At 52.7% G+C, this 231,090-nt stretch overlaps 1 protein-coding gene and 2 non-coding genes across 5 annotated transcripts; 1 reads left to right on the top strand and 2 right to left on the bottom strand.

Annotated features, from left to right (window-relative positions):
- Positions 1–19,972: 19,972 nt before the first annotated feature.
- Positions 19,973–228,542, bottom strand: RNF220 (ring finger protein 220). Of its 3 annotated transcripts, none has more exons than XM_038760201.1 (15): positions 228,441–228,542; positions 223,104–223,845; positions 64,490–64,619; positions 53,182–53,227; positions 44,304–44,399; positions 37,072–37,114; positions 31,801–31,922; positions 31,352–31,484; positions 26,714–26,810; positions 26,403–26,489; positions 26,058–26,113; positions 25,829–25,907; positions 22,708–22,816; positions 22,464–22,538; positions 19,973–21,339 (listed from the first exon to the last, which is right to left on the bottom strand). In XM_038760201.1, the coding sequence occupies exons 2-15, from the start codon at positions 223,726–223,728 to the stop codon at positions 21,268–21,270; spliced, it is 1,770 nt and encodes a 589-aa protein (XP_038616129.1). In that variant the 5' UTR covers positions 223,729–223,845; positions 228,441–228,542; the 3' UTR covers positions 19,973–21,267. The 3 variants fall into 3 exon arrangements, with proteins under 3 accessions (XP_038616129.1, XP_038616130.1, XP_038616131.1); XM_038760202.1 differs by having other exon boundaries at positions 31,879–31,922; positions 228,441–228,541; XM_038760203.1 differs by lacking the exons at positions 44,304–44,399; positions 53,182–53,227; positions 64,490–64,619; positions 223,104–223,845; positions 228,441–228,542 and adding an exon at positions 37,799–37,964.
- TRNAA-CGC lies at positions 137,495–137,566 on the top strand. The gene has a single exon. It is a non-coding gene; the product is annotated as a tRNA-Ala (tRNA).
- Positions 154,906–155,012, bottom strand: LOC119940473. Its single transcript, XR_005454951.1, has one exon. It is a non-coding gene; the product is annotated as a U6 spliceosomal RNA (small nuclear RNA).
- Positions 228,543–231,090: the final 2,548 nt, after the last annotated feature.

Genomic DNA, 231,090 nt, shown 5'->3' with positions numbered 1-231,090 from the left:
TATTTATTGAGCGCTTACTGCGTGCAGAGCACTGGACTAAGCGCTTGGGAATTCCCAAGTTGGGAACATATAGAGACGGTCCCCGACTCCGGAAATAAACGTGTCGCTGCCACCTCCGTCCACCCTCCTTCCTCTGTCCTGGCCGGCGAAGCAACTCTTAGAGCGGGATGTTCTTCCTCTCATCTCCTGAAGCCACGCGGGGCTTCATTTACATTGCACTTATTTATTATAATAACGATGGCATCCGTTAAACACTTACTATAATAAAATGGTATTAAGCGCTTACTATGTGCAAAGCACTGTTCTAAGCGCTGGGGGGATACAAGGTGATCAGGTTGTTCATTCAGTCGTATTTATTGAGCGCTTACTGCGTGCAGAGCACTGGACTAAGCGCTTGGGAATTCCCAAGTTGGGAACATATAGAGACGGTCCCCGACTCCGGAAATAAACGTGTCGCTGCCACCTCCGTCCACCCTCCTTCCTCTGTCCTGGCCGGTGAAGCAACTCTTAGAGCGGGATGTTCTTCCTCTCATCTCCAGAAGCCACGCGGGGCTTCATTTACATTGCATTTATTTATTATTCATAATAATAATAAAATGATGGCATCCGTTAAACACTTACTAACTATAATAAAATGGTATTTGTTAAGTGCTTCCTATGATTACTTCCCAAGCGCTTAGTACAGTGCTCTGCACATAGTAAGCGCTCAATAAATACGATTGATGATGATGATGATGTGCAAAGCACTGTTCTAAGCGCTGGGGGGATACGAGGTGATCAGGTTGTTCATTCAATCGTATTTATTGAGCGCTTACTGCGTGCAGAGCACTGGACTAAGTGCTTGGGAAGTCCCAAGTTGGCAACATCTAGAGGCAGTCCCTACCCAACAGCGGGCTCACGGTCTAGAAGGGGGAGACAGACAACAAAACCAAACATATGAACAAAATAAAATAAATAGAATAGATATGTACAAGTAAAATAAATAAATGAATAGAGTAATATGTGCAAACATATATACATCATCATCATCATCAATCATATTTATTGAGCGCTTACTGTGTGCAGAGCACTGTACTAAGCGCTTGGGAAGTCCAAGTAGGCAACATCTAGAGGCAGTCCCTACCCAACAGCGGGCTCACGGTCTAGAAGGGGGAGACAGACAACAAAACAAAACATTAACAAAATAAAATAAATAGAATAAATATGTACAAATAAAATGAACAGAGTAATAAATACGTACAAACACATATACAGGTGCTGTGGGGAGGGGAAGGAGGTCAATCAATCAATCAATCAATCATATTTATTGAGCACTTACTGTGTGCAGAACACTGTACTAAGCGCTTGGGAAGAAGCACTCACAGTCTAAAAGGGGGAGACAGAGAACAAAACAAAACATACTAACAAAATAAAATAAATAGAATAGATATGTACAAGTAAAATAAATAGAGTAATAAATATGTACAAACATATATACATATATACAGGTGCTGTGGGGAAGGGAAGGAGGTAAGATGGCGGGGATGGAGAGGGGGACGAGGGGGAGAGGAAGGAAGGGGCACAAGGTCCCACGTGGGGCTCACAGTCTTCATCCCCCTTTTCCAGATGAGGGAACTGAGGCACAGTGAAGTGAAGCGACGTGCCCAAAGTCACACAGCCGACACGTGGCGGGGCCGGAATTAGAACCCGTGACCTCTGGCTCCCAAGCCCGGGCTCTTTCCACCGAGCGCTTACTGTGTGCAAAGCACTGTACTAAGCGCTTAGCGCTGTACCAACATCATTCATTCAATCATTCAATCGTATTTATTGAGTGCTTCCTGTGTGCAGAGCACTGTACTAAGCGCTTGGGAAGTCCAAGTTGGCAACAGAGAGAGCCGGTCCCTACCCAACAGCGGGCTCACAGTCTAGAAGGGGGAGACAGACAAAAAAAGAAGCATGAGAAGCAGCGTGGCTCAGTGGAAAGAGCCTGGGCTTTGGAGTCAGAGGTCATGGGTTCGAATCCTGGCTCCACCACAAGTCTGCTGTGTGACCTTGGGCAAGTCACTTAACTTCTCTGAGCCTCAGTTACCTCATCTGTAAAAATGGAGATTAAGACTGTGAGCCCCACGTGGGACAACTTGATCACATTGTATACCCCCAGCGCTTAGAACAGTGCTTTGCACATAGTAAGCGCTTAACAAATGCCCTAAAAAAACAAAACAAAACATATTAACCCCATCTTCCCTTCCCCACTACACCTGTATATATGTTTGTACATATTTGTTACTCTATTTATTTATTTATTTGTTTTGTACATATCTATTCTATTTATTTTATTGTGTTAGTATGTTTGGTTTCGTTCTCTGTCTCCCCCTTTTAGACTGTGAGCCCACTGTTGGGTAGGGACTGTCTCTATATGTTGCCAACTTGGACTTCCCAAGCGCTTAGTACAGTGCTCTGCACACAGTATGCGCTCAATAAATACAATTGATGATGATGATGATATTAACAAAATAAAATAGAATAAAATAGAATAATTATTATTAATAATAGAATAATTATAATTATAATTCATTATAATAATAATGTCATTATTATTAATATACTTCCTGCCTCCCAGAAGGGCCGAGGACGAAAGGAGATCGTTGTTGCCAAAGCGCTTTGGAGAAAGAAAAACGCTGCACATTTAAGGCATGAGCCCTGCTTAATTAATCTCTGCCTCCTTTTTTTGATGGCGTTTAAGTGCTTACTATGTGCCAGGCACTGTACTAAGTGCTGGGGTAGATCATCATCATCAATCGTATTTATTGAGCGCTTACTGTGTGCAGAGCACTGTACTAAGCGCTTGGGAAGTACAAGTTGGCAACATAAAGAGACAGTCCCTACCCAACAGTGGGCTCACAGTCTAAAAGGGGGAGACAGATTCGAACCCATGACCTCTGACTATAGAAGCTAATCAGGTTGGACGCAGTCCCCGTCCCACAAGGGGCCCCCGGACTTCATTCCCATTTGATAGATGAGGTTGCTGAGGCACAGAGAGAGGACATGACTTGCCCGTGGTCACACAGCAGACGAGTGGCGGAGCCGGAATTAGAACCCAGGTCCTTCTGTCCCACAGGCCCGGGATCTATTCTATCTATTTTATTTTGTTAATACGTTTTGTCGTCTGTCTCCCACTTCTAGACTGTGAGCCCACTGGTGGGTAGGGACCGTCTCTAGATGTTGCCAACTTGGACTTCCCAAGCGCTCAGTACAGTGCTCTGCACACAGTAAGCGCTCAATAAATACGGTTGAATGAGTGAATGAATGAGTCTACCCTCCAAGCCACACTGTTCCTTGCCCAGCTTGGCCTTAGGCATCCCCTTCCCTTCCCCACAGCACCTGTATATATGTATATATGTTTGTACATATTTATTACTCTATTTATTTTACCTGTACATATCTATTCTATTTATTTTATTTTGTTAGTATGTTTGGTTTTGTTCTCTGTCTCCCCCTTTTAGACTGTGAGCCCACTGTTGGGTAGGGACTGTCTCTAGATGTTGCCAACTTGGACTTCCCAAGCGCTTAGTCATCATCATCATCATCAATCGTATTTATTGAGCGCTTACTATGTGCAGAGCACTGTACTAAGCGCTTGGGAAGTACAAATTGGCAACATATAGTCCAGTGCTTTGCACACAGTAAGCGCTCAATAAATACGATTGATTGATTGATCCCCGAGAGACCCCCCCCCGCCTTCTCCAATTTTTCCACCGGAACCCAAAGTGGGGGGACCTTTATAAATACCCAACCTCGGGGTGACTTCACAATCAATCAATAGTATTTATTGAGCGCTTACTGTGTGCAGAGCACTGTACTAAGCGCTTGGGAAGTACAAACCGGCAACATAAGCAACATACCTCGACTGTTCTTTATCGATATGCGTTTGTAAGGGGATGCAGAACGCACCGGCAGTAAGGGCGTCCGTTGGGTTGATGGGACTTGGAGGAGCTGCCTCAGTTTCCCCAGCTTGTACTTCGCACGTAGTAAGCGCTTAACGAAGACCATCGTCACTGTTATTATTCGTTGAAAGGGACCGAGATGGCTTTGAAGAGCAACTGAGATGGTGAAGGTGAAGCACCTGGCAAAAAAAAAGGAAGCCTGTGGGCCCACTGTTGGGTAGGGACCGTCTCTATCTGTTCCCAACTTCTACTTCCCAAGCGCTTAGTACAGTGCTCTCCAGTAAGCGCTCAATAAATACGATTGAATGAATGAATGACAGCCAGAATTGGAAAGGTCACCAAACGATGCCCATCCGTGACCCAGGGAGCGGCAGTTTCTCATTGACGAGGCTATAATTCATTGGAAAATCAAAGAGAAAGGGCAGATTGTGGGTCAGTTCGGTCTTAGTATCCCCCCAGCGCTTAGAACAGTAAGTAAGCACTTAACAAATGCCATTATTATTATTATTATTATTATATTTATTTATTTATTTTACCTGTACATATCTATTCTATTTATTTTGTTAGTATGTTTGGTTTTGTTCTCTGTCTCCCCCTTTTAGACTGTGAGCCCACTGTTGGCTAGGGACTGTCTCTATACGTTGCCAATTTGTACTTCCCAAGCGCTTAGTACAGTGCTCTGCATATAGTAAGCGCTCAATAAATATTATTATTATTATTATTATTATTATTATCATTATTATTATTATTATTATTATTGCAGACTATCTCAATCCCACTGTTGCTCCCGGAGTTTGCTGGCAGATGGCAGCATTCCCGGCCCAAACTCCCCGAAATCCCAGGGAATCGTGAAATACGGAATACTTCTTGGGTTTAACAAGTCGAGATGTATTTTACGGCTTCCCGGACATAAAGCGGGTTTTTGTATAATCAGCCCGCCCCACGGTAATACCGATGAAATATCTCCATTTTATGGAACAGAAATTGCAAATGAACCTAGGAGATGGCAATAATTATTGGGAATTAATGGTTAGAGGTGGAGCGGGAAGCTGCCGTCCTCGCCCTAAGAGCCTCTAGGTTTGCCCGGATTTTGAGGGCTAGGATAACAAAGGTTATCCTCAGTGGAAAGAGCCCGGGCTTTGGAGTCCGAGGTCATGGGTTCAAATCCCGGCTCCGCCAATTGTCAGCTGGGTGATTTGGGGCAAGTCGCTTCACTTCTCTGGGCCTCAGTGACCTCATCTGGAAAATGGGGATTGAGACTGTGAGCCCCCCGTGGGACAACCTGATCACCTTGGAACCTCCCCGGTGCTTAGAACAGTGCTTCGCACATAGTAAGTGCTTAATAAATGCTATTATTATTATTATTATTATTATTATTCTCTGGGCCTCAGTGACCTCATCTGTAAAATGGGGATGAAGACTGTGAGCCCCCCGTGGGACAACCTGATCACCTTGTAACCTCCCCAGGGCTTAGAACAGTGCTTTGCACATAGTAAGCGCTTAATAAATGCTGTCATTATTATTATTATTATTATTCTCTGGGCCTCAGTGACCTCACCTGTAAAATGGGGATGAAGACGGTGAGCCCCACGTGGGACAACCTTATTACCTTGTATTCCCCCACCAGCGCTTAGAACAGTGCTTTGCACATAGTAAGCGCTTAATAAATGCCATCATCATTATTATTATTATCTGTAAAATGGGGATGAAGACTGTGAGCCCCACGTGGGACAACCTTATTACCTTGTATCCCCCCACCCAGCGCTTAGAACAGTGCTTGGCACATAGTAAGCGCTTAATAAATGCCATCATTATTATTATTATTATTATTATCTGTAAAATGGGGATGAAGACTGTGAGCCCCACGTGGGACAACTTAATTAACTTGTATCCCCCCCAGCGCTTAGAACAGTGCTTTGCACGTAGTAAGCGCTTAACAAATGCCATCATTATTATTATTATTATTCTCTGTGCCTCAGTGACCTCCCCTGTAAAATGGGGATGAAGACTGTGAGCCCCACGTGGGGCAACCTGATTATCTTGTATCTCCCCCAATCGCTTAGAACAGTGCTTTGCACATAGTAAGCGCTTAATAAATGCCATCGTTATTATAATTATTATCAGGTTGTCCCGCGTGGGGCTCACAGTCTTCCTCCCCATGTTTACAGTTGAGGGAACTGAGGCCCAGAGAAGTGACTTGCCCAAAGTCACGCAGCTGATAATTGGTGGAGCCAGGATTTGAACCCATGACCTCGGACTTCCAAGCCCGGGCTCTTTCCACGGAGCCATGAGATCCAGTCCCGGCCCTGCCGCCTGACTGCTGTGTGATCTCGGGCCGCTTAATAAATGCCATCATTATTATTACTATTATCTGTAAAATGGGGATGAAGACTGTGAGCCCCACGTGGGACAACCTAATTACCTTGTATTCCTCCCCCGGCGCTTAGAACAGTGCTTTGCACGTAGTAAGCGCTTAATAAATGCCATCATTATTATTATTATTATCTGTAAAATGGGGAGGAAGACTGTGAGCTGCACGTGGGACAACCTTATTACCTTGTAGCCCCCCCCGGCTCTTAGAACAGTGCTTGGCACATAGTAAGCGCTTAATAAATGCCATCATTATTATTATTATTATCTGTAAAATCGAGATGAAGACCGTGAGTCCCACGTGGGACAACCTAATTACCTTGTATCCCCCCCAGCGCTTAGAACAGTGCTTTGCACATAGTAAGCGCTTAATAAATGCCGTCATTATTATTATTATTATTGTCTGTAAAATTGCGATGAAGACCGTGAGCCCCACGTGGGACAACCTTATTACCTTGTATTCCCCTCCCAGCGCTTAGAACAGTGCTTTACACACAGTAAGCGCTTAATAAATGCCATCGTTATTATTATTATTATCTGTAGAATGGGGATGAAGACTGTGAGCCCCACGTGGGAAAACCTAATTACCTTGTATCTCCCCCCCCCCCCCCCGCCCAGCGCTTAGAACAGTGCTTGGCACATAGTAAGCGCTTAATAAATGCCATCGTTATTATTATTATTATCTGTAAAATGGGGATGAAGACTGTGAGCCCCACGTGGGACAACCTGATTACCTTGTATCCCCCGGGCGCTTAGAACAGTGCTTTGCACATAGTAAGCGCTTAACAAATACCATCATCATCATCATCACCTGACCAGATCAAACACATCTGGTGGCGACCCCTCCCACCAGGCCGGGGGGCCATCCCCTCCTGGGGGGCACTGACTGACCCCCCCCCAGGTCCCCCACAGCCAGCAGGACCGCGAGTGGCACCTATATGATGATGATGATGGTATTTGTTAAGCGCTTACTATGTGCCAAGCACTGTTCTAAGCGCTGGGAGGGGAATACAAGGTAATAAGGTTGCCCCACGTGGGACTCACAGTCTTCATCCCCATTTTACAGATAATAATAATAATGATGATGGCATTTATTAAGCGCTTACTACGTGCAAAGCACTGTTCTAAGCGCTCGGGGGGGGATACAAGGTAATAAGGTTGTCCCACGTGGGGCTCACAGTCTTCATCCCCATTTTACAGATAATAATAATAATAATGATGGCATTTATTAAGCGCTTACTACGTGCAGAGCACTGTTCTAAGCGCTGGGGGGGATACAAGGTAATCAGATTGTCCCACGTGGGGCTCACAGTCTTCATCCCCATTTTACGTGTGAGGTCACTAAGGCACAGAGAATAATAATAATAATGATGGCATTTGTTAAGCGCTTACTACGTACAAAGCACTGTTCTAAGCGCTGGGGGAGGAATACAAGGTAATTAGGTTGCCCCACGTGGGGCTCACAGTCTTCATCCCCATTTTACAGATAATAATAATGATGGCATTTATTAAGCGCTTACTATGTGCAAAGCACTGTTCTAAGCCTTGGGGAAGAATGCAAGGTAATTAGGTTGCCCCACGTGGGACTCACAGTCTTCATCCCCATTTTACAGATAATAATAATAATAATGATGGCATTTATTAAGCGGTTACTATGTGCAAAGCACTGTTCTAAGCACTGGGGGAGGTACAAGGTAATCAGGTTGTCCCACGTGGGGCTCACAGTCTTCATCCCCATTTTACGTGTGAGGTCACTAAGGCACAGAGAATAATAATAATAATGATGGCATTTGTTAAGCGCTTACTACGTGCAAAGCACTGTTCTAAGCGCTGCGGGAGGAATACAAGGTAATTAGGTTGCCCCACGTGGGGCTCACAGTCTTCATCCCCATTTTACAGATAATAATAATGATGGCATTTATTAAGCGCTTACTATGTGCCAAGCACTGTTCTAAGCGCTGTGGGGGGGAATGCAAGGTAATTAGGTTGTCCCACGTGGGGCTCACAGTCTTCATCCCCATTTTGCAGGTGAGGTCACTGAGGCACAGAGAATAATAATAATAATGATGGCCCACGTGGGGCTCACAGTCTTCATCCCCATTTTACAGATAATAATAATAATGATGATGGCATTTATTAAGCGCTTACTATGTGCAAAGCACTGTTCTAAGCGCTGTGGGGGGGGGGGAATACAAGGTAATAAGGTTGTCCCACGGAGGGCTCACAGTCTTCCTCCCCATTTTACAGATAATAATAATAATGATGATGACATTTATTAAGCGCTTACTATGTGCAAAGCACTGTTCTAAGCGCTGGGGGGGGGAGAATACAAGGTAATAAGGTTGTCCCACGTGGGGCTCACAGTCTTCATCCCCATTTTACAGATGATAATAATAATATGATGGCATTTATTAAGCGCTTACTATGTGCCAAGCAGTGTTCTAAGCGCTGGGAGGGGGAATACAAGGTAATCAGGTTGTCCCACGTGGGGCTCACAGTCTTCCTCCCCATTTTACAGATAATAATAATACTAATGATGGCATTTATTAAGCGCTTACTATGTGCAAAGCACTGTTCTAAGCGCTGGGAGGGGAATACAAGGTAATAAGGTTGTCCCACGTGGGGCTCACAGTCTTCATCCCCATTTTACAGATAATAATAATAATAATGATGGCATTTATTAAGCGCTTACTATGTGCAAAGCACTGTTCTAAGCGCTGCGGGGGGGGAAATACAAGGTAATAAGGTTGTCCCACGTGGGGCTCACAGTCTTCCTCCCCATTTTACAGATAATAATAATAATAATGATGGCATTTATTAAGCGCTTACTACGTGCAAAGCACTGTTCTAAGCGCTGGGGGGGATACAAGGTAATAAGGTTGTCCCACGTGGGGCTCACAGTCTTCATCCCCATTTTACAGATAATAATAATAATAATGATGGCATTTGTTAAGCGCTTACTATGTGCAAAGCACTGTTCTAAGCGCTGGGGGAGGAATACAAGGTAATTAGGTTGCCCCACGGGGGGCTCACAGTCTTCATCCCCATTTTACAGATAATAATAATGATGGCATTTATTAAGCGCTTACTATGTGCCAAGCACTGTTCTAAGCACGGGGGGAGGAATACAAGGTAATAAGGTTGTCCCACGTGGGGCTCACAGTCTTCCTCCCCATTTTACAGATAATAATAATAATAATGATGGCATTTATTAAGCGCTTACTATGTGCAAAGCACTGTTCTAAGCGCTGCGGGGGGGGGGAATACAAGGTAATAAGGTTGTCCCACGGGGGGCTCACAGTCTTCATCCCCATTTTATCCCCCCAGGGAAAATGTCGGCCAGCAGGTTGGCACTTCTCCCCCTCCCCACCCCCCCCGGCCTTACCTCCTTCCCCTCCCCACAGCACCTGTATAGATGTATAAATGTTTGTACGCATTTATTACTCTATTTATTTTATATTAATATAATATATATTATTTTATATTAATAACTATTATTAATGGGTAGGGGCCGTCTCTCTATGTTGCCAACTTGTACTTCCCAAGTGGCTAGTACAGAAGCAGCGTGGCTCAGTGGACAGAGCCCTGGCTTTGGAGTCAGAGGTCATGGGTTCGAATTCCGACCACACCACATGTCTGCTGTGTGATCTTGGGCAAGTCACTTCACTTCTCTGGGCCTCAGTGACCTCATCTGTAGAATGGGGATTAAGACTGTGAGCCCCACGTGGGACAACCTGATCACCTGGTAACTTCCCCAGCGCTTAGAACAGCGCTTGGCCCCTCGTAAGCGCTTACCAAATACCATAATAATAACTATTATTAATGAGTAGGGGCCGTCTCTCTATGTTGCCAACTTGTACTTCCCAAGTGGCTAGTACAGAAGCAGCGTGGCTCAGTGGAAAGAGCCCGGGCTTTGGAGTCAGAGGTCATGGGTTCGAATTCCGACCCCACCACTTGTCTGCTGTGTGATCTTGGGCAAGTCACTTCATCATCAATCGTATTTATTGAGCGTTTACTGTGTGCAGAGCACTGTATTAAGCGCTTAAAACATTTATTAAGCGCTTAATAAATGCCATTATTATTATCGTTATGTGAAAAAGCACTGTTCTAAGCGCTGGGGAGGTTACAAGGTGATCAGGTTGACCCACGGGGGGCTTACAGTCTTAATCCCCATTTTACAGACGAGGGAACTGAGGCCCAGAGAAGTGAAATGACTTGCCCAAAGTCACCCAGCTGACACTTGGTGGAGCCGGGATTTGAACCTCTGACCTCTGGCTCCAAAGCCCGGGCTCTTTCCACTGAGCCACGCTGCTTCTCACTTCACTTCTCTGGGCCTCAGTTCCCTCATCTGTAGGATGGGGATTAAGACTGTGAGCCCCACGTGGGACAACCTGATCACCCTGTATCCTCCTCGTCATCAATTGTATTTATTGAGCGCTTACTGTGTGCAGAGCACTGTACTAAGTCCTCCCCAGCGCTTAGAACAGTAAGCGCTTAACAAATGCCAATTATTATTATTACAGTGCTGTGCACACAGTAAGCGCTCAATTCATTCATTCAATCGCATTTATTGATATGTACGATAAATGCGATTGAATGAGTGAATATTATTAATAATAATAATAAATACGATTGAAGGAACGAGCTCTGGTCCTCAGGCCCCCTGCCCCCCAGGCAGGTGGGCTACCCCTGACCTCCAGCTTGGCTGTGATTAATGAGCTGACAATGCCATATTGATAAGGAATTAACCTTGAGTCCCCTGCTGCTGCCAGGAGCCACACACACACACACACACACACACACACACACACACACGGATGGGACTGGAAATCACAGTGAAGGCAGACGGGCAAAGGCCGCCCGCCCTGATTTTGCGTGTGTGGGCGTGTGTTCAATAATTGCCACTCTATAATAATAATAAATAATGATGATGGCATTTATTAAGCGCTTACTCTGCGCCAAGCACTGTCCTAAGCGCTGGGGAGGTTCCAAGGTGATCAGGCGGTTCCACGGGGGGCTCACAGTCTTCATCCCCATTTGACAGGCGATGGTGACGATGATGATGGCATTTGTTAAGCTTTTACTATATGCAAATAATCATCATCATCATCAATCGTATTTATTAAGCGCTTACTGTGTGCAGAGCACTGTACTAAGCGCTTGGGAAGTACAAATTGGCAACATACAGAGACAGTCCCTACCCAACAGCGGGCTCACAGTCTAAAAGGTAATAATGATAGTACACATCTATTCTATTTATTTTATTTTGTCAGTATGTTTGGTTTTGTTCTCTGTCTCCCCCTTCTAGACTTCTCTAGGCCCAGAGAAGTGAAGTGACTTGCCCAAAGTCACACAGCTGACAAGTGGCAGAAAAGGGATTTGAACCGATGACCTCTGACTTCAAAGCCCGGGCTCTTTCCGCTGAGCCACCTGATAATAATAATAATAATAATAATAATGGCATTTACTAAGCGCTTACTATGTGCAAAGCACTGTTCTAAGCGCTGGGGGGTTACAAGGTCATGAGGTTGTCCCACGTGGGGCTCACAGTCTTCATCCCCATTTTACAGATGAGGGAACTGAGGCCCAGAGAAGTGAAGTGACTTGCCCAAAGTCACACAGCTAAGTCACCTTGTAACCTCCCCAGCGCTTAGAGCGGTGCTTTGCACATAGTAAGCGCTTGTCCCCCTTCTAGACAGTAAGCCCGCTGTTGGGTAGGGACCGTCTCTAGATGTTGCCAGCTTGTACCTCCCAAGCGCTTAGTCCAGTGCTCTGCACAAAGTGAGCGCTCAATAAATACGACTGAATGAATGAATGCCATCAATATTATTGGATCTCTCCCCAGGCCCATTCCCAAGCCTCCCCTCCGCTCCTTCCGGGCCCCGTCCGTCCACTGTCATGCATGCACTCCCACGGGGGGCTCCCAGTCTTAATCCCCGTTTTCCAGATGAGGGAACTGAGGCCCAGAGAAGTGAAGTGACTTGCCCAAAGTCACCCAGCTGACAGTTGGCGGAGCCGGGATTTGAACCCATGACCTCTGACTCCAAAGCCCAGGCTCTTTCCACTGAGCCACGCTGCTTCTCCAAGGATGTTGCGGCTTTTAGACTGTGAGCCCACTGTTGGGTAGGGACTGTCTCTATATGTTGCCAACTTGGACTTCCCAAGCGCTTAGTACAGTGCTCTGCACACAATAAGCGCTCAATAAGCGCCCTCTCATCACCCTTTTCCTTCCCCGCTCTGCCCAAGCCAGGTTTCTTTCCTCCTCGTCTTCCAACTTCTCCTCCCTTCCTCGGACCCCCCTCAAACCAAACTCGGGCCAAATCCCCCGGCTCTCCCTCCCTGCGGCCTCCAGATTCTGTTCTGCCTCTGTTCCTGGAGGATAATAATAATAATAATAATAAAATAATAATAATAACAACAACAACAACATTTATTAAGCGCTTACTATGCGCAAAGCACTGTTCTAAGCGCTGGGGAGTTTACAAGGTGATCAGGCTCATTCATTGAATCGTATTTATTTATTGAGCGCTTACTGTGTGCAGAGCACTGTACTAAGCACTTAGGAAGTCCAAGTTGGCAACATATAGAGACAGTCCCTCCCCAGTCAATCAATCAATCATATTTATTGAGTGCTTACTATGTGCAGAGCACTGTACTAAGCACTTGGGAAGTACAAATTGGCAACATATAGAGACAGTCCCTACCCAACAACGGGCTCACAGTCTAGAAGGGGGAGACAGATAACAAAACCAAACATGTGGACAGGTGTCAAGTCACCGGAATAAATAGAAATAAAGCCCTTGGGAGAGTACGACATAAGAGATTCGGTAGATAAGTTCCCTACCCACAACTGGCTTACAGTCCAGTTCAGCAGTTTGCAGTTGATGCTCAATAAATACAAATAATTATGTACGGGGATTCTGCTCTCCAGTCCTATTAAAGCAGTCAAATCAATCAATCAATCAATCGTATTTATTGAGCGCTTACTGTGTGCAGAGCACTGTACTAAGAGCTTGGGAAGTACAGTCAAAGAAACTGAAAAGGAAATACATGCATTCCCACGGGGGGCTCCCAGTCTTCATCCCCGTTTTCCCGATGAGGGACCCGAGGCCCAGAGAAGTGAAGTGACTTGCCCAAAGTCACCCAGCTGACAGTTGGCGGAGCCGGGATTTGAACCCACGACCTCTGACTCCAAAGCCCGGGGCTCTTTCCACTGAGCCACGCTGCTTCTCCAAGGATGTTGCGGCTTTTAGACTGTGAGCCCACTGTTGGGTAGGGACCGTCTCTATATGTTGCCAACTTGGACTTCCCAAGCGCTTAGTACAGTGCTCTGCACACAATAAGCGCTCAATAAATACGATTGATTGATTGATTGGAGAGACCCTGCTGTGCTCAATAATACGATTGATTGATTGATTGATTGGAGAGACCCTGCTGTGACTCCTGTCCAAGCCAAGCCCCCTTCCCCACCCAGCCCCGCCGCCTCCAATCAATCAATCAATCAGTTGTATTTATTGAGCGCTTACTGTGTGCAGAGCACTGTACTAAGCGCTTGGGAAGTACAAGTTGGCCACATATAGAGACGGTCCCTACCCAAAAGTGGGAGCCCTTCCCGATTGAGTGGGAAGACAGGAATCCCACCCCCAAACAACTCACTGGGGCTCTTTGTCCACAGCCCACCCCACTCGGGGGTTTGTTTAATTAAGTGTTTTGCCTAATGGGATCCCCTGATTTCCATAACAAACTCAGAGGCTGGTGGACCCCAGTCCCTTCCATTTATTACTGTTAATTAGATATGGATTCCCAGCAATCCCGCCCGGTTGATAAATGGGCCCCCTGACACTGACTATTACACATTAGCATTTTTTCAATACGTTCAATACATCATTTTCTCCCGCTTTTTAAAGATAGTTTAAATAAAATATTAGTAGGCCGTCCGGGGATGGATGCCACGCTAGCCCATCCCTGCCAGGCTGGGAAGGAGTTAAATTACTTGCCAACTTCCCGTCCCAAGCAGCCCAAGAGGGGCCCTGCACACGTGGCGTTCACGCTTTGTGAAAGGGAACACGCGTGTCCGGGGGCTCCGATACCTGCTCTCCAGGGTATGATGGCACTGGAGAATCTTGCCCATCAGGGCTCTTGGGGAGCATTAATAATAATAATAATAATAATGATGGCATTTGTTAAGCGCTTACTATGTCCAAAGCACTGTTCTAAGCACTGGGAAGGTTACAAGGTGATCAGGTTGTCCCACAGAGGGCTTACAGTCTTTATCCCCATTTTACAGATGAGGTCACTGAGGCCCAGAGAAGTGACTTGCCCAAAGTCACACAGCTGACAGTTGGCGGAGCCGGGATTTGAACCCACGACCTCTGACTCCAAAGCCCGGGCTGTTTCCACTGAGCCGCGCTAATAGAACATGGCTTATACCACTGTAATTAATAATAATAATAATAGTAGTATTTGTGAAACCCTATGTGACAAGCACCGTTCTAAGCCCTGGGAAAGGTACAAGTTAATCAGATAATAATAATAATAATGATGATGGCATTTGTTAAGCGCTTACTATGTGCAAAGCACTGTTCTAAGCACTGGGAAGGTTACAAGGTGATCAGGTTGTCCCACAGAGGGCTCACAGTCTTTATCCCCATTATACAGATGAGGTAACTGAGGCCCAGAGAAGTGACTTGCCCAAAGTCACACAGCTGACAGTTGGCGGAGCCGGGATTTGAACCCACGACCTCTGACTCCAAAGCCCGGGCTCCTTCCATTGAGCCACGCTAATAGAACATGGCTTATACCACTGTAATTAGCAATAATAATAATAATAGTATTTGTGAAACCCTATGCGACAAGCTCCATTCTAAGCCCTGGGAAAGATACAAGTTAATCCGATGGGACACAATCCCTGTCCCACTTGAATCCCCATTTTCCAGATGAGGGAACTGAGGCCCAGAGAAGTGAAGAGACTTGCCCAGGGTCACACAGCAGACAAGTGGCGGAGCCGGGGATTAGAACTGACCGCCCCCCCCGGGACTGTGCTCTAACCACTAGGCCACCCTGCTTCACTCGACATAATGGGGTCACAAGCCTGCACCTCCGAAAATTGATTTGCAGAATAGTATTCATTCATTCAGAATAGTATTCATTCATTCAGAACAGTATTCATTCATTTAATCGCATTTATTGAGCGCTTACTGTGTGCAGAGCACTGTACTAAGCGCTTGGAAAGTACAATTGGGCAACAGATGCAGACGATCACTACCCAACAATGGGCTCACTAATAATAACTGTAATTAATGTAATTACTAATAATAATACTGGGATATTTGGTAAGCGTTTACTATGTGCCAAGGGCTATATTAAGCACTGGGGTAGATGCAAGCAGTGTGGCTCAGTGGAAAGAGCCTGGAGTCAGAGGTCATGGGTTCAAATCCCGGCTCCTCCAACTGTCAGCTGTGTGACTCTGGGCAAGTCACTTCACTTCTCCGTGCCTCAGTGACCTCACCTGTAAAAATGGGGATTAAAACTGTGAGCCCACCAGTGGGACAACCTAATCACCTTGTAACCTCCTCAGCGCTTAGAACAGTGCTTTGCACAGAGTAAGCGCTTAATAAATGCCATAATTATTATTATTATTATACAAGATAATCAGGTCCTATATAGTCAGCTGTGTGACTCTGGGCAAGTCACTTCACTTCTCTGGGCCTCAGTGACCTCATCTGTAAAATGGGGATTAAGACTGTGAGCCCCCCATGGGACAACCTCATCAGCTTGTAACCTCCCTGGTGCTTAGAACAGTGCTTTGCACATAGTAGGCGCTTAATAAATGCCATCATTATATAGTCACAGAGCTTGACACTGGTTTAGACGCCTTTGCAATAAAACCACATCTCCTACAAGAGGCTTTCCCGGATTAAATCGGCATTTCCTTTCCTCCCTTTCCCTACTGTCCCTCCCCCTTCACTTGGATAATTAATAATAATAATAATAATAATTCTAGACTGTGAGCCCGCTGTTGGGTAGGGACCGTCTCTATATGTTGCCAACTTGTACTTCCCAAGCGCTTAGTACAGTGCTCTGCACACAGTAAGCGCTCAATAAATAGGATTGAATAATAATAATGACATTTCTTCTTAATAGCATTTATTAAGCACTTACTACGTGCAAAGCACTGTTCTAAGCGCTGGGGATTTTAGTGTGATCAGGTTGTCCCACGGGGGGCTCACAGTCAATCCCCATTTTACAGATGAGGGAACTGAGGCCCAGAGAAATGAAGTGACTTGCCCAGAGTCACCCAGCTGACAAGAGGCGGAGCCGGAATTTGAACCCATGACCTCTGACTCCAAAGCCCGGGCTCTTTCCACTGAGCCACGCTGCTTCTCCTAAGCATTTACGCACTTACTATGTGCCAAGCACTGTTCTAAGCGCTGGTTCTGCACCCTTTATTACAAATGCCATCATCATTATTATTTCTATAAAGTCGGAAGGTCCCGAGTTCTACTCCTAGCGGAGTGACCTTGGGTAAGTCACTTGACTCCTCTGAACCTCAGTGACCTCATCTATAAAACGGGAGCTTGTTTATATATACATCGGACTGTCTCTATATTGTTGCCAACTTGTACTTCCCAAGCGCTTAGTACAGTGCTCTGCACATAGTAAGCGCTCAATATCAATCAATTAATCGTATTTATTGAGCACTTGCTGTGTGCAGAGCACTGGACTAAGCGCTTGGGAAGTACAAGTTGGCAAAGCAATAAATACGATTGAATGAATGAATGAATATACATCTATATACATTTTTAAAACGGGAACATCTATAAAATAGGGGCAGTGAGCCCCACGTGGGACACGGACTGTGTGCAATGCAGTCGACTTGTATTCATTCAATCGTATTTATTGAGCGCTTACTGTGTGCAGAGGGGCCCCACCACTGGTCCTGGCTTAGGGCAGGGGCTACTTGCATCATCAATCGTATTTATTGAGCGCTTACTATGTGCAGAGCACTGTCCTAAGCGCTTGGGAAGTACAAATTGGCAACATATAGAGACAGTCCCTACCCAACAGTGGGCTCACAGTCTAAAAGACTTGCAGAGGGCGGGGGGCTTACCCTCCCCTGGCCCCCATCATCCGAGGGAGACTCCGGGCCTTTCTCTGCCCCTTCATCCCGCCGTGCCACCCTGGGCAGCCCCCTTACCCCCCAAACCTTAGTAACCTTAAGCGCTTAGCACAGTGCTCTGCACTCAATAAATACGACTGAATAATAATAATGATGGCATTTATTAAGCACTTACTATGTGCAAAGCACTGTCCTAAGCGCTGGGGAGGTTACAAGGAGATCAGGTTGTCCCACGGGGGGGCTCACAGTCTTAATAATTGAATGAATCATCAATTAATTATGATCATTATCACGAGTATGATCATGATAATTATGATTATTATCAATTAATAATGATGGAATGAATGAAATCTGCGACCAGCCCTCCCTCCTTCCTGGGGAAGGCTGAGCCGGGGCAGGATCGGGCCCGGCGGGGATCCCGCTGCCCGCTTCCGCACCATCCCATCACCCCGGTCACGGCCCGGGAACACGATGCCCCTCCGGGCCTCCTCTAATGGGACGGGCACGGATCTGCTGGGGCTCCGGTGACCCCCCGGGGCCTTCAGCCTCTGCCCCGCGCTCCTCTTCCCTGCCTCGCAGGGGTCAGAGGGCGACCCAGATTGCACACACAGCTCGATGGTAATCACATTTGGGCCTGGGGGCCGCGCAGAGGGGGACCCGGAGGCCACCGAGTAGACTGAGGACACGGGGGTGGTCGGCGCCTCTCCCTTGGACCACGGCGGCCCGCAGGTTGGATGATACTTGTACTTCCCAAGCGCTTAGGACAGTGCTCTGCACACAGTAGGCGCCCAATAAATACGATTGAATGAATCAATCATATTTATCGAGCGCTGTGTGCAGAGCACTGTACTAAGCGCTTAATGAATGAATGAATAATAATAATAATACTGTTGGTATTTGTTAAGCACTTACTACGGGCAAAGCACTGTCCTAAGCGCTGGGGTAGATACAAGGTGATCAGGTTGTCCCCTGAGGGGACAGTCTTCATCCCCCTTCTAGACTGTGAGCCCGCTGTCGGGTAGGGACCGTCTCTAGATGTTGCCAACTTGGACTTCCCAAGCGCTTAGTCCAGTGCTCTGCACGCAGTAAGCGCTCAATAAATACGATTGATTGATCCCCACTTTCCAGATGAGGGAACTGAGGCCCGTTGAAGTGAAGTGGCTCGCCCCAAGTCACACAGCTGACAAGTGGCGGAGCCGGGATTTGAACCCACGGCCTCTGACTCCAAAGCCCGGGCTCTTTCCACTGTGTCACGCTGCTTCCCAATGGGGCCTGGAGGTCCGGACGGGATTCGGGGAGTCCCTGGCCACGTTTTTCCGCCCGCTCCAGTCTCAACCGGGGTCAGATGTTGGTGATGGCGAGGGCCTCGGGGAGTCCCAAGAATCCCACGCACAGGAAAATGGTGGGGAGGGAACATTCAGAAGCAGCATGGCTCAGTGGAAAGAGCACGGGCTTTGGAGTCAGAGGTCATGGGTTCAAATGTAATAATAATAATAATGATGGCATTTATTAAGCGCTTACTATGTGCAAAGCACTGTTCTAAGCGCTAGGGAGGTTACAAGGTGATCAGGTTGCCCCACGGGGGGGCTCAGTCTTCATCCCCATTTTCCAGATAACTGAGGCCCAGAGTGAAGTGACTTGTCCAAAGTCACACAGCTAAGTGGCGGGACTTGAACCCATGACCTCTGACTCCAAAGCCCGGGCTCTTTCCACTGAGCCACGCTGCTTCTCCAATCCCGAATCCCGGCTCTGCCACATGCCTGCTGTGTGACCTCGGGCAAGTCACTTCACTTCTCTGAGCCTCAGTGACCTCATCCGTAAAATGGGGATGACGACTGTGAGCCCCCCACCGTGGGCCAACCTGATCCCCTTGTATTCATTCATTCATTCAATCGTACTCCCCTTCTCGACTGTGAGCCCACTGTTGGGTAGGGACCATCTCTCTATGTTGCCAACTTGGACTTCCCAAGCGCTTAGTACCGTGCTCCGCACACAGTAAGCGCTTAATAAATACGATTGATTGATTGATTTATTGAGCGCTGTGTGCAGAGCACGGTACTAAGCGCTTGGGAAGTACAAGTTAGCTTTGCACATTGTAAGCGCTTAACAAATGCCATCATTATTACTACTAATCAATCGTATTCATTGAGCACTTACTGTGTGCTTGGGAAGTACAAGTTAGCTTTGCACATAGAAAGCGCTTAACAAATGCCATCATTATCACTATTAATCAGTCAATCGTATTTATTGAGCGCTTACTGCGTGCAGAGCACTGTACTAAGCGCTTGGGAAGCCCAAGTTGGCAACATATAGAGACGGTCCCTACCCAACAGTGGGCTCACAGTCTACCACCCGTTACGCCGCACTCTCCCCAGCGCTTCGCACCGTGATCCGCACACAGGAAGCGCTCAACGTCCTCGGTTTCACCAGCCGTCCTCCCGGCCCAGCCGGGCCGAGCGTCCAGCGGGAGGGCCGGGGGGGGTCAGGGAGGGTCGCGCGGCCGGCCGTGCGGCCCGGCCCCGGAGCGGACGGGCCAGAAGGAGAGGCCACGACACAGAGCCGCACTTTACACTCGTTTAATCCATGTCAAATGTAGTTTACAAACGGGAATGACAAGTACCTCGGTATAGGAATCTACAGACACAGAATCACTCCGCGGGCGGCCCGGCCTCCTCGTCTCCGGTGGCCAGTGGGCCTCTCCGGCTGACCCGACGGCCTCGTCTTCCGGGGCGGGGGGGGGGGGTCCCCTCCGTCCCTCCCCGGGGCGGGATGCGGGTCCGGCAGCCGGATCCCGGTCTGGCCCTCTCCCCGAAGGGACGGGGAGAGGCGAGGGGAAGGGAGGACGGACGCGGGGGACTCCCGTCTCTAACGCCGCAGCGGGGCGGCCACCGGCTCCGTCCGCTCGCGGTGACGCACGTGGGGCGAGGGCTGGGGGCGGGGGGGGGGGAGAGCTCGTTATAAATAGCCCCATTAGCTACGACTAATGACAAAAAAAACCCCATCTCCCTAATCCCCATAAGACTTAAGTTATGGGCGAGACTACAGCCATTACTAAGAGCTGTTAACTTCATATCTGAATGAAGAAATATACACCACAGAACATTAAACCATTTATATTATATATATGTATATATAGACTTTGTTCTTAAACTAATGACTTTAATGCCGAAACTTTCGCAGAACCAAGAAAAATATGGGTTTAATGTTCTCCGCGCCATCTTTTCCTTAAAACAACAACGACGACAAAAAACCAACGGCGGGGCGGCGGGGCGGGGCGGGGGGGAGGAACCAATGGAGAAACCGAATAATAATAATAATAATAAAATAATAATAATACTCCACCCGACGGGGGTGGGGGGGGTGGGGCGTGTGCTGGCAGGGCGGCCGCCTTTCCCACACAACACTGTAAACATACAGTCTCTATCCGACATGTGCTTCCGTGAGGCTCCGGCCCGGTCCGCCTCCGACGCCTCGCCACGAGAACACCACAGAACGCAACCGAAACGCGCGCGTCGACAAAACCGGAAACGAACACAACCGAAACGGGACCCTGCAGGGAGCGTTCGGCGGCGCCCCGGGGCCTCAGGCGCCGAGCTGGGGGTGTGGGGGGGGACGACTCAAATCCACCGCCATCCTCCGCGGGAGGTTGGGAGGGAGGGATGGGGGGGGGGTGGGGGGGGGTGTGTGCTCGCTGCTCCTCGCCCTCTGGTTCGGCCCCACCGTCCTCGTGTGTGTTTGTGTGTGTCTGCGTGCGGGCTTCTCCCCCGCCCCGGGTCTCCGCTGAGGCCGGGGGCTGGCTCCCCCGGGGCCGGGGGCGATGCGCAGGACGGAAGGCTCCCAGAGCCGGGGCCTCTTTCACAAGTAGATGCGTCGCAGGTCTCCGGGAGCCGTGATGGTATTGCACTGCGGGCACAGCTTCTTGGCACCCTGTGGGCGGCACGGGGACACAGGCACAGCCGGTCAGGGGGAGCTCGGGGGCGGCGATCCGCTACACCGGCAGCATCTCGGATTTCCCCATCCCGATAAATACCGCCGGCTGGTCGACATCCCCTTCCCACGGGGATGGTTGGCTCTGCGGCCGGGAGGGGCACCTGCCAAGTCTGGAGCCCCGAGCGTGCGCGCAAATGCCCGGCCAGGGACCCCTTAGCCGTCCTCTGCCTCCCCGGAGATCACGCTCGGGCCTCCTCGGCTCCCCCGACCAGACGGCGGCCTGGGCATCGCCGGGCGCCGGTGCCCGCACAGCTGGGAGCCACCAGGGCTGCCCGGGGGACTCCCACCCACGGTTTATTGGAGAGAACAGCCTTGCCCGCCTCTCTGGCAAACCTTTCCATGTGTGCGCGGGGAGGTGGGCGTCGGGGGGGGGGGGGGGGGGGGGGCTGCCCCGGGGAACAGCGGCGGGGCGATGATTAAACGCGCCCGGCCACGGCTCCTCGCTTGTTAAACACACAAGAGCCGCCTTTGTGCCCGACCGAAAGGGACATACCTTAATGAGAACAATGCAGGTTGGTGCGGCCCAGCTGCGGAGCCGTTAAACTGGCAGAGGGCGGGGGCTGGGGGCCTTAATGAGATTACACACATTGACTTTGATCAAGACACAAAAGCGCGGAGGCTTTCCAGGGTTTTTATTGCTGTCTTCGGGCTACATTTTAATGGCTACATTAGAAACATGCCACGGCAGCCGGGAGATCTGTGAAGGGGCAAGTGGGCCGGGCTGCTGGGGCGTCGATGTGCGGCCCCTTTTATTAATTGCTTCCCCTACCCGGGCGCTGGGGCACCGGGGCGTGGGCCGCCCGGCCCCCGGGGCCACCTAACCGGGAGCCAGAGGAGGGCGGGGAGCGCCTGGCGGTGCCCGGGAAAGGGTTGACGGTGCGTGGGGAGATACCCGTCCCTTACTAAACTGAGGCCCCTCGGTGCCAAGTCCACCTGTGGTGCCCGGGCATGACCTCCAGGGACCCCGCCGGCAGCAGCGTGGCTCCCCCGTCAATACCGGTGAGCCGGCAGCCCCGGCGTCGGGGTGCCACCCTCCCTCGCCCGCCCCCCGGCCGTCTCACCAGAGTCCGCAGCCAGCACTCCTCACAGTGCACGTGCCAGCACTGAATGGACGTCAGGGGCATCGTGTACGAGTCCTGTGAGGGGTGGGGGGAAAGAGGCAGCTGTGGAGACGCCTGGTCACCCCGTGGCGGGGGAAGCGCCCAGTTGCCCAAGGGCCCCGGGCCCCGCCCCTCAGGTCCGCCCCGGCTCCCCGCTCCGATCGGGGGAGCGAAGAAGCGGCCCCCCACCGGCCCCCCAACGCACCATGCAGATGAGGCACTTGTAGCGATCCCCGCGCGACAGCTGCCTCTCCAACTCCCGCACGCGGGCCTTCAGGGCCTCCAGCGTGGTCACGGCCGAGTCCTCGGTGATCCTGCCCGGGGCGAAAGGAGACGTGGTGACGACGCGGTGACCGGCTGGGGTGGGAGGGAGCGGGGCCCCGGCGCCGAAAAGCCCACCGGCCCAGGCGGCCGGGTAACGGGGTTCCCCCGTCCGGTCCCCCGCAGACAACGAACGGCCTGACGGACGGGAGGCTGGAGATCACGGGGCGGGTGGCCCGCCGGAGGGATCCGGCCAATCAATGCGGCCCGTATTGATTTAGTTATTATCACTTCATACGCTCCAGACATTGTTAAATATACATTTATTAACAGCCGAAGGGGGAACCGGGGGCGGTGAGGAGAGAGAGGCTCGTCCCGGGCCGGAGCCCGACCCCAGGAAGTAAGTCGCGGCCCGGCCGGTGGCGCGGCATCAGGGAAATCAAGGCAAGCCGAACCCTTGGAGGGAGGGGCGGGGAAATCTGAGAGCGGTGGGGTGGAGCACTGGGAGCTGGGGTCCCAACGAGGACCCATTCAGCCCCGCGGGCCTGGGGATAACCATGGGCACCCTCCCTGCCCACCCCTGAAGATGAAGGGAGAACAGCACGCCCCCGACGCAACCCGCTAACGAGTAGGTGGGCAACTCCTCACGCTTGCCACTGGCAGCCCCCGCTCCGACGCTAACCCCGAGGCGCTTCAGCAGCTCGAGTCGTGCCCCTCGCCCCCTCCCCGGGCCCACGGGGGACCACCGCAGAGGACCACGGAGAAGGGGCCCGGCCTCCCCCGTGTGGGTCACTCAGACTTTTCGGAGTCCTGCCGGCCCACCCGTTGGGACCTGGGGCCTAATCCCGATGGAGAGCCCGTGGGTACCCCTGCCCGGGCGAGTTCGGGGGGCTGAGGAGTCGGGGGGCGGGCCTCCTGTGGCGCTGCCCTACCACAGCAGGGAGGGTATTTGCCAAGTGCCCCCAGGGAGCAGCGCACCTTGCTGAGCACTTGAGAAAGTAAGAAGAGAAGCGCGAGGCCCGTTCCCAGCCCACCCATCTCAGAGCACCGGTGCCTCGGCCCAGCCCAGGACCCCCACCCCAATACGTGGGGCCGGACCCAGGCTCTGTCTCAACTCTGGCTGCTGGGAAATGGGGATCCGGACCCCCTCGCTCTGGCCCCCTCATCGAACCGAGACGTGAGGACCTACATTTCTCCTGCCCCACCGAAGACCCCATGGCCCACTGGCCTCCCTCTACCCTGTGCATCCCTTGCCCGGGAACGACTCCAACCTCTCCCCGGAAACGGCCATCTGTCTCCCCTCGCCCCTCCCCGATCGGCCGGCTAAGTACGGTCCACCTCCGGGCGTCCTCCCCCGTCCCTGCCGTCTCGCTGACTCCCCAGCTCAGCGGGCCCAGCCAAATCTCACACTGCGACGGACCCGTCGACTTCTCCCTCCAAGGAAGCGACTCCCCAGACGACAGCACACGGGGTCTCGGGATGGGAATGGGGTGGAGGAGGAGGAGAAGGGGGCCGGACCGGGGTCGAGGGGCAGAGACACGGCAACGGTCCCGACTGACCCGGATCGCTCCGACTGACCCCTCCGGGATGGGCCTCTCGCCGTGGGCCCCTCCCAGCCCGCCTCCCGCGGGAACCGGACCGGAGCCGGGCCGGCGGTCCCCGTGCCCACGAGGGCCACGCCACTTTGAAAGGGGGAATCCGACGCCACGCCAGCCCGAGGCCCGCGAGGGGGGATGAGACTCGAGATCCGCTTTAGATCTCAAAGCCCGCCGGGCCCGGGGCCTCCGAGGACGTGGCCGCCGAGCCCCGTCCCTCCTCTCCTGCCCCCGCCCCCGTTGGGGCTCCGTCCCTGATTAATGATCTTGTCTCCCTGATTTATGAGCGGCCCCTCCAGATTAGAGTGCCAGCCCTCCCCCGGCCCCGCCCCGCCCCCCTCTCCAAAGGCACACGCTCGGCTGGAAATATTAGAGAATTATTAAATAAACATTCATACGTCATGTCTCTCCCCGTCCCGGGCTCGTCGCGGGCCCCGCTCGGCGAGGCCGGCCTGTTTGCTTTCATGCTGACACCAAACAGCTGGAGTGATTCATGGAGAGGCTGGCTAAAATGTTTCATGTCATATATCATGCTAGCAGTGCTCCCTGCCCCGACCGAGATAAACTGATCAACCACAACGGGCTGGAATGAATTTATGACAACACAAAATTGAGGGAAACAAATGGGAGGTGACCCAGCGGGCCAGGGACCCAGACTCCCTCGCTGGCCTGCAATCTAGTTTGGTGGCAGGAAGCAAAATTGAACATTGGCACTCTGAATTAAGATGCTGCCTCTTAACCCCGGGGAGCCTCCGTTTCAAAATGGCAGCGGCGGCCCCGGCGCAGGGAGGCCGGGGGAGGGATGGCGCGGGGGTCCGGCCAACGTGCTCCCCCGGGGCGCCCGGGCCCCGGCCGGTCACCGGGCCCGAGGAGAGCCGGACCCGCCTCGGGCCCTTGGCTCCTTTCTGGACGGCGCGGGGAGACCGCCCCCCGCCTCGCCCCCGGCCTCCCGGAACCCCGAAGCCAGAAGGCGAGCCGGGAATGGCCGAGGCGGGCGATTCGGCCGAAAACCGGCTGCGAGCACCGCCCGGGACAAGAAAAATGAAACCAATTTAGCTCCAGATTAAGAAACAGAAACTGGAGATGAATCAATTTAGCTTGCCGGGCTGGGTCACCATATATCACAGCTCCGGTTGGCGGTGGTGGAGGAGGAGGAGGAGGAGGAGCAGGCTCCACAGGAGCCCCTCCCGAGAGCTCCCGGCGTCCGATCCCAGTTATCCGTTCATCAGAGACACCGAGGCAGAGACAGAGCGAGACACCCAGAAGCCAAAGCACCCGGGCCATGTAAGCCAGGAAACACGGGCCAAGGCAGGGCGCGAACACCTTGCGTCTGACCTCTCTCATTTTGGGGAGCGTTCCCCCCCGAGGCCCGGGCTGCCCACCGGAAACCCCCCAGTCAGCCCGTCTCCCCTCCGGCGGTCGGCGCGGGGGAAGGCCTCCGTGGCGTGCCGCCGGCCTCCTCGTACTCACTTTTCAATGTCGCTGTTCTTACACGTCTTCTGCATGGCCTCCTGCTTACTGCTCTCCCCGTTACTCGTCGAGGGCATCTCTGCCAAGGACAGACGGACAGACAGAAAAGAGAGGCGGCCGTCACCACCCTAGTCTCTTCCCGGGGCTTGCGGGGGCGGCCCCAGGGAGCGGAGGCCTCAGCTGGGGTGGGACGGGTCGACCCTCCGCCCCTCTCGGGGACTTCACTCACCGTCGCTGGTCCACTTGGAGAACTCTGGGGTTATCCGGGTACTGGGGGTGCCCCCGCTGAAAGAGGAAGAGAAGCCGGCTGGTCAGACCCCAAGGCTGGCCTCTGGCCGGGGGGGAAGCGTCTCCCATGACTGAACCCCTTTACCCCGCTCTCCCGGAGGGAAGACACCCCTGGATTCTGGGGTGGATATGGGGGTAGCAGGAGCACATTCTCCCTCCCTCTGAGCTGCCTGGGGGCTTAGGGAGAGGGGCCCCCCTTCCAGGCAGAAGACCCAGCCTTCGGGTCTTCCAACAGGGCTCCCCAGCGGCAGGGAGGGCCCTCCCGTCTCCGGAGCCTGGGACTCACTTCAGGACGGCCCCCCGGAGGGCCTCTCTCTCCTTGGCTTCTCCGGGCTCCTCCCCGGTGCACGGGATGATGTCGGCTTCCGTGTACCTGAGCCCGCGGTTAAGGAAAACCCTGCGGGGGCAGGGACCGCCGCCGAGGGAGCCGCTTTATCCGCTCCTGTGAGGGAGGCTGGCACCGGGCTGGGTCGGCTTCGGTCCGCAGGCCGGTCCGGACCACAGGGAGAAGGGTCCTCAGCTCCCTGGCGTGGCGCACCATCCCCCCCAGCCCCCCGCTGGGCTTCCCCTCGGGGCCGATCCCCTCCAAAAAGATACTGTGCCTTCCCGTATTCCAGTGTGTCGTCCCCGTCCACGTCCAGGTCTGCGTCGCTGTCGGGGTTCTCCTTGCCGCTGCACATGATGAATCCGGAGCCTGCAGGGACGGGACGGGCGCACAGACCCCAGAGGTTAGTGGGGCTCGTGACCCTGGCCACCCCCGACTTTCCGGGCCCAGGGCTGCCAGCCCTTTCAGAAGCATCATGGCTTAATCGATAGGGCACGGACCCAAGAATCAGATCATGGGTTTCAATCCCTGCTCCGCTACTAGTCCGCTGTGTGGCCGTCACTTCTCTGTGCCTCTGTTACCTCATCTGTAACATGGGGATTGAGACTGTGAGCTTCACATGGGACAGGGATTGTGTCCGACCTGATTGGCTTGCATCCACCTCAGCCCTTAGTACAGCGCCTGACGCACAGTAAGCACTTAAGTACCACAATTATTATTTTCTCTAAGACGAACATGATGAGCCCAAGGTGGTCTTGGGCCAGAGTAGCTCATCTCTGCCCAAGATGAGCCCGGAAGTTGCAGCCTCTCTTGGTCTCCTCTGGCGACCGTAATGAGCCCGGAGACCTGGGGCTGAGTGGGGCTGCCTGGAGGCAGGGGGTTGTTCAAAATGACCTTCCAGAGCTCAGAGCTCCATGGGAGAGGCCTGAGTGCCCCGAACCCACGCGATGGTGAAAATGCCCAGCAACCGTTCCGCCTCGGGCACGCCAGGGTGCCGGGCCCGTGTGGGCACCAGGGTGGACGGGAAGGGGCTCCCAACATTTCCCCGACTAATGACCCAAGCAGGGTGCTTGGGGCAAAACGGCAGGAAATTCCCCTTTCCCTACCGTAGGTTTGCTTCCAGCGAGGCTGGAGGATTTGATGGGCAATCAGCTGCTGTTGCGTTTTTGGAGGCGGGGTGTCGGGGTCCTGGGGACCCAAAGGAGAAAACAATAGCAATAATAATGGCATCTGTTAAGCGCTTACTACGTGCCAAGCACTAGTGAGTCCCATTTGCAGGAGTGAGTGCCCAGTCCCTCCCCTCCCCGATCTCCCCCACAACCCTCAGGGGGTGTTGCGGGGGCTGAAATAACAAGGTCTAAATTCCATAAAAAACCCCACCAGCTCTTCCTCCCCAAACTCATTTTTTCCCGGGCCGGTTAGAAGAAAGAAAATCAGTGTTAATGTAATCAATCGATCGGGGGATCGACTGGCAGAGGGGAGTTACGAGTTGGGCGGGGCCGGGGGGTGATGGGGAGAAACAAAAATAAATCACCAGGGAATCTGAAACCACCAAAAGGGCTGCAATCGATCTCTTCACCGGGGGCTCGAGGCGGGGGGAACGGGGAGAAACGCCCAGGCAGGTAACTCCCTGGCATTGCTGGCATTAGGGGAAGGGGCCTCGGTCCCGGTGGCTCGCGTAAACTATCGATTGGGGGCGGCGGGTGTGCGGAGAAGGGAGGGGGACCGACGGCCCCGGGAGCCATCAATCGGCCGGCGGCCAAGTCACCTGCCACTTTGCCGAGCAGTTGACAATGCAATTATCCAGTGTGGAGGCAGGGAGTTGGCGTGTGTCAGGCCTGGTTAGCCGCTCTGGACAGTCCTCGGCAACACGCCTCCCTGCCGTGCGTCACGCCAGACAGGGACAGACGGGCGCCGTTCGAGACTGCAGCCCTCTCCCGTCCCCAGCCCGGTGCCTGGATTCCGAAATGCTAGCGGGACTATGTCAGGCAGTCAGAGATGGGGACAACTTTGCCACAGATCGTTGGGGAAGGCTCGCCCCCGAACCTCTCCGGGCCCCAATTTCCTCATCTGGAAAACGGGAGCGGGATTCCGGGCCGTTCCCCCTCTGTCCTAGGCCGCTGGGCCTCAGTTAAGAGGTGGGTCCGTGTCTGCTGCCTTCCCTCTAGATCGTAAGCTCGTTGGGGTCAGGGAATGTGTCTGTTTATTTTAGTACGGTGCTCTACACACAATAAGCACTCCACAAATACAAATGACCGACTGCGGCAGCCCCATCTAGCCAATGCTGGGCACGGGGCCCGCCCATGACCTGACAATCTCGGAAGCCCCTCAGGCCGGGCATTCTTCCTACCCACGGTGGTCGGCGATAGGCATGCCCTGCGGGCACCCGGCTAGCTACCCTCCGATTCCTTCATCTCCACCCAAGGGGCAGCAACCCCTGCCCCTTCAGGGAGCTCGCGTGGCGCTGCCACTCCGGCCCACGGCCCGCCTTTTCCACCTCCGGCTCCCGCGCTTTGAAGTTGGCAGGGCAGGTCCACGCGGCCGACGTTATCACTCCCTCTAACCGGTCTTGGCAGGCAATCTAATTCCTCCTGAAAAGGTCAGCGCCATTTTAACTGCCTTTCAATCACATTAAGCAGGCTGCCGCTGCTCGTGCTCGGAGCCCGGGCCCGTGGCCCTCCTCCTCCTCCTCCTCGCGCGGGCCGATCGATGATGGCCTGACGCCGGCCCCCGGCCGCCGGGCCACCTCCGTGGGCAGACGGGTCTCCCTTGGGGGACGGCCGGAGCATCAGAGCAGAAGTGGCCCTGGCCCGTGGCTACCTAAGCTACTCAGCCCCATCCGCTCGGCCTGAGGGGAAGAAAGGGCAGACGGGTCTTCGGACCGGGGTGGGGATGTGGGCCGGGCCATCCTGGAGAGGGTGAGCTTCGGGCTGCCCGGCTGGGTGCCCGCCCCATACCCTCCGGCCAATGCCCTACTCCTACGCTCCACAAGACGCTGTTTTAAGTCCGCTCGCCTTGTGGCTGAACTAAGCCGTTTAAGAGATGAAAGCGGCTTCTTTCAGGGTGAGGCTGATGCGATTCTTTTCAGCTAAAGGAACGGACCCCCCCCCCTCCCTACCTCTGTGCCTCCCGTCCCTTTTCAAGCGACGCGCACACAGACACCAGATCGTCTCAAAGGAAGCCAGCCTGCCTTTGAACATCCCACAGAAACCGTTAACGGGGGTAAACCTGGTGGGGGAAAACACTCACGGGGAACGCACGCATCCCTTCAGGAACACGGGTCTGCACGCACGCGTGCGTGAAGAACGCGCACAAAATGGGGCTACGTTCGTACCGTTTACGCGCCACTGAGGGAGAGTGAGCTGGGGCTTTAGCCCTGCTCTCGGATTCAGTGGGGATTTGCTGCTGCATGACGGGCACAGATCGGCTCCGGTGACGCAAGCGGTCAGCACCGAGGTGTCCGACGGGCAGCCGCGGCCCCGGTTAAACCAACGATCGGGGCTGGGATGACCAGGGTTCGCGTTCCGATTCAGCCCCCTGAAGCGAGTCGCCCCTTGTGGGTTCCCCCCATCCGGGACGGCTCAGGTGGGGTTGAGTGTCCCTGTCCTGTCGGTCATTTGTATTTATTGAGCCGTTACCGTGTGTGGAGCACTGTATTAAGTGATCGGGAGAGCACAATGCAACAAGGTTGGTAGCCACGTTCCCTGCCCGCACGGAGCTTAGTCTTAGTGTCCCATCCAGATTTCCGGCCTCAACCTCGGGGGCAGGAAACAAGGAAGGGGAGAAGGATGGAGCCGAGCTTGCATCTCCTCTCCGTATTTCAGACCCAGACTGTGAAGGGGGAGCAGAACTAGAATAGGTGTGTCTGGGGCAAAGAGTTAAGGGGAGCATGGCCGAGGGCAAAAAGACAGGGGCTAGGACTCTGGACGCCAGGGTTCTCAGCCAGCTGGGCCACTGGCCTGCTGTGACCTGGGGCGAATCACTTCTCCCTTCTGGGCTCTGGTTTCCTCGCCCTACAACGGGGGTACGATTCCTGTTCTTTCTCCTGTTTCTACCGCGCGTGGGGCGTCCGATCCGATCGTCTTGCATCCGCCACAGTGCTTAGCACTGGAGAAGCACTTAACGATAAGCCAGTAGTGACGGTAGCCCGGAGGCAGGGGCTGCTCCCACAGTGCCCGCTACTCAGACACTGCGCCTCTGTCCGCCCTGGGGCATCCCAAGAACTGAGCCTCGTCTGATGACTCCGGGAGAGCACCTCCTGCCAGAGGGCTACCCCAAGATGGGCGCATAGGGAATCGGTGCCCCAAGGCTGCCCTGGGGTAAATCAAGGGCAGAAGTCAAACGGTTGGCTCGACGAATGCCGCCCCAGATGTGGAGGCAGGAGGCTAGGGCCCCCAGGCCGGGCCGCTAATCATCTTGGCAGGCAACCAGTGGGTGGAAGGGGCCGCCACCGCCTGTTCCCCACAGCAGGGATGGAGCCGGAGGCCCTGGTCCACCCTGTCGCTCTCGGGAGGAAGCAGGGGTTGAGGAGGCCCCTCTCCTCCTGCCATGGCTCAGACCCCCCATCCACCTGTTGGCAGGAGGGGCTTCCCCAGGGTCCGCAAGCCCCGGAAGACTCCAGACACGACCCTCCCACCCCCACTCCCCCGCAGATACACACACAGAGCAAAACCTCCCGATGCAAACCGAAAGACCGGGTGCTAATGATGCCATCTGCCAACGGCAGAGCTTGCGATGGGGGTCAGATGAGGTCCTAACTCACTCTTCCGTCCCTGACGTGGGGAGCGTGGAGGACGGGGAAGGGGAGGGAGAAGGAGAAACTGTGTTTGTCCTGGAGCTCTGGGGCGCCCGCCCCCCACACCGATGGATGGTACGAGGGGCTCAACGGCCAGCACCCCCAGCCCTCATACCTCGAAAGCCGCCCTCCAGGAGGGTGGAGGCCCGCACCCTCTTCTGTCCGCACCACTCGTACTCCTCAAAGCGCGGCCCGTTCTCGCCCTCGACGTCCACCGAGTCGTCCTCCGTCAGGCAGGGGCCTTCCCTCTGTGGGCACCAAAGCGGGACGGAGGGGGTCACGCCCGCCCCGGGGGCTGTGCCCCTCCACTCCTCGCTTCCGGAACCGAGCTCCCCCGCCTCCGCCCCAACGCTCCGGTCTGGCCCTGGGGGCTGAGGGGCAAGGAAGGACGGGAGGGGGACGCAGAGGCTGAAAAAGGCGAGAGAGGCAGGCAGGAGCGGTCCGCCCACCCGCCGCCCCCCCACGGAGCGGGGCCGGCCGGGCCTCCGCGGCAGGCTGAGGTTGAGCGCAGAACAGAGGGGAGTGAGAGAGTCGGGGCGGGGGGCGGCTGGCGCTGGCCTCTACCTTGCTCAGACACTGCTCCACATGCCTACTCATCTCCTCCTCCGATCCTGCCAGGGGCCGGCTGCACAGGGGACATACCTGCCCTTCGTCCTGCTTCCGACGCTTCATCTTCCCGATCCGAGCTGCACGGAGAGAGCGACAGACCCCGGCACGCGGGGCGCCCGGGGTCACCGCCGGCCCCACCCGGGTCGGGGGGAAGCGGCCTGCAGGGGTGGGAGGGGCCCGGGGCAGGGAGGGAGTCCAAGGGCGGTAAAAGCAACCCCCTGGGGTGCTACGACAGGAGCAGGAGTGGGGGTCGACGCCCCACCGGGGCAGGGGGAGCCTGGATGGAAGACCCCCGGGTTCCCACCGCACGACTCGCACCCACGCCCGTCCCCGGGAGGCCGCCCACCCCGCCTCCTCCCCAAACCCATTCTCTTCGCTTATTATCGAAACCTTCTGCCAGGAGGTGAGGAGAGCAGTAATTTTTACGAGCATTAATAATTGCTATTAGGCTGTCAGAGGGCTCTCCGCTGCCGTTGCGGCTTTAATTTTAACCGATGGGCTGGATTACCTTTCCCCCCGGACAGCCGGGGTTGAGGGGGTCTTAACCCTCTGGCTCCGGGCTTTGCGGCTCATCCTAGCGGAAAGAGCTCAGGGCCGGGTGCCGGGAGACCCGGGTTCTAATCCCGGCTCCGCCACTCGCCCGCTGTGGGACCTCGGGCGAGTCTGTACCTCGCTTTCCTCGTCTGTAAAACGGGGATTCGACCCCGGGTCCGATCTGGTCATCCTGCGTGCACCGCGGGGAGGGAGTCCGAGGACGGTCAGTGCTTGGCATATAGTGAGTGCCCAACTAATACCACAACCGTTACAGTTGGGGACGTTCTCGCTCCTTTGCCCGAGGCTACGGTGGAGGGAGGAGTCTGGGAGCCCTGGGGCCGAATGGGGTCCCCAGCACATAAGACCAAAGTCCGGGAGCGTCCGGTAGCCGCCCGCCCAGTGCCCACGACTTCCTGGACTGAAAGGAAACCTCAGGCTTGGGATTTTGAGTTCCGCTTCAATGTCTGCCCTCCCTCCCTCCCTCCGGAACGTGTCTCACACACTGGCACCTAAAACTCCCTCCTCCTCGTCTCTCTAGACCATAAGCTTGTTGTGGGCAGAGGACTTGTTGGTTATATCGTTGCCCTGTCCTCCCCCAATTACTTAATACGGCGCTCCACACACACTAAGCGCTCAATAAATACGTTTGACTGACCGATTCCTCCTCCTCTCCCTCTCTTGGGAGACCAGGAGCCCCACGTGGGACGGGGACTGGTCCGGCCTGACAATTATCTATCAACCCCAGTGTTCAGCACAGTGCTTGGCGCGTTGTAAGGACTTACAAGTGCCACAACAAATGAGGCACGACCTAGTGGGAAGAGTCTGGGCCTGAGTGAGTATTGGGGTTCTAATCCCATCTCCGCCACTTTGAGTGCTGGGTGACCCTGGGCAACTCACTTCACTTCTCTGGGCCTTAATTTTCCACTCTGGAAAATGGGGCTTCAATCCCTGTTCTCCCTCCCTCATGGACTGGGAGCCCTGGGGGAGACAGGGACAGGTCTTACCTAATTACTGTCTCTTCGCTCAGCGTGTCCTAAGTGCTTAAAAAACACTACAACGAATGCAGCATGCAGTGGAAAGAGCCCGCATCTGAGAGTCAGAAGACCTGGGTTCTAATCCAGCCTCCGCCACTTGCCTGCTGTGCGACTTCAGGCCAGTCACTTAACTTCTCTGTGCCTCAGTTTCCAAAAATTTTAAAGGGGGATTCAACACCTGGCCGCTCTCCTACTTGAATCCCATAAGGGACAGGGACTGTGTCCAACCCGATTATCTTGCATCCTTCCCAGCGCTTGGTATATACTGAGCGCTTAACAAACACCCCAGTTTTTATTTATTAATAAAGCTTCTATCCCAAGCTCTTCTGACCCTTCAAGTGCCTTTCCAAAACACAAAGGGAAGCAGCCTCTCACAGCAAACCCAAAGAGGGAGAGCACCTGTCCTTGAAAACTCTAAACTCGTTGCGGACAGGGAACGTTTCTACCAACTCTGCTATACTATACTCTCCCAAGCGCGTAGTAGTGTTCCCCACATAGTAAGTGCTCAATAAATACGACTGATTGATTTGATTTAAATCCCCAAAGGGCTGAGGTGCTGGAGTAAGGGCCCAAACACCCCCACCTAAAACTTTCCCAACGGTGTTTGGGGGTTTGAATTTCAGTTTAGTACATTTCCCTCCCACCGGAAATTTTTCGGCGTTTTATTATTCCACTCTAAGCAGGTGAAAATGGGTTTGATAAGTAAAAGAGGCCGGAGGGGGGGAAAGGATTTTCTGGATAAATCTACCCCTACTGACAGGACAAGGAGCCCCAAAGCGTCCCACTTCACAGGGGATCGGTGCCGGGGAGAGGGGAGCCCAGAAGGAGACTTTAGTCCTGAAACAGGTGGTGGGATGCTTTTATTACGGAATGTTTCCTGAGTAATGGATGAAAATTGGAAAAAAAAATCCCATTTTTTTTTTAGTTAGTTCTTTGGGTAAAACCCAAACTGAAGCTTAGTTCTTTGGGTAAAACCCAAGAATTTGGAGGTTAAAAACCAGGTTTAAGCTCATTTTACTACACCTCATGAAGAGGGGAGAGAAAAACCCTACAATGGTGATTCTGATGGCCCCCAGAAGCAGTGTGAGTTTGCTAAATTTGGGGGATTTTACAACCTCGCCAACTGAATTGTGTTTCCAGGAGCAGCGGCAGAAACACACTTAACCCACATCAGAGGCAGGGGGCACAACCTACACTTCGCAACTACCCCCTCAAATCAGTGGTATCTACTGAGCACTTACTGTACTGTTTGGGAAAGTACAAGTTGGTAGACACAATCCCTGCCCGCAAGGAGCTTACAGTCTATCTCCGATAGACTGACTGATAACCCTTCTCCCGCTTCCTGGCTCTAGGACACCTGCTTGGGGAGGGGAGGAAGGGAGTGAAGAGAACGCCGCTACCTTGTCCCAAATAAGCGGCCCACAGCTGAATAATAATAACGATGGTATTTGTTAAGCGCTTACTATGTGCCAAGCACTGTTCTAAGTGCTGGGGTAGATACGGGGTAACCAGGTTGTCCCGCACAGGGCTCAGTCTTCATCCCCATTTTACAGATGGGGTACCTGAGACACAGAGAAGTGACTTGTCCAAAGTTACAGAGCTGATAAGTGACGGAACCGGGATTAGAACCCATGACTTGACTCCCAACCCCGTGCTCTTTCCACTGAGCCACGTTGCTTCTCTATAGTAGGATGGTGGTGGTAGTTTGTATTTTCAAAGAGGTGTTTCGGCAGTCAAGGAGCTTTGTACTTGCCAAAGCGCTTAGTACAGTGCTCTGCACACAGTAGGAGCTCAACAAGTACGATTGACTGTACCCAGACGACTGGTACCTAGATTCTCCAAACACTTTACAGGCCCTGACAAATCCAAGTATAAAGAGAGATCATCTCTCTGTGTTGAGAGAGGGATTAGTGCTGACTGGATCCCTACTGCGGCTCATTGGAAAGAGCCTGGGCTTTGGAGTCAGAGGTCATGGGTTCAAATCCTGGCCCCACCACTTATCAGCTGTGTGACTTTGGGCAAGTCACTTCACTTCTCTGGGCCTCCGTTACCTCATCTGTAAAATGGGGCTGAAGACTGTGAGCCCCCTGTGGGACAATCTGATCACCTTGATAACCTCCCCAGCGCTTAGAACAGTGCTTTGCACATAGTAAGCGCTTAATAAATGCTATCATTATTATTATTACAGAGTGGAAAGTGCACGGGCTTGGGAGTCAGAGGTCATGGGTTCTAATCCTGGCTCCGCCACTGTCAGCTGTGCGACTCTGGGCAAGTCACAACTTCTCTGTGCCTCAGCTGCCTCACCTGTAAAAATGGGGATTAAGACTGTGAGCCCCATGTGGGACAACCTGATGACCTCGTATCTCCCCCAGCGCTTAGAACAGTGCTTGGCACATAGTAAGCGCTTAAATACCGTTATTACTATTGTTATTGTGTACAGAGCACAGAGCCCGAGGTCAAGAGACCTGGATTCTAATTACGCCCCTGCCATCTGAAGCAGCGTGGCTCAGTGGAAAGAGCCCAGGCTTGGGAGTCGGAGGTCATGGGTTCTAACCCCGCCTCTGCCGCTTGTCAGCTGTGTGTCTCTGGGCAAGTCACTTCACTTCTCTGTGCCTCAGTTCCCTCATCTGTCAAAATGGGGATGAAGACTGTAAACCCCCACGGGGGACAACCTGATGACCTCGTATCTCCCCCACCAGTTAGAACAGTGCTTCTGGACTGTGAGCCCGTTGTTGGGTAGGGACCGATTTGTACTTCCCAAGCGCTTAGTACAGTGCTCTGCACACAGTAAGCACTCAATAAATACGACAATGAATGCCTGGCAAATAGTAAGTGCTTAACAAATACCATTGTTATTGTGCACAGTCTGAAGTCAAAAGACTTGGATTCTAACTATGCTCCTGCCACCTGTCTGCTGCATATCCGTGGGCAAGTCGCCTCGGTGCCTCAGTTTCCTCCCCTGCCAAACGGGAATTAATTTCCCCCTTCCTCCTTCCCGCTGGGCCTGTGAATCCCATGCGGGGCCGGACCCGTGTCGGATGCAGATGCTTTGTATCTCCCCCAGTGCTTAGAACAGTGCTTGGCACATAGTAAGCGCTTAGCAAATACCATCGTTATTTTGTTTTGTTGTCTGTCTCCCCCTTCTTGAGAAGCAGCGTGGCTCAGTGTCTCTATATGTTGCCAACTTGTACTTCCCAAGCGTTTAGTACAGTGCTCTGCACACAGTAAGCGCTCAACAAATACGATTGATTGATTAGTGGAAAAAGCCCGGGCTTGGGGGGTCAGAGGTCATGGGTTCTAATCCCAGCTCCGCTACTTATCAGCTGTGTGACTTTGGGCAAGTCACTTCGCTTCTCTGGGCCTCAGTTTCCTCATCTGTAAAATGGAGATTAAGGCTGTGAGCCCCCCGTGGGACAACCTGATCACCCTGTAACCTCCCCAGCGGTTAGAACAGGGCTTTGCCCATAGTAAGCGCTTAATAAATGTCATTATTATTACTATTATGAAGTGACTTGCCCCAAAGTCAGCCAGCTGACAATTGGCGGAGCCGGGGTTTGAACTCTCCCAAGCGCTCAGTACCCAGTAGGCGCTCAATAAGTACGAATGAATGAATGATTCTGTCTGCCACCCATGCCCAGTTATGGTGGGGGTTACTCACCATTCAGCCGGGTCTGCCTGTTGGCTCGCACTCTCAGGAAGGTCTGCGAGGGCATCCCGGCCGGGCGGGGGGCAAAGAGGGAGGGCACAAGCAGAGACACGGTGTGAGTGGCGGGCCCGCCCACCCCCGGGGCCGGATGGCATCGGATGGCAACGGATGGCGGCGGATGGCATCGGATGGAGCGGCCCGCTCCCGGATGGGCCCAGCTCGGGCCCGCCCCTCTCCGACTCCCCCCGCGGGCCGTATGGCATCGGATGGCATAGGATGGCGGCGGATGGCATCGGATGCAGCGGCCCGCTCCCCGATGGGCCCAGCTCGGGCCCGCCCCTCCCCGGCTCCCCCCCCGGAGCCGGATGGCATCGGATGGCATCGGATGGAGCGGCCCGCTCCCGACTGGGAGCAGCGCGGGCCCGCCCCTCCCCGGCTCCCCCCCGGGGCCGGACGGCATCGGATGGCGCGGCTCGCCCCTCCCCGGGGCCGGATGGCATCGGATGGCATAGGATGGCGGCGGATGGCATCGGATGGAGCGGCCCGCTCCCGGATGGGCCCAGCTCGGGCCCGCCCCTCCCCGGCTCCCCCCAGGGGCCGGATGGCATCGGATGGCGCGGCCCGCTCCCGGATGGGCCCAGCTCGGGGCCGGGCGGCATCGGATGGCGGTGGATGGCATCGGATGGGCCCAGCTCGGGCCTGCCCCCCTCCACCCCGCCCCCCCCGTCAACAAACCTACTTCCTCTCTGCCACCCCCGCTCCGCCGGCCGCCCCGGTCCCTCTGCATCGCCGCCGGGGGTCCCGGGGCTCCGCCGCCAAGCCTCCCGGGGCCACCCTGCCCGCCGGCGGCGCCGATGCGGGCGGATTCCCCCCGGCTGCCCGGCGGCGGCGGCCCTTCAGCTCCCAGGGGCGGAGGAGGCGGTGGCGGCGGCGGCCATGTTGGCCCTGGTCACGTGACCCGCCGGCGGCTGCGCGCGCGGGGTGAAAGTTCGCGCGGGGTTACCATGGCAACCGGGAGGGCGGGAACCGTTGACGCCCACAGGCGCCTCGGCCTTCCCCTTCATTCATTCATTCATAATAACAATAATAATAATAATGATGGCATTTATTCAGCGCTTACTATGTGCAAAGCACTGTTCTAAGCGCTGGGGAGGTTACAAGGTGATCAGGTTGTCCCACGTGGGGCTCACAATCTTCATCCCTATTTTACAGATGAGGTCACTGAGGCGCAGAGAAGTTCAGTGACTTGCCCAAAGTCACACAGCTGACAAGTGGCGGGGCCGGGATTTGAACCCATGACCTCTGACTCCAAAGCCCGTGCTCTTTCCACTCAGCCATGCTGCTTCTCCAACAATAATAATGTTGGTATTTGTTAAGCGCTTACTATGTGCCAAGCACTGTTCTAAGCGCTGGGGGGGATACAAGGAAATCAGGTTGTCCCAAGGGGGGCTCACATTCTTAATCCCCATTTTACAGATGAGGTAACTGAGGCCCAGAGAAGTGAAGTGACTTGCCCAAGGTCACACAGCTGACAACCTTTGAACCCATGACCTTTGACTCCCAAGCCTGGGCTCTTTCCATTAAGCCACGCGGCTTCTCATTCATTCATTCATTCATTCATAATAATTAATAATAATATTGGTATTTGTTAAGTGCTTACTATGTGCCAAGCACTGTTCTAAACACTGGGGGAGATACAAGGAAATCAGGTTGTCCCATATGGGGCTCACAGTCTTCATCCTCATCCCCAGATGAGGGAACTGAGGCCCACAGACGTGAAGTGACTTGCCCAAGGTCACACAGCTGACAAGCGGCGGAATCGGGATTAGAACCCATGACCTCTGACTCCCAAGCCTGGGCTCTTTCCATTAAGCCACGCTGCTTCTCATTAATTCATTCATTCAATCGTACTTATTGAGCGCTTACTGTGTCCAGAGCACTGTACTAGCACTTGGGAAGTACAAGTCAGAAACATATCGTGACAGTCCCTACCAACCATCCATCCATAATAATAATGGCATATATTAATAATAATAATAATAAAATAATAGTTTTTGTTAAGTGCTTCCTATGTGCCAAGCACTATTCTAAGCGCTAGGGTAGATACAAGGAAATCAGGTTGTCCCATGTGGGGCTCACAGTCTTCACCCCCATTTTACAGATGAGGGAACTGAGGCCCAGAGAAGTGAAGTGACTTGCCCAAAGTCACACAGCTGATGTGGCAGATCTCTGTAAACCCGGGCTCTTTCCACTACGCTTACTATGTGCCAAGCACTGTTCTAAGTGCTGGGGAAGTTACAAGGTGATCAGGTTGTCCCACGGGGGGCTCACAGTCTTAATCTTGTAACCTCCCCAGTGCTTAGAACAGTGCTTGGCACATAGTAAGCTCTTAATAAATGCCATCATTATTATTATTAGTCCCCATTTTACAGATGAGGGAACTGAGGCACAGAGAAGTTAAGTAATAATGATGGTATTTGTTAAGCGCTTACTATGTGCCAAGCACTGTTCTAAGAGCTGGGGAGCTTACAAGGTGATCAGGTTGTCCCGGGGGGGGGGCTCACAGTCTTAATCCCCATTCTACAGATGAGGTCACTGAGGCCCAGAAAAGTGAAGTGACTTGCCCAAAGTCACCCAGCTGGTAGGTGACAGAGCCGGAATTAGAACCCATGACCTCTGACTCCTAAACCTGGGCTCTTTCCACTAAGCCAAATTAATTAATTAATTCATTCAATCATATCTATTGCTGCTTGAGAAGCAGCGTGGCTTAGGGGAAAGAGCCCAGGCTTGGGAGTCAGAGGTCGTGGGTTCTAATTCTGGCTCCGCCACTTGTCTACTGTGTGACTTTGGGCAAGTCACTTCGCTTCTCTGGGCCTCAGTTACCTCGTCCGTAAAATGGGGATTAAGACTGTGAGCCCCCAAGCTGATTACCTCGTATCTACCCCAGTGTTTAGAACAGCGCTTGGCACATAGTAAGCGCTTAATAAATACCATTATTATTATTATTACTATTACAATTCGGCAACAAAGAGAGAGAATCCCTGCCCACATTGGGCTCACGGTCTAGAATGGGTTTCCCTCAGGGCCAACATTGGGGGTGGAAAGGGTCCCCCCCTGAACCCACTAATGGACGTCCTACCATCCCCAGGGGGGCTGTCTCTCTCATCCTCTCACCTCCCTCAACTCCTTCCTCTTCCCTCCACCTGGCATCTTTAAAAATAACAATTATGGTATTGTTAAGTGCTTACTATGTGCCAAGCACTGTTCTAAGCGCTGGGGTAGACAACGAGGTAATTAGGTTGTCCCACGTGGGGGCTCACAGTCTTAATCCCCGCTTCACAGACGAGGTAACTGAGGCAAAGAGAAGTTAAGTGGCTTGCCCAAGGTCACACAACAGACAAATGGTAGAGCCTGGATTAGAACCCATGTCCTCTGACTCCCAAGTCCATGCTTTCTAATACTAATAATTACGGTATTTGGTAAGCACGTACTATGTGCCAAGCACTGTTCTAAGTACTGGAGTACTTATGTTGCCAACTTGTACAGTGCTCTGCACACAGTAAGCGCTCAATAAATACGATTGAATGGATGAATGAATGAATGAATTTTGTTCTCTGTCTCCCCCTTTTAGACTGTGAGCCCACTGTTGGGTAGGGACCGTCTCTATATGTTGCCAACTGGTACTTCCCAAGCACTTACTACAGTGTTCTGCACACAGTAAGCACTCAATAAATACGATTGACTGATTGATTGAATGAAGAGTAGATACAAGGCAATCCACACGGGGCTCAAAGTTTTAATGCCCATTTTACAGATGAGGTAACTGAGGCACGGAGCTGTGATTTGCCCAAAGTCTCCATCCACTAAGCCACACTGCTTCTCTAACCTTTCTAGCCCCCTCCTCCCTCAGCCCTGTCCACCCTGGGCTCCAAACCACTCCGCTCTGCTCCCTCTTCTTCGCCCCAGCCCCCTTTCTCATTCTCGGATGCACCCACCCCGCCACTTGTTCGTTCAGTCGTATAGAGCACTGTACTAAGCGCTTGGGAAGTACAGGTTGGCAACATATAGAGACGGTCCCTACCCAACAGTGGGCTCACAGTCTAAGTGACTTGCCCAGGGTCACCCAGCAGGCAAGGGGCAGAGCCGGGAGTTGAACCCAGGTCTTTCTGATTCCCAGGCCCGTGCTCTAGCCACTGGGCCACACTGCTTGATCCCCTCTAAGTGGAACAACCCCCTATGGAAGTCTTTTTCTGCCCTGGAATTCCGTACTGTGAGCAACACAGAGGAGCAGCGTGGTTCAGTGGAAAGAGCATGGGCTTTGAAGTCAGAGGTCATGGGTTCGAATCCTGACTCCCCCACATGTCTGCTGTGTGACCTTGGGCAAGTCACTTAACTTCTCTGAGCCTGTTACCTCATCTGTAAAATGGGGATTAAGACTGTGAGCCCCACGTGGGACAACCTGATCACCTCGTAACCTCCCCAGCGCTTAGAACAGTGCTCTGCGCATAGTAAGTGCTTAACAAATGCCATTATTAATTAATTAATTAACACACTGCTAGCCCTATTAATAAAGGCCACAACCAGCGAAGGCCGCCCTGTAGAAAGAGTACCGGGGTGTCAGGAGATCTGGGTTCCCATCCCAGCCCTGCCACTTACCTACTTCCCCATCTATAAAACGAGCAGCTGACCCTACGGGTGAGGACTCATCATCATCATCAATCGTATTTATTGAGCGCTTACTGTGTGCAGAGCACTGTACTAAGCGCTTGGGAAGGACAAGTTGGCAAGGACTGTATCTGATCTGATTAATCGCAGCTGTCTCAGCACTTAGCACAGTGCATGCTTAATATTACCTATTTTGACGCTATTGATGCCTGTCTACTTCTGTTCTGTTGTCTGTCCACCCCACTTCCAGACTGTGAGCCCGTCGTCGGGTAGGGATTGTCTCTATCTGTTGCCGCGTTGTACTTTCCAAGCGCTTAGTACAGTGCTCTGCACACAGTAAGCGCTCAATAAATGTGATTGAAGGACTGAATGAAGTACCAATTAGTATTGTATGAGCCCTCTGGCTGCCTCTTGCTGTAATTCATTCATTCAGTCATTCAGTCATATTTCTTGAGTGCTTACTGTGCACTGAACTAAGCTCTTGGGAAGTACAAGTTGGCAACATATAGAGACGGTCCCTATCCAACAGCGATAATAATAATGACGGTATTTGCTAAGCACTTACTTGGGTATCGGATCTTTATCTCGGAGAGGGCTTGGGTGCTTTGACTAATCTGCGCCCTTCAGAAAACACAAAAATCAAGCCGGAAGGACCGCAAGGGGTCATCTAGTCCAGTCCCCCGCCCTCACATATGTCTTCGAATCAGCATCAGAAACTGGGGGAACCAGAAACCTCCGCGCGGGGGTCCGGGGGGGTTTGGACTGTGAAGTCTGCGGTGACCTTGGGGATCTGCCCCGAGACCCCTCCCCTCCTGTGGGGTTCCCCATATCTCCCTCCTCTCCCGGGGCAGGAGGAAGGAGGAAGCAGCTCCTCAGGGATGAATTTGGAATGCCCCCCTAAGTCTTTTCTTGTCCCTATCGTCTTGAACCTTCCTTGTGTCCGAACCGGGCCATGCTGACATAAAAGGGTCAAACCACTGTGGGAGTGAAGGCTGGGGGGAGTGTAGTGGGGGGTTACGTCCAGATTCTTGCGGGTCCCATCCCGTGGACACATCCTACTTCCACTCCGGCTTTTCACCATCTTAGTGGCCTAGTGGATACAGCCCGGGCCTTGGCGTCAGGAGGACCTGGATTCTCATTCCAGCTCTGCCACTTGCTTGCTGTGTGACCCTGGGAGAGTTATTTCACTTTCTCCGTGCCTCAGTTCCCTCATCTGGAAAACGGGGACGAAGACCGTGAGTCCTATGTGGGACAGGGACTGGGCCCGATCTGATTACTTTGTATCGACCCCAGCGCTTCTCATTCCCTTCCATTTCAGGTAGTCCTGGCCACCTAGACCCCCCCCCACCAACTTTTAGACTGTGAGCCCACTGGTGGGTAGGGACTGTCTCTATATGTTGCCAACTTGTACTTCCCAAGCGCTTAGTACAGTGCTCTGCACACAGTAAGCGCTCAATAAATATGATTGATTGATTGATTGATTAGACCTAGACAGATGGGAATCGAATCCCCATTTTACAGGCGAAGACTAGCGGCCCATCTTCCAGTGTCAGTGCTGATTCTTCAGAGTTCTGGGAAGGAATCAACTGCTTCCGGGCCAAACTGGCCCAGGGCCTGGAGGGTAGGAGCTAAGGAGCAGGCCTAATGGTTAGAGACCAGGCCTGGGAATCAGAAGGACCCGGGTTCTAGTCCCGGCTCCACCACTTGTCTGCCGGGTGACCTCAGACAATCGCTTCACTTCTCTGTGCCTCAGTTCCCTCATCTGAAAAATGGGGATTAGGACCGAGAGACCCATGTGGGACAGGGATTGTGTCCAGCCTGATTACCTTGTATCTACCCCAGGCTTAAAACAGTGCCTGGCACATAGTAAATGCTTAACAAATACCACACCCCGTCCAAAAAAAAAAAGTGGGGATGACTGCCACCAGAGAGAGTTAGGTGGGGCAAGATGGGCTCGCTTCCTCTCCTTCCAGTACCGAACTAGAATAAAAGCGCTCAATAAATACGATTGAATGAATGAATGAATGAATAATAGGCCTGGGGACAAACAGCTTCTCCTTCTGGATACAGTAAGAACCAGTGAGTGATCTTTGACTTGACACCTGTCCATATGTGTTGTTTTGTTGTCTGTCTCCCCCTTCTAGACTGTGAGCCCACTATTGGGTAGGGACCGTCTCTATATGTTGCCGACTTGTACTTCCCAAGCGCATAGTACAGTGCTCTGCACACAGTAAGCGCTCAATAAATATGATTGAATGAATCTTTCCCAGGAGGGAGATGCGACAGCCATCCCGCTGTCCTGAACTCTCAGCCGCTCGCCTTTCCAGACCCTTTTGGAAAAGGGACAGGAGGACACGCTCCTCTCGGAATTCCCTCCAGCACAGAGGGACACTCGTGGGTACACACATGTGTGTGTGACACACAACTTCCCGAGAACCTGCTGTTGGCGGACCGCACGGGTCGCAGACACTCTGAGCAGTGCGTCGGGGAGGGAGAGAGTAGGGGGCAGCTCGGGTCGGCCTCCCCATCCCCAGCCCTTCCGACCCCCAATCCGGAAACCTCCCCCCTCAGGGCCGCACCTGATATCTGTCCGAATGCTGGAGGTCATCGGAGGAGTGGGGCGACGCCGTCGGGGAATCTCCTTCCCGTTTGATGGAGGCTGACAACAACATAGACTGCAAAAAGAGAGGGGCAGGGGGTGAGAGGGGGTGGGGAGACTCTCGCACCCCAGGACCACTTGGGGAGAGACCCGGGCCCGGAGAGGGAGCCCTGAGGGAGGGGTCGCCAGGCGAGGGGCGGACCTGACCTTCGACCTCGAGGGGCCAGGCCGCACTCAAACCCGCCGTCTGTACCGCGGCGGCCCACCCGCCTTCGGTCCCCACCGGTGGCCCCCAATCCCCTTCCGCCTCTACCGCTCCCGGCTTAAATGCATCCTGTTCTTCACCTTGTACGACAGAAAGAAAAAAACCGCCCCGCCCCACCCCCTCTCCCCATCATTTACCCCAGTTTAGGCAACAGCCCTCTGCCCTCGCTCTCCCGGGCCAAGAACGGCCCTAATCCAATATTATTATGTGAAAAATGGCTGGCGGAGCTATGAGGACAGTAAATTAAACGTTATGTATTAGTTTTTAGCGTGCGGGCCGGGAAGGGAAGCCGGGCCCATTTATTCCAGAGCCACGGCGATGACCTCTAGAAAAACGCGGGGCTAAACTAATCCCCAAGATGTCAATCTCGGCGCCTCTTCTACATACGCTTGCAGTTTGGATTAATAAACTGTCTATTTTTAAATTGCGTGGAAGCGCTTCAATTCTAAATACCCAGCCGGCATGTTAAACACCGAGTGGAAGGGCCCCACCTCCGTCGGCTTCTCTGATTTCTCCAGCTCCGGGGCCCGCTTCCTCCTCTGCCCGGCCCCTGCCCGTCTGAGCGGGCAGGACCGGCCTCAGCCTCTAGCTCATGGGGACCGGGGAGAAGGGTCTCCTTCATGCCCAGGGATTGCCCCCCAGCAGGGTGGCCAGCAACTTGGGTTTTATTTTTTTAAATTATTTAATTATTATTAAATCAAATCATTTAAAATAAATTAAATTATTAAATTATTATTTAATCATTATTTTGTTAATGCTGTGCATCTAGCTTTATTTCTATTTATTCTGACGACTCAACACCTGTCCACACGTTTTGTTTTGTTGTCTGTCTCCCCCTTCTAGCCTGTGAGCCCGTTGTTGGGTAGGGACCGTCTCTATATGTCGCCAACTTGTACTTCCCAAGTACAGTGCTCTGCGCACGGTAAGCGCTCAATAAATACGACTGAATGAATGCATGAATTTAATGGTATTTGTTAAGTGCTTACTCTGGGCACTGTACTAAGCGCTGGAGTACATATAAGCTAATCAGAGTTTGGACACAGTCCCCATCCCAGCTGGGGGCTCACAGTCTTAATCCCCATTTTACAGACGAGGGAACGGAGGCCTAGAGAAGTGAAGTGACTTGCCTAAGGTCACACAGCAGACAAGTGGCGGAGCCGGGATTAGAACCCAGGTCCTTCCGACTCCCGGGCCTGGGGTCTTACCCAATAAGCCACGCTGCTAAATAATAGAAATAGTGGTGGTGCACTCCAAGCACTGTGCTAAGTAGTGGGGTAGATTCAAGCAGATGAGACAGAGACCCTGTCCCACGTGGGACTCGAAGTCTACGGGACTTAAAATTCTCAGTTCTTCAGTTGTCTTCTCTGTAAATTGTGGTTTAAATCCCCGTTCTCCTTGCCACTTAGTCTGTGAGCCCCTTGTGTAATCTGATTGTACTTGGCACTTGAGGGGAGGGAGTGCGGAGGCAGGGGAGGGGCTGAGAATCAATCAGTCGGTCAGCGGTACTTACTGAGCACTTCCTGTATGCGGAGCGCTGTGCTAAGCACTTGGGAGAGTACGCTATGACAGAGTCGGCAGTCTCACCCACCCTGTGATTCCACCGAGGCCATTTCCGGCACCGAGGGCCGGATTCTCTTCCCTCCCTCCCCCCGGTTTCCCCGCATGGCATTCCCTGTGAGGCCTCGCTCCACCATCCTGTTTGGCTGAACCGAAGTCCGTAAGCTGTTCCCCTGCCCCGCTTGGCGACTGCTCTGCCCCTCCGTCCTTACCCACGGACCCCTGTTCCCGGAGACCAGTCGGTTCTCCGATGGAGGGGCTGGTCGGGGCCGGGCTTAGTCCTCCCGATTTACAGAGGGAGAAACCGAGGCCCAGGGAAGAGAAAGGCGCCAAGAGCCAGTTGTCTCCAGGGCTCTGCCGTCCCCCTTCCCCTCTCTTAAACCTTGTCAAAATCCTCCCTGGGGGAGGGTGGGGACCCCGTGACTCGCCTGCGTCTTGGATCCCCGCTGCAGTGAGGGCTCACTGATGCACCCTAAGATCCAGGCCGCGACCTCCTTGTGGATCCGCTCCCCATTACTACAGCCGGGAGAAATATCCCATCTCCCTCTCCCCACCGCCACAGGGTCGTCCCAAGAGATTCCGCCTGTGGCTGGGATTTTCCCAGGGAACCTAGGGGAGTGGGGCATCTCATCCCGCCTGGGCCTTTTCTGCTCCCCTCAATCCCAGAGGTGGGGGTGACTGTGGGGCTCTTCCAGCTTTCCCCTGTTGAGCCCGTCCATTAATATCTCTCGGGGCCGGGCCCAGTCTCCCTAACTCCCTCCGGCTCCTCTCCCTCTCCCCAGCTTCCCCGAGGAACCCCACTTCGGCTTTCAAAAGACAGAAGGAGCACCGGCCGCGAGCACCCCGCCTTCCCCTCCCCAAGGCGCCCTCTCTAAATCATCCTTCCCTCTGTTAAGGCTCTCGCTCCAGAGGTTATAAACCCTGAGAGGCTGAGGCTCAGCATTACACCTGGGGCAAGGGAAATAAAAAAGGTCACCGGCGCTTTTTAAACATGGACAAAAAAGCAGTAAAATGTGTTTTGAAAAAAAAAATCTTGGCATTAAATCATGACTTTTTGCCTGGCTCTTCGCCTCATTAAAAGTGGCCTTTTGGAAGGTAAAATTATCATTGTAAGCGATAAGATCTTTAAGAAAATAATTCACGGCTTCTTCACCCTTTAATATGATAGCCGCCACCGGCTAATTTTTTTCTTAATGGCAACGAGGCCATCAATCTTGTCCGAGGCCCCCGTCCGCTCACCGTCCCCCCTGCCCCTCCGCCTCCCGTCGCCCTCCGGCCTGGGCTGTCGCCACAAGAAGGGTCTTCTTCTGAGGCCTTCTTCTGGGGGGTGGGCGGATGGAGGGAGAGGAGGGACCCGCTGAAGGGATGGGGGGGCCCAGGAATAGCAGTCTGCCCTCGTGCCATCCTCTGTGACCAAGTGTGGGCACTGGGGCTGGTTTCCCTGCCATGCCCTGGCCTGGGTGGGGCCGCGGGACTTCGTGGAATGGAATCGGTCAGGCTCGAGACTGGGCCCGGGTGTGAGGACACAAACACACACACGCACACCCCCGACACATCGTGGCTTGTGTGCAAATCCGGCATTTATCTTTCCATATTTGCTTCCAGCAGGCACTAGAATCTGAGTGAAGTGTGGATGCGGGAGGTGACCCTATAAGAGGGAAATGTGCACGTGGTGGGGATAAGGGGTGAGGAGATTTGTGTAGATTTTGTGGGGGCGGGTGAGTGTGGGGAAGATCTGTATGTGGAGGTGTGTGGGTGGGGGGATGCATATTTGGGGGTGTCAGTGTATGATGTGGGTATGCTGGTGATTGGGAAGGTGAGCGTATGTGTGTGTAGTTGTGGGGAGGGGGTGAGGGCTGTGAATGTGTGTATATGTGGGGGTGTGTAGGAGAAAACTGTGTATAGGTGGGGAGGGGGTGAGAGAGCTTTGTGTGCATGTGTCAGGGGGTAAACGTGTGGAGCTTTGTGTATATATGTGAGGGGAATGTGTGCGAGAGCTGTGTGTGTGTGAGAAAACTGTGTATAGGTGGGGAGGGGGTGAGAGAGCTTTGTGTGCGTGTGTCAGGGGGTAAATGCGTGGAGCTTTGTGTATATATGTGAGGGGAATGCGTGAGAGAGCTGTGTGTGTATCTGGTGTGTGTGTGAGAAAACTGTGTATAGGTGGGGAGGGAGTGAGAGAGCTTTTTATGCGTGTGTCGGGGGGGTAAACGTGTGGAGCTTTAGTGTATATATGTGAGGGGAATGTGTGAGAGAGCTGTGTGTCTGGTGTGTGTGTGTGTGTGTGTGTGTGTGAGAAAATTGTGTATAGGTGGGGAGGGGGTGAGAGAACTTCGTGTGCATGTGTGGGGGGTGTAAACGTGTGGAACTTTGTGTATATATGTGAGGGAACGTGTGCGAGAGCTGTGTGTGTATCTGGTGTGTGTGAGAAAACTGTGTATAGGTGGGGAGGGGGTCAGAGAGCTTTGTGTGCGTGGGGGGGTAAATGTGTGGAGCTTTGTGTATATATTTGAGGGGAACGTGTGAGAGAGCTGTGTGTGTATCTGGTGTGGGTGTGCGTACGTGAGAAACCTGTGTGTGAATTTCTGTGGGGAGTGTGAGGGCAGTGAGTATATATGTAGCGGGTAGGTGAGAGAGCTTTGTGTGAGTGTTTGTGGGGATAAGTCTGTGTTTGAGCTGTATACATGTGGAGAGGGGGTGTGTGTGTATATCTGGGCGGAGGGTATGTGTGTGTATACGTGGGGAGTCTGAGAGACTCGTGTGGGGGTGTGTGAGAGCCGGGCGTGTGTCTGTGGGGGGAAGCGTGCGAGGGAGCCGAATCTCCCGGCTGTCACGTTGTGTGCTGTGTGGAGGAGACGATCCCAAATTGCCAATCCACTGGAAACGTCCCCTCCCATCCCTGCTCGGAACCGCCACCCGCGTGCCCACCCGCCCTCCGTGCGGCCGCCCGCAGGGTCAGATGTCAGGGAAGGAAGCGGCCAGCCAGCGCCTCTGACATTCAGTTTCCTTTCAAGGCTGGTCATTTGAGACTATTAAGGGCCGGACTCCGGTTTCTGATCGCCACCGAAAAACACAGCCAGTCTATTTTTCTTAAACAATCCATCAATGCCGCTGTCAGCCGAACAAACCCGCTCGCCCTGTTTTTATATATCTATATGGCCTTTTCTTTATTGCGGCAAAGTGTTTACTGCTTGACGTGTTGGGCTTTAACTCTGCTGTCTAAATAGGTACTTATCACTTAACATGGGGGTGACGGCTTGACATGTTTTCTGTCTCCTGCCCTCCCCTCCCCTGCTGGAAGCAGTCGGAGTGTTGCTAATAGCTGTTATCATTTGGGAACTGTAACCTGAAAGCAATGAATGATACCGGGACTCCCGCCTCCCCCTCCCCGGGCCCCCCACCCCCCCGGCCCCGAGGCCGGTCTCTGGCTGCCATTTTTCATAGATCGAAGAGAGGCTTTGGCCTAGGCCACCTGCTGAGGGATGGGGCCTAGAAACTCCTCTCCCACGGGGTGGTGGGGTGAGCCCACTCCGGGCTTTTAGACCGTGAGCCCACTGTTGGGTAGGGACTGTCTCTATATGTTGCCAACTTGTACTTCCCAAGCTCTTAGTACAGTGCTCTGCACACAGTAAGTGCCCAATAAATACGATTGATTGATTGATTGATTGAGTGGCAGTGCCACTCAAGGGCCTCGGACGGGCGGGCCAAGATGCCCCCTTCCTGAGTCTCAGCCCCCACCTCTGGGAAGCGTGGCAGGGCAGACACCCCCCAGCTGAGGGGCTGGAGGTCCTTAGTTTGCAGGGTGGAGAACAGAGCGGGTAATGAAATCAGTCCGGCGATCGTCGTGTTAACAGCCTCTGGCCCGGGCTTATCCTGCCCTCTCAGCCGCCTCACGGGACGGGGTGCCACCCTCCGGGGCCCTCGGCCTCCCAGCAGCGTGGCTCAGTGGAAAGAGCCCGGGCTTTGGAGTCTGAGGTCATGGGTTCAAACCCCAACTGTCAGCTGTGTGACTTTGGGCAAGTCACTTCACTTCTCTGGGCCTCAGTTCCCTCGTCTGTAAAATGGGGATGAAGACTGTGAGCCCCACGGGGGACAACCTGACCACTTTGCAACCTCCCTGGCGTTTAGCGCAGTGCCTTGCACAAAGTAAGCGCTTAATAAATGACATTATTATTATCTCTTCCTGGGGGGGAGCCCGCAGTCTTGCCCACCACGGGGCCCCTCGCCCAGCCGCCCCAAACACCGGCTGGCGTCCCCGAGCCCCTCGTGCCCACAGGCCCATTGGCTCTGAGCCCCATGAGGAAGGAGAAGTGGTCTAGGAAGACCCGGCCGACATTCGGGCTCGTCTGAGGAACCTGCCAGGAGACCAATCGTCGGCCGCCCCTCCGTCTCCTCACCCCAGATCAGTGGGCTGGGGCTGGGGCGTGGGCCTGTGGACAGACACCCCTCCCCTCAGATGACGGGGGGCTGGGAACTCTGAGATCTGGTCCAGCTCTGACGTGGGTACTGCTGCTCTCTTTAGCTCCATGAAAAACACGGTGTTTGCACACTCCTATAGGTCCACACACACGCGATACTATAATAATAATAATAATGATGGCATTTGCTAAGTGCTTACTATGTGCGAAGCACTGTTCTAAGCGCTGGGGGGATACAGGGTGATCAGGTTGTCCCACGAGGGGCTCACAGTCTTCATCCCCATTTTACTGATGAGGTCACTGAGGCACAGAGAAGTAAGGAAAGAGCCCGGGCTTTGGAGTCAGAGTTCAAGGGTTCGAATCCCGGCTCTGCCACATGTCGGCTGTGTGACCTTGGGCAAGTCACTTAGCTTCTCCGAGCCTCAGTTACCTCATCTGTAAAATGAGGATTAAGACTGTGAGCCCCACGTGGGACAACTTGATCCCATTGTATCCCCCAGTGCTTAGAACAGTGCTTTGCACATAGTAAGCGCTTAACAAATGCCATCATCATTATTATTGTTATTATTATTATTAAGTGACTTGCCCAAAGTCACACAGTGGACAACTGGCGGAGCCGGGATTTGAACCCATGACCTCTAACTCCAAAGCCTGGGCTTTTTCCACCGAGCCACACTCACACCTATAAACTCACACTGCCTCCTTCAAATTCACAGACACATGCACACATGGATACACGCACAAAGCCCCCCGAGCTCCCTCATTCAAGCACACGCACTGACATATGAAGAGACACCGCACATACCAACAATCCTAGATTCAGGCCCCCACAGGCGCATCTGTGCGTATACCGAGGCACAAACGACACACACAGAGTGTGTCTCCCTGGGGTTCCAGTTTCCACGCTCTTGGGGTTGGCGTTCAGGGAGCGTCAGTGTGTTGGCCCCCAAATCAATCAATCAGTCAATCAGTTGTAAGATTCCCAGGGCATTAACGGGCCAACGGCTAAGTGGGCTGCTGCTGCCAGCTACAGGGAAGGGGGCAAGACCCCCTCAGGCCTACAGCGAAGGAGGAAAGATGCCCTCAGGCCTCCAGAGCTTCAGCCCCAGGGCCTAGGGCAGGGGCTTGAGGACCATTTGGGACCAGAGGTGGATTGTGTATTATCCTTTGACCCTCTGACCCGGACTCGGCATCTGAAGGCCCTGCTGGGCTCTGAGTGGCCTCATCCAAGGTGGCCCCATGGCGAAGGCCAGCCATGGGAGCTCAGGCCCGGGGTTCCTCCGGAGGGGTCCGGGGAAGCGGCTGCCTCTATCAGCAGGGGTTGTGAAGGGTGCGGGGGGGAAAAAAAGCCCCACGGAAGATCCAGCCTCCTCAGGCCTGTGATCCTGGTAGGGCCCCGCCTCTCCCGGCCCCGGCGCGATTACCGACACTGAGCCGACATGAAACTGAGCATGTTCTCGCTCTCTCCAGCACAGAAGACTCGTCTCCCGGCAAAAGCCGCCGAGAAATAATGAATCCTCCAGGGCCGGTGGGCTTTCAAGCCCTCTGATAGTCTAATGAAAGATTTGGAGATTTTTCTCCTATCTCTCGCCCCCGCCAAGTCTCTTGAAGTTAACGTTCTGAGGGAGAGATGTGTGCGGCGACAGGCGGCGGCCGACCCGAGCCCCGTTTCATCCCTCCCTCCTTTCAGGAAAATGGGATCCTTTGTTGGGGGAATCTTCAAAGTCTCGGCCCGTGGAGAATCGGCCCCTTCTTCTTCTCCTCTATCTGGCGGCTCCGCGCCCCATCTCGGGGCTTCTAATCTGCCCTACAAGCCAAGTCGGGGTGCGGGGAGGGGGAAAAGGGAGGTCTCCTCACTCCCAGACTCCGGGGATGGGCTGGGGGTGCCCAGCTGAGACCAGGGAGGGGGCTGCTCTGGCCCGGGCATCCAAGCGTCCTCCGGATCTGTGCTGTTGGTGAGGGCGGCTCTGAGGGGGCAGCTCGGAAGAATGGCGCGAAAGGCTCCAAGGGGCCTTTCCTTCCACGGAGGGAAACCGCGAGGCTGGCAAGCGGGCAGAGCTGAGGGGAGGCCCCAGCCAGCCCAGCACCCCATTGAGGGCAGACCCCGGCCCAGCTCCCAGACTGAGGCCGGTGGCAGAAGCGATCTTTCGGGCAGGAGGGTCAAGGGGGAGGCATCGGACGACCCCAAACGGGAGCCCGGCCGGTACCTGGGCCACCATAAGAGAGGACTCCAGCCTCCTGGGGACGGCTGCGGCCCTGCTCAGTTAGGGGAGAGGGTGGGCGGCAGGAATTAGAAGTTACAGCATGCGGAACAGCAGCAACGCACAGCTTTCTGGTAGCGGTAATCTCCCGGGCCTCAAAGGGCAGCCTTTACATCCATGACGTCAGAGCAGGGCAGAAGGCAGGTGTTCAGAAGGTGCTCAGTAAATATAATTGATTGATTGACTGACTGATTAGGTCCCCAGGAAGCCCTTTTTCCTCCACAACCAACGATACTTGGGAGCAACGGTGTACCTGGGCAGGGAGGGGTTGGCCGACTGACGTCGGGTTTAGGGAGCTCCATGTAGGGCGTGGGGTGGAGGTTTGGGGAATCTGGGGGTGTCTCAGGACTTGTCACTTACCTTGGGAGTCCCTGGGGCCATGGCATCCTTCAGGAGAGAATTTTTGCTATTGAGAAAGAAGAGAAGGATCAAAATTCCAGCAGCTGCTCATACTTGGGGGAGGGACGGAGTGCTGGGGCGGGGGACGGGGGATGAGGATGCCTAAAGGAACACTGACCTCTGACCGCCCCCCGAATCCAAGGACCCCAACACCGGGGCTCTGAGGGGTGGAGTGGATTTGGGAGGAAGAGGGGAAGAGAGAGAGAGAGACAGACAGAGAGAGACACACACAAGAGGAAGAGGGCTGGCTTCTGAGGGAAAAAGGGGCATAGAGGAAAGGAGTACTGGGAAGCGGGAAGTCAGCGGGGAGAGGGCCAGAGATAAAACTACACCCATTAAAATCATCAGAAGGGAGATGGGGGGATAAAAAAACCCCACCAAACTTTATTTGTGATCTCCTCTGGGCTCTGATGAGTGAATTCTACTCTCTCACCGCTCACTGAAGTCTCCCAGCTGTGGGAGAGGGGGCTGGGGGGATGGGGAGGGATTTACCAGCCCCTCCTCCGCCCCCCTCGGGGACCCGGACATAGAAGATTTGATACGCCTCCCCCCACCCAACCCCAAAATGGGGGAAATTTGAAACAATTACATATCAAAGCCGACAAGCCTGAGAGACGGCACTATAATTCTGGGGTTATTAAAGTAATGCTTCTCATGTAAATTCCCCCCCTAACACGCTGCAAACTGGGTTAGGATATAAATGATTTCCCCCTGATTCGATTTGTCAAGGCTGAGCCCCGGGCGGGCACAGGGGCTGAAATATGGTGCCGGGGATGCTTCTCGGTCCGCCGTATCGGCCCGGCCCCCCCTCCCCGCCGCACGCGGGACCCCCCTCCCCGCAGCCCGGGGAAGTGATGGATAGGCGCGGAGGGATATGGAACTGGTGTTTAATAACAAAATTAGTATGCAAGCCGGCATCCTGGGCTAAGGATGAGTGATTGGGAGCCAGAAAGAATTAAAAATCCCCGCTAAACAGATGCTGACAATGGAACACGACGTATCAAATCAGATCTACTTCAGAAACATTAATATCCACACCCGCCCCTCGGCCTCCCCTCCGCTCCCCCCCCCTCCCCGCCCTCTCACGCCCCTGGCACCCACATGTGCACACGCGGGCCGCCTTTCGCCAATCACGCCAATATGGGAGGCATCAATAAATTTTTATGAGACTTTTAGAAGATCAGCATAGTAGATGTGACAACAAAGCAATGTGCCTGTCAAGTTCACTTTGTCGGGTCCGTGTTAGGTCCAGATGCGGGCAGGAGGAGGCGGTGGGGGGAGATTGAATTTGGCTGCCTGTAATCTGCCTTGATTTGGCAGGTGTCCGGGTGTTATGAAAGGAGAAGGGATGGGAGATGGCTCCTTTCTCTCCCCTCGGACCCGGGGACCCGGCGGCAGAGACGGGGAGAGTGAATAAAGGAGGAATTAGCGGCCATTAGAGGTCAGTCGCTCGCCCATCCCGGGGGTGGGCCCCCCGCGGAATTCCATCTTTTCCGGCTCCGGACACGGTGGCGGAGAGCAACGCAGTTCCGGGCTGGACCGGGATTGTATCCCCTGGCTGGGCTGGTGATGCTGGGGGACGGGGCAGCGTTGGGGGATAGATCGTCAGAAGAGGAGCCCTGGATAGCCTGCTCCTCCATCCTGAACGCTCGAGGCCATCTCTCAGATTCCGCCGACCCAGCCCTCCCGTCCCCCGGGTGACCCCTTAATAATAGTAATGATAATAATCATAATTACGGTATTTGTTAAGCGCTTACTAAATGCCAAGCACTGTTCTAACTGCTGAGGTAGATACAAGGCGATCAGGTTGTCCCACGTGGGGCTCACAGTCTTCATCCCCATTTTACAGATGAGGGAACTGAGGCCCAGAGAAGTTAAGTGGCTTGCCCAAGGTCACACGGCAGACAGGAGGCGGAGCTGGGATTGGAACCCAGGTCCTTCTGACCCTCACGCCAGGGCTCCATCCACAGGCTTTTAGACTGTGAGCCCACTGTTGGGTAGGGACTGTCTCTATATGTTGCCAATTTGTACTTCCCAAGCGCTTAGTACAGAGCTCTGCACATAGTAAGCGCTCAATAAATACGATTGATGATGATTAGGCCACGCTTCTTCCCTCTGCTTCCTGGCGAGCTAAGGAAGGAGGAGGAAGGAGGGCCAACCACCAGGCCGCAAAAGCCTCGAGGTCAACTCGTCCTTCCCTCTGCCTCCGTGCGGAGAGCCCACAAAGGCCGGATCCTGCGCTGAAGCTTTCAGGGACGAAGCCTTCCCAATTTTCCGACACCGTAGGGGCTTCCCGGGTGTCCGGCCGCCAGTGGCTGCTTCCCCTAGCCCCGGCCCGGAGAGGCCTCTCGGGTGGACCGTGGACCGGAGAGGAGGGAAGCCGGGGCCAGGGGCGGATCGTCGCCCCTTAAAAGTTCAAACGCTTTTCGGTGCCTTTGAAAGCCGTTGGCACGGGGCCCCGGAGAGCCCGGCCGGCCGGTCCGGAGCGCCGGGAATGTCTTTAATCATCCCGTTCGGAGGGCCCGGCTCGGCTGCTGCTTCCCGGGGAGGCCCCATTTACATAGTAATAACCGGGCCCCCCTCCCGTACCATTTGCTGAAGAGCAGATTCGCTCCCGTTGAGTGATCCATGTGTTTTAAATTATAACCCGCACATAGGAAACCCGCTCCTAAGTACAATATTCATGGGCCGAGCTGACACTTTTAATTAAGGTGATTTACTCAGAATTATCCTTTGAAATAAAAAAATGGTGTGTTGCTAGCTAATAAAATATAATTACTACCCGTTTTTATAAGTTACCGTGCGTTTTAATCTATCGGGGGGAATTGTTTATCTAGTTCGTTGTCCCCGAACAACTTTGTTACCTGAGTCCCGGCGTTGGGATGGGGTATGAAGGGGGCGGGGGAGCAGGGAGCGGACTTCCACACCAGGCAGGAGGGACGGGATGGGGGGGCCGGGAATTCCTCATCTGGCGGGGGTGGTGGTGGTGCTGCCGTCTCCATTCTCTAGACTGTAAGTTCGTTATGGGCAGAGAATATGTCTACCGACTCTACGTAATAATAATAATAACGATGGCATTTATTAAGCGCTTACTATGTGCAAAGCACTGTTCGAAGCGCTGGGAAGGTTACAAGGTGATCAGGTTGTCCCACGTTGGGCTCACCATCTCAATCCCCATTTTACAGATGAGGTAACTGAGGCACCGACAAGGTAAGCGACTTGCCCAAAGTCACACGGCTGAAAAGCGGCGGAGGCGAGATTATCTAGACTGTGAGCCCGCTGTTGGGTAGGGACCGTCTCTATATGTTGCCGACTTGTACTTCCCAAGCGCTTAGTCCGGTGCTGTGCACAAGATAAGCGCTCAATAAATACGACTGAATGAATGAAGGAATACGAACAAATCCGTAACTTATTTCATTCATTCATTCATTCATTCCTTCAATCGTATTTATTGAGTGCTTACCATGTGCAGAGCACCGTATTAAGCGCTTGGGAAGTACAAGTTGGCAACATCTAGAGACGGTCCCTACCCAACAGCGGGCTCACAGTCTAGAAGGGGGAGACAGAGAACAAAACAATACGTTTCAATTATTGTTATTAAAACATTATTTCAATGTCCGTCCCCCTCTAGACTGTAAATTCCTTGTGGGCAGGGGACATGTCTACCAACACTGTTGTTTGTACTGCATCATCCTCAGTGCTTTCCACAGGGTTCTGCGCACAGAAAGCGCTCAATAAATACCACTGATAGATTTCCTGACAAGTGGCCATCCTGTTCATTCCCCTGCCATCCATATGCCCTCTGGCACCGCACCGGGAGGAGAGCCACCAATGACACCTCCACGGCACCTTTCGGGAAGATCCGGAGTCCGGGTCCTGGGGGAAGAACATCCCTTCCCACTCTGGAAGACCACCTCTCCATCTCCGTCAGGTCCGTTGGCCTCCTCCTCCCGCCTCTCCCCCGGCCCGTGACGCTCCTTGGGGCTGTTGCCAATGGTGCCCCCCTAAACTCAGCTCAGCACTTAGCCACTCCCCAGCACCGCTCTTGGGGCCACTAGGACCCCAAGATCAACCTGGGGCGCAGAGCTAGGTGGTCCCTCTCCCTCTCCCAACTACCTCGCGCTCGCCCCCATTAAGGCCCACCCTGTCTGTCCCTGCCCCCGACTCCGCCCGGTCATTTCGAATTCTCCCCGCTCCCCCAGGTGCCGGCCACCCCTCGCGGCTCAGCGGAGCCGCCGAGCTTAATGAGCCTCCTTTCGATTCCATCATCCGAGTCATTAATGAAAATATTAAACAGCCGCGGGCTCAGGTTCAGGACAGACCTCTGCTGAACTCCACTTGATCTGACCCCTGGCTGACTCTGAACCGCTAATAACTCGTCTTGGGGAGAAGCTTCTCACCCGAACCCCCTCCCTGATGCCGCGGCGGTGGTGGGGGCGGGAGAGGATGCGGGTATCTTCCCTGGTTTCCGGGACATCGCCAAACCCCGGCTGAAGCCACTGCAGCCGAACTCTCTCAGCTCCCACTAAGGTGGCTGCAGGGGCCTAGGGAAAGGCCGGGAAGACGGGATCGTTCTTCCGGAAGCTGGAAGAACGTGCCGATGGCTTGCGGCCTTGACCTGACTCCAAAGGGAGATGGCCTGGAGAAAGGGGGCTGCGTCGCCCCAGCCCAAGGCAGCCCAGCTCCCTGCTTCTCTGGACTTTCCTCCTTTGTCTCTTCTACCTCCAGGAGAGCGGATTGCGTGGCCCCGTGTTGTGCCCACTGCTTGCCGGGCCCGGCCCGACCCTAAGGGTCCCGGGATGATGCCTCTGGTCCCCCTACCCCCTATTCGGGATTCAACCTCCCCGTCAGTGCCAGGCAGTGGACAAAGTGTCCGGGGCTGGGGCGGCTGACACCCTGAGACGGAGTGTGGATGGGTCTCCATCTCTCTCTCCCTCTCTGGCCGTGATTAATCTGGCCCGGGGAGAGGACGGCACACACAAATCATGGACACTGAGAGGATAAATTCGCAGCATCAACACACCCCTGTCGGCCAGATAATAAACAGACTCCTTCCATCATAAATCCCCTTGCCCTCCCCACTTCCCGGCACGCTCTGCCCCCTGGCATTGGCCTGAAGGGACTCTCGACCGGGGTGGGGTGTCAGGGGGCTCCCGGCAGGAGAGAAGTTTGTGTGTGGTGAGGGGGGGTGGGTCCGGAATTCGGGAGTTAGGCTCCCAGGAGGCCCGGGTCCTTTTCCCGGTTCTGTCACTGGCCCGCCGGACCACTTTGGATCCAGCTTCACAGCATCTGTGAAATGGGAATAAAAATAACGGCCCCCTCCCACCTTCCAGGGATGGTGTGAGGATGAACGGAGATCATGCCTGTGAAGTGCTTGGGGAAATGAACGGGGTCTAAATTCACGGTGGAATGATTTCTGCTAATAGTACTATCATTTTTATTTATTTATTTTATTTGTACATATGTATTTTGTTAATATATTTTGTTTTGTTGTCTGTCTCCTCCTCCTAGACTGTGAGCCCACTGTTGGGTAAGGACCGTCTCTATATGTTGCCAACTTGTACTTCCCAAGCACTTAGTACAGTGCTCTGCACTCAGTAAGCGCTCAATAAATACGATTGAATGAATGAATGAATTATTATCAGCTAATTAATGGCATTCGCTGAGCGCTCACTGTGTGCAGAGCACTGTACTAAGCGTCGGGGAGAGCGAGAGTTCAATACAATAGTGTTGGTGGACACATTTCCGGCCCACAAGGAGCTCACAGTCTAGAGGAGGAGGTGGCAGATCATTATTATTATTATTAATGACATAATAAAAGCGGGGTCAGTGTGGAGCGTTCAGAGTGTTAAGTGCTAAGAGAAGGGCAGGGCTGGGCAGCGGAATGGAGATGATGGAATGGTAACTGAGGCAGTTGCTGGGAGTGACCTGGGTGATGCCCCTACCCACCGGGGCCCGGGAAGGGCCCTGGGGTGGTGGGAGGCAGGTGGTCTTTGGCAGACGGTGTGCCCAGGGAGGAGAGGGACAGAGTGGGACAAGGCTCTGGGAGACTTTGGCCAGATCCTCATGGTCCCAGGGGCTCCCAGGAGCCCAGCCTGGGGGTGGTCTCTGTATCGGGAATGGCCTCCGGGAAGGACCCCGTTTGCTCTGCTCCATCCTCGTGGGCTGACCCCAAAGCAGGGACCCCTGCCTCAACAGGAGACGAAGGACGGAGGGACGACGGAGGGACGACGGAGGGACGGGCTCCCTGTTCCCTGCCCCCCACCGAGGGGAGGAAAGGCTCCCTGGAATTTATCATGCACCCAATTACAATGTTAATTGGCAAGCCCCTGAAATCAATTAATTCGCAAATTTTTTTCAATTAAAAATTTAGATAAATCATAAAAACGTTATTACGGAAAGGCCAACCGGGCAAATTTTTTTTCTTTAGGGGAGTGGCGGGGGGTTGGGGGGTGGGGGGAATGGGTGCTTCGGATTTCTTTCCTTTCGGATTGGATTTTTTTTTTTTTTTTTTTTGAAGGGAGCGGCGACGGAGGCAGGGCCAGTGCCCTTGAATGTCTTTGCTGTGCGGGGGGCTGTCATCAGCAGGACTGGGCTGAAGACAGATAAAAAAATATCGACCGCTCGGATGCACCGCTTCTGCTTTATTGATCAGGCGGGAATTTAACTTGCTGTGCATATCCTCTGTGTCAGCAGGGGCCATGGGGCAGAGGAGCGGGAGCTTGGCTGGAGATGTGACTTTGATATGGGGGGGTTGAGGGGGACGGGGGCCCGGGGGACTGAGAAAGGAAGCAAGGAAGGGGGCGCGGGCAAGGCGGAGGAGAAGGGACCACGGGGCGAAAGGTGTGAGCGTGAAGGCCCCGGGTGCGGGGAACGGGTGGCCCGAGGACTGGATCTGCCCGCTTGGCCTTCTAGGAAATGGCCAGGATGACGGGAGCCTCCCAGGGCGGACAAGATCCTCAGTTGGTTCTCTCTGGGCACCGAGGGGGTGGTCCCGGGCCCTGGGCCGGGCCTGCCAGGATGGACCAGAGGTGCCCTTCGTCCTCGCCCCTCCGCTCCAGCGTGGCCTGAGGGGGAAGCGGGCGTCTTGGACAGGGCACTGCCCCACCCCCGATCCCCCTCCGAATCGGGCAATGCCAGGGCTGGACCAAGAGTGGGAGGTGAGGCCCCATCTCCCCTTGCCACCGCTTCCAGCCATACTCAGTCCCCAGAGGGGATGAGAGGGCATGTTCCTGGGGAAGGAGCCCGGCCCTTGCCAGGGAAATGGGCATCAGGTGCACCTGAGCCCTCCCACAGACCCCGGGGGGCCATATCCCACTGGGTGACCCCAGGGTTCCTCCCATCTACCCTGTCTCTCTTGTCCTTCACCCCATCCTGGGGACCCCTCTCCGCAGTCACCCCCACGGCCCCGGGGTCACCCCTTCCTGGCCAGGGACATCTCGGCTCTGATCTGGGGATGGGGAGGCTGTGGGGGGGCCTTGCCCCCACCCTCAAGCGGTTAATCCTCTTAACACCCTGCCTTTCCGGCAGCAGGGGTGGGAAGAGGGAGGAAAAAGAGGGGGCCAGAGGGAAGGAGGGGGCGGGATGCAGGGGACAGAGTCTGAGGCGACAGCCTGGCCCGCCTGACGGGTTAAGCACTTGAAAATCTCATATATTCCATCGGCCTCTGGCAACACATCTGCCTAATGTTACAGCTTAAATATCCTTTTCCATTTTACATGCATTCAAGTCTCATTTGAGCGAAATGAAACGGTATTATTAAAGGGAGATTTTGCCCAAATGGCCTGAATTTGACATGTCAAGTTCAATGAGGCTGTTACATATGTAACACGCGGGAGGCTCTGGGGTCCGCTCCCCTCCCCCGGTATCACCGGCTGGCAAATGAGGTTTGCGGGCGGCCCGTTTCCTCTCTCCCCTGAGCCCCCTCCCTTCCTGGGGGCTCCCCGGTTGAGGGGTGGGGGGGAGCGCACTATTGGGGAACACGGCCCTCCCCCGGCTCAGAATCATCCGGTAGCCCCTCTAGCAGGGAACAAGCCTCCCTTCCCTCCTTCCCTCCGGCACCCCAAGGTGGCCCTCCCCGGGCCTTGGGTTCCCCCGGATTGGGCCGGGGCATACGCTCCTCCGGCAGGGTCATCCTCGGGGTCAGCGATGTCGTCCCCCCGCCTCTTGCCCGCTGCTCTCCTTCCTCACAGGGCAGTGCCCAGGGAGGCTATACTTGGGGGCACCTGCTTTGGGGCTTCCCCAGGGCCCTGCCCACTAGCCTGCCCGGGCACGTCAGGGAGGGGAAGCTGGCCAACCAACTCCTGCAAAATACGCTTGGTCTTGGGCGACCCCCTCCCACGGCCCCATCTGCCCGGCCGTGTCTCCAAACCTTGCCCGTGGCCTCTCCCCGCATGCAGGGCTGGGGGCCTGATGGGGTGGGGAGGCTTGAAGGCCCTTAGAGATACTAGTTGGGCGGCAGGGTGGTCTGACCCCACCCGGACTCCACTAGGGAGTAGGCTGAGGAAGGGATTGGGTCTCAGTCCTGGGCAGCTGAGGAGGCCTCTGTTGTGGGACCACTATCATCTGAGAGCCCAGGACTCCCGTCAGGGGGTTGGAGGAGGGGCGGCCTCGGGTCCCCCCCAACAGTGGGTGAGGGTAGGGGGCTCCTCTGGGCTTCCGGAAGGGCGATGGGGCCGCCCTGGGGCTCCCATAGCCCCCAGGGGACCTGTCTGGGTGTGATTTAGGGCTTCCTCTCCCTGCCCATTAAACCTCCCGGCCGCCTCCGCTCACCACTGACACGGACCCGCTTCCTGGCCGCGCTCCTCGTGGCGCTAATTGCATCTGCTCATTTAGAACGGCTGGCTCATTTGCAGGGGCCTTTATGAAGTTGGCCGCGATCCAAATTACCCCATAAATTAGCTGGCTGGGGGTGGGGCAGGCATCCCCCCAGGGTGGGAGGTGGGGGACGCTCCCGGGGCTCTGACTTTCATCCCTCTCACAGGGCTCCCTGGGGCTCCAGGGACGGGCTGGTGAGTTTGGACTGGACCCCCCTCCCTGCATCTGTCCACCGTTTCCTTCCTCTGCGCCCCCTCATCCCACCCTCCGGCCCCCATTTGGGCCGGCAGCCCTGACCGGAGGGGCCTGGCAAGATGGAGCTGGCCCAGAAGCGGGAACGATTTGGAGAAGCGGCGTGGCTCAATGGAAAGAGCCCGGGCTTTGGAGTCAGAGTCACGGGTTCAAATCCCGGCTCCGCCAATTGTCAGCTGTGTGACTCTGGGCAAGTCACTTCACTTCTCTGGGCCTCAGTTACCTCATCTGCAAAATGGGGATTAAGATTGTGAGCCCCACGTGGGACAACTTCATCGCTTTGTATCCCCCCAGCGCTTAGAACAGGGCTTTGCACATAGTAAGCGCTTAACAAATACCATCATTATTATTATTACTGGGCGGCAGGGTGGTCAGGGGGCAGTAAGACGAAGTGAGGGGTGGAAGGGCCTCCTCGGGGCAAGGGGAAGGGGGTAAAAAAGGGAAAGCAGATTACAGGTGGGCTGGCCTGGAGACAGGGGGATGGCTCCCACCCTCTGCTTCACCCTCTGACCCGCCAAACCCTCGCAGGAGGCTGCCAGTGTAAGCCGGGACTGTAGGGGCTAAGGCAGGGTGGGCCCCCAGCCTGTGAATCTTCCTTTGCCCTCTGCCTCGCCTTCCCAAAACTCCCCTCCCTAGGGAGACGGATGGAGTTGGAGCAGAAGTTCCTTGTGGACAGGGGCTGTGTCTCCTGGACGCTGGGGCTGATAGCAGGCAGCAGGGGTGGGGAGGGTCGCATCCCCTAAAAGCCAGGATTTCTGGGGGTTGGGGGGGGGGACGCTGGCTCATCCCTTCCCTGGAGTCCAGTTTCAAGCCACCCCACCCTGCCCCAGATTTTTTTTCTTTAAATGGTATTTGTTAAGCGCTTACTATGTGTCCGGCACCGCCCTAAGCGCTGGGATAGATACAAGTTAATCGGGTTGGACACAGTCTGTCCCACGTGAGGCTCACAGTCTAAGTAGGAGGGAGTAGGATTTAATCCCCATTTTACAGTTGAGGAAACTGAGAAGCAGCGTGGCTCTGTGGAAAGAGCCCGCTTTGGAGTCAGAGGTCATGGGTTCAAACCCCGGCTCCGCCAATTGTCAGCTGTGTGACTTTGGGCAAGCCACTTCACTTCTCTGGGCCTCAGTTACCTCATCTGGAAAATGGGGATGAAGACTGTGAGCCCCTCGTGGGGCAACCTGATCACCTTGTAACCTCCCCAGCGCTTAGAACAGTGCTTTGCACACAGTAAGTGCTTAATAAATGCCATCATTATTATTATTATTATCGCTTCTCCTGGTTCCCAAAGAAACCCCTCACCCCCAGGACCCAGGGGCGGTCAGGTGCTGGGATGGAGGTGGAGGGAGGGAGGGGAGGGAGGTGTGTATCTGGGGGTGGGGAGGGGGTTACCCCAATACCTGGTGTGGAGCTGGGCAAGTTTCTCCAGCTCCTGCTCTATTCATTCACTCACTCATTCATTCATTTAGTTGTATTTATTGAACACTTACTCCAGGTGAACCTCTCTGGGGCGGAGGACAGTCTGACAGACCGGGCAGACTGTGGGGGTGGATAGTGGAAAAAACTCACACCAGGCAGCCAGGAGACCCGAGTTCTAGTCCTGGCTCCTCTACTTGCCTGCTGTGTGACCTCAGACGAGTCTCTTTGCTTCTCTATGCCTCAGTTTCCTCAACTACAAAATGGGGATAAAACTGCTGGTCTCCCTCCCCCTTCGACTGTGAATAATGATAATAATAATAATGATGGCACTTAGTAAGCACTTACTATGTGTAAAGCACTGTTCTAAGCGCTGGGGAGGCTACAAGGTGATCAGGTTGTCCCACGGGGGGCTTACAGTCTTAACCCCCATTTTCCAGATGAGGTCACTGAGGCCCAGAGAAGTGAAGTGACTGGCCCAAAGTCACCCAGCTGACAAGTGGCGGAGCCGGGATCTGAACCCATGACCTCTGACTCCAAAGCCCGGGCTCTTTCCACTGAGCCACGCTGCTTCAGGAACTCTCTGACTTGAATAGTGCTTGGCACAGAGTAAGCGCTTAACAAATACCCTCATCATTATTATTATATTATTGTCTTGTATCTATCCCAGTGCTAGGTGGTTGGCACCTAGTGCTTACAAATACTATTCTTATTACTGTTATTATTATTATTATTATGCATTAATCACGTTGCAGATATTAGTAGTTGGAACCAACAGGGGCCCTACCTGATGTGGAGCTGGGCAAGTTTCTCTAGCTCTTGCTCCATGTGGTCCTGTAGCTCTCCGGGGCGGAGGAGGGTCTGGCAGACGGGGCAGACGGGAGCCTGGCTGTCAAACAGGGTGGGCTTCTTCTTACCTGTGGGAGGAGAGGGCAGGGATATTAGTGGGGTCCCGGGGAGAGAGGGGAGAGCTGGCCGCAGGGACGGTTTCCTGGGATGGGGGCCCGGTGCCCATCCCTTGTGGCGGAAGGGGCGTGGTGCCCACCCGTGCCCATCCCTTCCAGGGGGAGAGGCCACAGGGCCTGCCCCGGCTCCTGGTTTCAAGGGGTGGGGGTCCAGAGCCTTTCAGCTCCCTCCGGCCTGGGCCTTGGCTGCAATCGCGGCCGTCTGCTCGGCCGCCCCCTCCCCACTCACGTTCACCTTCTCGGCAGCCCCCTCCCTACCCAAATCCACCTGCCCGGCACGCCCCAAACCCACCCAAACCCACCTGCTCGGCCCCACTTGGCTTCCACAATCACCAATCCGGTGCCCCCTTCCCACCCACGTCCATCTGCCGGGACCCTCCTCCCCATGTCTCCCTTCTCTTCCCGGTGGAGAGAGGGAAGTCGAAGAAGTCAGGTGGGCAGTCTCTCCCCAGGCCTCTCCCGCCGCCCACCCTGACATCCCCCGACCCGAGGCCTGTCAAGACACCTTGCCCACCCAGAGGGGCTCGGGCTCCGGCCACACGGTCTGCTGTTGCCCCCCACAACGCCTGGCCCACCACGCTGGTGGCCAGAGGTGAGGATGAGCCTCCGGCCTGCTCCGGTGGGAAGGAGCGGGAGGCCGCTTCGGAAACCGAGACGGCCGGGAGCGGGCAGAGGAGATGGATCACGACGGCGGCGGGGCCGGGTGCGGTACTAACGAGGAATCTGTCAGGCGGGTGTCAGCCCGAAAGGGCCGCGGGCTCCCGGGGATCCGGTGAAGAAGGAGCGGAGAGATAAAAAGGAGATCTGTTTCGGCTCTCGCTAATATTCTTTTCATTTGTCCCCGTGCAAAATAAGAAACTGCACTTAACGGGCCGGGTTAAAACGAAGGGGGGGGGGGGGGGGGGGGGGGGGCGGAGGGGAGCGGGGGCCCCCTGCACTGATCAATACCACTAAAAGCCAGAGAGACGGTGATGGAGTGCGATTTCGGTGTCTGTGCCGAGGCCGAGCTGCGGCCGGCCGGTCGGGGTAATTTATGATTCGCACGCACGGCGGCTAACTAGAGGCTGACAAGACAATGAATTCTCAATGAGAGACGCGGGCCTCTAAAAGAGAGGGAGGGAGGGAGACAGGGAGGAAGAGGAAGAGGGGGACAGGGACCCAGACAAGGAGAGGAGTGAGGAAGTTAGGTTCTGCACCTCGTGGTTCTCCTCCGGGGCCTCCGACTCCTCTCTCAGCTTTTAGACTGTGAGCCCGCTGTTGGGTAGGGACTGTCTCTATATGTTGCCAACTTGTACTTCCCAAGCGCTTAGTACAGTGCTCTGCACACAGTAAGCGCTCAATAAATACGATTGATTGATTGATTGATTTCAGCGTCGTTTCCGGGCCAAGGGGTTGGGGAGAGCACCGGTGCCTTCCTGAAGTCCGACCCCTTCGGTCTCCCGTTGAGGGGGCCAAAGTGGCCCATCACGGTGGCTCCCTTGGGCCGCCCCCGCAGCAGGGTCTCGGAGACCCTCGCCCGGCTGGAGGCCGCCCCTCGCTGCCCACTCGCCGCCAGACTACGGGTCGTCAGTCCCGGGATGGCTGTACCATCCAATCCATCAGTGGGATTTAGTGAGCACTTCCTAAGTCCAGAGCACTGGACTAAGTGCTAGGGAGAGCAAAATAATAATAATAATAATAATAACAGTATTTGTTAAGCGCTTACTATGTGGCAGGCATTGAGGGGGATACAATCAATCAATCAATCAATCAATCGCATTTATTGAGCACTTACTGTGTGCAGAGCACTGTACTAAGCGCTTGGGAAGTACAAGTTGGCAACATATAGAGACAGTCCCTACCCAACAGTGGGCTCACAGTCTAAAAGGGGGAGACAGAGAACAAAACCAAACATACTAACAAAACAAAATAAAATAAAGCAAATCGGGCTGGATCCAGTCCCATTCATTCATTCATTCAATCATATTTTTTGAGCACTTACTGTGTGCAGAGCACTGTACTCCTCCTCCCAGACTGAGCCCCCTCCTTCCTCTCCCCCTCCTCCCCCTCTCCATCCTGCCCACCTTACCTCCTTCCCTTCCCCACAGCACCTGTGTATATGTATATATGTTTTTATGTATTTATTACTCTATTTATTTATTTACTTATTTTACTTGTACATATTCTATTTATTTTATTTTGTTAATATGATTTGTTTTGTTCTCTGTCTCCCCCTTCTAGACTGAGCCCACTGTAGGGTAGGGACCGTTTCTATATGTTGCCAACTTGGACTTCCCAAGAACTTAGTACAGTGCTCTGCACACAGTAAGCGCTCAATAAATACGATTGAATGAATGAATGAATGAATACTAAGCACTTGGAAAGTACAGTTCATACATATGTCCCACATGACAATAATAATGATGGCATTTACTAAGCGCTTACTACGTGTAAAGCACTGTTCTACGCGCTGGGGAGGTTACAACATGATCAGGTTGTCCCACGGGGGCCTCACAGTCTTCATCCCCATTTTACAGATGAGAGAACTGAGGCCCAGGGAAGTGAAGTGGCTTGCCCAAAGTCACACAGCTGACAATTGGCGGAGCCGGGATTTGAACCCATGATCTCTGACTCCAAAGTCCGTGCTCTTTTCCACCGAGCCACGCTGCTTCTCAATACAGCAATACAACAGAGTCAGCGGACGCGTTCCCTGCCCGGAAGGAGTTTACGGTCTCGAAGGGAAGAACGGCTTGGGATCTGCCGCTCCCCCACTGCCCCTAATGCTGGCCCTCCTGGGAAACCTCCTTCTGGACTGTGAGCCCGTTGTTGGGGAGGGACCTATCTGTTGCCAGTTGATACTTTCCAAGCGCTTAGTACAGTGCTCTGCACACAGTAGGCACTCAATAAATACGAATGAATGAATGATGAATGAAATCAGTGCCCCCCAAGGAAGAGACCCACACCCCAGACGAACACCTCTCCTCTTCCCACCGCCATCATCGAGTCGAGGCCCTCATCCTTGACCAGGAGGGCGGTTGTCCGCTTTCTAGTTGACGTACCGATTTTCCTAGAATCCCGAAGGCCTACGGGATGGCGCTTTCCCCTTCTCCCTCTCCCCGCATCCTTCTCCTCCTCACTCCCCCCACCCCCAGCTCCTCCCCCCAACCCCCAGCCCCGCTCTGGGGGCGCATATCGAAAACACAGATATTGAACTGTCAAAACTATTTCCTCCAAGAAAATAGATTCATCAGCGCGCCGCTCCGGGGTCAGCGCCGCGTCCCCCGTCCCCGGTGCCGGCACATGTCACTGCATACCCAATGCCGATTCGTCGGCCCGACATGGGAGCGGGCAAGCGCCGGGCCCCTAAGTGACTTTGAGAAATGGATAATCGATTATAATTCCACGGCCGCCCGGTAGGCCCAGCCTTGGGGGGGGATCCGCCGGCCCGGTCCGGCCGCCCCCCGAACCTCTCCGCGGCGAGGATGGCAGGCACGCCCGCCTTTAATCCGTCAGTATACAATCAATGCTCTCTGTAATCAACTCTTGATCGCTTAATTTGACCCGTGTGGCGCTGAATCCCTTTGTTTAATCACTAAATCGGCCGGGCCGCCTCGCGCCCTCCCTCGTGCCCTTCGGCCTGGGCCGGAGGCTGGTGAGGAGCAGGGCAGGAGCGGGCACCCGGGTGGAGAGACAGAGGACGGAGCTGGAGCTGAGGCGGCTCCGGCCCCGTTGACCGCTGACCGGACTCCGGTCAGGGCCACGGGCACTGCCACCATACTCGAACTCATCCCTGTTATCTGGGACATTCCCGCTTCTCCCGGGACCTACACATTCCCTTCGCCTCCCCAAACCTGCCTGTTTTACTGACTTGAAACACAAAGGACATCTTTTTTGGACATTTTAGACTGTGAGCCCACTGTTGGGTAGGGACTGTCTCTATATGTTGCCAATTTGTACTTCCCAAGCGCTTAGTACAGTGCTCTGCACACAGTAAGCGCTCAATAAATACGATTGATGACAATGATGATGGAGAGAGAGAGGACGGAGCTGGAGCTGAGGCGGCTCCGGCCCCATTGACCGCTGACCGGACTCTGGTCAGAGCCACGGGCACTGCCACCATACTCGAACTCATCCCTGTTATCTGGGACATTCCCGCTTCTCCCGGGGCCTACACATTCCCTTCGCCTCCCCAAACCTGCCTGGTTTACTGACCTGAAACACAAAGGACATCTCTTTTAGACATTTTAGACTGTGAGCCCACTGTTGGGTAGGGACTGTCTCTACATGTTGCCAACTTGTACTTCCAAGCGCTTAGTACAGTGCTCTGCGCACAGTAAGCGCTCAATAAATACGATTGATTTATTGATTGATCTCCAGCTCTCCTCTCACGCCCACCATACGCATCTTACAAACTCAAGCCTACGTGCAAACAAACCTTACAATAATAATGACGGTATTTGTTAAGCGCTTCCTATAATAATGATGGTATTTGTTAAGCGCTTACTATGAGCAAAGCACTGTTCTAAGCGCTGGGGGGGGGGTACAAGGTGATGAGGTTGTCCCACGTGGGCTCACAATCTTAATTCCCATTTCCCAGATGAGGGAACTGAGGCACAGAGAAGTTAAGTTTGTCCAAAGTCACACAACTGACAATTGGCGGAGCCGGGATTTGAACCCATGACCTCTGACTCCAAAGCCCGGGCTCTTTCCACTGAGCCACACTGCTTCCCATGTGCAAAGCACCGTTCTAAGCGCTGAATAATAATAATGATGATGTCTGTTAAACGCTTACTATGTGCCACGCACTGTTCTAAGCACTGGGGTAGATACAAGGTAATCGGGTTGTCCCACGTGCGGCTCACAGTCTTATTCCCCATTTTACAGATGAGGTAACTGAGGCACAGAGAAGTGAAGCGACTTGCCCAAAGTCACACAGCTGACAGGTGGCGGCGTTGGGATTAGAACCCATGACCTCTGACTCCCAAGCCCGGGCTCTTTCCCCTAAGCCACCCCTGCACATACATTAAAACATATGTAACCCACCACTTAGAACAGTGCTTTGCACATAGTAAGCGCTTGACAAACACCATCATTATTATGTCTACATCACACACACACACAAACACACACACTCACATAGAGGCTTGGGGATCCTGAAATAATAATAATAATAATAATAATAATAATAATAATAATAATAATAGTGGTATTTTTTAAGTGCTTACTATGTGTCAGGCATTGTTCTAAGTACTGGGGTGGATTCAAACAAATTGGGTGGGACACAGTCCCTGTTAATAATAATAATAATAACACTAATAATAATGATGGCATTTGTTAAGTGCTTACTATGTGCAAAGCACTGTTCTAAGCACTGGGGGGGGGGGATACAGGGTGATCAGGTTGTCCCACGTGGGGCACACAATCTTAATCCCCATTTTATAGTTAGGGTAATTGAGGCACAGAGAAGTGAATAATAATAATAATAATAATAATAATGGCATTTGTTATGCACTTACTATGTGCAAAGCACTGTTCTAAGCACTGGGGGGGATACAAGGTGATTAGGTTGTCCCACGGGGGGCTCACAATCTTAATCCCCATTTTACAGTTAGGGTAATTGAGGCAAAGAGAAGTGAATAATAATAATAATAATAATAATAATGGCATTTGTTAAGCGCTTACTATGTGCAAAGCACTGTTCTAAGCACTGGGGGGGATACAAGGTGATCAGATCACGGTCTTCATCCCCATTTTACAGATGAGGGAACTGAGGCTCCGAGAAGTCAAGTGACTTGTCCAAGGTCACAGAGCAGACAAGTGGTGGAGCCGGGATTTGAACCCTAGACTGTGAGCCCATTGTTGGGTAGGGACCGTCTCTAGATGTTGCCAACTTGTACTTCCCAAGCGCTTAGTCCAGTGCTCTGCACACAGTAAGCGCTCAATAAATACGATTGAATAAATGAATGAACCCATGACCTCTGACTCCAAAGCCCATATTCTTTCCACCAAGCCACGCTGAATGACTTGCCTAAGGTCATGCGGCAGACATGTGATGGAGCTGGGATTAGAACCCAGATCCCCCCGCCTCCCAGATTCCTGGTCTATCCACTAGGCCGTGCAGCTTCTCCAAATGAGTCTGGGGTCCAGGGACCCTCCCTCTCACCCAGTTCTCTGCCGAGCCCCGTCAATCAGCGTGGCTCGGTGGAAAGAGCCCGGGCTTTGGAGTCAGAGGTCAAGGGTTCAAACCCCGGCTCCGCCAATTGTCAGCTGGGTGACTTTGGGCAAGTCACTTCACTTCTCTGGGCCTCAGTGACCTCATCTGGAAAATGGGGATTAAGACTGTGAGCCATCCAAGGGACAACCTGATCACCTTGTAACCTCCCCAGCGCTTAGATTGGTGCTTTGCACATAGTAAGCGCTTAATAAATGTTATTATTATTATTATTATTATCATCGCCCCCATCTACCAGCCCTGGCTTGGCCGGGCGGGCAGCTGCTCACGGGAGCCCATCCCCTGGGGAAGGGGCTGGATTTACCCGCCTTACCTCCTTCCCTTCCCCACAGCACCTGTATATATGTATATATGTTTGTACATATTTATTACTCTATTATTTATTTATTTTACTTGTACATATCTATTCTATTTATTTTATTTTGTTAATATGTTTGGTTTTGTTGTCTGTCTCCCCCTTCTAGACTGTGAGCCCACTGTTGGGTAGGGACTGTCTCTATGTTGCCAACTTGTACTTCCCAAGTGCTTAGTCCAATGCTCTGCACACAGTAAGCGCTCAATAAATACAATTGATTGATTGATTTGGGTGGCCTGCAGGGAGGCCCCCGGGAGCAGGAGGCTGGAGGCTGGTGGGAAACCCAACTCCTGAAGGACAGTTCTCGCCCCGACTTCGGCCCAGGGCCGGAGACTTATGGTCTGGGACCCTCCCTCCGCCATCGTGCAGCGGAGAAGAGGCTGGTCCTTCCTTCCCCTCCTCCCCTCCTTGGGATTGAAGGGACTGGAGAGAGGCTCGGCCCCAGAAATCAATCAATCAGTCAATCAATCAACCGTATTTATTGAGCCCTTACCGTGTGCACAGCACTGTACTGAGCGCTTGGGAAGTCCAAGATGGCAACATACAGAGACAGTCCCTACCCAACAGTGGGCTCAACAGTCTAGAAGGGGGAGACAGAGAACAAAACCAAACATATGAACAAAATAAAAAATAAATAAAATAGATATGTACAAGTAAAATCAATCAATCACTCAATCGTAGTTATTGAGTGCTTACCATCTGCAGAGCACTGTACTAAGCGCTTGGGAAGTACAAGATGGCAACATATAGAGACAGTCCCTACCCAACAGTGGGCTCACAGTCTAGAAGGGGGAGACACACAACAAAACCAAACATATTAACAAAATAAAATAAATAGAATAGATATGTACAAGTAAAATAAATAAATAGAGTAATAAATATGTACAAACATATATACAGGTGCTGTGGGGAAGGGAAGGAGGTAAGACAGGGGGATGGAGAGGGGGATGAGGGGGAGAGGAAAGCTATCCCACGCGCAGCAGAAGGCTATGGGGAGACCCCCTGTTCCTATCCACTGGCCGCCCAGTGCGGTGGGCTCCCGTGCCCCTCCGTAATTTTATATTGGGATCTGTAATAGTTACTCGGGTTTTACTGCGATGACTACGAGTCCAACCAGGGTTTAATGGTAAAATCCATAGTTTGGCCCCAGGATCGGCTCCTCGTTTGCATAATTTCCAGAATACAACTCTAAAACGGCTGACCCGAGGCACTCAAGAGGCGATAGGGCTGTAAAAGAGGCTCAGGTGGGCCAGGCCAGGCTGGGGAGAGACCAAAATGGGGGGAGGCTCTAAAGGTGGGGGGCTGGGGCCTAGGAAGAGGGAGAGCTACGCCTCGGGGGACCACCAGGGCAGAGAGAATAATAATAATAATAATAATAATAATAATAATAATGATAATAATAATAATATTTGTTAAGCGCTTAACTATGTGCAAAGCATTGTTCTAATCACTGGGGGATACAATAATAATAATAATGACAACGGCATTTATTAAGCGCTTACAATGTGCAAAGCATTCATTCATTCATTCAGTCGTATTTATTGAGCGCTTACTGTGTGCAGAGCACTGTACTAAGCGCTTGAGAAGTACAAGTTGGCAACATATAGAGACGGTCCCTACCCAACAGTGGGCTCACAGTCTAGAAAAGCACTGTTCTAAGCGCTGGGGAGGTCACAAGGTGATCAGGTTGTCCCATGGGGGGTCACAGTCAATCCCCATTTTACAGATGAGGTAGCTGAGGCACAGAGAAGTTAAGTGACTTGCCCAAAGTCACACAGCTGACAACTGGCGGAGCCGGGATTCGAACCCATGAATTCTGACTCCAAAGCCCGGGCTCTTTCCACCGAACCATGCTGCGTCACCTGCTACAAGGTGATCAGGTTGTCCCACATGGGGCTCAAGGTCTTAATCCCCATTTGACAGATGAGGTAACTGAGGCACAGAGAAGTTAAATGGCTTGCCTAAGGTCACACAGCTGACAAGTGGTGGAGCAGCTGCGAGGGTGGTGGAGGGCTGAGGAGCTCTTCGTCAGCTCTCTCTAATAAGAATAATAATAATTCTACTACTAATAACAATCCTTGCGGTATTCGTTAAGCCCCCGAGAAGCAATGTGGCTAATGGGAAGAGCTCGGATTTGGGTCATCATCAATCATCATCAATCGTATTTATTGAGCACTTACTATGTGCAGAGCACTGTACTAAGCGCTTGGGAAGTACAAATTGGCAACATATAGAGAGTCCCTACCCAACAGTGGGCTCACAGCCTAAAAGGGGGAGACAGAGAACAAAACCAAACATACTAACAAAACAAAATAAATAGAATAGATATGTACAAGTAAAATAAATAAATAAATAAATAAATAGAGTAATAAATATGTACAAACATATATACATATATACAGGTGCTGTGGGGAAGGGAAGGAGGTAAGATGTGGGGGATGGAGGGGGGACGAGGGGGAGAGGAAGGAAGGGGCTCAGTCTGGGAAGGCCTCGGCTCTGCCAGCCGTCTGTAATAATTCTATTAAAAATAACAATCCTTGCGGTATTCGTTAAGCCCTCGAGAAGCAATATGGCTAATGGGAAGAGCTCGGACTTGGGAGTCGGGACACCCGGGTTCTAATCCCAGCTCTGCCAGCTGTCTGTGGCGAGACCTTGGGCAAGTCATTTCACTCCTCTGTGCTTCGGTTGCGTCATCTATAAAATAGGGATTCGGTCCCCGTTCTCCTTCCTGCTTGGACTGGCAGCCCCATATGGGGCAGAGTCTGTGCCCTACCTGACTGACTTTGATCTACCCCAGCACTTAAAATACTGTTCGACACAGAGTGAGCACTTCACAAATAGAGAAGCGGCATTTTAGACTGTGAGCCCACTGTTGGGTAGGGACTGTCTGTATATGTTGCCAATTTGTACTTCCCAAGCGCTTAGTACAGTGCTCTGCACACAGGAATACGATTGATGTTGATGATGATGATTCCCCCCCTCTCTCCCGACTCACGGCCTCCCCTGGGCCGGGGGCTCAGGTGGGAAAAGGCCTTGCCTCTCCACCGCTCCGGCCGGAGTGGTCAGCGAAGACCTCGGGGCTCCCTGCTGACCAGCCACCCGCGGGCTGGGCTCCAATGGGCCGGGCATGGCAGGGAAGCGGCCCGCCCGGTCCCGGGGGCCCGTGGCTTTCCGGGTTCCTGCACGGCCATCCCTGGCCACCCGCTGCGTCCCCTGGGCTAGCAGAGCCCAGGCCCGGGCCTTCCCTGAGGGACCCCAAGGGCGGGGGCACCAGTCGGAAAGGCGGCCCACAAGGGGAGGCCGTTTCATCAAGGAGGTGGGCACCATGCCCAAACCAGAGGAGGGCAGCCCCTTGCGGAGACCACCGGCCTGGTGCTGAGGCCTAGGCCGGCGACACCTGCCCCCGGGTCCGCCGCCTCCCCCGGCCTCCCCTCCCCGCCGGCCCATCTCCGCTCTGATGGACGGCGCCGCGAGAGCCATTTTCCTGGGCGCTCGGCGCTGTCAGCGTTAAAGATGATGGATGGGGCGGGTGAGGCGGAGGCGGCGACGGCGGGGGCCGGGCCGGGCCAGGCCGGCTGCAGCGGGAGCGGAGCTGCAGGCCGCGCCACGCTAATCCCCGGACGCTACCAAGGCGCCGGGCCTGATAACGAGGAAATAGGCCTGACAACAATTTTTAGCGGAGAGATTCTTCACCAAAATGCCAGGCAGCCGGGGGTCTGACAGCGTCTGATTGAGCGGGGGGCCGGAGAGGAGGGGGAAGCGGGGAGGGGGCGGCTGGGGCCCGGTGGGCCCCCCTTCCCTCACGTAAAGATGGATCGGTTCATTCCGCCGTCGGACTATCTGCATGCATCACGACTCGTCCCCGGCATCTCCAGCGGCGACGCCTGTCATCTCCGTTTCTCTTCCTCCTGCCGTCCCGCTCCGCCGGGGTGCCGGGGGTAAGGGGAGGGCACGGGGAGTCCCCGAACCGCCCCGGTCCTCCAGGCGGCAAGGCCTGGCTGCCACTAGTCCTGACCCCACCTCCTCGGTGACCCGGGGCAAATCGCAACCTCTTTGGGCCTCAGTTTCCTCATCTGTAAAATGGGGATATAAAACACATGACCGACCTCCCTCTCTCTCAGAATGGGGGCCCTGGATGGGTGGGGACTGAATCTGATCTTGCTTATAACTCCCCAATTGCTTAGCATGCGGCTTGGCATATAGTACACGCTTACACACCGGAGGTATTAATAATAATAGCTATTACTATTCTTCTTCTTCTCATGATCCCATCTTGGGCACTCAGCCCTCCTTCCGACCTCCAGGGACACTAGGAAATCTAGCCAAGGACTGAAGCCTCTTGGATTTCTTCAGCCTCCTTATCTGGCAGTCCGAGGCCCTTTTCCATCAACATCTCCCTGGACCTCCCACCCCCACGGAAAGGCAAGACAGATCCACCCTGACCAGGGAATCATTTTCAGTCAGGGCTACGGGTCCCTGAGCCGCGAACTTTCCGAACTCCGTCCTGCCGGTCTCTGCCTTTCCCGATTCCCTCTCGTCACCCCAGCAGCGTGGCTCAGTGGAAAAAAGCCTGGGCTTTGGAGTCAGAGGTCATCGGTTCAAATCCTAACTCTGCCAATTGTCAGCTGGGTGACTTTGGGCAAGTCACTTCACTTCTCTGTGCCTCAGTTCCCTCATCTGTAAAATGGGGGTGAAGACTGTGAGGCCCCTGTGGGACAACCGGACCACCTTGTAACCTCCTCAGAGCTTAGAACAGTGCTTTGCACATAGTAAGTGCTTAATAAATGCCATCATTATTATTATTATCCTCTGATAATACTATCCTCTGATAACAGTAATAATAGTGATGGCATCTGTTAAGCGCTTACCACGTGCCGAGCACTGTTGATAGATAGAGGTTCAAGATAGAGGTCAATGAGACAAACTGGCTCCTCTAGACAACACTGGGCACACCCCCAAACGATGACACTGACCCACTGCCCTTCAGGGACCAGACAGGGGTCACCGTGTCCATCCCCCTGCCCCAATCCATTCCTGATCTGGGAAAAACTCTCCCTTCTCCTTCTCACTTTCCTTCCTCCACTGGGGTCTAGAGGAGAGGCTGGGAGGTGTGGGGGAGAGAGAGAGAAATATATATATAATGGGATTTATTAAGCGCTTACTAGGTACAAAGAACTGTTCTAAGCGCTGGAGAGGTTACAAAGTGATCAGGTTGTCCCACAGGGGGCTCGCAGTCTTCATCCCCATTTTACAGATGAGGGAACTGAGGCCCAAAGAAGTGAAGTGACTTGCCTAAAGTCACACAGCTGACAATTGGCAGAGCCGGCATTTGAACCCATGACCTCTGACTCCAAAGCCTGGGCTATTTCCACTGAGCCACGCTGCTTCTCAATATATATATATATATATATATATATATAGAGAGAGAGAGAGAGAGAGAGAGAGAGAGAGAGAGAGAGAGAGAGAGAGAGAGAGAGAGAGAGAGAGAGAGAGAGAGAGAGAGTGTGAGTGTGTGTGTTTGGGGGGTGGCTGCATGTGTGTATAGAAGCAGAGAAGTAGCGTGGCTCAGTGGAAGGAGCCTGGGCTTTGGAGTCAGAGGTCATGGGTTCAAATCCCAGCTCCCCACTTGTCAGCTGTGTGACTTTGGGCAAGTCACTTCACATCCTGGGCCTCAGTGACCTCATCTGGAAAATGGGGATGAAGACTCTGAGCCCCCCGTGGGACAACCTGATCGCTTTGTAACCTCCCCAGCGCTTAGAACAGTGTTTAAATATAGTAAGCGCTCAAGAAATGCCATTATTATTATTATTATTATATATGTGTGTTTGTATGCGAGATCCTGGGGGCAGAGGGGGGTAGGGAAGAGGAAGGAAAGTGGAACCACTAAATAACCTCGCGTGAGGAGATTCTACAGCAGCAGTCGTGGGAGGTGGGAAAGGGTTGGCGGGTCGTGCCCAGAGAAGGCCTGCGGCCCGGCTTTGGCCTCGCCCCAGCAGCGGGGAGCGGGAGGGCCCGGGATCCCCAAGCGACGATGCCATCAGCGCCGAGATGGCCAACATCTGCCCGGCTCCATCTGTTGTCACCGCTGCCACCGGCTTCCCCACATCTGTCCGGCTCCCGGGGCCCGAGGCCCACGGAGGCCAGCTGGGAGGAGGCCAGGACGGTGGCGGAGGCGGACTGGGGCAGGGGGATGCTGAGGGTGGGGAGGGGGGCATTTAAGGTGGGCACAGGTGGCACGGTGGGCAGGACCGGGATGGAGACGCGGGGGATGAGCGCCGGACGAATCCACATTGGACGCGGCCTCCCTCTCACTCCTCTGGGGGCAGGGAGAACTTACTCATTCAATCGTATTTATTGAGAACTTATGGTGTGCAGAGCACTTTCCTAAGCGCTTAGGTCTGTAATAATAATAATAATGATGGCATTTATTAAGCGCTTACTATGTGCAAAGCACTTTCCTAAGCGCTTAGGACTGTATAATAATAATAATGATGGCATTTATTAAGTGCTTACTATGTGCAAAGCACTTTCCTAAGCGCTTAGGAGTGTAATAATAATAACAATGGTGGGATTTATTAAGCGCTTACTATGTGCAAAGCACTTTCCTAAGCTCTTAGGACTGTAATAATACTAATAATAATAATGGTGGCATTTATTAAGCGCTTACTATGTGCAAAGCACTTTCCTAAGCGCTTAGGACTGTAATAATAATAACAATGGTGGGATTTATTAAGCACTTACTATGTGCAAAGCACTTTCCTAAGCGCTTAGGACTGTAATAATAATAATAATGATGGCATTTATTAAGCGCTTACTATGTGCAAAGCACTTTCCTGAGCGCTTAGGACTGTAATAATAATAACAATGGTGGCATTTATTAAGCGCTTACTATGTGCAAAGCACTTTCCTAAGCGCTTAGGACTGTAATAATAATAATAATGATGGCATTTATTAAGCGCTTACTATGTGCAAAGTATGTGTAACTGAAGTCACTTCACTTCTCTGGGCCTCAGTTCCCTCATCTGTAAAATGGGGATGAAAACTGTGAGCCCCCTTTGGGACAACCTGATCACCTTGTAACCTCCCCAGTGCTTAGAACAGTGCTTTGCACATAGTAAGCACTTAATAAATGCCATTATTATTATTATTATTATTATTGTTTTGGTTTTTGTCTGTCTCCCCCCCCTTCTAGACTGTGAGCCCATTCTTGGGTAGAGATTGTCTCTATTTGTTGCCGAATTATACTTTCCAAGCACTTAGTACAGTGCTCTGCACCCAATACACGCTCAGTAAGCAGCTCAGTAAGCAGCGTGGCTCAATGGAAATAGCCCGGGCTTGGGAGTCAGAGGTCATGGGTTCAAATTCCGGCTCCGCCAATTGTCAGCTGGGTGACTTTGGACAAGTCACTTCACTTCTCTGGGCCTGAGTTCCCTCATCTTTAAAATGGGGATGAAGACTGTGAGCCCCACGTGGGGCGATCTGTTCACCTTGTATCCTCCCCAGCGCTTAGAACAGTGCTTTGCACATAGTAAGCGCTTAACAAATGCCATCATCATCATCATCATCATCAATAAATACGATAAAAAAAATGAATGAATGGGTCCAATGCCAGTCAAACCCTGACATGTTTTGTTCTGTCTCCCCCTTCTAGATTGTGAGCCCGCTGTTGGGTAGGGACCGTCTCTATAATGTTGCCAACTTGGACTTCCCAAGCGCTTAGTACAGCGCTCTGCACACAGTAAGCGCACAATAAATACGACTGAATGAATGAAGGAATGACAACACACCCTCTAGCCCCTGGCGCACACACACACAACAAAAATCTCTCTCACACCTATAATATAGGACACACAAATCAATCCAAGTGGGTCCCACGCAGGCACACAACTACACCCACACACTCTCTGTCTTTCTCAAGGTCGCTCTCTCTCACTCCTAATCCCAAACACACCAACACAGACACCTGCACACAACCAAAGCGGGTCGGGCCCGGGCACACAATGACACCCACGCACACCTCCATCCTTCTCCCTCTCTTTTTCTCCGTCTCTCAAGGTCGCTCTCTCTCACCCATAATCCCGGACACACCAACACAGACACGCGCACACCCTCAGAGCGGGTCCCGCGCGGGCCCACAATTACACACGCAATTACACACACTCACACGGTCCCGCCCCGCCCTCCGCCAGCACAGGAGCGAACCCCGCTGCTGGGAATCCATTAGCTCCTGCTGCTACGGCTCCTTCTTCCCAAGGATAATTACCCAAACGAGAGGGACAATCACTATTAATATTTTATCACTGTATTTAATGAGCGAAAGCACATCGCCTTTCCCCGCGCGGGAATGGCCTGCTCCGTCATTCCTGGCCTCTCCCCGGTCACCCGCTGGGCCAGACCCATTTCCGTGCCACGGGCCTCCTTGCAGCCCCCACCTCTCGCCCAGGGACCCTCTGTTCCCTGAGGGGGATGACCCCATCAGGGCACTCTGAGCTCAGGAGGACCAGCCTCGGTCCTCCCGTCTGTAAAATGGGCTGCCTGTCCATCTCCAGGAGGAATCGGAAATGGGCATGTTGGAAGAGGAAACCCCCAGGCCCCAAAAGAACCAAGAGAGGAGCTCGGGGCGGGGGGTTTCAGCCTGCCCGGACCCTGGAGTCTTCTAGACTGTGAGCCCACTGTTGGGTAGGGGCCGTCTCTATATGTTGCCAACTTGGACTTCCCAAGCGCTTAGTACAGTGCTCTGCACACAGGAAGCGCTCAATAAATACGACTGACTGACTGAATGAATGAATGGAGAGCCCCCCCCCCCGGCAACCGGAATAAGAAGAGGAGGAGCTGGCATGGGGCCCTCCCAGTCACAATTGACGAGCAGATTATAATAAAAGTTACACTATATAACTTATGTTAGAGAAGCAGCGTGGCTCAGTGGAAAAGAGCCCGGGCTTTGGAGTCAGAGGTCACGGGTTCAAATCCCGGCTCCTCCACTTGTCAGCTGTGTGACTTTGGGTAAGTCACTTCACTTCTCTGGGCCTCGGTTCCCTCATCTGTAAAATGGGGATGAAGACTGTGAGCCCCCCGTGGGACAACCAGATCACCTTGTAACCTCCCCTGTACTTAGAACAGTGCTTGGCACATAGTAAGATCTTAATAAATGCCATCGTTATTATTATTATGTAACATATATATAGTATACTATATGTATAATATATATTACATTCTAGAATGTGAGCCCACTCTTGGGTGGGGACTGTCTCTATATGTTGCCAACTTGTACTTCCCAAGCACTTAGTACAGTGCTCTGCACACAGTAAGCACTCAATAAATACGATTGATTGATTGATATATAGTAAGCTGGGCACTTACTATGTGCCAAGCAGTGTTCTAAGCGCCGGGGTAGATACAAGCTAATCAGGTTGGACACAGTCCCTGTCCTACATGGGGCTCATGGTCTTAATCCCCATTTTACAGATGAGGGAACTGAGGCACAGAGAAGGGAATAATAATAATAATGATGAAGATGGTACTTGTTAAGCGTTTACTATGTGTCAAGCACTGTTCTAAGTGCTGCGGTAGATCCAAGGTGATCAGGTTGTCCCGCACGGGGCTCACAGTCTTCATCCCTAATCCGTAGATCACTGTTCTAATCAGCGCTTAGAACAGTACTTTGCACATAGTGAGCGCTTAATAAATGCCATTATTATTATTATTATCCCCATTTTCCAGATGAGGCCCAGAGAAATTAAGCGACTTGCCCAAACTCACACAGCTGACAAACAGTGGAGCAGGGATTAGAACCCACGACCTCTGACGCCCAAGCCCGGGCGCTTTCCACTGAGCCACGATCTGCCCAAGGTCACACAACAGCATCATCGTCATCATCAATCGTATTTATTGAGTGCTTACTGTGTGCACAGAACTGTACTAAGCGCTTGGGAAGTACAAGTTAGCTACATATAGAGACAGTCCCTACCCAACAGTGGGCTCACAGTCTAAAAGTCTAAAGACTGTGAGCCCCCCGCCCCCCGCCCCCCGTGGGACAACCTGATCACTTTGTAACCTCCCCAGCGCTTAGAACGGTGCTTTGCACATATTAAGTGCTTAATAAATGCCATTATTATTCCTGTATATATGTTTGTACATATTTATTACTCTATTTTACTTGTACATATCTATTCTATTTATTTTATTTTGCTAGTATGTTTGGTTTTGTTCTCTGTCTCCCCCTTTTAGACTGTGAGCCCACTGTTGGGTAGGGACTGTCTCTAGATGTTGCCAAATTGTACTTCCCAAGCGCTCAGTACAGTGCTCTGCACACAGTAAGCGCTCAATAAATACAATTGATGATGATGACGATAAAAGGGGGAGACAGCAGACAACTGGTAGAGCCGGGATTAGAACCCACGCCCTCTGACTCCAAGCCCGGGCTCTATTATGCGCTCGGCCCGATCTTGATTTCGATTATTGATTTACAGCAGATCAGGGAAGGTGTGGTGGGGGCCCAGTTGGTTCCCGGGCCAGAGGGGGAAGGCGGCAGTCCCGTCCCCGGGCCTGGCTCCGGCCTACAAGTCGACGACCGGGGGAAGACCCCTGGCTTGGGCGGGACTCGCCGATGTGCTGACAGGCGGCATTTTTTACCTCGAGTCAATAGGAAAAAGGCCCCAAGACTATGATTCAAAACATCTGGATCCCATCAATATGTGATCTGTCATTGTATATTGGCATTCCCCATTCCTCGAGATGGAGCAATGCGGCTGGTTTTATTAATACGTCAAATACATTATCCGTGTAATACACTTGTCTGGCTCTGCCCTCCCTCCGTGCCTCCGCGGCGGATTTGAATGTATGATGAATCAGTTTGCATTACACGTCTGTACGTCATCGTTTGTCAGGATTAATAGAACTCTACGTCCGCGGAGGCGGCTGGGAGGGGAGGGGGCCGCATCACGCGCGCTTAGCGCGGAGATGCGGGCTTTGCTAATTTGCCTCCTCCGGCTGGTCCTCAGTTTCCCCGGGGGCGGCTGGGGTCCCGGCCCAGCGGTCTCCTCTCCCACCTGAGTGGGGTCCCGGGCCGGTCTGGGGTCCCCCTTGGGTTTTGACGGGTGCCAGCCCATCCGGCTTCCTGCCTGCTTGCCCGGGGTTTGCCCTCGTGCCACCGGCATGTTGGACCGCCGCCAACTTGTAATAATAATAATAACGTTGGCATTTGTTAAGTGCTTACTGTGTGCAAAGCACTGTTCTAAGCGCTTGGGGGGATACAAAGTGATCAGGTTGTCCCACGTGGGGCTCACAGTCTTAATCCCCATTTTACAGATGAGGTAACTGAGGCTCAGAGAAGTTAAGTGACTTACCCAAGGTCACACAGCAGACATGTGGCGGAGCCGGGATTCGAACCCATGACCTCTGACTCCAAAGCCCGGGCTCTTTCCACTGAGCCACGCTGCTTGTACTTCCCAAGCGCTTAGTACAGTGCTCTGCACACAGTAAGCGCTCAATAAATACGATTGACTGATTGATTGACTGACTCAGGCCCCCATCTAAGGCAACCATTCATTCAATCGTATTTATTGAGAGCTTACTGTGTGCAGAGCACTGTACTAAGCGCTTGGGAAGTCCAAGTTGGCAACATTTAGAGACGGTCCCTACCCAACAGTGGGCTCACAGTCTAGAAGGGGGAGACAGACAACAAAACGAAACATATTGACTGACAGGGGCCTGGATATTATTCTATTTATTTATTTATGTATTTTACTTGTACATATCTATTCTATTTATTTTATTTTGTTAGTATGTTTGGTTTTGTTCTCTGTCTCCCCCTTTTAGACTGTGAGCCCACTGTTGGGTAGGGACTGTCTCTATATGTTGCCAACTTGTACTTCCCCAGCGCTCAGTCCAGTGCTCTGCACACAGTAAGCGCTCAATAAATACGATTGATTGATTGATTGATCAACGCTTCACCCAACGGCCCAGCCCATTTGCTACCTTCCCCTTCCCAGGCCCCACGGCCACAGCTGGGCCCCATGGTAACTTATACTTCCCAAGCGCTTAGTACAGTGCTCTGCACACAGTAACCGCTCAAGAAATACTACTGAATGAATGAATGAATCCCCTCCTAGCCCGGAGCCCATCTCCCAAGATAGGAAGGGAAACCTTAGCCCAGACTGATTGGATCCCCTGTCCTCAGCCTTCCAGGATGGGATATGGGCTTACAGTAATTATTAATATTATTATCATGAATCGTATTCATTGAGCGCTTACTATGTGCAGAGCACTGTACTAAGCGCTTGGGAAGTACAAATTGGCAACATATAGAGACAGTCCCTACCCAACAGTGGGCTCATAGTCTAAAAAATTATTACAGGGCTTACAGAAACAAGCAGCATGGCACAGTGGATAGAGTACGCTCCTGGGAGTCAGAAGGTCAGGGGTTCTAACCCCGGCACTGCCACTTATAATAATAATAATAATAATGACGGCATTTATTAAGCGCTTACTATGTGCAAAGCACTGTTCTAAGCACACTTGTCTGCTGTGTGACCCTGGGCGAGTCACTTCACTTCTCTGTGTCTCAGTTCCCTCATCTGGAAAATGGGGATTAAATGGGTCAACCTGATCACCTTGTAACCTCCCCAGCGCTTAGAACAGTGCTTGGCACATAGTAAGCACTTAACAAATACCATCATTATTATTACTATTATCTGGAAAATAAGGATTGAGACCGTGAGCCCCGTGTGGGACAGGGACTGCGTCCAACCCGATTTGCTTGCATCCACCCCAGCACGTAGTCCAGTGCTTGGCATACAGCAAGCGCCTAACAAATACCCCGGTTATTATTATTATTAACTGCTCATTTTCAGCCACCCTGCCCTGCGGGCAGTGAGAGCCAGGCTGCGGGGGGCTAAACCTTAATTTGACTTTGACGGATTGGCTCCAGATAGAAAGGGCCCTCATTAAAAAAAACAAAACAAAAAACCCAGCAACCTCCCAAAGACAGGATACAACCCCGAACATTCACTCCCCACCGTCCTCCTCCCATCTAGCAAAAGTGCTAACATTGTAATATTTTAAGTAGAGTAAATCCAAGTGTGCTTTACCCCCTGCTGGCTTATAAAAATTAAGTGGAAGTCTACGCAGCTGTAGGCCATAAATTCTGTGCCACTAACATGGGCAGTCAGTTACCTGCTGCCGCTCAGGGAGGGAGGAAGGAGCTAGAACCCACCTCCCCTCCTCTCATCATCATCATCAATCGTATTTATTGAGCGCTTACTATGTGCACAGCACTGTACTAAGCGCTTGGGAAGTACAAATTGGCAACATATAGAGACAGTCCCTACCCAACAGTGGGCTCACAGTCTAAAAGACTCTCATCCATCCATCCATCTCCCCATGCCCTGTCCAAGCGGGGCAGACGGGCAAGGCTCCTTTTTGAAGGGATAGAAGATGCTGGCGTGTGACCCGCTGGAACTGGAGTAGGGGCAACCCCCGCCAGCGACGCTTCCAGCCACACGCGGATGCCCACCAGGATGGAGGGAGGGGGGAGAGCTGGCATGGAGAGGGAGGAGAGGGAACGACAGAGAAGGAGAGGGAAGAGAGGAGTGGGGGAGCGTGGCGGGTTGGGGGGAGGCACGGCGATGGGGGATGAGAGGGCAGCGGAGCGAAAACTGCTGAGGCAAAGGGGAGAGTCTAGAGACGGAATAAGAGCCCTCTCCTCTGAAGATCAATTAGCATCAATTACCGACTTCATTTAATTGTCGTAGAAGATGAATTTGTCATTTTTAGTCTGGAATTAATGGGAGACCTTCAACTTTCCCTTGGCAGCCGCTGCTGCCGGTCACTCCCTTTGGCGCAGGGAACGTGGTGGTGGTGGTGGTGGTGGTGAGGGCTTTGGCTACTGTCTGGGGTCCCCCGGCCCAGGGAGGGGCCTGCCAAAGGAAGGCACTGAAGGGAAGGCCCTGGAAGAGAGAGATGATGGCATTTATTAAGCACTTACTATGTGCCAAGCACTGTTCTAAGCGCTGGGGAGGTTACAAGGTGATCAGGTTGTCCCACGGGGGGCTCACAGTCTTCATCGCCATTTGACAGATGACGGAACTGAGGCCCAGAGAAGTGAAGTGACCTGCCCAAAGTCACCCAGCTGACAAGTGGCGGAGCAGGGATTTGAACCCGTGACCTCTGACTCCAAAGCCCGGGCTCTTTCCACTGAGCCACGCTGCTTCTCTAAAGCAACGTCGGGCCCCCACCCTTGCCCGAGGTCAGGCCCCGTCGGACTCCCCTGCAAGTTTCCTCCCTCGTAGGGGGGTCTCCTCTCCCTGCTGGCGGGCTCCCCTTTTCCCCCATCCCGAAGCCCCCCGTTTCCGTCAAGAAATTAATTTTCGTCAGCCCATGCGTGTTTACCTTTTCCCGGCAAACGGGAGACAGTAAACACTGGAAAGCCGCTGCCGAAATTGAATTTATAACTGCATTATTGTGCCAGATAACGCCCTAAAATAATACACCGATAAGGAAATTCGATTTGATTTGCTGCCGCGCATCAGATTGGCCCCATCTGTAGCCTCCTGTAATCATTTTAAATTGGGTTTGGAAACCTTATTTGTCCTTAAATATTTCTGTCATTTTTCATTGCTGGCGACAGATACTTGGGCATGGAGCGGGAGATTGGTGGTCGGGTGTGTTTGGGTTTGTGTGTGCATCCGCGTGGGAGCGTGGGGAAGGGATGCGGGGGCGTCTTGGCGAGTGCGAGGAATTAGGAGCAGGCGCTGACAGCTGTTGGACCAATCAATCACGCTGTCGTCAGTTCGGGAAGAGTCCCTGGCAGAAATTGAGTTTGCCCCACAGGGGACAATTGAGCAAATTAATAGAACATTAGCCAAGCAGTGACCTGAGAAATGAAGGTGTGGGGCCGCTTCGGTTTGTCCGGGCCTCGGCTGGGGCTGGGGGCGGTGGGTGGAGAGGGAAGGAGGGAGGACGGGGGGGAGCGGGGGAGGAGAGAGAGGATGGGAGAGAGGGGAGGGGGGGCATTTGAAACCCTCTTTAGGACTGTGTCCTAAATAATAATAATATTAATATTATTATTATATTATGCCACCCAGGCTCCCGCTATGCCAGCCAGTTGGGTCCCGGGGCCGTGGGAGAGCTCGAGGTGCGCATTTTAGGATGGGGCCGGGAGATGGTTGTGAGGGCGGTCTGGTCGGGGCAAGCTGGTGGCAGGGAAAAATGCCCACTGCCATGTGTGGAAGGAGCCCAAGCCACCCACCCCGGGCCTGGATCCTGCCCAGGAGGGCGGACTGCCCGGGTGGAGCTGGGCTAAGCATGGCACTGAGGCCCATAGTAGGCACTTGATAATCAGCACTGCTCACAGAGCCGTTGAATCGGAGGAGGCCGGGGGTGTGGGCCCGCTCTGCCAGCCCTGCCCACGCCCCCGCCTGCCCCGGCCCCTGAGAGGGATTCCCGGGCCTCCGGCTACGAGATGCGGAGCTCCGGAGTTTGGAGAAGCTCCGGCTGACTGTCCTCCTCGCCAAGAATGGCTCAACTGATGGATGTCTGACTGACGGACTGAACCCGCCGATCGATGACTGGCAGGTGGACGACCGACGGACTGAGCTGACTGGATGGACCCACTGACTGGAGGCCGGCGGACCGATTGTTGACAGAGAATGAGAAGGAGCGTGGCTCGGTGGAAAGAGCACGGGCTTTGGAGTCAGAGGTCATGGGTTCAAATCCCAGCTTCACCAACTGTCGGCTGTGTGACTTTGGGCAAATCACTTCACTTCTCTGGGCCTCAGTTCCCTCATCTGTCAAATAGGGATTAAGACTGTGAGCCCACCGTGGGACAACATGATCACCTTGTAACCTCCCCAGCGCTTAGAACAGTGCTTTGCACACAGTAAGCGCTTAATAAATGCCATTATTATTATTATTATTATTATTATTATTATTATTATTATTATTGGAGGGACAGCTGACGGACTGAGCTGACTGAACGGTGATGGGCGGACAATTGCCAGGCTGAAAACTTTGAGTGACGACTGGATTGGACCCGCTGATGGGTGACAGACTGACCGACATAACTGACTGACTGACAGGTGGACGACTGGACTGGACTGACTGGCAAGACTTAATAATAATAATAATAATAATAATAATAATAATTGTGGTATTTGTTAAGCACTTACTGTGTGCCAGGCACTGTACTAAGCGCTGGGGTGGAGCGCCCAGACTGAGCGCCCCCCACATAGCCCCAACTCCCTCCCTCTGCCATCCCCCTCCCCCCTTCCCAAAGCACTTGTGTATATTTGTACATATTTATTATTCTATTTAGTTTATTAATGCTGCGTATATATCTATAAATCCATTTATGTATTTTGATGCTATCTACTTGTTTTGTTGTCAGTCTCCCCCTTTTAGACTGTGAGCCTGTTGTTGGGTAGGGATTGTCTCTGTTGCCGAACTGTACTCTCCAAGTGCTTAGTACAGTGCTCTGCACACAGTAAGTGCTCAATAAATACGAACAAATGAATGAATATATGTATGACTAATAACAATAATAATAATAATAACGATGGCATTTGTTAAACGCTTACTATGTGCAAAGCACTGTTCTAAGTGCTGGGGGGGATACAAGGTGATCAATTTGTCCCATGTGGGGCTCACAGTCAATCCCCATTTCACAGATGAGGTAACTGAGGCCCAGAGAAGTGAAGTGACTTGCCCAAGGTCACACAGCAGGAGCATGGCCCCGCTGACTGATGACGGACAGGCAACTGGAGGATTGAACTGATGAAGCAGCATGGCTCAGTGGAAAAAGCCCGGGCTTTGGAGTCAGAGGTCATGGGTTCAAATCCCGGCTCCGCCACTTGTCAGCTGGGTGACTTTGGGCAAGTCACTTCACTTCTCTGTGCCTCAGGTACCTCATCTGGAAAATGGGGATTAGGCCTGTGAGCCCCATGTGGAACAACTTGATTACCTTGTCTCTACCCCGGCGCTTAGAACAGTGCTTTGCACACAGTAAGCACTTAATAAATGCTATCATTATTATTATTATTATTATTATTATTGACGGGTGATTGACAGACGGAACTCACTGACGGACTGACAGACGGATCTGACTGGCAGACTGAGCCGAACCGACCAACCGCTTGATGAAATGACTGACAGACCGACTGAACCGATCACCGGACCGGCGGACGGACGGACCGGCGGACAGAGGCGCAGGGGGCTTGGAGCCCTGTGCATTTGTGTGTGTGTGTGGGTGTGTAGACACACCCACACACGCACACACGCTCTCTCTGACCTTGCCCCCGCACCCTGCCCACAGATCCCCACTCCCACCCCAGGCTCCCTCTGAAAGCTCTGAGGGTTTCAATTACCGGATTGTGGAATTTAGTGCCCTGGGCTTTTTTGTGTGTGCGAGATTTATTAGAAGGTTTAGTATCAGTGGAGAATTCACGCATTTACTCCCAGGAGCCTGGCTTCCGTTCTGAGACCCTAAATCACGGGCCGAGATGGGCTATTGTCACTTACAGCATTAGCATCGTTAGCGTACTTGGAGGGGTGATTAATAGCAATATACACACACGTGGCCATCCAGCCCCTGTGCTGGACCACCTCCCCACTCCCTTCCCCTCCTCCCTCCCGCGGACCCCCGGCTCAGCCCTAGGGGCTTCTGGCTGATTTGGAGGGGAAGGGGAGATGGGCCTGGTACCCCCAAACCGAGGGCTCCTGGGCCAGAATTCCCTGGCGGGACTCCTGGCTCTTGGGGGTGATGACAGGGACCCTCAAGGTGTCGGAAGTGTGGAGATGTGTGTGTGTCTATATGTGAGAGAAGCAGAGCCCTTCTCCAGCCGCGGCCCGCCAACCTCACCACCACTCCAAACTGACCCGAATCTCACTTCTATCAACCCCCGCGCCATTCCCTTAGCCAGTGATGGTTTTTATTTAGCACTTACTGCATGCTAAGGGCTGGGGTGAAAGCAGGATAAGCAAGTCGGGCCCAATCCTACGTCTCCTCCCCGGGGTCACTCTCGCTGCTTTCCGGTGGCGTCCAGAGTCGGACCCTCCACGCCTCGCCCAAGGCCTCGTAGCAGGGGACGGGCCGACTCGCTAAATTCATTCAATCGTATTTACTGAGAGCTTACTGTGTGCAGAGCACTGTACTAAGCGCTTGGTAATGGCAACATATAGAGACGGTCCCTACCCAACAGTGGGCTCACAATCTAGAAACCCCAGGTGACGGGAGTGGGCGGGTGTACCCCTGTTGCCAACTTGTACTTCCCAAGCGCTTAGTACAGTGCTCTGCACAAAGTAAGTGCTCAATAAATACGATTGATTGATTGATTGATTGCAGCCTGGCTTCCCGGCTGGGAAAACAGGGCTGGTGGGAGGAAGACCACTGTGCCCACCCCCTGCCACACTCCTCCCACCCCTCTCCCCATCTCAGTGGCTCTTTTACTCGTTCAGTGAAAACATTCCCGGCTGATTCCGCTCTCTCCCGCCCACTCTCCCTCCTTCCCTCCCTCCCTGTGTCTCAGTGTCTCTTTCTCACGGCTGAGTGGTAGTATTAATTATTAGAGCCAATTTACTGTTTATACTCTGATGTTTTAACTAATTACTACTAATGGCAGACACCAGTGGGCAATCAACTTCATTTAGTTCCCACTGCAAACCACTCATTACCATCAGAGGGGGGGGCCGGGGGAGAGTCTCGGCTGCTGCGGGAAAGGGGGTGACGGGGCTGGCTGAGATGGGGGGCCGGTGGGGGGGGGGGGGGATTTTGGGGTCCCTGAGCAGCTGGTGGGGCAGGGATTTACCGCCTCAGGGGCTGCCTGCCTCTTAATGAGCCGGGGCGGCCCCCAGACTGTGTCTCGTGGCCCACATCTGGCCAGCAGCCCCACGGGGGGCTTCTGCTGCATCTGGATTTAAGACCCAACCGTAGTCGCTGCCCACATCTGGAGTCGCCCGGGGCCTGCCCCGCACCTGGGCCGGCCCCTCCATCCCTCCCAACTCTGTGCCTCACCCCCTCGGTGGGACCATCCCCAACAGCAAGAGGCGGCCGAAGGGTCTCCTCAGGCCCATCCCGCTCTGCAGGACCCCTCTGGCTCCCTTTCTTCATCCCCCTTCCCCAGCCCCACCGCACTTAAATACACAGTCTTAATTTATTTATATTAATGTCTGCCTCCCCTCTAGACGGTAAGCTCACTGTGGGCAGGGCACGTTCATTCATTCAATCGTATTTATTGAGCCTTACTGTGTGCAGAGCACTGTACTAAGCGCTTGGGAAGTACAGATTGGCAACATATAGAGACGGTCCCTACCCAACAACGGACTCCAAGGCTAGAAGGGGGAGACGGACAACAAAACAAAACATATGGACAGGTGTCAAGTCATCAGAATAAACAGAAATAAAGCTAGACAGGAATCATCATCATCATCATCAATTGTATTTATTGAGCGCTTACTGTGTGCAGAGCACTGTACTAAGCGCTTGGGAAGTACAAATTGGCAACATATAGAGACAGTCCCTACCCAACAGTGGGCTCATAGTCTTAAAGGGGGAGACAGAGAACAAAACCAAACATACTAACAAAATAAAATAAATAGGAATGTGTCTGTTATATCGTCATTTTGAACTCTCCCAAGAATTTAGTCCAGCGCTCTGCAGACGGTAAGTGCTCATTGAATACGACTGAATGACTGACTCTGTCAGGGGGCGGAGGCACGGATTTGGGGCCGGGCACGGAGTCCCAGTCACCCTCCGCCAGGCTCCAGTGTGCGTGGGTGCCAGCCCGGGCTGCAGGATATGCCTATGCCCTCACGCAGATCTGCACTTTAATTGCCATCGGCTCTTCCCATGCTGCCGGAGTCCACCTTTAATCTCTCCCACCAGACCCATCGGCCTCAATCGTGCAGCTCCAGAAACGCTGGTTTTATGTACTTTAACCCCACGACCTTTACAAATCCCATCATTCCAATCAATACATCTCATTAGCGTTAGGTAAATGCCCGGGATGGACGAGCGGGCGAGGAGGAGGGCTCCCCCCGACCCCCGGCGTGCCCCTGCGGCCCTCTGCCCGGAGCCCGCCGCCGGGGGTGCGAAGCTAGAGGCCGCTCGGGGTGCCACCCGTGTTGCCGCCCAGGTTCCTGACGCATCTCAGGGAGAAATCCATGCCGTTCGTGGGATGGGCCGGATCTGTGCCGGGGCCTAGCCTGCGGCATCTCGACTCTCACCCAGGACCGGGGCGGCACCAACTACCTCCATCCTGAGGGCCTTGCTGACGATGCCATCTTTACCAAACTAGCAACCCAGAGGGAGCCTAGTAAGTCCGGCACAGCCCAGGGAGTCAGAAGGTACTAATCCCGGCTCCCCCACTTCCACGCTGGGTGACCTTGGGCAAGTCACCTCACTTCTCCGGCCCACATCATCCCCCGGGCCTGGAATGCCCTCCCTCTTCCCATCCACCAAGCTAGCTCTCTTCCTCCCTTCAAGGCCCTACTGAGAGCTCACCTCCTCCAGGAGGCCTTCCCAGACTGAGCCCCTTCCTTCCTCTCCCCCTCGTCCCCCTCTTCATCCCCCCATCTTACCTCCTTCCCTTCCCCACAGCACCTGTATATATGTATATATGTTTGTACATATTTATTACTCTATTTTACTTGTACATATCTATTCTATTTATTTTATTTTGTTAGTATGTTTGGTTTTGTTCTCTGTCTCCCCCTTTTAGACTGTGAGCCCACTGCTGGGTAGGGACTGTCTCTATATGTTGCCAACTTGTACTTCCCAAGCGCTTAGTACAGTGCTCTGCACACAGTAAGCGCTCAATAAATACGATTGATTGATTGATTCTCCGAACCTCGGTTACCTCACCTATAAAGCGGGGATTGGGATTGTGAGCCCCACGGGGGTCAGGGACTGTGCCCCACCTGATTTCAGTCAATTCATTCATTCAATCGTATTTATTGAGCGCTTACTGTGTGCAGAGCACTGGACTAAGCGCTTGGGAAGTCCAAGTTGGCAACATGTAGAGACGGTCCCTACCCAACAGTGGGCTCAAAGTCTGGAAGGGGGAGACAGACAACAAAACAAAACATATTAACAAAATATGATTTGCTGTGATTTGCTTATATCCATTCCAGCACTTAATAATAATAATAATAATGATGATGGTATGCATTAAGCGCTTACTATGTGCAAGGCACTGTTCTAATGATGATGATGATAATGGTGTTTGTTATGCACTTATGTGCAAAGCACTGTTCTAATGATGATGATGATGGTATTTGTTAAGCGCTTACTATGTGCAAAGCACTGTTCTAAGCTCTGGAGAGGTTACAAGGTAATCAGGTCATCCCACCGGGGGCTCACAGTTTTAATCCCCATTTTGCAGATGAGGTAACTGAGGCACAGAGAAGTTAAGTGACTTGTTCTATGCACTGGGGGGGATACAAGGTGTTCAGGTTGTCCCACGTGGGGCTCCCAGTCTTAATCCCCATTTTCCAGATGAGGGAACTGAGGCCTAGAGAAGCGAAGTGACTTGCCCAAAGTCACCCAGCTGACAAGCGGTGGAGCCGGGATTTGAACACATGGCCTCTGACTCCAAAGCCCGGGCTCTTTCCGCTGAGCCACGCTGCTTCTCTAAGCACTTAGCACGGTGCCTGGCATGTAGTAAGTGCTGAACAATCAATCAATCAATCAATTAATCGTATTTATTGAACACTTACTGTGTGCAGAGCACTGTACTAAGCGCTTGGGAAGTACAAGTCGGCAACACATAGAGACAGTCCCTACCCAACAGCGGGCTCACAGTCTAGAACAAGTACCGCGATTATTATTATTATCATTACCTACGCCCAAAGGATAGCCCTGCTGCCACCCTGAATGCCAAACCACCGCCGCCTCCAGGGGTGGGGTGTTGCCAGGGCATCAGAGCTCTTGCCAGGGACATGAACTCCGCCGGCAGTGAGTGGGGTGAGCGCCCTACTCCCTCCCTCCCAGGGAGAAATGGGGCTGGCTGGCATGGGGTTCCACTGAACACAAACATGAGAAGCAGCTTGTACCTATCTATTCTATTTATTTTATTTTGTTAACATGTTTGGTTTTGTTCTCCGTCTCCCCCTTCAAGACTGTGAGCCCACTGTTGGGTAGGGACTGTCTCTATGTGTTGCCAACTTGTACTTCCCAAGCGCTTAGTACAGTGCTCTGCACACAGTAAGCGCTCAATAAATACGATTGATTGATTGAAAGAGCCCGGGCTTTGGAGTCAGAGGTTAGGGGTTCAAATCCCAGCTCCGCCAACTGTCAGCTATGTGACCTTGGGCAACTCTGGGCCTCAGTGACCTCACCTGTAAAATGGGGATGAAGACTGTGAGCCCCCCATGGGACAACCTGATCACCCTGTAACCTCCCCGGTGCTTTGAAGAGTGCGTTGCACAGAGTAAGTGCTTAATAAATGCCACTATTATTATTATTATTATTATTGAGACGGTCCCAGGGTCCGCAGAAAGGGGTGGGGGGCAGCAGTACCAGGAAGGGCAAATAGGACCCCCAGCACTGCTGCGTGGTTCGGCTTGCTGACCCGTGGCCGTCCCTCCAACCGCAAGGATTACCTGGGTGCCCTGTGCCAAGGGGCTGGGCACGGTCGGTGGAGTGGGTAGGTGTTTTGGGGGGGCCTGGGGGTCTGCTTCCAGGGGCCGGCCTCGGGGCCCACGGGCACAGCCAGGCCTCAGTGGCCACCAGTAGATGTCAGCCTGATTCCAGGGCTGATGACTGGGCACTGGGCCCGCCAGGGGCCCACCGGAGGGGCAGTGCCAGCTGCCAAAGAGGACGGGCCGCCCTCCCTCATCCTCTTCCTTACCCCTCACGTCTCCGGCTGCCCGCCCCGTCCCCCCGTCAGTCCAGGTGGAGGCCCAGACGGTTGCCACGCAGCAGTGGCGGAGACGGAGGGGGCACGGCGGGCACCGCGGAGAAAACCATTTAAGTGCTAAGCCCCCCCGGCTTTAGCGAGATGACTCCCGGCTCCCGGAGCCGTTAGCACAACACCTGCCCGGAGTCGGAGGGAAGGAAAAATTCATAAATCCTCCGAGCGGTCAATTTCAGGCAGGCTGACACTCTGCTCCTCCTGGAATTAGATGAACAACTCCCCAGGCGCCTCTGCTGAGCTTCAGGCTGCTCAGAAATGCCGACGGCTGGCCCCCTCCCCTTCCCCCGGCACCCCCGGCTTCCAGCACCCCCCGGCTCCCCGGGAAGGTCCCGTACATCCCCCTCCTCTCCTCGCTGACCTCAAGCTGCCCCCGGATGATACCACCAGCTCCGGGCCGGGATCAGTGAGATCTGAGCAAGCGGGGCGAGCGCTGGTGGGGATGGGGGCACCGTCTTCCAGAAAGGGGGTTCACTCTCTGCCCCCTCACGAAACAGGGGCTTCAGGGCGCTTAACTCCATCCACCTATTAACAGTATTTACTGAGCGCCTGCCTGTCTGCAGAGCAGGGTACCAATAGGTAGATACAATCACTGTCCTCGAGAAGATTCCAGTTATCATCATCATCATCATCATCATCATCATCAATTGTATTTGTTGAGCGCTTACTATGTGCAGAGCACTGTACTAAGCGCTTGGGAAGTACAAATTGGCAACGTATAGAGACAGTCCCTACCCAACAGTGGGCTCACAGTCTAAAAGGGGGAGACAGAGAACAAAACCAAACATACTAACAAAATAAAATAGAATACATATGTACAAGTAAAATAAATAAATAAATAAATAAATAGAGTAATAAATCTGTACAAACATATATACATAGATACAGGTGCTGTGGGGAAGGGAAGGAGGTAAGATGGGGGGGATGAAGAGGGGGACGAGGGGGAGAGGAAGGAAGGGGCTCAGTCTGGGAAGGCCTCCTGGAGGAGGTGAGCTCTCAGCAGGGCCTTGAAGGGAGGAAGAGAGCTAGCTTGGCGGATGGGCAGAGGGAGGGCATTCCAGGCCCGGGGGATGACGTGGGCCGGGGGTCGATGGCGGGACAGGCGAGAATGAGGTACGGTTATTCCAGTTATCCCCTGGGAGCCCAACGGAGCCTCTTCCCTCCCACCCACAAGGTGGTCCTGGCGGCTGCACTCCTGGGAGAACTGCTCAAATGGGAAGTCCCCGGGGGCCCCCGCGCCCCACTGGCTCTTCCACCCATGAGGGACTAGGAGCAGGTTTCCCCGGTTGTCCGAAGAATCTGGGGGGCCCAGAGGGCTCCTGAGTCGGAAGCCAGCTTCAGACCCCTCTCAAAGGCCCCGTGTGTGTCTGTGTGTGGAGATGCAGAATGGTCTGGCCCAACCGGGGGCACCCCAAATCCGCCAGAATTCCCATCCCTCTGCCCCCACCCCTAGCCATCAGCCCTGCGGAAATCCCAGATCTCCCTCCCTCCGCTCCAACCAGTGCCCTTCTGAACTTGGCAGCAGCCCATGGCAATTCCCAAGCTTCAGCGTTTGCCCCAGGCTGGTGGTGATCTTGGTGCAGTGCTACTGGCATAGGGGAGACCCGGGACCCTGGGCCTCCAGCGGGATGGTGCAGGCTTGGCCAGGTGGGCCAGGAAAGCAGGGAAGGGAAGCTGAAAAAGCCAGCGTGGCTCAGTGGAAAGAACCCGGGCTTTGGGGTCAGAGGTCGTGGGTTCAAATCCCGGCTCCGCCACATGTCTGCTGTGTGACCTTGGGCAAGTCACTTAACTTCTCTGAGCCTCAGTTACCTCATCTGTAAAATGGGGATTGACTGTGAGCCCCACGTGGGACAACTTAATCACCTTGTATCCTCCTCAGCGCTTAGAACAGTGCTCTGCACATAGTAAGCGCTTAACAAATGCAAAAAAAAAAAAAAAAGAGCCCGGGCTTGGGAGTCAGAGGTCATGGGTTCTAATCCCGGCTCTGCCACTTGTCAGCTGGGTGACTTTGGGCAAGTAGATTCACTTCTCTGGGTCTCAGTTCCCTCATCTGTAAAATGGGGATGAAGACTGTGAGCCCCCCGTGGGACAACCTGATAACCTTGTATCCTCCCCAGCGCTTAGAACAGTGCTTTGCACATAGTAAGTGCTAAACAAATGCCATCATTATTATATCTTGGAGTGTGACCCTCCCCTGCCACCCCACAGACCCCTGCCTGGGGGGATGGACTCCTACTGACTGTCCTGTCCTGGGCAGGACACGGCCTCCTTGTGGGGTCACTTTCACAGGGGGAGCCTTGGGCACCTTCAAGCCTTCCCCCCAGTCCCGCTGATTGGTCATGTCCAGCTCACGGGAAGCCAAGTCTGCCCTCCTAAGCTGGGCCTCAACTTGGTAAATAAGTAACTGATGGTATCCGTTAAGCGCTTACTATGTGCCAAGCACCGTTCTTAGCACCGGGGTGGATACAAGGCGATCAGGTTTTCCCACGTGGGGCTCACAATCTTCACCCCCACCTTACAGATGAGGTAACCGAGGCAGAGAAAAGTGAAGTGACTCACCCAGAGTCACACGGCTGACAAGTGGCGGGGCCGGGATTAGAACCCACAACCTCTGACACCTAAGCCAGTAGGCCATGCTGCTTCCCCTTCCCGCTGCTGCAGGCCAGTGCGGGTGGGCGTGCCGGGCATGGGATCCCTCTCCGCTTTGCCATCCCCCGCAGCGGACTGGGGTCCCTCACCCTGGGGAACAATCAATCAGACCAGTGGGGAAAGGGGCTGGGGGCCCTGGGACTTTTCCCTGAGGATGCCGGGCCCCGCAGCGGAGTTTCCCCACCAATCCACAAGGGAATGACAATATCCAGGCCTCCGGCCTCCCTCTGCAGCGGCGTCCCCACCCCAGGTCCTGTGGTCACGGGCACGTGGGTGAGGATTTGGGGGTGGGGGCAGAGAGGTGTCAGATAATAATAATAATAATGATGATGGCATTTATTAAGCGCTTACTATGTGCAAAGCACTGTTCTAAGCGCTGGGAAGGTTACAAGGTGATCAGGTTGTCCCACGGGGGGCTCACAGCCTTAACCCCCATTTTACAGATGAGGGAACTGAGGCCCAGAGAATCAATCAATCAATCGATCAATCATATTTATTGAACGCTTACTGTGTGCAGAGCACTGGACTAAGCGCTCGGGAAGTCCAAGTTGGCAACATCTAGAGACAGTCCCTACCCGACAGTGGGCTCACAGTCTAAAAGGGGGAGACAGAGAACAAAGCCAAACATACTAACAAAATAAAATAAATAGAATAGATATGTACAAGTAAAATAAATAGAGTAATAAATATGTACAAACATATATGCACAGAGAAGTTAAGTGACTTGCCCAAAGTCACACAGCTGACAAGTGGTGGAGTTGGGATTTGAACCCATGACCTCTGACTCCAAAGCCCATGCTCTTTCCACTGAGCCACGCTGCGGATCTCTATCGGACAGGGGACAGGACGGCTGGAAACCAAACCGCCCGGTAAAAACGGGACCAACGGTCAGTCTAGGGCCAGGGCGACCTGGCTCATGCTCTCTCTCCACCCAGCAGGTCATAATAAAAATAAATGTCATAACTGCGGCATTTGTTAAGCGCTTACTATGTGCCAGGTGCTGTACTAAGCAGTGGGGTGGATACAAGGTGGCCCTGAGCGCGGGAGAAGAGGGTCCCAGCAGCTCCCTGTTCTCCCCAACCCTGAAAGCAGAATCCTTAATGACATAATTTGTCCGGGGGGGCAAGAAAGGACACAGACGGAGGCTGCGGAGGGGATCGGTAATTTATTTATATTAATATCTGTCTCCACCTCCAGACTGTAAGCTCACTGTGGGCAGGGGATATGTGCGTTTATTGTCATAGGGTACTCTCCCAAGTGCTTAGTCCAGTGCTCTGCACACAGTAAGCGCTCAATAAACACGACTGAACGAAAGCATGAGCAGCCCGCAGGTTCATTCATTCATTCGTATTTATTGAGCGCTTACTGTGTGCAGAGCACTGGACTAAGCGCTTGGGAAGTCCGAGTTGGCAACATCTAGAGACGGTCCCTACCCAACAGCGGGCTCACAGTCTAGAAGGGGGAGACAGACAACAAAACAAAACATATTAACAAAATAAAATAAATAGAATAGGAAATATGTACAAGTAAAATAGAGTAATAAATCTGTACAAACATATATACAGGTGCCGTGGGGAGGGGAAGGAGGTAAGGCGAGGGGGAGGAGGGGGAGAGGAAGGAGGGGGCTCGGTCTGGGAAGGCCTCCTAATGATAATGGCATTTTATTAAGCGCTTACTATGTGCAAAGCGCTGGGGAGGTTACAAGGTGATCAAGTTGTCCCACAGGGGGCCCACAGTCTTCATCCCCATTTTCCAGATGAGGTCACTGAGGCCCGGAGAAGTGAAGCAACTTGCCCAAAGTCACACAGCTGACAATTGGCGGAGCCACGATTTGAACCCATGACCTCTGACTCCAAAGCCCGGGCTCTTACCACTGAGCCACGCTGCTTCTCCCCCTTCATTCATTCATTCAATCATATTTATTGGGCGCTTATTGTGTGCAGAGCACTGGACTAAGTGCTTGGGAAGTCCAAGCTGGCAACATATAGAGACGGTCCCTACCCAACAAGCGGGCTCACAGAGTTTGAAGGCCTGCCAGGGGGCAACTCCAATCGCCCAGCAGTTATGGCTTCCCTCCGGCCCCCCGGCCTCCTCCATCCCAGCGCTTAGACTCTGTGCCTCAGTTCCCTCATCTGGAAAATGGGGATGAAGAGGTCACACAGCAGACAAGCGGCAGAACTGGGATCAGGTCCTCTGACTCTCAGGCATTTGGTATTTCCACTAGGCCTCACTGCTTCTCCACTATGACCTTTGACTCTCATTTTGTGCTTGGCAGGGCACAAATCCTACTTCATAATTAAGCCCTAGTGATCTTTGGCAGGTATTTATGACTCTATTTATTTATTTTACTTGTACATATGCTATTTCTTTTATTTTGTTAATATATTTGGTTTTGTTCTCTGCCTCCCCCTTCTAGACTGTGAGCCCACTGTTGGGTAGGGACCGGCTCTAGATGTTGCCAACTTGGACTTCCCAAGCGCTTAGTCCAGTGCTCTGCACACAGTAAGCGCTCAATAAATACGATTGAATGAATGAATGACTGTGAGCCCCACGTGGGACAACCTGATCACCTTGTATCCTCCCCAGAGCTTAGAACAGTGCTTTGCACATAGTAAGTGCTTAATAAATGCTATTATTATTATTATTATTAATTATTATTATTAATTATTATTATTATTTTCCCCATGACCCCCGGCCTCCCTCCATCCCTACAGCCTCCTCTCAGTTCCTAGAGGCCTCTGCTGTGGCCCAGTCAGTCCAGTGACCCTTCCATTTGCAGAGAGCCCGGCACTTCAATTTTGGCCATTATAGTGACAATGGAGATAAGAGATGCTTATCACCGCTGCTCAAGATTGATTCCCCACTGTGAGCCCACTGTTGGGTAGGGACTGTCTCTCTATGTTGCCAGCTTGTACTTCCCAAGCGCTTAGTACAGTGCTCTGCACACAGTAAGCGCTCAATAAATACGATTGATTGATTGATTGATTCCCCGCTCCTTCCCACCGGCCCCATCCCTCACTGGTCCCTCTCCCAGTCCCTACCCACTGAGCGGCTGGATACTGGATTAGGGGGGCAGAGAGGGGAGGGAGGGAGTCCCTGCCCATAGCAGCGTGGCTCAGTGGAAAGAGCCCGGGCTTTGGAGTCAGAGGTCATGGGTTCAAATCGCGGCTCTGCCAATTGTCAGCTGGGTGACTGTGGGCAAGTCACTTCACTTCTCTGGGCCTCAGTGACCTCATCTGGACAATGGGGATGAAGACTGTGAGCCGCATGTGGGACAACCTGATCACCCTGTATCCTCCCCAGCGCTTAGAACAGTACTTTGCACATAGTAAGCGCTTAATAAATGTCATCATTATTATTATTAAATCCCGGCTCCGCCAATTGTCAGCTGGGTGACTGCGGGCAAGTCACTTCACTTCTCTGGGCCTCAGTTCCCTCATCTGTCAAGACTGTGAGCGCCCCCGTGGGTCAACCTGATCACCCTGTATCCTCCCCAGTGCTTAGAACAGTGCTTTGCACATAGTAAGCGCTTAATAAATGCCATCATCATTATTATTAAATCCCGGCTCTGCCAATTGTCAGCTGGGTGACTGCGGGCAAGTCACTTCACTTCTCTGGGCCTCAGTTCCCTCATCTGTCAAGACTGTGAGCCCCCCCGTGGGACAACCTGATCACCCTGTATCCTCCCCAGTGCTTAGAACAGTGCTTTGCACATAGTAAGCGCTTAATAAATGCCATCATCATTATTATTAAATCCCGGCTCTGCCAATTGTCAGCTGGGTGACTGTGGGCAAGTCACTTCACTTCTCTGGGCCTCAGTTCCCTCATCTGTCAAGACTGTGAGCCCCCCCCATGGGACAACCTGATCACCCTGTAACCTCCCCAGTGCTTAGAACAGTGCTTTGCACATAGTAAGCGCTTAATAAATGCCATCATTACTCAGAGACCAAAAGGAGAGTGGTCACTTCCCAGCTCCTCTGCTTGTCTGCTGTGTGGCCTTTGGCAAGTAATAATAATAATAATAATAATAATGATGATGGTATTTGTTAAGCGCTTACTATGTGCCAAGCACTGTTCTAAGCACTGGAGGAGATACCAGATAGTCAGGTTGTCCCACGTGGGGCTCACAGTCTTCATCCCCGTTTGACAGATGTGGTAACCGAGGCACAGAGAAGTGAAGTAACTTGCCCAAAGTCACCCAGCTGACAAGTTATCGCCTGGTAACCTCCCCAGCGCTTAGAACAGTGCTTTGCACATAGTAAGTGCTTAATAAATGCCACCATTATTAATATTATTATTATTATTATTATTAAGTGGCGGGGCCAGGATTAGAACCCACGACCTCCGACTCCCAAGCCCGGGCTCTTACAACTAAGCCACGCTGCTTCTCCGTCATTTTGCTTCTCTGTGCCTCAGTTACCCCATCTGTAAAATGGGGATTAAGACTGTGAGCCCTACACGGGACAGGGATTGGGCCCCACCCCAGTGTTTAGTACAGTGCCTTGCATATTTTAAGCACTTAACAAATGCCATAATTCTTCTTCTTCTTCTTATTAGTCCTGGGGCCCGAGGGTGACATGCTCAGCTGGGCCTCAGTTTCCCCCCTGAGGGCCAACACTGAGGGGACAGCACAGGGCAGGGTGTGGAAAAAGCTGGAGGCGCCCCCACAATCCCATGTTTGCGGGCCCGAGCCCCGCTCGCCACCCTCCCCAGACAGTCCCTTCCTGTCTGGGCAGGGGCACCTAGCATCTGTGCCCACCCCTCAAGGCTTCCTTCCTGCACCTAATCAATCAATCAATCGTATTTATTGAGTGCTTACTGTGCACAGAGCACTGTACTAAGCACTTGGGAAGTACAAGTTGGCAACATGACCCGTTTGGAGTCTTCACCCTTCCTCAGACCCACAGCCCGGGGGTCTGAGGGCAGAGAAGTTCTGCCCCCCCCCACAACTAAACCCTCCCCGCCGTCCATCCCTGCAGGCCCCCCGTGCCACCCGGCCCGCAGCGGAGCCCGGGACAATGGGCTTGTGTGGCCGGAGAAAGGCAGCTGTGTGCCACGCAGGGGGCTGGGAGGGAGACGGGCCCTTCGCAGGGGGCTGGTGGCGCTGGGGCCGGCGGGGACCGCCGTGCCAGGCGGCGGTACCCAGGGCTGGCTGGACCTGGAGCGGCTTTGTGCCAGGGAATCCTGCTGCCCAGCCGCTCTCCGGTACCACCCCAGGCCCACCTCGGGCTCCCGTCTGGCCCTGTGGTTAGCCGGAGGGGTCTGGCAGTGATCCCACCCGAGACCCCCGTCAAGGCACCTGTGAAGAGCGGGGAGCATCAGCTCTCCCCAAAGTGGAGCGGGGCACCCCGAACTCCCAGTCAATCAATCAATCAATCGTATTTATTGAGCGCTTACTATGTGCAAAGCACTGGACTAAGCGCTTGGGAAGTCCAAGTCGGCAACCAACAGTGGGCTCACAGTCTAGAAGGGTCCCAGGGTCCTGGGGCTGCTCTGCCCACCTCACGCAGGAGCCAAGGACAGGGCTGGATAATAATAATAACAATGGCATTTATTAAGCGCTTACTATGTGCACAGCACTGTTCTAAGCACTGGGGAAGTTACAAGGTGATCAGGTTGTCCCACAGAGGGCTCAGTCTTCATCCCCATTTTACAGATGAGGTAACTGAGGTACAGAGAAGTTAAGTGACCTGCCCAAAGCCACACAGCTGACAACTGGCAGAGCAGGGGTTTGAACCCATGACCTCTGACTCCAAAGCCCGTGATCCTTCCACTGAGCCACGCTGATGATGATGATGATGATGAAATTTATTAAGCGCTTACTATGTGCAAAGCACTGTTCTAAGCACTGGGGAAGTTACAAGGTGATCACGTTGTCCCACAGGGGGCTCACGGTCTTCACCCCCATTTTACAGATGAGGGAACTGAGGCACAGAGAAGTGACTTGCCCAAAGTCACACAGCTGACAACTGGCAGAGCCGGGGTTTGAACCCATGACTTCTGACTCCAAAGCCCGGGCTCTTTCCACCGAGCCACTCTGACGTGGCAGCCAGGGCTTGGGGAGGCTGAGAGTTCATCATCATCATCATTAATCGTATTTATTGAGCGCTTACTGTGTGCAGAGCACTGTACTAAGCGCTTGGGAAGTACAAGTTGGCAACATATAGAGACAGTCCCTACCCAACAGTGGGCCCACTGGGCAACTAGCAGGTCTCTGGTTGCCCTGCTCCGTGTGCCACCCAACACGGGGTGCTGCAGGCTCGAAGTGGGCACATCTGAGCCAACCAGAGGCCGGGGCCATGTGTGCGAGGAGCGGCTACTGACACGCTCCCTGGCAGCGGTGGCCAACCCCGCGGGAGAAGCAGCCCCCCGTTCTCGGGATGGCACCCCTGCCCCTTTCGTCCTCACCTATGGGCCGCGGCCCTGCCCGGCCCGCCAGGGCCTGCTCCGGCCCCCGCCCCGTGCCAACCAAATGCAGGCGCATCTGCCTCACCTCCTCAATCAATACCGGGCCCTTGATGGGCCCAACCAAGCGCGCCCAACCAGGGGCATTAAATGTTAATTATATCTATTTGGATTTGAAAAATTTTATTACTCGAGTTAATTATAGCCGGAGTCGTAAAAAGGTTTCAGAGCAAAAGGGCCACTTTCCTCAAGACAGATTGGAGCGGGAGGAGGAGGAGGGAAAGGGAGAGAGAGAGAGAGGAAGAGAAAGGGAGAGGGAGGGAGGGAGAAGAAATAAACAGTGGTTGTGCAGCACTATACAAACTGCAAGCACTGGCCCCCTTGGGCAAGCCCCAGAAACAGACTCCCGACCACTCACCCGGTTCTGCCCAAGCCCGGCCTCTCTCCTAGGCCCGTCCACTCCCCCAGATCCAGCCTCTCCCCCAGGTTCAGGCTCTCCCCTAGCCCGGCCTCTCCCCCAGGCCCGGCCTCTCCCTCAGGTCCAGCCTCTCCCCCAGGCCCAGCCTCTCCCTCAGATCCGGCCTCTCCTCTCCCCTGGCCTCTCCCGCACGTCCAGCCTTTCCCCCAGCCCATCCTCTCCCTCAGGCCTGGCCTCTCCCTCAGATCTAGCCTCTCCCCCAGGCCCATCCTCTCCTTCAGGTCCGGCATCTCCTCTCCCCTGACCGCTCCCCCGGCCCATCCTCTCCCTCAGGCCTGGCCTCTCCCTCAGGTCCAGCCTCTCCCCCAGGCCTGGCCTCTCCCCCAGGCCTGGCCTCTCCCTCAGGTCTGGCCTCACCTCTCCCCTGGCCTCTCCCTTATGTCCAGCCTCTCCCCCAGGCCTGGCCTCTCCCTCAGATCCAGCCTCTCCCCAGGCCCAGCATCTCCCTCAGGTCCAGCCTCTCCTCTCCCATGGCCTCTTCCTCACGTCCAGCCTCTCCCCCGGCCCATCTTCTCCCTCAGGTCCAACCTCTAGCCTCCCCTGGCCTCTCCCTCACTTCCAGCCTCTCCCCCAGGCCCGGCTTCTCCCTCAGGTCCGGCCTCTCCTCTCCCCTGGCCTCTCCCTTATGTCCAGCCTCTCCCCCAGGCCTGGCCTCTCCCTCAGATCCAGCCTCTCCCCCAGGTCCAGCCTCTCCCTCAGGTCCAGCCTCTCCCTCAGGTCCAGCCTCTCCCCCAGGTCCGGCCTCTCCTCTCCCCTGGCCTCTCCCTCACATCCAGCCTCTCCCCCCGTCCATCCTCTCCCTCAGGCCTGTCCTCTCCCCCAGTCCTGGCCTCTCCCTCAGGTCCGGCCTCTCCTCCAGCCTGTCCTCACCCCTGGCCTGGCCTCTCCCCCGGCCCGTCCTCTCCCTCAGGTCCTGCCTCTCCCCTTGGCCTGTCCTCTCCTTAAGGCCCAGCCTCCCCCCCGGCCCATTCTCCTCCTCAGGCTTGGCTTCTCCCCCTAGCCCACCCTCTCCGTGAGGCCCGGCATCTCCCTCAGGTCCGGCCACACTCACCCTCTGCACCAGCCTGGGCCTTGTCTGCTCAGCTCTCAGGGGGCTCATGACACCAGACAGGAAACAGGAGGGGAAGGGAGCGAGGCCAGGATGTCGGGCAACCTCACTTCACTTCTCTGTGCCTCAGTTCCCTCAACTGTAAAATGGGTATTAAGATTGTGAGCCCCACGTGGGACAACCTGATCACCTTGTATCCCCCCAGTGCTTAGAACAGTGCTTTGCACGTAGTAAGCGCTTAACAAATACCATCATCAACCTTAGGGCAAAGTTCAAGCTTCCTACATCCTTGAGGGCAGAGATTGTGTCTACAAACTGTACTGGACTCTCCCAAGAGCTTAGTAGAGTGGTCTGGCCTCAGAAGGCGCTGACTATATACCACTGATTTGACTGAATCTGCAAGTATGTGTGAGGAGGGATCCTAGCCTTTTTAAAGCAATCACCGGGCCCCCTCCTCCCTCACCTCACTCTTCTCAGCCCGTACACTTTGCTCCTCTGATTCATTCAATCGTATTTATTGAGCGCTTACTGTGTGCAGAGCACTGTACTAAGCTCCGATGCCAACCTACGTACTGGATCTTGGGGCTACCGGCTGTCTGGCCTACGGATCGTGCCAAGCACCCGGGCCTCCGCCGTTGGCGTCTCCAGTAAGATGGCAGGAAGCCCCCATCTTGAGCGGGTTGGCCTGGGGCTGGGAGGAGAGAGGGACATAACCTATACACTTTCTGAGAAGCAGCGTGGCTCAATGGAAAGAGCCCGGGCTTTGGAGTCAGAGGTCATGGGTTCAAATCCCAACTCCACCACTTGTCAGCTGTGTGACTTTGGGTGAGTCACATCCCTTCTCTGGGCCTCAGTTAACTCATCTGTAAAATGGGGATTAAGACTGTGAGCCCCCCGGGGGACAACCTGATCCCCTTGTAACCTCCCAGTGCTTAGAACAGTGCTTTGCACATAGTATGATCTTAATAAATGCCATTATTATTATTATTATTAAAATGGGGATTGAGACTGTGAGCCCCCTGTGGGACAATCTGATCCCCCTGTAACCTCCCCAGTGCTTAGAACAGTGCTTTGCACATAGTAAGCGCTTAATAAATGCCATCGTTACAGAGAAGTAGCGTGGCTCAGTGGAAAGAGCCCGGGCTTTGGAATCAGAGGCCATGGGTTCAAATCCCGGCTCCGCCACTTGTCAGCTGTGTGACTTTGGGCGAGTCATGTCCCTTCTCTGGGCCTCAGTCACCTCAGCTGTAAAATGGGGATTAAGACTGTGAGCCCCCCCGGGGGACAACCTGATCCCCCTGTAACCTTCCCAGTGCTTAGAACAGTGCTTTGTACAATAGTAAGCGCTTAATAAATGCCATCATTATAGAGAAGTAGCGTGGGTCAGTGGAAAGAGCCCGGGCTTTGGAATCAGAGGTCATGGGTTCAAATCCTGGCTCCGCCACTTGTCAGCTGTGTGACTTTGGGCGAGTCACATCCCTTCTCTGGGCCTCAGTTCTCTCATCTGGAAAATGGGGATTAAGACTGTGAGCCCCCCCGGGGGACAACCTGATCCCCTTGTAACCTCCCCAGTGCTTAGAACAGTGCTTTGCACATAGTAAGAGCTTAATAAATGCCATCATTATTACTATTATTATTATTATTATTAAAATGGGGATTAAGACTGTGAGCCCCCTGTGGGACAACCTGATCCCCTTGTAACCTCCCCAGCACTTAGAACAGTGCTTTGCACATAGTAAGCGCTTAATAAATGCCATCATTATGGAGAAGCAGCGTGGTTCAATGGAAAGAGCCCGGGCTTTGGAATCAGAGGTCATGGGTTCAAATCCTGGCTCCGCCACTTGTCAGCTGTGTGACTTTGGGCGAGTCACTTCTCTGGGCCTCAGTTACCTCATCTGTAAAATGAGGATTAAGACTGGAACCATGGAACAGCGCTTTGCACATAGTAAGCGACTGTGAGCCCACTGTTGGGTAGGGACTGTCTCTCTATGTTGCCAACTTGTACTTCCCAAGCGCTTAGTACAGTGCTATGCGGACAGTAAGTGCTCAATAAATTTGAGTGATTGATTACTAATTGCCATTATTATTATTATTAATTTCTGAGCCACGCCCCCACAGCCTCCATCCTCAGGGGAATGTCTCGGGGCCTCGGGTCAGGCGGACGTGAGAGGGGCTGCCGAGGCAATCGCCTTATCAGCCCAGCCCAGGGAAGTGCTACTGGTCTTTTGGACTGGACTAGACCCCTAAGCCTCCCTGGAGTTTATCAGGAAGCAGCATCAAGCCCCAGAAGCAACCTGCGAGGCAATCAGCCCACATGGAGGTCATAAAGCAACCAGTCCTAACCCTTAGCTACCGAACTAGCAGGTTTTCCTCTTCCCCATCCCACCGCTCACCCCAAAGTTCAAGGCTGCCCTGCTGCTCCCGGAGGCAAACCCGCCTAACCAATCAATCAACCGATCAACATGTCATCGGTACTCATTGGGCACCTATTGAGCGCCACACCCTCTTTTAAGCGCTTAAGGAAGCAAACTGATTACTAGAGAAGCAGTGTGGCTCAGTGGAAAGAGCTCGGGCTTTGGAGTCGGGGGTCATGGGTTCCAATCCCGGCTCCGCCAATTGTCAGCTGTGTGACTTTGGGCAAGTCACTTCACCTCTCTGGGCCTCGGTTACCTCATCTGTAAAATGGGGACTAAGACTGGGAGCCCCCTGTGGGACAACCTGATCACTTTGTAAATTCCCCGGCGCTTAGAACAGTGCTTTGCACATAGTGTGCATGTGGGAGATGTGAATGAGAGGAGGAGGAAGGGGGAAAAAGAGAGTCCTTTATGCTATAAATTCCTTGTGGGCAGGAAATATGATTAACACTTCTATTACACTGTATATTATATATTTTACTGTACTCTCCCAAGCATTTAGCACAGTGTGCTGCACACAGTGAGTGCTCAATAAATATGACTGACTGAAGAGCAGAGAGGAAAGAGGAATGAAGGATAAGGAAGAGGAGAAAGAGGAGGAAATGAGGATAAGAAAGAGGAGGAAAAGGAAGAGGAGAGAGGAGGACGAAGAGGAGGAAAAGAGGGAAAGAGGAAGAAGGCATTTTTCTCCTGATTTCTGTTCAGGCCCGGGGGGGAGGGGGCGGGGGCAGTCTACATTAAGAAACCAACAAAACCCCAAACTTTTCCCCCCCCTCCCACCCTGGTAATGAACAATTGCTCCCTTATCCCTCTGCTCTGCCCGAGCAATAAAAGGGAAAAATCAAACACCCAAATGATCTTGTTTATGGCAGCTAAATCAGCTGCATGTGCTTAATCCGTTTGAGTTTAATGAATTTACAACTTGCTCTGGAATTTGACAAGGGCTGTAAAAGAGTAATTAACATTTATCCGTGTGCTCCTCCCTTCCCCCCAACCTCCCCCACAGGGCCCCTACTCACTCTGTCCGGGGCTGGGGAAGTGGGGGTGGGAGTATTAAAGAGATCAATTCATTCTTAATAATACTACTACTAATAATAATGGCATTTATTAAGCGCTTACTATGTGCAAATTGCTGTTCTAAGCGCTGGGGAAGATACCAAAGTAATCAAGGTGTCCCAGGTGGGGCTCACAGACTTAATCCCCATTTTCCAGATGAGGTAACTGAGGCACAGAGAAGTGAAGTGACTTGCCCAGAGTCACACAGCTGACAAGCGGGGGGGCTGGGATTTGAACCCATGACCTCTGACTCCAAAACCCGGGCTCTTTCCACTTAATAATCCCAGGGTGAGATGGTGGAGTCTTGGTATGAACTGAAGGGGGTAAATAAATAAATCAATCAATCGTATTTAAATAAATGTGTTGAAGTTCTCCGGAAAACCCTCCTCCCCTCCCTTTCTGCGGTCCTGCCCATACCCATTTTTTATCTAATAGCATTTATTAAGCGCTTACTATGTGCAAAGCACTGTTCCTTACCCCCTAGCTGTGCCCACCCCCTCCCATCTCCTGGCTGGGTCAGGGCCTCTAATAATAATAATGGCATTTATTCATTCATTCAATCATATTTATTAAGCGCTTACTGTGTGCAGAGCAGTGTATTAAGCGCTTGGGAAGTCCAAGTTGGCAACATCTAGAGACGGTCCCTACCCAACAGCGGGCTCACAGGCTAGAAGGGGAAGACAGACAACAAAACAAAACATAGTAACAAAATTTATTAAGCGCTTACTAGGTGCAAGGCACTGTTCTAAGCGCTGGGGAGGTTACAAGGTGATCAGGTTGTCCCACGGGGGGCTCAAAGTCTTCATCCCCATTTTTCCAGATGAGGGAACTGAGGCCCAGAGAAGTGAAGTGACTTGCCCAAAGTCACACAGCTAAGTGGCGGAGTCGGGATTTGAACCCATGACCTCTGACTCCAAAGCCCGGGCTCTTTTCCACTGAGTCACGCTGTTTCTCTGACTCTACAGTCTCTAGACTGTAAACTCGTTGCGGACAGGGAATGTGCCTGTTATGCTGTCATACTGTCCTCTCCCAAGCGCTTAGTACAGTGCTCTGCACACAGTAAGTGCTCAATAAATATGACTGACTGACTCAGGGACTAGGAGGTGGCGTTGACCACTGGCCCCGTGGCTACCAGGACCCCACTCTCCCGTGGTAGTGGGAAAAACGGCAGACTGGAACTGTCAAGTGACTCAGCCCAGTCATTCAATCATATTTATTGAGCGCTTATTGGGTGCACAGCACTGTACTGAGCGCTTGGGAGAGGACAATATAACAATAAACAGATGCATGCACTGTCCACAGGAGCTTAGAGTCTACAGGGGAAGACAGACATTAATATGAATAAACAAATTACAGATTCATTCATTCAATCGTACTTATTAATAATAACGATGGCATTTATTAAGTGCTTACTATGTGCGCTGGAGAGGATACAAGGTGATCAGGTTGTCCCACGGGGGGGCTCAGGGTCTTTATCCCCATTTTATAGATGAGGTAACTGAGGCACAGAGAAGTGAAGTGACTTGCCCAAAGTCACACAGCTGACAAGTGGCGGAGCAGGGATTAGAACCCATGACTTCTGACTCCCAAGCCCGGGCTCTTTCCACTGAGCCACGCTGCTTCTCTACTGAGCTCTTCTTTATTGAGCACTTACTATGTGAAGGGCACTGTACTAAGCGCTTGGGAAGTACAAGTTGGCAACATATAGAGACGGTCCCTACCCAACAGCAGGCTCCCAGTCTAGAAGAGGTGATCAGGTTGTCCTACGGGGTGGGGGGCTCCCAGTCTTAATCCCCATTTTACAGATGAGGTAACTGAGGCGCAGAGAAGTTGTGACTTTCCCAAAGTCACACAGCTGACAATTGGCAGAGCTGGGATTTGAACCCATGACCTCTGACTCCCAAGCCCGGTCTCTTTCCATTAAGCCGCGCTGCTTCCCCTTCAAAGCCCTACTGAGAGCTCACCTCCTCCAGGAAGCCTTCCCACACTGAGCCATCTCCTTCCTCTCCCCCTCCTCCCCACAGCACCTGTATATATGTTTGTATGGATTTATTACTCTATTTTATTTGTACATATTTATTCTATTTATTTTATTTTGTTAATATATTTTGTTTTGTTGTCTGTCTCCCCCTTCTAGACTGTGAGCCCGCTGTTGGGTAGGGACCGTCCCTCTATGTTGCCAACTTGGACTTCCCAAGCGCTTAGTCCAGTGCTCTGCACACAGTAAGCGCTCAATAAATATGATTGAATGAATAGAGAAGCAACGTGGCTCAGTGGAAAGAGCACGGGCTTTGGAGCCAGGGGTCACGGGTTCAAATCCCGGCTCCGCCAACTGTCAGCTGTGTGACTCTGGGCAAGTCACTTCACTTCTCTGGGCCTCAGTTCCCTCATCTGTCAAATGGGGATGAAGACTGTGAGACCCCCGGGGGACAACCTGATCACCTTGTCACCTCCCCAGCGATTAGAACAGTGCTTTGCACATAGTAAGTGCTTAATAAGTGTCATTATTATTATTATTATTAATATACATAAGCGCCCTGCAGCATGGCTCAGTGGAAAGAGCCCGGGCTTTGGAGTCAGAGGTCATCGGTTCAAATCCCGGCTCCGCCACTTGTCAGCTGTGTGACTTCGGGCATGTCACTTCACTTCTCAGGGCCTCAGTTCCCTCATCTGTAAAATGGGGATGAAGACTGTGAGACCCCCAGGGGATAACCTGATCACCCTGTCACCTCCCCAGCGATTAGAACAGTGCTTTGCACATAGTAAGTGCTTAATAAGTACCATCATCATCATTATTATTAATATACATAAGCGCCCTGCAGCATTTGGAGTTGATCGATCAATCAATCGTATTTATTGAGCGCTTTCTGTGTGCAGAGCACTGTACTAAGCGCTTGGGAAGTCCAAGTTGGCAACCTAATGATGAAACGCCCAGCCTCGGTGCCCAGGCCTATGGCACGTGTGCGCACGTGATTGCCCGGAGAGGGACAACGCGGGGAGGGGGATGTCAAAGAGGGGGACGAGGTGGGGATGGGGAACCGCAGAAACCGGTTGCCCAACAGTCCGGGGGGTGCCGGGCTTCCTGAGCCCAGCGGCCGTTGGGGCTGCAGAAACCACGGGGGCCCGCTTTGTCGGAAACTGAGGCCCGGGCCCTGCTCCCCGCCACCCCGCCCTTCCTGCTGGTGCCCCGTCACGGCTCCCACCTTGCCAGGGTTGGGGGCGCGGGGAGGGAATCATAATAATAATAACAATGATGACTGTGAGCCCACTGTTGGGTAGGGACTGTCTCTATATGTTGCCAATTTGTACTTCCCAAGTGCTTAGTACAGTGCTCTGCACATAGTAAGCGCTCAATAAATATGATTGATGATGATGATGATGGCATTTACTAAGCGCTTACTATGGGCCAAGCACTGTTCTAAGCGCTGGGGAGCTTACGTGGCTCTTCTTCTAGACTGTGAGCCCACTGTTGGGTAGGGACCATCTCTATATGTTGCCAACTTGCACTTCCCAAGCGCTTAGTACAGTGCTCTGCATGCAGTAAGCGCTCAATAAATATGATTGACATCCCCCGTCTTACCTCCTTCCCTTCCCCACAGCACCTGTATATATGTATATATGTTTGCACATATTTATTACTCTATTTATTTATTTATTTTACTTGTTACCTCCTTCCCTTCCCCACAGCACCTGTATATATGTATATATGTTTGCACATATTTATTACTCTATTTATTTATTTTACTTGTACATATCTATTCTATTTATTTTATTTTGTTCATATGTTTGGTTTTGTTCTCTGTCTCCCCCTTCTAGACTGTGAGCCCACTGTTGGGTAGGGACTGTCTCTCTATGTTGCCTACTTGGACTTCCCAAGCGCTTAGTACAGTGCTCTGCACACAGTAAGTGCTCAATAAATACGATTGATGATGATGATGATGTATATATGTTTGCACATATTTATTACTCTATTTACTTATTTATTTATTTTACTTGTACATATCTATTCTATTTATTTTATTTTGTTCATATGTTTGGTTTTGTTCTCTGTCTCCCCCTTCAAGACTGCAAGCCCACTGTTGGGTAGGGACTGTCTCTATATGTTGCCTACTTGGACTTCCCAAGCGCTTAGTACAGTGCTCTGCACACAGTAAGCACTCAATAAATACAATTGATTGATTGATAGGGCACGGGCCTGGGAGTCACAAGGTTTGCTGCCATTTGTCTGCTGCATAGGGTTACGGCACAGGCCTGGGAGTCACAAGGTTTCTGCCATTTGTCTGCTGCATAGGGATCCGCCAAGCTAGCTCTCTTCCTCCCTTCAAGGCCCTGCTGAGAGCTCACCTCCTCCAGGAGGCCTTCCCAGACTGAGCCCCTTCCTTCCTCTCCCCCTCGTCCCCTTCTCCATCCCCCCATTTTACCTCCTTCTCTTCCCCACAGCACCTGTCTATATGCATATATGTTTGTACAGATTTATTACTCTATTTATTTTACCTGTACATATCTAGTCTATTCTATTTTGTTAGTATGTTTGGTTTTGTTCTCTGTCTCCCCCTTTTAGACTGTGAACCCACTGCTGGGTAGGGACTGCCTCTAGATGTTGCCAACTTGTACTTCCCAAGCGCTTAGTACAGTGCTCTGCACACAGTAAGCGCTCAATAAATATGATTGATTGATTGACTGATAGGGCACGGGCCTGGGAGTCACAAGCTTTGCTGCCATTTGTCTGCTGCATAGGGTTAGGGCACGGGCCTGGGAGTCACAAGGTTTCTGCCATTTGTCTGCTGCATAGGGATCCGCCAAGCTAGCTCTCTTCCTCCGTTCAAGGCCCTACTGAGAGTTCACCTCCTCCAGGAGGCCTTCCCAGACTGAGCCCCTTCCTTCCTCTCCCCCTCGTCCCCCTCTCCATCCCCCCATTTTACCTCCTTCTCTTCCCCACAGCACCTGTCTATATGTATATATGTTTGTACAGATTTATTACTCTATTTATTTATTTTGCCTGTACATATCTAGTCTATTTTATTTTGATAGTATGTTCGGTTTTGTTCTCTGTCTCCCACTTTTAGACTGTGAGCCCACTGCTGGGTAGGGACTGCCTCTAGATGTTGCCAACTTGTACTTCCCAAGCGCTTAGTACAGTGCTCTGCACGCAGTAAGCGCTCAATAAATACGATTGATTGACTGATAGGGCACGGGCCTGGGAGTCACAAGCTTTGCTGCCATTTGTCTGCTGCATAGGCTTCCGCCAAGCTAGCTCTCTTTCCCCCTTCAAGGCCCTACTGAGAGCTCACCTCCTCCAGGAGGCCTTCCCAGACTGAGCCCCTTCCTTCCTCTCCCCCTCGTCCCCCTCTCCATCCCCCATCTTACCTCCTTCCCTTCCCCACAGCACCTGTATATATATATATCTATATATATCTTTGTATATATATATATATATATATATATCTTGGTATGTATTTATTACTCTATTTATTTATTTATTTATTTTACCTGTACATATCTATTCTATGTATTTTATTTTGTTAGTATGTTTGGTTTTGTTCTCTGTCTCCCCCTTTTAGACTGTGAGCCCACTGTTGGGTAGGAACTGTCTCTACATGTTGCCAACTTGTACTTCCCGAGCGTTTAGTACAGTGCTCTGCACACAGTAAGTGCTCAATAAATACAGTTGATTGATTGATAGGGCACGGGCCTGGGAGTCACAAGCTTTGCTGCCATTTGTCTGCTGCATAGGGTTAGGGCACGGGCCTGGGAGTCACAAGGTTTCTGCCATTTGTCTGCTGCATAGGGATCCGCCAAGCTAGCTCTCTTCCTCCATTCAAGGCCCTACTGAGAGTTCACCTCCTCCAGGAGGCCTTCCCAGACTGAGCCCCTTCCTTCCTCTCCCCCTCGTCCCCCTCTCCATCCCCCCATTTTACCTCCTTCTCTTCCCCACAGCACCTGTCTATATGTATATATGTTTGTACAGATTTATTACTCTATTTATTTATTTATTTATTTATTTATTTATTTATTTATTTATTTTGCCTGTACATATCTAGTCTATTTTACTTTGATAGTATGTTTGGTTTTGTTCTCTGTCTCCCACTTTTAGACTGTGAGCCCACTGCTGGGTAGGGACTGCCTCTAGATGTTGCCAACTTGTACTTCCCAAGCGCTTAGTACTGTGCTCTGCACACAGTAAGCGCTCAATAAATACGATTGATTGATTGATAGGGCACGGGCCTGGGAGTCACAAGCTTTGCTGCCATTTGTCTGCTGCATAGGCATCCGCCAAGCTAGCTCTCTTTCCCCCTTCAAGGCCCTACTGAGAGCTCACCTCCTCCAGGAGGCCTTCCCAGACTGAGCCCCTTCCTTCCTCTCCCCCTCGTCCCCCTCTCCATCCCCCATCTTACCTCCTTCCCTTCCCCACAGCACCTGTATGTATATATATATATATCTATATATATACATCTTTGTATATATATAGATATATATATATATATCTTGGTATGTATTTATTACTCTATTGATTTATTTATTTATTTTACCTGTACATATCTATTCTATGTGTTTTATTTTGTTAGTATGTTTGGTTTTGTTCTCTGTCTCCCCCTTTTAGACTGGGAGCCCACTGTTGGGTAGGGACCGTCTCTAAATGTTGCCAACTTGTACTTCCCGAGCGTTTAGTACAGTGCTCTGCACACAGTAAGCACTCAATAAATACAATTGATTGATTGATAGGGCACGGGCCTGGGAGTCGCAAGCTTTGCTGCCATTTGTCTGCTGCATAGGGATAGGGCACGGGCCTGGGAGTCACAAGGTTTCTGCCATTTGTCTGCTGCATAGGGATCCGCCAAACTAGCTCTCTTCCTCCCTTCAAGGCCCTACTGAGAGTCCACCTCCTCCAGGAGGCCTTCCCAGACTGAGCCCCTTCCTTCCTCTCCCCCTCGTCCCCTTCTCCATCCCCCCATTTTACCTCCTTCTCTTCCCCACAGCACCTGTCTATATGTATATATGTTTGTACAGATTTATTACTCCTTATTTATTTATTTTGCCTGTACATATCTAGTCTATTTTATTTTGTTAGTATGTTTGGTTTTGTTCTCTGTCTCCCCCTTTTAGACTGCGAGCCCACTGCTGGGTAGGGACTGCCTCTAGATGTTGCTAACTTGTACTTCCCAAGCGCTTAGTACAGTGCTCTGCACACAGTAAGCGCTCAATAAATATGATTGATTGATTGATTGATTGTGTCTCCCCTAGCACGCAGAACAGCGCTTGGCACATAGTAAGCACTTAACAAATACCATCATTATTATTATTATTATTATTATTATTATTAATCAATAAATCGATCAACAGTGCTTAATTGAGCACTTATTGTGAGCACAGCTATGTACTAAGTGGCTGGGAAAGTATGATTCAACAATGAGTTTAAGCCCCAATCAATCGACTAGTCAATCGTATTTACTGCTAACTTACTGGGTACAAAACAGTGTTCTAAGTCCTTGGGATCAATCAAACGATAGTGTTTAGAGAAGCAGCGTGGCTCAGTGGAAAGTGCCCGGGCTTGGGAGTCAGAGGTCATGGGTTCAAATCCTGGCTTCGCCGCTTGTCAGCTGTGTGACTTTGGGCAAGTCACTTCACTTCTCTGGGCCTCAGTTCCCTCATCTGGAAACTGGGGGTTAAGACTGTGAGCCCCCCGTGGGACAACCCCATTACCCTGTATCTACCCCAGCGTGGCTCAGTGGAAAGAGCCTGGGCTTTGGAGTCCGAGGTCATGGGTTCAAATCCCGGCTCCGCCAACTGTCAGCTGTGTGACTTTGGACAAATCACTTCACTTCTCTGTGCCTCAGTTACCTCATCTGTAAAATGGGGATTACGCCCGTGAGCTCCCCGTGGGACGACCTGATCACCTTGTATCCTCCTCAGTGCTTAGAACAGTGCTCTGCCCATAGGAAGTGCTTAATAAATGCCATCCTTATTATTATTACCCCAGAGCTTAGAACAGTGCTTGGCACATAGTAAGTGCTTAACAAATACTGCAATTATTATTATCATTATTATTATTTACTGAGCACTCACTATGCTCGTTGTGGACAGGGAATGTGGCTGTTTATTGTTATAATAAAAACGATTGACTGAATATTGTACTAACCCAAGTGTTCAGTATAGTGCTCTGCACACAGTAAGCGCTCAGTAAATGCAGCTGTATGAATGAATATGCAGAGTACTGTTCTAAGCACTGGGGAAAGTACAGTACAACAGAATTAGCAGAAACGTTCCCTGCCCCTAAAGAGCTTAGAGTCGAGAGGGGAAGAGAGACACTAATATGAACAAATAGGTAATTTATAATAAATAATTTACAGATACGTACATAATTTAAAGATATCTATGTGCAAGTTTAAAGATACTGGGTCACTGGCATCATCCTCATCCTCATCATCCCATCCTCGTCATTATCATCACCCTCATCATTCCTTCATTCATATTTATTGAGCGCTTACTGCGTGCAGAGTACTGTACGAAGCGCTTGGAAAGTACAATTCGGCAACAGATTGAGACAATCCCTACCCAACAATGGGCTCGTGGTCTAGAAGGGGGAGACAAACAACAAAACAGAACGAAACAAGTAGACGGGCATCAGTAGCGTCAATATAAATAAACAGAATTACAGATATGTACACACCACTACTAAAATGGATAGAATAATAAATATTCATTCATTCATATTTATTGAGCGCTTACTGCGTGCAGAGCACTGTACGAAGCGCTTGGAAAGTACAATTCGGCAACACATAGAGACAATCCCTACCCAACAACGGGCTCGCAGTCTGAGACAGACAACAAAACAGAACGAAACAAGTAGACGGGCATCAATAGCGTCAATATAAATAAATAGAATTACAGATATGAACACATATGTTTGTATGTATTTATTACTCTATTTATTTTATTTGTACATATTTATTCAATCTGTACATATTTATTCTATTTATTTCAGTTTGTTAATATGTTTTGTTTTGTTGTCTGTCTCCCCCTTCTAGACTGTGAGCCCGCTGTTGGGTAGGGACTGTCTCTATATGTTGCCGACTTGTACTTCCCAAGCGCTTATTACAGTGCTCTGCACACAGTAAGTGCTCAATAAATACGATTGATTGATTGATTATCATTATTATTATTATTATTAATCCCCATTTTACAGATGCCCAGAGGAGCAAAATAATAATAATGATAACATTTGCTAAGCTCTTACTATGTGCCAAGCACCGTTCCAAGCGCTGGGGGGGATACAAAGTGATTAGGTTGTCCCATGTGAGGCTCACAGTCTTAATCCCCATTTTACAGATGAGGTCACAGAGGCTCAGAGAAGTGAAGTGACTTGACCAAGGTCACCCAGCAGACATGTGGCGGGGCGGGGATTAGAACCCATGACCTCTGACCGCCAAGCCCGGGCTCTTTCCACTGAGCCACGCTGCTTCTCCATCCGAAGGGGAGGGTGGGAGAGATGGTGGGGGAGACTCCTTCCCCTTCGCCCGCCCCACTCCAGCCCCAGATGAGGCTCAGATTCATTCATTCATTCGATCCTATATACTGAGCGCTTACTGTGTGCAAAGCACTGGACTAAGGAAATGGGGGGTGGGGGCACAATCCCACCACGAGGCCCAGCTGCCCCAGAAGCCGCTTCAACGGGCTGGACCCCTGGCCACAGGGAGACCCCCATTCCCGCCGTGTCCTCCCCATCCCTCCCACCGCCTGATTGAGGGGATAATAATAATAATAATAATAATAATAATAATAATAATAATAATAGCAGCATTTATTAAGCACTTACTATGTGCAAAGCACTGTTCAAAGCGCTGGGGAGTTTCCAAGGTGATCGGGTTGTCCCGTGTGGGGCTCACAGCCTTAATGCCCATTTTCCAGATGAGGTCACTGAGGCCCAGAGAAGTGAAGCGACTTGCCCAAAGTCACACAGCTGACAACTGGGGGAGCCGGGATTTGAACCCCTGACCTCTGACTCCAAAGCCCGGGCTCTTTCCTCGGAGCCACGGGGGCCCGGGGAGGGTCCAGCCCGTGAACGCCGAGGCTGAAACAGGCTAATGAATCCTGATGGGAGAAATGACCTTTTCCAAATGCCACATGTCATTGGATTTTATATCACACGAGGACAATGTGCCATGGGTATTAAAATCGTTTTTCCAATAGAGTTATATATGTGCGCGAGGGCGGGTGTGTGTGTCTGTGTGGGAGAGCATGTATGGAGCTGCGTGGCTCGGTGGAAAGAGTGAGGGCGGGTGTGCGGATCTGTGTGTGAGAGCACGTGTGGGGCAGTGTGGCTCAGTGAAAAGAGCCTGGGCTTTGGAGTCAGAGGTCATGGGTTCAAATCCCGGCTCCGCCACTTAATAATGGCATTTATTCATTCAATCGTATATATTGAGAGCTTACTGTGCGCAGAACACTGTACTAAGCGCTTGATTAAGCACTTACTCTGTGCAAAGCACTGTTCTAAGCGCTGGGGAGGTTACAAGGTGATCAGGTTGTCCCACGGGGTCTCACAGTCTTAATTCCCATTTTACAGATAAGTGAGGCACAGAGAAGTGAAGTGACTGGCCCAAAGTCACCCAGCTGACAATTGGCAGAGCCGGAATTTGAACCATGACCTCGGACTCCAAAGCCCGGGCTCTTCCCACCGAGCCACGCTGTGTGACTTTGGGCAAGTCACTTCACTTCTCTGGGCCTCAGTTCCCTCATCTGGAAAATGGGGATGAAAATTGTGAGTCCTCTGTGGGACAACCTGATCACCTTGTAACCTCCCCAGTGCTTAGAATAGTGCTTGGCACATAGTAAGCACCGAACAAATTCCATCATTATTATTACTAGTTCACATCTCAGGGCCTCAGTTCCCTCATCTGTTAAATGGGGATGAAGACTGTGAGCCCCCTGTGGGACAACCTGATCACCTTGTAACCTCCCAAGCGCTTAGAACAGTGCTTGGCACATAGTAAGTGCTGAACAAATTCCATCATTATTATTACTAGTTCACATCTCAGGGCCTCAGTTCCCTCATCTGTTAAATGGGGATGAAGACTGTGAGCCCCCTGTGGGACAACCTGATCACCTTGTAACCTCCCCAGCACTTAGAACAGTGCTTGGCACATAGTAATAGCTGAACAAATTCCATCACTGTTATTATTACTTCACGTCTCGGGGCCTCAGTTCTCTCATCTGTCAAACGGGGATGAAGACTGGGGATTAAGCGCTGAGTACAGTGCTCTGCACACAATAAGCGCTCAATAAATATGATTGAATGAAGACCGCGAGCCCCCTGTGGGACAACCTGATCACCTTGTAACCTCCCCAGCGCTTAGAACAGTGCTTGGCACATAGTAAGCGCTTAATAAATGCCATTATTATTATTATTATTATTATTATTATTATCACCCCAGTGCTTAATACAGGCACATAGTAAGTGCTTAACATGTGTTATTATTATTATTACTATTGTGGAGCCCAGCCGGGCCTCAGGGTGCAAATGTGTAGGCATGCATCCGGACACAGACGGGCCTGCATGTTCTACCCCGCGCTTAGAACAGTGCTTGGCACATAGTAAGCGCTGAACAAATTCCATCATTATTATTATTATTTCACATCTTGGGGCCTCAGTTCTCTCATCTGTCAAATGGGGATGAAGACTGGGGATTAAGCACTTAGTACAGTGCTCTGCACACAGTAAGCGCTCAATAAATACGATTGAATGAAGACCGTGAGCCCCCTGTGGGACAACCTGATCACCTTGCAACCTCCCCAGCGCTTAGAACAGTGCTTGGCACATAGTAAGCGCTTAACAAATTCCATCATTACTATTATTACTTCACGTCTTGGGGCCTCAGTTCCCTCATCTGTCAAATGGGGATGAAGACTGTGAGCCCCCAGTGGGACAACCTGATCACCTTGTAAACTCCCCAGCGCTCAGAACGGTGCTTGGCACATAGTGAGCGCTTAATAAACACCATCATTATTATTATTATTATTATTACCCCAGCGTTTAATACAGGCACATAGTAAGTGCTTAACATGCGTTATTATTATTATTACTATTGGGGAGCCCAGCCGGGCCTCAGGGTGCAAATGTGTAGGCATGCATCCGGACACAGACGGGCCTGCGTGTCTACCCAGCGCTTAGAACAGTGCTTGGCACATAGTAAGCGCTGAACAAATTCCATCATTATTATTATTACTTCACGTCTCGGGGCCTCAGTTCCCTCATCTGTCAAATGGGGATGAAGACTGTGAGCCCCCAGTGGGACAACCTGATCACCTTGTAACCTCCCCAGTGCTCAGAATGGTGCTTGGCACATAGTGAGCACTTAATAAGCGCCATCATGATTATTATTATTATTACCCCAGCATTTAATACAGGCACATAGTAAGTGCTTAACATACGTTATTATTATTATTACTATTGGGGAGCCCAGCCGGGCCTCAGGGTGCAAATGTGTAGGCATGCATCCGGACACAGACGGGCCTGCATGTCTACCCAGCGCTTAGAACAGTGCCTGGCACATAGTAAGTGGTTAACCTTAGATTATTAATTTCTAAGACGTGGGTCCCTTGCCCCACGCCCTTCAGCTTCCCCGCTCCTGTCCAGCATCAGGCCCCCCTATGTCTTTCCCGCCCCTCACCCCTCAATCCCAGCCCCAGCCTTCCCACGGGAAAGCCCCTCGCCGGGAGAGGGGGTCCGGGGACGGGAAGGCCGATCGGGCCTTGAACTTGAGATGGATCCCGCTTCCTGGACGGCAACTGAAATAACAAGCCGGGGACAAAAGGAGCCCGGCTGGGACTGTTTACTCAGCTTCTCCCGCGACTCCCCCCGCAACCCGGCCCGTCCAACCCGAACCCGCCGCCCTCGCTCCCCACCGCGCGATGTCCCGCCGAGCTTCGGCGGCCCCAATCTGTCCCAGCTGCGCAGCTGTTTACAAGGCCGGGCCTGTTTACGGCGGGGATGCCACCCGGCTGGTGGCAGCGGTGGCGGGTGGGCCGGGCACTGTTGGGGATGGGGGTTGGACAGAGGTGCCTCACCCGGCACCCGCTGGCCCTTCCGGCGGGGCCGTGGGTACCGGGCATGTGTCCAGGAGGGCCGGACACAGCTGGCAGAGGGAGAGGAGCTTTTGGCCTGTGGCATGACCCCGGCTCCGACGGACCGGGCAGAAAATAGCCAACCTTCCTCCCTGGCATCCCTGCTCACCCAGAACACGACCAAGTTTTTGGTCTGTGGCGTGACCCTTGCCCCGATGGTCCAGACAGAAAATGGCCAACCTTCCTCCCTGGCATCCCTGCCTTATCTCACCCACAACATGACCAAGTTTTTGGTCTGTGGCATGACCCCTCTCCCGATGGTCCAGGCAGAAAATGGCCAACCTTCCTCCCTGGCATCCCTGCCTTATCTCACCCACAACACGACCAAGTTTTTGGTCTGAGGCGTGACCCCTGCCCCGACGGTCCAGGCAGAAAATGGCCAACCTTCCTCCCTGGCATCCCTGCTCACCCAGAGCACGACTAAGTTTTTGGCCTGTGGCGTGACCCCTGCCCTGACGGTCCAGGCAGAAAATGGCCAACCTTCCTCCCTGGCATCCCTGCCTTATCTCACCCACAACACGACCAAGGTTTTGGTCTGTGGCATGACACTTGCCCCGACGGTCCAGGTAGAAAATGGCCAACCTTCCTCCCCGGTATCCCTGCCTTATCTCACCCAGAACACGACCAGGTTTTTGGTCTGTGGCGTGACCCCTGCCCCAACAGTCCAGGCAGAAAATGGCCAACCTTCCTCCCTGGCATCCCTGCTCACCCAGAACACGACCAAGTTTTTGGTCTGGGGCGTGACCCTTGCTCTGACGGTCCAGGCAGAAAATGGCCAACCTTCCTCCCTGGCATCCCTGCCTTATCTCACCCACAACACGACCAAGTTATTGCCCTGTGGCGTGACCCCTGCCCCGATGGTCCAGGCAGAAAATGGCCAACCTTCCTCCCTGGCATCCCTGCCTTATCTCACCCACAACATGACCAAGTTTTGGGTCTGTGGCGTGACCCCTGCCCCGACGATCCACGCAGAAAATGGCCAACCTTCCTCCCTGGCATCCCTGCTCACCCAGAACACGACCAAGTTATTGCCCTGTGGCGTGACCCCTGCCCCGATGGTCCAGGCAGAAAATGGCCAACCTTCCTCCCTGGCATCCCTGCCTTATCTCACCCACAACACGATCAAGCAGCTCCCTGCTCCCGCCCCAAGGTCTGCGCTCCTCGAGCTCCCGGGAGGACTAGAGGGAAGGGCATGGGACGGAGAGTCCAGAGACCTGGATTCGAGTCCCAGTTGCATCACTCACCTGCTGGGCGCACCACTGAATCTCTCCGGGCCTCCGTTTCCTTATCGGTACGGTGGGATAGGATACGTGTTCTCCCTTCCTCGGAGATTTTGGGATAGGGACTGTTTCATCTAACCATCTTCTAGCTTCCCTGGCACCTTGGCCGTGGTGGATAAATGCCAGAGTAAGAGGAGCCAGCTTTCTCTCGCGCTCATTCTTCCCAACAAGTAATTCCCGCCCGGCCACCCCAGAGATGATGAGGATGCCCCCACATAACCCTTTTTTAAAATATTTATTCAGCGCTTCCTATGTGCCGAGCACTGGGGAAGCAGCGTGGCTCAGTGGAAAGAGCCCGGGCTTTGGAGTCAGAGGTCATCAGTTCAAATCCCAGCTCCACCACTTGTCAGCTGGGTGACTTTGGGCAAGTCGCTTCACTTCTCTGGGCCTCAGTTATCTCATCTGGAAAATGGGGATGAAGACTGTGAGCCCCCCGTGGGGCCACCTGATCACCCTGTAACCTCCCTAGTGCTTAGAACAGCGCTTTGCACACAGTAAGCACTTAACAAATACCAAAATTGGGCAAGTTGCTTCACTTCTCTGGGCCTCAGTTACCTCATCTGTAAAATGGGGATGAAGACTGTGAGCCCCCCGTGGGGCCACCTGATCACCTTGTAACCTCCCTAGCGCTTAGAACAGTGCTTTGCACATAGTAAGTGCTTAACAAATACCAACATTATTATTATTATTATTATTGAACTACACGCTGGGATAGATACAAGTTGGACATAGTCCCTGTCCCACAATAGAGCTCACAGTCTGAATCCCCACTTTACAGTTGAGTCACTGAGGCACAGAGAAGTGTCCATGGTCACACAGCAGATAAATGGCAGGGCCAGGATTAAAACCCAAGTCCTTCTGACCCCCAGATTCGTGCTGTACTAGGCAAGAGAAGCTTAGAGAAGCAGCGTGGCTCAGTGGAAAGAGCACGGGCTTTGGAGTCAGGGGTCATGGGTTCGAATCCCAGTTCTGCCAATTGTCAGCTGTGTGACTTTGGGCAAGTCACTTAACTTCTCTGGGCCTCAGTTCCCTCAACTGTAAAATGGGGATGAAGACTGTGAGCCCCCCTGTATCTCCTTGTAACCTCCCCAGTGCTTAGAACAGTGCTTTGCACATAGTAAGAGCTTAATAAATGCCATTATTATTATTATTATTATTAGGCCACGCTGCCTCTGAGCAACTTCCTCTGATGAAACGCAACCGGGCCCACGGAAACTGGCATCAACTCCCCGGCAGGCCCACGCCCAGCCCCGCGAGGCCTCGGTGAGCACTATGAGTAGTTGGCACTAAGGACAGCGATTACTAGCGAGGTTTAGGCAAGTTGAACGCGTACGGTGCAGAGAGACATCACGGATATGCAGTGAACCCCTTGTGGGCAGGCGGCCCCGCGAGGCAAATCTCCAGTGGCTACCAATCAATCTGCGCATCAGGCAGAAACTCCTCACCCTGGGCTTCAAGGCTGTCCATCCCCTCACCCCCTCCTACCTCACCTCCCTTCTCTCCTTCTCCAGCCCAGTCCGCACCCTCCGCTCCTCCGCCACTAATCTCCTCACCGTACCTCGCTCTCGCCTGTCCCGCCATCGACCCCTGGCCCACGTCCTCCCCCGGGCCTGGAATGCCCCCATTCCCTCTGCCCATCCGCCAAGCTAGCTCTCTTCCTCCCTACTGAGAGCTCACCACCTCCAGGAGGCCTTCCCAGACTGAGCCCCTTCCTTCCTCTCCCCCTCGTCCCCCCTCATCCCCCCCATCTTACCTCCTTCCCTTCCCCACAGCACCTGTATATATGGATATATGTTTGCACAGATTTATTACTCTATTTATTTATTTATGTATTTTACTTGTACATATCAATTCTATCTATTTTATTTTGTTAGTATGTTTGGTTTTGTTCTCTGTCTCCCCCTTTTAGACTGTGAGCCCACTGTTGGGTAGGGACTGTCTCTATATGTTGCCAACTTGTACTTCCCAACTGCATACAGTAAGCGCTCAATAAATACGATTGATTGATTGATTGATTGATTGATTGCCGGGGGTAGGCATGCCCACCGGAAGGATGGCATGGGCTGGGGAGCCCCGGTTTAGCTCCTTACTGGACTCGGGTGGACGGAACTCCCAAGGAAGACCGGGGCTCTGGCCCTGATCTCAGTGCTCAGTAAGTGCTCAATAAATACGACTGACTGGCCGATTGATTCAGGGAAGCTCCGCAGCCAGCCTGGGCAATCAATCAATCAATCAATCGTATTTATTGAGCGCTTACTGTGTGCAGAGCACTGTACTAAGCGCTTGGGAAGTCCAAGTTGGCAACATATAGAGACGGTCCCTACCCAAAAGTGGGCTCACAGTCTAGAAGGGGGAGACAGACAACAAAACAAGTAGATAGGCATCAACAGCATCAAGATAAATAAATAAAATTTCCCAACATTCACTGGCCACACCTTGGCCAATGCCATGCTTCCCCAGGCTGGGGACCACCCAGGGTCACACTCCCCAAGACGATTCATTCATTCATTTATTCATTCATTCAATCATATTTATTGAGCGCTTACTGTGTGCAGATCACTGTACTAAGCCCTTGGGAAGTCCAAGTTGGCAACATCTAGAGACGGTCCCTACCCAACAGCGGGCTCACAGTCTAGAAGACTGTGCCCCGCGCCCCTATGCTTGCCCTGACTTCTCCCCTTATGCCCACCGTGATGCCCGCCCCGGTCAACCCTCGCCCAGGCCATTGGCTCTGCCCCCGTCACCTCCTCCAGCCCCGTCTTTGGGGGGCCCCGGGCTCCAGGGAGCCCCACCTAGGAGAGGGGGCTTTGGTGGGAGAGTCACGGCCGGATTACTCTGTCTCCACATTTAAGAACATCTCTAACTGCTCCTTGGATAGCTCAATTAGTAAAGTGAATATATTATATAAAGTCTAAAAGATTAAACTATCATAGTCAGCCCATAATTTCATGAAGAAGTCAGGGGAGCGTATCCCTCTTATTAACTCTATAACAAATGTGATGAAAATGTTCAAATAGAATGTTAATGCAATGTTACGTGTAATTTTCCCAGGCGATTTTCTGCTGAAATATTTCTTTATTAATAGTAATTGAGGGTATAAATTATGAATGAGGCGATTTTCTCCTTTCAGTGGGAAAGACGTACTAATGGCAATAATTCTTTATAATAATTTTGGGGGAGAGTTGAGGGGAGGGGAGAAGGGGCCAGCTCTTTTGGGGAAGGCCTTTAAATAATAATGATAATAATGGCATTTATTAAGCACTTACTACGTGCAAAGCACTGTTCTAAGCGCTGGAGCACTTAAAGGGGGGCCGGGGGAACGGAAGAACTGGGGCAAGGTGTGGGGGTGATGGGAGTCGGGCAGGGCAGGCCGGTAGCCATGGGAACCCGGATCCTGGAGCGGCTCCGGCGCCTCCCCCCATCCCGCCCCTCTTGCCAAAGTGAGACGATTCTTCCTCAGGCTCTGCGGGAGTGGGTCGGATCCGTGGGTCACTCGCTCTGGAACTCGGCTCTCTGACGGTGCCAACTTGCATTTCCCAAGCGCTTAGTACAGAGCTCCGCACACAGTAAGCGCTCAATAAATACGAGTGAATGAATGAAAGGATGCTGGGATGAACCGGGTGACGCCTGTTCTGTCTAGGGTCTGACCGGCCGGCTGCCCTACCTATTCCCTCCAGTGACGGAATAATAATCGTGGCATTTGTTTAATACCTACTACGTACTAAGCGCTGGGGTGGTTACAGGCTGAACAGTTCCTGCCCCGGCTACGGCTCAGAGTACCGTCGGCCTGCCATTCACAAACCTATCTAACCGCGATCCAAACCCAGCGATATTTTCAATCCTATTACTCGCCCACGGGACGTCTCTGATGCGGGAGAAGAAGCTGGTGGTTTGCGATGAGTTTTCTTTAGCGAAAAACAACTGATAATACCGATGGCATTTGTTAAGCGCTTCCTGTATGTCAAGTAGTGTCCTAAGCGCTGGGGGAGAGAGATACAAGCTAATCAGGTTGGACGCAGTTCTGTTCTCCTTCTAGGTTGGGTATTCGAGGCCGGGGGCCGGGGGTTAGGTGTCCCTTCGAAGGCCTCTTCCATCCAAATACCCTTCCCGCCATGTGACGCGACTTGAAGCGAACACCGTCCCACCCCCAGCTGTGGGGAGGGCGGAGGGGTGCCACGCTGGCAGCCGCCCTGCAAATTAGGGCGATAATTTATGATGCTGCTCTGGACGGTTAACGGCCCGGCAGGTCCCTTCCCGAGTTCTTCTAGACTGTGAGCCCGCTGTTGGGTAGGGACCGTCTCTATATGTTGCCAACTTGGACTTCCCAAGCGCTTAGTACAGTGCTCTGCACACAGTAAGCGCTCAATAAATACGATTGATTGATTAAAACTGCATGAATAGATCATGGGATCATAGATCATGGGACTATTTATTTTATTCTGTTAATATGTTTTGTTTCGTTCTCTGTCTCCCCCTTCTAGACTGTGAGCCCGCTGTTGGGTAGGGACCGTCTCTAGATGTTGCCAACTTGGACTTAGTCCAGTGCTCTGCACACAGTGAGCGCTCAATAAATACGACTGAATGAATGACTGGGAGTCAGAAGGACTTGGGTTCTAATCCCGGCTCGGCCTCTTGTCTGCCGTGTGACCTTGGGCAGATCACTTCACTTCTCTGGGCCTCAGTTATCTGTTAAATGGGGATTAAAACTGCGAGCCCCAAGTGGGACATGGACTGCAGCCAACCTGATCAGGTCGTATTTACCTCGGTGCTAAATACAGTGCCTGGCGCGTTGTAAGCATTTAACAAATACCTTTGAGAAAAGGGGTGTTGAGCAAGGTTTGAGAAGCAGCACGGCCTCGGTGGGCCTCAGGAGTCTGGGGTTCCCATCCAGGCTCCGCCGCTTTCTTGCGGTTGGACCTTGGGCAAACCACTTCACTTCTCAGTCTTCTCATGTATAAAAAGGTGAGTACCAGTAAATCGACATATTCCCCGCCCACAGTGAGCTGCCTATCAATTCTATTTTACTGTACTATATTACACTGTACTGTATTGAGAAGCAGCACGGCGTAGTGGCTTCGTTCAGTCGTATTTATTGAGTGCTAACTGTGTGGCGTAGTGGATTCATTCATTCATTCAGTCGTATTGATTGAGTGCTTACTGTGTGCTGAGCACTGTACTACGCGCTTGGGAAGTCCAAGTTGGCAACATCTAGAGCCGGTCCCTACCCAACAGTGGGCTCACAGTCTAGAAGGGGGAGAAAGAGAACAAAACAAAATATATTAACAGAATAAAATAAATAGAATAAATATGTACAAGTAAAATAAATAAATAAATAGAGTAATAAATCCGTACAGATATATATATATACATATATACAGGTGCTGTGGGGAAGGGAGGCCGGTCCCCATCATTTTAACGGTACTTCCGGCCAGGGGGCTTCGGGCTCCCTGTCCCCCACTTCCGGTCATGTCAACTGCTGGACTGTGGTCGTGGCCTGCCCCTCCCCTCAGGCCGTTGCTAATCGGGTTCGGGGCCACGGGGCGACAATCACCGGGGGAAGGGGCCTGAGATGGCGGTGGGGGGTCGCCACGACGGCCGTGAGGCAACCAGGCCCGGACCGGAAGTGGCCGCCCCCCGCTCGGGGAGCCATCATGGCGGGCGCATGGACAGGCCGCGTTTCCCGGGAGACGGACGCCCCGCTCCCTCGGCCCGACGCTCGATCTGATTGGCCGCCCCCGGGGCACGCGCCCCTTCAGGCCACGCCCCCTAGGGCCGCCGCGCGATCTGATTGGCCGCCCGCCGGCCCCGCCCCCTTGGCAGCCAGGCCACGCCCTCTCGCCTTTCTCGGCCCCGCCCACTCACCATAATAATAATAATAATAATAATAATAATAATAATAATAATGATGATGGCATTTGTTAAGCACTTACTATGTGCCAAGCACTAAGCACTGGGGATGATACAATAATAATAATAATAATAATAATAATAATAATAATAATATAATAATAATAGTAAGCACTTAATAAATGCCATTATTATTATTATTATTATTATTATTATAAAAATGATAATAATGATGGCATTTGTTAAACGCTTACTATGTGCCAACTTACTTCTAGACTGTAAGCCCACTGTTGGGTAGGGACCGTCTCTATATGTCACCAACTTGTACTTTCCAAGCGCTTAGTACAGTGGTCTGCACACAGTAAGCGCTCAATAAATACGACTGAATGAATGAATGAATGCACACAGTAAGCGCTCACTAAATACGACTGAATGAATGAATGAATGCCAAGCACTGTTCTAAGCGCTGGGGGGGGGGATACAAGGGGATCAGGTTGTCCCATGTGGGGCTCACAGTCTTCATCCCCAATTTACAGATGAGGTAACTGAGGCTCAGAGAAGTTAAGTGACTAGCCCAAGGTCACACAGCAGACACGTGGCAGAGGCAGAATTCGAACCCATGACCTCTGACTCCAAAGCCCAGGCTCTTTCCACTGAGCCACACCGTCTCCTACAAGGTGATCAGGTTGTCCCATGTGGGGCTCACAGTCTTCATCCCCATTTTCCAGATAAGGTCACTGAAGCCCAGAGAACAATAATAATAATAATAATGGAATTTATTAGGTGCTTACTAGGTGCAAAGCACTGTTCTAAGCACTGGGGAGGTTACAAGGGGATCAGGTTGTCCAAAGTGGGGCTCACAGTCTTTGCCCCCCTTTTCCAGATGAGGGAACTGAGGCCCAGAGAAGTGACTTGCCCAAAGTCACACAGCAGACAAGCGGCGGAGCTGACATTAGAACCCATGACCTCTGACTCCAAAGCCCAGGCTCCTTCCTCTGAGCCACACTGCTTCTCCCCCGCCCACTCTACTCACCTCCCAGGCCCCGCCCGCTGATACTACTAATAATTTTGGCATTTGCTACGTGCTTACTAGGTGCCAAGCACTGTTCTAAGTGCTGGGGAGGATACAAGGTGATCAGGTTGTCCCATGGGGGGCTCACAGTCTTCCATCCCCATTTTCCAGATGAGGGAACTGAAGCCCGGAGAAGGGAAGTGACTTGTCCAAAAGTCACACAGCTGACAAGCGGCAGAGCCGGGATTTGAGCCCATGTACTTCCCAAGCGCTTAGTAGAGTGCTCTGCACACAGTAAACACTCAATAAATACGATTGAATGAATGAATGACCTCTGACTCCCAAGCCCAGGCTCTTTCCACTGAGCCACACTGCTTCTCTGTGCTGCTCTATGCTTCTAGCCACCTAGGCCCCATCCACTCTACTCACCCTCCCCCGCCCCGCCCACTAGCCACCTAGCCCCCGCTCCCTAGCCACCCATGTCCCACCAGCCGGGCCTGCCCTGGCCTTGGCCCGGTAATGGGGCTCGATGGTTGGCATTAGCTTGGATGATGGGTGCAGGCGGCCCCTGCATTAGCTTTAACCCTGCGCCACGCCCCCGACCCTAACTCTGCCTCCAGGGCGAGGGGGCGACCCCACCGGAAACTCTGCCCTTTCGACCTGTGTGCCCACCCTCTCCCCCTCACCTTGGCCACCAGCTGGACCTGCAGGCTCATCCCCTGGTTCTGGACTCCCTGGGGCCCAATCTGGCTGGCGTTCTGGCTTCCCCGGGGCCTTGGCTCTGGGGTCTCTGGGGTTCCAGCTTCCCTGGGATTCCAGTCTCCCCAGGGCCTTGGCTCTGAGGTCCCTGGGATTCCAGCCTCCCCGGGGCCTTGGCTCTGGGGTCTCTGGGGTTCCAGCCTCCCCGGGGCCTTGGTTCTGGGGTCTCTGGGGTTCCAGTCTCCATGGGATTCCAGCCTTCCCAGGGCCTTGGCTCTGGGGTCTCTAGGGTTCAGCATCCCTGGGATTCCAGCCTCCCCAGGGCCTGGGTTCTGGGGTCCTTGGGATTCCAGCCTCCCGGGGGCCTTGGCTCTGGGGTCTCTGGGGTTCCAGCCTCCCTGTGATTCCAGCCTCCTCAGGGCCTTGGCTCTAGGGTCTCTAGGGTTCCAGCCTCCCTGGGATTCCAGCCTCCCTGGGGGCCTTAGTTCTGGGGTCCCTGGGATTCCAGCCTCCCCAGGGCCTTGGTTCTGGGGCCTCTGGGATTCCAGCCTCCCCCAGGGCCTTGGCTCTGGGGTCTCTTGGGTTCCAGCCTCCCTGGGATTCCAGCCTCCCCACGGCCTTGGTTCTGGGGTCCCCGGGATTCCAGCCTCCCTGGGATTCCAGCCTCCCCGGGGCCTTGGTTCTGGAGTCCCTGGGATTCCAGTCTCCCTGGGGTTCCAGACTCCCAGGGGCCTTGGCTCTAGGGTCTCTGGGGTTCCAGCCCCCCTGGGATTCCAGTCTCCCTGGGGCCTTGGTTCTGGGGTCCCTGGGATTCCAGCCTCCCCGGGGCCTTAGCTCTGGGGTCTCTGGGGTTCCAGCCTCCCTGGGATTCCAGCCTCCCCAGGGCCTTGGGGTTTTGGGGACCCTGGGTTTGCAGTCTCCCCGGGGCCTTGGGATTCTGGGGTCCTCGGGGTTCTGGTCTCCCCAGGATAAGGCCAACTGCAAGTAAGCCCCGGGCGAGGGCCCACCTCAAATCCGGGTCTCTCCATCTCTATCTCCCACAGCAGCAGCGCCAGAGAATGATCTGGGGAGAGGAGCAGTGATCCAACCTTGCCCCTGCCATCCTGCCCTGGGATGGGGCGGCTCCGCGAAGGGGTTGGGGGGTGGTCTACGGGGAGACCCCCAAAGGGCTTTCTCTCCTCTGCCCGTCCCTCCCCGGGTCTGCAGCCGGACAGGGCCGGAGGGGGCCCCGACCCCCCTCGCCCAGGGGGAGATTTAAGACTCTTATATCTCCCTGCTGTAAATGGCCTCATAAAAGTGACAGGGAGACGCACATATGGATGCTTGTTAAAATTTTATTACTAATCACCTCCACAGACGGCCACTATATTTAACCCAGGTTGGGGGGGGGCGGGGGGCTGGGAATGGAGTTATCACACCCTCAGGTCGGGGAGAGGGAGGCCGGACGGGACGCAGAGAGCCGGGGAAGGCCGCCACGGGAGGGTGGGAAGACAGCCAGTCTGTGGGGGCAGATGGTGGGGGGATTAGGGGGCGCGGGGCAAACGCTCTGACCGGTCCCGCTTCCAGCCCACTGGGGAGGGGTCAACTCCACGGTCACATCTGGGGCTCTGGGCAGCCCCCTTTTGTACCTGTCATTTTTTTACAGACTCCTCGGCCTCCTTGCTATAAATTACTCTACGTCTTTCTCCCCCTACTCCTCAAGCACCTTGTGGACAGAGATGGGGTCGGTTAATTAATTAACGTTGGCATTTGTTAATCAATCAATCAATCAATCAATCAATCGTATTTATTGAGCGCTTACTATGTGCAGAGCACTGTACTAAGTGCTTGGGAAGTACAAATTGGCAACACATAGAGACAGTCCCTACCCAACAGTGGGCTCACAGTCTAAAAGGGGGAGACAGAGAACAGAACCAAACACACCAACAAAATAAAATAAATAGGATAGAAATGTACAAGTGAAATAAATAAATAAATAAATAAATAGAGTAATAAATATGTACAACCATAAGCTTACTTACTTGTTAAGCGCTTACTCTGTGCAGAGCACTGTTCTAAGCACTGGAGGGGGGGATACAAGCTGATCAAGTTGTCCCATGCGGGGCTCACAGTCTTCATCCCCATTTTACAGATGAGGTCACTGAGGCTCTGAGAAGTTAAGTGACTTGCCCACGGTCACACAGCAGACATGTGGTGGAGTCAGGATTCAAACCCATGACCTCTGACTCCAAAGCCCGGGCTCTTTCCACTGAGCCATGCTGCTTCTCGTGCTTAAATGCTTAAATTTTACCTTACCATACTCGCCCAGTAATAATAATAATAATAATAATGATGGTATTTATTAAGCGCTTACTATGTGCAAAGCACTATTCTAAGCGCTGGGGAGGTTACAAGGTGATCAGGTTGTCCCACGGGGGCTCACAGTCTTAATCCCCATTTTACAGATCATCATCAATCGTATTTATTGAGCACTTACTGTGTGCAGAGCACTGTACTAAGCGCTTGAGAAGTACAAGTTGGCAACATATAGAGACAGTTCCTACCCAACAGTGGGCTCACAGTCTAAAAGTCTAAAGATGAGGTAACTGAGGCCCAGAGAAGTGAAGTGACTCGCCCAAAGTCACACAGCTGACAATTGGCGGAGCCAGGATTTGAACCCATGACCTCTGACTCCAAAGCCCGGGCTCTTTCCACTGAGCCACGCTGCTTCTCATGCTTAAATGCTTAAATTTTACCTTACCATACTCTCCCAAACACTTACTACTATGGTGGGCCCACAGTAGGTGCTCAGTCCACTCCAATAAGCGCTTCTCCCCACCTTGTATCTCCCGAACTGTCACATCAACACTTCTGCAGCTCCCCATAGCACTTAGTTCATATTTCTATATTTTATTTCTTGCCCCTACCTGTAATTTACCGTATTGTCGGAGAAGCAGTGCGGCTCAGTGGAAAGAGCCCGGGCTTTGGAGTCCGGGGTCACGGGTTCAAATCCCGGCTCTGCCACTCGTCAGCTGTGTGACTTTGGTCAAGTCACTTCACTTCTCTGGGCCTCAGTTCCCTCATCTGGAAAATGGGGATTAAGACTGTGAGCCCCCCTCCCCGTGGGACAACCTGATCATCATCATCAATCATCAATCGTATTTATTGAGCGCTTACTGTGTGCAGAGCACTGTACTAAGCGTTGGACCTTAGTAGGAGGTTACAAGGCTGATCACCTTGTAACCTCCCCAGCGCTTAGAACAGTGCTTTGCACATAGTAAGCGCTTAATAAATGTCATTATTATTATTATTATCAAAGACTACAGGGATTATTACTACTGACTGACCATCCGCCACAGGTATGCCCAAGGGGTGCCCTGTGGGCCGGAAATGAGGCCACGGGGGTGGCGGGGCAGAAACCGTCCCCCCGGATGGCAGAGTCCCAAAAGACCCCCCCAAATTTGCCGAGCCGAGACCAGAACCTCGCAGCGTGGCTTAATGCAAATAGCACAGGCCTGGGAATCGGAGGACCTGGGTTCTAATCCTGGTCCTGCCAACCTCTTTCTGTGGGATCCTGAGCAGGTCACTCAACTTCTCGGCGCCTCGGTTTCCTCAACTGTAAAATGGGGATTCAACACCTGTTCTACTTCCCACTTTAGACTGTGAGCCCCTACGTGGGACACAGAATTTGTCAATCAATCAATCAGTCAATCGTATTTACTGAGCGCTTACTGTGTGCAGAGCACTGTATCAAGCGCTTGGGAAGTACAAGCTGGCAACATATAGAGACAGCCCCTACCCAACAGTGGGCTCACAGTCTAGAAGGGGGAGACAGAGAACAAAACCAAACATACCAACAAAATAAAATAAATAGAATAGATAGGTACAAGTAAAATAAATAAATAAATATCCAACCTAACCTAATGTCCAACCTAATTAACTTGCAATGATAATAATAATGATGATGGCATTTATTAAGTGCTTACTATGTGCAAAGCACTGGGCTTAGAACGGTGTTTGACACATAGTAAGTGCTTTTCATTCATTCAATCGTATTTATTACGATTGATTAAATACAATTGAATGAATGAATGAATTGATTGAGCACTTACTATGTGCAAAGTACTGGGCTTAGAAAGGTGTCTGACACATAGTAAGCGCTTTTCATTCATTCAATCGTATTTATTACGATTAAGTACAATTGAATGAATGAATTTATTGAGCGCTTACTGTGTGCAGAGCACTGTACTAAGCACTTGGGAAGTCCAAGTCGGCAACATATAGAGACAGTCAATCAATCAATCAATCAATCGTATTTATTGAATGCTTACTGAGTGCACAGTACTGTACTAAGCGCTTGGGAAGTACAAATCGGCAACATATAGAGACAGTCCCTACCCAACAGCGGGCTCACAGTCTAGAGTACCAGCGTGAGAAGCAGCGTGGCTCAGTGGAAAGAGCCCGGGCTTTGGAGTCAGAGATCATGGGTTCAAATCCCAGCTCTGCCCATTGTCAGCTGGGTGACTTTGGGCAAGTCACTTAATTTCTCTGGGCCTCAGTTACCTCATCTGCAAAATGGGGATGAAGACTGTGAGCCCCCCGTGGGACAACCTGATCACCTTGTAACCTCTCCAGTGCTTAGAACAGTGCTTTGCACAGAGTAAGCGCTTAATAAATGCCATTATTATTATTATTATTATCATTATTACCATAAAACAAACAGTTGAACCCAGGTCTCCTGATTCCCTGGGCCGTGCTCTTTCTCTCGGAACCAACCAAACCACTGAATCTGAGAGGCCTCAGCCAAGAAACCCTCCGTGCCACCCCTTGACCACGGGCTTATAGCCAGGGCAGGGCCTGTCTCTCAGTTTAGTTCAAACCCGCATTCATTCACACAATCATTCAATCATTCGTATGTATTGAGCGCTTACTGTGTGCAGAGCACTGGACTACGCGCTTGGAAAGTACAACTTGGCAACAGAGACAATCCCTACCCAACAACGGGCTCGCAGCATGAGTTCGCCCTGCTGCCCGCCCAATCCCAATTCTATCAATCGTTCGACGGTATTTACTGAATATTTACTGAGTACAGATCGGTCAATCCATCCATCTATGGCATTTCGTTCATTCAATCGTACTTATTAAGCGCTTACTGTGTGCGCAGCACTGTACTAAGCGCTTGGGAAAGAATAATACAACAATAAACAGTGACATTCCCTGCCCACAATGAGCTCACAGTCTAGGCAGGGGGGAGGGATCAATATAAATAAATAAAATGACATATATGCACATAAACGCTGTGGGGCTGGGAGGGGGGGAGTGGAAAGCGGGTAGCAAGTCGGGTTTGAAGCAGAAGGGAGTGAGAGATGAGGAAAAGTGGTATTTATTGAGTCCTTACTGTGTACAGAGCACTGTATTAAATGCCTGGGTGAGTATAACGCAAGGGAGATGGTAGAAATGATCCTTGCCCATGAGGAACTTACAGTCTACTGGGGGAGAAGGATCCACAATCCCGGGTCTCAGAGAAGCGGGACCAGAAGTGACCACTTCCTTCCTGTCTGCCCTGAATTTCAGTTGACATTAAGAATAATAATAATAATAATAATAATAATAATAAATAATGATGGCATTTATTAAGCGCTTACTATGTGCTAAGCACGGTTCTAAGCACCGGGGTGGATACAAGGTGATCAGGTTGTCCCACGTGGGGCTCACTGTCTTCATCCCCATTTTACAGATGAGGTAACTGAGGCCCAGAGAAGTTAAGTGGCTTGCCCAAAGTCACACAGCTGACAAGCGTATTTATTTATTTATTTATTTTACTTGTACATATCTATTCTATTTATTTTATTCTGTTAGTATGTTTGGTTTTGTTCTCTGTCTCCCCCTTCTAGACTGTGAGCCCACTGTTGGGTAGGGACTGTCTCTATATGTTGCCAACGTGTACTACCCAAGCGCTTAGTACAGTGCTCTGCACACAGTAAGCGCTCAATAAATACGACTGATTGATTGAAGTGGCGGAGTTGGAATTAGAACCCACGACCTCTGACTCCCAAGCCCCTGCTCTTTCCACAGAGCCAGGCTGCTTCTCTGACATGCTGCATCTCGCCTCTTAATCGATAATGATAATTGTACTCTTTGTTAAGTGCTTACCACGTATGTGCTAAGCACTGTACTAAGTGCTGGGGTAGATACGCCCAGCATGGGGCTCCCGGTCTTAATGCCCATTTTACAGATGAGGGAACTGAGGCACGGAGAAGTAAAAAGACTTGCCCAAAGTCACACGGCAGACGAATGGGGAGGCTGGGATTAGAATCCAGGTCCTCTCACTCTCAGGCCCGGGCTCTTTCCACTAGGCCACACTGCTCCTCCTTCTAGACTGTGAGCCCGTTGTTGGGTAGGGACCGTCTCTATATGTTGCCAACTTGTCCTTCCCAAGAGCTTAGTACAGTGCTCTGCACACAGTAAGCGCTTAATAAATACGATTGAATGAATGAATGAATGAATGAATGCTCCTCTTCCTCAGTGGAAAGAGCCCGGGCTTTGGAGTCAGAGGTCATGGGTTCAAATCCCGGCTCCACCAAATGTCAACTGTGTGACTTTGGGCAATCATCATCATCATCAATCGTATTGAGTGCTTACTATGTGCAGAGCACTGTACTAACTGCTTGGGAAGTACAAATTGCCAACATATAGAGACAGTCCCTACCCAACAGTGGGCTCACAGTCTAAAACGGGGAGACAGAACAAAACCAAACATACTAACAAAATAAAATAAATAGGATAGATATGTACAAGTAAAATAAATAAATAAATAAATAAACAGAGTAATAAATATGTACAGTCACTTCACTTCTCTGGGCCTCAGTTCCCTCATCTGGAAAATGGGGATTAAAACCGTGAACCCCCCCAGGGGACAACCTGATCACCTTGTCACCTCCCCAGCGCTTAGAACGGTGCTCTGCACAGAGTAAGCGTTTAACAATTAGATTACTGCGTCCCAAGAGGCAGCTTTTCAAAAAACAAAATAAAAAAACGCAAACCAGCGAGAGCCATAACATCCCTCAGACTTTTTGAAGGGAAACTGTGTGGCTTAATGGAATGAGCATTAGCCTTGGAGTCAGAGGGCCTGGGTTCTAATCAATCAATCAATCAATCAATCGTATTTACTGAGCGCTTACTGTGTGCAGAGCACTGTACTAAGCACTTGGGAAGTACAAGTTGGCAACATAGAGAGACAGTCCCTACCCAACAGTGGGCTCACAGTCTAAAAGGGGGAGACAGAGAACAAAACCAAACATACTAACAAAATAAAATAAATAGAATAGATATGTACAAGTAAAATAAATAAATAAATAATCTAATTTAAGAGGGGATGTAGCTCAGCGGTAGAGCGCATGCTTCGCATGTATGAGGCCCCGGGTTCGATCCCCGACATCTCCACGATTTTCCCCCTCCCCATCCCCCCCGCCTTACCTCCTTCCCCTCCCCACAGCACCTGTGTATATGTTTGTATGGATTTATTACTCTATTTATTTATTTTATTTGTACATATTTACTCTATTTATTTTATTTTGTTAATATGTTTTGTTGTCCGTCTCCCCCTTCTCGACTGTGCGCCCGCTGTTGGGTAGGGGCCGTCTCTAGTTTTTGCCAACTTGGACTTCCCAGGCGCTTAGTCCAGTGCTCTGCACACAGTAAGTGCTCAATAAATACGACTGAATGAATGAATGAAACAAATACCATCATTATTATTATTAGAGAGCAATGGTCACCCCCCAGCCTCACCCCCTCCTCAGCCCCTCCCTGCAATCAATCAATCAATCGTATTTATTGAGTGCTTACTGTGTGCAGAGCACTGTACTAAGCACTTGGGAAGTACAAGTCGGCAACACATAGAGACAGTCCCTACCCAACAGCGGGCTTAGCCCCTTTTCTCACCCCCTCTCCGGCTCTGGCCTTCCCTCCCCATATATAAATATATATCTGCCTAATGAAGGGTCCAATAAGCCAAGCACAGCTTTTTCCACTTAATAAGCCGAGTGCTGACTTTATTACGGGCTCGCTTTTCACTTATCTGTCCTGGGCCTTAAATCACTCCCGGGAAAGAGTTTAGCCGGGAGAAGGAATATCTCCACTGCTCCCTTCTCTGGGCCGAGCTGGCGGGGGGTGAGGGGAGGCCGAGGGGTGCACCGGGCCGGTGATGGGCCACAATAAAGCGATTGAGAATATTGACTGAAGGCCTACTGCGGGCAGAGCGCTTGGGAAGCACAACTCAGCCCCAAATAGAGACAAATAGAGAAGCAGCGTGGCTCAGTGGAAAGAGCCCGGGCTTTGGAGTCCGAGGTCATGGGTTCCAATCCCGGCTCCGCCACTTGTCAGCTGTGTGTGACCTTGGGCCAGTCACTTCACTTCTCTGGGCCTCAGTTCCCTCATCTGGAAATTGGGGATTAAGTCTGTGAGCCCCACGTGGGACAACTTGATTACCTTGTATCTACCTCAGCGCTTAGAACAGTGCTTTGCACGTAGTAAGCGCTTAATAAATGCCATCATTATTATAATCCCTGCCCGCAACGGGCTCGCAATCTAGAAGGGGGGAGGCAGCCACCAAAACAAGCAGCGTGGCTCAGTGGAAAGAGCCCGGGCTTTGGAGTCAGAGGTCATGGGTTCAAATCCTGGCTCCACCAAATGTCAGCTGTGTGATTTTTGGCAAGTCACTTCACTTCTCTGGGCCTCAGTTCCCTCATCTGGAAAATGGGGATTAAGTCTGTGAGCCCCATTTGGGACAACCTGATCACCTTGTAACCTCCTCAGCGCTTAGAACAGTGCTTTGCACATAGTAAGCGCTTAATAAATGCCACCATTATTATTACTATTATTATTAAGTAAACAGGCAACAGCAGCATCAATATAAACAAATAGAATTATAGATACGTACACATCACTAATGATAATACATAACATTATAAGTATAATTCCGCCACATCAACTGTGTGACTTTGGGCAAGTCATTTAACTTCTCTACGCCTAAGTTCCCTCATCTGTACAATGGGGATTAAGACTGTGAGCCCCACGTGGGGCAACCTGACTATCTTGCATCTACCCCAGTGTTTAGAACAGTGCTTGGCACCTAGTAAGCGCTTAACAAATACCACCATTCTTCTTCTTCCTTTCCTTTTTCCTCTTCCTCCTGACCATCATCATGTCATCGTCATCATCATCAATCATATTTATTGAGCGCTTACTATGTGCAGAGCACTGTACTAAGCGCTTGGGAAGTACAAATTGGCAACATATAGAGACAGTCCCTACCCAACAGTGGGCTCACATGCCATTCCTAAGAGGTTATTCTGTGTGTGTGTGTGTGTGTGTGTTTGCGAGCATCCTTCGGGGTTTGAAGATGACACTACTGATGGTGTGATCTTATCACCGCGTGCCGACGCGACCGATAAGCCCAACAAGTGTGTCCGGCACGACAATCCTATCCCTTCTGGGTATTGTTGGTTGACAAGGTTGTCTCATGACACTGTAGGGTAGGGACTGTCTCTATGTGTTGCCAATCTGTATTTCCCAAGCGCTTAGTACAGTGCTCTGCACATAGTAAGTGCTCAATAAATACGATTGATGATGATGATGATGACACCCAGCCGTTGTGCTTCCTCCCCGTGGGTCCGGCCCGGCCCCCCAGCCCGTCGATCCGTCCGCGCTACCGCCGTCCAAAAGCCTCCGCTCTGATGGAGCCCCCGCGGGTCCCGGCCGCACGCCAGGCTTGTTTGCCCATTCCCACCACCACCGGTGCTCCTGGGTGGCATTCATTCATTCATTCAATCATATTTATTGAGCGCTTACTGTGTGCAGAGCACTGTGCTAAGCGCTTGGGAAGTACAAGTTGGCAACATATAGAGACAGTCCCTATCAATCAATCAATCAATCAATCAATCGTATTTATTGAGCGCTTACTGTGTGCAGAGCACTGTACTAAGCGCTTGGGAAGTACAAGCCACCAGCGGGCTCGTAGTGGCACAGCCGGGCATTCGTCACGCGAGCCGAGCGCTGCTTCGATCCCGGAGATCGGACTGCCGTCCACAGACACTCGGCATCGGGATTTCTTCCTGGCCGAAATCGATCGACGGCACCCACTATGGGAGCGCGCTGAACTGAGTATAGTGCTCTGCACATGATAAGCACTTAATAATAATAACAACAGTATTTTTTAAGTGCTTACTATGTGCCAGGCACTGTAATAATAATAATAATAATGATAGCATTTATTAAGCGCTTACTATGTGCAAAGCACCATTCTAAGCGCCGGGGAGGTTACAAGGTGATCAGGTTGTCCCACGGGGGGGCTCACAGTCTTCATCCCCATTTTACAGTTGAGGGAACTGAGGCCCAGAGAAGTGAAGTGACTTGTCCACAGTCACACAGCAGACAAGTGGAGGAGCCGGGATTTGAACCCATGACCTCTGACTCCAAAGCCCGTGCTCTTTCCACTGAGCCATGCTGCTTCTCATTCCGACTGAGGGCGAGTCAGCGGCTTTTCTGTTACATTGTACTCCCCCAAGGGCTTAGCACAGTGCTCCGCACACAGTAAACAATAAATACCACTGATTATAATTAAAGCACTTGTTAAGCCTACTTTGTGCCAGGCACTGTACTAAGCGCTGGGTGGATACAAGCAAATTGGGTTGGACACAGTTCCTGTTCCGCTTAGGGCTCACAGTCGTATTCCCCATTTTCCAGATGAGGGAACTGAGGCACAGAAAAGTGAAGTTTTGTTGTCTGTCTCCCCCTTCTAGACTGTGAACCCGTTGTTGGGTAGGGACCGTCTCTCTATGTTGCAGACTTGGACTTCCCAAGCACTCTGCACACAGTAAGCGCTCAATCAACACAATTGAATGAATGAATGATGTGACTTGCCTAAGGTCACACAGCAGACAAGTGGCAGAGCCGGGATTAGAACCCATGACCTTCTGCTTCCCAGACCCGGGCTCTCTCCACGGGCCGTCACAGCACTCGGCAACGCGGATGCATTGAAGGCCATGGGTTCAAATCCCGGCTCCGCCGCTTGTTAGCTGTGACACTGGACAGGTCACTTCTCTCTGCCTCAGTTACCTCATCTGTAAAATGGGGATGAAGACTGTGAGCCCCATGCGGGACAAACTGATCACCTTGTAACCTCCCCAGTGCTTCGAACAGTGCTTGGCACACAGTGAGTGCTTAATAAATGCCATCATTATTATTATTATTATTATGTGGGTTTATCAATCAACCACCACCTGAAAGGTTGGGGTCCTCCAGCCACCAGGGGGCGCCAGCCACCCAGGAGAGCCTGGTGAAGCAGTGTGGCCTAATGGAAAGAGCCTGGGCCTGGGAATCAGAAGACCTGGGTTCGAATCCTCCCTCTACTGTGTGTCCCTGGGCAAGTCCTTCCTCTTCCCCTTTCCACAGCACCCGCGTATGTTTGTACAGATTTATTACTCTATTTATTTTACTTGTACATATTTACTATTCCACTTATTTTGTCAATGATGAGCACCTAGCGGTGTGACTCAGTGGCAAGAGCCCGGGCTTGGGAGTCAGAGGTCATGGGTTCTAATCCCGGCTCCGCCACATGTCTGCTGTGTGACCTCGGGCAAGTCACTTAAATTCTCTGAGCCTCAATCAATCATATTTATTGAGCGCTTACTGTGTGCAGAGCACTGTCCTAAGCGCTTGGGAAGTACAAGTTGGCAACATATAGAGAGCCTCAGTTACCTCATCTGTAAAATGGGGATTAAGACTGTGAGTCCCACATGGGACAACTTGATCCCTTGATCAGCGCTTCGAACAGTGCTCCGCACATAGTAAGCGTTTAATCAATCAATCAATCAATCCTATTTATTGAGCGCTTACTGTGTGCAGAGCACTGGACTAAGCGCTTGGGAAGTACAAGTTGGCAACATATAGAGACAGTCCCTACCCAACAAATGTCATTATTATTATTATTGTTATTATTATTATTATTATTATTATTACTTACTGGACCTCCTCCTATGGGCACGTCACTGAACGGGGGCTTCGCGACCGCCCCCTCACCCTCATCCTTTAGGAGTTTAGAGGCAAGGAGGGAGAAGTCTCACAAACTGACGTGGACAAACACTCACGAATCTAGAGCAGGCATCTTCCCCCAACCCCATTCCCTCTCCGATGATCATGATGATGGCATTTGTTAAGTGCTTACTATGTGCAAAGCACTGTTCTAAGCGCTGACCAGTCACTGAATCGTATTTATTGAGCGCTTCCTGGGTGCAGGTCATTGTACCACGCGCTTCAGAGAGGATAATGCAATGATATGCAGAGCTCTGCGGTGTGGCGGTCCTTGGGGTCCGGAGGGCAGGCGGGAGCCAGAGCCCAGAGACCCCCTCCGCCGCCCAGGCCGTGCCCCCCGCCCCATCTCGCCTCGGCTGCCCCCGCCAGCGCCCGCTCCGTGCAGAACTGGATATTGATTGGCTTAATGGAAGGGATCCAATTCCCTTTCCTTTCCAGGGAGGCCTGAAGAGTCCCCTGAACGGGGTCAAGACTGATGGGTGGGACGGCGGCCCGCGTCGGTAACCCTACCCAAGGGCGGCTATCTGCCCACCATCTGACCAGAACTGCCCCTGCCCCTCTGCTCTTCCCGCTCCTTAATCTCCGGAAGCCCAGGGAGGAAGACGGGAAGCGAGAGGGGGTCGGATCCCATTCCCCTTGTAGCCTGTGAGCCCGCTGTGGGCAGGGACTGTCTCTCTTTGTTGCTGAATTGTACTTTCCAAACGCCTAGTACAGTGCCTGCCCCAGTCCTGTCCCCTCACCCTCTGTCTGCTCCTGTCTCCCCCTTCTAGACTGTGAGCCCGCTGTTGGGTAGGGACCGTCTCTATATGTTGCCAAATTGGACTTCCCAAGCGCTTAGTACAGTGCTGTGCACACAGTAAGCGCTCAATAAATACGACTGATTGAATGAATGAATATTTATATTGATGCTATTGATGCCTGTTTCTCTTTTTTGAGGTCTGTCTCCCCCCTTGTAGCCTGTGAGCCCGCTGTGGGCAGGGACTGTCTCTCTTTGTTGCTGAATTGTACTTTCCAAGCGCCTACTACAGTGCTCTGCACACAGTAAGAGCTCAATAAATACGATTGAATGAATGAATGGATCCCACCAGGGGCTCACTACTCCTCCGGGGCTTGGGGATGGGGTGCATCTTAGTGTCCGGTCTCCTCTTCCCTCTGCCCCTGACTTCTCCCCCGCATCTGCCCCAGCCGAATCCGAGCCCACCCCCAGGATGGATGACCTCGTTCCCGCTCGGAGCGACCTCCACCAGGCCCGAACCTCCATCGGGCTCCTCCTGGCTTTGGAGTCAGAGGTCATGGGTTCAAATCCCAGCTCCGCCAATTGTCAGCTGTGTGACTTTGGGCAAGTCACTTAACTTCTCCGGGCCTCAGTTACCTCACCTGTAAAACGAGGATTAAGATTGCGAGCCCCCCGCGGGACAACCTGATCACCTTGTAACCTCCCCAGCGCTTAGAACAGTGCTTTGCATGTAGTAAGCGCTTAATAAAAATGCCATTATTATTATTATTATTATTATTATTATTATTATTATTACCGACACCATCCGCTCGATAGCTGAGAAGGGCTAGCCACGGCCTCTCGGCTCTTCGCGGCGGGGGGAGAGCTTACTGGAAGCCTTGTTAGGAGTCACAACAGAGCTTGGGGGGCGGGGAGGAGAGCCAGAAGGGGGTGGGGGAGATCATCATCATCAATTGTATTTATTGAGCTCTTGCTGTGTGCAGAGCACTGTACTAAGCGCTTAGCACTGTACTACGCGCTTACCTCCAAGCCCACCCCTGCCCATCTCCACCTCCGCCCCTGCCAACAGGCCTAGATTCCCCTGGCAGGAAGAATAGCCAACCTTTTTAGGGACCGTCTCTATATGTCGCCAACTTGTACTTCCCAAGCGCTTAGTCCAGTGCTCTGCACACAGTAAGCGCTCAATAAATACGACTGACTGACTGAATGAATCTCCGGACTGTGCCCGTCTGAGGAGGCTGGGGGAGAAAGGGAGAAGCTGAGGGGGCTGGGAAGGAGGGAGGAGGAATAGGAAGGCCAGGATGGGAATGGGAGAAGAGAGGAAGGAGTAGAGCTGAGGCAGGATCAGAACAGCAACCCAATCCCTCTCCAAGAGAGGTGCCACCCGTGGTTCTCATGTGTTGCCACCTTGTACTTCCCAAGCGCTTAGTACAGTGCTCTGCACACAGTAAGCGCTCAATAAATACGATTGACTGATTGATTGATTCTCATTCATTCATTCATTCATTCATTCATTCAATCGTATTTATTGAGCGCTTACTGTGTGCAGAGCACTGTACTAAGCGCTTGGGAAGTCCAAGTTGGCAACATACAGAGACGGTCCCTACCTAACAGTGGGCTCACACTCTAGAAGGGGGAGACAGAGAACAAAACAAAACATATTAACAAAGTAAAATAAATAGAATGAATATGTACAAATAAAATAGAGTAATAAATAAATAAATAGAGTAACAGTCAGCCCTCCTGACTCGAGAGATAGGAAACTGAGGCCCAGGAGTCAGGGCCCAGGCACAGAACTTACCAGCCAAGGACCCCATCAATCAATCAATCAATCGTATTTATTGAGCGCTTACTGTGTGCAGAGCACTGTACTAAGCACTTGGAAAGTCCAAGTTGGCAACATATAGAGACGGTCCCTACCCAACAGTGGGCTCACAGTCTAGAAGGGGGAGACAGAGAACAAAACAAAACATATTAACAAAGTAAAATAAATAGAATAAATATGTACAAGTAAAATAAATAGAGTAATAAATAAATAAATAGAGTAATAGTCAACCCTCCTGACTCGAGAGATAGGAAGCTGAGGCCCAGGAGTCAAGGCCCAGGCACAGAATTTACCAGCTAAGGACCCCATCAATCAATCAATCAATCATATTTATTGAGCACTTACTGTGTGCAGAGCACTGTACTAAGCCCTTGGTTGGCAACATCTAGAGACGGTCCCTACCCAACAGTGGGCTCACAGTCTAGAAGGGGGAAACAGAGAACGAAACAAAACATATTAACAAAATAAAATAAATAGAATTGATGGCCCGGGTCTTCCACCCCTCCCCACCGGCCCCTCCCCCGGGCACGCTTGACTGAATATAATGTCCAAACATATTGATCTCTGGCCGGGCAGGGTGTGTGTGTGTGTGCTTATGTGTGTGTTTGTGTGGGCGTAAAGACACCCAGAGATTTATTAGCTCCCATCTCCCATCTTTGGGGCAGGACCGCCGCCCCCGTCCCCGGGCCCCGAGTCCCAGCTGACCTGATTCTGGGTGACCCCAAGGGCCCGGCGCGGGGAGTCGGGGCCCCCCACTCCGTGCGGCCCGCAGCGGGGCCCGTGGTGGCGGGTCAGCCCCTCCGCCGCTCCCGTTTGAAGTCCGACCAGATGGGAGATCGGGCCCCCAAAACAAACACACCGCTCCAATCTGAGAAAACACCCTCCGGCCCCCCACCAGTGGATGTGGCGCTGTCTAAGGAGGCCAGGAGAGGAATGGGGGTCCTGTCCCCCCAGGACCCCACTGATGCTGTCCGTTGTCCCTCCAGAGAGGGGGCGCGGAGCGGGATGGAGATGCTAGAGAGGACGGGGGTCTCCACCCTACTGGCTGCTCCCCATCCGCTATACCCCTCCCACAAACACGGGCAGCGGGGACCTGGATTCTAATTCCACCTCCGCCACTTGTCTTGTCTGCTGGGTGGCCCTGGGCAAGACACTTCACTTCTCTGGGCCTCAGTTCCTTCAACTGGAAAACTGAAGAAGCAGCGTGGCTCAATGGAAAGAGCCTGGGCTTTGAAGTCAGAGGTCATGGGTTCAAATCCCGGCTCCACCAACTGTCAGCAGTGTGACTTTGGACAAGTCACTTCTCTGGGCCTCAGTTTCCTCATCTCTCAAATGGGGATGAAGACTGTGAGCCTGCCGTGGGACAACCTGATCACCTTGCAACCTCCCCAGTGCTTAGAACAGTGCTTCGCACAGAGTCAGTGCTTAATAAATGCCATTATTATCTTCCAGACTGTGAGCCCACTGTTGGGTAGGGACTGTCTCTATATGTTGCCAACTTGTACTTCCCAAGCGCTTAGTACAGTGCTCTGCACACAGTAAGCGCTCAATAAATATGATTGATTGATTGGGGATTAAGACGGCCAGGGCCGGTGGGAGGCGGGCAGCTGGCTCAGATTGGCACGGGGCGGGATAATAATAATAATGATGATGTCATTTGTTAAGCGCTTACTATGTGCCAAGCACTGTTGAAACAGTCACTCCGAGGAAGCCCCTAAGATAATAACAACAACTGTGTGACCTTGGGCAAGTCACTTAACTTCTCTGAGCCTCAGTTACCTCATCTGTAAAATGGGGATTAAGACTGTGAGCCCCACGTGGGACAACTTGATCACCTTGTATCCCCCCCCAGCGCTTAGAACAGTGCTCTGCACATAGTAAGCGCTTAACAAATGCCATCATCATTATTATTATTATTATTATTATTATTATTATAACTGTAGCCCACAGCACTTAGGTATATATCTGTCATTTGATTTATTTGCATTGATGTCTGTTTCCCCCCTCTAGATTGTGAGCTCCTTGTGGGCAGGGAATATTACTGTTTATTGTTGTATTGTACTTTCCCAAGCGCTCAGTACAGTGCTCTGCACACAGTAAGCGCTTAATAATAAGTATGAATGAATGAACTGTGGTATTTATTAAGGGCTTCCTATGTGGCAAGCACCTTACTACGCACTGGGGTCCGTAGACGAGAATCAGACAGGAGAAGCAGCGTGGCTCAGTGGAAAGAGCCCGGGCTTTGGAATCAGAGGTCATAGGTTCAAATCCCGACTCTGCCAATTGTCAGCTGTGTGACTTTGGGCAAGTCACTTAACTTCTCTGGGCCTGAGTTCCCTCATCTGTAAAATGGGGATTAAGACTGCGAGCACCCCGTGGGACAACCTGATCACCTTGTATCCTCCCCAGCGCTTAGAACAGTGCTTTGCACATAGTAAGCGCTTAATAAACGGCATCATTATTTATTTATTTATTTTATACAGTCCCCGTCCCATATGGGACTCACAGTCTGAGAGCTGGTACTGAATCCCCATTTTTCAGATAAAGCCACTGAGACCCGGAGAAGTCAAGCCAGTCGGTCAAAGTCACGCGGCGGCCAGGTGGGCATGGGCAGGGTGAGAATCGAGGCAACCCCGAGCCCCGCTGCCCTCCCTCAATCCAGGGCTGGGACCCTCTAATTGGGGCCCATCCCATCCGAACCCCAACTGGAGACCTCTCCTCACCCGCTCCCCTCCCCGCCGCCCCCGCCCCTGAGAGCGCAGTGCCGCCTTCAGAGCGGGCTTGCCTCTGGGTAACCTGACCCTCCGGGCCGGCCTCTTCTGATGTGTGGGCAGCTGAGACTTTACAGCATTAGGGGAGCAACATTTCATGGAAAATTCAATAAATCCCCCTCTACAGCCAGACGTCTGTAAACAATGGCTTCCAAATTCAATCAGGCCGGGGGCCGGGTGGAATATTATATGGGGGAGCTGTGGTGGCCGGGGGTAGGGTGGGGGGCTTCCTGGAAGATGAAAGATCCCAGGGCTCCCCCCGCCCCGGCTCCCTGCCCCACACTCTGCGAGCCACGTCCGTCCAGGTGCCGGGCCCTGGCAACCGGTGCCTCCGTCCCCCAGCTGGCCGCCCCCCGGCTCCACCCCCTCACCATCAGTCATGGGAGTCGGGGGGTGGGGGGCTCTTGGGTTCTGGTCACCAGATGCCCTGGGGAAAGCGTGCCTGCAGATGATGGGGTGGGGGGGCGCAGGGGAGATGCCAGCCTGCAGCAAGTTCATCCTGTTCAGTCGCCACGGCAACAGAAGCAGCCCCTTCCGTCCTCCTCCTTCCGGTCCCCGGCCGGGGCCCCTCTTCCTTGTGAACGTCCTGCGATCCCTTCCCCCGGTGACCCGGGCCCGCTCCCGGTCACCCCGGCTCGGACCCCGCCAGGAGAGGCCCCCGGTCTCATCCCCCTTCTGCCTCCGGCATCCTCCGGCTGTGCCCAGACCTCACTTCGCCCTCCTCCAGAAGTCAGACCACCCAGCCCCCAAGCCCCCTTCTGCTCCTCCTTATCAACACTTGCCACCCCGGCTTCTGGTGACCGAGTCCCAAGCAGTCATCATCATCATCATCAATCGTATTTATTGAGCGCTTACTGTGTGCAGAGCACTGTACTAAGTGCTTGGGAAGTACAAGTTGGCAACATATAGAGACAGTCCCTACCCACCAACAAGCCCCTCTTCCCCCCCTGACACTACGGCAGCTCAAACATTGCCGCCCACGTTCCTGGGCCTAGGGAACAACGGGTCATCCCCACGGATCCTGGCACCATCCGCACCCAGAGAGGGCGGTGCCCCGGGGGCTGCCCAGCATACGGGCGACCCCTGGCTCGGCCCCCAGTTTCCATTCCGCGAACTTCTCTCAGGCCTGGTGGCTCTTGGATGACAGGCACTGGATGGGAGATTCCCAAAGGGCCCAGATTCCCCAGGATCCTGAGGGCAGGACCCCCTCCGCCCCCGACCACCACTCAGCAGGCTCCCCAGACTCCAGCCTAGAAAGAAGTTGCCCCTCTTTGGGCCAACGGGAGAGCAAGGGCAGGGACCAAAGGGGTGAAGGTTCTGGGGACAGTCGGAAGTGGCTCCAGACTCGGCCTTGTCCTTAGGATGGACGCATTTGTGTATGTTTGGGGAAGGTTTGTATGTTATTTGTGTGCGGTGAGCGGGGACTCCTCATGGCCTCTGTTTCCACTGCCCGCCCGTCCCAGAGCAAGGATCTGGGCAGCTAAACCCGCCAGGGTTCAAGAAGCCACTCGCAGACGGATATCCGACTAATTCCCCAGCTCTGCGGGAGACACAAAAGCGGTGAAATGCCATGGCCGGTCAAGGCTGGGATGGAGTGTCTACCTTCTGGCCAGCCCCAGGCCTAGCCTAAGCCCCCCGCCCCAGCCGGGAAACCAGCAGGACCGTATGCCCCCAGGGGTATGCGTGACCTTGTGTGTATGTGTTTGTCTGCATATGCATACTTGTGAGTTTGCATTTGTGTGTGGGCTCCAAGTCTTTCTTTTTTTTTTTACCTGCCCCCGGATGACCGCACCTGGCCACCCAGCCCTGCTATCCAGCTGCATTGTCCACCCCCAACACTCAGCTCCAACATCCAGCCCCAACGCCCAGCTCCGCCCCTCACCTGCCTTGGGCAAATAATAATAACAATAATAATAATCATAGCATTTATTAAGCACTTACTATGTGTAGTGCACTGTTCTAAGCGCTGGGGAGGTTACACTGTGATCAAGTTGTCCCACGGGGGGGCTCACAGCCTTAATCCTCATTTTACAGATGAGGGAACTGAGGCACAGAGAAGTGAAGTGACTTGCCCAAAGTCGCGCAGCTGGCAATTGGTGGAGCTGGGATAATGATGGTACTTGTTAAGCGCTTACTCTGTGCAAAGCACTGTTCTAAGCGCTGGGGAGGTTACAAGGTGATCAGGTTGTCCCACGGGGGGCTCACAGTCTTCGTCCCCATTTTACAGATGAGGTCACTGAAGCCCAGAGAAGTGAAGTGACTTGCCCAAAGTCACCCAGCTGACAGTCGGCGGAGCCGGGAGTTGAACCCGTGACCTCTGACTCCAAAGCCGGGGCTCTCTCCACTGAGCCACGCTGCTTCAATTCACTTCTCTGCGCCTCAGTTACCTCACCTGTAAAATGGGGATTGAGGCTGTGAGCCCCAAGTGGGAAAGGGCCCGCTGTTGCGTAGGGACTGTATATGTTGCCAACTTGTACTTCCCAAACGCTTAGTACAGTGCTCTGCACACAGTAAGCGCTCAATAAATACGATTGAATGAATGAATGAATGAAAAGGGACGGTGTCCAACCCGATTCGCTGGTATCCACCCCAGAGCTCGGTTCAAAGCCTGGCACAGAGTAAGCACTTAATGATGGCATTTATTAAGCGCTTACCATGTGCAAAGCACTGTTCTAAGCTCTGGAGAGGTTAAAAGGTGATCAGGTTGTCCCACGGGGGGGGGGCTCACAGTCTTCGTCCCCATTCTCCAGATGAGGCCCAGAGAAGTGAATTCACACAGCTGACAACTGGCAGAGCTGGGATCTGAACCCATGCCCTCTGACTCCAAAGCCCGGGCTCTTTCCACTGAGCCACGCTGCTTCTCAAGCACTTCACACCATAATTACAATTATTAATGCACGGACCCAACGCTCAGCTCCAACGTCCACCCCCACCGCTCGGCTCCCACATCCATCCCCAACACTGGGATTTGGGTTTTAGTCCTGGATCATTCAGTCGTATTTACTGAGCGCTTACTGTGTACAGGGCACTGTCCTAAGCGCTTGGGAAGTATAAGTTGGCAACATATAGAGACGGTCCCTACCCAACAGTGGGCTCACAGAGGACCCCCCACACCCCCGCGCCGCCTCTTCCTCTCCAACAACCAGCGGCGGGCACCTCCACGTCCGCACTTGGGTCCCCCCAAACGTTCAGCTCCGCTCTCCCTGTGGGCCGGCCCAGGCCACAGGCATACACACACATACACACTCTCTCTTTCTCCATCCCGGTCCCCCTCCCCCTGCGGTTAGGATCAGGCCCCAAAGAACACGGCCCAATTTGTCATGTCATGTCCAGCTGTTAACCTCCGTGGGTAAACCGTGGGGAAGACTTACTTTCTCCTATTTATTTATTTGCCACTTGGACAATGGAAGGCCCCAAGCCTGCTGAGCTCTTCATAATAAAGCCACCAAAGCTGGGCGTCCCCGCCCCCTCCGGCCCCCTCCTCGGTGCCGGGCGACCCCCCTCCCTGGCCCGGCCACCAGCCAACCCGCAGGTGTCACCGGGCATTAATGCCTCGGTTAACTCCCGGGCTCCGTTGAGGCGAGGGGCTGACTGGGGGGCGGAGGTGGAAGGTGGGGGGTCCGGTGGGGAGGTCTCTGCACAAAGAGGAAGCCCAGGGGATGAGAATGGCTCACATAACCATCACTCCGGAAAGCTCACTGCATGGCGCAGGGGGAGGCAGGGGGGCCGAATGACCAGAGAAAGGGGGGGAGGGGCAACTAGCCACCGAGCAGTGGAATAATGCCTCTTCTCCTTCCCAGCCCCGCCCCGCCACCCGGGCACCCCCCAAACCGTCCCCATCGCAGCCCGGGCCCCCTCCGCCCTAGCAACGGCGCCGGGAGATCACGGCCCTCCAGGAATGACGGGAGGGCCGACTGCTGGGCCCTGCCTGCCCGGGATGACCGAGGCCCAGCCGGAACCATTCATCCAATCGTATTTATCGAGCGCTTACTGTGTGCAGAGCACCGGACTAGGCGCTTGGGAAGTCCAAGTCGGCAACAGATAGAGACGGTCCCTATTCGTTCATTCATCCAATCGTATTTATCGAGCGCTTACTGTGTGCAGAGCACCGGACTAGGCGCTTGGGAAGTCCAAGTCGGCAACAGATAGAGACGGTCCCTATTCGTTCATTCATCCAATCGTATTTATCGAGCGCTTACTGTGTGCAGAGCACCGGACTAGGCGCTTGGGAAGTCCAAGTCGGCAACAGATAGAGACAGTCCCTATTCATTCATTCATTCAATCGTATTTATCGAGCGCTTACTGTGTGCAGAGCACTGGACTAGGCGCTTGGGAAGTACAAGTTGGCAACATCTAGAGATGGTCCCTACCCAACAGCGGGCTCACAGTCTAGAAGGGGGAGACAGACAACTAAACAATGGGCTCACAGTCTAGAAGGGGGAGACAGATGACAAAACAGAACATGTGGACAGGCGTCAAGTCGTCAGAACAAATAGAAATAAAGCTAGGTGCACATCATTAACAAAATGAATAGTACATACGGACAAGTAAAATAGAGTGATAAATCTGTACAAACATCTATACGGGTGCTGTGGGGAGGGGAAGGAGGTAGGGCGGGGGTGATGGGGAGGGGGAGAGGAATGGGGGGGCTCAGTCTGGGAAGGCCTCCTGGAGGAGGTGAGCTCTCAGTAGGGTTTTGAAGGGAGGAAGAGAGCTAGCTTGGCAGATTTGCGGAGGGAGGGCATTCCGGGCCAGGGGGAGGACGTGGGCCGGGGGTCGACGGCGGGACGGGCGAGAAGGAGGCCCAGTGAGGAGGTGAGCGGCGGCAGAGGAGCGGAGGGTGCGGGCTGGGCTGGAGAAGGAGCGAAGGGAGGTGAGGTAGGAGGGGGCGAGGGGATGGACAGCCTTGAACCAACCCCGTGGGACGGGGGAACGGTCCCCGGGTCCCCCCCCAGGCCAGGGACCCCTCCCTCCGAGGCACTGACCGGGCCGGACAGCCGCCCCCAGCACTGGCCGCGGGGCCGGCCGCTTCGGAACCGAGCCGTGTTCGACCGGGCTGCCCAGCGCCTCCCTCTGACCCCTGCCCTCTGACCCCGCCGCCTTCCCGTCATCATTATCATTGATACCAGTGACTAATAATGTGAGGAAAATGTGAAAAATTAAAATCCAGGGGCATTTACTTCGGAGCCACACCACCTAGCATCAGGGGAAAGAGCCCGGGCTTTGGAGTCGGAGGTCATGGGTTCAAATCCCGGCTCCGCCAACTGTCAGCTGGGTGACTTTAGGCAAGTCGCTTCACTTGTCTGGGCCTCAGTGACCTTATCTGGAAAACGGGGATTAAGACTGTGAGCCCCCCTGTGGGACAACCTGATCACCTTGTAACCTCCCCAGCACTTAGAATGGTGCTTTGCACATAGTAAGTGCTTAATAAATGCCATCATTATTATTATTATTATTATTATTTTGATCTGACAAGAAGACCCCCGCCCCCTTCAACCCCCAGCAGTCCCCGTAACACAAGCAACAGACAGCAGCACGGCCTAGAGGAAGGAGTTCGGGCCTGGAAGTTGAGGGCCCTGGGTTCTAATCCTGGCTCCGCCACTCATCTGCTGCGTGACCTTGGCCAAGTCACTTTGCTTCTCTGCGCCTCAGTTCCCTAATTGGCAAAATGGGGATTCATTCATTCATTCATTCATTCAATCGTATTTATTGAGCGCTTACTGTGTGCAGAGCACTGTACTAAGCACTTGGGAAGTACAGGATGGCAACATACAGAGACGGTCCCTACCCAACAGCGGGCTCACAGTCTAGAAGATTCAATACCAGTTCTCCCTCCTACTTAGATTGTTAGCTTCGTGTGGCACCTGATGATGATGATGATGATCATCAATCGTATTTATTGAGCGCTTACTGTGTGCAGAGCACTGTACTAAGCGCTTGGGAAGTACAATTGGCAACATATAGAGACAGTCCCTACCCAACAGTGGGCTCACAGTCTGAAAGGGGGAGACAGAGAACAAAACCAAACATACTAACAAAATAAAATAAATAGAATAGATATGTACAAGTAAAATAAATCAATAAATAAATAGAGTAATAAATATGTACAAACATATATACATATATACAGGTGCTGTGGGGAAGGGAAGGAGGTAAGATGGGGGGATGGAGAGGGGGACGAGGGGGAGAGGAAGGAAGGGGCTCAGTCTGGGAAGGCCTCCTGGAGGAGGTGAGCTCTCAGTAGGGCCCTGAAGGGAGTAGGGCCTTGAGATGATCATGTGTCTATCCCAGCGTTTCGTACAGTGCTGGGCACAGAGTAAACCTGGCGAGTTGTTGGACATTTAAGACTACGGGGCATAAGGTATGCTCAATAAAATCTACCGATTAATGGATGGGTTTAAATTAAAAACACCAGACACAGAGAAGCAGCGTGGCTTAATGGAAAGAGCCCGGGCTTGGGAGTCAGAGTTTGTGGGTTCATTCGTTCACTCATTCAATCATATTTATTGAGCGCTTACTGTGTGCAGAGCACTGTACTAAGCGCTTGGAAGTCCAAGTTGGCAACAACTAGAGACGGTCCCTACCCAACAACGGGCTCACAGTCTAGAAGGGGGAGGTAGACAACAAAACAAAGCATGTGGACAGGTGTTAAGTCATCAGAGTAAATAGAAATAAAGCTAGATGCACATCATTAAGAAAATAAATAGGATTGTAAATATGTACAAGTAAAATAAATAGAGTAATAATATAATAATAATAGGGTTCTAATCCCGGCTCTGCCACTCATCAGTTGTGTGACTCTGGGAAAGTCACTTAACTTCTCTGTGCCTCAGTTACCTCATCTAATAATAATAATAATAATGGCATTTATTAAGCGCTTACTATGTGCAAAGCACTGTTCTAAGTGCTAGGGAGGTTACAAGGTGATCAGGTTGTCCCACGGGGGGCTCCCAGTCTTCATCCCCATTTTACAGATGAGGGAACTGAGGCCCAGAGAAGTGAAGTGACTTGCCCCAAAGTCACACAGCTGACGATTGGCAGAGCCGGAATTTGAACCCGTGACCTCTGACTCCAAAGCCCGGGCTCTTTCCACTGAGCCACGCTGCTTCTCATCTTCATCTGTCAAATGGGGATTTGTGAGCCCCATGTGGGACAACCTGATGACCTTGTATCTACCCCATTGCTTAGAACAGTGCTTGGCACATTCATTCATTCAATCGTATTTATTCATTCATTCATTCAATCGCATTTATTGAGCGCTTACTGTGTGCAGAGCACTGTACTAAGCGCTTGGGAAGTACAAGTTGGCAACATATAGAGACGGTCCCTACCCAACAGTGGGCTCACAGTCTAGAAGAAAAAAAATATGGAATGCTTCACGAATTTGTGTGTCATCCTTGCGCAGGGGCCATGCTAATCTTCACTGTATCATTCCAATTTTAGTATATGTGCTGCCGAAGCGAGCACCGTTTACTGTATGCAGAGCACTGTACTAAGTGCTTGGGAAGTACAAGTTGGCAACATATAGAGATGGTCCCTACCCAACAGTGGGCTCACAGGCTAGAAATAGTAAGCGCTTAACAAATACCATCATTACTGTTATTACTAAAAGGATCGGGACTGGAGCCGACCAGCTGGACACGGGACCTGTCCACTATAAAACCAGATAAATGGCCACCCTCCCACTGACCCCACCAGATGATTGGCACTACGAACGGCAGCCACTTCCTGGCTGGCCAGAGGCCACTGACAGTCCTGGCTGAGATCAATCAATCAATCAATCAATCATATTTATTGAGCGCTTACTGTGTGCAGAGCACTGTACTAAGCGCTTGGGAAGTCCAAGTTGGCAACATATAGAGACAGTCCCTACCCAACAGTGGGCTCACAGTCTAGAAGGGGGAGACAGAGAACAAAACCAAACATATTAACAAAATAAAATAAATAGAATAGATATGTACAAGTAAAATAAATAAATAAATAGAGTAATAAATACGTGCAAACATATATACATATATACAGGTGCTGTGGGGAAGGGAAGGAGGGAAGGCGGGGGGGTGGAGAGGGGGAGGAAGGAGAGAGGAAGGAGGGGGCTCAGACTGGGAAGGCCTCCTTCCCAGTACTTCAATCAATCAATCGTATTTATTGAGTACTTACTGTGTGCAGAGCACTGTACTAAGCACTTGGGAAGTACAAGTTGGCAACATATAGAGACAGTCCCTACCCAACAGTGGGCTCACAGTCTAGTAAAGTTCAGTACTAAGTAAATACCAAACCCAGGACTCCAGACAGAGGGAGAAACAGAGAGGAGAGGAGATACGTGGCAAACTCTGCGAGGGAGCCACAAAGGTAGATTGGGAGGAAAACAATGCACTAAAACAAACAAACGCTCAGCTAGGCCGAAGGCAGACAGAGGAGAAGAACCCACAAAGGTCACTCAATTTTTGGCTTGGCTGAAAACGGCAACACGTGGGATTCCCTGAGGCAGCAGGCTGGGGGACCCCCCGGTTCCCCGGTTCAGAGTGGACACCAGCCCCCCCAACATCAATCAATCAATCAATCGTATTTATTGAGCGCTTACTGTGTGCAGAGCACTGGACTAAGCGCTTGGGAAGTACAAGTTGGCACCACATAGAGACAGTCCCTACCCAACAGTGGGCTCACAGTCTAGAAGGGGGAGACAGAGAACAAAACCAAACATATTAACAAAATAAAATAAACAGAATAGACCAAGGTCAAGGTGCCAGGATAAGCCAGGGCAAAGTCTCTACTGGTGTGAGAGAATCAGACAGGATCGCACTTATGTCAATGGTGCCATCCTATATGAGGGCCATCCCTCCCTTTTAGACTGTGAGCCCACTGCTGGGTAGGGACTGTCTCTGTATGTTGCCAACTTGTACTTCCCAAGCGCTTAGTACAGTGCTCTGCACACAGTAAGCACTCAATAAATACAATTGATTGGTTGATTGATCCCGGCTTGGGCCACGAGAGATCCCAGGCAGCGGCAGCCGTGGGTGGGAGCAGGGTACACTAATGGGCACAGCACAGGCCTGAGAGTCAGGAGACCTGGGTTCTAATCCCGCCGGTACCCCGGCCATGCTGGGTGCCCTCAGGCAAGCCACTCAAACTCTCTGGGCCCCAATTTCTTTAGCTGTAAAAGGGGGCTGAGAACAATAATGATAATTTGGTTTTGTTCTCTGTCTCCCCCTTTTAGACTGTGAGCCCACTGTTGGGTAGGGACTGTCTCTATATGTTGCCAACTTGTACTTCCCAAGCGCTTAGTACAGTGCTCTGCACACAGTAAGCGCTCAATAAATATGATTGATGATGATGATGAATAATAATAATGGTATTTGTTAAGCGCTTACTATGTGCAAAGCACTGTTCTAAGCGCTGGGGAGGATACAAGGTGATCAGGTCTCCTCCTGGGGGCCTGGGAAGGATGAGATGAAATCGCCAAAGTGAAGAAGCTTTGGCAAAATATAAGTTCGCTGTTATTCTCCGTTGGGTACCTACATTCCAGACCTCATCACCAGACACTATTTATTGTGGTCACACCAAGTGATCAAACCCAGGGCCTGCCCTTGAGGACTTTGCAATCCCAGCTCTGTCATCGGGGAAAGCCAACTAATTTCCAACAATAATAATAATTGGTATTTGGCAAGCGCTTACTATGTGCCAAGCACTGTTCTAAGGTAGATACAAAGTAATCGGGTTGGACGCAGTCCCTGCCCCACATGGGGCTCGCAGTCTTCAGATGAGGTGACTGAGGCCCACGGAAGCGAAGTGACTTACCCAAGGTCATACAGCAGAGAAGTGGCGGAGTCGAGATCGGAACCCAAGTCCTCTGACTCACTAGCTGGTGCTCTGGCCACTAGGCCATGCCCCTTCTAACTTCTCTGTCCCTCGGTTTCCTCATTTGTACTTCGCTCCTGTCAACCTCCCCCTTTAGACTTCAAACCCCAACAAGACAAGGACTGTGTCCCAGCTGGTAACATTGTATCTGCCCCAGTGCTCAGTACAGTGCTTAGCACAAACCTAAAATACCACAATTATTTTTATTAATCCAACTCTCCCTCTTTGTGTGTCTCTCTGTCTCTATCTCTCCCTTCCCTCTCTCTCCCTCCTTCCCGCTTCTGCTGGAGAACTTAGAGATTGTGTGCTTTCGTGCTGTTGGCGGGGCTGGGGGGGAGATCACCATTAAATTCCGGAGCAGCAGACATTAAAATGTATTTTGGTTCACCCAGGACGATAAAGAAAAAAAAGGAAGTTTTAAGTCACTAATAAAAATCAAATGTAGGCAGTTTGCAGGAGTGATCAGCTCAGAGCTCCGCCGAGCTTTTGCCGGGGTTTGGGGCCGTAAATTACTCCCCCCTCAAGAAAGCCAGGGGAGGAGGGGACATGGGAGCGGGAGGGGGACGCAGGAGCAAAAAATTTTTCATTTTTCTCCATAAATCATTTCAGCGTACGATAATATTTGTTTTTTCTAATGAGTCTCTTGTGGTCCATTTGAGGAGCTCACATCAGGCAGGGCCTGTCAGGGGTTATATGTGGTACAGTTCAGAGCTTAACAAAAACTGCCTGCTCCACTGATTTTTCTCTCTTCTTCCTTATGCTAAGTGCTCCTGGAGTCCTGGGATATTTTTCTTGGGACTTCGGATTCCCTCTTCCATCCAAGGCCCCAGGCCTCGGAAACGCTGGGCTTTGGGTCCCGGCCTGGGAGAGGGTCTCTGGAAGTTCCCCTGCCATCCCCGGCCTCCGTCCACAGGGAGGAAAGTTGGAAGGGGGGTACTTATTTGGTATTTAGCGAGATTTTACTGTGTGCAGAGTGTCATACTAAGAGCTTAGGAGAACACATGTGCCAGCGTGCTCTTTGTGCCCTGATCTCGTCTAATCTCGCCCGTGGTAGGTTCTCCCTCTGGCCTGGAACGATCTTGTATCTACCCCAGCTGTTAGAACAGAGCTTGGCCACATAATAATAATTGTGGAATTTGCTAAGCACTTACTCTGTGCCAGGCCCTGTACTAAGCGCTGGAGTAATAATAATAATAATGATGGTATTTGTTAAACGCTTACTATGTGCGAAGCACTGTTCTAAGCGCTGGGGGGGATACAAGGTGATCAGGTTGTCCCACGTGGGGCTCACAGTCTTAATATCCATTTTACAGGTGAGGTAACAGGCACAGAGAAGTGAAGTGGCTTGCCCAAGGCCACACCAGTGACAAGTGGTGCCAACTTGTACTTCCCAAGCGCTTAGTACAGTGCTCTGCACACAGTAAGCGCTCAATAAATACGATTGAATGAATGAATGAAGTGGCGGAGTCAGGATTCGAACCCATGACCTCTGACACCCAAGCCCGCGCTCTTTCCACTGAGCCACGCTGCTTCTCTAGATACAAGGTAATCAGGTTGGACACAGTCCCTGTCCCAAATTGGGCTCACAGGCTTGAAAGTCAGCAGTTCATGGGTGCTAATCTTGGTTCCACCACATCTGCTGTGTGACCTTGGGCAAATCACTTAACTTCTCTGGGCCTCAGTTCCCTCACCTGTAAAATGGGGATTAGACTGTGAGTCCCATGTGGGGCTCCGACGGTGTTCCACCTGATTAACTTGTATCTACCTCAGTGCTTAGAACAGTGCTTGGCACATATTAAGTGCTTAACAAGTGCCAAACTTATTAAATGATTATTATTGATCTCCATTTTACAGATGAGGTAACTGAGGTACAGAGAAGCTGACCCGTGCAAAGTCACACGACTATTCTATTTATTTTATTTGGTTAATATGTTTTGTTTTGTTCTCTGTCTCCCCCTTCTAGACTGTGAGCCCACTGTTGGGTAGGGACCGTCTCTAGATGTTGCCGACTTGTACTTCCCAAGCGCTTAGTACAGTGCTCTGCACACACTAAGCGCTCAATAAAGAGCGCTTGAGAAGCAGCGTGGCTCAGTGGAAAGAGTCCGGGCTTTGGAGTCAGAGGTCATGGGTTCAAATCCCGGCTCCGCCCCTTGTCAGCTGTGTGACTTTGGGCAAGTCACTTTGCTTCTCTGGGCCTCAGTTCCCTCATCTGTAAAATGGGGATTAAGACTGTGAGCCCCCCCGTGGGACAACCTGATCACCTTGTAGCCTCCCCAGCGCTTAGAACAGTGCTTTGCACATAGTAAGCGCTTAATAAATGCCATCATTAAAATAAATACGATTGAATGAATGAATGAATGAATGAATGAATGAAAGGAGAGAGATGGGCTCAGTGGAAAGAGCCCGGGCTGTGGAGTCACAGGTCATGGGTTCAAATCCCGGCTCCACCAATCGTCAGCTGTGTGACTCTGGGCATGTCACTTTAATCAATCAATCAATCAATCAATTGTATTTATTGAGCGCTTACTGTGTGCAGAGCACTGTACTAAGTGCTTGGGAAGTCCAAGTTGGCAACATATAGAGACGGTCCCTACCCAACATGGGCTCACAGTCTAAAAGGGGGAGACAGAGAACAAAACATTAACAAAATAAAATAAATAGAATAGTCAGTGGAAAGAGCCCGGGCTCTGGAGTCAGAGGTCATGGGTTCAAATCCCAGCTCTGCCAATTGTCAGCTGTGTGACTTTGGGCAAGTCACTTCACTTCTCTGGGCCTCAGTTACCTCATCTGTAAAATGGGGATGAAGACTGTGAGCCCCACATGGGACAACCTGATCACCTTGTAACCTCCCCAGCGCTTAAAACAGTGCTTTGCACATAGTAAGCACTTAATAAATGCCATCATTATTATTATTAAATAGAGTAATAATACGTACGTACGTCACTTCTCTGGGCCTCAGTTACCTCATCTGTAAAATGGGGATGAAGACGGTGAGCCCCCCCGGGGGACAACCTGATCACCGTGTAACCTCCCCAGCGCTTAGAACAGTGCTTGGCACATAGTAAGCGCTTAATAAATGCCATCTTTATTATTATTAGTGAGGAGAGGGACGGGCTGGTGGGACTTTGAGAAGCTGAACAGTTTGGATGTCCAGTTCTGGGGGTTCTTACTCTGTCAAGATGTGGGAGGGAGGGAGAGAGAGTGAGAAAGAGAGAGTGTATGTGTGTGTGTGTGTCTGTGAGTGAGAGAGTGTGTGTGTGTGTTTGTGTGTGTATGAATGTATGAGACACAGAGAGAGAGAAAAAGAGAGAGAGAATGAGAAAGGAGAGGGGTAGTGAGATAAACACTGTCATGGGCTGTTTCCATCATCTCCTCACAAGAGCATAATAAAGCCCTTGTAATATACTAGAACTTGTGTGGTCCTGGAGCCTAATTTGCATACTAATTACCGAGTGCAAATGGGGCTGAGGGGTAGGGAGAGAGGTGGGGGAAGCAGGAAGGCAGGCAAGGAGTCTGGACTGTTTGCCCTGCCATTTCATATCATGCTAACAAGCTAATCCGGCGTGCAGTTAGCTCCTGATATATAACTGCTCATTAGTATTATAATAAAGTACATGAAACAACCATAAAACGTTATATACTGCACAAGTGTTGTTTTCTTGCCAATTATCTGCAGGCGGATTTATCACCACAGTTGTTTCGAATTCCCCTCGGTGAGGTTTGGGCGGAATAAAGAAAGGTGTCGGTGGGAGCTGGGGGGGGACGGAGGGGGGCTTGTTTCAAGGGGACGACCATGTGTTTTCTTAAGTAGCACTTACCGATGCACCAGTTCCCGAGAGGGAGCGAGAGGGAGCGGGCGGAGAGGGATCCCGGCCTTCCAAGATGGAATCTCCACCGGCCCAAACTTCCCGAGAGGAGAGCTGGGGCCTTCCCCTCCTTGAGGGCCCCGTTCCGGTCTGTTCACTCAACTGTCCTGCTTGTGGCACTTGTTAAGCGCTTACTAAGCGCCAGGCGCTGAACTGAGCGCCGGGGCGGATACGAGCCCATCGGGCCGGACACAGTCCCTCTCCCATGGGGGGCTCCCGGTCTCAATCCCTGTTTTACAAATGAGGGAACGGGCACGGAGAAGTGAAGTGACTTTCCCAGAGTCACACGGCAGACAAGTGGCGGAACCGGGATTAGAACCCATGACCTTCTGGGTCCCAGGCCTGTGTTCTAGCCACTACATCACGCTCAGCGGGGCACTCAATCGGTGCCCTCCTGGTGGCTTGAACTCTCCCAGTCCCCACTAGATTCCGGCCCGCGGGTCCCGGCTCGGCTGGTGACTGCCCCCCGAGGTCGGCGATCGGCCCCGCTTGGTGCCTCAGTTTCCCTGTATGGCCCAGCGTGCTTGGGAAGAGAGCAAATGGCCTCCGTTTGGGATCATGCTCCAGCTGTAATAATAATGTTGGCATTTGTTAAGCGCTTACTATGTGCAAAGCACTGTTCTAAGCGCTGGGGGGGATACAAAGTGATCAGGTTGTCCCATGTGGGGTTCACAGTCTTAATCCCCATTCTACAGATGAGGTAACTGAGGCTCAGAGAAGTTAAGTGACTTGCCCAAGGTCACACAGCAGACATGTGTGACATTTTTAGACTGTGAGCCCACTTTTTAGACTGTGAGCCCACTGTTGGGTAGGGACTGTCTCTATATGTTGCCAATTTGTACTTCCCAAGCGCTTAGTACAGTGCTCTGCACATAGTAAGCGCTCAATAAATATGATTGATGATGATGATGATGATGTGGCGGAGCTGGGATTCGAACCCATGACCTCTGATTCCAAAGCCCAGGCTCTTTCCACTGAGCCACGCTGCTTAGTGTTCTACACGCAGAAGGTGCCCAGTCAATACTCTCAATGAATCGGCTGCTTGATGGATGGAATCGAGTGCTCTGAGCGCCCCTGGGGACACAATTCCTGCCCTCAGGCCACAGGACCAAGGGCCTGTGGGAGGAAAGCGGGAGAGGAATAAATCCCAGGTGTGAAACTAGGATCCTTGATGCCCAGCCGGGGAAGTAGGAAGAGGTAGAGAAGCGGCGTGGTCTAGTGGACGGAGCCCAGGCCTGGGAGTGAGGAGGACCTGGGTTCTAATCCTGCCTCTGCCCCTTGTCTGCTGGGTGACCTTGAGCAAGTCGCTTCACTTTTCTGTGCCTCAGTTACCTCATCTGCAAAATGACTGTGAGCCCCATGTAGGACAGGGACTGCGTCCCCCTTCTAGACTGCGAGCCCATTGTTGGGTAGGGACCGTCTCTATATGTTGCCAACTTGTACTTCCCAAGTGCTTAGTACAGTGCTCTGCACACAGTAAGCGCTCAATAAATATGATTGAATGAATGAATGATTAGCTTGTACCTAACCCAGTGCTTAGTACAGTGCCTGGCACATAGTAAGTGAAGCAGCGTGGCTCAGTGGAAAGAGCGTGGACTTTGGAGTCAGAGGTCATGGGTTCAAATCCCGGCTCAGCCAATTTGTCAGCTGGGTGACTTTGGGCAAGTCACTTCACTTCTCTGGGCCTCAGTTACCTCATCTGGAAAATGGGGATTGAGACTGTAAGCCCCCTTGGGATAACCCGATCACCTTGTACCCTCCCCAGCACTTAGAGCAGTGCTTTGCACATAGTAAGTGCTTAATAAATGCCATTATTATTATTAAGTGCTTAAAAATACCACAATTAGTATTATTATTATTCTCCGGGTCTCAATTACATCATCGGTAAAGTGAGTCCACTGGTGGGTAGGGACTGTCTCTATATGTTGCCCACTTGTACTTCCCAAGCGCTTAGTCCAGTGCTCTGCACACAGTAAGCGCTCAATAAATACGATTGAATGAATGAATGAATGAATGGGGATTAAGATGGTGAGCGCTGTGTGGGACATTGACTGTGGGCAATCTGCCTAGCTTATATTTGCCCCAGTGCCTAGTACAGAGCCTGGCACATTGTAAGCACTTAATAAATAAATACCAATACTATAGTAAGTGCTTAATAAATACCAGCCCTCAGGGCCGGGCATTGTTGGCCCAAATCCTTGTTGCCCTGAGGTGGGTAGCAGGAAGCCGGGCCCGTGCCCAACCCTCCTCCACTCAGTCAGACCAATAGTAGATCATGCCCAGCCTTTGTGGCCAGCATGGCATAAACTGGCGGGACAGTCTCATTCATTCATTGTCGTATTTATAGAGTGCTTACTGTGTGCAGAGCACTGGACTAAGTGCTTGGGAAGTCTCCCTTGCCCGCCCCCCGGATCACTCTGGGGCACTCTCCACCCTCTGCCCTCTCACCGGCCCATATCAGCTGCGTTCAATGAGGGAAACTCACTCATCCACGAAATCGTGGCATAGTCGTTCAACTCCCAGCAAGGCCTGGTGGGTACGGGCCTCATCCCGGCTCATTCTCATCCTGGCTCTGCCACTTGTCTGCTTTGTGACCTTGGGCAAGTCACTTCGCTTCTCTGGGCCTCAGTGACCTCATCTGTCAAATGGGGATTAAGACTGTGAGCCCCCCGTGTGGGACAGGGACTGTGTCTGACCCTGCGCGTGGATGACACCCAAATTCATAAAGCGTTCCATATTATTTGTGTAGAGAAGCAGCGTGGCTCAGTGGAAAGAGCCCGGGCTTTGGAGTCAGAGGTCATGGGTTCAAATCCCGGCTCCGCCAATTGCCAGCTGAGTGACTCTGGGCAAGTCACTTAACTTCTCCGTGCTTCGGTTACCTCATCTGTAAAATGGTGATTAAGACTGTGAGCCCCCCCGTGGGATAACCTGATCACCCTGTAACCTCCCCAGCGCTTAGAATAGTGCTTTGCACATAGTAAGTGCTTACTAAATGCTGTTATTATTATTATTATTGGCTTGTAACTGCCCCGGGGTTTAGAACAGTGGCTGACACATAGTAAGCGCTTAACAAATACCATCATCATCATTATTATTACCCAATCCTTACTCTTATTGCTCTGGCTCTCATCTCCCCCCATTTAGTCTGGGCAGAGATGTCCCTTGTGTTTCTATTGTTCTTTCCCTAGTGTCTAGCACAGTGCAGGGCACTCGGCAGGCCGCTGCTGCTCTGACCTCCACCCGGTCCACCCCATCGTGGACGTCCCCCATCTCAACTGCCCACTAGGCAACAACCAGGGGGGGACACCCCCCGATCCGGTCAGGCTATCGGGGTGAAAGGACACAGGGAGGTGCATACTGATGGACTGATTGACGGATCGATCTCCAGGGTGCTTAAAGGGGCTGGACAGTGGGGGTGGATGACTAAAATCAATCAATCAGTGATATTTATTGAGCGCTCACCCTGTACGGTGGAAGCAGCGTGGCTCAGTGGAAAGAGCCCGGGCTTTGGAGTCAGAGGTCATGGGTTCAAATCCCGGCTCCACCACTTGTCAGCTGTGTGACTGTTGGGCAAGTCACTTCACTTCTCTGTGCCTCAGGGACCTCATCTGGAAAATGGGGATGAAGACTGTGACCCCGTGGGACAACCTGTTCACCTTGTAACCTCCCCAGCGCTTAGAACAGTGCTTTGCACGTAGTAAGCGCTTTATAAATGCCATTATTATTATGACTGAGCGCATGGGAGAGTGCGATAGAACAGAAATCCAAAACTAAAGAAACTAAATCCCTCCCTCTCTTCCCACCTCTCTTTCCCCTCTGACTCCAGGAGGAAGGGAAACCCCCAGAAGCTTGAGGTTCTTCTTGTGGGGTCAACAAAGGGGCTGGAGGGGAGGGAAGAGCAACAGGGCTCTCATGGGGGAGTGAAGGAGAGGGGGGTCTCCCCTGCAGGAAGCCTTCTGGAGGAGCTGGCTAACCTCACCGAAGCCCCCACAAGCCCAGATCCTGATTTAGTAGCCGGTGACCATCAGGGGCCGAGGAGATAAGTAGGTCGCAGTAAAAAGACTGCTACATCCTTTCAATAAAGATCTTTTTTCCCTCCCTTTTCCCTTTCCAGACAGCTTGCGAAATGTTTTAAAAGCCTCTCACATTTCCAGTGAAACCCACGGAGAAGAATTTTGCTTGTTATCAGTCCTGGAAGCTCCTGATAGACGGATGACATTTTTCCCCCCCCTTTTTTCTTTTCCTTTTTTTTTTTTTTTTACAAGCTGAAGAGAGAGTCACAGTGTGTTTTATAACTGGCTCTCTGCATTTCAAAAGCTCAACGAGAGCTCTCTGCTAACCCCGATAAGCCTTGGGCTCTTAGCGTCTTAAATACCTCTGACAAGCTATACATTACAGTGCTAATAATTTGCCAAATTTGCGCCCATAATATGATATCTGTAAAACGTCAAGGGCAGTAATGCGATTAGCAGTCTCAAATGAAATATCGAACATTCAGCGTTTAGGTCCTGAATGGGGGAGAAAGGAAAGGAAATCAATTGCAAAAGCAGGAGGGGAAAAGGCGATAAGGGTGTAATAAAAATAGAGGGAGAAAAAGAGAGACACTGAGAGAGGGGGACAGAGAGACACACATGGGGGAAGAAAGAGACCCCAAGCAGTGACACATCTTGTTTTTATTCCTTTTCTGGCAGAAGGGAGATGTTTTGAAAAAATAACTTTTACAAATTAGTTGGGATGTAAAAGCTGGGAAATAACATTCGGTCACCATGGCAACCGGGCTTTGGTAGCAGGGTGGGAGGATGGGGGTAGAGATGGTTGGGGGGGGTGACCGGAGGGGCAGCTCTTTACTCTCTGCATCCCCCCCATCCCCAAAACCGCCAGGGTCCATAAAACACAGGAAGTCGACTTACAGGGAGCGTGAGGGTGGGCTACCCACCGCCCCCCACCCCCTTCCCCAACTGAGGCAGGGAGTCAGAATGGACTAATTATCTGGGAGGGGGTGAGGAGGGAAGGCTGAGCTGTCACATACCAGCCTAGACTAAATAACAACACCTCACACCTGCAGTTTACGAGCCCTCTCTGATGGGGCGGGAAACGCACCCCCCTCAACACATCCCCGGCCCCCCCATGTCCAGCTGCAAGGGGAAGACCCCCACTCCCTCAGGGACGGGGCAAAGTGATGGGGGGGGTCCTTGGAGGGGTTGAACAGTCAGCCAACTCATCCAAAGGCACAGTTCGGCAGCCTGCGGGTCTAGGCCCCAAATGAGTTTGGGGTCTTGGGCCCTCAAGAAGGCTTTGAGTCATGGTGGGATGGCATGGCATGGCATGGCATGGCATGGCATGGAGTCATGGCACACGCTGGGATGAGTGTGATGGGACCATGGGAGCACGGGATGAGTGTGACCTTGCGCAAGTCACAACTTCTCTGGGCCTCAGTTACCTCAGCTGTAAAATGGGGATTAAGATTGTGAGCCCCACGTGGGACAACCTGATCACCTTGTATCCCCCCAGAGCTTAGAACAGTGCTTTGCACATAGTAAGCGCTTAACAAATACCATAATTATGATGGTGGCGTGGAGCACACTCTGAGGGGAACAAGACCGGCAGGTGTCTACCCAGAGGCCTCTGGGGCAGGGAGCCATGAGATGAGGTTGACGAGATGCCCTCGCTCCCTCCCAGTAACCCTCACCCTCCAACCCACTTCTTGTCGCTGCCAACACCTCAGGGGGCAGGTGGGGGGGCAGGGTGCGCCCAGCGTAGGTGGGAGGGCACGGAAACCCCATCCACGGCAAAAGGCGTACAGTCTTCGGCCTCTTCCTCACGAGCCGACGCCAGGCTCCTCTGGGCCCGGAGGCCTCCCACCCTCTCTGCGGCCTCTGAGCCAGATGGGGGGCGGTGGGATGGCGGCCCCCGGGGGGAGGAGCCGGGAGGAAAGGAAACCCGCCACCGGGCGCTGGGCGGCCCTGGGCCTCGCCCGCTGGCCCGGCCTGGAATGGCCATTACCGGACCCGGCTTGCGGCACCACGAACCATTAAAGCCGAGAGAGCCCCGGGGGCCGGCAGCCGGGCCCAGACAGCTTCCCCAGATGTGGCCAGCGCGCGCAGGATGTGGGAGCCCCCGGGCCCGGCTCCTCCAGACAAAACATTCCCCGCGCTCAGCCCCCTCCCAAACCCCGTGGCCCAGAGCCCCTCTGCCAGACCCTTTCTAGCCCATTTAGCAGGAGGCAGTGTTTATTCTCCAACAGATGTTCCCCGCCCCCTCCCCTCCGGCCTCCTGTCCCCAAAGCCCCCGGCCAGGCTGCCGTCTTTGAGCTGAGCCGCCAACGAGTTTTACACACTTGTTTGGGGGCACAGCGGGGCACACGCGCGCGGGCGCAAGAATGGGCAAAACCACCGGCACACACGACCCACCCTGGTGCCCACGAGTATGCGTGTAAGTGGAACAGCACACCTAAAGGACACAAAGGATGAGGGTACCAATGTCGAAAGGCACCCCTCAAAATAGCTGAGCCCCTGCCAACTTGTGTGTTGTATATGAGTGTGTGTGCGCACGCGTGCAGGAGATGCATTCTCATACACCCCCATCCCTCCCCACCCCCAGCCTACTCCCCTCTGGTCACTCTGGCTCCGTGGCCACGGAGCTGCCCCATGCACCAGGAGAAGCAGCAAGGCCTAATGGATAGAGGAAGGGCCCGGAAGTCAGAAGGACCTGAGTTCTAATCCTCCCTTCAAGGCCCTACTGAGAGCTCACCTCCTCCAGGAGGCTTTCCCTCAATCAATCAATCAATCAATCGTGTTTGTTGAGCGCTTACTGTGTGCAGAGCACTGTAGTAGGCGCTTGGGAAGTACGGGTCGGCAGCACATGGAGACAGTCCCTACCCAACAGCGGGCTCACAGTCCTTCCTTTCCCCACAGCACCTGTATATATGAATATATGTTTGTACATATTTATTACTCTATTTATTTTACTTGTACATATCTATTCTATTTATTTTATTTTGTTAATATGTTTGGTTTTGTTCTCTGTCTCCCCCTTCTAGACTGTGAGCCCACTGTTGGGTAGGGACTGGCTCTATATGTTGCAAACTTGTACTTCCCAAGCGCTTAGTACAGTGCTCTGCACACAGTAAGCCCTCAATAAATACGACTGATTGATTGATTGATGATTCTAATCCCGCTCCGCCACTCGTCTGCTGGGTGACCTCGAGCAAGTCACTTGGCCCCTCTATGCATCAGTTCTCTCATCTGTAAAATGGGCTTAAGACTGTGAGCCCCAAGTGGGACATGGATCGTGTCCCACATTACTATGCAATAGCTTGAGCATTGTACTAAGAGCTTGGAAGAGTACAATTCAATAATGACAATAATAATGATGGTATTTGTTAAGCGCTTACTATGTGCCAAGCGATGTTCTAAGTGCTGGGGTAGGTACAAGGTAATCAGGTTGTCCCACATGGGGCTTTCAGTCTTAATCCCCATTTTACAGATGAGGTAGCTGAGGCACACAGAAGTTAACTGATTTGCCCCCGGTCACACAGCTGATAAGTGGCGGAGCCGGGGTTAGAACCCACGACCTCTGACTCCCAAGCCCGGGCTCTTTCCACTAAGCCACACTGCCTCTCTGCTGTAACAGAGTTGGTAGACACATTCCCTGCCCACAACAAACTTACAGTCTAGAGAGGGAGCCCGACATTGACGGATTTTGTTACTATTTATTTTATTTTGTTAGTATGTTTGGTTTTGTTCTCTGTCTCCCCCTTTTAGACTGTGAGCCCACTGTTGGGTAGGGACTGTCTCTAGATGTTGCCAATTTGTACTTCCCAAGCGCTTAGTACAGTGCTCTGCACACAGCAAGCGCTCAATAAATACGATTGATGATGATGATGATGATGATGATTTGATTTTAACCATCTGGATGTGTCCAACAGATGATTTCAGAGTTTTTAGGTATGAATGTTTTTCTCTCTCTATCTCTCTCTCACACATACACCTGTCCATTCTGACCAAAGATCCTGGCCACACATCTGGAAGAAAACAGCGTGGCCTAGTGGAAAGAGTCCAGGCCTGGGAACCAGAGGACCTGGGTTCTAATCCCGGAATCTTCTCCACATATTACAGATGAGGAAACTGAGGTTCAGAGCAGTTAAGTAGTAGGTGGAGAAGCAGCGTGGCTCAGTGGACAGGAGCCCAGGCTTTTTGAGTCAGGGGTCATGGGTTCAAATCCCGGCTCCGTCAATTGTCAGCTGTGTGACTTTGGGCAAATCACTTAACTTCTCTGGGCCTCAGTTACCCCATCTGTAAAATGGGGATGAAGACTGTGAGCCCCCCGGCCACACTGCCTCCTGTTGCTAATTTCTGCTCTGCCTCCTTAATGATGGCATTTATTAGGCGCTTACTATGTTCAAAGCACTGGTCTAAGCGCTGGGGGGGGTTACAAGGTGATCAGGTTGTCCCATTGGGGGCTCACAGTCTTAATCCCCATTATACAGATGAGGTAACTGAGGCACGGAGAAGTTAAATGACTTGCCCGAAGTCACACAGCTGACAATTGGTGGAGCCGGGATTTGAACCCATGATCGCTGACTCCAAAGCTCGTGCTCTTTTCACTGGGCCACGCTGTTTCTCTGTTGGCATTCATGGAGAGCAATGTCTGGCTTGCCATGGGCCAGGCTGTTTGGTCAGATGCCAAATGCCAGCTGTGTGACTTTGGGCGAGTCACTTAACTTCTCTGTGCCTCAGTGACCTCATCTGTAAAATGGGGATTAAGACTATGAGCCCCCTGTGGGACAACCTGATCACCTTGTAACCTCCCCAGAGCTTAGAACAGTGCTTTGCACGTAGTAAGTGCTTAATAAATGCTAGCATTATTATTATTATGGCCCTCCCCGTCCCCATTAAAAATAAGAACACCATTTGTTCGGCACTTACAATGAGCCAAGCACTGTGCTGAGTGCTGAGGTAGACAGGGAGCCCGTTGTTGGGTAGGGACCATCTGTATATGTTGCCAACTTGCACTTCCCAAGCGCTCGAGAAGCAGTGTGGCTCAGTGGAAAGAGTCCGGGCTTTGGAGTGAGAGGTCATGGGTTCAAACCCCAGCTCCACCAATTGTCAGCTGTGTGATTTTGGGCAAGTCACTTCACTTGTCTGGGCCTCAGTTCCCTCATCTGTAAAATGGGGATTAAGACTGTGAGCCCCCAGTGAGACAACCTGATCACCTTGTAACCTCCACAGCGCTTAGAACAGTGCTTTGCACATAGTAAGCGCTTGATAAATGCCATCATTATTAGTAGTAGTAGTAGTACAGTGCTCTGCACACAGTAAGCGCTCAATAAATATGATTGAATGAATGAATTAATGAATTACGTTGAACATTCTCTCCCACCCACGGCTCGCACTCCGTGCTGGGAGGGAGAGCAGGTATGTAATCCCCATTCTACAGATAAAAAAACTGAGGCACAGAGAAATCAAGTGACTTGCCCAGGGCCACTCAGCTGGCCAGTGAGAGAACTGGGATTAGAATCCGGATCTTCTGGGCCCAGTCTGGTGCTCTTCCCACTAGGCCCCAATGCTTTGCTGAGGCAACGGACCCTGGGGACTGGTGGTGGGTCATTCATTCAATCGTATTTATTGAGCGCTTACTGTGTGCAGAGCACTGTACTAAGCGCTTAGCACTGTACTAAGCGCTTATTGTGGTACCAAGCCAACGCACAGACAAGCCAGCCGGTTTACCCCAGGGAGACCACCTCTTCTTCTTGGACTTCTTCTCTTTCTCCTTCTTATTTATTTTACTTGTGCATATCTATTCTATTTATTTTATTTTGTTAATATGTTTTGTTTTGTTCTTTGTCTCCCCCTTCTAGACTGTGAGACCATGTTGCCAACTTGTACTTCCCAAGCACTTAGTACAGTGCTCTGCACACAGTAAGCGCTCAATAAATACGATTGATTGATTGATTGATTGGACATGGGCCTCCTCTGACCTCTTCCAACTGACCTCTGGTCCTCGACGTGGCGGTTTTGTCATCACCCTGCTTCCCCAGGTATCCGAACCGGAGACCACTGACTTCAGTGACCCCAAGACACGGTCTGCCCATTTCACCCAAGTCGGTGCTGACAGGATAGTCTGAGGGCCTGATGGGTGCCAACCGCTCTACTAGGGCTCTTGGGGAACGTACGGAAGCAACCGACCTGATCCCTGCCCTTGAGGAGCTTACAGTCGAAAGGGGAAGACAAGTGGATAGAGATCGGTGGACAGAGACACACACACACACACACAAATACGGGCACAAATCCCGGCTCTGCCAATTGTCAGCTGTGTGACTCTGGGCAAGTCACATCTTCTCTGTGCCTCAGTTACCTCATCTGTCAAACGGGGATTAAGACTGTGAGCCCCACGTGGGACAACCTGATCACCTTGTAACCTCCCAGCGCTTAGAACAGTGCTCTGCACATAGTAAGCGCTTAATAAATGCCATTACACACACACACACGTGCCAAGTCTGAGGAGAAATGTGCTAATAAACCACTGAATGTGGGGCAGAGGCTGCTGGGAGAGCTCCTACTGCATGGGGATGTGGAACTGAGCCCTTGAGAGAAGCCAACATGTTCCCTGCCCTCGAGAAGCTTACCACCTAAATGACCAGGCGGGCGGAAGGACGGAGAGGCCTGAACCGGTTTCAGGGCTCCCGTCTGGAATCTCGAAGTAGGTCCAGGAAGGGGTTGGGAGAAATCGCTCTCCCATCACAGAGAGTCCCGGGGCTCTTTCCCTCCCCTTCCAGCCCCTGCTCGACGCCCTCTCGCCCTGAACTCCACCACTCCCCCTCCCTGGACCAGCCTCCATTCCCGCACCAAACTTGCTCCTGTTGGGGTGAAGGAGAGGCCTGGCGTGGGCTTATTATTACATGAGAATATATACTATATATTTCTAGCCTGTGAGCCCACTGTTGGGTAGGGACCGTCTCTATATGTTGCCAACTTGTACTTCCCAAGCGCTTAGTACAGTGCTCTGCACACAGTAAGCACTCAATAAATACAACTGAATATCATACAATAATATTCCTCCCTTCAAAGCCCTACTGAGAGCTCACCTCCTCCAGGAGGCCTTCCCACACTAAGCCCCCTCCTTCCTCTCCCCCTCCTCCCCTCCCATGCCCCCCCCCCCCCCCGCCTTAGCTCCTTCCCCTCCCCACAGCACCTGGATATGTTTGTACATATTTATTACTCTATTTCTTTTACTTGAACATATTTATTCTATTTATTTTATTTTGTTAATATGTTTTGTTTTGTTGTCTGTCTCCCCCTTCTAGACTGTAAGCCCGTTGCTGGGTAGGAACCGTCTTTATAGGTTGCCGGCTTGTGCTTCCCAAGCGCTTAGTACAGTGCTCTGCACACAGTAAGCGCTCCAAATAAACAAAAAAAGTATATACATTTGTACGTATTTATTACTCGATTTATTTTACTTGTACATATTTATTCTATTTATTTTATTTTGTTAATATGTTTTGTTTTGTTGTCTGTCTCCCCCTTCTAGACTGTGAGCCTGCTGTTGGGTAGGGACCGTCTCTCTATGTTGCCAACTTGGACTTCCCAAGCGCTTAGTACAGTGCTCTGCACATGGTAAGCGCTCAACAAATACGATTGAATGAATGAATGAATGAATTGTCCCTCTCCCTCTGCCTCAGCTCCACTCCTGAGACCAGCCAACTAACTCTGCTTCCTTTGAGGAAGCTGGAAGCAGAGCGGGAGCCAGGCGTACTCACTTAACTTCTCTGTGCCTCAGTTACCTCATCTGTAAAATGGGGATGAAGACTGTGAGCCCCCCATGGGACAACCTGATCACCTTGTAACCTCCCCAGCGCTTTGAACAGTGCTTTGCACATAGTAAGCGCTTAATAAATGCCATTATTATTATTATTAGTAGTAGTAGTAGTATTAGAGAAGCAGCGTGGCTCAGTGGAAAAGAGCCTGGGCTTTGGAGTCAGAGGTCAGGGGTTCAAATCCCGGCTCTGCCAACTGTCAGCTGTGTGACTTTGGGCAAGTCACTTCACTTCTCTGTGCCTCAGTTACCTCATCTGTAAAATGGGGATTAAGACTGTGAGCCTTCCGAGGGACAACCTGATCACCTTGTAAACTCCCCAGCGCTTAGAACAGTGCTTTGCACATAGTAAGCGCTTTATAAATGCCATTTTTATTATCCAGCCGGGCAGGTGCCAGCCAAGGCCAAGCAGCCTTGCCCTAAAGTCAGTCGTTCTCATTCATCATCATCATCATCATCAATCGTATTTATTGAGCGCTTACTGTGTTCAGAGCACTGTACTAAGTGCTTAGGAGGGACACAATCCCTGCCCACAGCAAGCTTCCAGTCTGCCGGGGGAGACAGACATTAAAATATAAATAAATCAATTATGGATATAATTTTACCGCCCTCGTGCACGTCGGCTGGTAAAAACTCTAGTTACGCTCCATGTTTTAAGCACCGTCCGACTGCTGAGGGCAGGGGCTGATTTTAGCTAAGGGCACCTTCACTTTCCAGACTCTCGTGGTGGAGGGGGGACCCTTCCCACACGGATACTCAAGCCGAAGGGCTCACCCGTTGGACACCCAGTCCTTCCCAGCCATACACGTCTTCGCCGTATAATAATAACGATGATGGCATTTGTTAAGCGCTTACTCTGTGGCAAGCACTGTTCTAAGCGCTGGGGTAGATACAAGGTAATCAGGTTGTCCCACGTGGGGCTCACAGTCTTAACCCCCATTTTACAGATGAGGTGACTGACACACATAGAAGTTGAGTGAATTGCCCAAAGTAACCCAGCTGATAAGAGCCATGCTGCTTCTCAGCGTGGAAAGAGCCCGGGCTTTGGAGTCAGAGGTCATGGGTTCAAATCCCGGCTCCGCCAACTGTCAGCTGCGTGACTTTGGTCAAGCCACTAAAATTCTCTGTGCCTCAGTTACCTCATCTGTAAAATGGGGATTAAGACTGGGAGCCCCCCTTGGGACAACCTGATCACCCTGTAACTTCCTCAGCGCTTAGAACAGTGCTTTGCACATAGTAAGCGCTTAATAAATTCCATTATTATTATTATTAAATCCCAGCTCCGCCAACTGTCAGCCGTGTGACTTTGGCCAAATCACTTAAATTCTCTGTGCCTCAGTTACCTCATCTGTAAAATGGGGATTAAAACTGTGAGCCCCCCGTGGGACAACCTGATCACCTTGTAACCTCCCTAGCACTTAGAAGAGTTGTTTTGCACATAGTAAGCGCTTAACAAATACCCTCATCATCATCAACCCACGACCTCCGACTCCCAAACCCGTGCTCTTTCCACTAAGCTATGGTATCCCGACTCCCGGAGACAGAGGCCTCCCACGGTGCCCAGTTTATTCCCACCGAGGGCGCCCCCCAATAATCAATCAATCAATCAATCATATTTATTGAGCGCTTACTCTGTGCAGAGCACTGTACTAAGTGCTTGGGAAGTCCAAGTTGGCAACATATACCCAACAGTGGGCTCACAGTCTAGAAGGGGGAGACAGCGAACAAAACAAAACATATTAACAAAATAAAATAAACAGAATAGATATGTACAAGTAAAATAAATAAATAAATAAATAGAGTAATAAATACGTACAAACATGTATACATATATACCAGGGGCCCGGCCTCCCGTCTTCCCGGGGTGGGGCAGAATCCCGTCTGGATCCGAGCCGGGCCGGGTTTGCGTCCCCCTGGGGAGATGCCCGCAGGACTCGGCGCCCGTGGAAGGCCACCAAAGGAACAGTCCCCCTCCCCCTCGCCCCAGGGGGGGCGGGGGACACCAGAAGAAGAAGAAAAATATATAAAGACCAAACAGCCGTTTTCACCCCCAAACCGTGTAATTTTGTGTAAATTTTTACTTTAAACATCTCTCTTTTTTTTGAGCTGCGATATAGGTCCTGTCAAAGCCGGGGCCAATTACAGCCATCAGCTCCCCATCATGTCACTGGGCCGCCCCCATTAGGAAGGTCCTCAGCTCCCAGGGCTATAATCTTCACTCACTCTCGCTCCATCACTCCCCGGAGGAGCAAAATTGGTGTGTTTTTTTCAAAAAGGTCTTTATTTGTGGCCCCTGTCAACTCTGAAAGGAGGCAAGAGAGAAAGGAAGGAAGGAACTGTTAAAGTTTTTAACCGTGAGATTGCCATCGGAGCGCCGGGGGAGGGATGAATATCTGGGTGGGGGCCCCGTAGGGGGGTGGGAAGCAGCAGCCCCAGGAGGAGTCACCCCACTCTCTCCTGGACCCCCGCAGAGCCCCCATCCCGCTCCGGGGAAGCTAGCCCAGTTAGTGGGAGCTTCCTCTGTGCAGAATACTGTATAAAGCACTTGGGAGAGTACAGTAGAGTTAAAAAAACAACATTCCCTGCCCTCAAGATGCTTGCAATCTATTTAGTGTGGTTTGGTCATTCATTCATTCATTCAATTGTATTTATTGAGCACTTACTCTGTGCAGAGCACTGTACTAAGCGTGGTCACACAAACACACGTATACAATGAGGATGTTCCCCGAAGAAATGAGGATGGACCCACACACATACACACAAACACACACTCCTGTGAGCACCTTTCTGTTCCCCTAGGCCTGCCCCCTTTTCATTTGGGAAGATCTGTGTCACATTTGATTCCAATTTCCTGGTTCCCCCTCCCCAAACCGAGACACCCAGTGCCCCGTGATTTTTCACTCGTAACTGTAAGTGGTTCCGCCCGCTCCCGGCTTAGCCCATTCCCAGAAGGCCAGATGCAATCCCCTTGAGATGGATGCCACCGGCCAGCTGATTTGTGGATGAGAAAATGTGCCCAGGACTCTCACACCTGCTTGCGAGTTCTGCACAGTCTGCATTTACTTCCTAATTATCCAAATTCCTTTCGGTCATTTTTCTTCCAACTGGCGGGGTTAAAATATGAGCCGGCTATCTTAGCCACGATGGAGTTGGGATGAGTATCGTGTCCTTCCTCACGCCTGACAGTGGGCCACTTTTTCCCGTCTCCCCAGAACTGCCACCGCCATGACTGCCACCATCCCCTCGCTGGATGCCCTGTTCAAAAAACCCTCCTCATCCTTACCGAAGTCACATCTCCTCCAAGGGGCCTTCCCGGAGTAAGCCCTCATTTCCCAGGCTCCCTCTCCCTTCTGTGTCATCTATGCATTTGGATCTGGGACCTTTGGGTATTTGATTTCCGCCCTGTCTCAGCCCCATACACTTAGTCACTCGTATTTATTGAGCACTGGGTGCAGAGCGCTTGGGAGGGTACAAAAACCAAGGAACACACACATTCCCTGCCCACAATGAGTTTACACATGCCTATAAATTATACATTACGAACTATCTATGTTCAAATCTCCCCCTCTAGTCTGCAAGCTCACTGTGGGCAGGGAACAGGTCTACCAACTCTGTTGTGCTGTACGCTCCCAAGCGCTTAGTATAATGCTCAGCTCACAGTAAGCACTCAATAAATCAAGCGCTTAGTACAGTGCTCTGCACACAGTATGCGCTCAACAAATACGATTGAATGAATGAATGAATAAATACTATTGATAATGATCCTTTCTCACCCTTCCGAAGTCCCACGTACTCCCACGCTCCGGCTGCCCTTCTTGCTCCCCTCCGGCTAAAGGGGAGGTCCTCTCCAAATGTCCCTTGGAGGTTTTCTGGCCTCAGAAGTCCGAAGAGACAGACTTTTGGGCAAAGCTGCACTATTTCGGTCTCCCTCTCCGACTTCTTTCTCAGACAGGTCCTTCCTGGGAGCTCTTCAACTCCTTCGCCTCGTCACCACTGAACACAGAGGCTGCAGGCCCCGGACCAGGCTTCACGGAGAAGTGAAAGAGGGTGTCCTGCCCTTGAGGAGCTTGCAGTCTACTGGGGAACCCCACCACGGGCCGACACGGGGAAGCAGCGGGGGAGGAAGGGAGTGGGTGGGGAGGGAGGGTGGGAAAATGCAACTCCGGAAGGAACAGAGAAATGGACAGAGCGTGAGGACAGAGGAATGGACAGGACAGAGATGGCGGAGGGGCTGGCTGGGGTCAGGGCGGAGACTCAACGGAATTACTTCACTCTGCTCTCCGGATCATTTTTCTAAAAAACAATGTACTCCAAGTCTCCCCACTCAAGAACCTACGGTGGTTGCCCTAACGGAAACTCCTCACCATTAGCTTTAAACCACTCAATCGGCTCACCCTTCCTGCCTTACCTTGCTTGATTTCCACTTCAACACAACCCGCATCCTTCACCCCTCTAAACGACAACCTCTGTGGGCTTCGATCTCATCTATCTCGCTGTTGACCCCTTCCCCATGTCCCCCCTCTGATCTGGAATCCCCCTCCCTTCACATACAACAGACGATCACTTTTCCCACCTTCAAAGCCTTACTAAAATCCCATCTCCTCCAAGAGGTCTTCCCTGACTGGGCCCCCATTTTTCCCCCCCTCTCCCTCCCCTCTACGCACTCCGATCTCTTATCTTTTAAGCACTTGATATCCACCTCAGCCCTTATACACATAAGGATATGTATTAAGGTACATATCCTTAATCTATCTTAATGTCTGTCTTCCCACCTAGACTGTAAGCTCCTTGAGGTTAGGGAGCATGTCGACCAATTCTGTTGTATTGTACTCTTAAGGGCTTAGTACAGTGTTCTGCACACAGTAAGCACTCAAATGACTGATGGATTGAATCATTCATTCATTCATTCATTCATTCAATCGTATTTATTGAGCGCTTACTGTGTGCAGAGCACTGTACTAAGCACTCGCTTTTAGGACAGGACAGCTCCTGACACTTTTTCGGATGGGTTGGCTAGGGGCCTGATGCCACTTGTCATGTACGGACGGAGGCAATTGATTTCCTTTCACTCCCCGCTACCCTGAATCTCCCCGCTCTCTCCCGCCTCACCACTTCGCTTAGTACAGTGCGTTGCCCCAGTGGGTGCTCTAGACTGTGAGGCCGTTGTTGGGTAGGGACCGTCTCTATATGTTGCCGACTTATACTTCCCAAGCGCTTAGTACAGTGCTCTGCACATAGTAAGCGCTCAATAAATACGATTGAATGAATGAATAATAGAACAGTGCTCAGCACATAGTAAGTGCATAACAAATGCCATTACTATTATAATAAATACCATTACTGCAAGGCTCTCCATCATCTGGCCCCACCCAACTTTTCGACTCTCCTTCCCCCAAATTCCCTAATTCTTCCTTCCTCCCCAGCTAACCTCCAAGATAGGGGTGCTGGGTTGCCTCCAAACCTGCTCCCAGAGTGCTTTATGAGGATCTCTGTACCGAGATTCGGGATTTGGAAAGATGTGACATTGCTGCGCTTTGTAGAGTACCAAACAGTGCACACTTAGCGCTTAATAAATATTAATGATTAATTGATCACGTGCCCACTAGGGAATAAGAGGAGTACCCCCACCCCCTCCTTGTGTGGTGCCCCAGGAAGCCCGGAGGGGGGGTATCCACCCAGCTTTTCACTTTAATAAAAATAATAATAATTATAGTATTTGTTGTGTTTACTGTGTGTCAGGCACTGTTCTAAGCACTGGAGCGGATATAAGCATTAGGTTAGACACAGTCCCTGTCCCACAAAATAATAATAATAATTATGGTATTTGTTGAGCGCTTACTATGTGCCAAGCACTGTTCTAAGCATTGGGGTAGATACAAGGTAATCAGGTTGCCCCACGTGGGGCTCACAAACTTATTTCTCATTCTACAGATGAGGGAACTGAAGCAAAGAGAAGTGAAGTGACTTCCCCAGAGTCACCCAGCTGATAAGTGGCGGAGCGGAATTAGAACCCACAACTTCTGACTCCCAAGCCCGGGATCTATTCGCTACACCATCCGCTTTCCAAGCCATTTCCCAGCAACCCTCTCCCTGTCCGTTCCTCACTCCGGGGCCGGGAGCCCGGCCACTTTCCCGCCGGAGGGAGTTCGGGCCCAGTCCTCCCTCCCGCCACCACGGTCTTGCGTTGTCTAGCACGGAAGAGCCCGGGTCTGCCGCTGGTCTGCTGTGCAACCTCGGGCAAGATGCTCAACCTCTCTGAGGCTCAGTTTCCTCATCTGCGAAAAGGGAATAGAACGGCGGCCTTTCTGGTCTTTACGAGGATGTCGGGGGGATACAATGAAATAATTGGCGTGAATGTGCTTTGGAAAGATCGAAAAGGGGCTATCCAGATTCAAGGAATCTTCCCCGCCACCTCCATCCCGGACATCTTCGGTCTTGTCTATAACCCCCTCGGTGCGGGTCCAGATGGACCTGGGAGACAGAGGGGGCCGCGCCTTCATCGGCAGAACTGTTTCCACTGATCGCCCCGGCGGAGTGCCAGCGGAGGGCAGAATAATGATATTAATGATAATAATTGGGTACCAAGCACTGCACGAAGCGCTGGGGTAGAAACGGGAAAATCGGGTCAGTCTCAGACCTGGTCCCATGTGGGGTTCGCAATCTAAGGAAAAGGAAGGCCAGGTATCGACTCCCCATTCTACAGAGGACAGGCAGGGCGCCGTCCTGGGATGAAAAGCAGTGTGGCCTAATGGAGAGAGCCCGGGCTTGGGAGTCAGAAGGACCTGGCTACTAATTCATCAGCCCCACAGCACTTATGTACATATCCATAATTTATTTCTATCCATTGACTCTCTCCTCCTCTAGACTATAAGCCCACGGTGGGCAGGGAATGTGTATATCAACTGATGTTACATTGCACTCCCAAGCACTTAAGACAGTGCTCTGCCCACGGTAAACTTTCAATAAATACGACTGATTGACTGATTGAATCCCAGCTCCGCCACTTGTCTACAGTGTGACCTTGGGCAAGTCACTTCACTTCTCTATGCCCCAGTTCCCTCATCTGGAAAATGGGGATTACGATTGTGAGACCCACATGGGACGAACTGTTCACCTTGTATCCCCCCCAGTGCTTAGAACAGTGCTTTGCACATAGTAAGTGCTTAAAAAATACCAAAATTATTATTATTATTATTCTCTACGCCCCAGTTCCCTCATCTGTAAAATGGGGATTAAGACTGTGAGCCCCAAATAATGCAGTGTCTTGGCACATGGTTGGCACTTAAATTCCGTTAAAAAACCCCAAAAATAACCAGGCCCAACTGCAGCCACTCCCCTATCCTGGACAGGGCCCCCCCCACAATCTTTCCCCTCCGCCAACCCCACGTGGCCGCCCCTGGGGGCATCTCTGTGATTGAAGCCCATCCTCAGGCCAGGGAGAGGCCCAAAACAGCAGAGATGGCAGAGAGATGGAGATCCCTGCTCCGCCACTTGTCAGCTGTGTGACTTTGGGCAAGTCACTTCAATTCTCTGGGCCTCAGTTCCCTCATCTGTAAAATGGGGATGAAGACTGTGAGCCCCCCGTGGGACAACCTGATCACCTTGTCACCTCCCCAGTGCTTAGAACAGTGCTTTGCACATAGTAAGTGCTTAATAAATGTTATTATTATTATTATTATTAGAGAGAGAGAAGGAGCAGAGCCAGGTCGAGAGGATAAGGCACGAAGAGGGAAAGAAGAGAATGAGAAAAGTAGCAAACACTTGTCTTCGCCGAATATGGGGTGGGAGGTAAGGGAGGGGGACAGCCACAGCGGAAGAAAAAGTGCTTAAGAGGAATCTTTGAGCTGTCACTTTCACAGCTCTGTGTTCCTTCTGTGTGTTGGGGGCGGGGGATGTGTGTGAGTGAGAGTATTTGTAGTATTTCTAAGTGTGTGTGAGAATATTTGTCCTGTGTGTGTGTGTGCGTGCTTGCATGCACGGGAGGATGTGTGTGCGTGTATATGTATGTGTGTGCACGCATGCATCCAGCTTGTGGATGGGCCGGCTCCCTGCAGCCCGCCTTTGTTTGTGTTTAAATACAATCACGGGTCGATTTCAGTTGCACAGCAGAGCAATTTGCCGGGTGTTATTTTTCAGACTTGGCTCTAGTGCCAGCAGCGGCTCCTGGTAACTGGAGCCTCTGCCCTGGAGGGTGGCAGGACGAGGGACCCGGGGGATGGCCGTGGCACACGGGGGGTCCTCGCTCAGAGGCCCTGCCGGAGGGGTGCCAGGGGAAGAAGCAGCCATCACAGGCCAAGGCCAGGTCTGGCTTCTCCTCCCGGGGGGATCTCAGCCCTTGGACACAGCAAAGGTGCTGGGATAGACGGAGATTCAGAGCCCAGACTGGAGGTGGGGGAATGGGAGGAAGAGGAGGAAAAGGAGGTGGCCACGCAGTGTCGCAGAGACAGGAGGAAGCCAGGGGCAGGGAGACCCTTTTAGACTGTGAGCCCACTGTTGGGTAGGGACTGTCTCTATATGTTGCCAACTTGTACTTCCCAAGTGCTTAGTACAGTGCTCTGCACACAGTAAGCGCTCAATAAATACGACTGATTGATTGATTGAGAAAGGAAGGTGACCACTGAGTGTCCCCCATTCTCCTGACGGCGGTGTCTCTCCGGTTGGCCCACTTGGGTGGTGGGAGGGCAGCGGGAGAGACCCACCCAGGCCCAGGAGCGGGAGGACGGATGGAGGGCGTCTCTGGGGGGCTGCCCGGGGTGCAGCCCCTCCTCCCAACTCCAGCTGGGGGATGAAAGGTCGGCCCTCCTCCTCCTCCTCCTCCTCCTCACGGCTGCTTTACAAAGGTTAAACTCAGCCATCTTCCCCCTGCCCCCTCCCACCAACAGGAGAGGCAAAGTTAATTGAAAACGCTGTTTAATTTTTCAGCTCCGCTGGCTCCCACCCGGCACAGATGGCTCCCCAGGGCTGTCTGTCCCGGCCGGGCGGCCCTCCGGGCCCTCCCTCCCTCCGTCCGTCACCTCCTCCGACAACAGGGTCAGGAACGCAGCCAGCGTTGGGGGGGGTGGGCAGAGGGAGGGAGGGCCAGGAGAGGGGGCGAGGGGGGGGCGTCGGGTCCGCACAAAAGAGCATTCTGTGGTCCCGCGTTCCAGGGGACGGGACAATGCCCGGGATTGATCCTTTTAGAAAGAGGCTTTCTGGTGTCAGGACACAGCCGCATGGGGCCGGGCGGGCCTTTTCACCGCCACCCGCCGGCCCGCCTCCATCACACACTCCCTTGGACATTTTCGGGGTGCAGAGGTTCGGTGGGCCGCCACCCCGCATCCCCGGGGGGGTACAGTCCGGCCACCCAGGGTCCACAGGCCGCCTCGCCCATCCCCACCGGCCGCAGGCCCGGACGGTCGAGATGAAAGGTCGGCCCCTAACAGGATTACTCCGAGCGGAGGTCCGGGCTAAAGAGGCCAAGGACCCCAATTAAAGCCGCTTTTCAGGGTGTGTCCCCTGCCGCCCGCTCCAGCTCTGCCAGCCGGGCACATCCGTTTTCATCCGGCTCCGGCAGGGCCCCGCATTCAGACTTCCACCGGGGGCTCGCCCCTGACCCGCGAGGCCTGCCTCCGGCCGGACGCTTCCAGACACCCTGGCCGTGAGCAAGGGCCGCCCTGCTTTGTCTGTACCCCGCCCGGGGTAGGGAACGCGGGTTTCCCCAGGCCCATGGTGACCTCCGCCGGACCCGTACGGTCCAGTCAGGCTGGGCCGGGCGCTGCTGCGGGCAGAGCTCCGTCCAGTGGGCCGGCCAGGGCAGGTGGAAGGAGAAGGGGGTACCCCGTCCTGCTGCAAAAACTGATGGTCTAATGAAGCTGGACCAGAGCTCAGCTCTGTGTCCCAAGCAGCTGGGACGGTGTGGGGATATTAGACAGAGCAGAGCAGTGAGGACAACGAGTCCCCAACCCCTGAAGGACCGTTCCCCTGTCAGGAGCTCAAAGAAAAGGAGACCCCCGTGGCCCGGGAAGGTGGCAGACTTGGTCCCTCACGGCGGGGCCGCAGCGGGTCTTGTAGAGAGGACGGGCAGCAGGCTCCACTGGCCACTTCCCCCAGGCCGCAGCCTCCTTTCATCCCGATGGTTCTTTGGATGAGATCCTCCGGAGACCGGGCTCCCGGGAAAGCATGCGATAATAGAACGACCCATTCCCTGCTCCCAAGGAGCTGCCCCTCTAACCAAGGGGACAGAGAGAAACATCTTGACCACTCGCGAGGTAAATGACATAAAGCGAGCAGACAAACAGACCAGTGCCTAGGTGGGCGTAAGACGCTCATCGCTCTAAGAAAGTCTTCCCCGTGCCCTTGGTACGGCGGAAGTCCTGTGCCTGTCTTCAGGTTTAGTGCCAACACACTGAAGCGGGAAGTAATAGTGGCCGCAGTAATAATGATAATAAAAATAATAATTATGGTATTTGTTAAGCGCTTACTATGTACCAAGCACTGTTCTAAGTGCTGGGGTAGATACAAGGTAATCAGGTTGTCCCATGTGGGGCTCACAGTCTCAGCCCCCATGTTACAGATGAGGTAACAGAGGCAGAGAGAAGTTAAGTGACTTGCCCAAGGTCACACTGCAGATGGGTGTAGGAGCCAGGATTAAAACCCACAACCTCTGACTCACAAACCCACGTTCTTGCCACTCGGCTATGCTGCTAGCCTCAGTTACCTTGTCTGTAAAATGGGGATTATGACTGTGAGTTCCACGTGGGACAATCTGATTACTTTGTATCTACCACAGAGCTTAAAACAGTCTTAGAAGAAGCTCTTAAAACAGCCTAAATTCTAACAAGCCCCCAGAACAGGGCTTGGCACATAGTAAGTGCTGAACAGATACCATCATTATTAGTAGTAGCAGCGGTAGTAGTAGAGAAACAGTGTGGTTCAGTGGAAAGGGCACGGGTTTCGGAGTCAGAGGTCATGGGTTCTAATTCCGACTCCGCCATTTGTCTGCTGTGTGAGTTTGGGCAAGTCACTTCACTTCTCTGTGCTTCAGTTACCTCACCTGTAAAATGGGGATTAAGACAGTTAGCTCCATGTGGGACAACCGGATTACCCTGTATCCCTCTCCCAGCGCTTAGAACAGTGCTTGGCATATAGTAAGCGGTTAACAAATGCTATTATTATTATTAGTAGTAGTAGTAGTAGTAGTAGCATTAATAGCAATAGCAGCAGTGGTAGGAATGGTATTTATTGAGCATCCACCAGGCACAGTGTAGATGGCGGCGGCAAATCGGAGCCCGCCCTCACCCGCCCCTCTTGGCCTGCCGATCGACTTCACCACTCGGACTTCCCGTTCCCCCGGCCCCGTGTTCCGACTGGCGGGGGCTCTCCGGCCAAGGATCCCCCATCCAAAATCCAGACTCCAGCTTGAAGTCCGCCTCTGCCTCTATTTCTTCCTAGCCAGGGGCGAAAGGGGTCGGCGGGGGGGAGGAAAGCGTCTGAGAGTGGGTGGCACCGGGGGTGGCGGTGGCGTGGGGCACCCAGGGGGTGACACCGGGACACTCCAGTGCCAGGGAGGTGGGCGGGGTGAGGGGAGGAGCCTGGGGGGGAGGGAGCGGCAGAGGGGACGGGAAGGAGGTCAAGAGGGAGCAGGAGACAGAGAAAGAAAGAAAAACCCAGCAGTGTGGGCCGTGTCGCATTGTTCCTGCTCAGTCCTTCAATTTGCTCTCTGCATTCTCCTGCCGCGGGGAGAACGTTACGCTGGCTTAAGAGACAAATCAGACACAAAATAAAGACCAACACTCAGCAGTAAAGCAATTACCGCAACATTTTATGCCGGGACCGCTCCTTTTGAAGGCAGCCGGGTGCTCCTCGCATGTACCTTAACCCGTTCCTAATAACCATAAAGTTACCATTATTTACGGTACAAGACATTAAATAAATAATGAAAACGCAGCCAGGCTGCCCGTGGAGATGGGCGGGAGGGCCTCTCCTGCGCCGGGCGGGCTGACCTGTGCGCTCGCGGGGAAGGAGGGGGCTCGGGGCGGCCCAAAGGTGGCCCCGGGGGCACCCGGGCAGAGGCGAGGGCCCAGGAGGGCGCGTGGTCGTGGGGGGGGACACAGCCCCTGACTCAGAAAGGGGCGAGACGGCGGAAGCCGGAGCCCGGCCAAAGCAAGGCCTCTATCCCTCTCCTTCCACCCCTGCCGCAACGTCCCCTGACATGACTCTGGCCTGGCCTCGATAAGCCCGGCTCGGGTTTGGACCCCGAGGGTGACGCCAGAGAGGCCAAATGGGAAGCGGGGCCCAGACTCGCTTCCTGCCACTCCGATGGTGGTGGCAGTCCCTTCCACAGGGATCCTTCCAGGGCACACAGGATCAATCCAGTATTGGCAGTCACCCTCAAAGGGCTCCTTCCAGGGCACCGGTGGGCAGCCCGGTGGTGGCCGCCACCCGCATAGGGCTTGAAGTAGCTCCTTCCAGAGTGGCAGGATGCCCAGGGCACCACTGAGTTGGGGAGGGAGAGACGTGGCTGAGTCAGCGCGCTGCCCCCCTCCATCCTAGAAGACCCCAACCTGGCCACTGGCCGCTCAGCCCCTCCAACAGAGAGACCCAGAGAGACGAGGAGAAGGCCAAGGGAAGGGGGAGTCAGGACGGGAGAAATGGCAGACCGCTCACAGGTCACCGTTGCCATCTTCGGTGAAACATCCCTGGCCCAAGCTGGTGGTGAGGCAGCTAGGCTCGAGGGAGTTTGGGAAGGCCCCCTCCAGCCCCTCCAGGACTTCAGGTCACCATGGAGGAGAAAGCTGGATTCCCCAACTGCCCCGCCTCACCCCCCGACTCCATAGGTGGTCCAGAGGCGCTTCGGACCAGGCCTGAGAGCCAGGATACCACTCCGAGCTTCCAGGGAAGATTCCGGGCCTATGGGAGAAGAGGAGAGGGAGTCGGCCCACCCAAGAGACCCACCATGCTCTGCTCTGTTTGAAGACACCCAGGGACCATCCTGCCCAGCGGCGAATGGCCCTAAGGCATCTTGAGAGCCCCAGGCTGGACATGATGGCAGATGTCCCATTCCCCTGCCACCCTCTTCCTGCTCTGCAGCCCTGGCCTCCTCCCCATTAGCTCAGCCGCTGGGCCCCCTCACTGACCACGTGCACATTTCTCCACATCGTGAGCGGTGAATAACTGTCACACGATAAAATAACAATTCAATACAATAGAAATAATAGCAGACATTTCACTCAGGCTTTTTCCTTATCCAGCACGCCCTGTTGGACAGCTAGCCCCCAGATGCCTTTTCAGCCAATCAATTAATCCATGGAATTTATTGAGTGCTTACTGTGAGCAGAGTACTGTGCTAAGTGCTTGGGAGAATACACTATAACAGAGCTGGAAGACGTGCTCCCTGGCTACAAGGGGATTACAGTCTGGGGGATGGTTGGACACGGAGATAAATTATGGCTACGGGCAATAGCTGTAATTGGGTTATGCTGTAGCCAACCTAATTTGCTTATATCCACCACAGAGCTTAGTACAGTGCTTGGCACACAGTGAGCCCTTAACAAATACCAAATATACATAAAAAAGAGGCCAAGGTGCTGCTCTCTTTGAGGTTAACACAGCAGGCCAAATAAGGAAAGAAGCAGGGATGGGTGAATCAGGGAGACTGACAAGCAGGAGGCCCCATGGAGAAACACACACTCTCCCTCTCTCTCCTAATAACATCACTACCTTGTAATTGTAGTAGCGGTAGCCGGAACGGTATTCAGTGAGTCCTGGCTGGGTGTGTCATGCTGTGCTAAGCACTTGGCAAAGTACAACAGAGACCCGCGACACATTCCCTGCTCCGGAGGGTGTCCCTCTAATAGCCGGCCGGATGGTCCATTAAATGAGTGGCGTGCTCTCAGGCTCTCAGGCTCAGGCTCAGGCTCCCGCACCACCTAACGCACCAGCCCGCATTTGTGCCCGCAAACGTCACCCCCCAGCCGGGGCCCTAGACCCTGTCCCACAGGCAGCTGCTTTCGCGAGGGGGTCGGGGGGCAGACCCCAAGCTAGAGTGGGTAGGTCCCTTGTGGGTTTTAGGGAGAAAGTGATTGACAGTGAGGGTTGGCGTGGGGGAACGCTGGAGGGGTTGGACAATCCAGTTCTATAATCCTGAGGTGGTAGGGTGGGGGGACGAGGAGCAAGGGGGGCAGCCCTCAGGTCCCCGGCCTTCCTGGTGCCCCTGCCAGAGGTCACATCCTGGGCTGGGCAAGGCGACGGGCTGACCTGGGAAAGGCGATGCTCATGTGCTTAAGCTGGACTTCTGGATGACGAGAGACCCGTCTGCCCACATTAGGAATCACCAGAGGTTGACATGGTGTGTCCCCCAGCCACCAAAAATGAAAAAAAAATCCAAAGTCAAACAGCCCCCATGGGAACAAACAGGTCTCCCCCTGCCTCTCTTTCCCTCCCCACAAGCCATCGATTCCACACCACCAGGAATCCTATCAGCCCCTGCTCCACCCCAGGAAGGGAGAGGAAACTCCAGAAGTATAAGGCCTTCTCGATTTGCAGGCTGCTAGGAAGGCCGGAGTGGCAGCTGTCAGACTGACCGGCAGGAAGCCGGAAGCCCGCTCCTCTAGCCACAATGGCTTATTGCCCACGTCTCTAATGTCCTTATGTATATCAAGCGCTTAGTACAGTGCTCTGCACACAGTAAGTGCTCAATAAATATGATTGATTGATGCATCTGTCACCCACTGGCCCCCTCCCCAGACCTAGACTGGGAGCCCCTTGGGGGCCAGAAACCCTGTCTAATTCTCACCCCTAGATTTTTTTTCCCCAGAGCTTAGTACGTGCTTTGTAAGGAACAGGCACCTAATAAGTAGCATTATTACTAAGTGCACATCTCTGCAGGCCTGCCCCACAGTACCCCTGGGTGTACAGTCCAGGGAGGTGGGAAGCAGCTAGGAGGCAGGGAGGTTGGGGGAGCGGGAGACTGGGGGGAGCAGGAGGCCAGGGGCAAGAGGGGAGCCAGGTCTGAACTCTGAGGCACAGGTGTTCCTTTCCTGACTGTTGCCCCTGACTCACAGTGGGGTTCAACACAGTCCCCAGCAGCTGGTAAGCTTGAGCTCTGGCCCAATTCTTTTTCTTAGGGGGGCAGCGGAGGGCTGGGGGGCACCCGTGAGAGGCTTCAGTCTCCCCACCCACCCCAACCCACTTTTCAAGGTGTTGCTCACCCTCCCGGGAGGGAGGAAGGGAGCATTTGGGATTGGCCCCCGGGGCCTGGACAAGGGGGCACAGTAAAGAGAACAGGAACTTTTATCCCCGCCATCTCCAACAAGCCACCTAGCCAGATAGGGTGCCCCCAAGCTGGCTGCCCCCCGCCCCCCGCCGCGCCCAGCCCAAACCACCCCCTGCTCCCGATTTCAGTCTTAACCTTTCCTCTCGCCATCAACAAAAGCCAAACTCTTTCACAGCCAGGCTAATTGAAATTCAGAAACTTCCCAGCATCTCTCACCACCCTCCCCTCCTCCACCGGCCCGCCTCCCTGCGCCCCCCACTCCGCCCGACTGTAGAAAGCGGTGGGACAAAGCCTTCCCCACTCGGCACCCCCCTCCAAGCCCCCGGTCCCCAGCCACCCCCACCCTCATTGTGTCATCCCCGGCTCCCTGGCGCTGACCGGACGCCAGGGAGGGCCACTGGGACAGAGCCACTGGGCGGTCCCCTATTGTTCTCGCCCCCCTCTCACTCCCAGGCTGGCCCTCTCCCTGGGCCGGGCTGGAGCTGGGAGCCCAGTCAGCGGGGAAAGAAAGGTACCAGCTAGCGAACAAAGGCGGTCTGGGGGCCCGGGCTGGCATCACCTGCTTCAGGGTTGGCGGGGGCCGCAGGGAAGAGGCCCTCGCGCTGTCACTCTCCCCATTCCCATTCTTGACACCCCTGGCCTACTGTCCGGTTCCGAGCAACCCAACACTGACCGCGACCAGCCTTTCCTTCCCCCTCGCCTAGTAGTGGCAGTAGCAACACCGGCCATGGTATTTACTGAGCACCACGGGGGCATAATGTTCTGTGCCGAGCACCTGCAAGGAGACAATAAAAGCAGGAAACTTGTTCCCTGCCCGCACGGATATCCCACTTTAATCCTAACCGGAGATTGGTCCTGGGGCCAATTCCGATCATTCAATCAGAGGCAGTGTAGCCTAGTGGAAAGAGCACGTGCCCAGGAGTCAGAAGGCCTGGGTTCTATTTCTGGCTCTCCCACTGGCCTGCTGGGTGACCTCAGGCAAGTCACTTGAACCTCTCCGAGTCTCAGTTTTCTCACCTATAAAATGGGGATAAAATGCCCGCTCTCCCTCTTAAATTGCGAGCTCTGGATGGGACGGGTACTAAGTCGGACGCTTTTTTTTATATCTGTACAGCACTTAGCACAACGCTTGACACACCATACCTGCTAAACTAATACCTTAATTATCAATACCATAAGAACTATGGTATTTGTTAAGGACTTACTATGTGTTTAGCCCCGTACAGAGAGCTGGGGTAGTTACAAGATAATCAGATAGGACACAGTCCCCATCCCAAACGAGACTCACAGTTTTCTTGAACATCCACTTTGTGCAGAGCACTGGGCTAGGCACTTTGGGAGAGGACAAGAGAGTTAGCAGAGACAATCACCGCCCCCATGGAGTTTTCGGTTTAATGACTGGGATGGGGGAATACAGAACAAAGAAATGTGCAGCCACTAACCTGGTCCAGGCTGAGGACACTTGAGAAGCAGGAATGAGATTCCTCCAAGTCTGGGGGCAAAGGCACAGAGAAGAGCCCGGTGGGGAGCTTAGTACACATGCTTAGTACAGTGCTCTGCACACAGTAAGCACTCAGTAAGTACGACTGAATGAATGAATGAAATGGGAGGGAAATCTGAAGCTGCCCCAAACACAGCAGATGAGGATCTGGTGGGTCAGAGTGGACCACCCCACTGAGCAATGCGATGTTGCCAATCGGGGAGTCGACATGGCCCTGAGATGTATGGCACGCCCAAACTGGGCGGGATTCTCCCACTGACCATGGAAATGGTCCCCAAGGGAATGGGTGGAATCCCCAACCCTACACATCCTGCAATAATCAACATGATAACTGTGGTCTATGCTATGCGCTAGGTGCCAGGCACTGTATTAGGCGGTGGGGCAGATAAAAGATAATCGGGTTGGAAACTGTCCCCATCCCACATGGGACTCACAGTTTCCAGGAAAGAACACTCAGCTGTCCCAGATGGGATGCCCTCTCACCTGACCAGAGGCAGGGGAATGGCCAGAGTGACCACTCGACATCCGTTTCAGCATTCTGGCTCCGTGACTGGATAACCACCGACACCCTAGAGGCAATGTCGTGGCGTGGCCAGCTGAACAGAAATACCGTTCTATTGCACTCTCCCAAGAGCTTAGTACAGTGCTTTGCACACAATAAGCGCTCAATAAATATGACTGATAGAGTGGTTAGGGGACCAAGGACTCCATTCCGAAGAAAACGGCCACCTCCCCACTGCCCGCCTCATATTAGTCCAACCTCGTTTCTTTCCGGTTCTGGGCCCGGATGGATCGGCTGGCTCTCATGGTGGGCGTGTGACTCCTCCCCGCTTCCCTTCCTGGGAAGAAAAGCCCCTGGCAGGCAGGCAGACAGGCACCAGGGTCTTTCCCTTCTGGTGACCCCCTCCCAGGCGTTCAATCCTGAGGTCCGCACTGGGTAAGGCATTCAGGAAACACCACCGGTGGCCTCGGCGACGATGAGGACCACCAAAGTTACCTGAGAGGGAAAGAGGCGGGATGGGGGCCCCTGCACCCTTCCAGCTCCCTCTCTGGGCCAGGAGCGGGCAGAGGGAGGAAGAGCCCACCCACCCGTCCATCCATCCATCCGTCCACATCCCCCTCCCCAAGCAGCCGGGGGAGGGATCGGGAGCGAGCTGTGACCCAGCAGGGCTGTGAAGCCTCTCTCCTATCGGGCGGTACAGAGCAGCAATAGATTTTCTTCATTGCCATCCCTGACTTTTCCCAGCCTTGTTTTTAATGAGGTATAATAAGGGGAACATTTTGTAACAACACGGTTCCTCTATTTTATCCCACAAACAGCTGTGTCATGGCCGTCGCTGGGAGAATGAATCATATCTCTCTGCCTGCATATGCTAACTCCCATGTAATTACCTCGGCATCTTAAATAAAGCGAGCCCTAAACCTGTCGCTCGCGTTACAAGCAAACGGCCCAGGCCGCGGGACTGGGGCCTCCGTCATTACGATGAATTTATCGCAGGAGCGGCTGAGATTAGATGCTGGAATGAAAACACGCAGCGGGCTGGCGGTGACACCGAGGGAGGGCGAGGGGGAACGGGGAGGGAGGAGGCTGGAGAAAGGGATGGAGGGAGAGGGGCAGGAGGGAAGGATGGAGAGAGGAAAGAGGCTGGAGGGAAGGATGGAGGGAGAGAGGCAGAGAGGAAAGAGCCTGGAGAGAGGGATGGAAGGGGAGAGGCAGGAGGGAAGGAGGGAAGAATGGACAGAGAAAAGAGTCTGGAGAGAGGGATGGAGGGAGAGAGGCAGGAGGGAAGGATGGAGAGAGGCAGGAGGGAAGGATGGAGAGAGGCAAGAGGCTGGAGGGAAGGATGGAGGGAGAGAGGCAGAGAGGCAAGAGGCTGGAGAGAGGGATGGAAGGGGAGAGGCAGGAGGGAAGGAGGGAAGAATGGAGAGAGAAAATAGTCTGGAGAGAGGGAAGGATGGAGAGAGGCAGGAGGGAAGGATGGAGAGAGGCAGGAGGGAAGGATGGAGAGAGGCAGGAGGGAAGGAGAGAGGCAGAGAGGCAAGAGGCTGGAGAGAGGGATGGAAGGGGAGAGGCAGGAGGGAAGAAGGGAAGAATAGAGAGAGAAAAGAATCTGGAGAGAGGGATGGAGGGAGAGAGGAAGGAGGGAAGGATGGAGAGAGGCAAGAGGCTGGAGAGAGGGATGGAAGGAGAGAGGCAGAGAGGCAAGAGGCTGGAGAAATGGTCGGAAGGACAGAGGCAGGAGGGACGGATGGAGAGAGAGGCAAGAGGCTGGAGAGAGGGATGGAGAGGGAGAGGCAGGAGGGAAGGATGGAGAGAGGAAAGAGGATGGAGAGAGGGATGGAAGGAGAGAGGCAGAGAGACAGAGAGGCAAGAGGCTGGAGAAATGGTTGGAAGGAGAGAGGCAGGAGGGATGGATGGAGAGAGAGGTAAGAGACTGGAGAGAGGGATGGAGAGTGAGAGGCAGGAGGGAAGGATGGAGAGAGGCAAGAGGATGGAGAGAGGGATGGAAAGAGAGGCAGAAAGGCAAGACGCTGAAGAAATGGATGGAGGGAGAGAGGCAGGTGGGAAGGAGAGAGAGAGAGGAGGGAAGGAGGAGGAAGATGAGGTCGATTCTGCAAACTCATTCCATTTCTCCCCTCTGGCTTCCCCAGGGAGGATACCGAGGCAGGCCCCTGAAGGGTGGTACCCTTAGCCACAGGGGACTGCACGGGCTTTAAGGGTGACCACCGGCTTGGGATACTCGGAGGCAGGAGGGTGGAGGAGGGCCATCAGAGCCCGGGAGCTTCTGCTTCCTTATTCTTTAATTCTCCCTTTCTTTCGTGTCCGGAGACAGCCGACTTCATTCAGTGGTAGCTACTGAGCGCTTGCTGTGTGCAGAGCACTGGACCGAGCACTTGGGAGAGCACAACACAGTTGGCAGACACGAGATCCCTGCCCTCGAGTAGCCTACAGTCTCACGGAGAAGACAGATGTTAAAATCATTTTACAGGTAAGGGAAGCAATGAGTGTACGGATATGCACAAAAGTGCTGTGGGACTGTGGTGAGAACCCAAGTGCTTAGTGGGACTAAATAAGCGGGTGAGACAGTAATCAACTGTATTTATTGAGCACTTACTGTGCGCAAAGCACTGTACTGAGTGCTTGGGAGAGTACACTATAAACAGCGCTTAGAACAGTGCTTTGCACATAGTAAGCGCTTAATAAATGCCATTATTATATAACAGAGTTAGTAGTCGCAGTCCCTGCCCACAAGGAGTTTACAGTCTGGAAGGAAAAGCTTACGGAAAACAGTAGGGGAAAGAAGAGCTGTGTCACAGAAGGCTTCCTGAAGGAGATGGTGTTTCAGTAGGGCTCTGAAAATTGGGAGAGCGCTGATCTGCCCGTTATGTACGGAAAAGGAGTACTGGGAAGGAGGGAGGGAATAAGCCAGGGGTCGAGGGCAGGGGCGATAAAAGCGAGGGGAGCCGAGTATGTTGGTATTATTCATTCAATCCTATTTATTGAGCGCTTACTGTGTGCAGAGCACCGTACTAAGCGCTTGATATTAGAGGAGCGAAACATTTGGGCTGTGTTGTAGTTGGAGAGGAGTGAGGCGTCACTCCGTCATCCATTCAACCATATTTACTGAGCGCTTACTGTGTGCGGAGCACTATACTAAGCGCTTGGAAAGTACAATTCAGCAACAGAGACAATCCCTGCCCACAACAGGCTTACAGTCTAGAGGAGGATTCATTCATTCAATCGTATTTATTGAGCACTTACTGGGTGCAGAGCACTGTACTAAGCGCTTGGGAAGTACAAGTTGGCAACATATAGAGACGGTCCCTACCCAACAGTGGGCTCACAGTCTAGACGGGGGAGACAGAGAACAAAAAACAAAACAGTAATGTGTGTCTGTGTGAGGGGAGAGTTAGCTGAGGGCCTTGAATCCAGTGGAGAAACCGACTGAGCCATCTCGAGATTTCCTCCCCGCCCCTGCACTGAGAACCCCCGACAGGTTCGGATTCACAGCACAGCCTAGAGCTAAGAGGCAGAAATCCTGGGTTCGAGCCCCAGCTCAGCCACTGGCCCTGCTGCGTGCCCTTAGACAACACCCTCCACCTCTCTGAGAAGTTAACCACCTTCTCCACCTCTTCAACTGGGAGCCTCAGTGGGGATGGGGACTGTGTCTGAACTGGTTTTCTCGTTTCTCTCCCAGTGTTTAGCACAGTGTTTGGACAGAGCACGCTTTTAACAAATCCCATCATTATTGAGTTCCTTCCGAATAACACCCAAACTGACCACAGTTATAAAGCAGCGTGGGAAGCAGCGTGGCTCAGTGGAAAGAGCCCGGGCTTTGGAGTGAGAGGTCATGGGTTCAAATGCCAGCTCTGCCAACTGTCAGCTGTGTGACTTTGGGCAAGTCACTTCACTTCTCTGGGCCTCAGTTCCCTCATTTGTAAAATGGGAATTAAGACTGTGAGCCCCCCGTGGGCCAACCTGATCACCCTGTAACCTCCCCGGCGCTTAGAACAGTGCTTTGCACATAGTAAGCGCTTAATAAATGCCATTATTATTAATATTATTAAAACTTCTCAAGAAGCAGGATGGCCTAGTGGTAAGAGCATGGACCTAGGAATCGGAGGACCCGGCTCTGCTGCTTGTCTGCTTTGTGACCTCAGGCGAGCCATTTCACTTCTCTGTGCAACAGTTTCCTCGTCGGCAAAATGAGAATTTAATACTTGAAATTCCTACTCAGACAGGGAGCCCCGTGTGAGACCTGATTATCTTGTATCTACCCCAGAGCTTAGCACAGTTATTGACACATAGTAAGCACTTAATAAATACCACTACCATTATCATGCCTCACCACAGAGCTCACCTCCCCCCAAAATGCTCCCCGCCACCAACCAATGGGGAGCTAAGAGGGGATTGCAGAGGGGTCGATTCCACCAACCTTCTCTCTGTCCTCCCATGGGGAGGAGGAGGAGGGAGAGAAGAGAAGGTGGAGAAGGAGGAGGGAGGAAATGAGGAGGAGGAGGGAAGGAAGAGGAGGAAATACAGGAGGTCAAAGAGGAGAAGAAAGAAGACAAGGAAGAGGGAAAGGGGGGAAGGAGAAGGAGGAAGATGATGAGAAGAGGAGGAAGAAGATGAGAAAGGAAAAGGGGAGAGAGGGAGAAAGTGGAGAAGGAAGAAGAGGAAGGAGAAGACAAGGAAGAGAAAGGGGAGAGGAGAAGGCGGATGAGTAGAAAGAGAAGACAAAAAAGGGAAAAGGGAGAGGAGAAGAAGGTAGAGAAAGAAGATGCGGAGGAGGAAGAAGACAAGGAAGAGGAAAAGTGAGGGGAAGAGAAGATGGAGAAGGAAGAGAAAGAGGAAGAGGGAAAGAGGGAAAAGGGGAGGAGGAGAAGATGGAGAAGAAAGAAGATGGCGAGAAAGAGATGGAGAAGGTGGAAGGAGAGAAGGGAGAAGGAGCACTAATTAGCCAAACCATCACCCCACTAAACTCCACTGAAACCAAAACAAACCAGGCAGCCCCATATGTCATAAGAATTAAAGGCATGGTTCCCACTTCCTAACGACGCTTTTACAGAAACCGTTCCACTGTAAAACTTTATGATTTGGATCTTTATAGCCGCCAGCAGAGCACATGTTCACTGCCTTAAATTATAACTTAATCTCAATAGAAGCTGTACTTTCCAGCCTCCTGGAAACAAGCCAGGAGAGGGGAGGGGAGGAGGCTCAGCCACTGACCACTACCCCCCTCTCCACCTGCCTCTTTTGGGCTGCCATTCTCCCCACCACCCATCATCCCGGGGAGGGGGCCAATACGGCAGAAATCAGACCCAGGCCCTCCTGGAAACTCGGGCACAGGGCAGTGCTACAACGGCAGGGTCCCGGGTTCTGCCCTGCCCAGGACCCAGGAGTCCCCAGAAGTGACAGAGAGCGGGAGGAAGAAGGGGACGGTTGCAGAGCAGGAACCCTGGCGGAAGCACTTTTGAGCACCCAATGGGTGTGATGCACTGTGCTAAGTGCTTGGGAAAATCCAACAGAAGCGCGAGGTCCGTTCCCCATCCACATGGAGCTGCCACCCTACCTGGGGAGACGGAACGGAGAAATATTTATGAGTCGAGGAATCTCTGATGTTCCCCTCCTGCCCTGGTCCTGCCACTCCCAGCCAGCAGCCTCTGGGCCCTGGGCAAAGCAGTGTGGCCTAGTGGAAAGAGCTCGAGCCTGAAAGTCAGAGGACCTGAGTTCTAATCCCGGCTCTGCCGCTTGTCCTGTGTGTGATTAGGGCAATCCATCACGGATCTGATCCGTGAACCACCTGAACTCTTCTCCAAATTTACTAAGCGTTTACTTTGTGCAGAGCACTGTACTAAGCGCTCGGAAGAGTACCATACAACAGAGTTGGCAGACACATTCCCTGCCCACAACGTATTTTAGAACAGTGCTTTGCACATAGTAAGTGCTTAACAAATGCCATCATCAATGTATTTAATTGTATTGATGTCCGTCTCCCCTCTTCTACACTCTAAGCTTGCTGAGGGCATGGAATGTGTCTGTTTATTGTTGTACTCTCCCAAGCGCTTCGTACAGTTCTCCAAACACAGTAAGCACTCAATCAATACAAGTGAATGAATGAACGAGTTTAGAACAGTGCTTTGCACAAAGTAAGTGCTTAACAAATGCCATCATCATTATTATTATTATTATTCTAGGCAGGGAGACAGACGTTAATATAAATAAATAAATTATGGATACAGACATAAGTGCTGTGGGGCTGAGGGAGGGGTGAGCCGCCTCTTCCAGTGACGGTCTCCGCCGGGGGCTTATCACGTGCCAAACCCTGTGATAGATGCTGGAGCAGAACAATTGATCAATGGTATTTATTATAGATCTATAGTTTATAGAGAAGCAGCATGGCTCAGAGGAAAGAGGACGGGCTTTGGAGTCAGAGGTCATGAGTTCAAATCCCAGCTCCGCCAATTGTCAGCTTTGTGACTTTGGGCAAGTTACTTAACTTCTCTGGGCCTCAGTTACCTCATCTGTAAAATGGGGATTATGACTGTGAGCCCCCCCAGGGGACAACCTGATCGCCTTGCAACCTCCCCAGGGCTTAGAACAGTGCTTTGCATATAGTAAGCGCTTAATAAATGCCATCATTATTATTATTATTATCCCAATCAAACGGCCCAGAACCAACTTCCCTCGTTTCTAATAAACCCCCAAACAACTTCCTGGAAGTGACCCACTGCTCAGGATTCTTCAATGCCCCGCTCTGCTCTTCTTCGGCCACTGATTCATCCGATGGGCCAAATTCTCCTGATGGGCAGGGCACAAAACCCCAAGAGAGGTGTCCCGAGCCATCAGCATCGATCCCCTCCAGGCAAGGTCTCAGGCCTGAGTCCCCGTGACTGCCCAAGGCTCATAATAATAATGATCGCATTTGTGAAGTGCTCACTATGTGTCAAGCACTGTTCTAAGCACTGGAGTAGATACAAGCAAAGCAGGCTGCATAGAGTCTCTGTCCCACATGGGGCTCACAGACTTAATCCTCATTTTAGAGAAGAAGGAACTGAGGCACAGAGAAGTGAAGTGACTTGCCCAAGGTCACACAGCAGACAAGTGATGAAGCCGGGATTAGAACCCAGTTCTTTCTTTCTCCCAGGCCCATTCTCTATCCACGAGGCCAGAATGATTTTTGTGGTAGCATCCGTGGCTACCACAGCCCCCCAGCCCCCTTGCCACCAGGGCTCCAAAACCCTTAAGTGTTTTACTACATGGCATGCACTGTACTAAGCGCTGGGGTAGATCCAAATTAATCGGGTTGGTCAGAGTCCCGGTCCCATCAGAGGGGCTCTAACCTTCCACATCTTTGGGGTGAAATCAATCAATCAATTGTATTTATTGAGCGCTTACTGTGTGCAGAGCACTGTACTAAGCGCTTGGGAAGTACAAGTTGGCAACATATAGAGACAGTCCCTACCCAACAGTGGGCTCACAGTCGAAAAGTGAAATGCAGTCAGGGACTGCAGTAGGGGCAGGTTTGACCAATTGTGCCTTTAGGTCCAGAGATCAGAATAGCTACCTAAAAAATGGCATCACAATGCAAGATGCTCTTGTTTCCCCCACGGATATAGTCTTCTTAGAAAGCATGAAATCTTTGCTTTACGAGCACTGGGCGGTGGAGATAATAATAATAATGATAGCATTTATTAAGTGCTTACTATGTGCAAAGCACTGTTCTAAGCGCTGATGCAGGTGGCACTAAATTATGTATGTTGGAGGGAGTACCTATATAGGATTAGAAAACACTTCTAATACAATGTCTCCAGGAAAAAGAGTGTAAGCTCCTTGGCGGGGGGAATGTATCACTTGTTTTGTACTTCCCAACTGCTTACTTAGTATAACGCATTACCAGTGGCTGCTCAATAAACAAACACTGCCTTGATGAATAAGAGTAATGCCAAAAATGGGACAAAGTTTCGGCGGGGCAAGTAGTAAGCAGTAGCATATTAAGCCATCCAGATGTAGGTTAGAACCCAGCAAGGCCAAAAAAGCCAGAGTGGACCACAAATGATCCCTAACAATGTAAGTGTTGTTAATTTGAAGCCCACGTGACACTGGGATGTGTTCTCAGAAATAATGAACCACGGGGACAGTTCAGGTAGGAACTTTTCTCCTAATTTTGCCTCTGGTCATCCCTTCTAGAGACTCTGGGGCCCAGTTTTGATGAACACATTTTCTAAAAGAAGTGGAGCCCCTGGAAAGTGGGGAGAGACGAGCCACGGAAGGGATAACGGGGGGAGGAAATGGAAGGTTAGCAGCCTGGTGGCACTGGGGGCTCCCAAGTTGGATTTCCCAGGGGTGCTCCCGTCAGTGTGCCCCCAAAACCCACGCCGGTGTGACTCAGTGACTTCTCCAGCAAGCGGTGGCAATCCCAGGGGCTGCCATTTCCCAAGAGAGTTCCTGTCGGGCCACCGAAACCCAAGAAACCCATATATACCTGTATATATGTATGTACATATTTATTACTCTATTTATTTTACTTGTACATATTTATTCTATTTATTTTATTTTGTTAATATGTTTTGTTTTGTTGTCTGTCTCCCCCTTCTAGACTGTGAACCCGCTGCTGGGTAGGAACCATCTCTATATGTCGCCAATTTGTACTTCCCAAGCGCTTAGTACAGTGCTCTGCACACAGTAAGTGCTCAATAAATACGATTGAATGAATTAAGAGATCGTTCATATCCTGGGGCAAAACCTCACAAAGATTGGTCACATCCAGCAACACTTCCTTCTCTCTCCACCATCCACTCCTGTGGGCTTGTGGCCAGAGCCAGAGTCGGGAGCCTCAGGAAAAAGGAGAAACCAGGAAAACCCAGCTCCCAAGCAACCATCCTAGATCTGGATCGAGACTTAGTACAGTGCTCTGCACACAGTAAGCGCTCAATAAATACAACTGATTGATTGATTGATCTCCTCTAGCAGTAGATCAGGTGTTCTAGAGCACGGTTGTGCCGCCTCTGGCTCTCGGCCTAGAGCAGATCTTATACTCTGCCATTTCCCTTGGCTGTAATTTATTTTAATGTCTTTGCTCTGCCAACTGTCAGCTGTGTGACTTTGGGCAAGTCACTTAACTTCTCTGTGCCTCAGTTACCTCATCTGTAAAATGGGCATTAAGACTGTAAGCCCCACGTGGGACAGCCTGATCGCCTTGTATTCCCCCCAGCGCTTAGAACGGTGCTTTGCACATAGTAAGCACTTCACAAATACCATCATTATTATTATTATTGTTCCCCTCCGGACTGTAAGCTCCCTGTGAGCAGGGTCTGTGTCTACCAACTTTATTGCAATATACTCTCCCAAATGGCTAATACAGTGCTCCGCACACTGTGAATGCTTGATAAACTGATCAGCCAGAGGGTCAGACTGAAAGGAGCATACTCACTGGGTGAACGGGATCAGCTTTGGTGGGGGAGGGCTATCAGGGGACCACCGCTTCCGAGCTCAGCAGCCCTCAGCCTACTGTTAGTGGTCAGCACACAGTCTGTGCTCAGTAGATACTCTTGACCCTGATGCTGCTACTATTTTTTATGCTATTTGTTAAGCGCTCACTATGTGTTCAACACTGCTCTAAGCGCTGGGGTAGGTATAACTTAATGAGGTCAGACACAGTTCCTGTCCCATAGGGGATTCAAGTTAAGTGCTCAATAATAATAATAATAATGGCATTTATTAAGTGCTTACTAGGTGCAAAGCACTGTTCTACGCGCTAGGGAGGTTACAAGTTGATCAAGTGGCCCCACGGGGGGCTCACAGTCTTCATCCCCATTTTCCAGATGAGGTAACTGAGGCCCAGAGAAGTGAAGCGACTTGTCCAAAGTCACCCAGCTAATAAGTGGTGGAGACGGGATTTGAACCCATGACCTCTGACTCCAAAGCCCGGGCTCTTTTCCACTGAGCCACGCTGCTTTTCCGATAAATAAATGCAACTGAATGAATGAGCAGGTACTGAAGAGAGAAACAGCATGGCTCAGTGGAAAGAGCCCGGGCTTGGGAGTCAGAGATCATGGGTTCTAATCCCAGCTCCGCCACTTATCAACTGCATGACTTTGGGCAAGTCACTCAACTTGTCTATGCCTCAGTTACCTCATCTGTAAAATGGGGATTAAGATTGTGAGCCCCATGTGGAACAACCTGATTACCTTGTATCCACCCCAGTGCTTAGAACAGCGTTTGGCGCATAGTAAGCGCTTAACAAATACCATCATTATTAATCCCCAATGCAGTAAACATCCAGGAAGACAGACCACGGAGGAGAGGAGAGGAGAGGGGAGGGGTGGGAGACAGACAGACATCCTGTACCCAGTCCCAGACTCTGGAACTGAAGCGGGACAGGGCGAGGGTTCAGAGAGAAGCCACACGAATGATTTAACTGGTTGGAAAATAGAACCCCTGGGGGAGAGGGGAAAGAAACTGGTTTTATTTAACCCCAAGGAAAGAGACTTCACAACTGACTTTAAGTATGAGAAGGCAGACCACCCAGTGGTCTCCATCTCCATCACAAGAGGACGTCAAGAGGAGGCCAGCCTAAGCTGCGGCAGAGGAGATTTAGGTCAGACATCAGGAAAGACCAGGTGGGATTCATTCCATCGGAACAGGATAACGTTCCACCTGGTGGGAGGGGCTCAGGAGGGGGACTTTTCTCTACACACAGCTGATGATGTTGAGCATGAGGACTCTTGGGCATGGGGGAGATGGGAGAAATGACCTCACAAGTACGGGCTTTGGAGTCAGAGGTCATGGGTTCAAATCCCAGCTCCGCCAATTGTCCGATGTGTGACTTTGGACAAGTCACTTCACTTCTCTGGGCCTCATCTGTAAAATGGGGATTAAGACTATGAGCCCCACGTGGGACAACCTGTCACCCTGTAACACCCACAGAGCTTAGAACAGTGCTTTGCACATAGTAAGTGCTTAACAAATACTGTTATTATTATTATTAAGATTAAGGACTCTGGGAATCGCATATGAAAGGAAAAACAAGCTGAGTGACCCCAGGGCAAAATCTGCCTCTTCTCCCGGGTCAGCCAGTGGATCATATTTACTGAACGCTGAGTGCAGAGCACTGTACTAAGCAATTGGGAGAGTACAATATAACAGACATTTCCTGCCCACAGTGAGCTTACAGTCTAGAGGGGGAGACAGACATTAATATAATAAATAAAATTACAGATCTGTACCTAAGTGCTGTGGGAATGAGAGGGGGTGCAAATAAAGGGAGCATATCTCTGCCCTGCTAGACTTAAGCCCGTTGTTGGGTAGGGATTTTCTCTATCTGTTGCCGAACTGTACTTTCCAAGCACTTAGTACAGTGCTTTGCATACAGTAAGAGCTCTATAAATACGAATGAATAAGGGTGACGCAGAAGGAAGTGGAAGAAAAGGAAAAGGGGGCTTAATCAGGGAAGACCTCTTGGAGGAGATGTGCCTTCAATAAGGCTTTGAAGGGGCTTTCAAAGGGGGAAATTGTCTGTCAAATATGAGGAGAGAGGGAGTTCCATGCCAGAGAGGTGGGCGAGAGGTCGGGGGGCGAAATAGGAGAGATCAAGATACAGTGAGAAAGTTAGCGTTAGAGGAGCAAAATGTGTGTTTGGATGTCCTGACTCCCTCCCTCCCTCCCCAGGGGGAGAACTGGCACCTTCAGGAGCTCTGCCCCCCACAGAGAGTCTCTCCCCCAAACCTCTGGTTCCCCAGAGGAGCCTGAAACAATCAAGAGGGAGAGGTCCCCGGCCCACCTGCAGTCAGGCAGAGAAGAGCAGGCTCCAGCTCAATCCAAGACGACCCCTTCTCCCCGCACTTCAAAGTCAAAATGATAACTGTGGTATCTGTTAAGCATTTCCTGGGTGCCAAGCACTGTGCTAAGGGCTGAAGCAGGTACCAGCTTGGCTCAGTGGAAACAGCCTGGGCTTTGGAGCCAGAGGTCATAGGTTCAAATCCCGGCTCCGCCAACTGTCAGCTGTGTGACTTTGGGCAAGTCACTTCACTTCTCTGGGCCTCAGTTACTTCACCTGTGAAACGGGGATGAAGACTGTGAGTCCGCCATGGGACAACCTGATCACCTTGCAACCTCCCCAGCGCTTAGAACAGTGCTTTGCATATCGTAAGCGCTTAATAAATGCCATTATTGTTATTATTATTAACTGTCAGCTGTGTGACTTTGGGCAAGTCACTTCACTTCTCTGGGCCTCAGTTACTTCACCTGTAAAATGGGGATGAAGACTGTGAGCGCCCTGTGGGACAACCTGATCACCTTCTAACCTCCCCAGCGCTTAGAACAGTGCTTTGCATATCATAAGCGCTTAATAAATGCCATTATTGTTATTATTACTAACTGTCAGCTGTGTGACTTTGGGCAAGTCACTTCACTTCTCTCTGCCTCAGTTACTTCATCTGTAAAATGGGGATTAAGACTGTGAGCCCCCCCGTGGGACAACCTGATCACCTTGTAACCTCCCCAGTGCTTAGAACAGTGCTTTGCACATAGTAAGCGCTTAATAAATCCCATCATTATTATTATTATTATTTCCATACATTCGGGTCAGACATCATTCCACTCCCTCCTGAGGCTCACTCTCTAAGGGGAAGGGAGAACAGGCCCTGACTCCCCCATTTGACGAAAGAGGAAACTGAGGCCCCCGAGAGGTGAAGTAACTTGCCCACGGCCACCTGGCAAGAGGCAGAATTCAAACCAAGGTAATAATTAATAATAATTGTGGTATTTGTTAAGCACTTACTTAAGCCAGGCACTGCTCTAAGCGTTGGGGTAGATACAAGTTAATCAGTTTGGACACAGTCCCTGTCCCACTTGGGGCTCACAGTCTTACAGGGAAGCGACTTGTCCAAGGTCACCCAGCAGACAAGTTGTAGAGCCAGGATTAGAACTCAGGCCCTTCTGACTCCCAGGCACAGCTCTTTCCACTAGGCCTCACTGTTTCCCCTGAGTCAAGGCTGCTTCCTTGGGGAAGCAGCCTGGCTCAGTGGAAAGAGCCCGGGCTTTGGAGTCAGAGGTCAGGGGTTCAAATCCCGGCTCCGCCACTTGTCAGCTGTGTGACTTTGGGCAAGTCACTTCACTTCTCTGGGCCTCAGTGACCTCATCTGTAAAGTGGGGATTGAGACTGTGAGCCCCCCTTGTGGGACAACCTGATCACCTTGTAACCTCCCCAGAGCTTAGAACAGTGCTTTGCACGTAGTAAGCACTTAATAAATGCCATCATTATTATTATTATAAGGCCACTTTAGAAAGAGGAACTTTGGTGGAACAGGCCACCCGGTGCACACATCTGTTCCCCAACCCTTCCCTCCTCCCTGCCAGGGATGGACCAGACCCGACCCCAGCAGATCACTCAAAGCCGCCCATGACGGCCGTCTCCCCGCCAGGCCGAGACCCCCTCGGCGGAAGGTGCTTTTTCTCCACCCTGCGAGATTCCCCGCCATGATCTGTCATGGGGCTATTAGCATCCCTCCCTGGGTATCGACAGCTTGTCTCCCCTCCCTCCAGCCGCTGAGTGATTTCCTCCAACGCCCCGGGTCCAGGCCAAGTCGCCATGGTAAACGTATCGATGGAAGGACACAGAAAGCTGAGGCCCGGGAGGTAGTGGGAACCAAGTTATGCGGGAAGAAGGGGACAGGATTGTTGGAGGGAGGGGGAGAAGGGACTGGGGGGAAGTAAAACAAGCCCCATCAGTGACCACTTTTAGGAGCTGCAGCTGGACCCCGTTCTTTATGTTTTAACTGCTAGTAATGGGTTGCCACCAAAAGGCAGCCACGGACCAGTTTCCTCCTGCCCCTCCCGGAATTAATACCTCAGCTCCGGCGGGTGGGGGGTCACTGTGGGAAGGGAAAGGGAGCCAGTGGACAGCTGTGCCCCCCTCTCTACACAGTCCCCGGCCTCCTCCGTGACCAGAGAGGGGAGCGAATCTGCTCCAGGGACGGGGGGCTGGGTTTGGGAGGCCAACAATTCCAAGAGGTTCAGCCCCCTGTGGCGGTCAGCCCCCTGCAGCTGGATGTTCTGTTTGTTTCCTTTAAACACTCTCTGAACAAGCCGACCTTCTCTTAAAGGAGTGGACCAAGGAGGTTTTGTGAGGGCTTTGTGGGGGGGCGGGGGAGGCATGTGAGCGCAGCCCCCCACTGCCTGCCGGGGGAGAGGGGAGAGAGGCACGTTCAGCATCTAAGCTCCCTGGTGTCTCCTCCAACTCCTAACAAGCAGCTTGCCCTCCTGGCCTACGGTCCCCCTCCCCTACCGGGGGGCACACGAGTAAGGGGCCCAGGGGCCCTTCGGAGCTGGGGGGGCTGGGGGCTGCCTCAAATCCCCTCTCCGGCTCACTCCCCGAAGCAGCGCTGGCACTGAGCAGCTTCTAATCCCCACGCCCCCTCGGCCGCCGCTTTGTGGGGGGCACGTCCTACGTTTGATGTCCCGGGGAAAAGGCTCTTCGGGGGCTTAGAAAGCCTTTCGGAGTTGAACCAGAAAATCACGTTTTTGTCCACGGCGCACTTCGCTTGAAACTCAAAAGGTTCGGACTCAGCCACCGCACGGGTCAAGTGGGATTGAAAGGTGAGGGGATCACTTCCTCTCTTCCCGCCGCAAGGGAGGCTCCAGGGGCCCGGTCCTTGCGGCCACTGCTTTGCCGGCGGAAGCTCGCTCTGTCCGCCCGCCCCAACCTCTCCGCAGAATCAGCCCTGCCTGGCTGAGGCCTGGACCACGCCCATGACTCCCCCGTTCAGAGGAGTGCCCCCCTCCACCACCTCCCTTAGGGGTGAGGGTCAAGTGCCAATCAACTGCTGATGGGGAAATTCGACGTGTCCGCTGCCTGGGCTCGCTGGCCAACCCCACGCTGGGTCAATGGCGGGTCACAGGGCCCTATCTCGGCCCAGGGGCTGGTGGGACCCCGGGTGAGGGGGGAGGCACCAGGCTCGCCCCTCCCTCATTAGGATCCCTGTGTGTCCTTTGACCCCAGCCAGCACCTGGCTACCCATATTCTGGTCGGACCCAAACCCACTCTACCCCCCAAAGCATCGCTGACTGAATCCCCAAGTCCACCATCCTCAGTGACCAGCGCCCCTGAGGTTCACAGGCTTCCACTGGAGCAGAAGCTCCTAAAGGACAGGGGTCTTATCTTCTAACTCCTTGTGCCCCAAATCCAGGGCCCTGCCCACAGAAGATACTCACTCTAGATTACTCTATTTATTTTACTTGTACATATTTACGATTCAATTTATTTTGTTAATGATGTGCATTTAGCTTTAATTTCTATTTATTCTGACGACTTGACACCTGTCCACATGTTTTGTTTTGTTGTCTGTCTCCCCCTTCTAGACTGTGAGCCGTTGTTGGGTAGGGACCGTCTCTATATAAGAATGATAATAATAATAATGGCATTTCTTAAGCGCTTACTATGTGCAAAGCACTGTTCCAAGCGCTGGGGAGGTTACAAGGTGATCAGGTTTTCCCACGGGGGGCTCACAGTCTTCATTCCCATTTTACAGATGAGTTAACTGAGGCACAGAGAAGTTAAGTGACCTGCCCAGTCATACGGCTGAAAATTGGCGGAGCCGGCATTTGAACTCATGACCTCATGAACTCATGCCGACTTGTACTTCCCAAGCGCTTAGTACAATGCTCTGCACACAGTAAGCGCTCAATAAATATGATTGATTGATTGATTGATTGATTGACCTCTGACTCCAAAGCCCGGGCTCTTTCCACTGAGCCACGCTGCTTCTCTGCATGCCGCCAACTTGTACTTCCCAAGCGCTTAGTACAGTGCTCGGCACACAGTAAGCACTCAATAAATACGATTGAATGAATGAATGAATCAGCTCAGTGATTGATGGATTTCTCTAACCTCCAAGTTCCTTGAGGGCAGGAAGCAAGTCTACCAAGCTTTTGTACTGTACCCTCCCAAGCGCTTGGTACAGTGCTCTGCACACAGTTAAATACTCAATAAATAGCACTGACTGACTGAGAGCGGGCAAGGTGCCCCATCCTCTCAGGCACTGAAGCCCCCTCACCCCCGTGAGGACCAGGCTGGAGGCCAGAGGCAGTCTCCCAGCTGGACTGTAAGCTCCTTGAGGGCTACCAACTTAGTACCATGCTCTGAATCCGGTAAGCGCTCAATAAATACAACTCATTGACTGGTTGCCTGGAATCTCACCCTGCTTGTCCCTAAGAGACAGTTTGGGTGATGGGGGTGGGGGGCAGGGGGAAGGACCTCCCTCATCACTGGGTCAGCTGGGATTTCTAAGAATTTCTCACCTTTCTCCATTTCTGCCACCCCTTTGGTCCCTTGGCCTTCCAACTCCCCCAACCCCTTCGACTTTCCCTTCTGCTACTCTCCCTCCATCTCCCCTCCCACATCTCTTCTTTTCTGGTCCCTCTCCTCCTCCCCCTCCTCCCGCTTTCTTTCACGGCCCCAGCTTTCCTGCTATTCAGCATTTTCCTTTCTCTCCAAGTTTGTCCATGTGAAAAAAGTCACCGGCAGAAAATAAAAGCTTCCCCCTGACCCCATCCCTGGCTCCCGGCTCCCCATTCCCTCCCCCGGGGTGGGGAGGGATGCTAGCGGGGGTGATGGGTGGCGGGGGGAAGGGAGGGTGGAAGAGATCGCTAACAGGGTCACCTGAAAACCCTTAAGCTGGGTCGGAATGTCACGATGAATAAGTCCAGCTTGGCATTAATTCCCTTCAAGGAGAGCCCCCTAAAAGACTCCCCTTTTGTCTCCCTTTTTCTTATTGAAATTCTGCTTCCCTTTCACCTTCTACATCTGGATTTCCTCCCCTTTTCCTCCTCGCCCTGCTCTCCCGCCTGTTGAATCACTGATCCATAATTTTTATTCATGACCTGTAATTTGGGGGGCCGGAGGGGAGGCAGGGAGAGGGGTGGGGAAGGGGGGGACGGGAGCTAAAGGGGAAGGAGGGTGGGAGGGGAGAAGAGGCAGCTGATAAGCCAGGGGCAGGCTGCAGCCCCCAAAGGAGAGAAGGCCCAGGAGGGGCTGATTTGGCCAAACAACTGGAGGGTGAAGGGAGGCTGAGGGCTGGGGGAGGCTGGGGGGCAGGGGATGAGGCTGGAAGAGGCTGCAGCCTCTGGGAGACCTCCCAGGGACTCAGGCCAGGACACACCCAGTCCGGAACCTTCCTCTCAATCAATCAATCAATCGTATTTATTGAGCGCTTACTGTGTGCAGAGCACTGTACTAAGCACTTGGGAGGTACAAGCTGGCGATGGATGGCTCGCCCCCACCCTGACCCCTCGGCCGCCCGCCCGCCCGGCAGACCTCCGCCCACCAACTGGAATCGGCTTAATAGAATAAACCACTTAGGGCCGGGGTGAAAGGGAGAACCAAAGATCCCTAAATCTCCCGGCCTAATAAGCCTCTTAGAAGTTAGCCTGCCTCTCGGAGAAGCGATCGAGGGGCCAAGCTGCTTAAGGGCACCTGAGAGGGGCGAGGGAAGCCAGATAAACAATTATCATTATCAGAGGCTTCTCTGGGCCCACTGGGGTAGTGCATTATTACTATTATTATCATTATTAATTAATGATGGCTTTTTGTTAAGCGCTTACTATGTGCCAAGCACTGCTCTAAGTTCTGGGGTGGATACAAGGTGATCAGGTTGTCCACGGGAGGCTCACGGTCTTCATCCCCATTTTACAGATGAGGTAACTGAGGCCCAGAGAAGTTAAATGACATGCCCCAAGTGACACAGCTGACAAGGAGGCCTTCCCAGACTGAGCCCCCTCCTTCCTCTCCCCCTGCTTCCCCTCTCCATCCCCTCCGCCTTACCTCCTTCCCCTCCCCACAGCACCTGTATACATGTATATATGTTTGTATTTTTTACTCTATCTGTAAGCCCAATGTTGGGTAGAGACCGTCTCTATATGTTGCCAACTTGTACTTCCCAAGCTCTTAGTACAGTGCTCTGCACACAGTAAGTGCTCAATAAGTACGACTGAACGAATGAATGAAAGGCCCATGCTCTTCCCACTGGGCCACACAGTTTCTCACTCTGCATTTGAGGGTGAGCGTGTGTACACAGTTTGAGTGTGAGACCTGTGCCTGGGGTTGGGGGGAGAGGGGATAGGAAAGGGGGGCGGGGGGAATGTGTGACTGTGACAAGAGTTTTTTGGGGGAGGCAGGAAAGGGAGTCCTGCATCCCTGGTGCCCCAAGGAACCGTGCATTTGACTGGATGCCCAATGGTCATTTCCCCAAGAGCTGCCGGAGAGCAAATGAGCCCCTGGGGCCTGGCAACTGGAACCCGAGAGACCGCCTGGCCACCTTGGCTCATGCCCCCGGCCCCAACCCCAGTCTCAGGACCCCAGGGTGGCAGTTGCAGGGCTGGACTGATCACCTGAGGGGGTGGTGGGTGAGGCGGATGTGACCCGTCTCCTGCCCCCCATCCAACGGCAGGAGCCAAAGCCAATGGACTACGAATCCCATGAGTCGGACAATGACTGAACTGGCGAGGGCTTCCTTCCAGTAAGGGGTCACCTTGGGGTCCCAGCCCACTCTTGGCCCTCAAAAGACCTTTCCCCCCATAGCCGCCCCAGCCAACATGGGCAGGGAGACTGGACATTCCCTTCTGCATGCAGCCCAGGCCCTGGCTTGTTCTGGGCCTTGGTTTCCATAACTGTAAAGGGGAAGAATAGCTGTGGTCCCTGCCTTCCACCTGGGAAGGCTGCAGATAAATGGCCTCGGTTTGGGGCTTGGCTCTCCCTACTCCCATTCAGGAGGAGGGCGAGGAGGACAGGGACCAAAAAGAAGAAATGTGGGAGGGGAGATGAAGGGAGACAGCAATGGAGAAAGGGGAGAGATTCTTAGAAATCCCAGCTTACCCAGTGATGAGGGAGAGGAAGGGTCCTTCTCCCCACCCCACAATTTCCAGACTGTCTCCTAGCGAGAGGCATGGTGAGATTTCGATCAACCGATCAATGAACTGTATTCATTGAGTGCTTATTGGATGCAGAGCACTGGACTAAGTTGGTAGAGTTGCCCTCAAGGAGCTTAAAGTCCAGCTTCCCGGCCAGGCCAATGCCATTACAGTGTCCCAGCTCCTGCTGGGCCCTTAAAAATATCTCAATTGACAGGACAGGGATCCCACATCTCGAGGTCACGAGCAGCCGAGAGAGGGGGGAGTGGGGACTCCCGGCAAAAAGGGGAGCAGGGCCAAAGGGCCGAGTGAGAGAGGGGAGCGGGCCGCAGAGCCTGTCTGGCTCCAGGAGACAGGGCTGGCAATCAGGCTTCTACCCAGAGACTCCGTGTAGGATGGTTCCCTCTAGGTCACACACTCAGGTATTTCAGAAACAACGGTGGTAGCAGCTTCTGCCTCGGCCTCTGTGCCAGCCCACTCTGGGGGTGCTTGGCTGCGGGGGGGAGCATTGACCCCCTCCTCCCCTCAGAACCTCCCCCGACGCTGCCAGAACCTCAGCCGGGGCCAGGAGGTGTGGTGGGGAGACAGGTAAGGGAGGATTGGTTTGAGACCTAAATGCTCAGCTTCCTCGGGTGGAAAACGAGCTCTCCCTGTGGGTCTGCCACCCCCTAACCCTCATCCCCTGCTGGACCCCCAGAGACCTCCTGAGGCGGGGCGGCAGCGGGGAGGATGCTGGACCACCCCTGCGCCCCCCCACCCGCCAAATGGGCTCAGGTAAGAGAGGGCCGGCTGGCCGGGGCTAGTGCCCAGCACAGACTGGCAGACGGCGCTCAAAATCTCCAGCCCCGGCCAAGGTCGAGGAGGGGACGGTTACCCGTCTCTGAGGGCCCAAGGAATGAGCCTAGGTCCCCAGGAGGCCCGCTTACGACAGTGCTCTGCACACAGTAAGCGCTCAATAAATAGGATTGAGTGATACGATTAACCCCGCAGGTGCCAGTCCCGCATCCTTCTCTGCCCGCCTTCCCTCCCCTCTCCTCCTCCTCCTCTTTACAAACGCGCATTTAGCATAAGAAGGCAGCAGGGAGAGGGCGGAGAGGCCGGCTGGCAAAAGGCTCACAGGCCCCCTTCCTTGGCGTGTGTATGTGTGTGTTTGTGTGTGTGCGTATGGGGGGGGGGGGCAGTTGGCCGCAGCCCAAGAAGCGCCGGAAGTGGCCATGAGCCCAGCTTCCCTCACATCTGGTTAAGCACCGCTCACCCTCCACCGGGCCACCTCATTACTGCAGCGCCCGGCCGAGGCGGGCGCACGTGGCCGACCAACAAAAAGGAAAGGAGCAGGGAGGGCGGGAAGCAGCTGGCAGCCCGGTGCTTCAGCAGGGGCGGGGGGAGCCGGGGGGACCCTGGAGGGCCGAGGGAGCCAGGGCCCCCCCCAACCCAAGCAGGCTACGTCCAGGCCGTCCTGCCTGCAGGTGCCCGACTGAGTGGTCAATTCCCTCCTCTCCTCCTGCCCTGCCCAGCGGGGAACACTGCCCGCCAAGGGCTCTGGGTGTCCGAGGCAGTGTGTTAATCATGGGACAAGGAGGGTTGGGGAAGGGTGGGAGATGGAAACTGGCCCCAGAGGCCCCTCCTTTGAGTAAAGGTGGTCATCAAGTCCACCCAGGAAACCCCCCAAAACGACTCCCCCTTAGAGGGACAGCTTCCAGTGCTGCTGCAGACACCCCAGTGTCAGTCAATCGTATTTATTGAGGGCTTACCGTGTGCAGAGCAGTGTACGAAGCACTTGGGAGCGTACAATACAACAAACCCTGCCCACCACAAGCTTTCAGTCCAAAGTCCCAGCTCAGGGGCCCTTAAAAGACTGACCTGGGCAGCTAGAGGGCAACTGACCCCAAGTCACTTGGCCTCACCTGTCCATTCCACAGAGACTTGTGGCCTGATAACCTCTCTCGGCCCAGGCCCCTGACCAAACCGGAGAGTTTCCAGTCAGGGCTGAAAAGGCCCCAGATGGCAGCTGTGTGGACTCCTGGCTCTTTGAAGCCGCCCCCCACCCCAGGCCTCATTCCCCACCCCCACAAGGACTCGCACACTCAAAATGAGCACCCATTATTGGCATCCCCACAGGTCCAGCTGTGTGAGAAGCACCGTGGCTCAGTGGAAAGAACCCGGGCTTTGGAGTCAGAGGTCATGGGTTCAAATTCCAGCTCCGCCAGTTGTCAGCTGTGTGACTTTGGGCAAGTCACTTCAATTCTCTGGGCCTCAGTGACCACATCTGTAAAATGGGGATAAAGACTATGAGCCCCCTGTGGGACAACCTGATCACCTTGTAACCTCGCCAGCTCTTAGAATGGTGCTTTGCACATAGTAAGCGCTTAATAAATGCTATTATTATTATTATTTTGGCAACAAGATGCCAAGAGGAGCATTTGGGGAGAAGAGGAGGCATCGTGGCTTCGGGGAGGGGGTGTCTGCTGGGCACCGGAGGCAGAAGCGATGGGAGAGTCAGTATCGGGACCAAGTTACCCAAGGCTCTCGCCACCTCTGGGAAGGGGCGCTCACCCAGCAGCCAGCCAGCCCCACTCACCGCCCACCCAACCAGCTGCCTGCCTCCTCCAAAGTCAGACATCCATGGCGGTGGGTTCGCGGGGGGCTGAGTTCCGCCGCCGCCTCGAGGTCCACGCCTAAAACTCACACGGGGAGTGGGTCCCCGTGGTCGGGCAAGGGTTAAGCCCACCCATCCGGCCAGCTCCCTCTGCCCCGCACCCGCCCCCCGCCCACTGCCGCCGGGAAGGCCCACCAGGTTGGCTGGCAGGAAGGAAGTCCCATGCGTCCAGACTTTTGTTGTTCTAAGGATTTTTTTTAATTTTACGGCTCAGGAAGGAAGCGGGAGCCTGGCCCCTGATGCAGCCTGGCCGATTGTCCCCTGCTCCAGCTCCTCCTTTTATCTCTCCTCCCACACGGACGCCCCTTCTCTCACTCACACTCCTTCACCTCAAACTCGCCGGCCGGCCCACCGGGCTTGGGCCTCTTCTTCTGATCCTCTAAACAAAAAGTAGAGCTGGCCTGTGCTGAGTTGGCAGCGGCCGTGGTCCAGTCCTCCCCTCCGCCCACTTTGTTGGGGGCTGGGAATAATAATAATAATAATAATAATGGCATTTATTAAGCACTTACTATGTGCAAAGCACTGTTCTAAGCGCTCCCTCCCGCAGCCAGGGAAGCATCACCCCACCTTTGTCCCCCATTCAGGTGGCACGGGTGGGCATGGCCCTTCTCTGTGTCCTGCCGGGTTACCCAGCCGATCAAGTGATTGGGTCAGGGAGAGTGTAACCAGTGGCCTGGGAGGGAGATCAGCTGTACTATCTCGCTGTGTGACTGTGGGCAAGTCACTTAACTTCTCTGTGCCTCAGTGACATCATCTGTAAAATGGGGATGAAGACTGTGAACCCCCCATGGGACAACCTGATCACCTTGTATCCCCCCAGCGCTTAGAACAGTGCTTTGCACATAGTAAGTGCTTAACAAATGCCATCATTATTATTATTATTGTTATCCTCACTGGCTCCCAGGCTGAAGCCCAGCCACGGGGCATGGCTGAGAAACAGCACGGACTAATAGAAGAAGCCCGGGAGTTCACGGACCTGGGTTCTAATCCTGCTTCTGCCACTTGCCCATGGTGTGACCTTGGGCAAGGCACTTAGCATGAGAAGCAGCATGGCTCAGTGGAAAGAGCCCGGGCTTTGGAGTCATAAGTCATGGGTTCAAATCCCGGCTCCGCCAATTGTCAGCTGGGTGACTTTGGGCAAGTCACTTAACTTCTCTGGGCCTCAGTTTCCTCATCTGTAAAATGGGGATTAAGACTGCGAACCCCCCATGGGATAACCGGATCACTCTGTAACCTCCCCAGCACTTAGAACAGTGCTTTGCACATAGTAAGCACTTAATAAGTGCCATCATTATCATTATTATTATTACCTCCGAGTCTGGGTTCCCTCCCTCATCTGTAAAATGGGGATTAAATTACCTGTTCTCCCTTCCTCAGACTGTGAGTCCTATGTGGGGCAGGGACTGTGTCTAATCTGGTCATTTTATATCTACCCTAGTGGTTAGTAGGGTAGTGGTTAGAGAAGCAGCGTGGTTCAGTGGAAAGAGCATGGGCTTTGGAGTCAGAAGTCATGGGTTCGAATACTGGCTCCGCCACTTGTCAGCTGTGTGACTTTGGGAAAGTCACTTCACTTCTCTGGGCCTCAGTTACCTCATCTGGAAAATGGGGTTTAAGACTGTGAGCCCCCCGTGGGACAACCTGATCATCTTGTAACCTCCCCAGGGCTTAGAACAGTGCTTTGCACATAGTAAGCACTTAATAAATGCCGTTAATTAGTAGTAGTAGTAGTACAGGAGTTGGCACACAATAAGGGCTTAACAAGTACCATCACCATTAGGATCAATGTGGCAGAGGGTTGCCCAACCCCTCTGTAGCCGAAACCCATCCATATCGTTTCAACATCTCGAAACGGGACATACTCCTCCTCAGCACCCACCCGAAGCCCCCTCAAAATCGGGGAAGGAGGCAAGAGGGGACCCAGTGGCCTCCCCATGTCCCAGTCCTACACCCCTGTGATAAACACAGATGAAGGAGTGGATGGGTAGGTCTCCCAAGTGGAGGGCAAAGTCGCAGTGGTACTACAGCACTGTGGAACTCCCCGGAAACTCTCGGGGTATGAGTTCCAATCCCGGCACTATCACTGCCCGCCCAACAGGTGACTCTCCTCCAATCTTTCCCTGCCTCAGTTCCCGGTTATTGCTGCCCCAGGAGCTCCTCAGCCCTTGGCAACCTATTAGTTATCGATGGATTGATTTATGGGAGACCGTTGCTTAGCGCTACATATTACACTACCTAGCCCCTCTTCATAACGCTGAGGCGCACACCCATTAATGCCCACCACTTTCCCTTTCGAACGCCAGTCATTCACTCAATCGTATTTATTGAGTGCTTACTGTGTGCACAGCACTGTACTAAGCGCTTGGGAAATACAAGTTGGCAACACATAGAGACGGTCCCTACCCAACAACGGGCTCAAAGTCTAGAAGTGGGCATGGGAGCCCCCCCTCTGAGAAAACCTAAAGCACAATCAGGGCGGGGGACCCGAGGGGCGGAGGTTGGGAGGGGAGAGCAACTTGTACTTCCCAAGCGCTTAGTACAGTGCTCTGCACACAGCAAGTGCTCAATAAATACAACTGAATGAATGAATGAATGAATGAATGAATGAATGAATGAGAGAAAAGAGCTCCTTTCGCCAACCCAGAACTGAGATCTCAGTCCAACAATTGCATCAACAGAGTGCCTTCGGCATACTCAAAACCATACTGGGCACCAAGATGAGCATCACAGAGGAAAGAGATTGTAGCCCCCATCCTCAGGGACCTTACTCTCTAACAGGGGAAAACCTGAATCCTCTTATAAATCCCTCTACAAAGACGTTAGATGGGCAGGGAGTGCTTGACTCGGGGGAGCGCAGGGGTGTTCGCCCACCTCCGGGGTGGAATTACCCTAGGTTACCGTAGCCCCCCGCAACCCACCCCAGCCCTAGAGCTTCAGCAGGCACCTATCGCCCTACCCCTTCAAAGGTGGGAGTACTTGGGGGCACCCCCAGCTAGCCTGGAAAACTCCCCGGCAGCCTCTCCCAGCGGAGCCACTTTTCCAGGCTCACTTGAGGTCCTTGCCGATTCCGCCTGATTCCCAGGCTGGTCTCTGTGGGCTCTCCCAGGCCTCCTGATCCGTGGGCTCCGAATCAATCACTAGCACTGACCAGTTACTGCATTAAGTGCCTCGGAGAGTACAAGAGACACGGATCCCTGCCCTCAAGGCACTTAAAATCAAGTAATAATAATAATAATAATAATAATAATAATAATGGTATTTATTAAACACTTACTATGTGCAAAACACTGTTCTAAGCACCGGCGGGAAACAGATGCTGAAATCAAGTATGGAAGGAAGAGAGGAAGAGAAACTCCCCAAGCCCTGCCCAACCACGGTGCCATCTTCTTTTCCTGTGAAGTCAGAAGCTCCCACTCTGATTCCCACCTCCACCTCCCAGGGTGGGGAGGGAGGGAGGGGTGAGCTCCAATGCCAGAGGGTCAGAAGAAACACCAGGCCCCCAAACCAGACCATCACAATGAGGAGAAATGGTAGCAGCAGCAGTAGCAGCACGGTTGAGCACCCAATTTGTGTAGTGAGCTATACGAGGCGCTGGAGAAACACATAATTTGTCAATCCTTTGCCCGAGCTTTCCAAACTCTCCCTAAAAGAATGCCCGGGAGAAAAAGGAATGCTCAGGAGAACGAGACACCTTAAAACAGACTGCTCACCTCCCCCCATCTGATGACTGATTCTTGGGCACCAATCAATCAATCAATCAATCAATTGTATTTATTGAGCGCTTACTGTGTGCAGAGCACTGTACTAAGCACTTGGGAAGTACAAGTTGGCAACATTAATCTTTTCCACCCTCTCCTCCTCCCATCCCAGGGGGCCCAGGGCCCAGGGCCTAAGGCCAGGCGGGCAGGAGGGCAGTGGATGCCCGCGGTATTCGCCTGCGTTACCCCTGCCATCACCACCGCTGCTGAAAGAGAAAATATAAAAAACAGATGGGAAATTTAGAGGCAGACAGAAAAACAAAACATAACCCACCTCCTCGGGAGGGTAGGGCAGCAGAGAAGCCACGCAATCAATTAATTGTATTTACTGAGCACCTACTGCATTGGAACAACCGGATCAAGCGCCTGGGAGGGGCCAGTCGGGTAAGCCACTGACTCTGCTCTCCAGGAGTTTAGAGTCGAACGGAAGGGGCTGGAGGACAGGAGCCATTCACAGACACTCCGATGGCCGATGAGACAGGTGAGGAGAGATGAATTAATAAGCATAAATGAATCTAAGATGAAAATATGCCCAAATGGCAGGGTGTAGTAACATAAGGAAACTCTCGCTGTGCGCAGGGATCATTTCTACCAACTCTGTTATATTGTACTCTCCCAATCGTTTAGTACAGTACTCTGCACACAATAAGCACTCAATAAATATGATTGAATGATTGACTGATGACCTCTGGGCAGCCTAGGCTGGCCGCAAACCATCCCCAGGGGCTTCAGACGGGGCTGGAGGCGATGAGGGATGGGTCAAGAGAAAAAAATCCTGGTCTCCATTCAGAAATAAGCTGGGGGGCGGAGGGGGGACGACACGCCCAGGGGCCCAAACAACAAATGTCACATTTGTGTTCCTCCACAAATGCCACCACCCAAATGGTATTTTTTTAAAAGAGTTTCAGCTGCTGTCGAAGACCAAATTGTCTCTCCAAGTCTTCAGATCTGTCTCTCTGGTTGAAGAATGTTGAGGAGGCCAAAGGACAGGGAGAAGAGGTGGAGGTGCCATGTGAGAAGCGGGAAAGAGACGGGGGAGAGCAGGCAGGAAGAACTGCTGCAAAACAACCACAAACTGTATCAACCGCTGGAAGGAAAAATGGTCAGGATCCTCTCCAAGTTTGCGTGGTTTTACTTTCCAGCTATGTTTATTATTATTATTATTATTATTATTATTATTATTATTATAATCCTTCCTCCTCCATTAAAATGCAACCCCTCAGCCCACCCAACCCACATTGTGCCAGACCAGCACAGATTGAGAGAATTAAATTGTACGGTTAAAGGAGCAGTTAGAGAGTTAAAAGAAACCCAAAAAACCTGGTATAAAAATATAATCCGGCTCTTTTCAGTTCCCTCTTCCCTGCCCGCTGAAGTTTGTGGAGAGACACACCTCCTGTTCTTTGGAGGGAGGATGTGTGCCCCTTTTGATGAGGCACCCAGCGTGAGTGCATTGTGGCAACTGACCACCCAGCGGCCCCCCAAAAACACTCGTGACCTCAGGGCCCCAAGTGACCTGGAAGCTGGTCCCCAACCCACCACCCGGCCCTTGCACAGACTGGGCTGGGGCCTCGGACTCCAGGAGCCAGGCTGCGAGCTGGCTACGCCACTCAAAAGCGGCTCCTCAGTGATGCCTCGACCGCCCTGGGAAACTCAGGCAGGAAATCTCTGACCCGGGAAGGCTCGGCTGAAACAGCCCGAAGGACCTGGCTGGCCTGGAGAATTCCAAAACACACACACACGCATGGAAGAGTGGACAAAACCTGCCTGTATAAGGAACAAATCCTGCTTGGAGCTGAATGCGGCTGGTAGAAGAACATTTTGTATACTCTGGGGACACGGCGTGTTCCCCATCAACCCCACCGCAGAGTGGACTATGGGACATCCCTGTTTGGCCCGGGGCTGCGGGGTTCGGCGGTCACCCCAAGCCAGAGTTTGACAGCCGCCTTCACCCATCTGGCCCAGGGAGACTGGCAATTCCGAACACTTTGGAAACCACATGGAAGTTGCCCGGGTGGTGGGGATTGTGAGGGGGCAATGCTTCAACTGAGAAAACTGGCCTCACCTCCCTCTTCCTGTCCTGCTGTCTCTGGCCTCCAACACACACACGCATACAGACCGTCTCTAATGTTGCCAACTTGTATTTCCCAAGCGCTTAGTCCAGTGCTCCGCACACAGTAGGCACTCAATCAATAGGATTGAATGAGTGAATGAATACACACACACTGAGGGGGTGGAAAAAAAACGATCAATTACAAGCCACCCTTCTACTGAGAGCCAGGCGGCAGCCAGCAGCGGTGGCAGGAACACGCCAGCAGCCCAGATCGCTTCTGCATGACAATTGGCCTAGAGAGGGAGGAGGGAAGGGAGGAAAAGGAGGAGGAGAGGAGGAGGAGGAGGAGGAAAGGACAAGGAGAAGGGGAAGAGGAGGAGGAAGAGGAGGAAAGAGAGGAGAAGGACGAGGAGGGAGCGGGTGGCTCGGCTGCGCTCCCTGTCTCACCATGGTGATCAGGCATTCTGGCCGAACGAGGAGGCCCCACAGCCCAGCCGCAGAGACACTGAGCCGTGGCGGCGAAGAGCCCCCACGCCAAGGCCGGCCAGATGTCCCCGGGCCACCGGGGACCGCTCCCAGCCGGCCCTGCCCCACTCGAACTGTTCAAACACTGCTTTATCCCGATGAGACAATCCAGCCAAACAGCCTGAAAGAGAGCCGGGGGGCTGCGGGGTGAAAAAACACGCACACACACACACACACACCCAAAAAAAAGAGGTGAGTACTGAGAGGAAGGAAATGTACGCGCGTGCACGCACATGAGATAAAATTCGAAGAGTCCGGTAAATTCAGGCCATCTCTCTCCGAAGCCACCCTGGATATTATCGATCTCCAGCATCTCTCCCTTCTGGCCCCCCGGGAGCCGCCCATTCTCTTAAAACACAAGCAGACGGCGATGTCGCCGTCTGACCTATTTTATTTCACTATTTCCTGACCCCTCTCCCCGCGGTGTCCGTCTCTGGGCCTGCCACGGAGGAAGAAGCCAAGTGAGGGGGATTAATTCTCCTGGGGTGGGGGGAGCTCCCGGCCCAGCCTCCGCCCCCCAGGTCACCGCCGAAGAGCAGAATGGAGCCCTCACACAGGCCCCGGCCGGCAGAGCCGGCAGCTGAGCCTCCTGACGGCCCCCCCAAAAAGGACCATGTGCTCTGCTGATTTATTTTTGTCATTATTATGCAGGACTCACATCAACACAAACACACTTGTGCCGATCCCCACAACGCCCTTCCCGGGCGGGGTGCACGAAGGAAGAAGCCTTATTACGCCTCCCGACCTCGGCAACTGGGAGCAATGGAGCGGGGCAGAGGGGCCAGTGGGCCTGCGGTTCTGGGGTTGTGTATTTGTGCTTCGGCATCAGGACGCCGGCATAGGGGCCGGCAACATGGATAGCCCAGCCAGACTCTATCTGAGGTGGGGGCCAGAGACGTGTGAGTGTGTGTGTGTTTGTGACACAGAGAGAGGTGCACTGAGGAGAATGGGGCCACACGTCCTCTGCAGAACATACAGCACTCAGGATCACGTTGACCCGATGTGGGGGGACCAGACCGACCTCCTCAGAGGACCCCAGGAGGGGCCGGGCCCAGGGGGGTGAGAGAGACTGTCTGCCTGCAGGGATCCAGTGGGAACAGATGGGAATGCAACGGGAAGCGACGGTGCAGAGAGAGAAATCCCAGCGCGAGGACCACAGGCTTCCGGGTGGCTGACTGCGTTTTCCCGGCCCTCCTGATATAAAGACACGTCCATGGGGATATATTTACTTAAAGGGGCTCGGAGAGCTGAAGCTCAGACACCCAAGCACCACGGGAAGCTGTCCCGGACCCTCGACAGCCTGACGGGCTGGCCCGCTTCCAGACACTAACGTTCCCCTTCTCATCCCCGCAGCCTTCCCCAGGTGGGGGGCTCTGCCCTCTCTCATCATCATCATCATCACCAATCGTATTTATTGAGCGCTTACTATGTGCAGAGCACTGTACTAAGCGCTTGGGAAGTACAAATTGGCAACATATAGAGACAGTCCCTACCCAACAGTGGGCTCACAGTCTAAAAGGGGGAGACAGAGAACAAAACCAAACATACTAACAAAATAAAATAAATAGAATAGATATGTACAAATGAAATAAATAAATAAATAAAAAGAGTAATAAAAATGTATAAACATATATACATATATACAGGTGCTGTGGGGAAGGGAAGGAGGTAAGATGGGGGGTATGGAGAGGGGGACGAGGGAGAGAGGAAGGAAGGGGCTCAGTCTGGGAAGACCTCCTGGAGGAGGTGAGCTCTCAGCAGGGCCTTGAAGGAACTCTCTCCAGGAGTTCTCCCTGGGCAGCGCTCACGCTGGCTCCACCTGATCCAGGCCCTTAAGCCTACCTTCGACCCCAGGGCAAGGCAGTAGGGGAGACCCCGGGGCGAGACCCCTCCCATGGGCCTCCACAAGCCAGGGAGTCCACAACCCTCTCCTGCACAAAAATAAAACTTAACATCCAAATTCCCAACCAGAGCCCACACAGGCTCAGCAAACCGCTCAGATGAGGACACGCCATGCGTCTGTGCACGTGCGTGCGCGTACACACACGCAGGGACCAAACAACGTCCCAGACGGGTTGATCTGCATTTGGACACAGCACGCAAGCACCGTGGTGACTGCAACACTAAAGACTACGCCAGTGTTTCCGTTATAAAACTTATTTTTCGGGGGCCTGAAACTCCGTCATAAAACTTTGCTCTGAGCTGAAACTCCTAATGTGAAATCTCAGGCTAACTGCCTTGGGGGGAGGGAGGGGTTAATACATATATATATTTTTATATCTGTTGAATTACAGAAAAGGACGTGTTTAAAAAAAACACGAGAGTTACACATTCGAAAAATGAATATTTCAAACTCTGTGCACCATCCCCGTGCCATGATGCTGAATCAGCCGGGAGGCAGTGTGAAGGAGCTCCGGCTTCTCAGAAAACTTTGGGAAAATCCAGGGGCCCGGTTCAGCCGGGCCAGAAAAAGTGTGGGGATGCCGCCGGCCACTTCTGCAACCCCCTCCCCCTGCACGTCTCCCCCCTCCCCTCTCCGGCTCCTTGATTATCGGAGCAATATTACTGATTTCGACAAGGTTCCGCGGGGCATCTAGAGGGAATAATCAGGTTTCCTAACGGCCCTTAAATATGTATTTACATAAAACAGCCCATAAATAGTCCTCCGCACGTCGGAAGGTGACAGGCCGGAGAAGGCGCCGTAAGCCATATTGTCACGCCGCCCGTCCCTGGGCCGGTTCTTTTCCGGCTGGGGGAAAACTACCCATAAAACACACCGCTACCCCCGCTGCCCCCACCACCCGAGCTCAGGGTCACTCCTGAGGAGAGGTCACGCGCTGACGCGGCCGCTTGGGACCACCTGGGTCCCGACCGGCAGCCTCCTCCCCAAGGCCATGCGGATGGGGGTGCCCCTTCCACCACCGGGAGGGCCCCCCCAAAGCGTGCCCTACAGAGACAGGGAAGGAGAAGCTGCAAATGAGATCCCTCCAAAATCATCAAAAGAAAATAACCCGTCCGACCTCCCAGTCCTAAAGGGACAAACAAAACCATCTCCCTTCCGCTGCGATCTGCATCCCCCTCTCTTCAAGGTCAGATTATCTCGTCACCTCGGAGAACGGCGTCATTTTAATTTCTGCTGCCATCCAGGCGTGGCCCTCCGCGAGGGATCTGTCTCCGGGGAGACTCTTAGGTCTCAGGAGGCGGCGGGGGGGGCTCGCCTCTGTTTCGGGGTCCACCCGGGGAGCCAAGGAGGCTGATAAAGCGGGAATGGCCAGGTTCGTCCGGCCAGGGTGAGTGGGTGTCTCTCACTCGGTCTTCCCCTCGGAGACTGGCAGAGGTGGGTGGATGGGTGTGTGTTTATGTCCTGGGGGAGGAAGGGGTTGGTTTCCAAGCTGCAGGGCCTCATGGACTTAGAGTTCATCAGCCCAGCCCTGTCCCAGGTAGGGTGGATTCCCTCCTTCCCGGCCACGTTGGGCTGCTGGCCCGCTCCCTTCTTCCTTCCACCTGCCACACCCAAACGGCAAAGGATCCCCGAAACAGACCCTTCAAGGAGACCCAGGGGACAAAACCAGGGTGGGGGATTAGGAGGGAGATGCCAAAAGAGAGAGAACGCAGCCCCGAGCCCTGAGCGGAGAGTGCGGGGCGAGGAGACACCCTAGCCGCATATTTCAAAACCCAAAAGCGATGGGTTTACAAGGCAGGTTGATTTTATGGTGACTTTTATTGAAAAGGTACCCTGGGTCTAGATAGATGCCTTTGAGCGCAGCAAAGTTAACACAGTGCCTAATTCAAGGAGACAGCCAGAGGAAGCGGTGTCGACAGGGGAGAGGGGCTGCTACGTCTCTATTACTCTCCTCGGCATCGTAAAGAGAGGAGGAAAAACAGCGTTCGCGTTGAGAGCGGCGCGGGGACGAGGCGAGAGAAACCGACGGGAGAGCGGAGGGAAGGCGGTGGCGGGGATCTTTCTGGCGAAAACCAAATGAAGAGGGATGCGCGAACAAAGGGACAGATGTGGGGGGGGGGGCGGGGGAGGCAAGCCTGGGTTCATAAATTGTCCCCGGGCTTTACGGAAAGTGGCTCAAGCCACCGACGCCCCCTGGCTCCCTAAGGGGAATTTTATTCCGGGAAGGGGGAGAGGGATAGGGGAAGAGGGTCACCCGACCCACCCCAGGTTAATGCCACCTAAACCCCGCATGCCACTTCAGGGGCCGACAGGAAGAGACGGCCAACCTTCAAACTGGGGAGACCGGGGCGGGGAGGGTCTAAGGCCTAGGGAACGGGGGCACTGCAGCCGGGGCAAAGTGGGCCGAGGCAATACACCGTGACCACTTGTGCGACTTTCCATCCATCTGTCCGCCCATTCCCGGCCACCACCCCCTCCCGCAGCCTGGGCTTGGCAGAATCACCGGCGGTCACCGGCGAAGGGTACCTCTGTCCCGGCCTGAGACGGAGACCCGGTAGCAGACAGGAAGCAAGCCCTGCTGTGGCAGATGCCGTGGGAACGGGGCGGGCCACACCCTTTCGGCCAGAGGAACCGGGCAAGGGCGGCAGAGGGCCCCGGGGCAGCTCCCCCGGCCACAGATGCCCGTGCCCCTCAATTTCTGCCCAACCCCGGGCAGCCGACTGGGGCAAGAGCCCACCCGAGGCCTCCCCTGGACAAAGCTGGCCTCGTCCAGAGGTGACACGGAACCAGGCTTCCCATTAGGGCCACACATGCGCGTCAGGGTGTCGGCCGAGAAACGGGCTGGCCCCGTCCCACCCCTCTGCCAGGGGTCAGCGAGCGAGCCGTCCCCCCCACCCTCCTCGTATTCCCGTATTCCCCCCCCGGGCCCGGCCCAAGGGGGGAAAGGAGGCCCGACGCGGTAGACTCACATCTGTCGTTCCTGTCCTCGGGGCTGGAGGAGGCCTCCCGGTCGGAAATGAGGCCGGAGACGGCAAAGAGCTTCTTGCCCGTGTCGTCGACCTTGAGGGAGCCGGGGGAGCCGGAGGGCAGCTGGGTCCCGAACTCGTACTCCTTGCCTTCCGCGTCTGAGAAGCGCAGGTGGGGCGACTCGGGGTCGTGGCAGGTCTTGAGCCTCTTGGCCGGCGTGAAGGCCGACTGGTAGGTCTCCCGGTCCTCGGGGGAGGCGAAGGGGCGGAAGGCCCCGACCCCGCTGTGGTTCAGCATGCTGATGGGGGTGCAGTCCAGGTTCGGGGGCGCGAACTGGGGGTGGAGGTGCAGCAGGGAAGGGGGGAAGTCGCGGTTGGCGAAGGTGCCCGGCACCCCACCCTGCCGGTGGTACATGGAGGCGAAGGTGTAGGAGCCGTTGGTGAACGGGATGTGCACGTCCTTGTCCACGGAGACGGGGACCCCGAAGGGTCGGGGCTGCTGGCAGGGGATGGAGGCGTCCCGGCTGGCCTCCGCGGTGGACGCCAGGACCATCAGGGCCGGAGAGGCCAGCGGGTTGGGGAGATAGGACGAGTTCTCCATCTTGAAGGCTGCCCGGTGTAAGTCCATCGGGGGTCTCTTTCCACGGCAGGCGTCACACAGGGAAGCGGGGGCCCCGGAGGGAGGCAGAGGAGCACCTGGGATCGGGACGGGGGAGATCACTGAGGCATCGTACCCTTCCGAGACCTGCGGGGACATCGGGGAGGAAGACAAGAGGGGCGGGAGTCAGTCGCGTGGCGGCGGGGGCGGCAGCAGGTGGGACACACACACACACACACCCCTCCCGCTCTCAGCCATCCCCCCGCCCCCTCAGGTGCCCAGACAACCAACGCCAACAGGTCTCAGGAAACACCGGGCCATCGCACCCGACGGTTCTCGTTCAGGGGAAAGAAAAAAATCAATAAACAACTCACTCCGATGTACGCGAAGCCGATTTAGGTCCCCGACACGTTACGGGTGAGATGAGCCCGGGCCCGGGAAGGAAGAAACCAAACACGAAAACTCCCAACACAAGACTTGGGGGGCCGGCGGAGAGCCCGTGGCCTTCCCTGCTCGCCGGGTGGGGGGTCCCGATCTCAAGGAAGGCCCACTTTCCAGCCGGCCACCCGGGGTGGGTCGGGAAGCCGTGGCCAGATCCTGGTTACGCTCATTCCCCCCCTTTCCCTCATCACGCTTTGGCGGGCCGGATCGAACTGCAACAGTTCGCCCCCTTCGTTACACAAGCACAGACGCGGAGGAACATAAACACACACCTTCATACTTTATCAAGGACTTTGCTCCCTCAGGAAATAAGGGCAAAATATTATTTTTATTGCTAGACACTGGCACGTCCCTCTCCTTACATCCAGGCTTTCTTTTCCCCTTTCTGAAAAAGGAACAAAGACTTCATCAATAAAGAGCGTGGCGTCTCCGACAATATTTAAAATCATAATGGGTTCCTTTGGCATATGATCTCTGGAAGTGCTTGTCAACCAGGGGCAGCGGAGAATAGATCGGTAATTTTAGTTACTAATGCACTCGCTCTTAAGTAGATTTGTAAACTGACTTGAATCTGCCATTAACATTTGGAGCAAGACGTTAACAAAATTTCCGACTTATTTAGGTCCGTCCCTCCATCCGGTCAGAGCCGATGTCTGTCCAGAGCACGTCCCCCGTCAACCAACCGAGCCCCTGGAAGACGTGGAGAGTTAAGAGATGTCCCTTTCTCTCCTCCTTTCAGCTCAGCCCGCAGATTTCTCCCAGCCCTGATTCTCTTTCGTTGATTTTTTAAACAGAGTCACAGTGCGTGTCGAGCAACAGGACGCGACGTTTAGAAGTAACGGAAGGCTGACCGGGATGGGAGCGCTGAAAAATAGATTTTCCACGAGCCCGGACATCTGCGCGCACCTCCAAAAAAAGCACTTTTTAAAATTTTTTATTAAAAAAAGGGGGGGGGGAGGAAAAAAGGTGCTTCGATCCCAAGGAGCCCCTCCCTCATCTCAAATCAAAACTTCCAGGAGGAGATCATCCTCGAGGAGTTTCGAGAGCCGGCGGACGGAACCCAGCTACTAAACCGTGTAAGCCCCCGTCACCGGCTTTAATGTAGTGCAATGAGAACATTTCCTCCTCTCATCCTGTAGCAGAAGATTCAATGACTGTTATTAATTGTGGAGATGAGTGGACCCCATCAGCCTGCTTCCTCATTTGGCATCCATCCTTATGGACATCATTGCTAAATTACCAGATTATGTATCTCGCATTAACGGATTTTTCTCTCTTCCAAATTCTAAATAACTTTTCTGTCAAGTTACCTCAGAGCCGGGGAGGGGCGGGGGAGAGGGGGCTCGGCCAAGGGCAGGCCGTGTAGGAGGAAACTGGGAATCCGACGCGCCGATTTCCAGCCGGACGACGGTCCACCCGCCGTGGAAATCCTGCAAGCGAGTCCAGGGCCGCCCTGAGGTTTCGGATCAGGTCTCCCCTGCCCACAGATAAATAGCCCTCGCCTGTAAATAAGCCCCAGTGAGTGGCTACTTTGGGTGGGAGAGGCGGCCCACCGTCGAAAACATTTGGGGGAGGAGAGGAGGAGAGGGGAGGGAATGTGTTCCAGAAAAGCAGCACCTTTCGCTTTCTATTTTTACTTCCTCCATCACCTCATCACTCTAAATGTGTTTCATAAATTAGTAATCCGGCGACAGGAGAGGACAGTGCCGTAGATCCTTGTGAATCACTGAGATCTCCTTATTCGTTTGCAAACTTCATTACCCGGAGAAGAAACCAAAGAGATTTTCCCCAGCCAATTTTTTTTCCAATTTTTGGTTTTGTTGGGAGTTGGTCTGTTCCATTTTCGGTTTGGTTTTGTTTTTTCCCCCTTTCCTTTTTCTTTCTCTCTTCCTCCTCTCCACATTAGCGCCCGGGTACAGACGGGGCTGGAGCAGACCACAGTCATTATGAAAATCTATAGTTAATATACTCCCAATGTCAAAATGTCATGGGTTTAAATACAGAACCCAAAATAAGAAAACTAACTGACCCTCTTAATTAAAAAAATATGGATTGCGAGCTAATCAACCTGATGGAACATTTGGGTGACTGTAAAGGACTGAGCGGAGGGAAAGTAAGTAACTGTTACTTTTCTGCCTCTATGCTGATTTTTTTTAATTTAGCACCTCGTGCAAATCCAGATTAAAATAACTCCAGCTATTGATCCGAGCAGTGGAATTGACATTAATTTTAGTTCACTTCTCACTTTGCAAAGAGATCAATAGGAAGTAATAACAGCTGACATCCCCGTTGAAAGGAGGAGAAAGGAGGGCTGCAGACAGAAATCGAAAAGCGGCCAAATAAATCATCGGCTACTTTTCCGCGGCATCAGACAAACTCCAAACAGATTGCAAAAAGTCTTTGTTGAATTAACTAAACGAGGGAGGGGGGGGAGATCAATCCACGGGGCCAAATAAATGGGCTGGCTTCGACTTCGCAAAATATATAGGTAGAGATGGATGTGTGTGTTTGCAGCCACACATATGGAGGCATCTGTTGGGTCGTTTTGGAAAAATCACTGGAGCGACGGGGCTTTCGGCTTGGATCGCCGCCCCCCACGGTTGTTTAAGGCGAATACAAATCGGCGGGATAATTGTATAATTACTGGAATCACTATTTGCACGGTTAAATCTGCCTAAATCAAGATAAATGGATGGGCGCGGGCCCGGGAAGGAAGGGAATCCCGCGTCCCCAGGCCGCAGCAGGGGATGGGGGACTCGGGGGTCCCAGCTGGGAACGGGGGAGAGGCTCAGCATCCCCCTCCCCATCACCCCCAACCACAAAGAAATCTGCAAAAGGGTTTTGCAAGCCCGGGCCCGGCCGCCCCCTCCCCAAAACACCTCCTCTGCAAGCAATTACCATGCACACAAACCCTTCTTTCCTCGTTACAACAGGTGACATTTTTCCGGGCTCTGAACCGTTTCCAAAGAGCGGGAATTAAAATAATGGAACCAATCAAACGGGATGCCTTCCCTCCCCCGGGGCAAAAATTTTTAAAAAAGAATGAAAATCAAATAAAGTTCCCAAAGAAAATTAACGGGACGGTGGAAGGGCGGAGAACAATGGGGAGCTTTTGGTAGGGGAAGGGAGGGTTGGGTTTTCCAGGGAAGGGAGGTTTGGACGGAGAGGAATTCCCAGAAGGAGGGGGTGGGCATGGATAACCGTGGGGGGGGGTCCCGGTTCGGCCGTGCCAAGGACCGGCCGAGCGTGCCAGCTGGGTCCGCGGCTAAAACTGGCACACGGACCGCGGGAATAATAATAATACCAATAGTAATAAGACTGTGAGCCCACTGGTGGGTAGGGATTGTCTCTATATGTTGCCATCTTGGACTTCCCAAGCGCTTAGTACAGTGCTCTGCACACAGTAAGCGCTCAATAAATACGATTGATTGATTGAAATTAAATAAAAGCAAAACGCGGAAAGCCTTAGTCCAGCGCCCCGCACACAATAAATGCAACTGAATGAAAGCCGAGGCCAGTCCTGGGTGGTGGGGGGGAAGAAGCCCCAATTTTTCCAAAATCCAGCCGCCCGGGAGCCTGTTGTTGGGCTCTCTATGTTGCCTAATTGCACTTTCCAAGCGCTTAGCCCAGTGCTTGGCACCCAGAATGATTTTTTCTTCCCGCAAAACTCAAGCATCTGCGGCGCCAAAATCCGCCCCGCAACTTTTTGCACCGAAGGCGGGCAGGACTGGCAGGGAAGGGGGCCAACCCGGATGCCCGCGAACAGGTGCCCGCACCCTACCCTGGCATCCCCCCCTCCGTCTTCCTCTCCCGGGGTGCCACCGCATGCTTTTGTGGCGCTTAGAACAGTGCTTGGCACACGGTAAGCGCTTAGTACATGCCGCCGCTGTGATTGTTTGCCGCCCCCGGTGCCCGTTTCGGTGCCAGTCCGGGGGCACCGCAACTTCCCGGGGCCGGTCCTTGGACCAACTTCATTCCCGGCGGTGGGGAAGGGAAGGCCGGGGATCGGCCGGACTTTGGGGTGCCCCCCGACCCCCGGGCCCGGCCCAAACGGGATCACCCGAAAAGCCCGCCTGCTCGCGCCCCCTCCCCAAATCCATAAATAATAAGAATGATAAAGCACGCAGGAGCTGGGGATGGAAAGTTGGAGGAGGAAAAGTTTGGAGAGGCAAAGCCACCCCCGGGGCGACCCGGCTGGCACGTCGCCTCCCCCTCCTGTGTGCAAACACACAGATGCATGCACATGCATGCATGCACACGCATGCACACCCACCCACCCCGAGCCGACGGGCCTGACTTACGGTGGTTAGTCCTTTTCGGGGGGCTGGGCGAGTGGGGCGTCGGTGGCCCGGGGAGCGTGGTCGCCGGCAGCTGGGGATTGCATGGAGGGAATAAGACCCTCTGCCCGTGCGAGAAAAAGCGCACTGCTGCCTCTCACTGCTCGCTCTAATCAGTGAATGAGCCTCCACTCGCCCAGGGACTCCTACCACCACACATACACACACACACACACATGCACACACTCACTCACACTCACACAGACACAGGCCCTCTAAACACTGAATATATTAGGACACTAAGGGAGCCTGGGAAATGCAGTCCAAGGCCCCTGGGGGCATCCCCCACTGCCAACCTGCTGGTCAGTGCAAAGGATTTTTCCAGTTTTCCCCCCTCCTTCCCACTCTCCGGCCTGGGCCCGCACGCCCAACGCCACTCCAGACGTCTGAGACTCCCGAAATGGGGCCCTTTTGGTTGCGGCTTTCCATCCGCTTTGCTTTTCCCTGTCATTCCTCCATCAATCGTCTTTCTTGAGCGCTCACCGTGCGCAGAGCACTGGACTAAGCGCTCGGGAAGTACAAATAGGAAACATATGCCCAACAACGGCCTCGCCACCAGCCCTGCGTTGAAAGCAGAAGGCAGGACTGGCCCCAGCGGGCAGCTCCTTTCCCCCTGCTCTCGGAGTCCGGATCTGGTCAATCCCTCCTTTCCCCTTCCCTTCCTCCCGTGCTTTTTGTTTTTTTCCACGCCGGGAGCTTGTGCGGATCCTCCTGGGCCCGGGTCGAAGCCCAGCTGTGGAAAATGTGCAGATCTTCTTGCCCGGGCCCCAGCCAGGAGCACGAATAATTAGGAAATTAATGCCCCCCGTGATGTTGTGAGACCCTGAGAAACGTGTTTGGGGGAACCAGACTTCGTGGCTCCCAACTGGGAGTCCAAAAAACTGCACGATCTGTTCACACAGTAAATCACTGTTGCTGGTCACCTTATAAGCGCCCCAGAGCCGCATTAGGGGGTTCTCTCCCCTTGCCTTTTAGCCCAGTCCGGCCCTCACTTACCTGGTAGTGTGACTTCACTTCCTGATGCCTTAGGATTTTCCTTGGGAAGACGGAGGGATTCAGTCTTCTCTCCAGGAAGAGCAGCGTGGAGGGCCAGGGCGAGTTGAGTGTGAAGCCCTCTAAAGACACACGACTGCGATTCTTTGGCATTTTCCTATGCCTTCGTAGCTAGGGCTCCTTAGATCAGATTAAAGCACTGTACATTTTTTTTTCCGATGGTGTGTGTGTGCATTTTTAATTGGATACTTTTAAAATGGGTTTTCCCCATTTTATTTAACCAAGAACTCAGGCCCTTCGGAACGGCTCTGCAGTGGATCCAGCGGTCGGGGAAAAATCCCAGAGTTCTTTGTCACTTGAAGATAGGCTTTTATGATTATTTTTAGGGTCAGAGTCTGTTAGGAGTTTCACACTATACTTTATTGCAGATCAACAAGCTTCCTGAAATCAGCAACAAAGATGGCGTATGTGCCTGTTTACACTGCCATTCCTGGGAAACTGTGACTCTCTCTCACACACACACACACACCCCTACGTGCATGTGTGTGTTCTGTGCATAGAAGAATGGATCAATAACTGTATCCATTAACCATGCGATGGAATACAATTCCGCGGGCCCGGGGCCTGAAAAGAAGTTAGGCTCCGCCTAATAGATATCAGGCTACGAGCAAGTGGAAGTTTTCCACACAAACCAAACTAAAGCTCTGGTAAAGCCTTTCCTTCAGCCTGGAACTGACATCAAAGACTTAATTCACCCCGATATTCGTGGTCCGTGTGGAAGGATCTGGGGGAAATTTGCCCCACCAATCCAAATTGCCAGGGGCTAGGAGGAATTTCTGATCCAATCTGCAGCAGAAACGCACCTTACCTGTTAACCGGGAGATGAAAAAGGTGAATGCAGAGGTCCACAAATTTAATTTACTCAGACTTTTTTTTTGGGGGGGGGGGAGGGTGAATGTATTCGTGGAAAAATGAGAGCGATTAATGTCAACACTGCAGAAGTCCAGTCAGCCAATGCTGTATCCAGTGACACAAATAAACCAGGAGTGAAACTTGCTTGTTTCCTAATCTTTGCTCGTGATTTCTTAGCCTCCCCAGCTCAGTACCAACACAGAGAGCCACACGGATTCCTGGATCACGGAGGCGGCACCAGAAAAGGCAGCACGGCTGACCCGACAGGTAGAAAGTTCCGGACTGAAGTTAATATTTCCCTCATTTAACCTCTGACCCTCCAACTTCACCCCATGAAAGGAGATCTTGGCATGACCACCGTATTTTCAAAGGAGCCTGTTTATAGAGGAGGTATGTTGCTAATGATGGCATTTATTAAGCCCTACTATGTGCTAAGTGTTGGGGTTATGAGAAACCGTTTGGGGCTTCAAAAATCAAACTTCTGCTTCCCTAACTCTCCCCACCAAAAAGCAACATTAGGGACATTTTGAAAAGAGCTGTTTGGAGACTTTCAAAATGATAACCTTGAAAAGAAAGGCTTTTGTAAAAAAGGAAGATATAAAATCTCCAGCTCAGCCTGTAGCTTTTCTGGAACAGCGCTTCCAGAGCAAAGACTGCCACTGAGAAACAGACACAGAGAGTAACAGGGTGGGGGGAAAGTGGCCAGTGT

This window comes from Tachyglossus aculeatus, chromosome 18, assembly GCF_015852505.1.
Source record: "Tachyglossus aculeatus isolate mTacAcu1 chromosome 18, mTacAcu1.pri, whole genome shotgun sequence".
Taxonomy (NCBI): domain Eukaryota; kingdom Metazoa; phylum Chordata; class Mammalia; order Monotremata; family Tachyglossidae; genus Tachyglossus; species Tachyglossus aculeatus.
Note: the sequence above shows the minus strand (reverse complement) of the source record. Positions and strands in the feature narration are given on the sequence as shown.

Excerpts from the sequence above, each read along its gene's own strand:
- RNF220 (XM_038760201.1), bottom strand. The coding sequence starts at position 223,728 with ATGGACTTACACCGGGCAGCCTTCAAGATGGAGAACTCGTCCTATCTC. Across the intron at positions 64,620-223,103 it reads CGAGGACAGGAACGACAGAT|GTAAGAAGAAGCCCACCCTG; the intron begins GTGAGTCTACCG and ends CTCCTCCCACAG. Across the intron at positions 21,340-22,463 it reads AGTGCTGGCTGCGGACTCTG|GGTGCCAAGAAGCTGTGCCC; the intron begins GTGAGACGGCCG and ends TGCCGCCCACAG.